Source organism: Oxyura jamaicensis, chromosome 15 (genome assembly GCF_011077185.1).
Source record: "Oxyura jamaicensis isolate SHBP4307 breed ruddy duck chromosome 15, BPBGC_Ojam_1.0, whole genome shotgun sequence".
NCBI classification, from domain to species: domain Eukaryota; kingdom Metazoa; phylum Chordata; class Aves; order Anseriformes; family Anatidae; genus Oxyura; species Oxyura jamaicensis.
This window is the reverse complement of record NC_048907.1, coordinates 8,970,041-9,212,875: the sequence shown is the minus strand read 5'-3', so window position 1 is coordinate 9,212,875 and position 242,835 is coordinate 8,970,041. Positions and strand designations below refer to the sequence as shown.

Below are 242,835 nucleotides of genomic sequence, written 5' to 3'. Positions count from 1 at the left end.
TTTATAAGCATTGCTTTCACTGTAAAACCAGCAGAGCTGCTGGCTGTTCCCCTGAGAAAACAGCTTGTTTGTGGATGATGTTACCTGTCTGCTCCTGCGTTCTGAACGACACCTGCGAGAGTCAGGACCAGCAGATGGAGGTTTTTCATATTTCACCGTGATGGCCCCTACAGGAAAGAGAGAATGCAGAAATTGCCCATCTACAGCCTGGGAGACAGCCAACACCCAGCCAGGGAACAGCTCCGACTGTCCTGTGAGCCTTGTGTTTGTAGGGGGAATTCATCCCGTGGAGCCAAGCCCCACAGATGGAAACAGGGCCCCTTTCCTCCTCTTGCAGTTGGTCCAGAGGATCCTGGGTGAAACCAGTAAAGTCCAGGAGCCTTTCTGTAAGGCAGATCAAAGAGCACGTGTTGATAGGCTTTCCTAATGGCAGGGCTCCTACTTGCTGCTGCAGCCAGGTAATTACAGGCACAGACTGCCGTCACATTCTCCAAATAGCTGCTCTCCCGTGCTCATGGCATCAGATTTCCCCTAATTAGGACAGGTTTGAGTTCAGTGAGAAAGTATTTGAGGGGAGAGGGCGGTAGGTCCCCGTGGTAGTGCTGGAGACCTGCTGGCTCCCTGCGAAGTCAGGAGTTTGAGTGACTGCAGGAGGTGCCTCCGCCGGCATCTGGAGAGGAACGCGTTTTGGAGAGAGTGGCTCTGCACAGCTCACGTGCAGAGGTGAAATAAGCAGAGGTTTGAAGGAAGCCCTTTGGGATGCCCAGCAGAAGCTGCAAACACCTACCTCTAGGATTTCCTTTGGACTGTGACCAATATGGTCTTTATCTTCTGTTAAATAGAGAAATGTGCACGTATCTGCCTTGGAAAAAAAAGACAAAGCGCCGTTCCAAGCAGGCAGCCCTTGGCCAGGCCACTGCAGAAAGACATTTTTATTTGAATGCAGCAAGAATGAGAAGGATGCATCAGCTTCATGGTGTAAAAGCCCAAGGGTATGGATGGAGACCACACTGCCTGGGTGAGCTGCATTCCTTTGCCTCCTATCCAACTAGAGGCATGCTTTGACGTGTTGGCTTCCAAGTAGGGAGCTAGAAATGGAGTGATCCCCACCTGCCTCAAAGGCTCCCGGACACCTCTCAGTGTCTACAACAACCAGCGACGTGCCACCTGCAAGCCACAGGCTGGAGCTCCTGTATGCCATCACCCAGGGGACAAAGACCCACACGAGGTGATTCCTGCTTATAAGATGCTAGGAAAAAGAAGAAAGCTCATGGCTAATACAGACTATGTGCTTTTCTTAATGGAGAAGATGTACCCAAACCTGGTCTCATTCTGAACGGACAACAGAAGGCAACAAGCTCCTTCCTTTCTAAATGCATCGACACGTGCTGCCTTCACCACGGGGCAGCGGCCGCTGACTTACAGTTACATACCCTGTTTCCTCAGCGAACGAGTATCATTTGGGAGCCCGTTAGAAGCTGCTGGGTCACCTCTGACACAAACCAGAGGCAGCCAGCCGCTGGCACTCGGAGCCTGAAGCAGGAAGCGCTGTGCTTCTCCTGCCGCTTAGTGGCTGACGCTGAGGCAGCACCCAGCGCAAACACGGCCCCGGAGGGAACCGGCCCTGCTGTGGGGCAGGTTTGGGCTTCTGCTCGGAGCAGTAAAACCCGGCTAGGGACAAAGAAGTGCATAAAATAAGTTATACTGCATGCTTTGAAATCTGTCAGGCCCCACATGAATTGTACTCTGCACGACAGAAGGATGTTAAAATACATGATTACACCTAACATGCAGAGATTATGATATATAGATAGAGATGTAACATCTAGATACAGATAGTACGTGAAGCAGCCCCTCTGCTATCAGTGCTGGCAACGCAGTGTGGCTCTGCCCCCCCGGGCCCCTTCAGTAAGCAGTGATGAGGACACACCGTTTCTCAGTGCCTGGGAGGTGTCTCACCTCGAAGCGAGGAAGCGAGCCTGTCCTGCGGCCCTCACACGGCACCGGGAGCCATTTCTGGAGCAACAACCAGCAGCACATCTGCCAGAGCCATTACGGGGCCTACCGGCTACCCCGGCCTGCTGAACTGATGGGTACTTAACAAGGGAAGAGCGTAAAACTCCCACCCTAGTGAAAGATGAGCCAAAAGACAAAGATTAAAGGTCACAGAAACTGCCACAATTGCCATGCAGTGGAACCCTTTCTACTCATTAGAATTTAGCTGGAGCCTCTCAGAGGTACAAGGAGTGCCTCCACTGCATACAGCTCTTTAATTTTTAACCAAGGTTTTCAAACAGAGCTGAGTTTCAATTCTGTACTCCCAGGGTGTGACATAAAGCCACTGTATGAAGACTCCTCCACCATGCCTCCAAGAACAGCTCTGTTCATGTGAAGCATGTTACACGTTACATGTGAAGCACATTACGTGGTCATGTGCACGTAAAGCCCTGTTGATTCCATGACTGGTGTCTCCCAGAGCACAGGAACACCCGTACTCTGTGGTACAAGCAGCCCTAGATCCCCTCCCAAGCAGCAGGGAGATGCTTAACCAACGGCAGAACAGCACTGCGTGAGAGGTTGTGACAGCTCCACACGAACTGGGAACATTTCGATCCGATGCTCGGTACTCATTCTTCCCCCAGCAGCCTCCTCTCCCGTACACACCTCAGCACTAGGTTTACTTGCCGCTCTCCATACTAAGTGCTGCTGCAATTCAGACACACACAAAAAAAAGTCCGGCGGCATGTGTACAAGCAAAGCCCTCCGCACCCTGCGAAGTGAAGGCCTGAGGTGATCATTCAGTGACAACTGAATGCGCGCCAGGCAGTCCCTTGTCAGCAGACAGCCGGGCTGCCTGTGAGTTACGGGATGCAGACAGGAACACAGCGAAGGGCCTTGGCCTCGCAGGGGATTTCAAAGGTCTGGGGCTGGTTCCTGCCACTGTCAGGACCAAGGGAAATGATCTGCTTTGCCCTGCAGATGCTAGATTGAGTTCCAGGACAAGTGCGGTCATAAAAATAGCTCAGGCTTACTTCTTCGACCCCATTTAATTGGACAAACACTACCGGGCAGCTATGTCAGACGCTTTGAGAGGGAGTTCATGCTGTACACCACACTGGCCTCCAAGAGGACTTTAGACAGCTCTGGATCTTGCAGAAACAGTTCCCCAAACTGCCCTGTATTTTCAACAAAATTAATTGAGCTGTCTTGCTAATGAACATGCAGGCCTGTTTAGAGAATGTAAATCAGCTGGCAAGACACCTGCCAAGTCAAGTGTGTTATCCTAATGTAATGGGTGACTCAATACACATTCCTATGCTGGAGATTTAAATAATCCCTTAGAGCACTGCTGAGAGCACCAGAGGCTTTGGCAGACAGAGGAAAACCTACCAAAGAGGATGAACAAGCTGCAGAGACTGGTAAAAACCATCTACTTTACTATTATAGTTGACAGATTTTATTTTTCCCCAGTTTTTATATGGCTGTGTAAGTACTGACAACTTACTGTAGAATTATTTGTCCGGCTCATCACAGTCCTTGGGATAAAGCTGACAGACTCATGGCTCTCCTGGCAGCTGCATGCCAGGACAATAGTGCAGAAGGCAGGTGTTGAGGAAGGTTTGGGAAGGTAACCCTGTAACACAGCTCAGCTCTGAGCTCAGAAGTGCTTGGTGGAGCAGCAAACCATCTTCCCTTAGCTCGTAGCCATGAAAGAGGGCTGTGATACGGGACCCGATAGGTGATACAATGAAAACAGGGAAATCAGCAGGAGCGTTTTATCCTTAAACACTGCAATTAAAAAAGAATAAATGTGCTTGTGGGGGGAGAGAAAATCTCTCTCACTTGGAGAACTGGAATAACTGGGAGAAGCAGAAGCAGAATCAGGTGCACAGTCCTTAGCTCTGGTTTCAGTAATGAGACGGAAGCGGTGTGGCTAAGGGAAGTGCAAGCAAGTGAAACGTACCTGCTTCTAACTGGGACAAGAGAGAGCTCAGCCTCTTCTTGCTGCAGGGCTGGAACAGTCTGGCTTCTCCTCTGTCAGGGAGAACATTCTGTCTCAGGCTGCTATGGAAGTTATTCACATGTAAGGGCTTTGAGGAAAGGAAAAATCTAAGATTATTTGAATTTGCAATTTAAAAAACTATTGGGACACTAGGCAAAATTTTCCTCTCTTTGGTAGATGGCTCTCTGAAAGGAAAACGAGCAGGCAGAGCAGAGGGGGCTTGCCAGAACTGGCTTATCTAAGTTCTTCCCAGGGCCAGTGGAGTCATATTCATGTAGCAAAACAAAATCTAGCCTGAGGTGACCTCTCTGGTGGCAAACAGCCAAGCCTGAGTATGGGCTCCTCATGTCACCCTGCAGAGCTGTCCCACTGGGAGGGGTTTGCAAGCAGGGGGCTGGCAGAGGCCGTCCTGGCAGGAGGTGTCAGGCTCAGGGCCAGGTGTCCCCATCAGGCTCAGAGCGGTCTTGAGACATGGGGCATCTTGTGTACAGGTGGGCACGGGCACAAAATAGGTGTGAACTGACAAGGACTGGTGGTGGGGCAGCAGCGAGGATGGAGGTGCTGCGTGTGCAGGCATGATGCTGCTGACGCTCGGCTGTGCTCCTGTCGGTCCATCCAGGGGCAGGCAGGCACACAGAAAAGTGTCCAGGCAACCGTGGCAAGAATGACCTGAGACTTACAAATGTGACAGAGGAGGAGAGATCAACAAAAAGGTTTAGAAAGTTTCCATGCAGTGTCCCTGTCAGTTAGCCCCAGTGTTGTTGTGATGTGGAACACCCAGTTGTGCTATAACTTCAGGGCATCCTGCTGCAAGGGGGGTCGGGAGGGAATGAAAGTATTTTGCTCACAAGCCTGCCAGTGAGCTCTCAGTTCCCATACTGTGCCAGCCGGGACAGCTTGTTTACACCCTGCAGAAGGCAAGAGACTTCCCCAACACCCTGATCCTGTGATGCTCCATGAAGCAGCTCCATTAAAAGGCAATAGAAGCAATGGGCAACACCAATGGTGACCTCAGGGAGACACAGAACATGACACAGGACCACATCTGCCACATATTTCACCCACATCATAACACTGAAAGTGTAGAAAATATTCTGGCTGAATGCTCAACTGCAGCCTGCTAAACACAAGAACCTGTAGGAGCAACTGTGTGGTGAGAACGTTCAGCAGAAAGACATTGCCTGCTCTGTACAAAATGGGAAGCAGCATGGAAAAGGCACTCTATTTTAAGCAAAAGGACAAAGGAGGTATAACTGCAACAAAAAGGCACAAGAAACAGCGTAGCAATGAATCAGAAATGCACCGGGTATAAATAGCATTAAGAAAATCTCTTATACTCCAGGGAAGCTCCATCCAGGCTTAGCTAGAAATGGTTCAGAAGTTAGTAAGCTTTGGCAATGCTTCTTGAATAATTCAAGTACAGGTTTTGGTAACAAACTGAATTAACTGAAGCAATAACACCGGTCTCTACCAGTATTTACTGTTCTTACACTGACTTTTTGTAAGCATATATGTTAAATATTAAATGAAAGACACTCGCAGGTCTTGGCCCCAAAGCAGTCCCAGATTCTTGGGATTAATCCAATGGATTAGTAATATCATTTTGCTGTACAGGGAGCCATAGATTTTAGAAATCTTTTTTTTTTTTTTTTTTTTTTTTTTTTTCCTTTCTGTCTTTGGTACCTCCCATCACACAACATCATTTGTAGCCTGCTCTAATCTACACGCTACTCAAAGTGTGACCGGGCCAAATGTCTGCTGAACCATTTGATTTTGTGCAAGAAAGCCATCCATTTTCTGTCCATCTTCTTCAGCTTCAGAGCAGGATCCTGATCCTGACGGTATGTGCCGCTGGGATTGGAGGCACTTTCCAATACGGTTACAACATCTCCATCATCAATGCTCCAACTTCAGTAAGTACTGCTAGTCCTGCTAGTCCCTGAGGCTCTTCCTGAGATTTTGCTGTCCTAAGCCACCCTCGTGCAGGATTTAGCGTCAGAAGAATTTATTCAAGAGCCTCACTGCAATTGTTTTAGCAAATCTAATTCTAATTTTTTCCATCCTGCATCCCGTGAAATTGACTTTTGCCCTTAAACTCAAAATCAGACCCATTAAAATGTTTTTAGATTATCCAAGCCAGCTACAGAGAGATATAAACCAAGCACACCTTTTGAACAGCTACAGTTTTACACCCTCAGCCCCTTGTTAAAAACACATCTGAAAACTGGGGGCTGTTTTCAGCCAGAGGTTTAGAGGCACGAGCACAGAATAAGCGGGTATATGAAGAAGGAAGCCCTTCCACTTCTCAGCGTCCTTTCTCTCCGTGCCGTGGTTACGCAGTGCTGTCCTTCCCTCGCAGTACATCCAGGTGTTCATGAACAAAACCTGGCAGGAGCGCACGGGCATTCCCCTGGAGGACAACATGATCCTGCTACTCTGGTCTTTCACCGTCTCTGCGTTCCCTCTGGGGGGACTCGCCGGGGCTGTTGTTGCTGGTCCCATGGCCATCGTGTTGGGAAGGTAAGAGGGTGCTGGATTTTACTTTACGCTTTGCAACTTTCAGTAGTCCCAGAGGAATGAGCCCCATGGCGAAATAGCCACCACAGTTACAAATCACGAAGCGCTGTCCCCCATCACGGAGCAGTCTGCAGTTATCCACGCCACAGCAACCACCCACATAGTCAGCACCATTTCTGTGCCCAGTTTTCTGTCGTCCTTTCAGTCAGGAAATCAGGACAGAAGAGGCCAAAGATTTTTTTCTCCAAAACAAACGGTGGGAATTGGTAGGAAGGACACGGGAAAAACAGAGAGTGCTTGCAAAGAGCAGTTGTGGCATTCCATCTCCGCGTGGCTCCCAGCTCACAGGCTGCCTCTACCTTTCTGACTGAAGTATTTCGGGGGTATTTGTTAAATCTGCACAGTTGCTTTTTTTATTTATTTATTTATTTTATTTTTTTCTTTTTTTCTTTTTCTTCCTCTGTGCTTGTGTCCCTGAAAAACATTTGCCTCTCCTCACCTGTCTTTCATACCCAGCTCTGTCCCCAGTTCTCTAGAGAAAATCCCCATTGGTGTAACCAACAGAACCCAGCAGGAAGCTGGATTGTACCTTCTGCCCTGCTGAGCCCAAGAGTTTCCCTCCCTGTGCTATCCCTTTGGAGTGCTCCTCTCACATGCTGACGCTGGCACTGCCATGCTTTGGGGTGGAATCAGAGGGCTGTCTCCCACCATCACTTTTTCCATGGTTGTGAGGACCTGGAAGGGACGTGGCTTTCTGATCCAGTGAAGTTCCACCTTGTGCTACTCAGCACTGCAATCATTCCCATTGTGAATAAGAGAAAGATTCCTAAGAGTAGGTAGTGCAGCCTGCTGGGACTGGAGAGAATGGTTTGCTATTGTGGCTCAAGAGAACTTCCTTTTTTTTCCTGGTTTTGGACAGAAATTCCACCTGTGACACGTGAAAACATTCTGACAAAGGTTTCCTGAGAATACTAGTACATGAAAAGTGCCTGTTTCAACAACTGGGCGTTTTCAGAGCGAAATGCACATACCCCACTATTGAAATATTCCTCCCCATTCAAATGGGGAGTGCAAGAGCAGTGAGCCTGGGTGAGGGCCCCAGGGAGCATTCCGTGTGTCTAAAGCCGGCCCTGCTGGGACACCCCATGGGCATGCTGGCATTGGTGACGGCCCTAACTGTGTGAGCCACATGGATTTTCTGCTAATGCAGATTCCTGCTTTGCTAACAACACCCCAAAGTGCTGACCTGTGCATGGGCACCCCAGGAGGGCCGCGGGGGAGCAGGATGTGCCGTGGTGGAGCTGAGCACTGCGCCCGAGCTTGTAGGCAGGGCAGGTTGGATCTGCCACGTGAAAGGTTTGATCCCAGAACCAAACCTGGCACCCACCTGAGCTCACAGCCATGTCTCTTCTCTCTGAAGGAAGATGTCCCTGCTGGTTAACAACGTCTTTGTGATCATAGCCGCCGTCTTGTCGGGATTCAGCCAAATGGCCAAATCCTTTGAAATGATAATGCTCAGCAGATTCTTCACTGGCGTGAATGCAGGTATGGCAATGTGAGAAACGTAACGGAACAAGCACGGCACGTATCAATTAGGGGTGGAAGATACTCAAATAGGAATGGCCCAAGGCATTAAAATCATTCAATTTCTAGTCCGATCACATGCACAAGAATGAAGAAGTTGTATATACAGCTTTAACATTTTGCTTCTAAGGGCTTTTTTAAAAAACAAAACAAAACATACACAGGCAGCTGTTTTTGTGTAACACACACATGAGTATCTTGTGCAGTCTGCATGCTGGGAGTGAAGCCCTGGCAGAAACTGAGCTGAAAATCAATCCCTATCTGCTTGTAAGAAGGTTACCAGTCATGTACCACCACGAGCACCACTGTTACATTTTTCTACAGAAGTTCTTCCCAGGGAATAATGATTGACACAAGTGACGTAAGATATGACCTTACCCCCAGAATGGGGTCTAGAATGGAAAATCATTCATAACCTCAGATTTGGTGCTGAGGAGACCGTAGGACTGAGGCCCAGCCATGTTCCAGTTTCATCCACTACTACTTACGAGTATGCAGATGTATGCTTAGCAGCTTATGCAGTGAGTAAGAGGGAACTTAAAGGTTTGGATAATAATAAGCACTGGTAGATCAGTCATCACATGGCCTGCAGCAAAACGGTTCAGCTGGCAACGTGGAGAGGTGGCTGACTGCACTTGTCCTCGTCTCCTCTGTCTCCAAGCTGAGGTCAGCATTTGTCTGCCCTGCCCAGGTGTAAGCATGAACATTCAGCCCATGTATCTGGCGGAAAGTGCCCCAAAGAAGCTCCGAGGAGCTGTGGCCTTGACCTCCGCATCCTTTACAGCCCTGGGGTTGGTGCTGGGGCAGGTTGTTGGACTCAGGTAATGTAGAGCTAGAAGCCCAGTTTATACTTATTAAATCTTTTTTTTTCCCTCTCTCTCTCTCTTTCTCTCTTTATTTTCCCTTCTTGCTTTACTCTCCCTCTCTTTTCTTTCTTTTCCAGTGCCCACACACTGCAGAGGATGCTGGGCTCTTGCCATGTTGTAAATTTCACTGAGCAATTATGTTTTATTTTATTTTTCTCCAGAGAGCTCCTAGGAGGGGAGGAGAGCTGGCCACTTCTTTTAGCTAGCAATGCGGTGCCTGCCCTGATCCAGTTCGTGGCTCTGCCTTGGTTTCCTGAAAGTCCCAGATACCTCTTGATTGACCGTGGAGATAGAGAATCCTGCATCTCTGGTGAGTTTAGAGTGACTGTCAGCCTCCTGCTGAGCACCCGGGGTCTGCTGACCGAGCAGATGCACAGTAAGAAGGCCGGTTGCATATCATGACATACTGCCCAGCGGGTTCAGTCCAGGGCAAACTGAAAGGTAGATTTCCTTCCAACACAAACATCCTGTTGGTGACTCCACCAGCCTCCTCAGATGCACATAAAAGCTTCAAGCCCAATACCATGGCTGTGTCACTAGTCTCACGATACACCTCAGTATTTGGGTAACAAACCAGAGGACCATATTGGTCTACACGAGATGCGTGGTGCCATCAATGTTTGTGACTGTGTTAGCTGCCGCACCCTTAAACACTGCCCAGGTGGTGGTTGGTTATGTACTTGTATGACCGTTAATGTAATTCTGAACACAGATGAATGTACCCTTCTTTGCATCCTGCTTTTGTACCCAGACTTAGGCTGTGACCTCTTGAGAACGGTGCCATGACTTCTACATGTGAGCAGTATCGAGTTCCATTTATGAAATGGAACTTCTGCCCAGCTGCAAACATGCCATAATCTCAGATATGTATGATATATTAAGATAATTGAAAGGCATCTTCCTACAAAAGATTTTTTTGATACAAAGGTAGGGTTAAAAGGTGGGACTTGAGTTCACAGCGGGGTATATGTTTTGTAACTGTGAAGTGAAATAAATGCTGCCTGGGGAGCTCATGACCAAATCTGCAGCAAATTCATATTAAGGGATTTGCTTAGATTTCTAGCATACAAATCCCCATACACAAAGCAGCTGGAATTAGCTTCCAGGAAACATGTACCAAGGAGATCTTAATTGCCTACATTTCCCAGGGAATTCACTTGAGATATGAGCCTGAGGCATGGCTGCCAAGATGGCACTGTTGGAAATACTGTCTTGTCAAAGAACGGGGATTTGAAGTGCCTTACCCCAGTCCTTCAAGGGGCTGCATGGCAACTTGCCGCCTCTTTGAAGGCAGCACCATGATCACAGCTGTGTTCTACAGCTTCCCACAGCCATCACCTACTGCTCAACCCTTCAGCCTGCAGAGGCAGGCGATCTGAAGGTAAAGTCCAGGGGATGAGAGGTTCCCTTGTCCTTGCAGCCCTGCAGAAGCTCAGAGGCAACAGCGACCTGGGAGCGGAGCTGGAAGAGATGCTGGCTGAACAGGCCGCTGCTAAAGGTCAGAGGGCGAAGAAGCCCTGGGAGCTGTTCCAAAACCCAGCTGTGAGGTGGCAGCTGATGAGCATCATCGTGCTGAGCAGTGCCATGCAGCTCTGTGGGAACGATTCGGTAAGCAGCCTGGCAGCCGCAGCGCTAACATGAGCCACGGGTGCGAGCTGTTGGGTTTAACGTTCCTCCTGCAGGACAAGAAGGAATGGTGCTCTGCTCTGCCTGTGGAGGTCTTCCTGCTGAAAGACATGAACAGAGTAGTGAAAAGGTGGAGTATAAAAAAAGATGGCATAAAAAGGTAGCTGGTACAGACGCTAGGTCTGTGTTACAATGCCCATTCCGTGTGCAGGAAAAACCCCTTTGGCATCCAGCCCTGGATGAAATGGGGAAAGTTAAATGGAAAAGCCGATAAACTACGGAAAACAAGATAAAATCTATGTACAACAGCAGCCTTCTGAGAGCTGGGGAAAGAGCCTTCCATTGCTGATGAGAGCCTTCTCTTCCTATAAGTGCTTCCTCTCGCATCTAGTACATGGGCCATTGTGGAAGAGACCTCTTGTTCTAGGGAGCAATCTGGATTTAGCAGTCTGACTTCCAATTGCTCCTCACCATGAAGGCCATGTGGGTGCTTGTTTTACAGACCACTTGCTTTGAAAGGCTTTTTCATCAACATCAGGGTTCAAATCTCAGATGCATGATTCCCAAAGTACACCTCGTACTCTGCGAGCTTCAGAGGGATGCTGTCAAAATAGCCTGCGAGACACAGCACCTTCGTGGTTCTCTGCATGGTCCTTCAGGAAAAAACAGTGGGATGCATCCTCAGACACCTTCCCTTACTGCTCTCTCCTCTGTTCTCTTCCCAGATGTATTTCTATGCAGCTTATGTGTTCCAGGAGGCTGGAATTCCTCAGGATAAAATCCCGTATGTTGTTATCGGCATGGGGAGCTGTGAACTGATCACATCCGTTACTTGTGTGAGACTCTGAATGCGCTGCTGACATGCAGGCCGTGCTGGTGGGGAGGAGCCCGTTAATTACAACCTTCACATTTACACTGCCTTGCATCCCGGGGAAGCACTTTGCAACACAGCACTCAGGCAGTTCTCAGCTTTCGTGTCCAGAGGGGCTAATGGGGCAGTGTTCTGTAAGACACCGCATCATCTGAAAACTGTCTGGGAGGGTTTAAATGGAAGCTGTGCTTTTGATCTGTGCTCATTGGCATTTTCCTGTATCCTCAGCCTCTGTGGTTGAACATCTACTATTACAGCCAGAGTGACTATTTATCCAGGCAACTGTGGATGCAACCTCAGAGGCTGACAAGAACAGCAGCAGAGGAGTCCATAGCAAAGTGCCTCTTCTCTGCCTTCTGGCTGCTCCATTCAGTTTTCTTTCTAGCAGCAGAGGCCAGTGTTTCTGCCACAAGCTGTGACTGGCTGTCTGTGCCCTGCAATCTGTCCTCAGTTTATATGAGGGACACTGAAGCCTCCAGACCCTGGCAGTATGTGATAAGTTACCATGCTGACCCATGCACCTCAGCCATTCCAGGGACACACTGGGCCCACACATCCTGGATTTTTAATCCTTCTCTCTAAAATGCACATCAAGAACGAGAAGCAAACTTAACATGATAGAGAAATAAATCTTCTAGCCACTTAGCTTGCCACTTCTCAGCACCAAATATCCTTAAAGCTTTAGATTATATATCTATAGGTTTTGCTGCATGTGACTACAAATAAGAGGCAGGGTTTAGGTGCAGCTGGGACATTCTCATCTTGCCTAAACACCCAACTTGCCTGGCTTCTGCCAGCAGACCCCTTTCTCTGAAAGACCTTTCTCTTTCTGCTAAGAAGTGGACAACATCCTTGAAGCAGCTGTAGAGAGAGACAGGCACAGAGAACTGAAATGGGACAGAAGAGGGCAGGCGGGAATCTGTAAACAGATGTTAAATGTGTTGCTTTATTTCACTGTGTTACGTTGTGCAGAACATGATTATAGACTATGCTGGTCGGAGGCCACTGCTGCTGGGGGGCTATATCTTCATGGCAGGATGGGCCATTGTCTTCATGGTCGCCCTAAGCCAACAGGTGACAAATTTCACTTTGTTATTTAAGGGAAATGGAGCTGGGCTTTGCCTTTTATGTGATTGGGGTGTTTAGAGTTGGCAAATAGCAGTAAGTGCCCTTACTGGTTTTCCGTTGTTCCCTGTGGCTGGAGACTCGGATCAGCTGGATGCCCTATCTCAGCATGGCCTGCATTTTTGCCTACATCCTGAGCTTTGGAATTGGACCAGGTCAGTTTCCCGAGTGTTTGCACTGAAACTTTTGGGTACTGCAGACTTTTAGCGCTGTGTGCAAGCAGCAGATGCCTGGAAGCACAGTTTCCATGTCTGTTAGCCTACTGACACGTATCTTCTTGGCAGAACCCATTACTTTCTGTGCCTGGGGGCAGGGTACACACATGCGTGCGTGTGTGTGTTGGCTCAGTATAAGTAGGTGTAAGGCTCTGTTTGCTGATGTGAATTTGAAGAAAGGGCAGGTAAGAAAAGAACCAAGCTGCTAGCGTCACATACCACATGGCTTGGAAGTAATTTCTTGTCCCAGTCCCTACAGTGTCATAGGGCTGAACTAATTATAAGCTGTTCTCACAGTCAGATCTTGGTGAGAATAATGTGGACTACAAAACCTTTCCCAGCAGTTCATTCTAACATGAGAGAGTCTGAATAATTAGCCAGCCCTTAATATTTAACCCAAAACTTCCCCACTGCAGTTTATCTCTATTACCACTTGTTCTGGCACTGTTGACTAGTGAGAATAATTTACTGAATAATAATCTACTACTGCTCTCATAAACATCATGTTGTTTTTGCTTGTTAGTATGTTTCTCTTGGTTTTGGTCAACAGCATTATGCACAGTGTTTTTAACTTTCCTGACATTTCTTCTTCCAGCTGGTGTAACAGGAGTTCTGCCCACGGAGGTTTTTGACCAAATGTCCCGGCCAGCTGCTTACATGATCTGCGGCTCCCTGCTCTGGTTCAACCTCTTTCTGGTCGGAACAGCCTTCCCATTCATCGTGGTGGGTTCCCACAGCGATGCAATCCCCTGTGGCTTTTTGGTGTTCTGTACGAGGCCGAGGCTCTCTGCTGACTGTGAGATGAGACAGGACCTGGAATACCACGAGCTGCAGACACGCAGCAAGCCCGCACTCCCATGAAAGTTACCTTGATCAGGGAAGTGATCAGAACTCTTTTAAACTAAACTTCCCTTGTGTTCCCTAAGGTGATTTGTAATGTGAGGCCAGAAACAGATTAATGTGGGGCACGGATGGTCTATATCCTCCCCTGTCCTCAGCTGGGAATGGCTGGGACTGGAGGTGCAATGTAACTCCCCCTGCCAGGCCCTGGCACCATTCCCTGCGGTGGTTCCTGAAGTGAAAGGGAGCAGAAATCCTCCATATGCAATCCCGTCTCATCTCCTACTGTGGGTCCCCATTCTGTACAATTATGTAGAGACAGAAAGGCAGAAAAAAACATTCTGAGATACTCTTTCTGCTATGTGGTGGGGAGCTGTTGCACCTGGGCATGGGAGGCCCTCACCCAGGAACACAGAAACGCTCCCTGGCTGAAGTTAGTCCATGTAGGAAAGGGGTTTAGTGACCTGTTCGCCATCACACAGAATGTCTCTAACACTGTCTTGTTCTTTTTCCTCCTCCTCAGAAAAGTCTAGCACATTTCTGCTACGTCCCCTTCCTTGCGGTCTGCGTCTGCACTGCTCTCTACATCGGGCTCTTCCTTCCCGAGACAAAGGGGAAGTCCTTCCTGGAAATCTCGGAGGAGTTCAGGAAACGGAACTTCAAAGCTCAGAGCCATGCAGCTTTGTATAAAGGCCCCGAGGAGATCAAATCCACCGTGTTGTAACAGAGGGAAGGAGAACGGCACCTGGGGGAAGTTCAGCAGTGGCTATGTTCTCTTGCAGGGACATGGAGAGAGGACGAGGGTTAGGGAGAATATATTACTCTTAGGTTCACCTTGGAAAGATTTTAGGGCAAGGCAGAAAACGCAGCCGTTAGGTCCAAATTACTTATTTACTTTGTTTGTCAAACTTCCCCTAAGCCACCATTTGTTCTCCCTTCCTGCCTGCAACACTAACACGGACTTGGCCTTTGTCAGCTCTGGGGACGATATCAGTGACTGTCTTCCTGAAAAACCAGCTGGAAGTTTCTTGTTAAAAACAGTCCATGGGTGACACGATGGTTCCACTTAAATACTTTCAAACAGGTAAATCAGAGAAACACCTGACGGCAGCATAATACAGATAGGCAAGGGATCTGAGCACTTTTCTCTAGGACATAGTAGATGTTATGAGCTGTAGTGAGCCGCCTCTCACCTGCTGAATGCTCTAACACCTGATAAACTATTTTCTTACTACACAGCTTAAAAAATAGTCCTGCTGCTCACTTCCATGAGTGGAAATGCAAAGTCCTCGCTTCCAGCCAACACTGAGACTCAGGCCATGCTGCCAGGTACCTAAATACTGAATTAGGTTACTGGGTTTAGGTATTGAAATCTGGAATTTGGCCCCAGAGGCTGAGTTTAAGATGGGCCTTGATTAAATAACAACAACAACAACAACAACAATAATAATAATAAGGAATGAAAAAATAGATTCCCTCCTTTCCCAGGTTCTTGGATAAATGCATACACCCACTGAAGGGTCCATAGTTAGCAGCCAAAGCATATCAGCCTGCCACACACCACCAGATCTTTGCTTATACAGAATTTGTGCTGTTGCTGCTTATGGAAAGCAGATTTATAATATACATCAACTAATAAATCTCCCCAAATGTTTAGAAATCTATTTTAGGTTTTTAGTAGTAAACAACACATCTATATTCACATCTGTATTTTAGAATCCATATTAAAGAGGGACAGACTGCTGCCTTATCATCAATTACCACCATGCAATGCTTCAGCAAATTTCTTCTAAATATCTACTGTATTTCTTCTCCACCCAGACAGTAACTTACACCTCAGAAGCCTTTTTTTTGCTACTAAATCTGGGTCCTCAAACACAAAAATTAATATGATTAAGTTCTGTTTTCAGACACCAGATGAAATTCTCGGTACCTTGCCCAGTGCTCCTGTTGTTTCTGTTATTAAGTGATTTCAAATCGCCCCCTGCTTGTTGAGCAATAGTGAGAGTTAATTATTTTCAGCTATAAAAACATGTGACAGGTGGATTAGGAAGAAAGCTTCCAGTACTTGCTAAGTGGCTTATTATACAACTGACTTTTGGGCCTTGTTTGCAGACAGTTTATTCTGGGCTGGTTTTCTTCATGGCTTGTTTCTTGCCATCCAGTCGTCTGCTGTGAAGCACAGGGAATTCTCTGGTCCCATGTGCACACTGTGAGCACAAACACTGCTGATGCACCCGGTGGGGCTCCTACTGCATTTTACACCTGCGTTCTGCTGAGGCAAGAGTGTAGTGAGGAGCTCCTGCAGCAGCTGCTGCTTCTGGATGTAGAGAAGATTTCCCACAGCACGTTCTCAGTTGTCTTCACAGAACATATTGGAAAAGACCCAGATGTGATACTGATCCTCTGTGGGTACAGAACAGGGCGAAGCTTCTCATTTAGTGTGGTTTTCCCAGGCATCAGGTTGACTGGTGATGGTTTTCTGCTGGTGGTTGCAGCAAGGAAGAACGCATACATTGGCAAAATAAGTAGTTGAAGTTTCTTTCTGTATATTTGTAACTAAGTTAATAAAAGTACAGCGTTTTTAAATGGCATGAATGTAAACATAACATTTCCAGAGCGGTCATGCTGGGCATGAGTGGAGAGGCAGATATATTTCTCAGACAAGGAGTCTGTGCAAGAGCTATCTTTCACTGTCTACAGTTTACAACATAGGAAAAATAAATCTAAACTTTTGTTCACTTGTGTTTGGTGCTAGAAGTCATTCACACACACACAGGCAACAGCACGTCTCTCTGCTTTTGGGCAACACTGAGATTTGGGAACAAACAGGATTTTGAGACAAGACAACCAAGAGTAAGACACCTGCAAGCTAGGAAATGCAGAGATATTTTTCATTTATGCAGTCTTGAGAGAGCAGTGAGGGGCAGATGGAAAGAGTAAAATGGTCGAAGCAAAAAGTGCTGGTAGCATCACAATGGTACCAAAATACTCAGACATTCCTTTGGTGAGGATCAGAGAGAGGACAGGAGACAGGAGGGAAGACAAGGCAGTAAGAGAAGACGCAGGGTGGAAGCTGGGCATAGACTGAAGAGACTGCCGGGGTGAGGGAGAGCCCGGCACAGACTGCCAGGGAGTGCAGGTCACAGGAGAACTGGGCAAAACGGAGAATTCCTCTGACATCCAGAGGTCCTCAGCTCAGCCACCTTTGTGGCTACTCCCCCAGTCAGCATTTTTCTGCTTTCCCCAGATCCCTGGAAAGATGGGCACCTTCTGCACCTGGCCGTATGCCACACGCCTGGTGAGGAATGACGCGCATTTAACACTTCAGAGTTAGGGACCCCATCCTACGAGTACACGTCAGAAAACACCAGTTCCAACTCCTGGCGTTTTTTTCTGCCTATGGCCTCAAATCAGGTGTCCTTACACTGATTAAGTAAAGACAAACAGTGGTTACATTTTAATTGAGCTGATTGGTTACATTTTAATTGAAGCACTTAACACGTTGGTTAATTGTTACTGAATTAACACACCTTCATAAACTGAAAAAATGTATGTCAGTTGCTTAGGTCAATTTTCTTATGCGAAGCATTAGGCAGAATTGCATCTTGAAAAGTGATTCTCAGAGACTCATGGTTCATATTGTTGCTTAAGAAACAAATCACCAAAGCCCTGTTGGACCAATTGATAACCATTGCAGCAGAGAAAAATAGTTACTGCTGCAGTCCTCAGCCCGCTGCTCTGCACAAGCCACCCCGCAGTCCCTATGCAGCTCAGTCCCAGTCTGGCTGGCTGGGATTCTTCCAGATGCCGAAGATGCGCAGATTCCCCGCCTGGGGCACTGCCAAGAGCAGCCACTCACCAGCAGAAGGACTTTCCCCCTGGGCTCTTTGAATTGCTCGTAAAACCCTTTTAACAGAAACATGTTGGAGACTGCTAGATAAAGAGGTCATTTGAGAATTATGGATAAAAGTAAATATGTCATTTTTTAAATTTACAGTCAGGATGCAAAGCTGACATTCAACTTCCCTAGCCTCTACCCTGTTACAGGGACACAGACTTGAACTTTCAGGCAGCGACCATTACCCTTGAAGAGTCAACTGACCCCACAACCCAAGTGTTGAGTGCACAGGCTTAGCCAGGCTTAGTCATGTTTCGGAGTCAGGCTTCAGAAGGCTTTACCGTGGTGAGGCTCAAAGTAACAGGACCTCCTCCTTCAGTGTGATGAGTGATTACCCAGCCTATGTCTTGGGGAGGCCAGGCCAGTCCACTCTAGTTCGTGCCGGTCCCTGGACTTTGGTTTCCATTAGTGCCTTTTCGTTGTCCTTTACTCGTCTCCTGCAGCTCTGTGTCAGCTGTCGCTTGAGCTTCTCTTCCCAACTGACCTGACATGAATGCATAGCTCACCAAAATGACCGGCAGTTTCATCAGTAACCAACACAATAATGACAAACCAATAGCAAGAACTTCATGACAAACCAAAGAGAGTGTAAACACTGAAGGAGAATGAAACGATGTGTTGAAATATTATCTCGGGCTCCTCTTTCTCTATATATAGACTGACTTTTTCCAAAGTATCTGAAGAAAGCGTCAGGAAAGACCTAGCCTGCAAGCTGAGATGACTACATTTGCGTGCAAGTTGGTATATGTTTCTCTTTTTTTCCCCCAAATAGAGTATGTTTCTTTTTTTTTCCCAAATAGATTTTTTTCAGTACAGATTTTTTTCCTTTCTGCTATTCTAAAAGATTTATTGCATAAATTAAGTACAGAAAGAAAATAAATCAAATCAAATATGGTTAAAATAATAGTACAAAGTCATAATTGAGAGATATCAAATATCTTGCAAGGAATTATTTTTAAAAATCAAAGCAAACTGGATTTGAGAGCACTTCTTTTATATTTAATGCCTGATACATGATAGAGAGAGATAAACCAAGGGAGTTCAGAACAGAGCAAGAAAACAAGGCTGCACGATTTGACAGATAGAGGAGGACCAGAGGACTGAAAAAGTCCTCCACAATAATGGAGTTATCAGTAACTAAGTATCTGAAAGATGTAAACACCGAAGGATGGAAATCAATCCTTTCTTGTCAAGGAAAAAAATACCCAGAAAAGACAAAAAAGATATTTTTTAAAAGCAATTTTAGGATGAGTATTAAATAACAATAATAATAATAAAGTCTTCCTGATTTGAAAATCTATGGGACTGGAAAAGTCACCCAAGAGATGCGACACAAAAATCAAGCAATGGTGTTCTGATACCGAATGAAGATAAGACAAAGAAATTTGCTGCAGGTGCAACACCTTGTACATAGAATGGAGTTTACTGATTTTGTTGCTGATGATCTGTCTCATGCTGATGTGTGGCATCTTTAGTAGCATGGAGGATAGTAGGAGATGTCTAGTAGCAGAGGCAACAAGTCTCACTTCTTCCTAGTGCCCTGACAAGCAGAAGATTGCCATCATTTGATTTATGAATGCACCAAATACCAGCTTTATTCAGAACCGAGTCCTCTGAAGCCAACGGTTTTACAACACGGATAAATTCGATGCCCATTGAAACAATAACATTCATCTGATTAGAAATCAGCTTGTAAATGTTTAGCAGTTATTACTCAGCAGTGCCTTTGGATACGATTTGTTCTAGAGATAAAAGTGCAGCATCATGCCATCATTGCTGGACACATCCCCGCTAGGACTCTCCGTAACGGAGCGCGGGGAGTGGGAGGGACTAGCAATCCCATGCTAGTGCCCATTAAGTTGCCCAGAGTTGGAGCCAGGAGCACTGAAGTGTGAATCTGGGTGCTGGGAGAAGTTCTCTCCTTTCCACAAATTTCTTGCTGCCCTGTGCTTTCGCTGCTGTGGTCTTCCACTGCTCTAGCTGTAAGAGTTCCCACAGGCAAAACGGGACAGCCGGGGCATGTCTGAATAGCTGCACTAACTTTCTTTGCTGTTTTTATTCCTGCCAGAAAATGAGCTACAACCTCTTCCTCCTGGCTTTTGTCCTGGGCATTGGTGGAACTTTCCAGTATGGGTTGCAGGTCTCCATTATCAATTCTCCTGCCGAGGTAAGCATGGACAGCTCAACAGCTGGGCTCTCAGCATGGGTATCAGTGTCTTCACGCATTCCTCTCTCTATTTCCAGTCACTAGTTTTTCCCTTCTGCTCTCAAAACCAGACTTGTGGCTTCCTGGTTCTCAGAGTAGCTGCCATCGCTCTTGTGTTTCATTGCTTTTTAACTTCTGTTTGGTATCACAAAACTGGGAAAGGGGAGGATGAGGAATATCTATGAGGTCAGCCATGTTTCTGTGACCAGGTTGTTCCCAGGACGTTCTGCTCTTTCCAGTGCTCAGGGACTGCTTTGCAGCAGGTCCGTGGCTATGCACACTAGGTCTATGTGAATGCCTCTAAGGAGAAACAGGACAGGGAATGGCTGTGGTACTGGAGCTGAGGTCAGTGCTGATACTGCAGCTGAAAAAGGAGAATTAGGTGAGGTGTTTGTCATCTTCAGTGGTGCCGAGGACACTGAGCTCGTAGTGTCACCACATTGCAAAGCCTCATCCTGAATGAGGACACCTTGAAGTTATCTAGAGCAGGTCAGAGAGATCCCAGAATGGTACACATCAAGGGACAAATCCTGACCTCACTGAGGTCAACTGAAGTCAAACCTGAATTTCATCCAAGGCATCAGGCAGGATGCAGAAGTTGGACAAGAGGAACAAGTGGGAATAGAGGGGAAAGCTGTGTAACAAACAGTCAGGGTCTAGCATATAAACAGAAGACCAACCTGCCCTTCTCTTAGTGGCACCCACTACTGGTATTTAATATTGACAGTTGCTGTGACTCATTGCACTGTGTTGCTACAACATGGACTCCAGTAATGTTAGTGGCAAAGTTCCCTTTCATTTCACTGGGGCTAAGATTTCAGCCAAGGTGTTGATAGAAATGTATCAAACAAGACATGTAGGTAGGTAAGAGAAGCAAAAAAGAGGTGCAATTAGTAGAAAACACACTGATTGAGTCCATTTCTGGTTTTCTTTTAAAGTACATCAAAAGTTTCATCCGTGAGGCCTGGATGAAGAGATATGGATCTTCTCCCAGTGAAGAGATCATTACTTTGATGTGGTCCTTCGTTGTGTCCATTTACAGCATCGGTGGGCTCCTGGGCTCCTTGTCTGCCGGGTATTTGTCTGTTAGGTTTGGAAGGTAGGAATAATGATTATACCGGCCTTTCTGTTTATGCCAGCACCCGCAAAAACAAGTGGTTGTCTCTTGGCAGAAATGCTGCTTGTAAAGTGGTGCTGTGAGCAGCCCAGGGCCACTTCAGATCAGTTCAGTGAAGAAAGAATGGTAAAAACAGCCAATGATCAAGGGAAATCATGCAATGGTCCTTGTAAATTCCAAAGCCAATCTAGTTCAGAAAAACCACCCAGGGAGTGCATACCTTTCAAACATGAATTTCCCAGACACCATCTCACAAAGGCTGTTCCTCACTGTAGGTACTGGCTCCAGCAGAATACATGCAAGTGGTGCTGTAGGCATGAAAAGCTCCAGCTAGTTTTTCAGTCTATGACAAAATTTTCCCATTTCCCATTTGCTTCACGGCAGCTGATCTCAGCCTTTAACCATGATACAATTTGTCACTTCTGTCCAGCCGTGAATGACACACGGGCAGTATTCATGCTCGTATTAATTTAAATGAATTCCAGGAAGAAGGTCATGCTGCTCACCAACATCCCCGTTCTGCTGAGCGCAGCTCTGATGGGACTCAGCCGGCTGTCTGGATCCTTTGAGATGATCATCATTGGCAGGTTATTAGCTGGAGTTTGTGGAGGTAAATTTGCATTCCTACATATGGGATTTAACCCTTGGGAGAGCAGTGGCTGAGGGTCACAAGGTTTTACCGGGCTGACTATATGGATTACAGATTTTCACTAAATTCTGAAGAGTGCCTGATTACTGAATGCACTTTTTACTAAGAAAACACAAACATAATTAAATTAATCATGTGTGACAGCTGCATTTCTTATTTCTTTTTATACCTTCACATCCAATTCATATAAAAAATACTACCAACTTGTGAAAAAGCCAAAGCATGTGATATTTCAGGGAGCGTGCTCACTCAACAGAAAGCTAAGCTCTGTTTTTTCTCTTGCTGCTGTTGTGGCTGACACTGCCTTCCGCATTACAGACAGGGGAATGGTTTTCAAGCCAGGCAGTTCTAATCTCCAGATCCTCAGAAGGTTACACTCTGTCAGTGTTTTGATCCCTGAGCAGTTGGATAAAGAAAATACTAACCAGCAAATGAATAAATAAATAAGTTTTAGTGAGAATAATTATTAATTAATTCACCGAGTAAATGGAATGATTGTGTTAACTTGTTGGTTTTAAGCACTAAATAAAGCCCATGAGATCCTGAGTACATGCTGACATGTCTAACCTGGGATTAAAGGGAGCAACAGCAATCCTGTTGCTGTGGCTGGAGGAGCCATGGTAAGAGAAGGCCAGCCTGATGAAGCACCGACTTCCCAGGAGAACACACTTGCTTAGTGAAATACTTAACAAAGATGCAACGCCAAGGTGTTGGGAACATATTTCATGTGAGCCAGACTCATACTCAGCCCTGTAAAAAACATCTGAGAGCCTAACCCTATATGCTTTGCCCCTCCAAAACACCAGACCGACAGGAGGTGGTACCGCCCAGTCTGACAGCCATTTGTCGCTGCAGGTTTGGGTCTGAATGTCCACATCATGTATGCTGGGGAATGTGCCCCGCAGAAGCTGCGCGGGGTGATTGCCATAACAGCTTCCACTGCCATCGCCGTCGGCAAGTTTATAGGATTTGCTCTGGGTCTCAGGTAAGGGGGTCTGAGAGCTCCTTAATTTCTTCTGTTATTAAAATACATGCACATGTCACTGCAAGCCTACAGACAGGCAAGTCAACAAGTTCTTTAGACATGTTTTCAGGGTACCCTAGGTAGCCAGACCAAATTGGCTCAGCACAAATTCCAGACTTAAGTAAATGGAAAACAGGAATCATACAAATATTTAATACTGAAGAATGATGTTGCTTCCTGGCAAACACAGATCAAAATACAGAGATGAAAACCTTTACCAGATGAGTTTTACTTTTTATTTTTTTTAGAAGGAACAGGGAGTGTCAGTCAGCCAAAACCTTCCTGAAAACACAAAAAGCAGCACACCCACTCATCAGGCACTCATGCAAAACCAGAAATCCACCATCCAGGTGGATTCCTGCCCCTCAGCCCAGGCCCTGTCTGCCTGTCCTGTGCCAAAGGCAGTCTGTCCTGCCCCCGGGCACAGGTCGTTCTGCCCGCAGTGTACTCAGAGCCGCGTTTTGGGAAGGCCAGTCCCAGGCGGGGAACCCACAGATCCCGTCTTCGTTGTAACTTGGGGGTAACTCTTTGCAGCAGAAGCAGAGGGATCAGCCACCGCAGGTTCTTTCTGGGTGCCCTGCCATGCCAGCGCTCCTCTCTGGGGGCTTGCAGGATGCAGTGAGGGTGCTGCACTCCCTGCTGAGCAACAGGTGGCAACGTCGTGTAATTCCTTGTGCTGCAGGCAGAGGCACTCTGCTCTCCCCTTCCTCCTCCCTTTGTGACTTAATTTTTCTGGACCAAGAAATGCAGGAGACGCCTCGGTGACAGCTGCCGGGACACATGCAGCAGGGCAGAGGGACCAGCCTGTGTCCCATGTGCTCACATGGCCAGTGCACAGTGATGCTCAGCTCCTCTCGCTCTGCTGGTCTGGTTTCAGAGAAGTCCTCGGGGTGGATGCTCTCTGGCCAATTCTCATGGCAGCAAACGCGCTTCCTGCCCTCCTTCAGCTTCTCACCCTGCCCTTCTTCCCAGACTCACCCCGCTACCTGCTCATCGACAAAAAGGACAAGGAGGGGTGCATCAAAGGTAAGGAAACGGGCCGCAAAGCATTCATTTTAGCAAAGTGGAAAACATGGGAAAACCCCACAGACGCCTGGAAGAGACGTTCAGTTTGGAAAGAGACTCTTGGCCTTTTGGCTCTGAAACCACCTTCAGTTTTGACAAAAGGCAGCCCCTTCTGCTTTGGTGTTAGAGCTGTCTTGGCACTAGTATTTGCTTTGTCCTCTGCCAGGATGCTCTGGGGAACACGAGCACAGAGAGTTTGTATTGCCCTCACTACAGACTGTGCCCTGAGCAGCCAGGGCATGGCTGCAGCACACCCTGGCTCAGGGTAAGAAATGGATGCTCCCTACCAGCATGCCATATCCACAAGCATTCCAGGAATTCAGCAAGCCTAACGGCAGCCACTGACATGAAGAGAGAAACAGCCACTACGGCTTTCTGGAGTATGAAGAGGGAGAACTCTGGATGTAGACTTATTTTTTATCATAGGAACTGTTTTTTCTTGTTTTGATGTGTGCCTGAGAGCTGTATGTGTAGTGGGAGGGGAGTCAGGGAAGGATTGGTGAGAATTTAGGCTTGGTTTACATTGAAACCCTGTAAACAGCTAGTGGCCAACGGTGAGGGCGTGATTAAGATTTATGAGTAAAACCAGTTCTCAATGAACTGGGCCAGCATCTAGGCTGAACCCAGATCTCTAGGAAGTTCACACAGGCAAAGAGCCTGAAGCTGAAATAAAACTGTGCAAGGCAGGGCGTACTCCCTGAATCCACGTCTCTGCTGGGGAGCGTGGACCACGAGTCACCTTCTCTTCCCGTCCGTCCAGCTGTGAAGCAGCTCTGGGGAGACGGCGACCATGTGGCCGAAATAGATGACATGGCTGCAGAGCAAGAAGCCATCCGTGGGGAGAAGGCGAAGCACGTCTGCGATCTTTTTCGTGACAAAGCTGTCCGCTGGCAGCTCATCACTCTCTTCCTCGTCTCCTCATGCATGCAGTTAATCGGAGTCAATGTGGTACGTGTGCTACTTCTCTCTGCTTTTTAGTCTGTTTACGGTTCCTTGGCAAAGAGTAAGTTCTGCAATGAGTAGTAAAATGCTGATTGCAATAGGGGCTGTGAGGAAGGGATCTGTTAGTGTTTATTATAATCTATTCCCATGGAAGCTTGGGAGCTGGGATAAGGTGAGAACTGTGTTTTAGCAAGTGTCATTTGAAGGCATCTCTCTTATGGTAACACTTTTGAAAAATCATTTTGAATTTTGCAAATTCATAAAGACTTTGAGATTTGTAAAACCCTTTGCTACCCCTCTCTTGCAGCAGTAAATATACCAAGAAGGGTCAGTATAAATTTAGCATAAGCATGGTGGAATTTCTTCTGCGTTAGGAGGACTTACATCTGGAAAAACAGTGACTATCGAAATCACTGCAGAGATTTAAAGATTCAATAGAAAGATAATTTAAACCATTTGCTTAGCAAGTACTGTCAGTATTTCTATGTGCTCCGTGTCCTGCACATGAGACACTAAAACAGGATGAGTGCTCCATGTCCTGCATGAGACACTAAAGGATGAGGAATTTTGTAACCTGTAGCATAAAACAAAGAACAGTGCTAAAAGCAAGGAAAAAAAAAAAAAGTCCGTGTGTTACTGAGTTAGAAACAGAGCTGCTAGCAAAAGCTCTTCTGCACAAATGAGTCTCGGAAATGCTGAGGATTAGTTACTGAAATCAAGATTTCCTTTTCCTAAGGCCTGATTAGTTATTATCTGTCAAAAAAGACAAAGCTAGTGTAAAAACAACCACCAAGGAACAACCTTCACATGTTTCTGTACTTTCCAGGTTTACTTTTATGCATACAATGTCTTCCTACAAGTTGGAATCTCCCCTGCTCAAACCCGCTACGTCTCCCTGGGAGTTGGGGTCACCGAGATCCTCACCACAGTTCTGTGTGTAAGTGGATCCTCAGCTGAACTTCTGCTGTAGTGCCTGTTTCCTTTCAATCTTCAGAAACTACTGCAAATCGAGCTCCAGGAATGAAACTCCTGCAACAAATCAGCAGGAGTACTTTGTACTGATCCTGCATAACAGCTCCCTTCTCAGCAGCAGAGATTCATGGCGATGAACAGTACAAACATTTCTGCTTTGCTGTCCTCCCAGCTATCCTCTGCCTGCAGAGCGCTGCCCTGGTCCTGCCCTGGCCACGCAATGCTCCCTGCAGCCCTGCACCTCCCCAGCTTGCCCCAGCACCTGCCTCTGGTGGTGCTCAGCCTCTCCTGGAGGAGCCCAGCTCCCCGGAGCCCCCCCAGCCTGGCTGCTGAGGGCTCCTCCTCATGCCCGCCCCTGGAGCTGACAGGTGTCCTCCTGGTTGCAGGGCTACCTCGTAGAGCGGGCAGGGAGGAAGACGCTGCTGTGGAAAAGCTACACGGTGATGGCCCTGGCTTTAGGGCTTCTCATGGTCACACTCACACTACAGGTAAGGCCTCCCTCGTGCATTGGAGCCGAGCATCACAGCTTCCATTTTATTCTGTGGCAGACTTCATTACTATTTCCCTTCCCCCAAAACACTTTGTCGCCGAATTACTCTGGGGACTACCCATCACACTGACAGTTCCCAGCCACGTACACAGATTCAAGGCAATAGCTTTATACAGCCCTAACCACTGCCAAGACCATCTCCTTGTGAAGCGTGTGGAAGCTGAGGACAGATGGTTGTGATACCAAATAGCAATGAAGATTGACCCTGTTTCTACGGGAGCTGGACAAATAAAATTTTAATTTCAGGTTTAATTTGCTTTTTGTTTCCCATCACAGGATACTTTCTCCTGGGTACCGTATTGCTCTGTTGTACTCATCTTTATCTACATCATGAGCTTTGGCATTGGGCCAGGTTGGTATTTCGTACTGGAGCGTTTTCATATACCCCTGCCTTCCCCACACAGCCCCAGGAGAGGCATAGCTGCTCCACAGTCAGCCTCAGTCCCTGCTCCCGATTCAGGGGGGGAGAAGTTCCAGGTCCTGGAGCACTCCACAGTGAGGTAGGAGTTACAATTTCATTTCTGACCGCATTCCTGCATGCCTTTCTCCTGAAGGAGCAAGCAGCACCTCAAACGCTTCCAGGTCAGATGAAGACATCAACTTCCATGGCGCTGTGAAGTATGAGTTACAGAGGCACCTTGCAAAATTTTTAATTTTTCCTTTTTTTCTCCAACATTGTTTTCAGCTGGAGTGTTATGCCTCCTGCCCACAGAAATATTTATTCAGTCATACAGACCAGCTGCTTATGTTTTTAATGGTGCTTCAAACTGGATCCAACTCTTCTGCCTTGGCCTTGTGTTCCCTTTCCTTGTGGTAAGCAAAGCAGGGTGTGTGAAAACTCTGGAGGAAGAGGTACGGCCCTTCTTGAACCCAGAGCCTGCTTCTCCTTTTCAACGCTCCATGCAATGGACAGAGCCCCCATTAACTGCAGTTCTGATGGTCTCTTGCTTTTTACCTAGGCAGGTAGCTGAAGTGTAGCAAACCCACACACTGCAGCTAACTGTGTGCCCTGACAGTAGCACTGGCAAACACGGAAGGGGTGACAGGCATCGACACAGCCAGAAGTCATGAGGGACTCCCTGTTTTTCCCTCCTTGTCCCGTGTGTCCTTTGGGGCTGGTGTGGAAAATGGCCGTGCCTGTAACTTGTCCCAGAGGTCTCACCCGGCACTAGTAAGTCACAGGGTAACAGAAGCCGGTAGTTTGGGGACTGTGCAAGGAGGGACAGAGATAACACACAAGGTACCTTCCCCAGTCTAGCACTGACTCAGAAGGAGTAGAGAGGAACAGTAACTGAAATGTAGCCCAGCACCTCCCCGAACAGTCAATCAACGCCATTCAATGCCTGCTGAGCCTACAGCTTCCCTCCCCAGGGCAGCAAAGGAGAATCAGCTTGCCTTAACACTCGGTGCTGTTCCCAAGGTGGCTGCAAGCAGGACTTACATCAAGTGTTTTGGTGAATAGGAAGCCAGAAATGCATATCATAAGAGAAAGCTATCTAGATGAATTTATATGAACATATTTCCTCCTTTCTTTTCCCACAGGAAGGCCTTGGCAGTTTCTGTTTCATCATTTTCCTGGCATACTGTCTGTCCATGGCTATCTTTGTTTTCCTGGTGGTGCCAGAGACCAAAGGAAAGACGATGCTGCAGATCATGGAGGAGTTCAACCGCCTGAACTGCCGTGGGAAGAAGGGACAGCCGGCCCTACCGCAGAATAACTGCTCACTGATGATTGTTACTAGACTTTAATAACGAACTCTCCAGTCCATATTTTGTTCTGAGACTGTTGTGTTCATATTTTGAAATTACAACTTTTTCTGAGCTGCTTGTGACCATGTTTCTGTGACATGCAGCATGGTATTTATCTTTTTTTTTTTCTTTTTTTTTTTTTTTTTCTTTTTTGGAGAGTATGTGTTGCCACATTTGAAGGAGAAAGGTATAAAGGACATGAAATTCCCGGGATAAAGGAGACACTATGTTAGAGAAGCATCCAAACATAGCCTGCCATCTCTAGCCAAGGTTACTGTTTTGTACGTTGTTTCTGAGATTCTTCTGCTCGGGCATACAGTGATGCACCAGTACTGAAAGAAAGCATGACGAAGAAAACAGAGCTGCAGACAAGCACGAGTAGGCTAATCCACAGCGGGTCTGTTCTCCTTCATCAGCAATGGCAACGGAGCATGTCTTCAGCCTGGAGTTACTGTGTGTCAGAGACGAGGAACGCTGAGTTTCAATGGGATTCAGTTCCCAAGAGTTTCTGGTACTGATGAGACAAAGAAGTGTGGGGCCTCTCCCAGAGAGCCCGACCTGTGTGTGTCTGAGTATTTGCTTGTCTCTCCAGGTCTCCAAGTAGTCCACATTCCCGTTACAAAATCTGGGAAAAGGGCCTCACTTTTTGTATTCATTGCTATACAACGTGACATGCCCTTGCATGTAGTGCTTTGCAGTTTGCTAATAAGGAAATAAAAAAAGCAGTGACTTGGAAAACACATCCCACTGATCGTGCCTGCATTTGGCTTTCACTGATCGAAGAGTCAGGGGCAGAGGAGAGCCCATCTCTGGGGTTGTGTTGTCAGGGTCAAGGAATCCTGTGTCTGTTCTGGAAATGAGACCTTCACTACTGGCTGTTGCAGAGTCTAAACAATGCAATAAAATCTGCAAAAGGACCCGAATGTTGAGTGGTGGTTTCTTTTGCACCCCTAACCTCCTGCTTTTTCATTGTCACACCACCCTCTAACAAGATTTGTGGCAGTGCCAAGAGCTGATACCAAAAGCAGTGGCCTTCCCTGGGTCCTGGGTTTATGTGACAAGGGTTTGGTAGTGGGGGGCTGCAAGGGTGGCGTCTGTGAGCAGAGCCCAGCAGCTGCCCCGTGTCAGACCAGGGCTATTTCCAGCAGGTTCCAAAAGGGTCAGTGCCAAGGCAGTGAAGGCAGATTTAAGGAAGGGTGAAAACACTCCTCAAAAGCAGCTGGGAGACAAGAGTGAGAAAATGTGAGAGAAACAACCCTGCAGACACCAAGGTCAGTGCAGAAGGAGGGCAGGAGGTGCTCCAGGAGCTGGAGCAGGCTGTCCCCCTGCACCCATGGGTCCTACATGGAGCAGATCTCCAAGCTGCAGCCCGTAGAGGAGCCCCCGGTGGAGCAGGTGGATGTGGCCTGGAGGAGGCTGCGGCCCATGGAGAGCCCCCGCAGGAGCAGGCCCCGGGCTGGAGCTGCAGCTCGTGGAGAGGAGCCCACGCAGGAGCAGGGGGCCTGGGGGGAGCTGCCGCCTGTGCCTTTGAAAAGAAAGGATTAGGTAAGACTTTTATCGTTAAAAAAAGTCTTAACTTGGCCTGGTCTTTCTCAACCTTACTGGTTTGCAGTGAGGAGTGGTTTTGTGTCTTTTAAGTGTCCTTTAAGACACTCATTTCCTTATACCCATCTTCTACAGTGTCATCTTGCTCAGCATGCCTGACTTCTTCCCCTCTCCCCCACTACTAGTAAGTACTGTCTGCTAAAGGGAAATCATGGTAAATCATTAATGCTGCCATAAACTAGCATGTATTGGGAATAAAGGTTAAATGAGCACTTCGGGAATTTGCAGTGCATCCATTTGATTTCCAGGATCACAAACGTGCAACATATGGCATCTTTGGAAATAAATCCCCTGGTGACAAGGGTATCAGGTGAACTACTTCCTTGGTATGGAATAAGCACGTTCCTTGTAATGCTCTAATCTTAGGTGAAAAGACATCCCTTCTTGGGGGACTCCACTCCAAGGTGTCTGACCCTATCCCCAAATGGTTTGCTGTTAGCCTGGCAGACCCCCTTGAGAGGGAAAGGAAAAATAAGAAAAGACCTGCAAGGGGCCCCTGCAAGGGTCCGGCATGAAAAGGTCTGGAGACAGACGCAACATCAGCTTTGACACAAGAAACAAAAGAAGTTAAAAGGAAAGGTGGAATTTGTAAGAAGCGAGACAAAACCTAAATAAAGACAGGGATTTTTCAGTAGTAATTGAAGAGAAAGGTGGATTCTGAGGTGCTTTGGAAGTGAGAACGGTTGAAGAGTCTGCGCCTGAGGGGAAGGAATGAAACACGCTGCTACAGCTGATGCGGAGGTGATGCTGATTTCAGGGAGGATGCGAACAGAGCGGGTGGACAGAGGAACTACTTCACCGCACTGATGTGCCACGAGGCACCCAGGCAGAGGCTTTGGAGAGAGCGTGACGGGGCTGCCCAGCTGGAGAAAGGTCAAGGTGTGACTCAGCAAGCTCGCTGGGGCTGCGGGCACGGGGACACGCGTGCTGAGCTGCTGGTCACTGCCATGCGACAAGCACTGCTCAGCAAAGCTTCTCTTGTCCTCAGAGCTGCCACCCCTTCAGCACTAACCACTGACGGCTACATCGTTGTAGGATGCTGTGTTGTACTTCACGTAGTATGAAATGGTCTGTGTAGAAGCCTGAAGGAATGAAGAAGGAATTTGCACTCTTTGAAAATAGTGAAGTCTTCTGTTGAGTCAAAATAGTTTTTTTTTCAAGGTGGAAAGTACTTCTTAAAGTCAACCCTCAAGCCAGAGCAGAATGAGCTCCCTGCTCTGGCACATGCGCAGCTATCTCTGCTGTTGTAAATAGGTAATAGTGGTTAGCAATTGGTCTGAGTAGTTGGAAACAGTGTGAGCCTCGAGATAGAACTGGGTGTTCGCAAGGACCAAGGCCCCTTCCCCATGCCAATACTCAAATACTTCATGTCCTGCAACTGGGAAATTGCTCAAATTTCAAACTTCAAACTTCAACTGATGGAAAATCTTGTAGTGTGCAGAAAAGCAGGCAGCACAGCTCAGTGCTGATACTCAGTGGTGTATCTCTGTGGTAGGCTGGGAGGAGCAAACACACTGCCTACGCTGCTGTCAGAGAGGGAAGGCAGTCTGCTGCCCTGAGGGAAAGCTGCTAACACCGCCCGATCCCCACAAAACAGGAACACTCGGTCGCTTTAGCAGTGCAAATAAGGGGGAGCACTCCCGATACCAGGACAAACATTTACCAATGTTGTAATCAGCTTGGCATATCCGAGTCTTGGAATAATTAAACCAGCAAAAAGAGCCCCTGGCCAGTGATGGAGGAGGACATAATTCACTAGAAGGCACATAGTTAGAATTTAACTTCTGTGCTATGATCCCATCTTCTTATAATCTAAGCATAGAACACATATCACTCAATCTGACAGACGTGACAAGGGCTCTCAGAGCAGGCAGGTTTTCAGGGGGAAATGGCTGGTTTCCTCTCAGACCTGGTGAGTATCCAACTTCTTGTCTTCTAGCCCTAGTCACCGATAGCAGCATAATCTTTAAAGATTACAGAAAAAGGGAATCAAGCAGTAATAAAAATGAACAGAGCACATGCTGGGGACAACATTGATTCAGCAGGAAGACTGGCTACACAGCATCTTCAGAAAATATATTCGAAATACCAAAGAGAGGGGTTTGAGAGAGGACCTGGGAAACCAGGAAAGAATAGGCATTTTGAGGAAAACGGACAAAAGAATAGTATGGAAGAGACAAAAAGGAAAAAATCTCCCACTGTACTGCCCTGCACTCTTGAGGACATTTGAGGATACTCATCTGTTTGCAGTGTGACCTGACTAAATGCCTGAAAACACATGTGCTTGTGTAGGGTGCTCTAAAAGTCAGTGTACAGCATGGGAACACAGCATTTCAAACAGGAGTTGTTCAAGTAGGGGCTCTGAAGATGCAGATTCCTATGGGAATAATAAAAGTGAAATTAAAAAAAAAAAAAAAAAGTTTTAAGAGGACAGACTTGATTATTCCCTGGAAGCTGGTGAACGAAGTCTCCAAGAAGTTAAAGCTGAGGGGAAAAAGGGATTCAAGAAAGGTGTGGTTTCTTACTAGTACAAAAGCAAACACAAACTGTCTCAAAAAGGCTTTTATGATTTTTTATTATTTTTTAAAATTTCTGTGGCTGGCAAAATGAAAAGAATTAAGACCGCATCTTTCCAGGCTGTTAGTAACAAGGAGAAGAACTTAACGGGATGTGTGGATTTGCATCTTTACTATTTCCCAGCGAGTTTGCTTCATTATTGAAAAATATAATTTGTTGTTGTTTTGTTTTGTTTATTTTTTTCTTTATAATGGCTTTTTAATCATGGAGATGTAAAGATGTCATATCTTAAAAATTAACTCACGGTTCTGAAAGCCCTGCTGGTATCACGAACTTAGCATGTCTTTCATCATCTTTGGCAGGTTCAATACCGGAAGCTATTGCTGATGATTTTGGTGCTAGGAATTGGTGGAACCCACCTATCTGGTTTTCAAATGTCTGTGATCAATTATACTTCTCCTGTAAGTAAAGCTCTCGCAAAAGCAAATCTGTAACTGCTTTTCATGGGGCTAGGCCTTACACCTTGAAGATACTCTAAAAATATTCTTCTATGGTACTATTTGAGTTTATCCCCAGCTCTTTCCCATCCCTTACCATCATAAGAAATGTTACACAGTTGAATGGAGGGACTATGGAAGTCTCGGTGGTTTCTTATTCGTGTTTTTTTTCTTTTATACAACATCTCAACATAACGACTAGTAACGTATCTTTTCAAAATTATAAACATAATGAAGAAGTAGTGTGATTAGTGCCTCAGAGGAATAAATATCTCTTTTTCCGTCCAAGTACATTCAGAAGTTTATCAACGAAACCTGGCTGGAGCGATATGGTTCAGCGCTGCATCAGGAGACGCTGACATTACTATGGTCCTTCATCGTGTCTATGTACTGTGTGGGGGGAATGATAGGATGTCTGTGTAGTGGGTACCTGACTGCAAAGTATGGAAAGTAAGTATATTTCCCAATGGTTAGCTAATTAGGGATGCCACAAGGGAAGCAATTAACTATTACTCACCTAATATAATAGATGTTGGAATTTTCACTTCCCTGTCTTGGTACAGAATTAACCCTACTCAGCATGTATAACTACACCTCAGTACATCACAGAGACAAGAACAGGCGCCTGTTTCTGGTTGCCTTTTCACAGATTTTGGTGCCACACAATTCCTATACATTTGCTGAAATTTTAGTAGAATCACTCTCTGAAATTTCTTTATTGAGCAATAATGTCCTAGGGAGCCCAACAATGCTGCAGGTGTGCAGAAGGTGATAGATATTCTGTAGGCAAAAGCTTTTTCTTTTCTTATCTTTTTTTTTTTTTTTTTTTAATTGATTGCAGTTCATAAAATAAGTGTGCAGGTTCATTCCTCTGTAAGAACAGTCAGAGTTTCAGCAAAGATAAGCAGAATCTCTCACACCATGTTCAGAATCCTCTTTTTGATCTCAAGGTGGATAGCGAACCTATCTCTCTGTAACGCTGGATTTGCCTTGTTCAGGGGACAACTGCAGTGTTGGGGATGGCCCAAAGGAAAGTAGTGAAAATGACCATTCCTTATCAGTGTCTACCTTACAGGAATTTCCTTCAGCCTCACAGTGTGCTCATATGGTATTAGCATAGAAAAGAGGAGTCTAATTTCTCCCTTTTCACTCTCCTGGGAAGACATCAGACCTTTTCCTAATCAGATATCGTTGCCCTATAAGCAATGGATTTTCAGATGTCCATGGTTTAGCCCATAAATCCGGAGGAGAAGATGCAGCCATTAGTTAACTATGACAAAGTACAACATGGATCATACCCGCATGTTGTTTGCTGTTGCAGGAAGAAATGTCTGCTGTTCAATGATGTGGTCCTAATAGTAGCCACACTGAACACTGGCTTCAGTAGGAGAGCCAAATCCTTTGAGATGATCCTGATTGGGCGCTTCCTCGAGGGCATCGGTGCTGGTAGGACTTCCCACTACTCCATGTTAATGTGACTTCTTTGGGGTGGATACAGAAATCTTCCTGCTGGGAGTACCCGGGCATGCACAGTGACCCCAGTGGAACAAGGAGCAGATTGGGAAAAGGTAAGAAGATCATGCCTCGTGGCGAGGCAGCAGGCTGCACAAACCCATCGCATAGTCCAGTTTGTTCCCTGGGCAGGGACAATATAATGCTGAGCTGTCCTTTTCTTTCAAGAGGTCTTGCTGAGAGGGATACCTGGTGGATTAGCTAAACATCTCACAGTTGATGTAGATTTTCAGACTACTTACTGTGGAGGATATATAGCAAACAGTTCAGGAGGGAGATGAGAGCTACCTTTGGCTGAAGGCGAAATGGAAAGGGACCCTCTCTCTCATTTTCTGTAGCTTTAGTTATGTTTTGTCTTCTCTTTAGGAATACATATGAATGCCCATGTTCAGTATGCAGGGGAGATCTCACCTAAGAAGTTCCGTGGATTTGTAAATGTGACCTCCTCTGTGTTTCTTGCACTTGGAAAAGCTGTAGCAAGAATTCTTGGATTACGGTACTTGTGCTGCTCCTTCTGGTCCTGTTTTCTATTTGTCTTCTGTATGGCAGGAAAGTGCTGTTCTCCCAGTCCTAGAAACAGACACACACTGAAGGTGGACTTTTACCTTGCTTAGCTACAGCTGTCAAAAAGGAAACATCTGCTCCATGCCAGTCACTGAGGTTCCCTTGTCAGTCTCTGGGGCAAGAAAGACCCTTCTCTTGAGAAAGGATGAGTCCATCTTTGAAGATGCAGTCTCTGCTGAAGTTAATAAGAAAAAATATGTAAATACACTCTTAATAAACCTCTGAGACCTGATAATTCTGCTAATTCCTTGATAATCTCATGCAGAATTACTGTATTGGTTCAGACAGCTGTTGTGGGAATATCCAAACTCCACTGATATTTAGAAAATACTCAAATTTGGAGAAAAATCTCAATCTTGCAGTAGAACTAAGGTATCAGTCTGTTTTCCTTTCCCTAGTCTAAACATCTTTTATTTCAATTTATTCTTTACAGGTATGTCTCTATATGTACACATATAGATATAGTTTCCATCTTGCTAGCTTAGGATCCAGAAAATACCAGACTAAGTGTAGAATGGAACTGTGGTGGCCTATACATACACTCTTGTGTGCCTTCATAGAGATCTTTTAGGAACTGAAGACATGTGGAATGTGCTGTTGTCCTTCTCTGGGTTGGTGGCATTGATTCAACTGCTCTTTTTGCCATTCTTTCCTGAGTCACCTCCCTATCTCTTGCTTCAAAAAGGAGACAAGGATGGTTGCTTGAAAGGTAAGAGAAAATTTTAGATCTCTAATTTATTAGACTGTAACTCTTGGGAAGGTGAACCTAATAGAGGGAATTGGCTTTTCTGTTGTACAGCCACAGATTTCCTGATAATTACACGATAAGAGATCTTGCAAAGATCATAGCATAAAATTGTATTACGCTAGAAAAAGAGGAGTCATCAGAAATATTTACGATCTACCTTTAAATACTACAACAAGCTCAAAGCCATTTTCCAGGACAATCTCAGTATGTTCCAGGAAGCTGTGTTTTAGTTCTTTGCCCAGTGACTGATGAATCAAGGCATGGACTCAACTGCAAATGACTAGTGGATTCAGATGATGGAAGAATATACTTTGTTCTGTCTCTTCTGTAGCCATGAAGCAACTCTGGGGAGATGAGAATTATCACACAGAACTTGATGACATGATGAAGGAAAAGGCTGTAACAAAAGGCACCAAAATAATGAATGTCCTAGAGGTGCTGAGAGAGCCATCCGTGCATCCGCAGCTGTGTACCATGCTCCTGCTTTTACTGAGTCTGCAGCTCTGTGGCCTGAGTGCAGTTGAGTATTCCTGTATCCATGCTTACATCTACTGTTAAGTGCTCAGTCCATCAGGGGCTTTGCAGAAGAGCAGCTTCTGCTTAACAATTGTAAAAGGCCTACAGAATGAACTGTTGGAATAATTATGTATGGTCTGCTATGACTGAAATTTGAATGGTCTGAACTTTTGGGTAGACCTGTGCGGTGTCAAGAGTTGGACTAGATGATCCTTAAGGGTTCCTTCCAACTCAGGATATTCTATGATTCTATGATTCTAAATTTGCTTTCCTTCACTCCCTGTCTTCCCTGTCTTGTCCCTTCACTTTTCCTCTTTGCCATAACATCTTTCTTCCATGCTTTACAAGCAGTATGATCCTTTCAACTCTTCTCTCTCTCTCTCTTTTTTTTTTTTTTTTCCCTGGACTTTCAAATCCCTTTTCTCCATCTCCATTAGCCTTGCAATTTTTCACATCTCAAGCAGGTATGTCACCTCTGCTAAGCCTCAATGCTATACTGTTGCTATTACAGTGATGACAAATACAGTTCTAGGTGATGCTGGATAAGCACATATTACATCTATTGACTACACTTCATTTTAAAATGTTTCTTATTGATCAGATCACCTTCTACACCACGGAAATTTTTCAGACAGCCAACCTCCAGGAAAGCATAATTCCATACGTAGCTCTAGGAGTTGCAACCTGTGAGCTCATCTCCATCATCTTCTGTGTAAGTCAGACTCTGCTGGGGCTTTAAGAGTTCGAGTACACGTGATCTGAGTCTATTCTCCTTTAAAGTAAATGAATCTTCACTTGGTGAGCCAAAGGATTTTTCTGTGGCACTACATAAGGCTGTAAAGCGGTTGATACTGTCCCTGACAAATTTCTTTCCATCTTCAATCTTCATACTTTCTTGTAAAAATACCTCTTATTCATATTATTCATACATATATAAATGAAATATCATTCAAAGATAAATGTTTGCTTATTTCCATATATCTGTGTATATATATATGTATTTTTTAATGGAATCATTGCATGCTTCCATTGACTACAGTGTTCATGAAAAAGTAGCTGCAATGCTCAGGCAGCGATGGTTTCATAGCGTCAGAGAGGCTAGAAGGAACTCCATAACAAGCTTGGTACTAACAAGATTTCTGTTCTCTAAATAAGAACTGAAGAAAAAAAAGCTTGATTTGCTGGAAGGCTCACAGCTGGACTTGGCCATGCTTCCAGTGATATGTTTGTTGTTTTTTTCCTACCCCTCAGAGCTCCATTATCGATCGTTTTGGACGCCGGATACTGCTGTGGGGTGGTTATTTGTTGATGGCACTGATACTGGTGTTGCTTGAAACAAGCCTTCTGCTGAGCGTAAGCAAATGTCTAGGGGTGGACCTGCATCTGAAATCTTTGTGCAGGACAGCAGATAGTCAGCCTTAGTTCTGACGTCCAAAAGAGCAGGTCAGAATATCTTCTGAACACAAATTCACAGCCCATCTTGCAAGGCCTTTATCTTTGTCCTGTCTTGTATTTCATCCTTTTAACCAATCTTTCAAACAGTCAGTGAAAACCATTTTGTAAAACCACCAGCCTGGCGTAGCTTTCCTCCAGCTCTGCCTGCCTGATCTCTCTGAACCTCTCTCATTTGCTGCCCTTTAAACACCTAGATGAGCATCTCTGTTGTCACCGTTCCCATTTGCTATCCCACGCCCCCTGCAACAGAAGCCGTGCGCACTGCCCCTTCCCACCACCATTTTCCACCCTCGATGCCTGTGATCCAGCTGGATACACAGCGTGCAGCACTCGAGCTACTTCCAGCCTGGATGGCGGAGAGGACTGAGGAACCCAGTGTCATGCCTTCCATATTTCCAGTGTTTCGTCCTGTATTGCAGTCTTTGTCTCAGCTCACAAACTATCTTCTCTCTGTTTCAATCTTCTGATTCACACGATTTAAACATTTCTCTGAAATTGTCTAAGAAAATTAGATAATTAGGTCGAAGCAGTTACACTTTTCCCCATGCTGTAATTATCTTGGAATTTGTTACGTGTTTTTCAGATCAGGGTGCAGTGTAACTCCCCTCTGTGGATAGGACACTGCAGGCTACTTTTGGCCTTCCGCTATTCTGTACAGAGATAAGTAGTTGTAGTGAGCATCCATTACAGAGCCCAGAACTGTGGGCTTTTTCATCAGCACCGCTTCTCCTGTATGTTTAGATCGGCTGTGCTATAGCTATAAAATTAATTGTCATTCTCATTCCTCCTTCTGCCCTTGTCTAGGATCGGTTCCTCTGGATGCGTTACTGCAGTGTTATTCTTATCTTTTTATTCATCATTGCCTACGGGATAGGACCAGGTGAGTATAACACAAGTAGCAACAGCAAACCTTGGACCACAAGGGAATGCACAGGCCATGGATGAATGGGAAAGAACTAGACTGAATGCATCATCGTAAAGCAGCAGCTTAGTTTGGACTGATGGGGGAGCTCCAACTTCTGGTGAATTAATAACTTGAGGAATTATTTTTTTAACAAATTACTTCAAACAATTCAAACCCTGATGTATCAGGACTCTATATCCTCACACCAAATTGCAGGTTCAAGGCAAATAAATACTTATTAAAAAATCACTAAGGCTTGATTTGGAAGGCATGAATGCTGTTCAGTGCATGCAGGCTCATCTGGTCCATCTCTGTCTCTGCCCCTTCAAAAATATCAGAGTTCTCCCAACTCACCTATAAAATTTAACTCCATTAAAGAATACCTGATAGTGCACACAGTCTGTCTCTTCGCATTTCTCTGTCTTTTCTCATCCACTCTTAATCACCTACATCAGTAATGCCAGAACCAAATTTACAGCTCTCTATTATGATTTCACTCACTTGAAAGCAATATTTACTCTGAAATTTCCCTGTGTAAACACTAGTTTTAGGTATGCAGTCTCCAAACGCAAATGTCAGCCTTTACTATTTTCAGGGCTAAATATGAGGACTATGAATGTCTTGAAAACCTAACAGAATTCCCATGGGCAGTGGAGAGAAATAGACCCTTAGGGCCATTCATCTCCGTATTTGATAGGTCTTAGGTGGATAGAAAGCGCGTTTCTGGGATGTCCATCTCTCTCCATGGACCGTTAGAGAGGTTGGTGGGTGAATTCAGGGCGGGGTGGCTGTGCTGCCCAAATACACGTGATCACACAGCAGCCTGACTTTACTGGGGCACTGTTTGACCAGTGACTTCAGTTTATTCCTTTTGGGTAAAGTGGTTAACCAAATCCCCACAGGAGAGCACAAAACACACAGCAGTGTTTTTGATTGCTTTTTATGTTTTTTCCTCAGCTGGAGCCGTTGCATCTGTCATGAATGAAATCTTCACCCTCTCAACAAGGTCTTCTGCTTTTGTAATTGGTGGAATCGTCATTTGGCTAGGCCTCACTTTCACTGGAATGCTTTTCCCCTTTGCTGTTGTATGTAATTTGATTCAAATCTCTTCTTTGACTCTCTCAATTTAAACTGGTTTTCTAGGCTGGTCTGGACAGGAAGCGAGATGAAATCCTTGTAGATGATCAAAGCTGTGAATTCCTTACTGTTACTGGCACGCGGAGGTCATTCATATAAAACACTTCCCTAGAGTTCAGACATCCTCTGCTGCCTTGAGAATAGACTGAAAAGATAAACTTATTCCTCATCTCAGAGGGCAAACAGAGAATTTGCAAGAATCAGTAGGAGAAAGTGTTGTCAGGGAAATCACTCATCTTACTCTGTTTTTATCTCCAGATGGTTCTTGGTCCTTTTTGCTTCCTCATCTTCATTGCTGTCTTGGTCACTGCAGCAGTTCTCATCTATCTGTTCCTCCCAGAAACAAAAGGGAGGTCAATCTCCGAAATCACGGAAGAATTCAAAACACGCCAATTTAAGAAGAAAAATCATCGGATGGCAGAGAAGAACGCTGCTGAAGAAAGGACATTCTGCACCAAGCTCTGATAGGCCACCATAAACAACTTCTGCTGACAAAAAGCTGTATCTCAGGAAGCGTACTGAAAGCTAACCTTTAACACGGACCTTTCTCAATAAAATATAATACAAAAAGTATCCACAGATAGCTTGTCATTAGTGCAAGTAGTCCTATTTTTGGTTTTGCTTTTCAGTGCCTCTTTCCTATAGCAGGAAGATATTCATAACCACGTACACTTCTCAGAACTGGCAGGGGGAAAATATTTTCAGGCATACCACACGGGTTTTATTTCAAGTCTTTCTCATTTGCTGTCATTTTAAAGAAGCAAGATTTATCTTGATGCTTGTTGCTTTGTAAGAAAGCTCTGCTCAGGATTAACAGCAAGATGAAACATAAACATAACTCCTGCAGACAATTTTCATGTCATCTATTTATTATACCTCACTGTAAAGAACCCAGTACTGAGGATGAACACTTCAAATGAACAAATGCCAGGTAGAATAACAAAAGAACTTGATTTTGTTCTATTTACCAGATATATTCAAGCTACATGTCCTGATTGTTTCCATAATGATTGTCAGGGCTCAGCCCTGATCTCTGAGCAACTGGCACAGAACCCTCACCTGCATCCTCTGGAGCAAACTGGCTGCACCCTCCATGTGTAGCAGGTGTAGCAAAACCCGGAGCAAGTTTTTGTAGTGTAAGCAATCCTGGTTGCCTCAAGGAGGGCACTGTTTAGCCACAAGGATACAAGGCAGTGCTGAGAGCTGAAGAGCACACACTTGGAGCGAGACAGGGAATGAGACACTTTGCAACAGTACCGCGAGAGCAGGCACTTCGAAAACTCAGCCCACTTTATGAACAATTAACTGCTCAAGACAAGAAGCAGAAGCTGCATGGCAAACGTCTGCTAGCTGGGTGCTGGATGAGGACACACCACGCTCCACCAGTGCCCATCAGCAGGCAGTGCTGCACTTCACTGCTGTGCTCCTCAACCCCCGGGCACTGCTGCTGGCTCAGCCCTGTTAATCCTGCTGACCACCGCAGCATTTAATCCCTTCTCTCCCCAGACTGCTCTACCTTTGTATAAGAGTAGTGTTTAGTTTTCCATTGTCTGTCACAAATACCAATAGCATACCAACAAATGCCTCCTGTTTAGTAGGACCGTAAGTCCTGTCTGTCTGCAGTTTAACTGTCCACATTGATTGTTACTGTGTGGGAGCTCTGAATCACTGTTGAATTTGGGGGAATTTTCTATTTAAAAATTTCACACAATGTTTTGCTACTTGTAAAGGAATAGCTGCAGAAGCAACTCTGGTAATAAAGCACCAGTGCATGTTCCAGCAACTAAAACCTGATTTAGATTTAATATTCTTCTGGCTGATGGAAATCTGCCAGATCTTCAGCACATACAGAATAGAGAACCCTCTGTTGTCACCTTGGTCAGTGCCACTTTGGCTTCGCTGGTCCTTTCACAGGACCCGGTGCCAGCAGCAGCACAGTCACTGCAGAGGGCCGCTCATCATGCCATGCAGCGCATGGAAGCGGGAGTCTTGAAGCCCTCTGTTCCTCTCGTAGGAGCTCCAGCCAAGCTCAGTCTGATTTAGCTCCACTGTCTCCTGCAAGAAGCCAGTCTTTTGTGGGCAGTCTTGCTGGGCACCTTCCCTGCCCGGCTGAAGGATCCTCCCCATTTTAAGCATTCATCCTCCCAGGATCCGCCAATCCAATGTGCCGAACTGAAGCCTGCTCTCCCCAGAGCTCGCTATTGCTGCATCTCTTGCAGTTACTGATAAACCAGATTGTACATGATTAACTCACCAGTATTAATGTTTGCAAGTTGTTTTAACCCCATGCCAAGGCCTCTTGCTTTCTCATACTTCTGCAAGCAACATCTTAAGTTGCTGTTAACTACTCACTCTGCCTACCTTTTACCCAAAAGGAGGGATAAAGTGAGAAAGCTAGGTTTTTTCTCTTATCTTTCTTGTTTTGTACCACTGCTTCAGTGTCACTGCCATGCCCAGCACCTCCAAGAAGAAGCTGGCAATTCAGGTGCCACCCAGCCTTCCTTATTTCAGCGCAGGCACATGCATCGGGGCCAACATCACTGTTACAAGCCTGCATCTGGCATCCAATGAAACTGAATATGAGAAGAGGCATGACAGTTAGTGTGTCAGGGTTATGCTTGTATTTTTCAGAGATTACAATCTGTAAATATTATGGCTTCAGTAGCTGCTGTTGTCAGCCTTCTTATCCTGTATTTTTGCTTCTTTTCTTGGTTTTGCCTTGACGCAGTGGGGCTAGAATAGGAGCAGCAATAGTGAAAGGAGAAAGAGAAATGCTTCATGCGATTTCCCTCATTTTTACTTTTTCCATTGAAGAAATTCACCCACCATTAACACTTCTATTTTCACTTCTGTAGGTCCATCAGCAAGTGACAATGTCAGGTGTATTCCTTGTTTTTTCTGGACCGCAACTGACTTTCATCAGATGGTGACCAGGACTGAAACGTTAAAAGTGAAAGCAGTTTCTTTCTGTAAAAAGCATGTGAAAACTTCTTAAAAGACACTTTCTACTTCTAACCCACTCTTGAAAAGAAGTATTTTCTCAGCAGGCAGCAGACAGGACAGGTCACTAGTGGAAATATGGCCCATTTGCCTGCTTGCAGTCCTCATATTGGAGGTGATATCACACATGCAGTTCGTTGTTCCCAGTGCAAGTTTTTCTGTTGTCTTTTCTAGTCCTACTTCTACATTCCTGAGGCAGCTGGGTTTCAAGAGAGTCGTATTCTGTCCACATCACTAGGGGTTGGCCTGTGCATTTCTCTCCACCGTGCTGTGTAAGCTGCACTACATCAGAGTGTCCCTAAAGGCCCAAAAGGCCCTCCCAGGCCTTTACCACAGAGCGGTGTGGCAGGAAGATGCTGCTGTGGAAGGGCTCTGTGGCCTCGGTGCTCTCTGTCTTGCTGACATTACATAAGTAAAGCGAGAGCAATCGTGGAATCCAAAGGAGAGTGGGAGGAGAATATATTGTAAATAGGACTTCTGCGTGGAGAAAAAAAAAAAATCAGGTCTGATTATTTAGGGGAAAGCAGAAACGAGGAGAGAACTGAGTGTCTCCTTTTCCCCAGTCATCTTTGCATTCCAGATTCAACAGAGCAGTTTTCTTGTGTCACAGGGTATGCAATTGTCGCAGCCTCAGTTACTCATTTGGTGTTCTGACTTTTAGCCCCTTTCCTACCTCTGCGACCTTCCCCAGGACCTGGAGAAACGTGCGGTGCGGCACGACCACAGCAGAATGCAGCAGAGGTGATATACGCTAGCTGGCTTTTGAAGCAGGGCACAGGGCACAAGCAGAAGCCAAGAGCCTGTCCTCACTGCTTGATTCCTTAGAGAGAAAGGAACAGCAAAAGTCTCCTGAGCACACTCTCTCCTAAAATGGCTGCTAAGGTGAACCAGTACCATGCTATAAAGTCTGAGCTGTGTGGCTCAGGATCACCAGAAAGATGCAAACGTGAGAGAAATTTGATTGTGAGCTAGTGGAATAGGTGCTATTTGAGATCCTCAGCAATTATTTTGCAAGGAGTGTAGGAATCATTATAACATAAAAACCTATGCTTCAATACAAATTGAGAAAAATCATTATGTAATACAAATGAAACATTTACATTTTAAAACAATAAAAGAATCAGTCAATAGCTATGTGATGTGCATTTTTGTACAACCAGAAAGTTACAGTTGTTGGCATTCAAGAGAAGATACAAAAATGCCAAATCATTCTGACCACTACCACAAGCCAGAAAAAACAGCATTTGCTGTGCCGTTATATAGGCAATAGTTGGAATTACAACAGTAACCAAGGTTTTATTATTAACGTGTATTTTTTCTCATTTCTTTAGACACACAGTATTTGCAGTAAAACCCTCTGTAAATAATTGCATCCTGTGTTTTATGAGCTAAAAGTACGAGTCCTGAGGGTGAGCTTAGGCATTTACTGAGGGCTCTGGCATAACCCCATTGTCACATCTGCCCCCACACCAAGCCTTGGGGCTGGGGGAAAGTTCCCCGGCCTGGCCAAGAGAAAGCAGGAGGCTTTGAAAGGAGGAACAGCACACAGCATCAAACAAACACGAGAGCCCCAGGCGCACCTCTCTTCCAAATGCTGTCTCTAGCCGGAGCCACGCAGAGTCACAGTTTGGGAGCCTCTGGGGACCAAAGGTGACTTCTCAGTGGCTGCAACACCAGGTTTGGAGTTCTGTGTCTGTAATGCTCAAAGCTGAAGCGAAGGGATTAGGAGCCCAGCTGCACCATCCTAACTCATTAAGAGGTACTTACTCACTTGGCTGACTCTCATGAGGAAGTGGATCACACAGTTACCGCCTGCTTCAGCACCGAGCTCTGCTCCAAAAGCCACTGCCAGGGCACAGTTATCAACTGGAGCCTTTTCACCCCTCCTGGCCAACAAAGCCCTCATAACCACCAGACAAGAAACACCCTTCCTTGGCACAGTCTAACCAATACATAAAATCAGAACAGCTGAATTAAGCTTTGAAATTTGCTACTTGTATCTCATGCCTATTGAATAGCTGTGTTTGAGATTTTGCCCATTTTTCATCTAATAAAAGGTATTTACTATACCAGCGTATCTGGAACAGAACACCACATCTTTACTTAACAATAAACACCAGTATCTAAACGTCTTACCAACTGCTTTTTGCTGTCTGCAGATTATGGCAAAGATACTGCTCAGTTTGTATCAGAGAAATAGAGTATTTTACTGTTCCTGAAAACTGTTCAGATTTTTTTTTCCTGAGCTGTTCTCTTTTTCCTCTCAATCCCCCCAGGTGCAAACTTCCTCTGCCTTGAAACTTTTCCCCTGCAGACTGGACCAGATGCAATTATTTCCTGAAATATTTAATCTGGCAATGTTAACTTTGGCCAGCTGAGGTAGACGTAAGTGAGTGAAGACACAATAGTAAAAATTTAACTCTGTTCCCTGAAGCCAGATACCCGCTGCAACACCAGCAGGCAGGAGACACAGAAGCCTGGGATGACAAAGACATCGCATGCTGGACAACCAGCCCCTTAGCCAGAGATGACCGGCTTCCTCTCAGACCTGGTAAGTACTTGGTGAGGTATCTACATCTGTGATATTTTTGTCTGCTGTCGGTTGGCAGGCAGAGTTTCGGAAAGGCAGGGAACAGGACTGGATGTTGCCAGCTGTAACCACAGACAGGGATGTTTATGGGAGCCTGCAGCATTCATATTCTGGCTACGGCTGAGTTGAACTCAGAGCTGCTGCCTTGCACATCAGTGTAACACCTTCAGTTAGCACAATCCTTGTTCAAGAAAAAGCTCCCAGCTTCGGCTGGGCACAATGAGCCTCTCTTCTAGGAGAGAGAATATGGCAGGGCACCTCTGAATGGCAATTCTTCATTCATTCTCAGCATATTCACTGCGTCCTGTTGCAAAGGTTGCTGCAGTGCAAATGTAACAGCAGCGCTGATTGTGCATTTTTGGATCTGTAAGCAACCAGAAAAGCATCAAAGTGCAATGCTTATTTTCCAAAGCTCCCGGTAGATTAAGATGACCGTGCTGCTTGAGACAGACAGGCAGGGCAGGAGTTCAGAACTGACCGTGGTAATAGCAGCTAGAGAAGAGACCTTCCTCCCGTAGCACAGCTTGAGCAGAATCAGCGCAGAATGGAACAGCTGTCACAAAACGTTTCCTTGCTGTTCCTCCTCTCCATGTAGGTAAAAAACATGGTTCTGTCACACTGACAGAAACCTGAGTGGAAAAACATGCTACAAGCAGCATTAGGCTGGGTTTCTGCCCATTTCAGACTTGTTTGTTTGTTTAATTTTTAGCTTCTATGGGCAATTTCTGGGGGCTTTGCCACAACCCTCGAATTGAGGGATCACTGCGCACTCTGCAGGGGCCTGAAGGGCAGCTAGCCCAGCAGCCACTCTCAGTTAACGTAGGAAAGATCCTCTGGGTACAGAGGGCTTTGGGAATACAGTGGGCAGGGGTCTGAGCTGCAAATAGCCCGGGCACTGCCCAGGTAGCAGAGAGGAAGGTAAGACCTCCCACCCCAAAACCACTCTTACGTGTATTAGCACTGGAGAGTGGAACAACCTTCTGCTTGTTACTCTGTTAACAGATGATCAGGAGGAGAGGGAAATGTAATGCTGAAGTCTGCATTCCCCTAGCTGGATGCAGGGAAATCCTAGCAGGATGTTCCCCTCACACCAGGGCACACGGAGGTAACACGCCTCTCTGCAAGTTCCTTGAGTAAATGTTTCTAGAGCATTAAAGACACGTTTAAGGAACAGACTGATGTGGCTACAAGCTTAAGAAGATCTTGTTCTACCTCTGCAGGTACAGTACCGGGGGCTCTTTCAAATGATCGCCGTCCTGGGGATCGGTGGAACGTTCCAAAATGGCTTTCAGGTTTCTACAATCACCTACATGTCTCAGGTAGGTAAAGATTCACACAGCACGCTAGCTAATGGTGTCACTGAGGCTGCATTCTTGTCTGAGGATGCTCCTCTGACAGTCAGCAGGGGCTTCATCACTCTATTCTCCTCTTATGTTTCATTCCCATTACTGTGCTACTGTGTAAAGCAGAACATGTCAAAGTGTTGAAAACAGCAGGAAAGAGAGAGACGTGTGAGTTGTTGTTTATAGAGCTGCTCCTCAATGAGACACCGACAGGCGTGGCCTCTGTCTCCCCGTAAACTTACAGCACGTGTCTGCTCCCGTGGTACCACTTGGCACGCTTACAGCCTATCCGCAGGGCAGACAACCAGAGCAAGGCAAGTGAAGCATGCTGTAAGAAAATGTCTGCTTCCCTCCACAGAGCACGGGTAAAACTGCCATTCAAGATGCTGAGGCTTACGGGAAGGCCTTCTTATTTAGTAGAAATCACCTTATGGCAAATTATTGTTTTTTAAAGTGTTATTTTCAGGCTTCAGAGCACTAAGTTGTGAGTGGGGAAGTATGGAGGAACTGCACTCACCAGGTGCTGTGCCATCTGGCAAGAAAAAACAACGCATCCACAGAAGTCTACAGGGCGGTTCACACTGCTCCTCACACTGCTCCTCACCACAGGTCCTTGGTTCCTCAGATTTCAAGAGCAACAAAACAAACTCCTCCTACTGGCAGAATCAACGTAGTGTACTCCACTACACTATGGCTATTAGCTAATGCAAACTTTTAGAGTCTGTATGGAATAGTGGCTTCGGCTGAAGCAACAAAATTATGCTCTGCATCTAATAAAATATGTGTAGTGGAGTCACAGGTATTGTTAATGAGAATCCTTTTTCCTGTCTCAGCACGTTAAGGCTTTCATTAACGAAACGTGGCTGGAGCGATACGGCTACCCCATCCACCAGGATAACCTCCTGTTTCTGTGGTCCATCACCGTGTCCATCTTTGGCATCGGAGGTCTTGTGGGATCCTCAGGAAGTAGATACCTCACTGTCAAGTATGGCAAGTATGTATGCTTAAAGAATTTGTCAAGCCAATCTTAACCTAAGGAAATGGCAGTTGGGTGTTTTTTTAAGTGAGACAGATTTTTAGGGTTAGTAATAGCTGTAATACAGCTAGCTTGGCAGTGGTGTGAACAAATTCTGCTGCCCTTGTCCTGTGGCACTGGCTAATCCCTTGAGCTGCCACCCGGTCACACCAGATGCAGTTACGGAGGCTGGGTTACTACTGGCAAGGAGGAAAGGCAGCCTCCTGGCTGAAGGCAGAGTGGGTTTCTTGGTGGTGCTACTTACAACACAGCAGCATTGAGATGTTCCGAAGTACTACATCAATGTGTTCCATGGTAGCTTTTCAAGTGCAGAAAAGCAAGAAGACTTTTCTCTGCTACAAAACCCAGAAGTGTTCCCAAACTCCCAGGTCTAGCCATGAGTCCTTGTACACACGCTGTTTCCCTTCCTCATCTCCCACTCCCTGGTTTACATGGGAAAGAAACTTCAACGTATGATCCAGAAGGGGGGCAGCATTGTCTGGCAGTCATCTCCTAGAAATCGTGGCATTCATACATTTGCCAGGGAATCTGGAAGAAGACTTTTTTTTGCAAGGGCCTTTCTCTGCTGACCATACAAAGAACAACCTGGGCTTTAGTGAATTCTCCCTGTTCATATCCTGAGCTAGCAGGATGACAATATAATTCTGTGTACTAGGGACACAGGGCATCCAATGTCAACAGTGTGGGAGGGCTTATTTTGTCCCGGTCCACATATGCATAACTTGGCAAAACTACCAAGGTAATTTCACCCAGGACATCCTATGTGCCGGGAGCTTAGATGCCATTTCCCTCCTGAGCTACAAAAATTCTTTTTACTTTCTTGCACTTCCAGAAAGAAATGTCTCCTGTGCAACAATCTCCTTATGATAACTGCAGCGTCTGTCATGGGCTGCAGTAAAATGGCCCGGTCCTTCGAGATGATCCTAATTGGACGCTTCCTGTGTGGAGTAAGTGCAGGTAGGTGATTGCTCTCATGGGTCAGCACCCTGTGAGCTGGGCATAATCAAGTAAAATCCTGGTAGGTAGTCCATATACAAAGAAATCATCCTGTGCTAGGATCAGTACGCCTTGTGTTTGTCTCCTACACAAAAGGGTGCTCTTCCACTCAGTTTTGGATATTCACAAGAATGCCTATTTTAACTTATTTCATTAGAAATTAATGACTATGTTTCAAATAATCAAATTTTGTAAATTGCTTCTCTGACATACATTGAGAACAACATTCTTTTGAGAATTACTCACCCACAGTGGCCCTGCTATGATCTAAAACCTGTATCTTGCCTCATGCAAAGACCTAATTTTTGTTAAAGAGACTGCAAATCTCCATCACTTTGCCATCACATAAAGCCAGGAGAAGAAATTGTTGTTTTCAAATCAGATAAAATGGCCTGTGACCATCATATCAGGAAAAACCTTGTTCCAAGACTAGATTTCAGGATTTCTGAGTTATTAAGTACTTCACTGATAGCTGGAAACATCAACTCTGCCTGAAGCCAACAAAATTATTGCTGTACAGTAAAAAAGAAATACTCATGTCTCCCCCCAGATCATCTACAAATCAACATTGAATATAGCACCACTTACTTTAATCTGCTATGGATTGACCATACCAGCTCTTCCATAACATCATGTCAAAAAGGGCTGAGATTATGCAGGTTGACTACATGCAAATTAGATATTACTACAGGGTGTTTAGTTATTCAACACTTGCATGCTCTATTTCCTCTAAAATCTGCTGAGATTAAAAAGGGACACCATGATGAGGCAACATCCCAGAGATGTGCATTTCCTAAGATCAGAAAACTGCACTGTGCAAATAGGGCAGGAACTGAACGGTTTTGCAGAAAGGGTTAGAAAAATCTGGTACTGAAAAATCTCATACCTGGGTTGAGACTTGGTGCATGAAGCAGCTATATTCTGTACTGCTTAACTTTTTACAGTTTTATTTCCCATGGTTATGAATGTCTTCTTGCTTCTCTCCCATAATTCCCTCCTCACCTCAAGGCCTTTGCGTTCCCTTACACCATCAATATGTTGGGGAAATTTCCCCTAGGAAGCTACGTGGATTTGCAAACTCCACTGCCTCTTTCTTTTGGTCACTGGGAAAAGCCGCAGGGCAAATTGCAGGACAAAGGTATAGTACAATTGATTTACCACCCAATTCATATCTGGACCTCCTCTACTTTTTGCTTCCTCCTCTGCTTCTCCATCCACTCCTTTCTCTTCTCAAAAACCAATTGAATGAACTTTTAGTCTACACACGTGTGTTTTATCCCCTCCAGGGAGCTGCTGGGCAGTCAGTCCCTGTGGCCTGTGCTGATGGCCTCCTGTGGAATTCCTGCACTGGTCCAGCTGCTCACTCTGCCCTTCTTCCCTGAGTCCCCACCTTATCTCCTCATGCACAAAGGAGACCAGGAAGGATGCAAGAAAGGTAACTGAGGGCTTCGGGTTCCCATTCCTCACTTGGCTTTCAATTGGTTTGTGACGTTTGCTCTCCCCATTCCAAAACAAGTTTCTCCCTGCTCATTTCTAAGATGACTCTGTGAATATCCACAAAGTATATTTTTGTTGTAGTTCCACTTAGAACATGAAACTACGTCTCTACCATTCTGTAATAATAAAACCTTTTATATTCAGCTGACACCCCCTGAGCAGTTTAATGATAAATGACAAATAATGATAAATGATAAATGGCTGTTTGCACTGCAGGGGCTCCACAAGGCACCACTCAGCTCTGGTTGTTGGCTTTGTACCATGCTTATACCCTGAGACAAGGCGAAAGGGAGAAAAGTGGACCCGTGGGCAGGGAGGGAGTCAGTGTTCACCCCACTAGGTCCCCTGTCAGACAGGCTCCTCTGTACAGGAGGGGACCAGGGCTCTGGAACGCACCATAGGACATCAGTGCCTCACACCACAGACACAGCCCACGCATGCTGTTCTGACAGAGATATACATCACCTACTTAACAAACTCCTCAGTCAACAAACAAGAGCCAAATTAACATGGCAGGTCTCACTCTCCTTCTCCTCCACAGCCATAAGGCAGCTTTGGGGTGAAGGCCATCACCAAGCAGAGATTGATGACATCATGAAAGAGAAGGCAACAATGAAAAACACCAAGATCTTGAGTGTCCTGGAGCTAATGAAAGAACCAGCTTTCCGTTGGCAGCTGTACATGATAATTATTCTTACTGCCACAGTTCAGCTAAGTGGCATCAGTGCAGTTGAGTGCATTTCCCCCTTAAAGTCTCAGAACATTTGCTGACAACCTTAGAGACATCTCATGGCTCTCAGGAGCTCTCCTCATTTTCCTCAGGTTTCTCAGCCACAGTTTGTTGTCTGCCAACCCTCCTACACAGCAGCAGCATCAGTTTGCAGAGCTTGGCCAGGCTCTGTGTGTGACATCCTTTTGCCCAGCTCTTGGTCCTTGCTGGAGTTAACATCCTCTGTTGTTAGGCTTATTTAACAGCCATTTTGGACAGCTGCTACAAGGCCCCAGAACCTGCTTCTACAAATGAGCCCACCTTACCTTGGCAAAATCCACAGTGTAATTTTGTGTTATTGCTGCCTGCAGCTGCTGCTATTTGGCCCCCGTCCCTTAGCACCCTAAGGAGTGCACGTGTTGGGATGGCAGTACACACTCCAACTTTAAAGCTAATCGAGTAGCAGACTCACAGTTCTGGCAGCTTCTGCAGTTCTTCTCCTCTTCCTCAGATCAGAACTTCTCTGGGACCATTTTGAAGCCACAGCTTTGCAATCGTCTGTGTCATTCTTCCACGTGTAGCTTCACCATGCGGCAACATCTGTGAAGGAAATACATAACTGAGTCTGCCACAGCTTAAACTGGAATCTTTATCTTCTCAGCAAATTTCCAAATAGAGCAGAGATACTTGAAAAGAAAAGATGTTTGTTCTGCTCCCTCATGATTCCATAGCCCATGCTCTTCCTTCTTGGGAAAGAAGGGTATACCCTACAATGATGTTCTTGGATAGGCTCCAGAAATTATGATATACCAAGCTGTTTCTGAAAGCCCCTAAATCAGGTCTATGCAAACCTAATTGCATTGCAGCAGCTGGAGGCCCTTTTATTAAGAATTTTATCTTTCATAAAATTAATTAATAATGTTTTACAATGTTTTTGTCTACCAAAAAAAAAAAAAAAAAAAAAAAGTGAATACTACCTAAAAGAGTGCAGAAATCTAGCTTACTCCAAAGCTGAGCTGCATCCAGGGCAGTGGCACACAGGCTTGGGTAAGAAATTATTGCATGCTTGTCTTACTGTTTTATGTTTGTTTGTTTTTTCCTAGATTTATTTTTATACTTTTGAAGTCCTGCAGGCAGCTGGCTTTGATGAAAGAATGATCTCCTATATGACCCTCTCTGTTGGACTCTCAGAACTTTTAGCTGCTGTAGTCTGTGTAAGTCACCTTACTGTCGGAATGGGTCATAATTTGCTTTTCTAGCAGTGACAGTAGTGTGATTTCTGTCCCTCAGAGCTCCATCATTGAGCGTCTGGGCAGGAAAACGCTCATAAGAGGAGGCTATTGCATCATGGGTTCACTGCTAGCTGGCATCACAGTGACTCTCTCCCTCCAGGTAAGGAAATCCTTCTGGCAGGTCTCTTTCCATTATCTATTCTATTTTAACATCTGCTCACAGGCAGAAACATGCTACTGAAAAAGAAAAGTGAGGCTTAGAAGTGCCAAGTAACGTCTGTGTTAACAGCTTAACCTCTGGGACAGATGAAGGAATAGTCTAAAGATCAGGTTTGTCTGTACATAGGATTAAACCCTCTCTTAGCCAGCACTCTCTATACTCCTGCCTCCCCGAGATAACATGTGCTCAGCGAGGAGCACAGAAAACACTGAGATACTAGCTGTGAGTCTTGATTTCATCAGGCTGCAAGCACCAACCACCAACCAGCACAGACCAACAGACAGCCATAGGTAAATGGCCTTTCTCTCTATGCAGCTCCTCACAAGTCAGTGCCAAAAACAAAACAAACAAACAAACAGACTCCTTGCATCAGTTAACTTGAAATTTAACTGCTGCAGGAGACACCGGGAATGCACATATTTGTCACATACTGCAGAGCAGTTCACCTCTGTAATGCTGCCTTTGCTGTAACTTTAGCAACAAGTCTCCAGGGTCACCAGTATTGATCCAGGAGCTCTCCCATAGAGACTACTGCCCTGGAAGCAAGGTGGCAGCAAACTTCCATTTCTGTTTCATTCATGAAGGATCTCAGACACCGGAGAGAGAAATCTTTTCCTAAAGCATTTTGTCTTACATCTTCTTGACTAGGATCTAGGAAATTTCCTTTTCAGTAGATAGCTATCAACTGTCAAAAGCAAAGAAAGACCTGATTTGGCCTTCCTGTATCTCTAAGGGTTAGGGGAAGCACTGTGGGGCAAGGAGAAAGGAGGACGATGGAAAAGAGCTATTCAGACAACTTTTCATGGAAGGCTTCTAAGCTCGACAGCTGCTCCCCACCAGCAAACATGCTTCTCTGCACACCTAACAGAAACTTCCCTGCTCCATCCGTAGGAAGAAGTACTCACGTTTCTCTGCCAGTTCCCTCACTCTGTTTATTGCTTCTTGAAGTAACAGTGTTGGAAAACAAGAAGCTTCTCTCACCTATTGTAATTAACAGATTTAACCAGAAGTTGTTTTTTTTTATTGTGATTTTTTTTTTTTCCCCCCAGGATTGGTATTTCTGGATGCCATACTGCAGCCTTTGTCTGATTATCTTGTTTGTAGTTGTCTTTGGAATTGGGCCAGGTAAGTACTTCATTCAAAAGAAATAAAGGAATCAAGTCATGTGAACTAATTAATACGGCTGGGAAAAATACTGCATAATGTTGCATAACATTTAGCATAAGCAAATTCATTTAACCTAACCTTGTAGTCATTTAAACGTTGATCAGTCACTGGCCAGAAACTTCAATGTCATCGGGTTTCGGTTTTTCTAATAAGAGACGGAGAGACCAATGAAGGAAGAGAACAAAAAGCACTCACCAGAAAAACTGAAAATATAGAACACAAGTTGATGGGTAAAATAAATTTTCTTAGAAATACTAAGAAAAAAAAGAAAAACGAGGTCTTTCAAATTCAGTGTCATATAATGTTACTTCTTTTCCCACATGAACAGCAGTGTAGAAGCCCTCCTCTGAAGGAACTCTCTTCCAAACATATCCTACCTACTCTTTAACTTAAAAAGCCTGTTTTCAAAATATTTGCCTTCCCACATGGCAGGTGGAGTTATTTTCCTAACTCAAAGCTGGCAAAGTTCTGTGATTTCAAAACAGAACAGAAATGGCCAGGATGTGAATCTGGGAAGATCATGTATCTTCTAGCAATATCTTACTGGGAATTCTTGTTTATAATAAGAATCGTTATTCCATACTTTTTTTCATGAGAAGATGTCAGATTTTTGCAAGTGTTGACTGCTAATTCTAGAACCTCCCCAATGAATTTATTAGAATAAATCAATATTTCAATAAAGTGATGTCTAGCTGTTTATAAGACGTCACAAACACTTTATTTTCTAAAAGACAGCAACGTACTCAAGCCTTTTGAATGCCAGTCCATGACAGCAGCACCTATTTGCTGACTGCGTAATGGTAACGTGCAATCCAAACATCCAAATCAAACACATTGACGAGTAACTCTTACTCTGCTCTCCTTTCAGCTGGTGCCACAATTTCCATCAGGGTTGAAATTTTCCAGATGTCGTGCAGACCACCCGCCTTTGTGATCGGTGCAGTTCTCAACTGGCTGGGCATCTTTGTGATCGGAACAGCCTTCCCCTTCATTGTGGTGAGTCACCTTCCCCGGGACACGGCCCCGCCGCTAGGCTCCAGAGGCGGCCACGGGAGGGGAAGGAGAGCAGCAGGAGATGCCAGGGGCAGCCCGGAGCGGTCTTGGCACCTGCTCTCCCAAGACCACTTTTGCAACTGACAGGCCCAGATTTGCTCAGGAGACCGATTGAAACTCGAATGCTTGTCAAAGGCCAAAATGCAAAGAATCCCTTATCAAATTCAAAGTGCCTCGGGACCCAAATACAAAATCTGTCCCAAGAAAGTGTCAAGTGAGGACATATGCTCATCTTGCTCTCTTTCTCACTCTGCTCTACCCGCAGGAAAGACTCAAGCAATTCTGTTTCCTCATCTTTATGGGGGTACTTTTCACTTCAGGGATAATTGTCCACCTGTTCCTTCCAGAAACAAAAGGGAAGTCGATCGTGGAAATCACAGAAGAATTTAATAAGCTAAACTTTAAGAAGAAGTGTGTTCCAGCAACTCCAAACCGTGTCATGGAGGATTACACCTTCTGTACCAGGCTTTGACTGCCCGGCAGGAAGAGTCAGGCTTTCTTAAAAGGAAGAAAGAAAGGACATTCGTCATTTCCTGACTAGCAAGCCGGTCCAAATGGACTGCCAGCTTTCAATCTGTCACCTACAAGGTTTTCTTCTTGCCAAAATATCAAATTTCAAAAGCACTCCGCTCCGGCAGCTTAGACAAGGGATGATGGCTAATATTAGCAGGATAGACTTGGGTGAATCATGAGCATCTTGGCCTAACCTGCTGATGTATAAATCTCTTTTATAACAGAGCAATTAATACACGCTGAAATTACATGAAGAATTTATAAATACTCTGCTGACCACACAAAAAGGGAAGACCTATGATCTCCCCTCTCTGTGATTTATGAGTGTGTTTTCACAACCCTGAAATGAGAATAGTAAAGTTCTTGGCTTGCTACCTCTGGCTAGATTTCAATCCATGACAGATTAAAGAAGAAAAATAATGGAATACGAGAGAAATTCTTTGTTTCTTTAGACTCAGCTGAATAACCAAACCTTCCCAGGTTCCCATGCTTAAATGCCATGTTTTTCTTCTGTTGTCAGACATTCATTCTAGTTTGTCAGGCTTCAACCCCTTTGGAATGAAGTTTTTCATATCAACAGCCCTCCTTGGTTTGGCTTAAATTTAATATAATTATTTTTGCTTACAGAAAAAAAAATAAAAATCAACCATTTGATTTTAAGCTCAGAATTGTTCATGAAAAAGTATGGGTAAAAATTTCTTAAGCAACTCTTCTCTGGGCTTGTTTCAGTGGCAATACAGCTTAAGTCATGGATGGAATCCAGTTGCCAGAAAAGACAGGCACCTAGAGACATTTCAGGCACTCTCTGCTACCTTGTCCATCAGCATCATCACCTCTGAGCTCCCACAGCTACCCTGTGGGCAGTGAATCCCACAGCAACTTAGCTGCTGCTTTCCGCAGTTGCTTTGTGTGACTTTTGGCACACAGTTTACCCCAGAAGAACCACCCTAGACTGCAGCTCTTGGCAGTGAAAAAGAATATCTGTGGCTTTACAGTTTCTCTTACAAACAGCTGTAAATACCTTGCTGTATGGACAGCAGGCTGTCAGCAAAAGCTAAGACATCGTCCAGCTCTGAGATATGTGCAGGACTCCTCTCTGGGGTGTATTTCACTACCATGCCCGGGAAGTGATCACATAGCCTGCTATTTCAGGGATGTACAGTCAGCACAGACTCTTCCTTTATTGTTCTATGCAAGCGTAGATACTGACAGCGGGAGGGATGACTGGAAATATTATATACCTTGAATATTTTGTCACATCATACAGCTAGGTAAGTTTTACAGTAACAGTGAGAACTGTAACTCAACACATGTAAGGCATTCATTTAGGCATTTCCAACAATAATTTATGATTAATTGGCAGTCTCAGAGGAATTTTGCCAATTTTTACAAGAAGGTGGTCTGCACAGAGAAAAGGAAACAAAGTGAGAGAATATGTTAAATGTATCATGTGCATGTTTTCTAACTTCCAAATGTAGTGTCCTATGCCATTCCCAATGATCCCTGTTGCAGGAAGGGATGCAACGTCATCTCCCACATTGATCTATAACCAACATCTGTGCTTGAGTTCACATACTGCAGGCCTTCAAACTGTGAAAGATGTTCAAGGCCATATGAACTGAGTTCCTAATTCTTCCTTTTGTATATAGTTAGAGATCAAGAGAGTTTGTGAGTCTAGTAGGACACAATCTTATAAAGTACCAGAGGGATTAATTTCACAGGAGACATTTTTTTGAAATACGCAAGCTTTTTCTCCAGAAATTGTCTAATTTTCTGCACATTTTCCTCTCTTAATGGGAAGCTCACACAATCCTAGTAGCAAAGCAATACTATTAGCAAGAACATGAAAAAGGCTAAGGTTTACAGTGGTGCAAAACATACAAATTAAAATCTAAACACACTAGTCTTAAATAGTAAAGAAAGTGTTTGTATCTCTGATATTGCTTTGACTGGCGTATTTACTTCAACTAAGATGACACTATTCAAAATATGAATTTAATTGTTCATTTTAACTGTTGCTTATTTTTCATTGGAAATGTTAAACATAATAAAAATGGCAGATGAACTTAAATAAGACTTTTGGCCTCCACAGGTGTTTCTTCCCCAGCATCAGGATGTCTCTCAGGAACAGCCGACTGGAAAAAAGTCACGGGTGTACACATCCTTCCATGACTGGGATTTTTCATTACTTCTGTCTTTCACATTGAGTGAAGTTTAAGACCTCGCGCTACAAGATAACCTTTGAAACATGGAGAATTCATAAACTCAGAAAAGCCCCCAAATTTTGCAGTGTTCTATATATGTAACAATATAATCAAAAACTACCAGTCATTTGGAGATGACTTACAATATAGAAAGGAAATCTTTCCTTGTAGAAAGGAAACCTCAACTTTTGCAAAACAGAATTCTCTTTTCCTAACCAATCATTCTGAAGAAAATCCTTCATTCCATTACCACAATACCTGAAATATTTGGAAATATAAGCAGGGTGGCACCATGTGGCATTGCTGGTGAGCCACTTCCCTGATCTCGGTTATTCATTAGAGGCTGTTAGGAAGGCCTTCTCCATCAGCTCCTGACCAGGAAGCGAGCAGATGCCCTATGGAACATTAATGTGACAACGAAGTGGAACAGCTGTTTGGAGCACAGGTCAACCTTCGTCTGTGCTCAGTGGAGCAAGAACAGTATTCCGGTAACAGCCTGGTGGAGGGATGAAAAAGCAAAAATGTATGGCTCAAACACACAGAGCTAGCGTATCTGCAGTACTTGATACCACACAACACACTGGCAGATATATTGGCACTTCTGCTCACCCATTTCAATCTTAACAATCTAGGCCTTCTTTCATGTTTTGGTGTCAGAAGGAATAGAAGTTGTCAAAAGCTTTCTAACAGTATCCCAGAGTCATGTGAAAAGGAATGACTACAGCATATCGGCGGTACTTCGGAGAACTGCGTAAGGCCTGTCCAGAAAGTCACAGCACTGTCTGTGCTCGGGGAGGTGGCAGACACAGAGGTCAGCCGCTGAGAAGCTTCGGGAGCATGACACGCACACTTTCTTTCAGAGACATCAGCTGGTGGGTAAGGCACGTCTCAAATACTGCCTGTAACTGAGGTGGATATAAGCACTTTAAAATTGGATCAGAGAACTGCTGTTAGACACAGACACAAAACCAAATCTGGTTAGTTGGACTATATTGAGGAAGGCTTAGGATAGCTTTGCATATGTGTGTCTTGAATGACCAGAAGGTTGCAAGGTAAGTAACTAAATGGCCTGATGCTCTGCTGTTCCAATCACACTTAGACTAACAGCTGTAAGAACCTAGTTAGCAGGAATTATGAAACTGCATGTGTAATAAAGGGGGTCTCAGCACAGTGTAAGCTGTACGAGCACAGAAGCAGCACAGTACCTAATCAACATAAATGCAGAAGTGCATTACAGGAGGAAGACTATTAATCTGCCCAAAGTGGGAATCCTAAAATTAAAGTACAAAAGCAAAGTCACAGTATGTATAATGCAAAATAAGTAGAAGCTGGGGAAAGAGAACATAAGAAAACAAGTGCAACAGGCAACATTTGAGAAGGCACGCCCAAAGCTGGTAGCTACCTGCTATTGCCTGCTTGTGTCTTCCTCCTGTGCCATCTAAGCAAGGTCAGTACTAGAATTAGCATGGCGTGTCTTTCCCTTGGCAGATGCACAGTACGTTGTTTCAACTTTGCATGGCTTTATGGAAAAAGAAATTAATTCTTAGTATCAAAGGGATGGTCTCACTCCTCTTGTAACAAGGGCTTCTCTGCTGGAGAACCCAATCTGGAATAAAAATCCACGTAAACTCTCAGCTCACACCAAAAACACAGTCAACTTCAATATGAGGACCACATGAAGGTGGGACAAATGGCCAGGTGGCACCACATCTTACATTTCAGGCATTAGCTGGAGAATTTGTGAATATTCTTTGCAGGTGATGTATTTTCTATTATGACTACTTTCATACAATAAGCCTTTTCTAATTTCTTTATCTTCATCTTTTTTAACTGAAGTGTAAAGGGTAAATGATATCTAAGCCATTTACCAATTTAATACATAAAAACCCTCTTAACCATGAAATAAATCATATTAAAGCCTGCAAATGTTCTGTCTGAAGTAAGAGACAGCACTCCAACTAGGCAGGTTACAAGACTGATGTTGAATCTTCCTCTTCCAGCAAAGGAAAATCAGCTACTCCTAAGTATTTAGCTGCTCAGGCCTGCCGTGCCACTGTAGAATTGTTAAGCTCTTTCCCACTATATGCCAAAGTCCTGTAGTTTGCTGTCGGAGCCACATCTAAAATTCCCAATAACATTGCCTCTCCATTTCTCAGCTTAAACTGAAAAATAAGCAAGTCAAAGCTATTGGAATTCTGATTAAAATCTGTATCTCTGCTCCTGATATAATAAATATTTCAACCAATGATTATGTCTAGCACAAGATGGAATTCACAAAATAAATGGGTTCCTTGCAAGGGAGACCATCTTGGTTACTTGGGCTAGGCATAACCATTGGTTGAAATATTTAATCCAGCAATTCTAAACTTTGTACAACAGCTGAAATATGTGTAATTAACTCAAAAACCTTTGAAGTAAACTTTAACTTCAGTAACATGGGACTAGTTCACTGACGTTGCTAATTGCATAATGTGAGCTTTTGCTTCTTTTGGCAGGTACTAGTCAGTAAGCAACAGGAATCAGCTCTTTCGTAGGAGATGGCTACTTTCTTCTCTGACCTGGTGAGTAGCTGGTCACTTTTTCTCATGTTCTGGACTTTTAAATGGACAAAATTATCATAATACTAAATATCTAGATTGCTTAAAGATTGTAAGCTGTTTGGGGACAGAGGGCATCCTTCTCTTCTGTGTTCAAACATCACCAAGAGGAATGGGGCTTGGGGCCATGAAAAGGTCTTTTCCTTGAAAAAAATAATAATAATAATAATAATAATAATAAAATAAAATAAAAACTAGCAAAAGTCCTTACAGTTCCACCACTGACAATGCTATTGTACTTTGTCTTCTGAATTAAAGAAAATAATACTAACTTGTAGGTAATCTTATTATTTTCCGTGGCTAATTCTAAAGTAATGAATGGATTAACCGTAGACAAAAGGCTACAAAATACATGACAGGCTTTAAAAGAAATGAGCCTCCTCTTTTCATCCACACAATTACTATCATCCATCAAGAGCTACCATAGTCTGAAACAGGGAAGAAATGATAATAAGCATTTCTCACTTTTATTTTCAACACCAATAAGCTATTTTGCTCGCCTCTGTTAAGTATTAAAATTGTTAATTTCTAAGTCTATTGCAAAAAATAAAAATAAATAGGAGGAGGGAGAAGGTGAGTTAACTTGTTTGAATGCTTTTGCCGATTAGTAAATCCATTGAATCTGAGACAGGATTTTGAAGGAAATTTAGAATCTTCTGGTCCATTAGCTTCTTGGTTCTTGTCATGTGATAACTCGGGAAATCCAGCTGGGGGCCGATTAAGTAACAAGGCCTTGAAAGATGGACCTAAGAACCAGAAAAAAGGGAGTTCTTCTACACGCCTTCCAATCCAGAGTTAGTCACACGTGCTTTACTGTGTTCCTGTCTGCATTTTCTACCAGCTTCTCTTCATCCACACACTGATCTCCAAAAAACTGTGAGCTCCTGAAGCTTGTGTCTGACATGAAAACAGCACAGAGCACAGTGTCCTCTACGCAGAGATGGTGTCACTGTCCTGGTCTGTGACGTGCTGAGTAAGAAAAGGAAGGGCAACTAAACCTCAGGGGACCCTGTACAGCTCCTGATGGCGCTAAAATAACAGATGTCCTAGGTTTGGTCTGCTAGGTACAGTCTAAACTGTTGGAGGATAACTCCATCAAGACTTGCAGGTGCTTGGAAGCTGGACAGAAGATCAGTAGTATCACTTACCTCAGGAAGGTCTAAGTAGTTACATGTTATGTTTTTCCTTATTTACAGGTAAATTATTTCATTCATCAAAGCAGCCAGCCTATCTCAGTCCCTATTTCTTGACCAAGGCAATTATAGACAGAAAGTATCTCTCTAGCCTCAAAGATACCCAACCTCCAATGTGCAAGCATCTACTTTCAGGTTAAATATGTAGAAAAAGGAAAATATTTAGAAAGAAGTGAAATCACAAATCAAAGTCAGAAAGAGTTTCGTGTTAGTGCACTTACAGGGGCTATTCCAAGTTATCTTCTCTTTTTAGCCCATGCCTTTCTGCAAGAGGTGAGTATTAAAAGTATCTTTTCTTTATTACGCTTAAAGATACAAAACAGGCAGAAACAAAAGCAGTGCATTAACGTCAAATTGATTGAGCTTTTTTTTTTTTTTTTTTCCACTTTGCAGGTTCAGTTTCAAGGACTATTTCAAATGATTCTAGTGCTGGGAATTGGTGGTAGTTTCCCATATGGATTCCATATTTCTGTCATCAACTATCCTTCTGTGGTAAGTAGCCATCTTCCTGAGGCTGAAATCCCCAAATGGAGAGCCTGAGCTCAAAACATTTAATATATTAAAGTTTCAGCTTCTGTTGAAAAGTTTCTTACTCTGATATTTGTGGAGAATTCTAAGTTCAAACTATTAAAATACAGGTCGTAACTGGAAGAACATTAGCAAAAACGGTACAGGTTGTTTCCCCAAATATCATGCTTTCTAAGCCAATTTTACGGTTATGGGGTCTTGCCTTCTGGTGTATCAGTCTGTCTGGCCTGCCCTACATGTGAGCCCTGCTCCTATATGCTACTTACAGGCAAAACATGGCCAAATACATGGACTTCAAAGTCACAGCTCTACACTTTCACGACCATACTGATTCCAAGTGTAAATATAAGATGCGTCTCATTGCTAGAGCCCATAAGTGAGAGAGGCATCTTGCATTAATCTCTCTGAATGTGATTTGTGATTTTAGTTCTCCTTCCTCAGCACTTTTTCTTCTGATTTAATTGTAAAAGATGAACCACTCTGCTAATACACTTCCAAAGCCTTCCTACAATTCCTGAATTTCATCAAATATGACTTTCTAAAAGCACAATTTTTGTCTTTCAAGCTTACTAACTGACACTAATTTGAAGATTTTGCAATGTGATCTCAGCTAACCTATTTTCCTAAGGAAGTTAGTCTCAGAAGAAGTCCAGTATTAGAACCAAAGGCTAGAACTGAAGTACAACAGCCAAAGAACATGAAGGAATCTGACACTACCCACTATGCAGTCAAATACCATTTTGTTTTTCAGCACATCAGAAAATTTATTAATGAAACCTGGACGGAGCGCCATGGCTCTCCCCTCCAACCTGAGACAATCATGCTGTTGTGGTCCTTCATTGTGTCTGTTTATGGGATAGGAGGGTTCCTGGGGAGCCTCTGCTGTGGCTACCTGACTACAAAATACAGAAAGTAAGTGTTTCTTGCTCAATAGTCAGAGCACATGAAGTAGAGAGAAGTATCAAAGTGAAAGTGTAAACCTTTTCTTCTTGGTTGAAGCAGCTTGATTGCAGACTAAACTAATTTTCTGTGCCAGCACATCCATCTCTTTCTAGCAGCAAGCAGTATTTTATCTTGTTTATCTGCCCTCCAGTAAACTGTATTTCTGTAAAGGGTGCACTCAACAACGCATCACCTGATAGGAGCCTCTGGGAGTACCAGGACAGTGTAACTGTCTCATGTTCCCTTTGAGATCCCCTATGACTCTCATAAAGATCTTCCAAGCTCTACAAATGCCCACAAAGGAGCAGTGGCATGTGTTGTAACATGTTATGTGTAGCTCCTCTAACCACCTGGATAACATCTTGTGGAAGGCACTCTCAAGTGCCAAAGAGCCAGATTTCCACTTAAATACACTCATTTTGGGGTGATGACATAATATCAAATATTCAAATCTGATCCAATGAACCTGTGAACAGAACTGGAAAAATTAAACTGCCTGTAACTGCACTGTAAAGGTATAGTCAGCAGCAACACAAACTCTCCAGGAGACATCTCTGCTCTTGGCAATCCATTTTACTGAAAGTCAGTCCTAAATTCTCTCTATGGATGGAGAAAGGATTCCTCCCCAGTCTGGTTTGTTCTCAGTGCCTGTGTGTAACACCACTAATTTCATTTGCAGAGAAACTGGCAAAGTTATCTGCTTGGTGTGACCCACTTAAAGATCTGCTCCACAACCCACTGGTCCAGAGGCCCCTCACACGGGTCTCAACAAACCATCTTAGCCTGCCTGCAATTGTGTTCTTTCCTATCAGGTAAGTGCCCCCAAGAAATTTCTTGTGGGACACTGCCTCATCCCACACTCCGAGGGTCTCTCCCAAGACTGAAAACAAAATCACATTCTTCTCCCATGGGTTATTCAGCACATGATAACCAATTGCTGAATCACCGTCTCCTAAAGAGAGGATCTCTGTAAGTTCTTAACGTGTGCAAGTGGACACTTGTCTAGCAAGCATCACAGCAAAACAACTGAGTGCAAAAGACTGATTTGAGCCTGAGACATCAAGGTCATGAACACAGCAGCGCACGATCTGCAGTGAATGTCATGCCTCTGAATAATGCTTTCTGTCAACTCCTATAACCTCTGGTCACATCCATTTGGCCTTTAATAAGAGCCATTCGAAAATGGGAGCCATAAACTCACATTATTTCTAGGGAACAATTTAATGTTTTATGAGGAGTTTCAGTCATTTAAAAACCCTGGTGACAACCTGGGCCAGCTCTTTCATCTCTTTCCCACTTGGATTGTGGAAATGCTGATGAAGTATTCTGACTGTTTAAAATCTAAGCTAAGAAATATTAACAAAATCAAACACAAAGGATCCTGAAATTTTAAAGAACCACTTCGACTATCTAAAGTCAAAATTCTTTCAGCCATTCCTCAAAACAAAAACAAGAACAAAACAAAAAAAAAAGCAAGCAGGAATGGTTCTATCATGCTTCCTGTCACAGCGAAACTAGTCCAACGGGTACAAGAGATTCTCATTTCACCCTAAATTCTTGTGTTTTGGGTTTGTTTGTTTGTTTCAGAAAGAAGTGCCAAATGTTCACCAACCTGATCATGCTGGTAGCTGCACTTCTCATGGCCTTCAGTAAAACAGCCAAGTCCTTTGAGATGATCCTGGCTGGACGCTTTCTCTATGGCGTTGGTACAGGTATGCACTCATGACCCTGTGGAGGCCGAGCATCCTTGCTGTCCCAGGATTGTCTCTACTGGTACTGCCATTCTTGGAGAATGATTTTAATGTACCCAGAAAATACAATAGGCCTTTTGGAAGAAATTTTAATCCAAATAACAGAGTTAATGGAAACAGTGGAAGAGAGGATGGAGTCAGAAAGTTTAGCTTTCCTCAGTATTTTAACAGCCATTTATCCTCTTCCATCTTAAAGGTTTTTCTCTCAATATACATCCTCAGTATGTAGGAGAGATTTCACCCAAGAAGCTGCGCGGATTTACGAACTCCACAGTTGCTGTTTTTCTGACACTGGGAAAACTCACGGGACAGGTTGTTGGACTAAGGTAAATTCTCCAATCTTCCCATCAGGTTACGCTAAAAGTAGTGGCAGCCTTTCTGCATCCCAATGCTCTCACCTAGTTACTGTCTGAGAAACCTTTCCATCTTCCCCAGAACAGGCCTTATCTTATGCCAGAAGAAAAATTTTGATCAAATTTGAGGCAGACATTGTTTTAAATATAGGAGAAGGAATTTCCTGATTTCTTCTCCCATCTAAAACCTTTCTACTAGGGGACTTCTTAGAAATTTACTGTATTTACATGAAAAGACTTAGCAAGATGTTTTGTGGTCAAACAATGATCAAATCAGTCTCATCAGCTCTTCAGACATCACGTTGGATCCTAATGATCTTTAGAAAGTATTTCAAGATGCCAAAAGAAATTATTAAAGATTGACAGAAATAAAAATAGCCACATTTGTGAAATTTGCAAATCATCAATTCAGGTGTTTGTTCCACTGCACCTCAGGTGGAATTTGAGCAATTCTCACCACTCAGGAAAAAAAAGAAAAAAAAAAAAAGAAAAAAAAAGTTCCTGAACATTCATTCCATTATTTCAGTATAATTTTGTTTCACATACACTTTCCAGGGAGATTTTAGGAAGCGAAGCTTTGTGGCCATGGTTGTTAGCATCTAGTGGACTTTCAGCATTGGTTCAACTGGTTACTCTCCCATTTTTCCCTGATTCACCATCTTACCTCCTGATCCAGAAGGGTAATGAGGAAGCCTTCAGGAAAGGTAGAGTGTCTAATTTGCCACCTCATTCACTTCACTTGATGTGTTCGAGTGACAAGAAGTGTAGAAGTCAAGAAAGCAGGGCAGAGCTGTACGGCACAGTGCTAACTTCTAAACAAAAGAGTTAAGGTACCTAAAGCAATACATCTGTATTAACCTGGGAGCTCGCTCACACAAAGTTAATCAGTTAAGAAAAGAAAGATAGATAGCACCATGAGTAGTAAGTCTCACTTTGGTGGTAATATTTCTTTAAATGAAATGGTTCAGGCAGTTCGTTTATTACTAAATAAAATGAACTTAAAAGTTTATTTTGTTTACAATTAAGCCAACTCAACGGTCAAAAGATATGTTATACTGACAACCAGAGAGACAAAACTCTTCCACTTGCCTGCTGGCCTAGAACCAAGCAGATGACAGAGGCAGCTAACAAAACCACCACCACCTACACCAATGGCGAGGCAGACTAAAGGATTTATGTACTCACTCACGATGAGCTGTTCTGGTAGCATAATGCCCTCCCTTCTCTCTCCCCAACAGCCATTAGGAAGCTCTGGGGGGAAGGAGACCATCAAGCAGAAATTGATGACATTATGAAGGAGAAGGTTGCAGTGACGGGCACTAAAACCCTGCGTGTCCTCGAAGTAATAAAAGAACGGTCTCTGCGCTGGCAGCTTTACATCCTGGTGACTGTCATGACCACCCTGCAGCTCTGTGGAATCAATGCAGTTGAGTGCTCTCTGTCCCTAGAACAAGAGACACTAGGCAGCATTGCAAAACCCCCTGCGTGACTGTTTGTTATACCAGCACAGAGTGAGAGAACGAGTATTATTTACACTGGGTGTGACCTTTGAGGGTGGTCTTTTTTCACAGGCACATTTCCTCTGCTTTTTTTCAGATATACTTCTATTCTTTTGAAGTATTCCATACAGCCAAGTTCGAAGAGTACCTTATCCCATACGTGTCCCTGGGCCTTGGGCTGTGCGAATGCTTATCTTCTATATTGTGTGTAAGTCTTCTCGGACTGGAGTTTGAAGGAAAAATTTAATGTGGTCAAACAAATGTACTTTTTCTTTCTTATAACTGGGTTTGGGGAAGATTTGCATGACCTAAGACATGTCTTCCTGCTTCTATAAACCATATGCAGGACAAAAGGCAGCTCTTCTCCCACAGTATTTGCATGACTGGATGCCTTTACACTCATTTTTAGTCTGTTAAAACATTTTTTCATTCTGTTACAAACAAATCCTAGAGTAACTGCTATGTGAGACAAGCAGATCAGAAGAGATGGGGGCACAGCTCCAAGGGAACAGGAACCTGGGTGAGCTGCATCAGCTGATGGTCGGGATTAGATGTGTGTATGTGTGCATGCACAACTTGATATATACCAGCATGCAAGAAAGGGAAGTGTCTAAAGACAGCCAAAGGAGGACTAATAAATGCAGCTTTGAAGCTAAGAAAATTTGTTAGGAGTTAAGAGTCTCTCGGATGGCACAGATTTCTGACCAAATTAGTCAGATAAGTCTCACGAGAACACAGGGCAAAGGCAGGATTTTTTTCTTTTGACATGCTTTCTGCTTTTCAGAGCACCCTTATAGAGCGGTTTGGGAGGAAGGTGCTGCTATGGGGAGGATATACACTGATGTGCTCTGTGCTAGCACTCCTCACCATGACCCTGTCGCTGCAGGTAACGAGGCAGCAGCCTTCTGGCTGATTGCCCAGCACCAGCCCCCTCCCGGTCCTGCCTCACGGAACATGTACAAAAACTCGAGTCAGTGGCAGAAAATAAAGAGCTCTGCTGTTCTGTCATGTATCTAACACCTTGGCACTGTTGTTTCACCTTTAGCATCAGTTCTTCTGGCTGCACTACTTCAGTGTTATCTTGATCTTCCTATTCGTTTTCTTCTACGGAATCGGACCATGTGAGTACGAGAGGGAATTTTTGTATCACGTTGGTTGGCAGCACAACTGGCAGAGGAGGAACAGAGCAGTCCCATGATAAAATTCTAGAAAATAAGGAGGAAAAGCAGATAGGTGTAAGTGGGAAAAAGGCCTTTCAGCCTCATAGCAGAAGCTGCCGGCCAGCAGGCCACTTCTTCTGCCTGCCTGTCATTTCCTACCAGTGCCACTGTAAGGATCTTTGGCAGGAGCAAGGTGTGCTGTAGAACTAAGGAAACAAGGCTACCTTGTTTGTATTTTGCTCTTCTTTTTCAGCTGGAGCCACTGTATCTATCATGGTTGAAATCTTCAGCCAGTCATTCAGACCATCAGCCTTTCTGATTGTTGGCTGCATCAACTGGATGGGGCTGTTTGTACTTGGGATGGTTTTTCCATTGATTGTTGTAAGTGACTCTGACTGGATCCCTCCCTCCAGGCTAATCTCCTTCCGAAAGCTGACAGGGAGCTAAATAATAGTAATAAATTGCAAAGACGTGCAAACCTTAGAGCTCTGTCCGAACACAGGCCTGCTCAGAGAAGCAGCAGTTGGACTCAGATCAAACACGGCCAGTGGAAACTCTTGGTTTAATACTTGCCCTGGTTTCTGTATTGAGCAAACCTTTGAATTTTCATTACTTACTAAGACACAGACCTGCACCTAAGGGCAAAGAAATAGAAATGAGATTCTTATTTTCCTTACAATGTCTCTCATTTGCTTGCAGGATAACCTTGGTCCCTTCTGCTTCCTTATCTTTTTGGGAATCCTTGTTTTATCAGCAATTTTCATCTACCTGTACCTCCCTGAGACCAAAGGAAAGTCAATCATGGAAATAAAAGCAGAGTTCAACAAGCTGAATTTTGGAAAAAAGGAAATCTCGGTTACAGAAAATAACTTTCCTAAGGAACAGTTGTTCTGCACCAAACTCTGAATGTCCGGAGGAGAAATTTGCATCTCTTAGAAAAGACAGGAAACAATGTTGGAATAGAACTGAAAAAGAAACATTAAAAACAGACTGCAAGCACTTCTGTGTCTTCTGGTTGTTTTTTAAATACAGATATGAAATTCATTATGCTGGAGTTTTATTTCTTGCTTACCTCTAAACATTTTAACAGGAAATTTTGTCACTCAGCTTTAAGATCTACTGGACGCCAATAGATTTTTTTCCTAAAGAAATACATCTTTTATCCTAGTGTACTTTGTGAAGTTGTAAAACATTTTGTTAATGATCCAGAGGGCCCAATCCTGCCCCAAGACCATACATAAAGGCTGCCTCTCAGCTCTGGATCTGAGCCCTGGGTCTCAGTTGGTCTCCCTTGTTCCCAGGAACCCTGTCTGATGCCACAGATACCTGAAGTTTGTTACTGAACTTGCCTGAGTGAGACCTCACTAGTTCTGAGCACCTCAGAATCAGGAAACTGCCAACTAATAGTTCAGAGAAGTGTTCAGAAATAAGTAAGCAGAATAATTCCAAGCAGAATAATTTAAAGAGGCAAATGGAGGGAAGGAAGGATTAACGTTCATCAGTCATGAGACAGGGATAAAAGAGAAGTCTAAAATATCTGACTGTCAGGCTGCTAGAGGAAAAGCTAGGTGCGTGGTTTAGTGTGACCCCAGGGAACACAGATTCAAAACTTAGCAGAGGAACTTAGGAAAAAGGTTCCAGCCGTGAAAACAGAAAAAAAGACGGAAAGTGAAATTGTACTGTCAGACAGTCCTTCTGGAGATGGGCTGGGAAGCTCAGTGGAGAACGTCCTGGTAACTCCAGGCAGGGAGAAGGACCGGCTGAACACTTCTCGGTGTATGTAAGAGAGGTGAAATGGTTCCTGTAAAATAAAGCACGCTCTCAAGAGCCCTTGTGGTGTCAAAGGATCTGGTTTCCAAGCTGGTACATCAGCTTCTGGGAATTACATCAGATGTTTTCAGAAAAGAAAGAGTTTGTTTTGGAAATGTTTTTCTTGTTACATAAGTAAGCTGCAAATAACTAGAGATTGTTGTACCAGTAGAGAAAACAGGTTGTGAAGTTCATTACAAACACAGTCTAAGATTTTCCAGGTGACCACTAACAACTGTAGCATGATTTAGGACTCAGTGCTTCGGATTACATCACCTGCTTTCAGCAAATCACTGAAGAAGAGATTCATCAATATTGCAAACAGCAGCTCCTCTCCTTACGGATGGAGCTGTCATTGGAGTTTGTTTTTAATGCTTTGACACAGGATACATGCCCTGAAAAGGTGTTTTGGGATATTTTTTTTTCAGGATTTTCATTATTTTCAGAGCACTTCTGATGCAGGAGAGCCAATCCACTACCACGGACAGTGGATGAATTAAAGGCATCTTCGTGACAACTTTGTCACAGTTCAGGGGAGGTCTCCATGACATTTTCTGTTATCATCTATGCCACAGAGAGAGTCCCCAAACTCACAGCTGAGGTGTCCATCTACATTTTAAATAATTGTGAGAATAGTGAGAAGAAGCACGTTATAGTCATTCCATCCTCAAAAATTCTCTGAATCCCTTGCTTTTTCACTGTTTTTCTGCAGTCATCCAAACAAGAAGAGTCTTTTTGGCCGCTTTGATTTCCAGAGTGCAAGCAGCCAGCTCCCCCTCCTGCAGAAGCTTTACCTGGACTGCAGTAGCAGCCCGCAGCACACGCAGCCCCTTCTGTCCCGAGGGACTCCTGCTCCCCAGGAGCACCAGGGCACGTCACTGCTGGGTATTTGAAGGCTCCTGGCACAGTTTCCTTCGCAGTGGGGTAAGCAGTCTAGCAGGTGTGTTGGGAGTAAAGCCGCGCTGTGAAGAAGGTGAGCTGAAAGAAAACCCTCCTGCGACCCAAAGATGCCCAAATTTATTGTTAACACAAATGTAAGCAAGGACAAAGTTCCTGAATCTTTCACAGGAGAGCTCACCCAGCAGTTATCAAAGGCAATGGGAAAACCAGCACAGGTAAGTCGGGATGCTCACCTGTTCCATTTAGCCAAGTGTGCCTGTGCAATGAGCCATTTCTCACGAAAGAGCTGCGCAGGCAGCCGGTCTCATCAAACACAGAGGAAACCAATCTCTGCTATATCTGGCTGAAGCCAGTTATTTCAGAAGCAGGTTTTAGGCTTGTATAAGCCTCACCTCCCCAGAAAACAGGTTAAAAGGAAAATGGGAGTAAGATTATTTTTTTTTTCAACCCATGCAGGAAGATAATTGACTATTTCTGTGAGACTGATGTGCTCTACTCCTCTACAGAAGAAAAATTTCATCAATGTAGCAAACAAATGCTTCCTGTTTGGGGGAGCAGAGGTTGTCCTCTGCCAGTTCTTGCATAACAGCTCTGAATATAAAGCTAGAGGGCAGGGCTGGGATGCAGCTGGGACAGGCTTGTGCAGCCCTGTGGAAGGGACATGGAACATTACTTAGAAATATACTGGGAACAACAAAGTCTTTTTTTAGGACAGGCAAACTCTTCGTGACAAAGGAGGCAATAGGAAAGGGAGAGAGAGTCTCCTGGATATAAGAGAGAAGGAAAGGATTAGGATGGGCTGGAATGCAGAGCTTTCCTCTCGCAGGAAATGGTACCATTTGAAAAAAAATCTGTCTTTTTAATCAGTGTTTGTTTGTTTGTTTTGTTTTGTTTTGTTTTTCTACTGGAAATAACATTTCAATAAACATTTTTAAACCATTTAAGGTGAAAAAATGGTGATTAATATTTCAGCCTGGTTTTTTTAATAGTAACCTGCTTCTGGGATAGATGTTTAAAGGCGTGTGCGTGCCTACATGCGGCATACAGCTAGCTCAGAGCACAGGGTGTCCAGCTGGGGAGAGCAGGGCTGGCAAAGCAGTACCTCAGCGGGATCTCCTTGGTTCATCCTGCGCTGCTGTGGCTGGATGCACCTTGCACCCAAACAAGCTGTAAATGGCAGCCAAGGCTAATTACCCAGACGCTTCCTGGTACTCAAGCTTACTTTTTTTTACGAGGGGGTTAATTGCTGCTGAATTCCAATGATGCGCTACTAATAAACGTGGGTAAGAACAGAGGCCAAATGGGTGCCAAAGGAACTGATCCCTGGATTCCCCAGTGTGTGGATGTGACACTGTGCATTAGCAGCAGGGAAAACTGCAGGCTGCTCATTAATGTTAACATGGATACTTTCTTCCAGTTTTCCTGCTATCGAGAACAAAAGCAGGATTAAGCTGTATTTTGTTTAACGAGGGGGATGTTGATCTAGGCCTCAGCTGTGTCAGTTCACATTTACCTCAGCAGGGAAGACCGCAGCAGGAGCCAGTGAGGTGCAAAATCTCTCTGGAACGCGGGGTTGGAGCAATGCGATTGCAAACCCCAGTGGCATTCACTCATCCTGCACAGGCAGGGAGAGCCTGGTGGCTCGGAGCAGATTCTGGCTGTTGTGCAGGTCATTGAGTTCTCAGCACCTGAACTTTCCACCCAAAAGTCATGGGCAGTAAAGACAGTGATACTACAAGGTCCTTCTCCCAACAGTGTACTCGGGCAGAGCATCCAGAGCCCATCTTCCAGTATGGAACTGGGTGCTCTGGGGTCAAAGCCTTCAATTACCTACAGTGTTCGCTGCACGATAGCAGCATTTGTCAGACACTGGGCACTGCTAGGATGCCTTCCTCCCAGGTGAATGGCTTTGTTTCCCTGTGTCCTGGCTTCACTTGTGGCCGCAAAAGGAGCAGACCAGCTGCCAGCGAGTCGGGGCTCAAGCCTGTGAAGGGGCTATGCTGCACATGAGGTGCAATGTGTCCATCTGCCCCCCTTCCCCAATTGTCTTTACCCAAACAGAGTAATCATTACGATCCGAGACTCCCAAGCCTAACTGTCATGATGCCTTGTTCTGGCCCTTAACACAGCAGGGAATGTCTCAGAAGAATGCAAACTTGTACAGTTAGGTACCAAGACATGAAAGCCTTGGAGGTGGCAAGCAGGGCTTGGAGGACAAAGTCTTTAAGGAGAAGACAGAAGGTTGGGAAAGTTCAGCTCTCCACTGTAACTTCATAAGCACACGAGGAAGAATATTTGCATGGTAGTAAGTGGTAAAAAAGTATCTGTAAATGCCTGGGACTGTTCTTTTCAGTTATTTCATGTGTTGCTAGCAGTTTTTGCTAGGAAAGCAGCCATTCTGCAATAGATAGGCACTGTCATCAGTTCTATCCCCAAACGGTGTACTATGGGAGCACTTCTTACCTTCTCATCTCTGTGATTTGTAGAAAAATATTTAGGAGATCTGAGAGTGCAATGAAGTACATGTCAGGAAAAATTCAAAAACCTAAGTAATGTCATCTGGAATTTTGCGATTTTCAAAGCTTTTCCTAACTTGGCAAAGTAAGATAATACTGCTCTTCTTCTTCTTTTTTTTTTTTTTCTTCCCAACAGTATCTAGCAATACAGATCTCTCCTGATCAGGTGATGTCCTTCGGCGGCTCCACAGACCCCTGTGCTATGTGCTTTCTTTACAGCATTGGGAAGATAGGAGAGCAGGAGAACAAGGTCTACTCCAAATTGCTCTGTGACCTGCTGAACAAACAGCTGAAAATACCATCTGACAGGTGAGCTCATACAGCAACTTGTCTGATGTGACTTTCCACAGATTGTCAAAGCTTTTAACCCCAAACTTGTCCTCCGATGTTTTTCTGTTAACGTTCTTCTTGAAGATGCTAAATGCCAAGTCAATAGAGTAACTCTTCAATTAGAAAGAGGAAAGGAGCAATTGCATGAGCTGCAGAGCCCAAAAGCTGTAAAATCTCTTTGTTAAAATGATGGAGGTTCAGGTACCACACGTGCACAAGCCCGGGTACAGATGCACTTGATAATTTGAGGAATATCTGCCAACACCTCCCCACTGTCAGTGTGGTACAGGTGGAAGTCTCTTGTAAGAGCTTTGATCTAGATAGAAGCATTTCTAGTGCTTCTCCTGAACGTATCCCAGTCTGCCCCAGAACTGACTTTGTGTCACTTTACTCTGGATATAACATCCTGAGACTGCCTTAAAACAACAAGTAGAAGACCACTACCAGCTCCAGGATGCAAGCAGACAAGGCATCTGGGGTTGCAACACGTGAATGTACCTGGCAGAAATTGCAGGAGGAAATGTGCAGCTTGCAGAGAGGTGGTGTGGTCCTATGATGTGCAGAGAGCTCTGGAGCCAGACTGCAGCAGGACCGTGTCTCGCTGCAGGACCACTCCGGCCAGCTGTAGTGCTCTCCTCTCGGCAGCTAACAGCCCCTGTCTTCTTTTTCAGAATTTATGTCAGCTTCTTTGAGATCAGTGCTGCCAACGTGGGCTGGAACAACACCACCTTTGCTTGAGGTGTTCTGGGGTGGTGACAGCTTATTCCTGAGCACTCACCATGATTTCTGAGCACTGCAGCTCTAGCTGTGTTGTCTGCGTATACCACAAGTGTAAAAGCCAGCGGTGCTACCCACTGCTGTCCTAACATCTTGTCTGCTGCCTCAATAAAAGTAGAACAGCAGGTACCTTTACAACTGAGATCCTCCTTGTTCTGGAAGGGGCTGTGGCTGAGATGGGAGGGTGCTTTCTCAAAATATTCCTAATAGAAGCTTGTCTTTAGAACAGCTCCTTCCTTTGAAGATGAACACTCACTCCATCTGGGCTCATGCTGGGCAGTCTGAACATATTTAATCAGGTCAAGATAGTTCTGTTTTCAAAATGCGTGTAAATGTACGTCAGGGTGTGGCTATTGATGTGGTGCATGGACCTCACTTCAAAAGGGGGAACGCAGGGTCGTGTTTTATTGAAAAGGGCTGGATCGCAGTCCAGGTCCTCCTTAGATCCAACACCAGGCGGAGATCTAGCTGCTTCGCAGAGACACTGGTGCTGCAGGAGTCTCCCAGGGTTCACAGCAGACAGAGGGAGTAAGTGGAAAAAACCCACTGTCTGCTGTCCTGCCCTCCCCTTTCCTCCTTTGAGCAATTTGCAATGACAATGAAGATTAGAGCACAGCTCAAAATGAGGGAGACATAGTGAGCTATTCCCAGATGTCCAAGTGGTGAATTATGAAAGGAAGACTTCCACATAAATACTTATCATTCAAGCCCTGGGTCAGATAATCTAATTTGCTTCCAAAGGAAAATAGAAAGATTGAATACAGAACTATTTCCTGAAGCTCTAAGATCAGGTGTAGTTTTCTGGTTTTGTTTTAAAGAAAAAAAAATATTTTTTCTTTTTTCTTTTTTTTTTTTTTTTTTTGAGGGGGAAATAGCCTCCAGCTCATCTCTGTTCCAAGCCCTATCGTGAGCAACCCATTTTTGCCACTATCATAGCTTTGCCTTTGCAGCCACCATCTTTAAATACAAGCCTGCATCTCAACTGCACAAATACTTTGAGGGGATAACGCAGAAACTGGTCTGGTGAATCAAAGCAGCAAGGTACTACTTCCGATCTGAATACCGTCTATCTTATGAGACATTGTTCATCCCTACGTAAAGCCTTGCAGAGTTGCCCACTGAGGAAGGAAGGCATGGCACTAGGTAAGCATTCTTTCAGCAGAACTGCTCATACACAATGGCTATGAAGCCCCTCAGCACAGCAGGACCTTAGCTGAGGAGGCCATTCTCTTCCCCAGAAATCAGCCTGCCTTCCTCACAGAGCCAGCAGCTCACAGAGCACCTCCTCTGTCTGCTCTTGGAGGTACAGCACCAGCATCTCCTGAGGTTCTTCTGCCTCCTTCTCCCTGCCCCAATGGCTCTGTGCTCCGGTTTTAATTGCAATGAAGTCAAGTATGTCCAACCACAACCAGCAAATGCCCCAGCCCTGCTATTTACAGTCAGGCTCCAGGAAAGACCCCAGGCTCCAGCCTACCCCCCATCCCTGCTGAAGCCTTTCTGTGCTAGCTGCTTTCTGAGTTATTCTCAGCATCCAAACACTGAACTGTACGTTCCTAAGGTAACTGAGACCAAGTACAGTCAAGACCACCTCTACTTGTTAACAAACATGCTTTATGCTCTCTAATAGGGAATATGAAAGCTTTTTTTTTTTTTTTTTTTTGGCTCTAGTTCATCATTAGAATGCTGTTAGATGTATTTCTGTAAAACATTTTACCTTTCAGCTTCTTTCTGTTTTAGACACACTTCATTGTTCTTATTTTAATCACAAGCAATTGTTTTAAACCAGATTCATCCAGAAAACATGATTGCAAGCACGTGGAGCAATCACCTGAGGGAAAGGTGCACAGATGCGTGCTAGCGCTTATCTAACTTTTAAAAATGCATCTTTAGAAGCTATGAAAATGTATGCTCTGCTTACTTCCTTAGTCAAGGGGACACAAGGAGGAAATTGCAGGTGTCTGCCCATGGTGTGAGCAGCATGGCCAGGGGCTGGTGCTTTGGGCTGGCAGGCTGCAGAGCATCACCCCCATGGTGCTGTTGCTCTCCCAAGATTTTTAGCCTGGATTTTTTATGCTGGATCTCCCACCCCACACCTGTGCAGCAACTCTGGGAGGGAGAAAGGAGGGAGGAATAAGTGGCACTGATCAGAGGGAAACATCTCCAGGTCTCAATAGCGCTGCTAATCACTAAAACAAAAGTAAGCACTTCAAATCCTGCCAGTTGTGTGTGACAGCCTGTGCCTCTCCAAATCACCTTCTGCTCTTTGTACACATTCACATGTGTAATGCAGATGTACTGACAAGCATTCTAGCAGCTGCAGTACTGGGACTTTGTTAAAAATTAACATCCTTGATTCCTGTCTGGAAAATGTCTGCGCAGAGAGGGCTCTGGGCCTGATTCTCTTTTGCCTTCCCGTGAGTCATTTCAAGCAGCGCCAAGCTGCAGCGTGAGGCAGGGCGGCGAGTTGTGCCCTCTGCAGCCTACGTGCACCACATCACATAGCCAGCAGAAGGCCCATCTCTCAAGATGCCTTTCCCCAAGGAGTGGGCTCACACCGTTCCATTTCTAAGCAAAGAGAAAGAATCACACCTCCAAATCACAGCCCCAATTATTTTTTTTTTTCTAAAAATCTGGCATGAAAATGAGGATGCTAAGATCATTTGCAATCTGAGTGAAGCACATCAGAGAATAATTAACGAGCCCACGAGCCAGACACATTTTCGCTCACGTTGTGTAACAGCTACGCACCCGGTTAAAACACAAAATACACAAATATGCCTTTACTTTGCAAAAGGACACAACCCCCTTCCGATCCAGGGCCAATGCCCCCCTTTGGCAGCTGCCAGGAGAGGCAGCCCATTTTGTTTTTATTTTTTTTTTAGGGAGGGCGTTGTGGCGGGTCCCTGCCGTGGGGTGTGTGTGGGGGGGGGGGTTCCAGCAGCCGCCCCCCCCGTCCCCTCCCCGCGGTGCGGCCCCTTTAAGGCCGGCTCGGCGCGGCCCCGCTCGCCCTAAAAGCGCCGCCGCCGCCGCCCCCTCGCCCCACTGCGCCGCCGCCGGTCCCGCTCCCGGTCCTCTCCTCTCCGCCGCCACCAGCCCCAGCCCCGCCGGCACCATGCCGATGTTCGCCATCCAGACCAACGTCTGCAAGGACGCCGTGCCCGACAGCCTGCTGGGCGAGCTCACCCAGCAGCTGGCCAAGGCCACCGGCAAGCCAGCGCAGGTCGGGGAGGGCGGCGGGGGGATGGGGAATGGGGAGCCGGGGTCGCCCCGGGATGGGTCTGGGCAGGGATCGTGGGGGATGCGGGGCTGGGGATAAACCGGCCCAAGAGGAGCACAGGGTGCCTGGGGGCCCTGGGCCGCTTCTTCCTTCTCCTCCTCCCCACGCCGCCCGCGGGTACGGCCTGGGGGTGCCAGCCCGGCGGGGCCGCGTCCCGGACGGGCAGAGCCGTGGGTTGCGGTGATTTGGGGGTGATTAGGGGTGTGATTCCTGGCACGGGAACGCGGTGTTCGGCCCTTATCGCCGACCGCGTGTTTCACACCCCCAGCAGCGGCTGGGAGAAGTGGCTGCCTCGCCTGTGGCTTTGCCCAAGCTCAGCCTTCGGATCTGGAGCACAGACAGGCTCCGGGGGATCCCACCATCCGGGCTGATCCTAGCAGCCTCTAGTGATCCAAGGCCCCGTAAGGAGGCTGGTGGCTGTTCTTGGCCTCCAGAATGGCACACAGCTGCACGATGCTTAACGCTGAGTTTGGTACCTTAAACAAATCTGTACGAGGAGGGGGAAATGCATTACCCCTTAACTGTTTGTTCTCTTATCACAGTACATTGCTGTGCACATCATACCTGACCAGATGATGTCCTTTGGGGGCTCCACGGATCCCTGTGCTCTCTGCAGCCTCTACAGCATTGGCAAAATAGGAGGGCAGCAGAACAAGACCTACACCAAGCTCTTGTGTGATCTGATCTCTAAGCACTTGCATGTATCCGCAGACAGGTACGGCTGGGATGTGATGCTGACCTTGTTCATCTGGTGCTCTGAAACTGCTTTGAAAACTTCATTTGAAAGCATGAAAAGCCAGTAATAAGTCCATGTGTTTGAAAGAATACAAAGTGATAACTTGCAACATTCTTGCATCCAGTAAGAGTTTGCCTACAAACTTTCCCTTGAGGCCTCTGCTGCTAAGTGGCTTCCTGCCCTCAGAGTAGGGAAGAATGCAAGGGTATTAACAAGTTGCAGAGTCTTTTTTGCCTCTGAGGTGTGACTTCTTGAAGTTGAAGGCTGGAAGCTCAAGGGAGCAGGAGTTACAGGCCAGAGCTGAAAGACCGGGTAGGAATGAACTATCAGGCCGTGAACAGCTCCCTCAGACTGGCAGGACTTGGGGGAATATCCGCAGGGAGCGGTGAAGGCCAGGAGGAACCTGCTGCCCCCTGCATCGCAGGGCTGGAGGGAAGGGCCAAAACATCTCGAGTCTGAACAGCCCCTGACTGAAGCGGAGTTTATATTTAGAAGAAAGTACAGTTCTAGGGGCTCCAAGGAATATTGGTTGTTAGGGGTTCTGTCAGACAAGTTAGCTAGATCTTGGCAGAAGCAAAACCTTTTTTTTCCTCCTGGGGAACAGGAAGCACACTCCCAATATCCCGTTGCCTTCTCTCTCATCACTTACATAAACATCACTATATTCCGGTGTCTCTTCTGCAGGGTGTACATCAATTACTTTGACATGAATGCTGCCAATGTGGGCTGGAATGGTTCCACCTTCGCATAGAGCTCCCCCCGTACGAAGAGGCTGCTCCTGGACCTACCCTCACGCTGCCCATAGAGACCACGGCACAAGGGGCCCCGGGCTGCTTTTCGCACCCTCACGGAGCGATGGCTCCTTGCTCGTGTGTTTGGATATTGCTGCTTCAACATTCCTCTGTTTTCTCTGTGTAGGAAACAAATAAAGATTTAGAAATAAAACAGTCTGGTGTGGGCTGTGGTGGGCTGGGAGTGCAGTGGGCTCTGAGAGCTGTGAGGAATAAATGCCTGAGGGCTGCTGCTGCTCGTAAGGCTGGGTATTTCACAAAGGGTAGGGCATGTGGTAGTGCTCTGGGATGACTTCTACCTCGCTGGGCTCCGGGGGCGCCTTCAGGTCGCCTCTTTGCCTCCTCTGTGCCGCCACCAGCGTGCTAATGGGGCTGGGGCCGCCGCCTCACCTCAGGGCTGCTCCGCCGCGCGCCCCTTCTGGAGCCTTCTGCGGCCGCGCGAGCCCCGTGACGCCATCTTGTGGCGGCAACCAGCCCCGTGACGCCATCTTGTCGCGGCCCGTGACGCCATCTTGTGGCGCTCGGTGACGCCGCGCCGCCATGGCGCTGTTCTCCATCACCAGGTGCCCGCGGCCGGCGGGCGGGTGAGAGCCGGGCCCTGTCGGTCGTGGGCCGGGCCTGACGCGTTCGTTCTCGGCTGTTTCAGGTACGCCGCGGAGGAGGAGGAAGAGGAGGAAGCCGGGGCCGAGGCGCAGGAGCGGGCCCGGGTGCTGCTGGAGAGGCTGCGCGAGCAGGCGAAGGCCCGGCAGCTGAGGCGGCAGCGCGAGGAGAGGCCCCGGGGAGCCGGCGGGGAGCCCGCAGCGGGCGGCGAGGCGCCGAGCCCGGGGAGCGAGGGGCGGGGAAGGCCGCGGGGAGAGCGGCGGGCGGCCGCGGAGCGGGCAGCAGGCGGCAGCGCTGCGCCGGGCGGCGGGGAGGAGGAGGACGAGGACGAGGAGGACGGAGGAGCAGCGCCCGCCGAGGGACGGGGACATGGAGCAGGCGGTGGTGAGCGGGGCTGGGGGGGCTGGTGCGATGGGGTCGGCTATTCTTGGCAGAGGGATAGGTGTGAGGGGTCCGTTGAGTTCCTCGCTGAATTTATCTGAAAGTTTGTTTTCTAAAGCCCCGTGTTGCGAGCTTTGGGGCTGAATTTAGTGTAAGAGACAGAGGGATGTGTGTCAACATAGTCTTCCCTTGTCTCCATACCACCAACGCAATGTTTAGCTCCTGCACTTGGATTTAAGAGGAAGGATGAGCTTGCAAATTGCTGACTGCATTCTGTGAGGTAAAATGTTTCCTCTATCACATTTATATAGCACGTTCTGACCTGCAGCTTTGTATTCCTGTTATCTAGATTCTGAAGAAGACATTAAACAACAGGAAGGTAGAAGAAATGTTAAAAATAAATCTAAAAGGAAGAAGAGGAATGAGGAAACTGAGGGAGCTGAAAGAAAGAAAGCGCGCAGTGAAGGAGCTGAAGGAAACCAAAGCACAAAGGAGGAGCTGCCTGTAGCAGCCTCAGGGGAAGAAGCAACTCCGCCACCTTCCAGCTTGGTGGTCCTCGGAGACTATGACAGAAAGCCTGTGCAGAAGGTAACTAGCTTGACTGAATTTTGATGATGGTTAGGTATGAACAGGCATCTTACGAGCTTGTTTTAATGTATGATATTGCTCATTTGATGGCAGAAACACTTAGTGACTCTTTTCCCCACTTCAGGTTCAGCCCTTTTTACCACAGTGGCTTGCTCAACCCAAATTACTGCAAAAACGTATCAAAGAGAACCTGATTCCAGTCGGGGATGTCCCAGGAATTCATCCCAAGCTATTGAAAAAGCTGCAAATGAATGGGATAGAGTCCTTTTTTCCAGGTACCTTGATAGTGCTCATCTTTCTTTCTGAATTCTGAACATGGTTCCTGAATCTGTTGCCGTGTGTTTTATGTGGTCAATGAAATAAAACCGAGAACAAAAGCAAACTTAATGTACTGAAATGATGACAGCAGTTTTAACCCTTTACTTTCAAAGACTTAGGTAGCCTGAGAAATCAAAATTGGTATGTTTAATCATAAATGCAGTGTCACAAAAGATGTTTTGAAGTAATAGCTCAGCACCCAAAGCAGAGAGATCTTGCCTGTATCCTCATATTTTTCCCCATTAGTCCCATGCATGTGCTTTATTTCTTTGCCTTCCACTGTCTCTGGTACTAACTGGACCAGCCTGGGAACCCGTTCAACTCGTTAAAGCAACAAAAAGCTGTTAAAGGGAGCAGCAAACTTGAATGACTTCAAAGCTTACAGGAGGTGTTCGTTTTGCTCCTGAGCAGATGATGCTCCATTGCCCTTTTGCATAGTATGTGTTTTTTGTAGGTGTAGTTTGTACTTAAAAAAAAAAAAAAAGGGTGCTCACAGACAAGCGTTCATGGGCTTTAAATCTGCATCTTCCTAAATCGGTGTCATCCTTACACGAAGACAAGGCATGTATGAGTTGGAAACAATATTTAACACAGTAATGTTTATGCTGAGCACTAGAAACAGCTGAATTCTTGGAGAGGGAAAGCTCTGTATTCAGTGCTAAGCTCCTGAATGAAGAAGAACCAGGGGAAAAATGACAGCATCTCTACTCGGATGATTTTGATTCTTCCTCTCTTATGTCTGTAGCAGCAGCAGCACAGATAGGGAAATAAATTAATTGTATAAAACACTGCTTTCCTAGATGAGTTGTAGTCCAGTTCATTAACTCTGTAGATAATGTCTGTTTCCATTTTTGTTCAGTTCAGGCGGAGGTGATTCCTGCTATTCTGCAGAGTGCGTCCAACGGGTATTTGGTGGGGCAGGGAGGATACCGCCCCAAAGACATCTGCGTCTCGGCCCCTACTGGCAGTGGTAAAACCCTGTCTTTTGTCATACCGATAGTACAGGTGAGTTTACGCCTAGCAAAATGCAGGGCAAATGTTTTGCTTGAACAAAATCAACCCCATCCTGAACTTAGAAGTAGGTTAGAAAGCCAAGGAATTTGTGGATGCAAATAGACTGATTTTTTGCTCAGAGCTGTCTGAAGGAACTGTATGAGCCCCCTTAACCTCAGCAGCTTACTCCTTTTTGCACACAACAGGCATAGCGTGAGGAGTTGGGAGGATGGAGGGGAGTAAAACAGAAGCATAGAACTCTGGAAGGTGTAACACCCATCTCTTCTCACTAGCTTAGATACAAGAAGCTTCTTTTCACCCCATTGCTTTCAGGGACTTATTGCCCTCTGTTTTGGCAGGTTCTGCTAGATCGAGTAGTTTGCCAAGTGCGAGCTCTGGTTGTTCTGCCCACCAAGGAACTGGCACAACAGGTATAGGATTTAGCTCTTCAGCTTTTCACTGAGCAGAACTGGGCTGAGGGAAGGGCTGGTGCAGGGAATATTTTGTCTGGCTGTTCAGGGATGAAGTTTTGAAGACACTGTCAGTGGGTTTGATGTTATTAATGGAAAGTGTTGCTTTCACTGATTTTGTTGTGGCTAACTAAGCACATCTCTTTGCAGGTGAGTAAAGTGTTCAACATATATACTGATGGAACAGGTCTGAAGGTCGTTTTGATTACTGGCCAGAAATCTTTTGCAAAGGAACAGGACATGCTTGTCCAGAAAAAGTAGGTTAAATGCTCTTTTGACAAGGTTTGTGGGGATTGTAAGCTATTTAATCTCCGTGAGCAGAGGTCAAAATGGAGTTTATTGCATCACTCCATCATGCAGTAATGACTTTTGATAGTAGGTTTAGACAGTGGTGTAGTAGGTGTAGACACAGTTCTGTTTTTGACAAAGTGCCTGTTACTCCCCGTCTTTGTGGTTCTGTTCTTAGATTTTTGGGGCTGTTCACCAGCTGAGTAGAATGCAAACGTTTACCTTGTGCCCATAGGTACAAATGACTGTAAGGGGTTTTTGCTGCATTTATTAAGCTTTTTCTTCAGGGCAATGAATAATGTCACTTTCTGTTTAAACAGGTAGTACGATGGAGAATAGGGCTTAGTGTCCAGCATTGTCTTTGTGCGCTGGTAAATTGTGTGTTTGAATTTTATTATTTCTCAGTTAAATTAAAAGAATAATGGGAAAATCTTAAGGTCTTTTGACCAAGGATCTCTTTTATATGCCTTACAGTGTAGGGAGAAACTTAGTGATGAGCTGCTTGTTCTTTCAGAGTGACAGGCTACTGCAGCCTTGCTGATATCATTGTGGCTACGCCGGGGCGGCTCGCAGATCACATTAGCAAGACCCCAGGGTTCAACCTGACGCAGCTTCGCTTCCTGGTGAGTCAGCTCCACAGGTGTCCAACCTTAGTGCGAGGTCCGTTGGATCTTTCTGCTTTGTTCTTTCATGGTGCGTAAATATGTCTCTGGAACTGTTTTGTGGGCTTGGTCCTTGCTTCAGCTTGCTCAGGCAGCTGTGTCAAGATGAGTTTTATTCTAGCTCGTGACACCCAGGCATCCACACACTTCCCCTTGTGTCTTGTCTTCTTGCGGACACAAATTTGGAGTGAAGCAGTATCAGTCAAAAAACAGTTTCAGGGGAAATTATCAGACTGTAGTAGCTTCCACTGTACTGGAGTCTGTGCAGAGACATAGCTGCCATCCTATTTTGGATAAAGGTGATATTTATCTTTTATGCAAAGACATCGATTGTATTTAAATGCAAATGAATTTGTGTAGTTTGAGTGTCGGGTTGGCTACTGAGCAACTGAAAAAAAGGAAAAGTTTGGAGGTAGAAATTTCTGCCTTCATTTGAGGAACAACAGGCAAGGAAAGGAGTTGTGTGGACTAGAAGCTTCTATACATCTTGCATTCTGGCTCACTGTTACAGTTACAAAAGAGAAATACAAGCCGCCTAAGCACAAGACAGTATTTAACACGCTGTGTTTTTTGTCTTTGTGAATTCAGATCATAGATGAAGCTGACCGTATGATTGATGACATGCACCAGAATTGGCTGAACCAAGTTGTCAGAGCTGCATTCCAAGTAGAAAATGACTCTGGCTCTAATACGCTTTTCCAGAGGACCAAACCAGGGCCTGTAACAGCAGCAAGGTAAGTTGCAAAATGCTTTTCTTTGAACCGTTTGCGTGGATGCCAGCACTTAGATGCCTGCTTCATAGCACACTCACAGGCACTCCCAAAAGCTTACTTATTCAGAGAAATGTCTGCCAAATTAAGGCATACTTCGTCAGAGCTCTAAAAAGCAGACAGTAAACATTAAGGGATGCAGTAAACATTAAGGTATTGAAGGATGTCTTCTAGACTGAAATCTCCATACTGTATTCTTCAAGCTTTCCTTAACTAGACTAAAGCAGCATCAAAAGAATCCACAAATATTGCAAGTGTTTGAATCATTTGCATGTTATCTATAGCAATGCCCTCTGGCAAGCTGAGTAATGAATTTGAAGGAAAATGCTAGAACTGTGTGTCTGCAGCTGCTGTTTTCAAATAGCAGGATGGAGATGTGTCAGAAACAGATCAGCAACCAAGGAAGGAAGCAACTAGGATGGGGGCAAGGGTGACCGGTGTGTGTTGTGCAGCTGAGTTGAGAATGCTGATCCAGTTCCACCTGTGAACTCCTCTATAAAACAAGGGTAGAAAAGAACCCACTGGAAAGGCCCAGAGCAGGAGAAGACCATCAAAAAGAGTTAATGGCTTCCCTTGTAACATCACCTGAAAGTACTTCTGGAGGAAGTCCTTTGCCCTAACCTCAAAGCTCAGTTTCCCTATACTATTTATTTCAGCTGCTGCTATCCTCAGATACCTTTACAGAAACTGCTGTTTTCAGCCACGCTGACCCAGGACCCAGAGAAACTGCAGCAGTTAGGCTTGTTCCAGCCTCGCCTCTTCACGTCTGTATATTCTGAGAAAAAAACACTCGGAACAGAGACTGAACAAGATGCTGAAGAGAAATACACACTCCCTGAGGGGCTATCGGTATAACTTTAATTCTCTTGTAACTTTATTTAGTAGCTGTTGAAAAAAACAAGGTGCTTGAATAAGTTATACTCAAAGATTAGTTTAACTCCGGAATAATGCTTGTAGCCTATGTACTAATACAGCTTTTGTATGATGCCTTGTGTTACAGAGGTACTGAGAGAAAGTGGTTTTGGCAGTATTTATGACCCAGAGAGCTCTGCCTTTGCTGAGTAATGAGCAAACAGATAAGCATTCATTTGGTTAGGATTAGAATTCTTTAGAATTCAACTGTCTTCATGCAGAATTAAATTCCCTATCAACAGGGAGCAGAGATAGGAAGTAATGTATCAGTACTTTTCAACTGTGCTTTACATACATCTGTATAACAGGCATTTCAAGGCATGTGGTTACAGGTCACCCCGTAGACAAGAAGGCAGTGCATGTTGCTACTTGCCCTGGAGAAGTGAGATCACTCGAACAACATAGTTCTCCCACCTCTACCTTGTGTTGTGTTCTCCCAGCCCGTTGCTGTGACTTGTTCTAAGGGCAGTGACATTGTGGGGTCTGGTTTTGTTGCTATCAGTTGCAAAACATCCAAGCCTATGTAGGTCACAGACAGGTGGTGGGTTTCAGCGAACATAGCCTGGCAGGAAGTAATTTTTGTCTCTGAATTTCTTCCCTGCTGACTGCAGCAATGTTACGTGCCTTGTGACCTGAATTCCAAGCCTTTGCTCCTCTTGCACTTCATGCTGACAATGAAGTTTACCCGGGTGTTGTGTTTTACCAACTCCAGGGAGGCGTCCCACAGGTGAATGAACACGTTAATGTGATCACTTGGCGCATACCTACTGCAGCGATGTTACAGAGTTAGGTAATGAAGTGACCATTTCTATCCCGTTTGCCTACAGATTGTTCCTGCTGGTTAAAGCCTTTGGTGGAATCAGCGTGGCTGAATTTTCTTCCCGGTTACCCCCCAATGAGAGACAGAGAACCATGAAAGAATTTGAACAAGGAAAGGTACAGCTGTGAGTATCTTAAATAAGCTTCCTGCGTGTCTTCCAATATAGGTTATTTCTAGTGTGAAAAGCTAGTTAGACTCAAGAAGACACTTAAACAGGGTCCCCTGTAAAACAGCACGTGGGAAACAATTTAAAAAATGGGTGTGGGACTTTGGTCTTTTGACTTATGAACTGTGTTTACACCTGCACGTAAACTGCCCTGTTGTGTTATTTTATAACAAGCAGTAAATGTATCTGCTTATTCATGTTGTTGCCCAAAATGTATATGCAGTTCTGAAAAATCTTAGCTTTACTGTCTGTGGTTAGGGGAATCTGGTGATTACTGGAAGAAAATAGATGTTGCTGCTAGAACTACGTGTAGTACTTACTAGTGCTTCCTACCAAAGAAACCCCCAATCAGACTGTCAGACAGTTTTACTTCTATTAATTTTTTGATTTACTTTGTGATTTTGGTAACCATATGGGATTGCAGCTGTAAAATGTCGCTGGGAAGAAGGTAAATATTATTTTCTGGATTTTCTTTTTGTCCAAACCCTGTGTGTTTACAATTTTCCTTTTCTACTGGAATTTCACACCTTGCTGTCTGCATTCAGTACATTTAAGAAGTTTTCAGATGGTTTACATGTCTGTAACCTCCGGTGTGCTGGGAGCTGTCTGGATCAGTGCCGTGTGCTTGGAGAACCTGGAAACACCAAGCAGCTTTTCATGCACAGCTGCAATGGAACTTAGAACAGGCTAATAACGCCGTTTACATAAGGGAGTGATTTATAGTGCTGTTTTCCCGCTCAGAGGTCAGAAGCTGGCTACCCAGTTTGAGCAGAGATTAGCAAGAGTTGTGCTGTGTTCAGTTGTTTTTTGTGCGTGTAATGCAAGAGGAGTTACCTGAAATAACTTTATGTATTTAAAACCAGGTTAATCAGCACAGACGCCACTGCTCGAGGGATTGACATTAAAGGAGTGAATTGTGTGATAAACTATGATGCACCTCAGTTCATCAGGACGTACATTCACCGGTAGGTAAGACAGCCAGGAAGAAAAGGAAGACATTTGAGCTTGGTTTTCTTTGAAATATTTAGCATAAGTAACATGCATGTAAAAGGTGTTTTATTAGCTTTTGATTTATTTTTTTTAACTTCAATATGCAAATAACTTTCTTAATCAGAATTTAATCCATGGCATCACCAGAGCGATGTAGTATTAAAATAGAGAACTAGCTTTTGTAGAGAACTAGAATAGAGAAATAGAATAGAACTAGAACTAGCATAGAAAACTAGAACTTTGGTATAACCCTGTTAAACAAAATGCATTTTGCAGGAGTTAGAAATATTGTCCTGGACAGCATCAAGTTGAGTTTCCAGATGCTTGCAAGACTGCAGAGACTCTGCAGCTGTAAATGAGCCCTGGAAATGTTCATCCTTTGTAACGTATGGCTAGTCCTGCTGTGCTAGACTCAAAAACTTAGAATCGTACTTGTGGTGGTTTTACCATGCTAGGCAGCTGGACACCACAACCGCTCTCTCACTCCCCCTCCTTAGATGAAGAGGGGAGGAAGTAAAGGAAAGAACAACTCTCAGGTTGAGATAAGGATAATTTAATTAAAGGAAAAACATAATAATTATTAAGGAAATATTAATTAAACAATTTAACTAAAGGGACAAAAATGGAGAGGGGGAAAGAAAAAAAAAAAAAGAAATAAAGGCTATGTGGAAGTGCAGAGGAAAGAAATTACTCTCTACTTCCCACAAATGAGCGATGCTTGACCACATCCTTGAAGCAGGGCCTCAACGCACGTAGCCGGTGTTTGGGAGGACAGACGTTTTCGCAACGAGAGCCCATCCCTCCGCTCTTCTTCCTTTTTCCACCTTTTATTGCTGAGTGTGACCCCACATGGTATGGAATGTCCCTTTGGTTGGGTTAGGTCAGCTGCCCTGCTGATGTTTCTTTCTCACTTTTTTGCCCACCCCCTAGGAGGGTTGGAGAGAGTCCTGATGCTGTGCCAGCACTGCTCAGCAGCAGGCACAACACCGGCGTGATCCCACTGCTGTTCTAGCTCCAAGTGCAGAGTGCAGCACTGGATGGGCTGCAGGGAAAGTTAACATCCCAGCCAGACCCAGTACAATACTTTCCTTACCTCTGGAGAATTTCATAATCGGACTTGTGAAGCTGATAATGGCAGTGACTACGTGGCTAAATTGACTTGATGCTCCTTTTTCTGATTTCAGGGTTGGAAGAACGGCTCGTGCAGGAAAAGTTGGCTTAGCTTTCAGCATGGTCCTTAGAATTCAGGTATGTCGTTGGTGTAAAATTCATTTGAAAAGGAAGCATAGAGAGGAGAGTAAGCAAGATATAGGTCATACTACTTTCCACCTTCTCCAGTCAGCTGAGTTTTGTACATGGAAATTTCTATTCAGTTATTCCCTGACTAGGCAGCATGTTCCAAAATGTGCTCATTTTCTAGCTGATAGGCAGTGGGGTGTCTCAACTCCAGTGAAGGAGGAGGTACTTTCATTTCTTCTTCAATTGTATCTGTTTTGTTGCACAGGAACGCAGGTTTCTGCGGATGTTGAAAGATGCTGGCATCCCAGACATAAAGAAGCACTTGGTGAAGGGCAAGTTACTAAAGCCGTTGGTGCAGCAATATGAGGAAGCTCTGTCTAAGCTTGAGAAGACAGTCAAGGTAACTGCAACAGGAAAGAAAATTTTAACAATCAAACTACAGCTTACACGGTTCATTGCAACTCATGACGAGCACAAGTATCAGAGTCCGGAAACCTTCTCTTTAACTGAGCTGTTTCTGTATCGGTATGAAGGAAGTTTTTTTGGGTGTATCAGAATTGAAATACTTGGAAAGGGTTGGGAGGAGAGGAAGATTCTCTGTTAGAAGGGTAGGCAGCATTTGTGGTGTTCCCTTTCCAATATGGCTTTTTCTTTATCTCTTGAGCTTGGATTTTGGCAGCTACCCAGAGGCAAGCAAACAAAATGCAGAGATTGGGTTGCCTTTTGTCACTCCAGAGTGTTAAGATGGTAATTCACAACCATGCTGATTCACAGCCATGCTCAGGTGGGGTGTATCAAGCCTGGAAAGCTTTATCCGCAGACCCTCCCTTACACGACATGAGGAAGGTTGAGAGCTTTCAGACAGAAGCAGGGAAGCATTTAACTTGTCAGATTGGTGGACTAGGGATCCAGAATGGACATTCTTGTGCTGTGCAGTGTGGGGAAGTATTCTGCTCTCTACTTGGAGGATTCTTGATAAACATCTGTCCTTGAAAAACTGATTCTGAGTTGCAGATGAGGAATGTCAGAGAACTGGGCAGGAAAGATCATTAAATTGTCCCTTTGCTCCCTGAAGTCCCTTCTGTGTGGCCCTGAGACGGGAGCATCTTCAGTCACCTTCTCAACTTTAATTTTGAATAGGGTGAGCGAGCACAGAAACGAGCCTGAATGAATGCAAGCAGAGGAGGTTGTTTCGTCGCACTCAAGCTGCTGAGCCGGACTATACTACATAGCACCATAACACAGAGATACAGTTCCTGAGCTCAAGGGTTGGCACCTCAAGCTTATCATATCTTAAGTCAGCTATTACAGACCTTGTTTCCATTTCAGGGACACAGGTAACGCAGTTCATTTACTGGTTTTCAAAAAAGAAAAACATGTAGTTGCTTTGAAAAGGGCTTTGCATCATACCCGACTGGCATATGTAAAACCAGCGAAGAGCTCTACACCGTTCCGAGGCTTGAGCCTGAGAGAACTGCTGCTCACCAAAGGTCTGGACTGTGCCCTTCTTGTCTCTGAACTGGGCCAGGTCATGGTTGTGCTGTACTGTGCAAGGAGTGGTATCTGCAAGTGCATAAAAGCATAAAAACCTGTGCAGTGTCTGTAACCGAGTACTGTTTGAAGAGCTGTTCTAGGCTGAAGCCTGGAACTTTTAAATAAATACTATATATAAATATTTTTTAAAACATTGTGTCTGTTAAAGATTCCTGGGTACAGGGATGGAAATAGCACTGGGGGGATTTTTGGTTGTGCAGTCTTGTGCCTTTGGTGTTTCCTTGCCCCTGAATGAAACAATGCAGGCAGTGGTAGCAGCAGATACTCTTTCATATGAGGCTACTGTTAATGCGGGGTAAAATGTCTAATGTCTGCGGTCAACTACTAACAGTATGAGCCATAAGTCTGTATTTGACACATACCATTGGTATTTTTAGCTGCCCCAGGCAGAAGGCTTAGAACTACCATGTAACTGTAGCCTCCAACCACCCTTGCAGACCTTCAGCAGCAAGTGTCCCAGCACTGCCTTATTGTTTTGTAAAACGAAATAATTGTACACCAGTGTTAGCTGGAAAGCTTCCGGGGATGGATGGCAAGAGAGGTGGCTGCATACTGTAAAGGGGAGATTGTAGCAGTGAAGCCAGTATCTGCCTTCCTGCTGCCTGAGTGCCTTCCTCTCACTATCAGGCTGGTTTAGCTTAGCACCGATTGTGGAGCAGGAGCATAAAACCAGAGCTGTGAGCTCCCCTGGGCACGCACACGGGGCTTTGCCTCTGGTGCACCGATCCCACTTGCTCCTGGCTTTGTTTCCTCATCCTTACAGGATGATGGATGGTCGTAGAATCACAGAATCGCTAAGGCAGGAAAAGATCTCCGAGATCTGCTGCAACCGCTCCCCTACCACCAATGTCACCCCCCAGACCACGTCCCCACGCATCACTTAGGACGGACGCCTGCTGACACTACACCCAGAGCGGCAGGGGGCGAGAGCCTACCCCGCAGCCCGCCCCTTGGCTCGGCTCGGCTCGGCCCTGCGGGGCGGGGCCGGGCGCTAACGGGGCGGGGGCTCCGGGGCCAAGCAGGGCTGTGCCGAGCCGAGCTGAGCCGTGTCGGCGGAGGAGGGAGCGGCAGCAGCAGCAGCAGCAGCATGGGGCTGGAGCTGTACTTGGACCTGCTCTCGCAGCCCTGCCGGGCGCTCTACATCTTCGCCCGCACCAACAACATCCCCTTCGAGTTCAAGCACGTGGAGCTGATGAAGGGTGAGTGGTGGCGGCGGGGGAGCCCCCCAGGAACCCCCCCGGAGCCCCTCGGGGGATGCTGGGCCCGGAGTTGTGCCTCGTGTAAATGGGAACAGGAGCTGTGCAGGTGGGGGCTCGCCCTGCCCACCCGGGGCAGCTGGCACCCCTGGGTGCTGCATCGGGTCCCTCTGCCCGTGGCACTCATCCTGACGGGGCTGAGCAGAGGCTCACAAAGGTGGTGAAAGCAGGAGAGGGGGACAACCTGGTGGCCGGGGATCCCAAAGCTGTGAGCTCCGGAGGGGAAGTGTTTCAGATTGTTTGGAAGCCAACCGGGAGTTGGTAGGCACCTGCCCGAGAGGTAGGCTATTGTTCTGCCAAAGGATGCCCAAAGATCTGCATCTCCCTTCTTTGCAAGAAAAGCTGGTGAAAACTGTCCCAGTCTTTTCAGAGCTCTGCAGGATTTGAAATTGAGCTAACATATTGACCTGAAAAACCAAGCGAGGTGAGAAGGCTTCTGGGGCTGAAACTGATAAAGAAACAAAAGAGGCTCCAGCTCGTAACTAAAAAAAAACAAACCTCAGGCGTGTTGTGGTTGAGGCTCTGGGTGTTCCCCTTCATGCCTTGGCTGTTCATTGAACACACCTCGCTGCTTCTTCCTTCACTCACTCGTCTCGGTAGGAACAGATTTTGCTGTTGCTTGCAGCTGGGGTAAGCCCATCCATTCCCTTCTTTCCCAACGAGCACTTGTGGCAAAACACTGAGCTGACGGAGAGGAGACTGGTGGGCAAGCTGTGAGAGCATCACGGGAACGGAGAAACTGAAAGAGATGTCAGGGAACTGAGAGGAAGAGAAGTGAAATCAGTCACAGCTTTCCAGTGCTCTGTGCCCTGTGGTGTCAGTGTTTGCTTTCGGTCAGTGGATTTTAGAGGGGCAGTTTGCTTACAGGAATGCTAAAGGTGCATCCCGCTCCTCTGGGGGCTCCTGGGAGCTGGGGCTGAATTACCCCAGGATCTGGGTGCTGGACAGAGGGGTCTGGGCACACTGGCCCCAGAAGGAGCCCTCCCTGGGGGATGCACTGTGCCGTGACACTGTGACATGTGCCAGTGTCTCAGTACGTAAGGACCGAGTGAGGGGACGGACGCTGTGCTTTGTGCTGGCGGCTGGTTCAATCATGGCCCACCTGAAAAGCTGTTGGGTCCAGTAGGGTAGGTCTCAAGGGAACAGGGAAAGAGTGAGAAGGGGATAAAAATCACACAACACTCCAGAGACACCCAAGGATCTGAATCTGTGACCTGCGTGTAGGAAAATGACAGTGTCTTTTTGAAAAGGGGTGGAGGAGACAGGCTGCAAGCCAAATAACAAGGGGAATAGTCACAAATCAGGTTTGCCAAGTGCTAGGAAAACGGAGACCTCTTCCAGAGCATCTCCTGGGGCACAAAGATTCTCCGTTGACTCACGCAGCAGGGACATGGCAGAGGGTTAGATGTTAGAGAAACCTCAGTACAGATACACAAGTATGACTGAAGCCAGGGGGCTGGAAAAGGCTGGCATGAACAAAGGTGTGTGGGACTAGGTCCAGATGTAGCGAAGCACACTGAGACTTCAAATGAGAAAAACATCTCCAGTCAGGTTCGCTCTCTGCCTACTTTCTGATGGAAAATATCTATTTAGTCTGAGGGCTAAAAAGCTAGTTGAATAGAAATTACCTTATATTTCAGCAAAAAAAAAAAAAAAAGTGCAAAAAAAACACTTGCTTTCTCACTGTCCTTGTGGTTAACCCATCGTGTTTGTGGTACTGAGATCCCTTTCCCTTTCCTCCAAGCCGCTTAGCGTTCGCTCTAGGTTTGTACCCTGACAGGTAACCTCCAAGCACAGACTTTGTGCTGATACAGTCCTGATTTGACAAGCACTGCTGGTATGAAAGGACTCTTAACAACCTCTTGACAAAGGTCAGAACGGTTCTGGTATGCAGGCAATAAGCTGACATCAGAGGGCAGAGCCAGTATTCACCCTGCAGCACTTTTTGATTGCTTATAAATTTAAACAGGACTGTACTTGTACAGTCAAAGCTGGAAACGTGAGGCTGGATGGTCCCCATGGACTCCTCAGGTGTTCCCAGATGGGTGCTGAACATCACTGGTGAGTAAAACATCTCGTTCCCCTCCTCAGGGCAGCATAGGACCGAGGAGTTCAGGAAGGTGAACATGCTGATGAAAGTGCCCGCACTAAAGGATGGTTCTTTCACCTTAGCAGAGAGGTAAGGCTCGAATAAGCTCAACCTTCTACTAAAACATTGGTTGTCCTAACACTTGGATTCTGCCAGCGTGCTGCTGCGTCTCTACTGGGACTCCAGCCCAGGCAGTTCCTTGCCTGTTTCTGCTTGTACATAAAATAAACTTGTGTTTTAAGGGAAGCATCTCTTGTAAGCAACTCAATCAGCATTGACTGGGAAAAATCTGTGAGCTGCTGCTTGGAGCCAGCTTGCACATAGGCAGTGTTTCTGAGCTAAAATACCTGTCCGCATGTCCTCCAGCTCTCTGCCATCAGCGGAGGGCTGTAGTTCAATGCACTACATCTGACAGAAGGCACCTGCTGCAGGATGGCCAGGCAATGCAAAGCTCTGATTTGGTGTGAACTCGTTCTGCGGTTCATAATTTGCTCAAAAACGTCCATGGGCTAACTGTACAGCAGGCCACGTCTGCCTCAGTGTGCTGCTGTATCAGATAATTGCTGTCCACGAGCAGCTGGGCAAGCCAGCGCGGACTCTGCCATGTGCTGTGACTACCTGACAGTTAGTGCAAACGCAAAGTCTGGGGGAGGGAGAAAAGACAAGGTGCATCCATCTCAGACTACCTGCTCACTCTGGCAGCATTGCGATCCTCCTGTACCTGGCCCGGAAATTCAAGACTCCTGATCACTGGTACCCCGCTGACCTGCAGAAACGGGCTAAGGTGGATGAGTACCTGTCATGGCAGCACGTCAACATTCGTGGGAAGGGGAGCAAGCTGTTCTTAACTAAGGTAAGACCATTGTCCACTAAAAACTGAGTGCTACAGCCCAGGAAGTAGCCCCATGTGCCAGGCCTTCCTAAGCAAATGTACAAGCCAGGTGACAGATGGGAACAAAACCAGATCTGGGATTGATGGGGCTGATCAGCGGGGCCAGGTCTCTGCCTAACTGTACTGGTCCGGATCCTTCACGCCGTAGCCACAGCTCCACGCACGCCCTGAGGTCTGTGGGACTCATCCCTTGTCGATGCGGTCTGGAGCAGCACGTCCCATGTGCCTGTCCTGGGTGAGCAGCAAACGGCAGATACAGCTCGCTGGCTTCTGCCCAGCTTCGTGGAAAGAATGAACCTCCCACTGGAAAACAAAGTGCAGCTGCTTGGAGATGATGCAGCCTTCCCCTGAGAGAAGACACTTGTGGTTGAAATTTCAAACTTTCTAGGGAGGAGACACGGACTGACAGGAAGCAATGGACGCTAATGTTCATCTGTCACGGGAGAGGAGCAGTACCAGCTGTTCTTGTGCACGGCTGGTGGACGATCCTCAGAGGGAAGCAGGTGGAGGCCTAGACTAAAGCTGTAGGGAAAAATGAAAAGAGCAACTTTTTTCTTCTTGTCAGGTGCTGCTGCCTCTCCTTACGGGCCAGCCACTGTCTCCAGAGAAACTGGAAGGTGTTACTGAAGAGCTGAACGTTGTCCTGAAGCAGTTTGAGGAGAAGTTCTTGCAGGACAAGCCCTTCATCGTGGGCAACGAGATCTCCCTGGCAGACCTCGTAGCGCTGGTGGAGCTCATGCAGGTGAGCATCAGCTGCAATGCTGTTGGTTATGCAAGCGGGGTTGTGGGCAGGCCAGGCTGCAGCACCACCTCCTTTGTGCCAGACCCTTTTTCTCCACAGTTTACTCATTAGTGGAGTTAAAACTTGTTCCATTTTGACTTTGACCAGAACTGCGTTTGCCAGGGAACATCTACTTTGAGAGACTTCTCTTTATAGAAGTTTGGACAAAATTCCCATTTTCTCCTATTTCTTCTGGGGGAGGGGGGGAATTAAAAAAAAATAAGTTACAAAGTAGGCAGAGAAGGATGAGTGAGGGATTGGTAGAACAGCTCCCTTCCTTAGACCAGGAATTTGGGAGGAGAGAATCTAAACTGCATTTGTCTTGAGGGAGCTGGATGTCCGGTCCTCGTTAACACTGCTTTGTCTTCTGAGTGGCAGAATAGGTGACTCCTCACCCTAGTTCCTAGACAGGAGTACTGAAGCACTGCCTGTGCTGTCTAGGAAGAGAATCACCTTGTATTCTAGGTGAGAACAGATCTATCAGATTTTCTCAAAGTACCAGGATCAGTGTCGTAAAATGAGCCACAGAAAGTAGAGGTATTTAGATGAGACATTGGTGTGCGTGGACCTCTGCTCCACGTTAGGCAGTTCCTGGGTTAGCCGTGGCTGCGCTTTTGCTGCAGGTCTCAGAGGACAGCAACTGCTGAGGATGACAGCACTTGCTTCCTGCAAGCTAAGAGCCCGAGACGATCTCCACCTAGCAAACTCCATGACTTTCTGCTGCCTTGAGCTAGAGGCACATCTGTGCTTCCTTCTGGTCCCAGCCCTGGCAGACAGCTCGGCTGACTGCTGGCAGGAAGCCTCACGCCCAGGTTCTGTTGCTCTCTCTCTGCAGCCTGTTGGTGCTGGCTACAACCTCTTTGAGGAGAGGCCAAAGTTAGCGGAGTGGCGCAGTCGGGTGGAAGAAGCGGTGGGGAAGCAGCTCTGCCAGGAGGCGCACGAAGGGATCTTGAACGCCAAGAATTTGACCGCTGATAAAATTGCACCTGAACTGCTGGAGCACTTCAAGCACCAGCTCCTAAAGCAGTCTAGCTAGAATTAGCTAATTCCACTCAAATTAAAATGAATTATTTTGTGCAGGCTTTTCCTAATATTTCTGCATTTCCTTTAAAAATCATACAAAAACACCATTCCACCAAATGCACTTCAATTACAGCCTTTCTGCAACTTAAAAGGGAAGAAAACTAAGTCTTAAGCAGACTGCAGTGAGCTGCTTTCCTCTCTCGTCCACTACAGATATATGAGCTGCAGCCCTATAGGCTTTTCTTTCTTGCTCTGACACCACTGGATCTGCTTCAGGACAGAGGCAATTCAGTCCACGTGGGAACAGGGCTAGTCAGAACTGCCCTTTTCGGCAGAGGTTTCCTGAAAGGGTGGCAGGACAGAGCTGCCTGAAACAAGGCATTTTAGTTGTAGAAAATGACACTCACTTTGCAGCAAGCTCAGTTGAAAGATTTTTGCTCACTTGGTAAAGACAATTGCCAAGAACCAGCCCTTGGCAGGGGGACCCTGCCCAGGAAGGTGTGGGAGCACCTGGCCACTAGAGGCTGCTGCGTTACATGTCGGGATGACGGGACGCAGCACCCGAGGAGCAGGGAGGCTGTGCAGGTTTCCGAGTGAGGTCTGGGAAGGATGGGGTGAGTTCCATGAATAAAGGTCCTCAACCATAGACTTCTGCCATAATCTACAAATAACAGACTGCACAGTTGAGAAAAGCTGCTTTTCTTGGTGAAACCGCTGCCAACCACCCCGTTCCCCATCCTCAAGCCATATTGGTGCTCTGTCCTTTCCCCCGGAGATGCCCTGTCAGCTCAATGGAAGACATTTAAGCCAGGTTCTCCACTGCTGAACGCTGCTGTGGCTGGGCCAGTACCTGTGGCAGAGGGAGCTGTGGTGGCCAGCCCCAGGGTGAGTGGAGTGCCTAGCTGGTGAACCAACCAGTGCCTCAATACTGTCAATGTTCCACTACTCTTCTGTCGTGTCAGATTCTCCAGTAAAGTTAATGGTTACAATTGCCATGTGTAGTTCTGTTTGGATTTGTAAACAGGATTTGGAAGGGAGCGGCCATGGATTCATTACACACACTTGTGCAGCTGCCTTCATAACCTCTTGGCTGTGTCCTTCTGTACCCCTCTTGCTTTCCTGTCTTCTTCCTGCCTCTGTAACCTTCCATTTCCAGGTAAGAGCCATGACGAGGGTTCTAGTTTCCAGGGCTGTTTTTTCCTCCTTGTTAAGCACCAGTTGTAGCTGGAAGTCTCTGTCTCTGCGCTGTGATCTGCTAGATGGTTACACCACCCGCAGTGGTGGCAGCGTGGTATGCTGGGGGTGAGACGTCGGCTACCTCAGCCACCCCCAGCATACCACAGCAGCTTAAGTGACTCAGTGCTGAGAAAAGGTGAAAATAGCTGCTCAAACCAGTCTCACACTCTCACCAGGACCTGCTGTTTCAGAGGGGTAAACCAGCTGCCCCTCCTGTGTTTGAGTTTCCTGAGTAAACCTGCCCTCTAGTTCAAAAGGGCACCATGAACCAGAGCTTGCAATGCGCGTCCCTCAGGGCTGAGATACACCAGCCAAGCAGGCCAGTCCCCCTTTCATTCTTCCAACCTGCAGGAAATCCTAAACGTCAGTGGTGAAAAAAACAGATTTACCCCCAAACTCTTTCGGTTTCTGTGCTGACACAGGCAGAGGATACTTGTATTCTCACCTGATTTTTATTGGTATATGTTTGTTGAGGACAGCTTGCTGCACTCCAGCCAGAAAACTCAGTGACAGCAGTTTTCTTCTGGCCCTGAGAGTGCTTGCATTGCTGCTACCTGACCAGTAACCTCTGCAAGTGCTGCACTGGTCCTCTGCTGTAGCAGTTTGCTTGCAGTGCTAAACCCAAAGAAAACGGCCTGTTTATGCCGTACTGCCAACCACTTCCTTTCTTCTGTAACTTGCAGCTTACCACATCCACCTGGCTGGGCTTCAGTGCACCATTGGAATAAAATAATTCCTTCCTTGCTACCTCACCAAAGCCATCCCACCTTGCTGCACTCTCTCCTGTTGGCACCTTTTGTACTTTGTGTAACTTCACGCTCCTGACCTCCAACTTCTCCCTTTTTTGTAGAGAGTAAACTTCCTATTACCAGCACAGTAAATTCCTCAGCTTCTGTTCAACTATAAACAGAGCAGAGACAATCAAAATCAAGAGCGAAATGTACAGAGTGCTAACCTTGCAGAGACCTCAAACGTTAGCAGTGCCTTTCTTGATATATCCCTGCAGAATCTCTAGGTACGGCTGCTGTGCATACAAAACCATTGCATGAGCCAGAGTAAATAGTGTCTTTTTTTATTATTATTTCTTATTTATGATACCTACAGCACAAGAGCTCTGTGTAAGAGATTCTTGAGCCAATTTTCTGCTTGTTTGAATAAAGCACAATTTCCTGAAAGGTCACCCATTGTGTGCTCTTGCAAGGACGCTGCCTTCAAAAACAACTTAGAACTATGTTCACAGCCCTTTTGTCTCCTGCTCCTCTGTTGTCAGTGTCACAGAGGATGAAGACACAGATCAGCTACTGCCTCTCTGCAGCATGGTCATGATGACAAGAGGAGATTTCAATTTTTCCCCATAGTATTATCCAAATGGTCAAAGCCCACCTGAGTCCCAGGTTCTTGCTCAATGAAGCTGTGTGCGCAGTGACCACCGGCATTTCAGGCCCACCTGTGCATGCAGGACAAAACACCCCCCCCACAGTTACTCCTCACATGGCAATACAGTTGTACAACAGATAAATCTGCCTTGCTGGTGTTTTTTTTTTCCCCTCTAAATCATGGAGATAGAGTATCTCGTCCTTGTACTTTGCCTTCTGCTGTCCCTCCACCTCCCCCATTTGGTTCATTTGTGTCATTTGATCTTGGCTGGTTTCAGGCCCTAGGCTAAGAGCCCCAGGAGCAGCCCTCTCTACCTGCCAAAACCCAACAGGTTGCGCAAGAGTTTTGCATGCCTCGGTACACTGTTTGGTGTCCACTCCCCTGCATGTGGAGAGACGTTACACCTCCCATGACAGTTTAACTTGCTGTTCGGATTCATTTTCCTCAATTTTTGCCAGGGATTATTTGTAAAAAGGCAAGAGCCTGTGCTTTCTAGAATAAAACCAGGCTATGATACACAAAATCAAAAGAATGTTAAAAAACCAGACACATACCCCAGGACATTTTCTGAATGATTAAGAAATACAATGCAAAGCCTACTGCATTTTTTCTTGTCAGTGCCTACAAGTACAGGGAAGAAAAAAATCCTTTGAGGTGATAGAACTAAATGAAAATACTGTGCTAGAAGTCTGGTCAAAAATAATGCAATAAAATGTCATACAATGTGACCAGATTAAAAATATCTCTTTGGCTGTGCGGGTTGTGCAGTGCGGTCAGCACCTGGAGAAAGGCTTACAGAAGGAACTTTTCCAGGACCCATGAGAAAAGACCTTGAAAGTCCAGCTAGGACTAATGGCTCCACAGAACCATGAATCAAGGATCAAAGTGAACCCAGACTACTGATCTTGCTACCCACCACTGGGATCAACGAACTCTCCTCCGTGATATTTTAGAAGAACTTCTGACCATTTTGAAGCACAATGACTTTTCTGCCTGTTATTATCTGTGCAGAACTGCATTCATGCTCCTTTTCCCCATTCCATTAGCAATTAAGATTTCTTTGCACTGAAGGAGTTTGACGTGAGCTTAAGCACCTACCACAATACTCTACAAGCTTTTGTCTCTGGCATGTTGGTGCTGCGGGCAGGTGCTCTAGAGCCTAACAGGAACTAAAGCGTGTACACAGCCCCTCTCAAGCTATTCAGGCCAAGAAACTGGAAAAAAAAAATATTGCACAGTTCTAAAAATGAAAAATTCTTCCAGAAAAGAGGTGTGTGGTGCAGTGGACTCAATACTTGATGTTGAGACACAGCTTGTTCAAAAGACTCATAGACTGACCAGTCTAACAGCAATCCCCATTCTTAGGAAACTGTCAGAGCAGAAGCCTCGGCAAAGCAATACAAAACGAAGCACCTGTGAGCATTCCAGTTTTTAACGTATGCAGTCAATGAGCTCACTGCTCAGCATCTGAACCGCTTCACCACCCTTTGTAATGATTCTCTGTACAGGCAGAACAGCAATTGGTCCTCCAGCTCGCTCTCTTTGAGGTTCTCATGGCTGTTTCAAAGGGCTTGTGTGTGATGTGTGAGCTCTCTGGCACAGCACTGATAACAAGGTGTCGCTGAGCTGAGGTGGGTTTGACTGGGGGTGACTTTGCTTTGAGTGGTTCAGCTGCTGTGAGAGTCAATGACGTCCCTGTACTTACCAGCACGTCGCTGTCCACGAATCGCACAGCTGGGAAACACTGCGGGTGCATGCGAGGACTCAAATGCAGCCTCAACTTTAGTTCTCCTCTGCTCACGTGGAGATCTTAAATGACAAGTAACAGGGAGAAAGGAGGGTCAATGGCCTGTGAGGTGCCGGCAGAGAAGCCTTCCACGCTCCACTGCCACCCTCTGAGTCTGGGCGTCACCTCGCCACGCCGTGCAGCGTGCGTGACGGGGGAGTTCCCTTCTGAACCCCAAACCCGAGGGGTGCCGCACGGTGCTTGGCACCCAGCCCTGCTCTGAGTGCGTGCACCGCTGCCCACCCCTAGCAGCCTTTCCCCCCAGCAGCCCTCCACGCACGGTGCCAGCAGCCTTCTCCTTCCCCACCCCGACATTATGTGGGGCAGGGAGCACCGCCAGCACCTCCACCTGCCACCTGGGACGGTTCCCCGCGGACACCCCGCCGCAGTTCCCCCTTCTCCACCTCATGGGGGCCCGCGAGAACCCCCGGCCTCCCCGCCCGGCCCTCAGCCGGGGCCCGGCGCCTCAGGGCTCCCCTCAGCGCCGCCGCCGCCCGCGGGGGGCGCGTCCCCGCCCGGCCGGGCCCACGGGGAGGGCACCGCCCGCCCCGGCACGGTTCAACCCCCGCCTGCCCGAGCGGGGCGGCTCCGGGCAGCCGTCGCCAGAGCCGGCGGCGGTGGCAGCAGCGGCAAACAGCGGCGGTGGCAGCATGGGGCTGGAGCTGTACCTGGACCTGCTGTCGCAGCCCTGCCGCTCCATCTACATCTTCGCCCGCAGCAACAACATCCCCTTCGAGTTCAAGCACGTGGAGCTCTTCAAAGGTGGGACGGGCACAGGGGAGCTGCCCGGGGGGTGGCGGGCGGGCGGCGGGGCCGGGCTGCCAGGGGTTCCCCCCTCCCGAAACTCAGCGCCCCTCTCTCGGTTCTTTGGCAGACTCGGTGCTGGGGAAGAAGCCGGCGGCGGCGAGCAGCGCGGAGCAGCCCCGCACAGGTGAGGCTCCCCCCCTGCCCCCCCCCAGGGGCCGTTATTCCTGTCACAACTCCCCTGCCCGGCCGGGGGGCTCGGGGCTGGAGGGGTCCCAGCGGTGCTGCCTGCCCTGCCTGCCTGGTAGGAACAGGCTGTGCCCTGGCCCGGCTGGCAGCAGCCCAGGCCGTAACACAATCTCCTGACAGCAGGCCCCAGGCGGTGGGGGCACCCTGGGGAGTCGAGGGACGAGTGCTGGCAGCCCCCATAGCTCCAGGCCCTGCATGCAGCCACCGCAGTAACAAGGGCCAACAAGGGCCGCTGCCCTGTCACACCTCGCTGCGAGCAGCAGGTGCCTTCGTCTCGCTGCTGTCTGAGGAGTTCTTTCACCTCTCTGAGGGAGGAGGCCTGAGGGTTTCACCCTGTCCTGCTCAGCTCTGGCCTCCTGTCACGGCTGCATCTCGAGCTGCTGCTTCGCTGGGATTGCCCAGGGATTGAATTGTTTTGAGCTGTTCCCATAAGGGCGTTCAGTCTGCTCCAGATGGATGGAAATGCAGCAGTCCTCTCCCTGCTAAGGGCGTACGGCACTGTCAGTGTGTGCTTGGGGACATTCAACAGCAGCAGGAGGAAACATTTGCAATCTGGAAGCGAGCAAAATGCTGGAGCTAGCGGGAGCAGGAGATCACCAACTTATGAGAGGAGCGTGGGGATGCAGAGCTCAGAGACTTTCATGGGGTCGTACCCTGGTGGCCTTTCAGGACAGGGTCCCATCCTGCTTCAGGAGCCAGTAAAGCAGGGTCAAGCCTGGCAAGACCACAGTAGAGCTGAACCTGCTCCCAGCCCCTGGAAGCTCAGCTTGGCCCACTGCAGGGGAAGGACTAGCTTGTCAGGTAACTGGGAGATTTCCAACACACGCCCTGCAGACCCACCTGAACACAATGGTTTGACCATGGAGCTCTTATTCCCTGAGCTGTCTCATAGCCATGCTGCGTCTATTTTTGTGGATCCCTGAGGAATGTTCCTCCAGCCATTTCTAGCAAATTAGTCACAGTGACAGCTCTGGGTACAGTGTACTTAGCAGAAACATTCAGCTGTTCAGACTCGTCCAGCTGTATAAGATGACTATTGAACATTTGCATATTGTATTTTCAGAGTAAATTGTTTGTTACTTCTTTGCCTAAGGCAAAGCACAACACTTGGAAATCCTTGGCTGAGGAGATGATTTGGCAGGGACACAATTAGCAAATCAACCAATGCTTTATTATTATTATTATTATTATTTCTTTTGAAGAGTCTTGTCCATTTTTCTTTTTACCACCAGTGAATCTTTCCTAAACTAAGAATCCTTCCTGAGCCTGCCCTGCTTTTTGACAGTGTACCATCTGCTTATGGAAGTTATTCCTCGAAGCCCAGAAGTACACACAGTGAGTGTCCCACACCTTTGTGGGACATCAAGAACTAATTACACTAGATGCAACTGATGCTAAACAGCACCATAAGTCAAGTGAACATCACAGGACTGATAAAGATGGGCCACATAACTGAACAAAAAGCCTAACTGCTTGCTGGGAGAGAGGCACGATCTTAAACTCTGCTAAATGGCAAATACAAATACTGGTCTGTATTCTAATGCAATAAACAACCAGTCCCACTGAAGCAACCTGGAATTAGTGTTCATACCAAGGCTTTTATCAGTTTGCAGCTCAGTGGCAGAGTCTTGGCACAGGTCGTTTGTGTCTGTATGAGCCAAAGCAAATACGATGCTGTTTCTGGGCCGTGGTGTGGTCTGTGTAACAGACACTGACCTACTGTCCAACCTGCTGTAGTGACATGTCAGTCCCATGAGGAATGCGTATTCAGTATTCCTGCTGAGACTGATACACTATGAAAACGGGCTGAAATCTGATTCAGGCTGCCTTTACCCACTGCCTACTTCTCATATCCTTGTTTTTCAGTTGTTTGATACCTTAGATGATAAACACAGACAGTAGGTTGTAACAACCAAGCAGCTAGGTCTAAGAATAGACTGCTCATTAGCTGCAGGTGTTACTGACTTGCAACTTTCTTCTGTATTTTTCCAAAGATCACCTGAACTCTACAGATCTAGCCCAAGCTGAGTGTGGTGACCACTGGCCTCTGGAGCCTCTCTAAATGCACAGGTCCAAACATTTTCCCAGAGCAACTCCTTGGCTGGCAAGAGGTTTACACAAATCTGCCTTGCAGTTTTTGTGATATAAATCATAGAAATAAGGCACCTTGTACCTGTACTTTGTCTGCTGGCTTGATTTTCTGTTAGGGGTGGGTTTTTTTGTTTGTTTTGTTTTGTTTTGTTTTTTGGTTTTGGATGTTCAGGTTTCTCAGATAATAGGCTTGTTACCTCACACTTTCCATTTGTCTCTAATTCTTAAGAAACCCTTTTTCCCTGCCTTTCCTGATGCTGCTGCCTGGTTCTGCTCTGCATCCTGCCTAGATAAGCGGGCAGGCATGGTCACTGTAGGCAGATAGAGACATTTCCCAGTGAGACAGGAGATGGGCATCTGAATCCCCTTAGACAGTGGATGAGTGTGAACCTCAGTCTCCAATGAAGCTACTTAAGCTGCTTTCTCCAACCTCTTCCCACAGCCAACTGTAAATAAATTTATAAATAAAAGTAAAAATTGTAAATAAATTTGATAGTCCAAAGACTGTTTTTACTGCTTGGAGACTAGTTCGTGCTGCACTTTTGTCCATTAAAGCAGACACTGCCACCACCTCCTGTATGGCAGCAAACAGTTCTCAGAGATGTAGATCGTTTTTTTTTTTTTTTTTTGAGCAAAGGGATTTTTGCATGAGACTTTCTGCTGGTCATGCTGATTTGATTTGATCAGGTTTTGTACCCTGGGATGTCATGTCTCCTTATAGAAAGCATTTAAACCAAGCAAAGTAAACAAACTTCTCAAACCTTTTATTTTGTTCCTGGACTTTTGTACAATTCCCTGGCATATAACTGCTGACTTGCAAGTTCAGGGCCTTCAGTGAGAAATTGAAAACTTGATTAGATATTAGCCAGCAATTAATGCTTCCAAACTCCAAGTAACTGTGGAGTTTAAACTCTTATGGGATAGCTTCTTCCTCTTATGTTTTCCTGACAGAGGTAGGTTCAAATGCTGACCCAGAGCTACAGTGATACAGGACAGAGGTGTTTGAGTTTCCCTGCCCTTAGTGAATGCATGCTGTGGCAGAATGAGTTACTTTTGAATCCACTGTTGTATTGCTGACATTCATGTTCTTCCCATTTCAGCAAGAACCCTGGAAACATCCTCTGCTGTGTGTGTGCTGAGGGATCAACATTTGCTTTCTTTGGAAATGCTCAGTTCCCCCTGCTCTTGAGCCACAAACAAACAAGGGAAAGATTTTGTTCTGTGTGTCTTATAAGCCACCCGGGTTCTCTTTGAATGATTAACCACTGCAGTAATCTCTGTGGCCCCAAGGCTCTTAAGTTGCTTTCCATCATGACTGCATCCTAGCTTGAGTCAGCCACGTTTACAAACTGGAAGAAAATAAATTTGTTTTGGTGTTGTCTGCTGGAAGAGGAGCAGGAGCAGCAACCATCTAGCCTCATCAGGATGCTTTGTGTGCAAACTCAACTTTTCCAGTCCCTGCTTTGTTTGCAAATATTAAGTATTTTTCAGCTGCTCACTTGTCTAATTTACATCCTAACTTACATCTTTTTCCCCCATCTCTAACCATAGGACACTGTTCTCAAGTCAAGGTAGTGTTTTCAATACCAGTATCGTCATCATGGTATTTAAATGCCTCTTAGGGAATGATTTTTCAGTAATTTTTGCAGGGAATGTTGGTAACAGAGTCAAGCAACTGAATTCCTGCATAAAAATGCATAAAAATGTGAACTGCTTCATGCCACATGACAGGACTGATGGCTTTTACAGTCACTCTTCATTTTCTCAACCTTTTAATTGTGAGATATGACCAAATAGGAAAAGCCTAGCAGAGTTCACTGATTTTCCAGTTGGATGCACATATGTCATTAATTATTCACTGGCTGTTACTCTTCTAACCTCTGACTTGTCTGTTCATGTTCTTAGGGGCATCAAATAGTGAAGGGGCTAGCAAAATCAGCCTCTTGAAGAAAGTACCAGCACTAAAGGATGGAGATTTCACCCTAGCAGAATGGTAAGAGCTCAGTCTTCAGACCTCCCTGGGCACCAGTAAGACATATGGTGTTCACGAGGTGTCATTCCTTCTGAATGACTAAGGATCCCAGAACTGGCCAGTTATGAATGGAACAGATTAGTGATCTGCTTTGGCATTTCAGTTCCTTTGTTCCTGAAGAGAAAATAAATTATATTTCTAAGTACATATATATATATATAGCAATATGCAGTTTTGGGCTAAACAGTTAGAGCTATGCATTATTTCAGATAAACATGATCCGTACGTGGAGATAAACAACTTGGAGTCATTAGAAAGGTGCTCCTTCAGGAGGAACTTCTGTAATTTCAGATTATCAACTAGCCATTACATCTTTAAGTCTTTTTATGGAGAAGTAAGCGTTTCCTGCCTAAGATGACGTTATAAGTGCTTGTTTCCTCCATCACATCTTGCTTCTCAATCTGAAGAGGTTAATGTTACGAAGTCACATCTAGTTCCTGATGTGATGAAAAGATAATTATGATGATATTTTTATATTTCAAATGTATTTGCCTTCAAAAGAGAACTGCAAAGATTGAAAAAGTCTCTGCAAAGTTTCATACCGTACAACATCTTAGTCATTTGTAGTAACCTCATTTACTGTTTCCATTTTCTGTTTGAACTATCTTTCACAGTGTAAACAAATCAGTCGACTTAACTTGTTGATCTTCTGAATGCACTTACCTCAAAATAGGATCATAAACACTCCTGAGAATTGTTTAAAATTGTATAAAAATCCCTTTTACACTAGAAAAAAATAAGGAGCTACTTTTGTTTACCTCATTTAGTCATAACAACAGATTAACACCTACAGAGATGAAATTTAGGTTTTATAATGTAAAATTAATAAGGAGACTTGTTAATAGAGTCCTAACGCTAAAATAATTGAACTATTGTAGCATCAGCATAGTCGGGGGGTCTGCATTTTCTTTCTTTTTGTCAGCACAGGGTTATTTATCACATCTCTTTGTAGTAACAGCCTACACATTGTTGCAGATGACTAAGGTTTTTTTCCATCTGACTTTTCCTGCTAATTAGTGGAAGTATAAATATGTGGACAAACACAGGAAGATTCTGTAGGCTCCCCCCTACTACCCCTACTAGGACTTCCACTGGCTTCAATGAAAAGTGCAGGCTAGAAAGACATAGATCTGATCAAAAGACAACATAATTCATTAGGTTTCATTTAGTACACAGGTACATAAACATTGAGCAAAAGTCAGAGAAATGGGTCAGAACAGTTGAGGAACAAATGGGGTTAACATTGCTGATAGATGATTATGGAGATTTTTTGTCTGTTTACCACACTACTGTCCAACAGTACAATGCACTTTTGTCCTGTGCTATCAGTCAGTCACAGTGCTGTGATTTTCCAGCAAGTTTTCAGGGGGATTAAGGTGATAAAGTGCTATCTCTAATGTCAACATGAATTAGGTGCCTATATATGGCCCCTAGGTTCTGTCAGAAACCTGGATCTGAATGCTTTTTAGTGTTCAGGAAGTTCAGAAGGGGTAAGAGGGGGAACTGAAGTGAAAGCATTGTGCATCTTAACTCCCTGACCCCTTTCTTGTCTCTTGTTAATGTCTGAGCAGCACTGCCATTCTGCTGTATCTAAGTCGAAAGTACAACACTCCCGACCACTGGTACCCATCAGACATACAAAAGCGGGCCCAGGTAGATGAATACCTCTCATGGCATCATGCTAACATCCGGGCTAATGCTCCTAAGACCATGTGGATCAAGGTAAGGAGACTGAGTATTAAAATCAGAGTAAAGCAATGTTTTCCTGCCCAAATACTGAACAGGCCCAGCATGGAGAGAGTTTGTCAGAATCAAATAGCAAACCTAGGCCATTCCTAGCTGAAAGGAGCTGGCAGAGAGGGAGCTGTTCCTAGTTGCTTGACATCAGGATCTGGCAAAAGCAGCTCTGGTCAATTGTTGTTGTTGTTTTTGTTTGTTTGTTTGTTTGTTTGTTTTCTCCTTAAAGTATCACAGAATCACAGAATCATCTAGGTTGGAAGAGCCCTCCAAGGTCACCGAGTCCAACCTCTGACCTAACACTAACAAGTCCTCCACTAAACCATATCCCTAAGCTCTACATCTAAACGTCTTGTAAAGACCTCCAGGGATGGTGACTCAACCACTTCCCTGGGCAGCCCATTCCAATGCCTAAAAGTAGTACTGATGCAGAAGGTCTTGAAGGCCAACAGACTTTTATTGCCTGGATTTAGGAAGAAATATATAACAGATTGGGTATTGCCTCTAAGGGCCTTCCCCTCCCTATGCAGCTGTGCAGAGTACGCACACACAAGTTTTGCTTCTTTGGCAAGTACATGCGTTGTTGCTGGAAGCTGGAAGGCTTGCGTTCTTCACACATCAAGTCCCTGCAGCCCCATGAGGGTGGAAATCCAGGAGGCTTCTCCTTCCAGCACACTTACATACTACCCTGAAATAAGTTCAGCAACAGGTAGAATAGAGATACAGAGAGTATTTCTTTATTCAGTGTGGTCAAATCAGTTTACATTTAGGCAAAATTAACAGAATCACCCTGAGGCAAAAATAAATAAATAAATAAATAAATAAATAAATAAATTACACCGAGGCTGTTCACCTGTTTCCAATCAACTCACCAAAAAGCTAATGCAACTCTTTGGAGAAGCCCAGATACTAATGTAGCCCTGTAAGTACAGTTATAATAGGGAATTTCAGATTAAGTAAAGGTTGCCAGTAAACAGGTAACAACTTCACTCTTCCTGTGTAAAGTTTTGCCCTTGTTTATGCCTAACAAAGCATATCAGGACTCAGTTAGCTTTTTGATTTATTGATATTTGAATTTTTGGCTAGAAAGCCCAGAGAAGCAACACAAATATGAGTCAGATTTGTGCAAAGGGCAGTTTAATCCAGTCTCTACAGGCTGTTATTGCACTGCTCCAAGAGAAAGAAATCCAGCTTGTTGCTGATGATTAGGTAACCCAGAAAAGTCCTCAGAATAAATGAAAATAGGGAAACATATTAAGCCACTGTCTAACAGAAGATACATTAGCTAGTTGTGTGAGAAGATAAACTGCCCTAAGATACAGAAAAGGGGAAGCCATTTGAAATGACTGTACCCAGAGATCCCATCATTCATAATTGGAAACACTTAGGAAGAGAACTGGCTCTGAATTTTCTGATGAAATAGATTCTAAATGTATTTGGCAAAAATCCTGGCTTGGATTAAGCAATCACAACATGAGTTGTTGAATATACTAGCAGTAAGCAGAAAGTCAATCCACTCCCACTGGTGGAAATTTACATCTTTATTTTTTTCTCTAAGTAAACTGTATTTCTTTAGCCATGGTAGGTGGAGGCAGCATCGTTGTGAAATACTGCTGGTTCTGACGGTGCGTACACCTCTGTGAATGGTGACAAACCTCATTGAAAGACTACTGCACCCTGCGCCAGCAAGCCCATGAAGACAAGGACCACACTTACGATTTCTATGGAAACATTTCTAGTGGTCTAAGGAATGGTGCTTAGAAGACCACAGAAAGGGTGGTGTAATAACGACATTTACTCTCTGCCTTGCTCATTGCTGTCACGCAGAGGAAGACATTTCCTGCCTCTCCAGCCAGTGCTGATGCGTTCCACTGCCTCCTACGCTCCCTGCCACAGCCACCACTCCCTGCCACAGCCACCACCGTGCCTTCCTGTGGTATCCTGACAGGACTGGCAGCTGCCTGCTGCCAGCAGGCAGTTACACGGCAGGGTGGACAGCAGGGGTGGCTGATGGGCCTGCAGCCTGCTCACCGGTCTTAGACTGTTGAAACCAGGGACTTAGCAGTGGCGACTGCAGCAGAGATCTGTCTTCCTGGAAGCTGTTGCCCATTTTTCTTTTGTAGCCCACCGAGGGGGAGTGGGAAGGCACAATGCCAGGCACAAAACACCAAATTCTTGGTTTCTTTCTGCATCTTGGTGCTCAATAGCTGGAGGTCACTGTCACTGCAGATCAGTCACTTTAGACTGTGTGCTCCCTGCCTGTGAGCTACTTGAAACTACAGCAGTAGATGAAGCTCTAAGATCAGCCTCTCCTGCGGCTTTGCTGCAGGATCACTGACAGTCATGAGTACCTCACGGGGTGTAACTTAAATGACTACCACTAAATCCATGAGAAGACAGCTGACTGTTCTCTACATGCATTCTCTCCTCAGGTGCTGATTCCTCTCTTCACAGGGCAGCCACTGCCCTCAGAGAAGCTCCAGGAGGTTATGGAGGGGCTCTCCACTTCCCTGAAGCAATTTGAGGAGAGGTTTCTGCAGGACAAGGCTTTTATCATCGGGAATGAGATCTCTCTGGCAGATCTTGTGGCCATTGTGGAGTTGATGCAAGTGAGTTCTGGACTGTGGTAATGAAGTCTCAGCACAAGGGAGAGCATGCTGCTGGGCAGGGAGGGATGCAGCATGTGGTAACACTTCATCAGAACGAGGAGTAAGGGCATATCTCAGCAGAACCAAGACAATGAAGAGAAGACAGGAGTGGGTTCAGAAAATCAGTTGGTTTTTATTTTTGTTTTAAAAAGCTGGCTGCAACCAATCTCTTTTGTTTCTGTTCTCTAGCAATACTTCTCCTTCATCCTTTATCTGGATTTTATTTTTCACCCCCAGAGAAAAAGCTAATAAATAAAGCAAGTAAGAAGCAATAGCAGGCAGGTCTGATGAGCTAGAAAATTATTTTAAAATACTTTTATCATACAAAAATATCCTTTTGATGGTACTTGCCCATGCCATGTCTGGAAGATGCAAGACTGAACCTCAGACAGAGGCAATAAGTCTGTTACAAACTCCTTGTTCTCTCCTAGGCCATCAGGGCTTGTGTCCTACAGTCCAGAGGCAATTCCTTCTCCTAGTTCTGTATCCCAGAGACTGAACAATATCAAGTTCTGCTTCTCTATAACACTGTGTTTCTGCATGTGGCACAGGCAGAAAATGGAAGGCAGTAGATTATGTCAGCTAAGACATCTGTTCAGTTAGCAATAGAGCAGACCTTACAGTAGACTGCAGTTGTCCCTGGAACTGTCAGGCCACCACATCCTTGATTCTGTAGCTGAAACTCACTGGCAGTAAGCGGTAGTTTTCTCTGTTACTCTAACAGCTGTTCCTGCACTCAAGAACTGACTTATGAGCGGCCTTTAAAATACAGACTTGTGTCTGTGTCCCCTAGATAGATTCACCGGACTAGTGGAGATTTCCCTCCTTGTTCATGCTCCTCCATGAGCTCCTCCCTTGTCTTTCCCCTGCCTCTACCTGCAGGTACATTTTTGGTGCCTGTTGTCTTGGCAAAGAGGGGGTTGCCCGGTGCCTGACCGTTGTTCTCTCTCGCTTTCTGCAGCCTGTTGGAGTTGGTTGTGACATCTTTGAAGACAGACCTAGACTGATGGAGTGGCGCAGGCGGGTGGAGGAAGCTGTGGGGAAAGAGCTTTTCTTCCAAGCCCATGAGATGATCCTGAATATTAAGGAACTGAGCAACATTCAAATTGATCCACAGCTGAAAGAGCATCTGGCGCCGATGTTGATGAAGATGTTGAAATGAGTTAACCTATATTACCATTTTTTCTGCCCCTCTTCTGCCACATCACCAAGATTTCCCTGCATCTTTGGGGGTGGTAGCTGAGGAAGTTTTAAGACCTAAAACATTAAATTTGTACAAAAGGCTGAGGCCCTATGGGTCACTTAGTATGTGCATCTAGGTTCTATTTTAGTGTCAGTTTTCTCAGAGGTGGTGGAGATATGAATGGTGTTTTCTGACAAAATTTAAGCCAGCCTGCAAACTGGAACATCAGAGAACTGTATAGGATGAGGATCATTGCTTTCATGTATTTGTAACATTTGCAGCTAAGTGGCAAGCACTGCAAAGCGTACCTGGTCCTCACCTTCCCAGCATGTCTCTGCTTGGACAAGTGTGGAGCAAAACTACAGGTAGTCACAAAAGTGAAAAAAGACATCATATTTTTCTTGGGAAGTTTGTTATTGCTGGAGCATGTTGCTTGGCCACCCATGTACATTCCATACTTCTGTTTGCCTTTACGATCCTGTGACAAGTTTATTAATATTCTAGTATAACTGTGAATCTTTTAAATTCTTTAGTTTAACCACAACTCTCCAGTTCTGAAAGTTGGATTTTGTAGATGCTTGGTCTGTCAGTACATGTGTGGCGGGGCAATTTTGGGGAGACCTGTGTAGTAAAGACCAAGCAACCTCAAAAAGCTGAGGGTGGCCACAGCCTTCAAATAACTGCCTACCTAAATACTCTGTTGATATTATATAGGGAATACACTGAAAGAATGCATTCACATGCTTTCATTTTTTGAAAGAGAACATGACTGCAATCAATTTTTGTTTGGTTTGTTGTTTGTTGTTGTTTGTCTTTTCCTGTGGTAATAGTGCAATGGCAATCCGCATTCCTCCTAGAAAATGGAGAGGAGGAATAAATCCAGACATGCTCTCCTGAGATTGTTTTGGATGGAAGTTCACCAAGTAAGTCACCCTGTGCAAGCTGAAGTAATAAGATTTTGTGGCATTGAGCAACATATGCATCACAATAATATAGGGCAGAGAGTTGTTTTGGAGCTTCAGGCTCTTTTTTTTTGGCTGCGTTTACTTCTGATTAGTTGTAGCTGAAATATAAAAACCTTTTGTACTGCAGCACAATTTAAGTAAAATAACACTTTCTAGTATCTTCAGTTGAAAGTAACAAGTAGTGAAGGATGCAAAAACAGGTGGAATATCTCTGCATACTTCCATTCACAAATAGTTGCTGCTCTTGAACCTTACCCTGAAATCTTTGCCCAAGAGCTCTTCCGGGAAGGAATGAAGACAAAATGAGTAAATAATTTGGGAACTGCTTCTCTCAGTAACAGAATAGCTTCTTTTCTTTCCAATACTAACATGTCTTGGCTAGTCACGTATCTGCTGAGTTCTCTACAACCTGATATGTTTTGATGTTTTTCTATAAGGTTTCAGTTCTAGATACTATGAATTTAGTCCAGAGCCGACAGACATCTTCAAATTTCCAACTGGAAAGAGAATTCCATTATATATTTGAGCTTTCACTAGCAGAAAATTTCATTTTGTGATTATGTTATCTGTCAGAACAAGAGAACTGACTGAAGTCTCTCTTTTCATGAAGCAAAAACATTAGAAACAGGCACACATTTATTCTCACTTTCCCAAACAATGGCTGAAAAGTATGTTTTTACTTATGTTTTATTCACAAATATTGTCTATAACTGAGTTAAATTTTAAATGGGAAGTGGTTGACTTTTGAACTTTGAGAGTGGAATTTCTAAGTGGCTGATGACACATTCAGATGTCTACAAGTGGAAAGAAAAAAAAAAAAAAAAAAAAAAAAAGATTTTCCAAAGGCTGAGCAGGATGGAGACTACTTGCTGCTGTGCTGTCATCCCTCTTGGTTTATCGCCCTGCAAGCATTTCAGTCATCTGCTCCAAGACAGAAACAATAAAACAAATGTCTTTAGTTTAATAAAAACCCTGGGATTCTGGGTTGTGCCCTGAGGCCATGGACAATTTGCCACTCACGTTGCTCATCAAGAGCAAGGGACAAAGCATATCATTAAAAATATTTGTAGCAGACCCTCATCCTGTTGTAGTTGCTGACTTCTGATACTTAAATCTCTTTTGCTTCTTTTTTCTCGGGAGGCCTTCTGACATGCTGGTCTCTTGCTTTTGTTTTGGTGGTGTGGTGGGATTTTTTTTTTTTTTTTTGGCCTTGGAATTTATTTGGAAGGTATTTTTTAATATTTAAAAGAATGAGAAATAGAAAAAATGGATCCTAAAAGGCATCTTATGATGGGTCAATGATTCCCTGCAGCCAGGCAGTGGGCTTGGGGTTTGCAAGGTGCCTGAATACCCCCAGTGTCTTGGTTTTGGTGGCAAATTTGTCTGTCTTTCATTGATGGGGAAAGTGAGTGCCCTGGAGAGAGTTCAGTACAGTCTCCTAGGGCTTCTGAGTGGGCAAGTCCTAAAATCTTCCTCACTGCATCTCTGCTATACAGCAATGACAGCAGTGGTTTCCCTACCCCTGGCAGAATTATTACAATTATTACAGAAAAGTAATTACTGTGTGGAAAAATACCATGTAGGCAGCAGCTCTGTATGAATTCATGGTTATTGTGGCTCAAGATCATGTCTTAATTGCGAGATTATATCTTTCGGAAATCTAACAGCTTTCCTGGGTTTGAGAGGAGCTTCTGTGCCCCCACTCAGCGCAGCCGGCAGCCACCCCCTGCCAGCCGCCATGCCCCCTCTCCGTTCTGCCTCTCTTTTTGCAGTCACTCTCTCCTGGAAATCCGATTCCAGCCTTCCTGCTGGCTGCTTTACACACTGCTCCCCGTGCCAGTATTGTCCTCGCTGGCAGCACTGAAGGCCAAGCAACTCCCCCGGCAAGGCGAGCAGCTCTACCACTTTTCATTAGGGTTGTCGGTAACTGTGGAAAATGGAAAAAAAATCACATCATACAGGGCCAACCTCCACCACAGTGCTGTACCTTACACACAACGACTTTGTGGCCAAGGTGCTTCGTAACTTTTTGCTGTTAACCAGCACAAGGAACCTCCCCTCACAGCACCTCAGCTTGTGAGAAGCCTGAGCTGCAGCTGGGATGCCGCTGCCAGGCGCACTGCCGCCAACTTCGGAGCTCAAATCCCGACTGCAGCATGTGGGGGCGAGGATTATTTATACGGGACAAGACAAGAAACCGCCCTGCGTGCCTCACTTCTTGCAGTGCCGGGGGCGGGACCGGGGCGGGACGGCAGCGAGGAGGAGGTGTTGCCCGCTTCCCCGTGCCCGGCTGCCGGCGCTGTGGGGCGGTCGGTCGGTCGGTTCCTCGGTCGCCATGCCGTTCGTGGAGCTGGACACCAACCTGGCGGCCGAGCGGCTGCCGCCGGAGCTGCCCCAGAAGCTGTGCGCCGCCACCGCCGCCATCTTAGGCAAGCCCGCTGAGGTGAGTGCGGGGCCGGGGGGCGGCCGGGACCGGGTCTGGCACCGGGACCGGGTCTGGTACCGGGTCTGGCACCGGGACCAGGACCGTGACCGTGCGTGTGCCGGCAGCGGGTGAACGTGACGGTGCGCAGCGGGCTGCCCATGGTGGTGGCGGGCTCGGCCGAGCCCTGCGCCCAGCTGCTCGTCTCCTCCATCGGCGTGGTGGGCTCGGCGCAGCAGAACCAGGGGCACAGCGCCCGCTTCTTCGACTTCCTGACGGCGGAGCTGGGCCTCGGCACCGAGCGGTGAGTGCGGGCTGTCCCCGGGCTGTCCCGGCTCAGGGGGACCTCTCTGGGCCCCGGAGGCCGCGGGCGGTGGGGCTGGAGGCTCGGCCCCTCCGCCCCGTCCCCACAAGAAAAGTACTAATATTGCCTGCCCCTGGGGTGCTGTCAGGATAAACACCCGACAGGATCAGGAGATGCTGGGTGCTTCAGAAAGGGACGAGTCTCGTACAGGCGGCGTTGAAGTTCAGTCTGCGTTTGGGTTTGTGCAGATGAACTCTGTCACCTGTTTGTACTCTGCCTGCGCGGAGCCTGTCTGTGCTTCTGTTAAATTAACGCCCTGGAGTGTGAGCCCGCTGGAGCTTAGTGGAGATTTTCTAGATTGCTGCAGTCTGCACAGAGACAACAACTCATTGTAAAATAATAATTTTTCTGTCTGATGCATTTTTGCTCTTACACCCGATAAGGATTGTCATTCGCTTTTACCCACTGGAGCCCTGGCAGATCGGCAAGAACAAGACAGTGATGACTTTCCTGTGATCCCTCAAGCAGCCCATGGGAACAAAGCAATGATGAAGACAACCCAGAGGTGACCAGCTCCATTTAACTTGTTTCCTCTAATTGCCCTAAAGTCCTGCACTTTCACCTGCGTGTTTCATTCCTGACTTTGCAGCATGTGCCTACAAAGCTGAAGACTGGTGCAATCAGCTGTAGTGATTTTATTAGAGTAGTTTGAGGTCTTTATCTCAAGCCTGTCTTGTAGCCCAAAGGCTCTCCAGCTGCCTGTTGCTAACCCTGTGATTTTGCCGTTAGTAGTCCGGTGATGAACATGCTTACCAGGCCTAGACGAAGCTCTCCTCATATTTTGCAATGCAGAAAGAATCTTTCTGTTTCCCTGTGGCAGCAGAAGGCTCTCAGGCTGGCTGAGGAGACCTGGGATATCCCTTCAAGTTCTTCTATTTCAGACTCCCCAGGAGCCCTTTCTAGAAAGAGATGTGATTACTGGGAGGGAGGTTTATGCATTTATTTAATTGTTTATTTAAGGCTCACGTCAGATTTTGTGCTCTGTGGTCTACCATTGCCAGCTGCTGGTGACTGCTCCCACAAAGTTTTATTCATCCACAGAATTTTCGTGGCTGAATGTTTGTGTGGCAATGGCAGTGTGCAGAGGAGGCAGCTGCTTGTGAAGAATTGCCCTGTGCCACGGGAAGATATCTTGAAGGTTCTGCTACTGCTAGCTTTAATCCCTGTTATTTACCCAGCTGTTCAAAATACTTTTTCTTACCCCACTCTTACAGGGAGTTTGGGAAAGATACAGCACCTTGCTGTGCCCTGTGGCTGAGGTTTTCAGCCCGCTGTCCTCTGTGGAGGGGCTGCTGTATCTGTACACAAGTGACTTAACACAGTGACAGCGTTCTGCCTATTGGACCTGGGCCCTTACAACTTCAGCTGTTGTTATACTTCACTCTGCATGGAAACATTTTGGTTTTTAGGCCCTGCATGCTCCATCGCTTTTTAACTGGAATATGCGTGGTATTTTATTACAACAAAAGCACAGTATTTTCATGTATAATGTTATCTCAGCCTTCCACTGATAATGAAAACTTAAATCGGTTTCCCTTGCGTTTTGTGACTTTGTCAGGTACCAGACCTGGAGGCACAGAGGAGCTAAGAGTGTGGACGTCTGTGGAAACACAAGGCTGAAGAGTACTTCTGCATTCCTTCATAATTCTGATATTTGTTTATGTCTTGAGGTCTCAAGATAGTTGAAAATATCCTCTCTAATTACCATTAGAAGTTAGCTGCTCCCTATGCAGCTTAAGTATCTTCTATGATTGCAAAATCTCATTCAGGGCCACTGGGGGGCCCACACATCTGATTAATAAAATTTATCAGAACCTCTTTTGATAAGTGTCAGTTACTGGCTTACAATGTGGCTTTTGTTTTCTTAGCTCTCAGTGCTTAGAGATAGACACCTTGGCTGCCCAGGTCCCTATATTTTCTTAGGTTTCTTCAACAAAATCTTTTTGAAACTAGTAATAAACAGGTGAACTGAAGAAACACACATGTAACTCAAATGTACTTTGTTGCAGGGAAGCAGGTGGGCAGCCCTGGTTTTGCCACTATGGTGTAAAAGAGCTTGACCAACTTTAGGTGAATGCTCTGAAATGCAGAAAATAATGCAGCTTTAATCCTCATCTGCAAACTGCTCATTTCCTGGAGGTACTTCTGTGCCTTGAAGGAACAAGCAGAAATTATTGCCAAAGTCTTTGTTTCCACTACAGAAACCTGTTCTTATCTGTGCCCCAGCTCTGCTTGTTTGGGCAGTGTTGACCACTGCTGGGCATTACCGCAGGCTTTGTTCCTTCCTTTCACCCTCCGCTGTGCCCCGCGTTAGCTTTTGCCCTGGGACCTGTCTTTCCCAGCACTGTGGAACTGAGCAGCCAGAGATAAAGAAGGAGAGGGAAAGCTTGGAAGAGTACATCACACAAATATGTCTCAATAAAAGGATCCTTGGAGATTAAATTTTTTCCTCCCCATTTCCATGTCATATCTGCATTCTGGCATTAGTCTGATAAAACATCCTGGAATAATGTAAGATCGCAGTGAAAGTGCAGGGTTTAGAACCATCCTGAGAACTTTATGGTTCATGAGCTTAGAGCTCTTTTTATGGGAGCAGTTAAAATATTAATCAAGGGAACAACTTTGGTTGTGATTTTTTTTTTTGTCTTGGCCTGAGCCAATTTAATACTTTTTTGGTGCTGGGGCCTGTCAGTGCAGAATGAGATGCTGATAGTCTAAGCTTGCTGCTGGCTGTTTTCTTCCATGAACTGTTGGTACTGAGTACACTTCTTATGTTCATGTTGATCTAAATAGATGGGCTACTTTTCTTGAGCTAATTTTAGATTAGCCTAGTGTATTATTTTAGGCCTTTAAAGATACGCTGAGGGGGGTTATGTGGGCCTAGAGCAAGCACGCAAGCCTCCAGAAGCAGGAAACATTTTATCACATCTCTGTTGCTTATGTTTGCTGGTTAGAGTAAATTAGATACACCACCCTTATCTAGCACTCAAAAATAATGTTAAAATCCCCTTCCCTTGAATGCTATGTGCAGATTGTTCTGCTTCCATGGTATGGAGTCTGCCTGTCATCAGGATTTAATATCTCCCAGCTACAGTAAGTGTTGTTTTTTTTTTTTTTTTTTTTTAATTTATTTATTTTTTACTGTTTTCCTGACATCTGTAATTTCCCAGGCTTAACCTTCTAAAATTGATAAATATCTCTGCTCCCAGAAATGGCCTCTGTTGGTTTGTTTGAGATCACTGTATAGGCATGTTTGCGTATTCGGAGGTAATGACCTGATTTTGAAGACTGTAACTATTTCTTAGCCTCAAAGCCTTTGAAGCAAGGACAACCTTTGTGTGTATTTACACAAGACACGGGACCAGTGACACCCTGAATGGCACTACTGTAAAAAAAAAAAAGTATTACAAAATCGTGATAGCTGTGGATATCACTCTGCAAGCACAATGGTGTGATAACTGCAATGTATGTGGATGGCAACCCCGTGCTTAGTTTGTGAGTGCTTAGTTTGTGATGATGGAAAGATGGGCGGTATTTTCTCCCACAATATATATTTCAAGTATATTTACATACTCCCGTATATAAAATTTCACCCCAGCCCTGAGGTGTTTTTTCACAAAAGGGAGATTACAGTATAAAAACTTGTGAAATGCTTCAGTCTGAACTGTGTCAAGCCAACACACAGCTTCTCCACCTTCAGCTTTCTCCTCTGTGTAAATAGATTTTTTTTCAAAACAAATATAATACTTTTTCCCCCTTGTGACCTTGTCCCAGTAGGGAGCACTGTGAGTTTCCAGTGTAGCTCCCTCCATTTCCTTCAGCACAGACCACTTGTGTGAACAGGTCAATTTGTCTCCAGAACTGTGATCTCTAAGGTGAGCTGCATGGATCACAGTTTAAATAATTTTACATTGCTTTGAGTATCAGAACTGAAAAATCAACTTAGAGTCCAGCAAGCAGCTCTCTGATTATACTAGGCTTATTCCTACAAGCAACAATTTGTTTCATTTATATTCCTGATGGTCTGCTGCTCATTGACTCTCCAAGTTCTCCCTCCAAGTGCATGTTGGTGTTCCCTAGTCGTCATTTGTGACAAGCTTCTAACATAAAAGTTGCTATAATTAAGTTTATTGAATATAATGTGATAACCAGATTTAAAAATGAAAATAAAAAACTGCTTAAGCATTTCCCATGTTCCAAACTGCCACTCTCAGGTGACCACGTCAGTAACTTTTGTAAATTATTCCATGTAACAGTGATTCACTAAGCCAGACTGAAAATAAGACACACAGTTTATTTATCTGGTAATGATTAACATAAACACATAACTGCTAAGGTATGCTGCCACAGTACTTGAGTGTTATGTGCATATTATGGATTTCCCCAAACTGATTTTCCTGCTTATGCAGGAAAATTATTTTTAGCTTTTGTAGCTAAAATTAATGATGCTAACTGCCCTGTCAGATGTGTAATGAAAACCAAGGGAGGTGCTAATTCAGAGAAACGCGAGCTCATGCTCAACTTCAGCAGTGTGGCGTGGACTCATTTTGACAATCAGTGACTTTAGACGATTACATGCCACAAACTGGGTAAGGCTTGAGTGTGTTCTTCACAGCCTGTGCATGCTCGGGTGCTTTCCTCACAAGGAGCCTTCATGAGTGCTGTAGGTAATACACCAGCTCTGAGACTGATGCCAGTATCATAATGCTACCTTTAAATATTTTTTTCCAGAAGTAGTTGCCTTAGCTGTTTGCCCGAAGTCACTGCCTCACATCGTTATGGTGCCATCGTACAGGAAAACCTCCCCTATCTCAGCCACGTTTCCATCCCTAGCTATCCCCACAGGGAATCTGAGCCAAAACCAGGCACTTTGGGCGCTTTCCAAGCCCCGGGAGAGGAGAGGCCACCAGGAGATGCCACCACCGCTACCCGCCCCGGCGCCCCTCACGGCGGGGCAGCGCCGCCCCACCCACCGTCCCCTCAGCCCGTTCCCGCCCACCTCCTCCCCCCCTTCCCATTGGTTGGCTGAGGAGAGGCTCCCTGGCCCAATGAGCAGCCGCTTTGTTGCCGACGGGTTCCGGGGCGGTTGCTGTGGAGATCGCCGGGGAGGCGGTGGCTGCCGCTCTCCTGAGGGAGCCGCTCCGGGAGCCCCGCGGCGCCTGCGGCCCGACGGCTGCTCGGGGCAGCGGGGCGGCCCTGTCAGGTGAGTGTCCCCTCCGCCACAGCCCCCGGAGGGCCGTGAGGGGCTGCCCTGTCGTGCCCTGCCCTGCCCAGCCCGGCGCTGAGGGCGGCTGAGCCGAGCCTGGCCTGGCCTGCCGCGGCGGAGCCTCTTCTGTCCCGCTCCCTGAGGGCACCCTGAAGGTAAACGGGGGCTCCTTCCCTCCCCCGGCCGCCTCCCAGCCCTTTTTGGGGCACGCTGCGGGCAGGGAGCCTGGCGAGCAGGGGGAGAGGTGTCCGCCCTCCGCTTTGCGGAGAGTTACCGCGTTTCAGTGAAAGCGGCTGTCCCTAAAATGCGGTGAAGGTGAGCTTTGAGGTGTTAAAACAAACAGAAATCAACCCCAAAAAAATCACCAAAACCCAAGCATTCTTTAAACAAATAAACACGTATTTACAGTGTATAATTCTATGTACAGCAACAATAAAAGATGCCAGGAAACACCAGGTCACTCCCTTTGTTTCTGGTCTCGAAGTAGATAATGGCCCAAAGGATGTTACGGATAACTGGGAACAAGAGTCGCTTGAAACTTTTACCTAAGTTTTAACCTACTAAGGGAAAAAGGAGATAAGATTTTAAAGTCAAGAGGCTTTAATGGCTCTTGTTGCCTTTTAATAATGTGTTCACCTGTAATAACCACAGGTTAATAGCAAAGACACTCTTGTAACTGAAAGATTTCAAACTGATTGTAATATTTTGTGGTTTAAACTGATTGTTTCTCACCACCTAACTGATGTCGCTATGGTGCTCTGAAAGTTCTTACTGTGACTTAGTTTATTCCGAGATATTCTGAGAGTGTTGTAACTCAGTCCACAGTCAGGATAACATGCACATCCAGTGCCTGGCTTAAAAAAAAAAAAAAACGACCCCTGTTGCCTGGTATAGCAGTGTAAAAGCTGTGTGAAGGTTGCGTCTTTGTCCTGTTTCCAGCAGCATTGCGCTCTGTTTGGTTTTGCGGCCTCAATTTGTGACGACCAGAGAGGAGAGTTGCTGAATATTTGTCACAGACTTCTCATTTACATTTAAGTAGAATTAAAATCGTTTCCCCACCTTTTCTGTAGTTGCGGTCTCATTGGCAGCCCAGCCTTGGAAGTAAACTACTGATTGTAGTCTCTCCTGTTGACTTTGGTACGGCCTTAAACGAGACTGTGTGATTCAGCAAAAGCATCAAATGCGTTTCTGCACATGGGCGTACTTGTAAGTGAACTTAAAAATCCTCAGTTTAAATATCTAATTGATTTGGGATCGTACAGCCTTATTTGCTTAGATGTCATAAGTGTCTGCACTTTCTGTCAAAACCTGGGGCGTTCAATACTTCTGGAAAGAGGTACCATTAGTCTCTCTGCATATATTTTCTACTTTTGCAATATAGACAAGGGATTCTTGTCTTTGATGTTTTATTAATGTTCAGTGAGTGACTTAAAAGGAAAAATGCTTTATTGCTGTGTAGTTGTCAGTCTGATTTAGCTGCAGGTAAAGTAAATAGTGCGTAGGCAAACAAAGTATCTGCTGAACTGATGAAATTCATGTAAAAGCACAATTTTTTCTCCAAGCAGAACTAATCATGATAATGTATGAATTCAATTTATACTTCAAAACTCCCACTACTTCCTGCTGCAGTTAATTTTGGAATTATTCTCTTAATGTGGTCTCCAATATTAAAGACAGTTTTTAGCCTGTTCTGCATGTGTCATCTCTGTTTCAGTTGATGGGAAGGCTTTATACATAAGTAAACCTTGTGGGACTTGGGTGGCTTTTCCATTTTTTCGTTTCCTGTTCTAGAAACCATGGCAGTTGCTGATTCTTAGAGACTTGAGAGAGCACCCTGCTTTGTGCTGCAGGTGAAAGGTACAGGAAAAGTTCCACTTTTTTTTTATTATTTTAAGTAATGGGAAAGAAATTTCATAAGCCGTAATGATTCATGCTCATACAATGCCATTGTACACAAGAAGTTTTTTGTTTGCCAGCTTTTGTCATTCCAGGGATTCATGTTTTGATGTTACTATAACGTAGGTTCGTTAAATATACAGTAGCCAAATAACCTTACAGCTGTAACTACGTTGCCAGTACTTCCACTACCCCATCACCACCAGGAAAGCCATCCTGAAGTAATGAGTGTGCTTAACTTTGTGTTTTATACTCTGTCCTTAGTTAATTTTAACTTTACTGTTGTTTTTTACATGGTAGGGCACTTTGTCTCTTGGCATGGGGGGTGATGGTGACATAGGACAGTTAATTGGTTATCACTTAAAGTGAATCCAGCCTGTCTTTTACTGCTGAATGCTTTCTTTATGGGTGGAATCAATATTCTAATCCAAATTGCTTTCCAGATTTGCTGGTGTTTAGCACTCCATGCTAATCCTGGAGAACAACAGTGTGAATATCTACAAACATGGTAAGGGCTTATTTGACATGGTGTTCAAGATGTTCTGGAAATTGGAAACTTTCTCCAGAAATAAGAAAGAATAAATTGATATAATGAGAACGTTGGTTTTGGAGTGATTGTGGTTACTGGTAAATTCAAGAAATTGAAAACCATCACTGTTAACGTATTTTGTGCTTTCTAGGGAAGCTAGTACTTGAAAGACATCTAAAATTTTAACTTTGTTTTCAGCTGACTTTGGGGAAGAGATTTTGACATATTATTATTTGCATATATTATATTAGTGATGCCTGAATTCATTGCAGCTGTTGTAGCACTGTGCAGAGACCTCACCTATAGTGTCTTTCCAAGTAAAGTTTTTTCTTTTTTAAAAAAAAAGCTTGCTAGAGAAACTGAGACTTGTGTAGATGTAACAGTTTTTGTGGCATCTCAACTATCTTTCTAGATTCGAATTGCAGCACTGAACGCAAGCTCTACAACTGAGGATGACTATGACGGTATCTTCAAAAGTCATAAAACACAGACAAAGGAAGCACAAGTAAGTAAACCCACAATCTTCTGAAGGGACGTAATGGCTGGGAATTTTGTCCTCTTCTGTTGCAGAGATTGGTTATCCATAATTTTTTCTACATAGAAAGTTTTGTTAATATCTTACCTTTTGAACCTTCCTTTTGCAACCTAAATTCAGTTGAGTTGTACTGGGCTAGTAAGGCTAGTGTTCTTCTGGGTGAAGACTTGATATGCAGCAGTAAGTACTACTAAAGGCAGCCTCTCTTTTCAGAAGCCAGTCTGAAAACTGTTGAAATAAAAGCACGAAATAATCCAATTTTGCTTAAAAATAATTATGTTGTTATATTTGATAAAATATACAGAATATGTTCTAACTTTTTAAACTACAGGAAGCAGAAGCTTTTGCTTTGTACCACAAAGCTTTGGACCTTCAGAAACACGACCGCTTTGAAGAGTCTGCTAAAGCTTATCATGAACTGCTTGAGATTCGTCTTTTGCGAGAGGTCGGTGACCTTTAGAGAATGAAACTATAAAGTGTTTTCATTATATTTTAGATGACTTAACTTCTTATTGGCTAATTACAAATGTCGCCGTTCTCACTTGGCAAGTTGTTTGTTGCTCTTTTTAATTTGTCTAATTCCTAATGCTCATGTTGCATTTGTTTTACTGTTTCTAGGCAGTCCTTTCTGGTGATGAGAAAGAAGGACTGAAACATCCAGGCTTGATGTTAAAATATTCCACCTATAAAAACCTAGCACAACTGGCAGCACAGAGGGATGACTTAGAGACAGCCATGGAGTTTTATTTGGAGGTACAGTACAGCTGAAATAAAATACCGGTGCCTCAATGTTTGCAACAACTTGCCAAAATGTAGACGTACACGTTTCAGCATACCTTGTTTGTATGTATGTCTGAGTTCTGTGTGCTTTTGGACTTTGTATGTCCACCATTCAGTCCCCAAGCCAGTAGTGTCCCAGTGCAAAACTGAAGCATGGACAGTCTCTGTAAACAAACAGATACGCGTGTCTGAAACATGACCAATGTTGTCTGTTACGCTTTCTAGGCTGTAATGCTAGACTCTACTGATGTCAACCTATGGTATAAAATTGGTCGTGTGGCAATAAAACTCATCCGCCTACCTCTGGCTCGTCATGCTTTTGAGGAAGGTCTCAGGTGTAATCCTGATCACTGGCCTTGTTTAGACAACCTTATCACAGTCTTGTACACACTCAGTGACTACACAAGTAAGTACAATAATAATCCTTTAAAAAAAAATCTGAAGAAATGTGTAATTTCATGTTAAAATATTGTAAGACAATGCCATTATAATGGAGAAAGTATATCTCTCATAAGCATGCGGTATGTTAAGATGTGATGGAGATTTTTACTTCATGATAAGTGATGATCTGTATGAATTCTGGTTATCCTCAAAATAAATGCCCGGTATGGTGTTTATCAAGAACTATGAGTGGATCTGCATTTTGGTGTTGGATCTCTGCTTTTGGTGTTAAAATATCTTTCTTTAAAACAAAAACAAACACCACCACCAAAAAACAACAACAAAACCAAACAAATGAAAACCAACAGCAACAAATACCTAACTAGCATGTTTGTTAGTTCAGTAGAGCAAGTCACGAGTGGTGTATAAGAGGAAAGAGAAGGGGAATGAAAACTGTCAGTTCTCTGTGTTCTGTCAGGTGTCAAGTGGGTTATTTTTCACTGAAGGGTGTGCTGTTGACATGTTAAGTGTTTGAAATGGACTGCAGAATGTATTGTCAATGATAAATGAGGTCTGAATTAAGGATATTTGAATTTTCTACTCGATTCCGTCAGCTGTTAGGTCTTCTGTGGCTAACAGGACTCAATCCTTAGCAAGTCATGTTTTGACTTTAAGCTTTGGACTATGTCTTCTGTAGCCCAGACCAGTCAACAAATAGTGTTTCAGTTCTTAGAAAGAATCCCTTCACTGTTTTCAGAGTAACTGTAATATAAATTCACTTTTGCTCCAGAAGAGGTGTCTGTCAGGCTGGAAGCTGCAAAGCCAAATTCTCTTCATGTAGTTGCCCATGCGAGCAAAAGCCTGGGTGGCATTCACTGCTTGTTGCAGCAGTGGAAGGCATTTGATAACCATGAAAGTGGTCAACAATTGTGATTGCGCTTTACAAAATTCTAATACCCTTGGTGCAGGATTGGGAGTCTTAAAAGTAAATAAAAGATGTACAGCAAAAGTGTTTAAACAAAATTAAGGTGTTTTTTTTTCCTAGATGTAATACTCGAGAAGAGGTTAATAGGTTGTTTTAACTGTATTTTCATGTGTGTAGTTATCTGACACGTTACATAGCTATTGGTTTCTGTGCATGTCGTGTTCAGCTAGAGTTTAGTGGTGTATATGAAGCCCAGAAATGGGATTGTTTGAGTGAGCCAAAGTAGCAATTGACCATTCAATTTTCATTTCTCTGTCAGCATGTTTGTACTTTATCTGTAAAGCCTTGGAAAAAGATTGTCTATACAGCAAAGGATTGGTTCTGAAGGAGAAGATCTTTGAGGAGCAACCTTGCCTCCGGAAAGATTCTTTAAGGATGTTCCTCAAATGGTGGGTGTTATCTTATAATGTGTGCTGTGTTTGGAGTGTGAATTTTAGGCTTGGGTAGTTCAGAAAAGCTGGTGTGATATAATGCTTTAAGCTATAACAACATCTTGCTGACATATCTTCTAAATTAAACCAAAAGCAACAACAACAACAAAAAAGCTAAGTGTTGCAGCTACCGACAGAGTGTCGGGGAGAAAGTAGAGGCCCATAAAACTTATGGGATCTGCCCAAGGTAACTGAACTTGTATATTCTAATATCTGAAATGTGAAAACAGAGAGTATTTAGAGTGAAGATTTAGAGGAGAAAGGATAACTCCACAGAAAGTTCTGTTTACTTAAAGAGATCCTGATTTACTAAGCTATCTTAGGTCTGGCTATTAAAATGAATTGCATGCTGAATTAAGCCAAGGCTTTCATCCGCTTGGCTTTTGTTTCTGGACTGTGATATCTCTGGGAGAGTGGATCATTTTTAACTTTCAAAAATTCATTCCTGGACTTGGAGTATACAAGATGATTTTCAACTCCATTTTTTTTTGTGATTATGTGAATTGTTCAGAGTAGCACTTTGGAATGAAAGGAATTTCTCAGCCATACATATTTTTTTTTTCTGAACCATGAATTTCTAAGTTATCGCTGTTCAAGAAAGAAAACAATACCTACTGCTTTCCTTTCATTTCTCAGTATTTGGAAAACAGAGTAGGACAACCTAATCTTATTTCTTAATTTTTAACAGAGCAAAGATTTCTGATGGTGAACACTTCTATGTGCATGCTATAAAGTTTGCAAAATAATGTTTCTTTAGTGTATGTTTTAACCCTTTACTTTTGTTATAGGAAAATATAAAATGAATCTGCCTTTTAAAAAACCAAACCCTTTTCTTCATTTCTTAATGTTTCCTAGTGACATGTCTATCCATAACGTAAATGTGAGTACCGCTGAAACAGGAAGAATCATAGATGAAGCACTGGAGCTACGTAAGAAAAGACAGGCTTTGCTAGTGCGAGACAGAGAACCCGACCTCAGACTGGTGCAGCCAATTCCCTTCTTCACGTAGGTCTTCATGTTTTCTGTTTGTAACAGGTTTATCAGAAGCTACTTATGCTGACAATTGTGTTGCACTCTAAGATTATTCAGAAGGCTTTTCTTGCTTAAAAAAAAAAAATATTTTATGAGTTGTTTTGGTCTGCATACAATTTTATTGTAAGCCACATATCTATCAACTTTCAACCTTTGAATTAGAACTTCAGACTGGTGTTAAAAAATCTTAACTGAGAGTGATCTCGCACCCATTCTAGCTGTATTATTGGATTTTTTGTTTGACTAGTTTGTACAGGAACTTCGAAGTAAGTTTAGGTTATAAAAAACATTTTTTACTATTGGTATGCTGGAAACTTGTGAACAAATTGCTGTTATTTGCAGCAAGATATAAGGATATTATTAAGTTGTTAAATACATCTTTATTAAGGTATAAAGGGTTAGATTTTATTGTACATTTTCCTGAAACATTGATGGACCCTGTGTGTAGGTTATCTTGCAGAGTTCTATCTACTTGTAGATAAGGGTGACTTTTTATTGTTGTTGATTAAATGCAGAATCTGAAAGTGTTTCCTTTGACACTACTTTTTTTTTCACAGTTCAGTACAGAGTAATTTAATTTCCTCAGCAACTACTGCACAGATCTTTTATTCATGAAAGACATTTTCTGAGACTAGGCACATTGACTGACATTTCCTTCCTACTTCAGCTTATGCACCAGTTTCCTCTGAAAACTTTTCTCCATTGCCATATTTTGTTCTTGTTTTTTTTTTAGTGGTGTATTCAGGAAGGAAAGATATTAAGCACCTCTGTTCCAGGCCTGGAATAGTCAATGGTCCATATGACAAGAATACTGGAAGATATTCTCCAGCCTCTCTAGCTGTGTAACTCTCAGATTACATGTATTCTTCTGCTGAAAAAGCTGTTCTTGCTACCTCTAAGTATTAGAGAAAAACAATGTTGAATGCTATTAGGTTTGTAAATGTAATTTAAGAAATAATGTGACAGGAACTAATGAAGTTATGATACCGTTGTTTTCATGTGCAGATGGAAGTGTTTAGGAGAAGCTTTACTTGCCATGTATCACCACCTCACAACGTGTGATCCTCCTCGACCCAGTCTGGGAAAGAGAATTGATCTCTCAGAGTACCGAGACCCAGTTCAACATTTGATTGTTTCTCCTACCTCTGCTCCTGTCAGTGTTATTCAGCCAACTCCAGTCAGCACTAATGCAGTGGTGACAGTTGCAGATCCCGTGTTATCTTATACTCCAGCAACAACCAATTTTCCAAGCCACAGCCAGAATGTATTGGAACCAGGAGCTACTGTAGGTGAGCAAGGTACTTCAGTTTAAGATTCATGATTTTTCTTGCTTATCTGGGTACTGAAAGCACTACAGAATACACTGGGAAATGCTGGCTCCAAACTGCTTGTTAGTGGATTCAGAACCTTTTTAGCATATGTATGACATAGAACACAACTTCACTTTTTTCTACCATATAAAGTCATCTGTTAAACGTTTGCACTGGAAAAGGTAAGCCACCTAAACTGTCTGAAAATCAATGACCAGCAACTCAGGCATGGGATGGGTGTTCAGGTCAGTGGACTTACTTTCCTATCTAATGGATCTGGGAGTCAGGGTGGTTTGTTTTTAATTGTTACACCAGTGCAGGAGTTTCTAACCCCTCCTGCTTTTGTGCTATTGACTTATGCTTCTAATCTCAGTCTGAAAAAAGGAAGAATCAGATCTCCTTTCCAGCAGTGTTGCATATCAAACTGCTAATGGTGTGGAGTCTTGAATTCCTTAGAAATGAATGAGCAGTTACAGAAAAAGATAAGACTTGGTTATTCTTCTGCTTTTATGTGTAACTTTAAGGACCTGAGAGAACCAAGCTGTCAGCTATATTTATTTGAAACTTGTAACAAGAGGTTTGACTATTTTATTGTGTAGTTGTATGTGTATTTATATATCTAAAACTATCAAGGAACCAGTATTGATATTCATGGGAATTTACAAGTGGTGTTGCAGGTAAAGGCAGACTCCTCTGATTCTCATTGCAGAAGCTTCTTGAGACTAAAATAATGATTTCTAAAGAATAATGAAATGCAGAGTTTGCAGTAAGAAGTCTGCTTTTTGCTTCAGAACAGCATTTTAAAGCAAAATACCATAGCCAGTTTATATTTGGTTGTTGTTTTTTTTTTTTTAAAAAAAAAAAATGCTGTCTTCAGAAGGAAAATAGAGTATTCTATTCTAGAGTACCTTCTTAATATTTTTTTTTTCTAAAAAGGTTATCCACTTTTTTGTCAGTTTAATCCGTCACTATTTATTTATTTATTTGTTCTGTTTTTAGGTGATATATCTGCAGGAGATAAATCCAAGAAAGGGGTGAAGCGAAGGAGAATTACAGAAGATAGTGGTGAAACAGCAAAACGGAGATCTGCTAGAGTCCGAAACACTAAGTGTAAAAAAGAGGAGAAGGTTGACTTTCAGGAACTATTGGTGAAATTCCTTCCTTCCAGGTATGGTATAGAAATAAGTTACATCTTGGGAGTATTGAGAGCTAATTAGAGGAAGCTGTATGGGCTTCAGGTTGGTTGATATGGCTCAATCTTAAAACCACTATATCCATGCTATTTTTTGAAGAACATGCACTGCAGTGTCTTTTTGTAAATTTAATAAAATTGTTTTTAGTGAAAACTACTACAACCTAATTTACAAACTAGAAAACTTTTATTAATGTGAAACAATTAGAAGACAATGCAGATGTCAAATTGGGCAAGATCAACAAACAAGGTATTCTTGGTTTGGACAAAATTTGGGAACTGGATGTAAATCTGAGTGTGCTTCAGTTACTGTGCTTTCGCAATAAAAATATGCACAATGTGCCACACTCACATTTATTAGTGAAATAAAGAATGATGAATTTGTTGGTACAGTGTTTTTTGCCCCCCCCTTCTATACAGATTAAGAAAATTAGATCCAGAGGAGGAGGAAGACCCTTTCAATAATTATGAGGTGCAGTCAGAGATCAAAGAAGAGAATTACCAGCACGTTGGACCACATAGAATGTCATTTGATTCTACAACATTTATGGAATCTGGTAAGGATTTCATTATAACAACCCTTTCTCTGTTGTTTCTTCCATCTTGTATGCTTTATTTTCTGTATTTTCCTGTCTTACATCTAGAAGATGCAAATAAATATGCTATTTAAAAAGTATAACTTCATGGTGTGGAACTATCTTGATTGGTAATGTAATTTTATTGAAGTCTTGGAGACTGTTTATTTACTGTGTGCAAGAACTGTATTGCATGGTTTCCCACTTAAGCATATAAGGATACTAAGTTTTGCATTTATGCAGTGCAGGAGGACTTCTGTGGCCTTTTTGTAAGCTTAATGCAAAATATGCTGGTGAAACTACTTTGTTTCAAATCATGGTTTGTCTTGACCTTAATCATGTTTCGCTTTGTGTTTATCTGCTTTCTAGAGAAACAGGATGTTCATGAATTCTTGCTGGATAACCTAAACAATGGTGGGATCTTGGAACTCATGATGAGATATTTGAAAGTCATCAGCCAGAAGTTCCTGGTGAAGTGGCCTCCTGGCTTGTCTGAGGTGGTCCTTAGTATCTATAATAGCTGGAGAAAGCACAGCAGTAGTCTTCCCAATCCATTACTGAGGGACTCAAGTAATCAGCATATCAAGGTAATGAAACCTTGAATGAATGTATATTGTATATGAATGTATATAATGAAACAGCATGAGTGTATATATGCATATAGATGTAATTTATGTATTAGATACTTAAATAGTTTTTATTCCTTTATTCTGTTGTTGCTCTTTCTTTCCCTTCCCTCCTTTTGTTTCTGATATGACAGAATTCTGTTTTGTTACCAGGTGAGTAGAGATGCTGCTTTGTTCACATTGGTTGTTCAAGGGTCAGCATTTCTGCTCTAAGTAAAGAGCTTGTTTCTAATACAGCCTGCAATTTACAGTGAAAAACAGAAGAAAAATAAATATATAATATCAAGTGTTTCTACTGATTTTTCTGAAAACTATGCTCCACTGATTTAGTTTAAAAAACAAAAACATAGCATTATGTAGCAGATGTTAAAATTTTTATACATCTGGTATGTAACTATTGTATTTCTGTGTATTTTCATGTATATATAGCCTTTTTCTGAACAAATGTAAATATGTTTATAAATGTGTTTATTGTGTTGTCACTATGATTGCATAACTTCTTGCTAGTATGTAGCGCTTTGTGTTACGCCATTAAAAAGAAGGGACAAGCATGAGGACAGAGACTTTAATCCTTGAATTTATTTTAAACTCAATCTCCCAACTGTCCTGAGTGTAATGAATTTGGGGTTTTTAAGACTACGAAGGGCTATTCTGGTAACATGCACTATGGACCTTTGAAACTTTTCATAAGCACCTAGATTTTACAAATAGATCTGTAGCCCTGTGAATGTAATGAGCAAATAGTGTATTCTGCACTGCACAAAACTACCTAGCAGATATCCATGGTGACATGGTTTTTAATGTACTTCTGAACTTTATCCATCAAGCATTAATAAGCTGGTAGGACTAGAATACATATTCAGTCTCATGGAGATGATGACTTTTTACTTCTCAAATGTCAGTGCTGCTACCATATTCTGAATTATTTGCTTAATATCTTCACCCTTCTTTTGCAGGATATGATGTTGATGAGCCTTTCCTGCATGGAACTGCAATTAGATCAGTGGCTACTGACAAAAGGAAAGAGCTCTGCAGGTGAGAGTCAGGTGTTTCTTTCCTCAGAATAAAAATACTATAGGTAAATGAAGAAACTTTTCTAGGGATTCACTGGATTTGGGAGTTGTCTTTTCTTAAAATACAGAACTGAAAGATGCTTATTATTGGTCTATCGGTTGTTTGCCTTCAAGTAGAAGTATATTGCCTTCAAGTTGAAATATATATATGTGAGACTCTTTTCACGGGATGCTAGTAACTTTATCATAAAACAATCAATTTGCAGTTGCTCCACGAAATTGCCCTGCTGCCTCTGTCAATGGAAAATTTGGTCCTGACTTCCCAGGAATTCATTTCTTGGGAGACCTGCTGCAGTTGTCATTCGCATCCTCACAGCGAGATTTATTTGAGGAAGGCTGGATGGAGTTTGTCACTCGGGTGTATTGGCTGAAAGCTCGCTTTCTAGCACTTCAGGTCTGTTTTACTTGAGATTTAACAAATAAAACTTCTCCCAGCAATTAAAAGTAATGTTGTCCAAAGATGCTGCAGGTGATTTGGAAAATGAGAGTTATTTTATGGCTATTGCCATCTTTTCTTCAGATATACTGAGTTATCCTTTGCTTGTGCAGCTTGCATTTCATTTGTGACCGCTCAGCTTCAGTATGTACTTCAATTGGACAGAGCAAATAGAATGCATTCGCTTTGCAGAATACAAGAATGTTTCTTGACTCAGTGTTTTGATTTGTACAAATGGAAGGATTATTTCCACTGCTTTATGCTGCCGTGTTCTTAAAAGAATGGTATTTTAGTCAATCCAAATTAATCTTTCACATTCATGCAACTTGAATTCTGGTTTTCTGATTTGTTTTAACTCTTATAAAAGTCACTGCTAAGATGCATTCTTTTTGGTTTGGTTTGGTTTGAATTGGTGACTGGTGATTGGATTTGTTTTCATGTGGGAGGATGTGCAATAATCAAACTGAATTTAAACACCTGCACTGAATTTAAACATTTTGTACGTGTTTGGAAAACCTTGCTGCAGACAAAACTCTTGAGGTTCATTGTGTGTTTTCTCATTTTTTTTCTCCCCACTGTACTGCTTCTGTAGGGGGACATGGAACAGGCACTTGAAAACTATGATATCTGCACTGAAATGCTACAGAGCTCCACTGCAATGCAAGCTAAAGCTGACAATGAATGCATCACGATACGGTTACCTAATCTACATGTTGATTCTGTTGTTTCTTTAGAAGAGGTAAGAATTGACTTGCAGTGTTCCACCCCTTCCAGTTTCAAAGGTCATATAGAAATTAGCTCTTTTGTCATGGAAATACTAACATATCTGTTCTGGATTTTTTCTAAGAGTGAAGGAACAGGTTCATACTTTAACAATGATATTGTGGCCAACATCTTTTCAAGCAGACGCCTTTTGGAGCTATTTATCCTGTACAATTTAAGATTGATTTTATGCAAAATATTTCTATTAGATCAACTGCTAGGTGCAGCAAAAAAAATATTAAACCAGTGTATTATTTTCTGTTCTATGAACATGACTTTCACTAGCTAAATGAGCTTCTTACTACAGCAGTCAATTTTTTCCACAATTATTTGCATATTTATTTAAGTAAAGGGTTGTCCATCTTCCATTATTCCTGTTGCTGTTTTGGGAGATAAACTCCAACCCAGGTTATGCCAACTTCACTTTGAAGTCCATCTGATGGATATGTACATGCAGTGTAGAAATGTGTGACTTGGGAATTTGAGACAGAAAACTATGAAGTCATTATAACACTATAGTCATGTACTAAATAATAATTAAAAGTATGTGGAACAGCTTAAGTGTTACACAGTAGGTGTTTTCTTCCTGTTCTATGTTCCTGGATGTAACTGTAGAGTTAACATAGTTTTACAGCTGAACTGCTAGGTGAAATGCCACTAATCAAATGTATGTGAAGGCAAAGGTTGGATTGTGCTATCCGTGATGTTTACAGATTGATAAGAACCTAAAATCTCTGGAGAGATGCCAGTCTTTGGAAGAGATCCAGCGACTATATGAGGCAGGCGATTATAATGCAGTGGTGCATCTGCTTCATCCAACTTTATGTTTTAATGGTTATGGAAGAGCAAAACATCTGGAATTTGTAACATCCATACCAGAGAGACCAGCACAGCTGCTTCTCCTACAGGTTTGTTTTGTCCTGGGAATGGGATGAAAGGATTTCTGGAGTGGGTGTTAGTGGTTAATGAGTCTTATATACAAAGCAAAACATGGAACCAAAGCTGTAAATGGTTAGAACAGCATAGTTTTATCAATGTCATTAGAAGTATGTCAGTTTTTGCTAACTGAGGATGTGACTAAAGATACAAGTTGTCTGATGTCCATATAAAATGGCCAGAAAAATTCTAAATTCAAATAACCTTGAATCATTTGCAGAAACATATTGTCTGGATTTACATCTGCTGTGAATACTTGCAGTTTGTTGTTGTTGTTGACTGCTGGTGATTGGTGATTTACAACCATTCTGAACCTGAAACTTAAAAAACTATGTAGCATATAAATGATTTTTATGATCTAGTGTACCTGTCCTGCATGAATGACAAAATGTTGATGCATATATCCAGTATAATGGCTATAGATTTAGTCCATATGACACTGAAAATAAGTGTATGAGTGATGCCAGCTATCGGAGTAGTTTGAGCCTCTCAGGTTTTCAGGGTGGAAAAAAAGGCTGCACAAAAAAAGGACTGATTTTTAGATGGACTGAGCCAAATCTGACAGTTTCCGTGCCATCTTATTTACCCAAACTTGGCAGAGTATAAAGAAGCAGGAGGATGTTGATACAATGCTGGCCTTGTAGTTGCCATTTTGATATTTATAAAGTTGTAGTAAAATGGTTGCACAAGATCATAAACTGCATATGGTTAGAATTCAGTAAGCCTGTAGACATCACTTTCTTGAAAATTTGTATTTCATGCCTCTCTTATTCTAGCAGAAAGATTCAGTGATGATATTCAGAAATTTAGATCCTGTTTGTTTATTTATCATCCAGGGCCCGTGCACCTCGTGTTGTCCTTTAATGTCATATGTGAAGGTGTTTTCTTAAACTTAGTAGAGTAACCACTTTACCTGTATATAGTGTATTGCCTTCCTCTGCTGTGTGCTCATGTTTTAAAATAAACCCTTCATCTTTACAATAGACTTTTTCATATTTACATTCCCTAGGACTCCCTACTCAAGCTGAAAGATTACAAGCAATGTTTTGAATGCTCAGAAGTTGCCTTGAATGAAGCATTTCAGCAGATGATGAATATGACAGCAGCCTCTGCTAAAGAAGAATGGGTTGCTACGGTAACACAACTGCTCACAGGAATAGATGGTTCATTATCATCAGACAGCAGCATCCTGAACAATCCTTCTATAACGGCAAGCCTCGTTCGATTAACAACCAACCTCATTCAGGTAACCTGTTCACCTGTACTCAGAAAGAGGCGCTGTGTGATACAGCCCTTTAGATGTGATTGTAGCTTCTGTCTGAATTGCCACCTGTTTGCAGTGACATTTTGGGTTACGTTTTTGTTGGGGTAGAAAGGAAGATGAACATTATCTTCAGTCTTCATTTTCATTTCAGTATGTTAGGCACTGAGCACACCTGTTCTAGAATCTATAGCAGTAGGTACTTTCAAATGCAAAGCGGACTAAAGTAATCAGCAAGTGGTAGTAAAATAACCCAAGGAACACCAAATTTCATATGCTCTGTTTATAATGGTGGTTTAGCTGTCTGGATGCAGTTTGTAAGTTATGGTGTTATCTTGGCTGTGCATATTTTGGTCTAGAAGACGAGATCTCATGAGCCTTAGGAACATGGTAGAGTTGCTTGCAAGTGCTGGCCAAGCTAAGGGTTTTTCAAGTAAAAAAAAAAAAAAAAAAAAGATGCAAGAGAATGTCAGGGTAGGGGGAATCATATTCTACCCTTCCCCATGTCAGCTGGTCTTATTTATAGGACTTCTTACTCCTACTCACTGCAAAAAGCTGAGACTTAATTTTAGATTATTTCCTTAGGATGGAGTGCGTTAGCAGCTTTGGGTTGTTTGAGAAGGATTCACACCTGACTCTTAATATGTACCACTTTGTGTGTGAAATGCATGCTTCTTTATTAGATCATCGACTGCAGCATGGCAGTCCAGGAAGAACCAAAGGAGCCATATGTCTCTTCAGTGCTCCCGTGGATTATTCTACACAGGATCATCCAGCATGAGGAAGATGCTTTTCGGTCCCTTTGCCAACAGCAGCAGCAGAACCAGGGAGAAGAAGGTAATTATTCACTTTTACCTGTTGGAGCTGAGCTCCTCACCATCTAGCTCTGGAGTGTAAGTAGAAAATCCTTAAGTTGGTCATTGGTCATCTTACCTTGCTGACTGAAGAGAGTAGAGGGATATACAAATATCACTGTCTTATCTCAGATTAATTTTTTTTTTTTTTTTTTTTTTGCCAGATGAAGCCCTGGCTAGTTGGATTTAACTCAGTTCTGTTCTACTAAAATATTTACCAACTCCTCTCTTCCAGCGAGTCCTGATACACCTATGCTGCCTTCTTCACTCATGCTGCTGAACACTGCTCATGAGTATTTGGGAAGAAGATCCTGGTGCTGCAACTCAGATGGTGCTCTTCTCAAGTTCTATGTAAGTGTTAGCGTTGTAGAATGCTTTAGCTTGGAAAGAACCTCTGAAAAATCTACTGGCCAACACCCATCTCAAAAGAGGGAACAACTTCAAAGTGTATTAGATTGTTGGTTTTTTTTTCCCTTGTTAGTGTCTTCATGTTAAAAATACACTTTAGATTCCACTTTACTTCTTCTAGATGCCATACATGTGAACATTTTGGTAGGTTTAATCTGAATAGCTAAGACTTGCTTTCCCAACCCCTGTCCATTGATATTCTTTCTATACAGGACTTCTTGTCAGACAAGAGATGGCTTTAGATAACCACCTTTGTACTATAAAAAACATCTTAAATGAGAATTAGTAAATGGTCTAAGGTCTGACATACCTTATCCGTGTTATCAAAGATGTTAAAGTGGATGTGGATAGCTGGCAGCAAAGCTGAGCAGCTCAGTTCATGTAAACTCAGTAAAGTAACGCCTGCAGTGTTACTTTAAAGATGCTGCTAAAAAAAAAAAAGTGGGATTCCGTATTCATCATAGTGATCTTAAAAAGTTTTTACTAAATTTACAGTTGCTCACATCACAGAACTGAGTTTGCCAAAATTTGCACGCTTTTCAATATAGGTAAATGCTCTTTAGTATTTAAAAGCATGTCTTGGATGAAAGTTCAGTTTTGAATTTTGCAGTTAAACTTGGTTATTTGTTTCTTCTAAATCACAAGAGTAAAGATTTGTAGGGTGTGGTCCATCCCCAGTTATGCTTCTGAAGTGCTACTGGTCCCTGGAAGGCAGAGGTGTTACCTGAATTTGGTCCTGGAGCTATGATGTTTTGGCTGTTCTGCTGTTGATAAAATTGAGTATTTTGATTATACCTGCTTTGATTTTTTACTGCAGACAGAGAAAAGTAGTAATTCTATTGTCTTTGTGTTATGAGGTAAATATAAATTCAGCTTATACAAATAGATCTAATCTATTGATTCAGTCCTTCTCCTTGTGTCTGAAGGCTATTTTTTGCTCTGTTGTTCAGATGAGTACATTATAAAATCTAATGTGCTTGAGAAACGTGTGTCTGGGCAGTAATGCTGTAGCATTATTAGACGAAAGGAGTTACCCACTCATTGACTTTTTCAAGATAATTTCTTGAGAAGTTTCCCGTGGTTGAAGCAGAATATTTCTACGTGTATTGCTATTTCCTTACTTTTTACCTTAGCTTAGAAACTGAATCTCAGTCAGCTTTTCACCATCCAGAGTAGCAGTGTAGGATACCCTGGCTGTTGGCAAAACCCAGATAATACAATACTGTGGCATTCATTGGGTTGTGCTCCACAGGGAGATTTCAGTTGCACTTCACAGATTCATCCTGACTTCACTGAGCCTTATTACCTTCAGCCAAGAGAAGATGATTATTAGTTCTGCATAGAGCTACTCTGGAATCTCTTTGTTTCCCTTCTCAGCACTCCCTGGAGCTTATTAGCTGCAGCCTAGTGCCAGACTCCATCTACCTCTGCATCTGAGCAGTGCTGTGGCCAGGCCAGTAATTTAGACAGCTAGGAAGGATGGTTTTGGAGAGCCTGAGGGGTTCTGCAGGAGTCAGCTCACCCCAGCAGGGCTGGAGCTAATGAACAGTGTTTGAGCTGAGGCTGATTCAGTGTAGAACTATTCGATTATCTCTGCATCCTACTTTCCTCAGTCTTCCTGGTATTAGGAACATAATGCTGATACACCTGAGTTGCCTGTGCATGGATTTGCCTCTGGGTCCAGGGGGCTTGTTAGCTCAGGCACTGTGCTTCATGAAAATAGATAACCTATTTTCAGACTCAGCCTTGCCCTGAGTGTAGTACAGACGCAGTGCTCCTAGGTGCTGAATCTAAATCATGTCTGAATGGTGTGCCTGTATCCATAGCTTGATGAATCTGATAGTACACCCTGTCAGCCTAGGTAAACTACAGATAATTAATAGAGAGTTGTGAAAGTATTTACAGGTAGATTTTTGGAAATGTCATCAGGTTCACTGAATGAAATCTTGAGATTCCAGTCTTAGAATCACCCACTTCTGTAGCTAAAATAGGATATGGTATTATTTAGCACAGGTATTTAGTTTTCAGAGACAGGAGGGTGTCAGAAAGGTAAAGAATGACAAAGATAAAATGGGATAAATTAGTTGAAGGCACCTTCAAGAATGTTTAACAAAAGTGTTTTTTATAGGCTGGTATTAAATGATTGCCTCGTATAGGTGAACTGTCTGTTGAAACTCCTTTTACTGCTTGTAGCTCAAGGGGTGCAAGAAAAAACATTGATACATAATTAACTCCTTTGGTGGTAGTCTAAGTCTGAACTATTAAAATCAGTTCCAGGTTACTGCTAACAACTTGAAAGCCAATAAGGTTGTTTTGAACACTGATCAAGTGATAATTCTGTTACAGGTGTTAGATCTGATTTTGCTTGCAGCAGTAGGAGTATCATGCTTCTGTTGGTGTTCTGTGAAGTTTGCGTCTTCCTTTTAACTTATTTACCTCCACTTTATTAAACTTCAGAAGCTGTACACAACTTCCACAGGAAAAATAGTGGAAATAAGGATGGCTGTGATTCAAAGATGATTGCTGTCACTTGAAATTTCATTGAAGTGCCTTCTAAGAATCGCCCTTGCTCTACTCTTATTTTTCAGGGTTCTGGCTCTTAAAACAGAAAGTGGTACCTTGTCTCTGGCACAGATCTCATTTTTCTGACCAAAAAAAAACCCAACTCAGATTGCTGTTGAATGTATAAGATGTTATAAATGTAATTTCCACTTACACGTTTCATTTTTGAATTTAAGTTTCATAGTATAGCAAATTGGAATTGATTTGTAAACCTCTGATTGTGTTTTTTGTTTTGTTTTGTATTTGAAGCGAAGATTCAGAATCCCGGTGTACAGCTGACTCTTGATGAACATATTTCTATTAACATTGAAATATTAAGATTCTTTTGGAATGTCTTCCTTTTTGTTTTGCTTTTTAAGGAAGCATTGTGAAAAAAATTCAGTGATTACCTTTTGTCTTTTGAAGTTCAATGGTAATTTTTTTAATGAATGTCTTAGAGTAACAGCATCTTCCAAAGTGTGCCACTGATGGGTACTTTTTCTTGTGATGTTGAAGTTAAAGTAGCAACTTGTTATTGTGTTTAGTCATTTGAGATTAATTCAGCCACTCTTGTTTAGGTTTAGCCATCTGTATGTTGTTCATACTCTGTGATGGTGTCCCTTGTAGGCTGATCTTCATTAGCAGACACTTCTTTTTTTGCAAAGGCCTCACAATTCCACCTTTTTCCACTCAGAGAAAACTGTTTTATGTGAATTAGAGCAGATGTTCTTCCATGCATTCTCCTTGTGGTAGCTGGCTTTTTCAAAGGACTGACAAACTGTAATGATTATATTTACAGAATTAACGTGGCGTGTACTGGGAAACTTTGATCAGTCACAAGTCTGAAACATGAAGTTGATTAACAAGAGTTCATGAATTAATGACAAATCAAGTAAAAACACCTTACTGCAGTTAGTGCTACTTAAATGACCTGTGTGAGACTAGTGTACAGAAATATGGGGAAAATTTGGTTATAATTTGGGAAAAATGTGTACCTCTGTATGCTGTTCTCATCGTATGAACTCCAGCCAACTCGGTAAGTTCATACAAGCTTCAACTCTCAGATGACTTCTTTTTTTTTGTGGTGGTGTAGGTTCAGGTACTAGAAAAAGAACTTGCAGCATCCACTTCTGAAGATACTCATCCATACAAAGAAGAGCTGGAAACAGCCTTGGAACAATGTTTTTATTGTTTATATGGTTTTCCCAGCAAAAAAAGCAAAGCGAGGTACCTAGAAGAACATTCAGTACAACAGGTAAGATCTGTATTGTTTATTGGTAGTAAAGTATTCCAAGGTGATGAAAGACGTACCCTTGTTTGATTTTAACGGACCTTAAGATATTTATGAGGAAGATTGCTTTGTTTTGATTTCCCTGTAAATGCCATGTATTAAACATATTGTAAAAAAATAAACTGTAACAGGTTTCTGCTTTTTTATGAATGTAGAGAGTCAAATGTTTGAAATGAAGTGTTAGTATAGTCTTATGCGTAGTAGTTTGTCATTTTGAAAGTATCTACAAACTGATTTTTATTGAGCCATGACTTTCCTGTTTTTAACAGAGGAGGAGAATTTCAAGGGTGAGAACAGTAGAGAGGAAAATGTCAGCTTATAAGAAGAAAAGATTTAGCAGCCAGTGTTGCGGTTTTTGCAAATGAAAAGTGGCACTGTTAAAAATGATGCAAGTAAATTACACTATAGCTTATTTTATGAAATTGATGATGAATAGTAGCTGTTTATTAGAAATGTGTGAGATTGAGTTCAGTTGAGTTTAAGAGGAGAAAAAATATTGACTGCCATGGGAAAGAGGGCTGTACTATTAAGGGACAGAAAAATCTGGTCAGCAATCCTCCACCTGAAAGACGAGTTTTGCTTACAAACCTCAGATGAATTTGCATTAACCAAATACAAGTGAAATTAAATGATAAATGAAAAAAGTTTTATACAAGCAATAAGTTATCTTGCTACTTTGAAAAGACCTTTTAAGATACACAAATACTGTTACTTTGTTAGTTATTGAGTATTTGTGAATGTTCTCTCTCAAACTTACCTGTCAGAAAATTGAGATAATGAGAAGATGGGAATAATTAAGGAAAAGAAAGATAAGGAGAGTACCCTCTCCCAAAAACACCTGTTACATTTGTGCAATTCAAGAAAAGTAAAACACAAACAAAACAAACAAAAGCAAAGAACAGTTTTGTCTAAGGAAGTAGAATGACTTCTCAGTGTCATACACTAAGTTACAGCCCTATACGGCAGTCTTTTAATCACTGAGCAGCATGCTGCATTTGGGAGCACCGTATACTAGTGGTGCCTTTAATTGCTCTTTTTCTTGAGAGATTTAATCTGTTTCCTGCTAGAATAGTATAGAAAAGTCATAGAAAGTCACTTCTAGTAGGTACTTTAGTTTTGTAATTTGAGCTAATTTTTCCCCTTTCGTCTGCCTCCCTCTTCAGGTGGATCTAACGTGGGACGATGCTTTGTTTATGTTTGAATATTTTAAGCCTAAAACTCTTCCAGAATTTGATAGTTACAAAACCAGTACCGTTTCTGCTGACTTAGCCAACCTTTTAAAGAAGACTGCTACAATTGTTCCTCGAACAGACAAGCCTATGCTGAGCCTAGATACTGTTTCTGCCTATATTGAAGGAACATGCAGCAAGGTATAAGTAGTTGCTTTAAAAAAAAAAAAAAAAAAAAAAAAAAAGCTGTTGTTTTTTTTGACTTTCAGATAGTTAAGGGAACATTTTATTCAGTAATACTGGATTTCCTCACATAATTGCATTTAAATGAAATACAAATGATACCACCAAAGCTTGTGGTATTGAAATGGCAAGATGTAATTTAATTAATATAGAGTCATAGATGTTCATTGGTGTTTCTCAGCGCTCTGTAAAACTGTGAAATATTTTCATTCTCACTATCTTCATTTTCAATGCTTCATATTCTGTGATAAAAAGACTACTTTCACCACAAGGAAGAAGCAAGCGTTCATCTCATTTAATATGTACATCTTATTTGTTTCCAGGCACCATCTCTCCCAGATGGGGCAGACTATTCTCCACCGGTGGTGACTGAGTTGTATTACCTTCTGGCAGACTATCATTTCAAGAATAAAGAACAGTCTAAGGCCATCAAATTTTACATGCACGACATTTGTATTTGCCCAAACAGGTCGGTGATTGTTTGAAACTAAAATAAAAAAATGAAAGAGCAAGGTGAGGAGAAGGGGAAGTGAAGTTAAAATCAAGACTGACTAGGAGGGGCAGGGACTGAATCAGTAGTGCTCTTTTGCACCTTTTGTTCTTTGTTTTTGGTGTGTTCATACATGTCAAAGAATAAAAGACTTCACTGTTCGAAAGTGTAAGGGATACAAATAGCAGTCTCTACTGGATTAGCTGTTTAGGCTGACCTCTTCCTGAAATTATTTATTGTGCTTAAATAGTTGATGTTTAAACTAGTTCCTTGATAATTTATAGCATGCTGAAATACCACCAAGATTAAGCTCTTTCATCTTAAAAATGAAGTCTGTTTTGAATGACTTTTCTAAAATGAACTAAAACAATCTTTAAGCTTATTGATTAAATTTAGGGTTTGTATATTGGATGTTAGCAATCATTTCAATTCTCACTGTAGTTGATAGACCAATGTCAATGACAAAAGCCCTAGTTTAAATGTCTTGAGAAAGAAAGCTATTTCTAAATAAAGTCACATAACAGACAAAATGGAAGGTGAAGGCACAAAGCAATTTTACATGTGAAATCTACAGAGGAAATAGACATAGTATCATGTTATTGAATCTTCTAGCCTGGGAACTGATTAGCAGATTGCTAGAACTTTAATTTGAAGCCTGATAAATTACAAAAAAAGATAAAATGTCTTGAGTTTTACAGATATAAATGATAGCGCATTTTGACTTTATTATGTGAAGTTCTGTTGTTCTGAAGAGCATACTTTGTGTGGTAGCGTAGTATTTTTACCCTAGTCATCTTAGATATTATTTCTTCAAATGTCTGTATTATAGTTCCCTTAGGGAATCTTTCTATTTCACTTGACCCAGAAATGAGGTTTCAGTTGAAATTAGCAAGAAATTAGCAAGCGAAACTGTGAGGACATTATTATTCCTTCGGGGTTGCAATCGTGGTTAAAATAAAATCCAGAACCATTGACTTCAGATGTTAGTGTGAAATTAGGAAATAGGAAAGCCGCTCTTCAGATTGTATTGTCAATAATCTAACTGGATGTTGAACATTTCCTTCAGAAAGCAATCTTTTTTTGTTTATCGGAATTTTCTTACATGAATGCACTTTGGGTTTTTTGTGATTTTTATGTTGGAAAATAATAGTGACGATAAAGACCATTCACAGTTCAGCCCAATGATACAAAATGTCACAATAGCTGCTGGTCTACAGAAGTCAAGGGTGACGATGTTTGGACAGGATGTGGTGGCTATTGAGAAAAAAAATCAATGGGAATGCTGCCATTAGATACTGTACTTATGCATAGCAAATGAATGCAGGTATTTCCCATTTTTTCATGTGAGAGAATTATTAGGGGTGGTGTTTTATGAGGAAACCATTTTTAATTGAATCAATATGTGGTTGAGGCTTATACAGTGTCTTTTTGGCAATGAGAGAGGAGGAGATGCAGAAATCTGTTTTGAGAGAGCACATGATGAAAGGAAGAAACAGTAGTGAATATAACAAAGTGGATCTTATCTTTGCCGTTCAGTGTAATGTGTGTGGGGGAGATCGCTGATGTGTTATTTTCTTGCTTGCATAGGTTTGATTCATGGGCTGGCATGGCTCTGGCTCGAGCAAGTCGGATTCAAGACAAATTGAACTCTAATGAACTGAAAAGTGATGGCCCCATCTGGAAGCACTCCACTCCTGTCTTGAATTGCTTTAAGCGAGCCCTAGAGATTGACAGCTCTAATCTCTCCTTGTGGATAGAATATGGCACCATTTCCTATGCCCTGCATTCTTTTGCATCCCGACAACTTAAGCAGTGGAAAACAGAACTCCCCTCTGAAGTTGTGCAGCAGGTGGGAAATAACTTAGAGCAGTGTGAGCTTTTAAAATGTTTTAAATGGCCTTTCCTAACATAACTTCTTAAAATTAAATATTTAAATGCTGTACACCACCTATTAGACCGTGTAGCTACTTAGTAATATTGGAAATTCTAATTTTCATTCATCTAAGTGTCTGGCATCAAACACTGGTTAAAGGAGTTTGTTTTTCTGAGTAAAATTAATTTGAGCCTGATCTTTGAATAATCTTTGAAAGATTATACAAAATGATGATAACCTTTTGGAAAGAGGAATTTTTTTTACCTTACCTTTCTGTAAATGTCATACAGTGTTTCCAGGAAAAGGTGAAATGTATACATGTTTAAGTAGTGAAAAGATTAAGAATTACTCTAGTATGTGTGTTCATCAGTCATCTCTTGTTTCTAAAGCTATCTGTTTTCTATGTTTTTTGGCTACTTAAACAAAATATCAAAATAAGAAGCTTAATATGCTTTAGACGAAAGTTGTTATAAATTTGGTCTTTTATACATAATAGCTATAACTTTTTAAAAAAATATTATGAAATTTATTGCTGAGCCAAAATGAGCAATTCCTGATACTCTGTCTGACCTTAGAGTTGCTGGGAGAAATGTTTCATTTGTCTTTTTTGACCAGTGAACTCAAGTTCTGACAATATTTCCGAGTCAGAATAGTTATGTAGTGCAGAACTGGGAGCAGAATGAAAAAAAAGTGCTGCTAACGAGTGACTTGTAATTTATAAACCTTACAAGTGTTCAAACTGTAGACAATGGTAATGGGAGCATCCTTTGTTATAGGAGAATGTAGTTACAGCAGGGTGATGGGTCTTGCATCTGAGCTGCCTATGTAACTGTATTAACATTGCACTCCGGGTAGATGCTTACATGGCATTTGATTCCCTAAAAAAAAAAAAGGTGATGTAAGCGTATGTATTAAAGGGGAAAAAACTTTTTTTTTTTTTTTTTGTTAATAGTATGTGCAAAATGATAACTAAGACACTATTTTCTTTAAGGGTTATTTGCTAATAACATCCCAAGAGCTCAAAAACTAACTACTGAGAAAATGAAGTTACTACATTTTATGTCTTTGTTCTATCCAAAGTTTGGTCTTACTGTCTTGTTGCCTCTTGGCTATGAGGGACTTACTGAAGAATTCCAGGGATAATGCTGAAGTTATTTCACATTATCAGATAAAAAGTACAATACAGGCTTCATCTTAAGTTGTGGATTAAATCAGAATTGTTACTTAGGGCTTCTTGAATCTGCTTTTTTCAAGTGAATATATTAAAAAGGCATAATTTGTTAAAAGCTCTGCTATATTAAAGATAAATTTGAACAATGTAATCTTCCTCCTGGGAATATATCTTTTTGGGAATGTGTTCCTCATACACAGAAGACTGAAAACATTTTAAAGGATGTACCTCATTTCGGTGTTTTTATGTGCAGGAGTGTATTTTTAGCATTTTTTCTCTCAGCCACAGTGAACTCATGTATTCTCAACACTTCATTCCATCACAGATGGAAGAACGTCGAGACAGTATGCTGGAGACAGCCAAACTGTGCTTTACGTCAGCATCTCGCTGCGAGGGAGATGGCGATGAAGAAGAATGGCTTATTCACTATATGCTGGGAAAGATTGCGGAGAAACAGAAACAGCCTCCTGTTGTCTATCTGCTTCATTACAAACAGGCAGGTCATTACCTTCATGAGGAGGCTGCCCGATATCCAAAGAAGATTCACTACCATAATCCACCAGAACTTGCCATGGAAGCATTAGAGGTAAAAGAAGAAAGTGAAATACCTAGACTCGAAAGCATTGTTCTCTACAGATAGTGGAATACCAGTTACTATTAATTTATATCATGAAGCATGCAGAGCATACGTGGTGCTGTGCATTTGGCAACATTTACAAGACCAACTTGGAGAATTAAGTGAAGTCTGTTACTCAGGTTATTTCTGTTTTCAAAACAGCTTATGTATATATTGGACAGAATTTCCACTCCTGGATTTTCCTGCACACAGCTCCTTAGTCAGTTTTTACTGAAATCAAGTGTGGATAGGTTTCACAAGTTTAAGCTTATGTATGAGAATTGGATCAGTAGTTGTAACACCTTAGCTTTTACTGTGTTGTCTGGTTAAAAAAAAAAAAAAGATCTGGATCACACCCAGTGTTGACTAGTCCATGTCTGCTTTCACTGTTGTATTCCATAGGTTGCAGTTATAATTTTTTTACAGTTTTCAGATTCTGTCATTTGCAAACAACTTACAAAGGCAAGAAAAGTCCTGTTCAGGTACGTTTAGGTACCAGATGCATGTCTATACTAACTCACACAGTTTCTACAGAGAATGGTCTATTTGTAATTATTTGCAGAGCTATGTGTTCTCTGACTAAATGGACTTTGGTGTTTTTTAGGTGTACTTTCGACTTCATGCTTCTATTTTGAAACTTGTGGGGAAACCAGACTCTGGAGTAGATGCAGAGATACTAGTTAGTTTCATGAAAGAAGCTTCTGAGGGACCATTTGCCAGGGGTGAGGAGAAGAACACCCCAAAAGCTGCAGAAAAGTGAGTGCTGATTTCCAGGAATACCATCTGAAAGTGAACTTCCAAACTACTGAATAGTAACCTGTTAAAATGGGTTTGAATGAAATATAAACCAAACAAAGTGACTAAAATTAATTCTAGTGTTTGCAGTTTTCAGCTACTATTTACAGTTAAAGCTCAATAATTGGCACAATGGGAAGGGAAAAATGGAACAATTTTGTTCTTATGATCTATTTTGAAACCACTATTTTACTTATTAATAAAATTGTTTTTATCAACTATCAAAAACGCAAGAGCAAATGCTTTTATTTGCAAGGTTAATTGACTTTAGTCCTCATCATTTGTCTTCTTAATAACTGTAAGATGAAGAATGTTTTACTCCAGAACAGTGGTGGTGGGCATGTGCTCAAGGTCCATCATTTAGAATTTGTTAGTAAGATTTGATTACTGTACTGGAAATCATAAGAACATGTGATTTCTTTTCATTTTTTGTATATGTTAATAGCATATTAACATGACTTTCTTCTCCTCTCCCAGAGAAAAAGCTTGCATGATTGATGAAGACTCTCACTCTTCAGCTGGAACAGTGCCAGGCCCTGGGACTTCCCTCCCCTCCTCCTCTGGTCCAGGTCTGACATCCCCACCTTACACAGCCACTCCAGTTGACCACGATTACGTCAAATGTAAAAAACCCCGTCAGCAGGCAACGCCGGACGGTACAGTCCCTGTTCTCAATACTGGCAGCACAGGGAGGTGCTCTAATCATGGGGGGTTTGACCAGGAATGATCAAACTGCTCATTTCAAGGAGGGTGATGGGTCTGTGGTAACACGGGCAATATTGATGCTTTTTAAATTTCAGTGCTTTAAATAGAATCGATGTACAGTTGGTGCTTTAAATATAAAATTCAAAGTTGTCACCTGCCACCGTTGGCACCTGTCACTTAATCAAAATGGGGATAGTGAGGGGAAAAATATGCAGCTAACTATTTTCAGGGTGTTTTATTAATTTCTTCAAAGCTAAATGTCTGAGCTTATTGGGAAAGATGTGGATTCAGACTTCAGAACACTGGACACTGTTTCAGTGCCTGTGAGAACTGACCAGCTAAAAATTTGAACTGTGGCTGAAACAAAACAAATTGTTAAACAGGCAAAACAAAAGTGTTATTCTTTTTAGGAGGAGGCAGGTGGCAACTATTTTGAATATATTGTGTATCAGCACGAAGTGATTTGCATGACAGTCCAGTAGACTTCATCTTTTGATTTTTCTTTATCATTTACAGTGACTAGGAGCTCATCTTTATAGGCTCTAGAGTGATATAATAAATAATTGGCTTATAACAGCAGAAGGTAGGGTGGTATCACAGCATAACTGAAGAATTTGCAATGTGTAGAATGTAATAGAAATGAAATTACTGTTGAAGTAACTTGGCATTATTATTGGACTAGGAATTATTCTTATTCTACTCTTCTGGCCATTTGTTTATCCCTAGCTCTCAAAAAGGTGTAAAATAACGGCAATGTATAGCTTAGTGTCGGTAGAACGTGGCAGGGCCCCATAGAAGTGCCCTGCTTGATATGAATTTGTTTGTGGAGAGTGGGCTGCTTCCCGTTGTCAATTTCTGAAGAACAAGAATTTGTAAATATCTTTGACACGATTTGAAACAAATGTTCACCTGCCTGGAAACTCTGCAAGGTGAATTTCTTTCTTTTCCCACAGAATAATTCTTGGTGAAACTGACAGAAGTTCCTTAATTTATTCCACTAAATTGAATATACAAATGAGAATTTTATCCAAGCTTACATTTAAATGTGAAGTAATTTGTTTGACTGTGTTGATATCATACGTAACGTGTTAGTATACTGGTCAACTAGCATTTGATGTCTTTTTAAAACAGGAAAAACAGAAGGGTGCAAATATTTCCTAACAGTATTCCCTGTGAGCAGCAGTTCTGCCTAAGACTACATCTGCCTAGTTCCTGCAGACTGTTGAAACATTCCCAGAAGAAAGACAAGTTAATCTTCCAGTACACGTCATTAGTACGTTCGCTCAGAGTAAGATATTATGAGCTTTGGCAGGGCTGATTGCCCAAAGGGGGCAAGGCTGGCTGCTTAGCAAAGCCTGGAGGTGCAAGCTAAGGAATGGCTGCACATGTCAGGGCTGAAGCAGCACTTCCAGGGTCTGCCAGCTTAGCCTAGCTAGAACTTAGCTTTGCTGCTGTCACAGAAATTCAAAATGTTATCTTCTGAAAGAAGCAGAGTTAGGGTGATCTTTAGGAAGGCAGTATGGCTTTATGACAAGTAGAATTGGGAAGTACAGCATCAGTCATAATGCTTTGTAAGTTGCTGGCAAAACTAAACTCTGGATACGGCATGTTGAAGATCCCCAGGAAACTGAAATATTTGCCTTGGGGCTGTTGCAGATGGAAGGAGAGCTAACAGGCTGAGCAGTACTTGGAAGTCTTCTACTCTTATATTATTACATATGCTGTGCTCCTCTGCATGCATTTGCATTTTACTTGTATTAAAATACATACTTCTGAAGTAAAATGATCTTGACAGCTTACACATAATCACATCACTGAAGAAAACTGGTGCCAGCATTTCCATTGTACTGTTCCTAAAAATAGCAAGAAAATATCCATCATTTGACTACTTATAGAATTTTTTTTACCTGTTCTGACAGCAATTGAAACTGTCTTTATTATTGTTCACACATTGGATAATTTGGCCTAAACTCAGCCCAGATATTTGTTCTTTCTGAGGCTTCACAATAATCTTATTTACTTTTATTCCTTTACTGATATTGTTGAGCGTATCTGACAAACAGTGGGAGCATTATAAGGATTCTTACGTACAAAGTTCTCTTCACATGTAACAAGCATACATACTTCTTGGTTCAGCGATGACAGAGATCCTATGAAACCTCCCTTTACCATTTTTGGTTCTACACATGAGCCGTGAGGAAAGAGAAGGAATTGGGATGGTTAGTCTTGGGACGAGAAGACTAAATAGTAGTGTTAACTAAATAGTGTTCAAGGCTGTGCAAAAATGGGAAGGAAAAAAACAAAACACTACCAACAAAATGATGCCACACTGCTTTTTCTCCCTGTCCATGGGAAACAGAACAGGAAGTATTACATAAATAATTATATTTAGCAAATAAAATTGAAACATTATATGTTCCTGGGGATCATGTAACATTGCAACACTTCAACACTGGACGTCTTGAAAAAGTGGTGATAGAGCCAGCTGCCAGGAATGATGGTTCAATTTATCCTGAGGGAAAAAGGAATGGACTAGCTGAATTCTTGAGGTTCCTTCCAAGCCCTATTTTTCTATGAACTTTGTTGTTTGTGGGTTTGTTTTTTTCTTAAATGATAGATCCAACAACATACCTTCTAGTGCAGTGAGTTCTCATTACAAGCACAACAGAATTACTGTACAGCCAGACATCCTTTCTTGAAAATGTTGGGGCTCAGATTTCCAAGCATTTACCTGTAGATAGGTGAAGTTGTGAGGGCAGGCTTGTTTTAGATGCGTGCTATTTAATAAATGTGTCATTATATTTCTGAAGCTCTCCAGCACATTTTGATGGTGGAAAAAGATGATCAGGATGTGCAGAAATCGCTGTCAGAGTTGAGTGCATTGAAGTGCTTTACATCCGGTGAATGTTGGTGATAATGGCTTAAAGGTAGATTTAATGGAAATTGGAGAAAGGAACCAGTACAGCTTGTGAAGTACCTGAACTTTTTTCCTCATGGCAGCTGCTAGCACAGATCTTCAAGGAAACAATTATTGTTCAGTTGCAGCTTTTATTTGCTGGCTGACTAGCTGCTGTCATGTGTGTAAAGTAGGCAGCTGCCTTTCTCCTTTCTTGTCCTTTTCTTTCTTGCTCCATTCAGGAGCATCTTTTCCTTCCATCTGTTAATCCTGTCTTTTCTGTCGTTACCCCTGCCTGTTGCTATTTTATAACTCTCCAGAATGAGAACTTACATCTGATAGTAGAAGCCTGAGATTTAGACTTCTTCTGATTATCCAAGAGCAAACTAGGAAGCAAGAAGAATCAGCAAGAGCCTAGGCTCAGTGTGTTTACAGAGCTAAAAGGCCAGTGTTATATACCAAAACAGACATGCTCATTGTCCTCATTTATGTGGGCTGGCTGGATGTGTGCAGTCATTAAAGACCTGTCACAGTACAGACTTGAAACAGTTCAGCTAGATTTTGTGCTAAACATAAGTTAGTTAAGAAAGCAGTAAATAAATAAAAATGAAAGAGAACTCAGGTTCCAAAATGTGCACTAGAGATTGTGTGGTCTGTCCTGCTGTAATATGCCGTTGTGGTGTTGATATTCAGTTACAAATAACTGTGGTGGTATGCGGATGATGTATTCAGTACCCATTGCTACTGCAGTGTTAAAATGTCTTATTGTTTAAGTCTTCATCCATGCCATGTAGTATGTTATGTGTAGTTAGATGTAATCATCCTTTTTTGTGTTTGTCTTTGCCTGATTGCTTTTGCAACCAATATTGCCCGTGCTGCCTCTAACCTTTATACAAATCTCTGTTCCCCAGGCATTCTCTTCCTGCTTTTACCTGTCACGGCTTGCTTTTAATAATTGGCAAATCCTGCATGATAAACTCACTGGGAAAGGCTACTTGCTTCATGCTGTGGGAGAAGTCTCCCTTCATAGTTCGTTGGTCCTTTAATTCTGCGAATGTTATGAAGATGCACAGTTTTTTGTAAACGGGGCTTCTCAACATCCTGATGAGACACAGGTGATCTGAGAAACATTTTGCACCAGGTTGTCACTCATGTCAAAGTAAAATGAGCTTCAAAGATGGAGTGGTTATTTCTGTGCAAAAAAGAACGTACATAACATTACACTTTGGAAAATTAAAATCTAACCCTTAATTCAGTCTCTCCTAAATGAGATCTTCAGGTCTGCAGTACATACCCTATTCCAGCACATGGTACTGGATGTTCGTGGGGACTGCACACTGGATGGACTACATGAATAATGAATCAGATCCAGTTTATTGCAGTATGCTCCATTTTTACTTCTCTCCAATGTGACCTCTCTCTGATGAGTGCAAGTAGGGCACTGACATGCAGCGTGAGATTGTGTAAAGAGAATTTGACCGAAGGAACGGGACATAGGTGCTTTGCTCTGCACTTGAAGAGAAAACAGCAATATAGAACACAAGTTACTGCAACACATTCAGTGATCAGTGTAGATGGATGAAAAGAACATACTCTCATCTTTGACTCATTTTATAAGAGAACTCCCTTTATAACTTCAGAGGATTTGCTGTCCTCAAGAAATTAACCTGCCCTCATGCAAATCTTTGCAAGTCTTTTGTTTTTAGTAATGTGCAAATGCCTTTGCTACAGAGCTCAATGTTGTCTTCCATATGCGTGGAAACTGTGTCAAGAATGAAAATGGTATGATACATCACGTTTCTGACCACAGACTGATGAGAAAAATGTTCATGCATACAAGTGAAGAGAGCATGGGAGATATGGTGTCAGGATATCCATAGGCAGGCAGGATAAGGAAAGCGTGTAGAACCACAGCCTTTGAAGAACCCACCTTATTTTTTTCATGGGAAAATAGGTATATATGTAATACATATTCAGTTATCTATACGCTATGAATTCTGCTGCAGTATTTTTCTTTACTGTAAACTGACTTAGGTTTTATATATATATGTAGCTTTTAAAAAAAATCTCTGCCACTTGTTTCTGATTTTTGACTTGCAGCTGACATTTTGTATACCTTCTTTAATAAGTGAGCATACTTATTCCATCAGATATTTCAGACAATGTTAGTCAGAAAAAGTGTGTTAATACCTCCTTGGCTTTCTAAGCCTTAAACTTCCCCCATATACAGGTGCTTCAGAGGTCCTCTCCCTGCTGCTTTTAATTTCAGAGAAGTTTCAAGGGATGGAGGACAAGCAACACAAGTACAGGGCTGCATAGTAATTAATTGGCAAAGGTGGAACACCTTATTTATAGTTGCACAATAAAGCAGTACTTCAGCTCCTGAGCATAAATTATGTAAGTTTGTACCATGAGCAGATTTTATCTGCTTAGCATACTTTGAAGAGCCATGTCATTAGGACTGTATGTCTACCAGTTCAGGTCACGCACTTTAACACATACTGCCTCTTCTTCTCATTCTCTCAGCTGTGTGAGTGGACACAGTTTAGGTAACAAGGTGTGTGGTGTGTAATCCATTGGGCTAATGATACATGTGGGAGAATGCTGGCACAAGGCAATGGCTAGCAAAGTAATGAGCCTTTTTCCTACCGTATTTTTAATTTAAAACCAAACAAATGACAAAAACAACAACAACAAAAAACACCACTGCCAATAGGCCCCGACCCCTTGGGATTCCCTGAAGTTTAAGACAACTTTTTATTGTCGATTGGTAGGCATGCAGATGTTGTGGCTGAATGTTAATGCTGCAAAGTGATGTTTTTTCTGGTATGGAGAAATAGCACAGAATAGGGACTTTGAAGTCAACCTGGTAACCCTGTTTTATGCAGGATAAGATTAGCTTTAAAATGCTCTTAAGAGTAGAACTAAATCAAATGACAAAAATATTTCTTCAAATATCTTAGCTGTGTTTCAGTGGTTATAGCTAGTTGGTTAGCCAAGTGACTAAAAGGATTTCACTGATACCATGAAGTTCTTGACAGTGCAGGTGAGAAAATATTTTTTTTTCCAGTAACATCTTCCTAGTTAAAACATACAGTAATCTCTTGGAAAGTTACCAGAAGGTCCCTTCTCTTCCTTTTGACCTTTTCACATCTTCTGTCCAGTACTGCTCTCTTTTACCTGTTGACACATTGAGTGCTATAGTCTGACATAGCGATCACTGAAATGCCACAAGTTGAGCTCCTGAGAACAATGTATTCTTAGTCTTTAGAAATAAGCACACGATACTTAAGGTTACGTGCAATAGGTAACTCAGTTGGTCAGATTGTTTGAAATCTTTCTAAACTTAGGTGTGATCCAACAAAGTCATAAAACGAAATATATTAATACCAAAGAGAGAATCTGGTATCAGGGCATGTTTTAATGCAACTCAGTGTTTCATTAAGTTGTCCTAAATTATAGCAATAATTATTAAAAAGTAATAATGCTCTTCTTGAATGTGCATCTTTCAAATGGACAGATAGCAGCAGTTGGGAATTAGCAATTACTGGTTATGTCTCAAAGACAGATGGTTGGACTTGATAATCTCAAGGGTCTTTTTCAACATAAATGAGTCTGTGACTGCAGTGGCTTTTGGCTTGTAGGTTGAACAACACTAGTGAATATCTGTCAACTACAGTCAACTTGTACGAGATGAAGGAAAAGCTTTATAACACAATGGTTTTAAAACTATGTAGGCTAGTCAGACACACAGCATATATGAGATTTTTGAATTAGGTTAGAAGAGCACTTGTGTATGAAAAATACTTTTCTTTAAAAAAAAAAAGTAGATGCTACTTGGTACAATTGCTGTGAGTTCTGCATTATAAACTGTTATTGTCGGAGCTTTTTTTTCCTATTATAAGAAGGTGCATCTTGGGTAACCTGGCTCTTTGTCCACCTGTCCTTGAAAGCCTCTAGCAATTCTGTAGGTTCCCTATGCTATTTTTTAACTGTATGTAGCAGTTAAGTTTGAGATTAGGGAAAAATATAACTGTCTCGTTACCAATTGCCTTTTTCTCTGTACTCAGTGAATAGGAAGAGCAATTATTTTGATTTTGGCTAATTTTATGTATTTGAAAATTCTTCCCCAATTCTCTTTGCACAGAGAAAAATTTCCCTGTCATGCGTACGTTTGAAATATACCGTACTAAATCAAAATCAGTCCATCTTTGCATGCTGAAATGTTAGTGTTATCTCCTAGTGATCTGCTACTGCTCTTGAGCGTTGGTCTAGCAGTTCTTGGTTTACATTCTGAGGCTTCATTTGTCACAATCCACGTGTTAGAACTGACCTCCGTGCTTATGGCAACATTTGGAAATCTGCAATTATTTTTTCCTTCCTTAATGAGTAATTAAGTCATTAAGTCTCTTTGCCATAGATGCAGAAATTTCCTTTAAAAAAAAAAAAATCAAGAAATCAACATTATCTACTGTAAATGTTTGTCTGATACCAGCTGGGAGTTCAATAGTGCCACAGAATGTTATTAAAGCTTTATAAATGAGTCATTGAAGGCTTGACTGACCTCTCCTCAGAATCAGTCTTTTCCTATTCTTCCTAATTATATCTTTCTCTATAAAACTTGTCATCATCAACCAACCATAAAGCTTCCAATTAAGAAGCAAATACACTTCCCCCTTTCTTTTTCGAGGTAGCTTTATTAATATCCCTTAATTGAAAGGGAAGGATTTCTTTGCGTTTTAGTAAAAAGCCTGAGGACTGCATCAAATAGGGTTTAAATCTGTTGGAATCCTAATAAGCAGAACCTGATCTACAAGCTAAAGGTCTGCAGAGGGATTTACATTGATAAAGTAAATTCGTAGGAGGCCCTTAGCTCTCTCCTGAACATGTGCAAGTTGGATGGAACAGAAGAAATTGAATTAAATAATCAGCTCATCTCAAGGGCCTTTTTTTTCTTTCTTGATCATATCAAGAAACTTAATGAATAAGAATGCAGTGGAACTACCTAGATAATGTATGTAACCTGCCTCTTGGTTAGGCTAGCCCTTTATCCTAGGCAAGAAATTTAATCTCGTGGGCTACAGATTTTAAGAGAATTGCCTGTATCAGAATTTTGTGTTGGACACAATAGTACGGAAAGATGCCAGTTTCCCATCTCAGAAGAAACATGTATGCATCTTTCTGTCCTTCTGCCAGAGATACTAAGCTGCTTTTTTTCATTCATGGAGGATTGTCTGATAACCCCTGATGTACAAGAACTTGGATTATATCAGGCTGGTTTCAGACATGGGTGGAAGGTTTTCTCTTGCCTGCTCGTTCTGAGGTGTGAATTTTATCCCCCACAGTTGCGATATTGTATAACTCGTCTTGTGCTGTAACAGCTATAAGCAGGTGAACAACTTAATTCTGACCCTAATGTAGTCAGTAGTCCCCATACACTACTCCACTCAGGTGTAATCTGTCAAGGCAAAGTCGCTTCTGTTCTTGAAGTCTAAGAAGTTTGTCTGCTGCCTTGAAGTCTAAGCGTTTTCCTGTGTGAGACCTAGCTCTTTGATGGGTTGTTTATGTGCCATATCAAATCACCTTTCAGAGCGTTTGGTGAACAGCATCTAACACCTGCAGGATAGATGGCACCACTGATCATTCCTGTAAGTCTTTGCCCGCTCTAATGGCGTACTGAATTTTTTGTCCTTCACAAGTAATTTTTATCGTTATTGTTGTTCATAGTTTTCTTTTATCAACTGGGTTTTGGTTGTGTCAGACTAAATCCTAGTGGGTGCTTCTCAAGGCACATAGCGAAGTAAAACTGCAAAATCTTGTGCGACCATACAACAATTGAAATCTTTTGTTCAAACTAACTGCTTGTCACAATTAAGCATAATTTCTTTTGAACCAAATTCCAGGGTTATATTCTAGGAAGAAATTTGATGGGGCAGGGAGCTCTCTATTACATTAGTGTTAAATAATACCTAGTGAAAGAACGCTGGGGTTTTCATTTCTTTGCACAAAGAGGTGAGATGAAAATGATAAGTTGAAGTAGACAAGTTAAAAAGAAAATAAATACCTTTTAGACAACAGAATTGATGGTTGTTAAGGATTCTGTATTGCATTTGAAAGAGGTTTGCAGAGTGGCTGCAGTTTTATGTTACTGTTACTAATGTGCAAGTAGCAGCTTGATGGGTATGAAATACTGTATTCCTTTATCTGTTTTGCAGAGAGGAGTCAGGATAGCACTGCAGCAGTGCTGTCTGATTCCAGCTCCACACAGGATATGTTTAACGAGCCTGCCAGTTCTCAAGACAGCCTGAGGAAGACTTACACAGAGAAGAGGATTTCTACGGCCTGTGCTGATGCACTGATGCCCAGCAAAGAGACCCTGGGATCTACAGAGGAAAAGAGTATGCTCATTTTAATAGATAATGTCAGCTGGTACATTCTCATTAAAATGTTTCTTCTGGCATGCAGAGGCACAGAAATATGCTGCACTGTGGCTGAGAATGCGGCATTATTGCTGCATGTATGTGTGTAGTTTAAAATTAGAACCGTGCTTTGCTCACGTGGCCATCATCCCAATTCATAATGCCTGTTAAACTTCATAAATCAGAGAATCATGATAAACTGTGATCTGTGGTGGCCATGTGTCTGGCTTGTCTTCTTTTAGGTTGTTACTTAGAGATATGAAACATTGAAGAAAGGCCGGGTAGTTATGAGCTGTTATTTTAAGATAACCTCGATCACAGTATTTTCTCTTTTCCCCAGATGTAGATGCCCTTTTTGTTCTGGCCCAGTAACAGCTTGATATTCAGTACTTAAAAGAGCACAAGTAGTGGAATTAGATGTTTTATTCCATTGGATGCTTTATTTTGGTGGAGAGTGGAATTGCTTTCTACCACTCTTTTCCATATATAATAGAACTAAGTCTTTTGTATTCCACTGGAAAAACTGTTTCAGATTTTTTTTTTAGACTTTATCCAGAAGCTGGAATTTCCTTCTCTGTTGTTTTGCACAGTTGGATATGGTAGTAGAGAGGCTGGACTTCACTAGGGAAAGAGAAATGAAACGGATGTATTAATTTTGCCCACCTTTCTGGGTTGTAGGTCCTTTGTGTGTGAAGTCTTTGCCAGTTCAGACCATGCTGTACTCTGGTCCAGTTTCATAGAAACACAAAGCGTGGGATGTGGATATCCCTAATTCGATTCACTGATCTCACTAGGAGCAAGTGCCCTCAAGCCATCTTTATGTTCACAAACTTTGATATCTTGCTTTCTTTTTTTTAATAATATTTTACTTCAGTCTTGCTTGAGCTAGGGAAGTCTGCGGTGACGCTTGCATCAATGTGAAGTAGATGTCAGTTCCTGATTTTGTAAAATAGTACTTATGCAATCACTAAATCCAGTAACCTTTTGGGTGTTGGACTAAAACCATGACTCTTCTTCGGGCTTGCCGTTAGTTGTGTTATTGTCATCAGCTGTCTGTCAGGAAAACTGTATTGAATCAATTCTTGCATTACTGACATTTATTAGAACAAATGTTGTAACTGTAAAGCAGCTTCCCGACTTACTCCCAAGTCCTATTCAGTGTCAAGGTTTATTAATGCTTACTAAACTTAACGATTCCTCTGTGGTTTTTATTCATAATGTGTGTTTTACTTGTACTAGATGGAAAACAGTTGCACATGCTTTCATTCCCTCTGCTGTATGAGCTAAGATTTTTCCAGTCATTTGAATCGTCATCAGTTTAATTAAATAAAATGCAAAACCAAAGCAAGCTCTTTTTAAGTGAAAGGTCCATAGACTTGCCACATAAAAGGTACTTGAAAAAAACACTTTTAAGAAATGCTTGAAAAATTGTACCATAAAACCATCTTTATAGGAAAATCATGATGGATACGTATGTTATCCAAATAAATTTTGAAAAAATTCTGTTCTGGAAAACAGAGGTGACTTGAAGTTCAGCTCTACTGGAGAAAAAGTTGAGGAGCAGCTTCATACTTGAGTACGAAGTATACTTTAGTATATCTCTAGGCTGGAGATGAGATCTAATGCAAGAGGTTCTTTATCTTAGGAAAGACAAAGACAGTAAAATTCCATGACTGAAAATCAAAGCTGAAAAAATTGGAACTGCATGTAGCATACGTGTTTTCAGCAATACTGGCTAGCTAACAGGAAATGTGCAAGCTCCTGCTGTCACAGATCTTTTCTGAAGTAAGATTTGATATCCTTCATGAAAAGGTGGACCAACTGAACTATGAGTTACCAAGTTAACTGCCAAAATATTTGGATAGAACTGGAGGTCCTGCGTTATCCAAAAGGCCAGGTTAGCTGCTGCTAATCATTCTTTTTGAGCCTACATTGTATTTTGGAATTCTGTTCTTCTAGATTGTTAAGAATAATACGTTTCACTTGGCAGGGTGGCTTTAATTTTCTGTTCCTTTCTTTGCAATAGAATTTCATTGAATTTAGTCTTATTGCCTTCCTTTGCCACCACCCCTCCTTCCCCAGTTACCTTCCAACACGGTGTACATTGCACTGTGTAAGGCGTGCTGAATTCTTACTACAGCGCAGGTAAAAGGCCCAAATAAAAGACCATTGAGAGATCAGTGTGTAGCTGTTAACGAGCTGAAGATGACTTAACAAACATCAAGAACAGACATCATCTTTTTTCACTTGCTAATTCTGTCTATGCTGTAATGAAGAGAAGGATTGTCATTTGTTGTAGTTCGTTTTTGTCATTTTGCATATGTCGTTTGCCATTTTATCATTTTCATCATCATTTTTTCTTCTTTTAATATTCCAGTGGCAGGAAAGTCAGAAGAGCTGCTGGAAAGCTCTGAATCTTACCATCCTGCTGAGCCTACTGGCCAGAAAATTCTGTTGGATCCTCAGCCTGCTTCTGGCAATCCCACCAAAGCTGCCGTCCTCCTACCCTCACAGTGGGATTGCAAGAAGAAAGCTGAACCTTGTGGAGATGCATCTGAATTTCCTCAGGGTCTTCCAGCAGACCTTGAGGAGCAGCGGAAGTTCCTGACAGAGCAGTGCATCACCTCCTTCTGTTTGTGCCTCAGCCGCTTTCCTCAGCACTACAAGAGCCTCTACAGATTGGCTTACCTGTACACATACAGCAAAACGCACAAGGTGAGCAATAGAATAGCTGACTGATAGAACAGCTGACTGGCTGTGCTTATTGTAAAATTTGTAAATACTGTAAATAATCGGTGTTGCTGTTTGTATTGATTCAGAAGTCAATATTAAAATGTAGCAGGTAAGTTTAGTCCAGTTTGGACTGAAACTATACTTTGGGATGTCCTTGATTCTTAGATTGTCTCATTTGTGTGTGTGAGGCCATATGAGTACAAAATGCCTTTTCCATTGATGAACTAAGTTACTTTTTGTCGTTCACTGGAAAATTACCTCTTAGATATGTCACGTAAATGGAGATGTTCTTTTAAAGTTGAAGATACTTGCTTCTTTTACTGAGTAACTGGACTGGAAAGTGACTTGGAAGCAGAAATTCATCAGTATCAGTGTAAACATGTCACAAGACAAAGATAAACTTTCTGGGTATCTTAGGGCTTTGTAGAATGAAAGTTTTCCCAGTGTCAGAGCATGGAGATCACTAGCAGTTTGGGTCCATGTTTTGAACAGCACATGAACAGTTTTTTTCTCCAGCTCCTTTACTTCGTATTTACATCCCGTTTAGTTCAACAAAAGTACTTGCTGTTTAGAAATCACTGAATGAAATTCAGCTGGAGATCCTAATGATCATTAGATGGTGATTTTGGATTAAACAGGCATAACAATGTCGTGATCACTGCAGTATTACCAGTTTCAGTTTGAAGTGAGGGTAAAATAACTTCCTTTCAATATTATCCTTGCATGTGCTTCATAATAAAATTAATTTCGAAAGCCTTGAGCTACAAGTCACCATTATTTGGATTTACAATTTTATTATCTTCTGCATGTTTCTGTTATTACATACGTCTGTTATTATAATCCTTTGTCTTTCTGAAGCATGCTAGTAAAACATGCATGACAAGTAAGCAGAAATTATGCGAGCTGTTTCACTAATTGTCATAATGAAGGTTTGAACTCACAAATCTTGTATCTGGAAAAGTTGTGCGTATGCTGCAGTGCATTGCTTCCCAAATTCTTTCCCCCCACTGAAGCTTTTGTGATTTGCATTTCCAATGTGTTCTCTAATAGGGGCAGGAAGGTAATGGAAAGAACTAATACCTCTTTCTTCCTAGCAGAACGCCCATTTACAGTACTGCTGCAAATTGAGCAGTAGCATGTATTAGCAGTCTATTGAAAGGTGATGAATATTTCATTTGGCTGTAGAGTGATTATCTAGAAAAATATGACCGTTTTTTAAAGATAATATGTTTTGAAAACATTCTTATGCTGTTTGTATGTGACAGTTGTTAATTTTTTTATGGAGCTAATCATTAAGGGGAGCTGCAGATTCATGCAATCTGTCATTACTGTTGCTGACAAATGATTTTATATCAACATTCAACAGAAAAAGGCTGCCTGTTTTCAATTCAATGGTTCTAGTAGCATGTCCTTGCCTGAGGAACTACTTGCCAAAATATCTTTTTTTTTTTTTTTCCCAGTGATGATGCCTCCTCTTTTGTTCTTTGTATCTCTCTCTCTATAAAATAACAGCTCAGTGATTTTTGATGTTTTTCTGTATGAAATGCACATTGTTGTCTAAATTTATCTTGTCTTGGAACTCAGAAAAATTGCATCTTTCCTGTTTGAGCCTAGTAGGTATCAGATTGGTTTCAGCTAGTATTGTTGGGTTTTACTATCCATATTTATTATTTTTCCAACAAACAACTACTCAATACTAGAAAAAAATCTTCATGCTAGTATATTTAATCTACATACTTTCATGAGATTGTATTTTTTTCTTAGACAACTCATGTGAGTTCTTCTGTAGAACAACGTCAACTATCTATGTTTTAATGGTACACTACTGCGTTTCTGGTGGAAGTTTTATTGCTGAACAAATGTAAAACACAAAATGCATCTTCGCATTTCCAGCAGCAATTGGAGTAAGAAGTATGCTTAGAGATCCTGGTGACGAGCCTGATTTTAAAAAATAGGTAAATTAGATCAGGTTGAGTTGTTGTGGGTGCAGACTAGGTTACTGGTAAATTTTAGAAACCTGAAGTTAATTTTAAATACATAACCATCTTGGAAAATTCAGCATTTGTGTGCCAGTGCCAGAAATACGTATGAAAATTTAGACTGATGGCCAAAATTCATGTTTGGCCAGGAAAGGAGCGGATTGGCAGGTCTCCACAGTGCACAGAAAAACAAATTTTCCATATGCAATCTGTTTTCTCCCATTTTACAGTATTACCAGCTTTGCTGTTGCGAGATTAGTAAAAATAGTTTAGTGCTTTTTTTTAACACCCTTTTCAAAATCTTTCAACATTTTTTTGGCTACATAGTCTATTTTTTTTTCCCCTGCAAAATCCTGTTTACCCTTTGGAGGCTATTTATTTTATTGTGTTATCACAGCAAATTTTTACTTAGCTGTTTTTTATTGGAACAAATAGACAGGAAAGTAAGGGTGAATTTTCAGGAGTTACTTCATTGCCAGTTTGGGCAATAGTTTTAGTTTCCCATTCGCATTGTGTCTCTCTTGAAGTAAAGTTTTCATCCTTTGTGATGTTAGGATTTTACCTCCAACGTGGCTGTTGGCACAGTTTGGAAGGGCAGGAAGACAGAACTTGGCAAGATATTGTTCATCGCTATAACTAAAACACTTTGCGGATAGTGAGTAGTTGCCTTATGGTGTCAGGGTTCAGTATGTAGAAGTGGTATTCTGCAACCAGTAGATTGTCAGGAAATAAAAATACTTGCATGCTTTTTTATCCTGCAATAAAAAATCCTCAGTCTGCTCATAGATATTGTTTGTATAACTCTAGATCTGTTATATGTTCTATTATGTCTGTTATTAACAGATCTTGTAATGTTTTTTTAACAAACATTTGCTACCATCGTGGTAAACACTGTATATAAAATACTGTTAGTGATTTAAGGCTGGGATACTTGATAAACTGTTGCAGTTCAACAGTCTGATCCTCTGTGTATTCACTGAGTGAAAGTCAACTTTTTTTTGTGAAAGATACTTTTTAAAAACCATTAGCAAAACTCCAGTGTCATAGTATGCATTTACAACTGCCTTAGATTATTTCTAGTGAAATGTCCTCCGCTACATTTTCAGGATGAGGTTATGAATTCTTGTTCAGGAAGACTATGAATTCACTGTCATATTGTTCTATCCTATAGATTTTATAATATTACTCATCCATCAGCTGGGTAGAGACACAGTAATTTATGTACTCTAAGGCTAGTAATACTGAGTCCACACTGAGATCCAATAACCATGATCCATTTCACAACAGAGACAGCGTGGTCTACCTGAATGTACTGATGAGCTGTATTTTACATCTTTTCTGGGAAGGTAACAGTGGATGTGCTAAGAATTGGAATTGTTTGAGTGTCTTTCTAATTTAGATGTCAATTAAAGAAATTAATGTCAAATATTGTCATATGTTACCAACAGGGTAGTCAGAACAGGCATAATACATGCATGTAAAAATTACAAGATTATATGTAGGTTGAACATACAGACAGGCATAATCTCCAGGTTTAATATATCTAAGCCTTTCAAGTAGCAACAGTTTGGTAATGGCTTGTTTAAAATGCTATCCTGCAAGGTCAGGTCTTTCTATTTTTCTTCTATTTTGTGCAGTAACACTATGCTGTGTGTTTGTGTGTGGTGGTGGTGGTTTTTTTAATAGAGGGAAGGATTAAAGTGTGGTAGTATGTTCTGTACGCCTCTCAGCAGTACTTCATGGAGTTTCCAAGTTAGGTATTAGTGGCTTTTGACACCCTTGAGCTAAAGGGTATCTATCCCTGAAGCAACTCAGATTTCCAGTTGGTTGACCATAAAAATTTTTTCTTTCCCACTTGAACGATGCGGTAAACTTTTCTGCAAGTTATTGTACCCTGTCAGTCATCTTGGCTTTGAATCTTGGGGTGATGTAGATGTGGGAGGCAACAGCTGAACTGGAAAGAGTGCTTTGTAATTGCCCTGAGTCAGAAAGCTAAATCCAGTATTTCAGACTGGCAAGCAGTGTGCCAGGAGGAATAAATCTCTTTTGCTATGTCCTGAATCCCTTCACCCACTCCTAATAACTTCATCAGCTAAAACAAAGCAGAGCAGACTCTGTGAAATCTAATGAGTTCAGACCTGTTCAGGCATATTTGCTGGGAATCACTGATCATGCTGATTTAAGGAGAAGGGTAGTGGGAAGTCTGCAACTACATCTTTTATTCCCATTAGTTTTGATTGTGTGAAGTTACCGTATAATTGCACCATTTGTCTGAATGATCTTTTTTGCTCCTTGCTAGGTTAATGTCATCATATTCAATAAAAGCCTGTGAATTATATGTCCCATATACATGCCTGTGAATGGTCAGTATAATGTGCGTAGCAGATCGCCAGGGCATGACACTGCACTTAATGATCTCTTTCCAGTTTCAGTATAAAACTAAGGTTCTGGAATACAACTGTAGCTAAAATTTGTTTAGACTGGGATTTGGGTTTTGTTTTCCTTTATATTTTTTATGCAATGGTTTTAACGATAAGATTCACATGGCTATATATTAGGCAATTTTTTCCTCTGTTTTCACACTTTGAATATCCTTATGCTTACGATGACTATGATTGACATAAAATAAAGCATTTCTGTGCCTGGCTCGTGAGAGTTATGGTAGGCTTATTATTTTTGCTGGATTCTGATTTTATTCAAAACAGTATGGCTTTCATGGAAGACCAGACTTTTGTAGGTTCTTTTTTGTGTTGTATTTCCTTCTGCATGTATCTCGGAGTATTTTACAGGCATAGGTTAATAGATTACAGAAAGACACAGTGCAAAAGCAGTATAGATAAAAAAAAAAGGGGGGGGGAGGGTTAAGTTTATATACTTTGCTTTCTTCAATCTTAAGTTTGACGTTCTGTGATAATTATTAAATTCAGTGGTCACCCTGACTAGCCAGGAAGTACCTTGTGATATTTGTGAGTGAATGTGTATTTGGCCCTTACCAGAGGGAAAGCTGCACAAACCCTTGACTATTGTACACTGTAATTATGAAGGTCCTGTATAAGTACTTTATATCCATTCTCTGAATGAAGTATTTTTGACATCCGTAAATATCTGGTTAATATTTCCAATGTGCAGCTCTCTCGCACATGAATCCATAACAATCCCTTTAGCATTTTGCTAAAAGGGATGCTCCAGTTCTGTGAGACGTTGGAGGTTTCTGCATGACTACTGTCATTAGGACCAAGTGCTTATGATTAGGCACGGCTTTTACTGTTTCACCAGAATCTTATAAAGAAAATCATCTGGAAAACAAGCTAAGATTTTTGTTAACAAGAACAGGAAAGTATTGAGGTGGTATTCCAAGTGGAATATACTTGTTGGATGGACATGATTAAATCAAATTTACGATTCACAGAAGCATATCTGCAGCCCACTGAAAACAAATCAGAATTCAACATTGTAACTTGCCTCTATAGAACCAAATGGCTTCCTCTTTCATCTTTCATTTGTTTGCTCCATTAAGCTGTAAGTCTCCTGGAAAAAAAAAAAATCACCAAAAAAGAAAAGGAAACAACAACAACAACAACAAAAAACCAGCCTAATGCTACTTTCTAATACTGAAATAAATAAAATGAAGTAAAACAAACGTCTGTCAGTAAAACCTTACGATTAATAATTATCTCATCTGTTAGTAATCCTAAATACCATGTTTTGCCTGGAGCCAACAGCTGTCCCTAGTTCTCCACTACACAAGAGATGTGCATGCATTGAGTTTGTAGAGGGGTAGTGCTCTTATGAATTTTTGATTGTTGTCTATCATTTATTCTCCTACCAATGCTTTCTTCATGAACTCCTTGAGCACTAAATTTGATGAGAGGCATGGAATTTTTCAAAGAGATTAAGTAAAATTACATGGAGGGCAATGGCTGAGTAGAAAGATAAAAGGCCTGAATTAACCACCCCAGTAAAAGAAGGCTGCAGTTTGGGCTTACTGGTTACCTCTTCTGCTTGGCTGTAGAGCTGGCGTGTACTCTTAGCTGGTGGCTAGCCCTGGGGAAGGGCTGCGGGAGGTGACTTTGATTGAGAGTGTGGTGGGGCAATGAGGTGGGGCAAACTGGAGGGTCTGAGGGCCAGGGAAGAATGGCAGGGATGGTGGGGTGGGCACCAAGGGGCCTGGAGGAGGGCTGTGGGATACCCAGGACACTGAGCTCCACAGTTTGGTGAGAAACTGTATTTTATGTATCAATTATTTAATATTGTGCTTTAATTCATCTTTTAACAAAATTTTTGGTGTTTTAAATATGCTTATAGTGCAGGTTTCTGTAGGTGACAGGAGATAGCAAGTGGATCTCAATAAATGAAGACAGTTTAAAAAAAATAAAGACAAAACAAGAAAACGAAACTTGGGGTATGAAGCTGGATTCGGCAGCTGGAGGGAGTTGACTAATCCTCTGCTGGGGCTGATCAGTCCTCAGTGCTTGCTCTGAGAAGCAAGCTGGCTTCTGTCTCCCAAGGGATGTCATCCCCAAATCCCATGTCTCTACAAATACTGCTGGAACAGCAGTTGTCTGGGAAATGAGAAATCACAATACAGGGTATTCAATAAAAGCAAGTGAGCACTTTTTGTGCTTCTGCCCATAAGGACGTTATCTGCCCCTGCCTGCAACTCACCTGCCCCATTTCTTCCACAGAACCTGCAGTGGGCCCGCGACGTGCTGCTGGGCAGCAGTGTCCCCTGGCAGCAGCTGAAGCACATGCCTGCACAGGGCCTCTTCTGTGAGAGGAACAAGACGAATTTCTTCAATGTAAGTTTATACCTTGATAAACACATCCTTACTTTCTCAGCCATTGTTTTAACACCTGTTTCTCATTTGAAAGGCTGTAAAATTTAGCAAAGGCACATTAAACGAGCCACACAATTAGCAAAAGGAAAACTAGAATTGTATTATGGAGATACTTGCTTGGGTTTTCTCCTCTTGGAGGGAAACACATCAGAGGGTTTATTTCTGATGAGCCTGAAAACATGTGGAGGCATCAATGCTTTCCAGTTACACATCATTTACCATATAATTGGTGGTTGAGACCTTTATAAAAATTATAATTCTGTTCATCTGAATTATGCTGCTGTTTAGTCTTTCTCAGCTGGACTAGCAGTTCTCTTAACAAACTAGTTGCAATAAGAAATCTCAGGGTTTGGAAGGAGCTTCCTTGTATTCAGCTTTTGTAGTACGGCTCAGCAGAAAGAGTATGTCCAAGTCACACAGTAGTAGCAACACTGTCTTGTAGACTGTCCCTGTGTCTGTGATACCTTTTAGTCCACAGGGTTGTCTGTGCCCCTCTCAGTAACGTGGGACACAATACTTTTGATTCTTAGATGAGCAGTTATTAAATTCCTTGCTGTGATTGAGACTTAATGCATTGCTGTTGTCTTCAGTATCTCTGGCTTCTCTGTGATATGTTCTAGATTTTTGTGCCTTCTCTTTCATGAAAGGATCCTGTAGCTGTTTTGTGGCTTATGATGTGTGAGAAGGACCTAGAGATGTTTTGTTTCTTTCTGGATGATGTATGCATGATATGGTTGCCTGTGACTACACTGACAGAATTTTACGTCTTTGCTTCCCCCTCCAGTGTTATGTCCTAGCTCCGTTTTAATATCGTAATTCTGTGGGTTTGTTTGTTTTTTTTTTTTTTTGTTTTTTTTTTTGTATCTGTTAACATCTGTCTTCATCTTTGTTGGATGTTGTGTTAATTAGCACCTCTGTGCATGCTTCTCGGTAAGTATACGGTAAGTGCTTTCCTCTGATTATAATCCTTCAGCTGGGCTGAGCGGCTAAGGAATGCTGACTGGTTCAGAATTGTGTCATGGCTCTGTTAGCAAAAAGAGCGATGTCCTTCCATCTTTCTGGAAAGAAGTTTTGATTAACCAGTACCATCAGCCTGACAGGGTGTCGACCAAAAGCTTGTGACCTGGCTGATGATTACGTGGCTTTGTTCTGGTTATTCCCTTTCAATATTTGTCTGCTTTCTCCCTTAAGAATCCTGCAGTGTGATTAACTCTTCAAGCTGGTGAATGCGTTGGCTGTGGTCCAGCTAACCAAGTATCCTCATAGATGTTAATGAAATTATTCAGCATGCTTAAAGTCAAGTGTGCGCTTTGCATGATCAAAGCCGACTTGTTCATCATCGCAGGGTTAAGCTTCAAGAGTATCCTGTGTTTTCATGGATGGAGATGAGCAGTGGGCAACTGAGCAGCATGGATAAGGGAATGTTTCTACTTGAAAATAGGAATTACCACATTAAGAGAGATCACTGGTTGACCTAAATCATGTCTAGTCTCTGAATGCCAGATAATTTAGTTGAAAGATAGGTTCCATTGAATCCCTAGGTGGATGTTCTCCAGTGTTATTTTATAAAACAATCATTCCTTACTCCGCATATTCATCCTTTTGTATGCTGAAGGATGGAAAGTGCTTGTATAGATACTGGATAGCTGTGTAATAATTCTGTTTTGTAAATCAACAAAAACTCAATTTGCATAATTTACTGTTATTAATGTTATTTCATAAGAAACACTTTGAAATAAAAGGTAATCTTCAATGCAAGGTATATGCTTGTAATATCCCGGCAATAGTATTAGAACAGAGAGCAGATGTGTGAAAATGGTGACCTCAGCTTGGATTTAGGTTTGCCAACAGAGGAGAACAATGTCAGTCTACAGTATTCCACGTAGAACACTGCCTTCAGGGTAGAAACATTTCAGCTTGGGTCTCAAATGTTCCAGTGCATCTCAGCTGTGATGACAGTGTAGCCATGGAGTGCCTCAGACGGCCAAAACTACTTGTGGAGGCCTTTGTGATTGAGTGCTAACGTCCTGACTTATTCCTGCAGGCATGTAGGTTGGTCTCGCTGCTAACAGGTACAATATACATTATAAGCTAAGCATGATTAAATATTTGGTGATGCCATTTTCTATCAGCTATATTTTCAAAATTCTCTACCAGTAGCACCCTGTGTAGAACGTGTGGCAGCCATCCAGTACAGATGACACAAACATAGCATGGTGAGAAAATCCAGATCCAAGAGAGAAATGGCTACAAGTACCCATGAAAAAAAACTGTTAGTGCCTCTAACATTCCAGAATTGGACAAATCAAAATCTGTGAACAGCTTGGAAAAAAACTCTCTGCCACTGCACTGATTTTGTCTGGGTTAAACCTCAGCTAACTAGCTTGTTCTCACGCAGAGCTCCTAGCCAGGCAGCGGGTGAGCGCATGGGCTGCACCATCTGGGTCAGCGCTCGGAATACAGACTCGTGTGTCATCCATTGCGTACAGATGGTGTTGCAGCCCACTGTCCCAGCTAGTGTCTTCACAGAGAGTCAGGTGATAAAGCAGAACTCTATGGAGCTCTGTGCAAGTAAGCAACTACATGTAATCTTAGAAATGAAACGGCTAACCTTAAGATTTCCTAAGCTTATTAATGCCCTCTGGGGTATTTTCAACAAAAACACTTTGCTTAGGGTGTTTGTTTGCTTCCATGTAACGTATTTGGTTTTATTTTTGAGAACTCTTTAGCCTATGGTAGAAAAGAATTAATGTCTGAGTGGCTTTCTGAATATATTTTACCATTGAAATACTTTTTTCCTTTGGAGTAAGTAGCAATAGAGTTTTTAATCTTTTGTACAGCAGATTCAGGGTTGTTGAAATTATAGCTGACTCAGTTTTACAAGTACAAACAACAGCATGCAAGGGAGAAAGCTGAGCAGCTCAAAGACAAGTAGGGACTGTGCCAGCCAGCTCCTCCTAGACATTTTATAAATCATGCATACTCCTAGTAGAATTATTTATGAAATGTTTATGAGAGCACTGTATGAAAAGAAAGAAACCTGGGTAAAGCTGCCGCCTGTTAAATTTTACTGGGGGATTGCAGGTCTTAATCTGTGTGTCGCAGCCTGTTGGCTAATTTGTTAACTGTCACTCAGCTGTGTCTGAAATCTCTTTGAATTTATTTTTTGCTGTCTTCAGAATGAGCAAAAAAGGCATGTCTGCTTAGCCTTGGTTTCTTCATTTGGCATAGTAGGAGAATGGGAGGATGCAGAGAACTTGTCTTTCTGTGTTTTCAGTAAAGCATGCTCACTGCGTTGTTGTACCTTGTTGCTTCCCAAACAGAAACAGCCCTGATGTTCTAGGGTTGGTGCAGTGACTATTGCAGTTAGACTTGCAGGAGTTTTAGCGGTGTTTCTATAAATTAATATCCTAGTCTTTTTTTCCTTGGCCAGTTGTACTTTTCTCTGGAACCTGTGTGTAAAGGTTTGCTCCAGTTTTCTTATTCTGTGTGTGTGTGTGTGTGTAAATATATAGAGGGACTCTTTTTTTTTTTTTTTTTTCTTTAATTTAGAGGGCTCCAGAATGGTTTCTATAGTAACTAAATTAGAAATTAATTCACCGGGGGAAAAAAACAACCATAACATTGCTTTATATAGTAGGGTACTTCTTTATTTATTCAGATTTCATCCCAATATTAATAAAACAAAGTTAAATTTTGTGCACAGATGATGGGTATTCATCAGTCTGTGAGTGGGTGGTGATTGTGGAAGAAGCATTTTGATGGTTGAGCTCGGTGTATCAGTAACTCCTCCATATGGTTTAATGTACAGTATTTGTATTTTCCTGGCACGTTTTCCCGTAATAAAGGTCTTGATGTCCATCTTTGGTAACTGGTCCCCACATAAGGTACGTATGTAAACCGTGCGTGTGCACGATTTTACTATAATGCAACACTCCCGTGCATTAAGTCTTGCAAGGCTGCAGACTGTTAGGGATAACTTCTCTATTTTAAATTCCAAAAGAAATGCAGTATTTTTATTCACTGCTGTATCCCCAAAGCTCTTTGTTATGTGGTCTGAGTGAGCAGGGTCTAAGTAAGGTAGCATCCACTGGGAGCCAGAAGCTGAGAGAGAGCAGTGGTTTCACTTTAATTGCCATTGTCGTACTAGGTGTGAGCAGGCGCTGCAGTAGAGGTGTGCTGTACAGAGCTGCAAGATCTGGATGCTAAGCAGCTGAAGAATAAAGCCTTAAGGTTTGGTACTGCAAGTTTCTAGGTGCAGGGCAATAACCAGTGGGCACTTTGTTAATTTCTTATAGCAGGTTCTTTCCCAGGCTGTGTTTCAGATTATGAGAGTTACACCTCTGTCTTTCCAGAGGAAAAATGATTCTGCAAAGTTGAGCAAGCTGCAAGGACTGGCTCTGCGTTGGGATTCTGTACAACTAGAGCCATGTGGGTGAATTTGAGACGCAGAATATGAAGGCTATTATGAAGTCTCTAATATAAAATCATGGAGGAAAACTTGATCAGGATTACTGGAGGGGAAAAAAGGCAACGTGGCTCAGCTTTCTTAGAAGCTGGGAAGTTACATCAAGGAAGTTTCATTGTATGCCTCAGTTGTTTTTGTATCTTCCCTTAGTCATATATTACTGGTCACTGTCAGAACTATGGCACTCAGTATGCAGGCTTTTTGTTTGATCTGATACAGACCTTCTTTTGTTTTTCCACCTAGCTCCTCAAGTAAGACCTCAGCATTAATTTATATTCCCATAACTTGAATTAAAATGAAGTATTTGCTACAGAATTTAATGCCTGTTGGCCATGTGATGTGATAGAGATAACTGGGTGTATATCAACCAAGGGAAGAATGAAATCTGTTAGGGTGGTCTCCATTACGAAATGAAATCTGTTAGGTCTCCCAGGCATTGTTCTATCCAGCCTGAGTTTGCTACTGATGTTGACCTGAAGGACACCAAAGGGCGAAGGGCATCCCTCCAAGGCTGATTGTGGCAGCTTGACTGGAGCCTCAGGTTGCTAGTTTCATACTGTGCACTGGAAAAGCCTGAAACTAGAGACAACATCTGACTAAAATCACTGCCCTAGAACTTCAACTGCTCTGCTTTCCTTCCTGTCTTTGGCTGGTGAAGGATCTGGGTTACTCTTCTGCTCATCAGTTGTGTCTTCTCAGTTGGCAAGCGTGTTTCCAGCTCCTAGACATCTGCTATGTGGAAAAATATTCTCCTTAAGAGAAACAGAACCATTTGAATTAGCCTGGGAGGAAAGGGAAAGAACTTGAAGAAATGTACCGTGTATCCATGTGAGCTGAGATTGTGCCTCAGCATGGAGGGATTTTGCGTCTAGTATGGGGGTGCTCCAGGAGAATTTATTGTTATATTTGAGCTTATTCATGATTGCTTGCAATTTTTTGAAAGAAAAAGTTGGTCTTTTTAGCACTTCTAACACTTTATGTGAATATGAGAGGATACCAATTCATTTTTATAGCAGTCACTAGTGACACCCCAGAAATCACAAGGTCTTAGTTACTTGATTTTGCTTGTCTTGCTTCTGAGCGTTTTGGATGCCATTTTTAGTGTTTTGGATGTCATTGTTATGCAACCACAAGGAAACAAATAAAGGAATCAAGATATTCTTAGGTTTAATTTAAAAACTTTTGATTCCAGCAGCTAGCTAACACTCTAATTAGAGTTAGTACCATTTAATAGGTGCTATACAGAAAAAGTGTCTAGAAAAGATGACCTCCACCATTAACACTGACCTTCTACGTGGCTGGATAAAACAAAATAATGATAGCGTAACAACAGATATTAATAGTTCAATATATTTATTCTTCTTAATGGGGTGGGCAGATAGAGATACCTGGTTAGAGGATGGATAAGCCCCTACATGTTTTAAAAGACAGAACTGTTCTCAATCTTTTCAGGAGATGGCCACATTCTATCTGTGAAATAATCTGTTTTCACTCTGCAGGCCCTAATACACTGTAAGGGGGAGTTTTTCTGCTCTGTGCAAGTGCCATTCAGTAAATGCAGTTTCTTAAAGCCAGCTTTCTGCTGATTATGAAGTATTCAGATCTAAGTTCAGTAAAATACACACATTTTGTTCCTCTACTAGGAGAGCCAGCTACTTGATGAAATGGTTGGCAAGTTAGAAACGAGGACTGTCAGCAGTGCCCTGGGGTGCTGTTAGCAGACACAGTGGTGCAGGGAAGCTTTGCTGCAAAGGTGCTTGTGTGAGCCAGGGCTGCTGGGCTCAGCCAGCACCCCTCCCTAAGACAAGTGTTGGCCTTGCTGTTCTGCCCTGGGATTCGGATGAGCCACCATGCTGCCTGCCCAGCTTGCTTCCTCTGAAATTTTAACAAGTACTTCATTGCTGTGCCTGCATTCCTGCCTAATGTCATTACAAAGCTATTGTTCTTCAGCTGCATGAGAAAACCATTTCTGGTGTGGGTGAAGAGATATTTGTGTAGAAAGCTTCCAAGGAGTAAATAAATAAACCCTCCAGGAGTCCCTTCTGAAGCAGACGATTCCATAATCCTGTGACTTAATTTGTAAATGAAATCAGCTATATAAATGGCAGTTGTTTTGTCATTATGGTAGAAGCTAAAGTGTGAAAGATTGAAGAGTGAAACCAAATCAGTGATTTCCTATCCTTTCTTCCTTTTTGGTCGTTGCTAGTTTCCTCAGTTTTCCTTCAATGCACCCTCTGAGGAGCAGTACCCTGGCACAGATGTGGACGCTCAGTTCAGAGCACCGGTTGTTAGAATGTCCACTGAATCACAAGGTAGAGGAACTCTTAACAAATCAGTGTGCAGGTGCAGGCAGGCATGTTTGCATCAGTTAAATATAATTCATATTTGTGGGGTTATTTTGGCATCAAGTCTATAAGCTTTTTTTAATGAAAGCTTAGATTTCATATAATTTAGTTAATTAAAATGCATAATGAGGTGACAGCCTACCCTTCTCTGAAACTAGGACTGAAAGTCAACTTCATAAAGTGGCTGTGTGGAAGAAAATCAGTTTTCTCTGACTCTTTGTTAAACCTGCTGTTATTATTGTCTATATCTGAAGCAGGCAGACCTTTTCTACATAGAAAAGGTACCTTTTCGAAAATCCATGTTTCAGTCAAATAAGCATATTACTTGCCATTTTTTTTTTATTTGTTTGTTTTTTGTCTAGTATGACAGATGGGTTCTACTGGGGAAGGGGAGAGTGGGAAATTGTGACACTAGTTGCCCCCATAACAAGAGTTAAGATTTCACAATTTCTTTTCTGACAGTTGCTGGGCCAGTAGCTAGCCATTTTCCTGCTTTCCCCCATGTTCTTTTTCAGTTGTAAAGTTAATGTAGTTCCACTCATACACCTCCTGCCCAGATTTTCTAACGTTTTAATTGGAAGAATGCTTTTAGTGGGTGCGAAGGAGTATTTTCTCTTGTTCTCTCTTGCTTGCTCTTCTGCATGCTCTTTCTCTCTCATGCAATCTTAATGCAAGCTCTGCAAACAAAGGTGAGCAAGGAGTTAACTGTGCAAGCAAAACTTTCGTAGTGATTGGATTAAGACCAGAAAGCCAGCAAGCAATGAAGTCTTAAAGTTGCCTATAAAAAGCTAGATAACTTTTTCAACCTCTGCCCAACACGTTATTTACAGTTCTTCACTCCATCCTCTTGGAAAAACAGAACTCATCAGTGAAAAATGTCCGTCGTTCACAAGGTTTTCTGTCTCAATATATACACGCTGTTCTTTCTGGCTAGCTTTGCAGGCTTCCAAGACCTCGCTAGTAAAGATGCCAATAAATCTAAATCCCTGGAGATACAGGCACGGGGTTTTAAACTGTCGTTTGTGCCAGTGGATATTAAACAGGGTGGGTTCCTTGTTTTTTGGTTTTGTTTTTTGTTTTTCCTATTTTGTTTCCCTAGGAAAAGTTTCTTCTTTTATTGAATAGATGAATTTTTAAATGAAGGTGAGCTGGGGAACAAACAACCCTGTGAAGATCGGGCTTTACAGCAGGGCAGTTGTCGTGGAGGTTGTAGTGTGTTACAGGACATAAAGCAGTTAGTTTTAAAGCTGGGTCTTAAAAGTTTAACAGCAACCATTTTACCCTGTCTAAACAGCATTTGAAGGGTGGGTGCTGGTTTGCGTGAATAATGTGTGATGAGTGTCCTTTTACATATGTGCAACGAATAAATCCATAATTTGATTTTGCCATCTGTCAGCTTTGTATCAGATATGGATGGGAGAGTGACCTTTAGACGCTTAGCAGGGTTAGTTTGAAAGTAGTGTTAGGTTTTTTCCCTTAAAATAAAAATATAAGTATTAAAAAATCTATTTATGATTTTTAAATACAGTAAGACGTAAAAAAAAATAGTTTTAAGGCGATGAACCATGAAAGGTCTTTAAAATACATGGTTTTATATGTCTACTACCTGCTTATTAGACTAGTGCTTGTGGCTTCTTACTATCAGCTATTTATCCTACTTTTATCATAGAACTAAATGGCAAGAACTGTTATTCCAGTGCAGACCGCTGCATAAACAAAGCAAACAAAAGTGGAAAACAGTAAATGAGGAATTTTAGAAGCAAACCTAAGACACAGGATTTTAATTTTAGTTAGCTGGCATTGGTGTTTCACTTTTCCCAAATTTTTGTAGCCTGTTACTGAAAGCTTTCTTGTAAGTCCTGTTAGTATCAGTGTAAAGTTTGCACAACAGTGTTGAAAGTAGCGTGTATGTGTCTGAAGTCACACCTCCGTTTTTAAAAAACCCTTTCCTTTTGTTCTAAAACAGATACATTAAATGTATTGCCAGAATCAAAACCTTCTCAAACAGAGCAATTTTCTAACACGCTGCTTTCTTAGGTGAAGCTCTATATGACATACCCAAGATGAAGCGTGTTTTTCCATTGTATGTTTTTGATGAGCTCTTTCTGCCAGTTGTACGTTAAGAGAATTCTGTGGCATTAATCAATGCAATTTTCTCTACTACTTCTGTATCTTTCATTTTGAAGACATTCCTGAGGCTGCTATTGCGGTAGATGCCAGTTCTGTATCTGATCTTGCTCAGTACAGCACTTGCCTGTTCCATGTTCCCAATATTGCAGTGAGGTTTTTTCATTCCCGTATCTTGCCTGTATAAAAAGACCAACCTTACTCTGAAGGTTAAAGGAGCCAAGTGGCAGTAAGTGAATGCAAAACCAGCCACAACGAGACGTACAGCTCACTGCCGTTCTAAAACTTACGGTGATTTATTACAACTTTCATTGCACATTCATAGTGAAAGTAATTTTTTTTATTAAAGCAGCATATGTCATGAGAAATATTCCTGGAATTAAAGCTCTCGGCAGAAGGATCTGAGTGTTTTTCATGGCTACACACTGCCTCGGTGTCAAAATGAAAACAGGAGAGTGTGGGATGAGAGCAGTGATACCAAGTCTGTGTGTACGTCTCTGCAAGTGGAAAGTATTTATAGATAAATATTTTAAGTTTAATGGATACAGCAGGATCAAACTGGCCAAATTAAAAAGGTTAAGATGGAGGCGAAGAAGTAAGATGGCAGATTACGATAGGTAAGGATACGTTTTGTCATTCTGTGGTAGCTGGTGCATGATGAACTGTTCGCGAGCTGACTGCAGTATCACTGTGCAGAGCTGAGATAAAGAGTTTGAAGCAGGAGCTATCTGAGTAACAGTACTCCGTCTTTGGCAAAATTCCTGAAGTTAGAGGAGTAAAAATGTTGAATATTGTGTAGTGTATTATTATTCCAGACTCTTTGGCTCCTGTGGAGGAGGTAGGATTTCCTGGCATAACATGAACACTTTTTGGTGTTTGCGTGATAGCCGATACGTAAAACTGCAAGGGTTGAGCACTTAAATGAGATGTGTCTCACTTTCCTAAAGGTGTTAAAAGAAAATGTGCTTGGACGGGTGACTGAAAGTAACGATGTCCGTGGTGGTCAGTGTTCTAGCTTGCTCCTCTGAGCACCCAAATGTATGGCTGTGGTCCAACAAGGGAAGCTCCTGTAAGAGCTTGAGTGAAAAATAACTTATTTCCAGGAGCTTTATGACCTTTGTTCGTTTCAGTTGACTTCACCTCCACACATTTGATTACTCGCCTCCTGTCATGAAACAGTTTCACAAATTTGGCTTTTATGAAGTTGTTTGGTTTTGGTGGTTTGTTTTTTTTTTTTTTAGCTTAAAGCAAACAAACAAAAAAGCGCACAGCTTTCAGTTGAAGCGCTTCCTAAGAGCTATTCAGAATGAATTACAGAATTTGCTATCTATTTGGTTTGACAGAGAATAAAAATCAGAAATTGAAAACTCGTACCAGGTCATTTTCAATTTAAATCTTTATCGCTTCGTAACCACTCCCTGTGTGTATATTCAAAGTATACCAGCACTTACCCCATGATGTACTGCTTAGTAGACTGGAACTAGTGTGAGTCATTAAATTAATGGCACTTTCTTAAGTATTCAGATGTTTTGAGATAATTTAATGAGCTTGTTATAACAGCTAAAATGATTTCTGTTTATGCATACATAGTTAGTTCCTCCTGACACACTGCTCAAAGGGTTTAAGAGGATGTGGTGGTTTTTCTTGTTTGCTTTTGCGTTCGCTGTGTAACTATCTAATGCACTATTTCAGAGTCACTGAGCTCCACTTATTCTAGTGATGCTGATTCTCAAGTAACTATTTCCAATGGGAAATATTTGGTCAAATTTGAAGATAGGCCAGTGTGCTGTCACCTGTAATGTCTGTTTAGCTCATCTATGGAGAAGTACGTAGCTCTCCCGGACTCTGTGACACTGTAAGGCTATTCTTCTGGTATAACAAAGATGGGGCTTTCCGTGTGAATGCACTGCGGTGATTCCAAAAGCACTTTCTTTGTCATGTAAGAGAAAGTACTCATAATAGGACTGTAAAGAAAACATTAAGGTATCAAAGTTTTAGAAACTGATGAAAATTGAAATTAATAATAGCGACTTTTTTTTTTAATCAGAGTTGATAGGAGTGAAAGACTAAACAACTCTGGCTCAGGAAAAAAAAAAAAAAAGATTTAGAACCAGTTGCAGTTCTAATATATTACTTGTAACTCAGGTAAGGACATGTTCCTTTTAATCCAGGTGGATCAATTTCCAAGCATAGCGCTAAGGTAGCCTGCTCCTGAGTCATGGCTGCAGTAACATGGCCATCTTATTTCGAAAGTTAAACCAAGGAACAGTGTTTAAAACCAGGGTTTTCAAAAGAGGGTTGATTTTTTTTTTTTATTCGTTTGTGTGTGCACACACCTAACTTGACATGTACATTAGTGTTCAACACTTCCTATGATCGATTACCTTCTAATTTCAGTTTGGGGTTCTCCCAGGAAGCCCTTGCATCTAAACAAATACTCTGAAGCTTTCAATTAGCTTCACTATCCAAAATGGGTGTCAAGTTAATTTTAGAAGCATTAAGAGTAATGTTTGATTGGCACATTCATTCCATATTCATTCTTTCTTTGCACAAATCTTGAAGTAAACATACTGCATCTCTGTCATGTCTTCTGTAATGAGATGTTCTTGCTGCTCTGCTTTTTTTCTTCATTTGAAGTAAATGAATATTCATCAGTTAGTGCCACGTACAGGAGCTACTCTCTAGACTTTGCCCCCATGGTTCTTGTGGTCATTGTTGTATCAAGATTGCTTTCCATCTTAACCTTTTAACAGTATTAACCTAAAATAATTGTATAGAAAGAATCAAGAAATGTTTCACCTTCTCATAACCGGTCTGCAGTCCTTGAGCACAGTGGATCCCTATGTGTATCCCAGAAATGAAATACATCTTTCTACACTGGGGGAAAAAAACTCAAACCAGAAAAATGCTTTGTCTTCAACATCAAACAGCGTTTCTGCAGGCAGTGAATTCTTGTCTTGCAGGGATTAAACAGGAGCAACTGTAAAAAGACTTTACGAATTTTACTCTGCATGTGTATGCATGTTTGCCTGTATTTGAGGGGAAAGAACAGCTGTAATGTGGAAGAACAAATACACTTTCTAAAGGGAGGAAGAAAAACTATTTTGAAAGACACTAGGTAGTAAAGCTAATCTTAATAGGAAAGAAGTGTTATCTTGAGCAATAGCTATCTGTCTAAAGGACTTAATCCTACTCCTGTGACTGACTGAATTTCAAAACTAAGATTATAGTGGGAAGATAGTAACACAAGGAGATTATAATGTACTTTAAGTGTACTGTTAGTTTATTCAAATGTCTTATAGAAGTATCAAAGCTAAGGAGAATGAAATAGCACTTCTGAAGTCCAGTTACAGCAATTTCCGATCAAAGAGAAAGGAGAGGAAATAGCTTCAAGACTCCTTTGCAATACTTCTCCACTGACGAGGGGCTGCACAGTGAATGTATTCAACGTGGAGGAGTCTAATGGCTCTTGATGAGAAAATGTATTTGGATTTTCAGCATTGGTAGGCTGGAATATAGAAATTCATGTCAAGAAATTTCCAAAAAGAGTCTTGACTGCTTTTGAGATCATCAGTATCTGGCTGAGTAATTTTGGAAAGTCCGTTCCCCTGCTGAAATTCAGAATTATCAACATTGTCATAAAAGCCACGATTTCAGCTTGCGCCACCTGGCACCCAGGCACTTGGGAAGCAAACAGGTTTGAGTTAGGGAAGAAAGGAGAAGACCAGACAGAAACAGGTTTGAGTTAGGGAAGAAAGGAGAAGACCAGACAGAAAGGACTTAGCTGCCTTATATGCTTCGTGTCCAGAGTTCTCAGCCTAGGATTTAGGCAGTCACAGTTGATGTGACACTGCTGAGAAACTGTGGGAGGAAAGGGGAGAATCATTTTAAAAAGGAGGGAGGGATCCTTCTTTGTAAATTAGGAATCAGTGAGTATTGCTTGCCTAAAATCTTTGCTAGAAATCAGTGTATTCTGGGCACAGCATTACTGTGATGATGTGGGTAGGTAAACCATTCGCATGTAGGCCTATTTTCTGGGTTATTTTGTCACTGTCTTTTCAATATGTCACTCTTCTTCCTTCAAAATCTGACAAGTCTCTGCTTGCTTTTTTGTGAATAATTGAGCCAGAATAAAATTTCCTGCCTCTGTATGTTCTCAGATCAATAAGGTAAAGCAAAGCAAAATGTCTTTCTTCCTGAACACTTCCATCTGAGAGCTGTCTCCAATGGCAGCCTGAAGCTAACGAAATGAAAGGCCCACCAGGAGATGAGTCTGAATCTGAAGTCTTTGAAGCGTGTGGACAGCAAGGTGAAGACAGCAAGATGACATACCACAGATTTCTGTTATAAAACTCTTTTCAGTTTCTCTTATTCCTGTTGCTACCTTTTGACATATTCCTCTCTTATTTTTCCATTTGCATTTTTTTCTTTCTTACATTTGCCCTCTTAACAGCAGTTTAAATGTAGTGTGTAGACAAACAATCAGGTAGCTCAGTGGTTTTTTACAGTTTTTTTTTTGTCTCTAGGCAAAACAACGTGGTCCATATGAAATCCCCCAAATTAAAGCTTCATCCATAGAAGTTCCTGTTGTTAGAGGGGATTCAATGGGTTTTTTAAGTTTGTCAGATGAGGTATAAAATTACATTGAATTGGTTAAAATGTTCTTTACAAAGCTCTTGTTTTCAAGTAGCAGTAGTAATTGTCAAAAAAGGATCAAATCACCCTTACTCATTGAATATCAAAATGGCACAGCTTTTGGAAAGGTACAAGTCCTCTGAAGGCCCGGGTTTGGCACTTGCTGGTCTAAGTTTCTCTTTGAGATTCAAAGGGAAGTAAAATGAGTTCTTAACCAAGAAATATAAAGCTGTGTACAAACAGGAGATAATCTTTGGATAGCAAAGCTGGTGTATTTTCAAGGAAAAGTGAAATACATTTTTATTCCCTGCCTTCACCTCTGTCTTTCTGCTACCTGCTGATCACTGTGTAGGTTTAATTTCAGTGCAGGTGTATTGTTGTTTTCAGTGACAGCAGCCAGTTCTGTTGCTCTGCAGTAGTGGTCTCTCTATAGTGGTTCCAGCACTGTTGTTAACGAGAAATTGGCCTTGAAAATAATTACATAATACCATAACAGTCACTGCTTTGGATTAGACTGGTTTTTAGGCAAATATTCCGATCTGGTAGCTATTATTACCCATCTGTTTGCAAGAAGATTAAAAAAATCTGGTTTAAAGGAAGCAAATACTGCTGCTGAAGGAAGAATGTTTTATAGTTCCTGCAGGACTTTTGTTGCCCTGAAAGCTGGAGATTACCTTTCTCTCTGCAAGAAAAAACAATGCCATCTATGAGTCAAAATAATATCCTACTTCCTTGAAAACAAAAGATGAAATGTAGTGTTCCAAAGTGGAAATATAGTTCATGCAAGGATATACAATGTGTATCCTCTGAAGAAAACTACTTAAAAGTGGAACAGAACTACAAATATACACACACCTTAACAAACCTGTATGCTGTGTTTGCATGGAAAGCTAGCATCTTTGTCTGTACAGTGCAGAGAGGCCTGTAATATTTCTGGACATTTATTATCCACCCCAGAATGTTTCATCAAGAAATACCAGTGTACAAGAGTTAAAAATGCTTAAAAGTTGAAAATCACTTTACTCTGGCGTGTAGTATTGTGGCACTGGAAAGCACATGCTGGAGCTCATATCCCAGTAGGTGATTCAGGCTGAGATGTTCCTCAAACTTGCTTTGTTTGTTACTGATTTAAAGAAGATCTTAAAAGCAACAAAAAACATTTGATGAAATAAGACTCTTAAGGAAGGAAATATATTTAAATATAACTTGGTCACTTGTAATGGTCTGGAATAGTTCTCTGCTCTTTTCCTTTCTCCTCGTAAATAACTAAAATGAGGTTAAGACATGGTTGCTGAGGATTAACTATTGCACCTAGAATGATTGTTCTTTCTTGTAGACTGTTTGCTGAACTGAAAGTATTCATTATGAACATATATTTTTAAAAGGACAAATGTTAAGTCATCTTGTTGACTCTGGGCATGTTTCAAGTTCCCTGTAATTGCTCTGTCATTCTTTTTCCCCATCCATCTTTCTTGCCAAAACTCATAAAGCCACACTGGTTTGTTCCTCCATCACCCAAATTAAGCAGAAAAAGCAGGAGCTGTAAGCTGTTCATGCAGCCCTCATTTGCAAGTGTCTCCCAAGTCATTAAGAAAAGTCATAAATTAAGAAAATACCATATCATCTTTCACCCCTAATCAGCCAGAAGTCTTGAATAGCATGTCCCAAATACTGTGCTGTGTAAAAATAATTAATGAAAAGGCCTTTGATATTACATAGTGCTAAGTCTGAACCAGGAATGTGGGCGTCATGGTGCCAGCCATCTTCTGCAGCAGCCACTTCACCAGCGAGCCCAGAGCAGGCTGCGGTGGGAGCAGAGCTGCGTAAGCAGGAGATGGAGCTAAGAGGCTCATGGGTGGACCTGAATGACTCCAGGTTATTGCTGGCCTGAGCGTCCAACGTTAGCTCCCTTTGGGTGAACACCAAGTAAATTGTTTCATCCACTTTTTGCCACGTGGCTACTGGATTTATAGCATCTCTGTAACATAGCTCCGAGATCTAGAGGGTGGAAGTCTCATCATATGTTGCTGGTTCCCATTTGTACAAGGGACCCATACTGCCACTTATGCTTCACTGAGCCTCTATTTTTTTATGTTAGGGAACTGAATTTGAATGCTTTCTTAATAGCACCGTAAGTTACAGACAACTACATGTGCAAATGGTGCAAAATTCATTCTGCTTGTGATGGTTCGGACGGGTGGATGTGTGCTGTGGGAGTGCACGAGGCAAACCTAGATTTCATGGTGATTGATAAAAATGTTGAATGAGGGGGAAACAGATAGGAAGCTTCGGGAATTTGACAGGACTGAAGATAATCTGTGGTGAAAACTCTTTCTAAACTTGTGAGAGACACTTGTTTCTTCAGTTGAAGAATTGAAGAGTTGGCGGCAGACCTTTACCAAATAATTGTTCTATACAAAAGCAACAATAAGTCAGACATATAATGAATATTCCACTTAATGATTTTTTTGAAGTTTTGCTTGTTTGTAAAGCAGTTTGAAATCTAGGAGCTAAGTATTCACGTTTACCTTTTATAATCACTTAAAGATATTTGTATTCTTGCTGCTTTTTACGGTACCATGACTGTTCATTGCGACAGCCAGAGTATTAATTAGAAAACAAAATTCTTACACTGCTGTGCTTGTGGCTTAAAGGCATTTAGCTGTTCACGATTGTTACATGACATAATTTCCAATCTAGTGAACACCCAGTCCTTGGGCTATTAACTTTAACATTTTAAGATGCATTTAATTCCAGGTACAACTACTACTTAATCTACATAAATACATAGGAAAAAAAACTCCAGTGCAATAGAGGAGATAGGAGCTCTGCTGCTAACACTGAATAACCGAGCAGATTAAAAATTGCAGGTCAAAAAAAAAGCCTCTTTGCATTAATACATAGAAAGTAAGTATTCATTTCAATTCTGTAAGTTCTGTATTTAAAACATTATGCAGTCAAAAGATGAAAGGTTAATGGATTTTTGAAGTGGTAGTGCCAAAACTGCATTGTTAGTAAGTACGGAATGGGTTATTGCCTGTGGTGGCAAGATGTACGAGGTAGTGAAGACATGGGTTATTTGTAAAGTGTGGCACTGTCCACCGTGGAATTTTAGCATCAAAACAAAAACGCTGGCTCTTACTGTTTAAGTGGAGAGAAAGGGTGTAGTTCATTAATGTAATTTATGAAAGATAAATTGGATAAGTAAACGACTCTTTAGCTTTTTTAAGGATTCTGTTAAGCATAAATGTGTATTATATAAATGAGAAGGGGCAAGGTATATGGGATTTTCAGTGTGAGAAGCTTAGAGTTGATGCCATGACAAAAGAAAAACGCAGGAAATTGACTAAAAAGTGGCTGAAATGGTAAGAAAGGGATGATCTTAGTAACTGCCTGCTGCGTAGCACACCTTTCGCAGTCGTGGAGCAGGTTATTAGAGCTGGGCCGTTAGTAAACAGGACCGAGTTTAGCAAGGTGAGGAGGAAGTCAAAGCAGGTGTCCCAGAAGCGAAGGGAGGATAAAGGCGCCTCGTTTCGGCTTTTGCGGTGAAGGCAGAGGGGAGCAGAGCCGGGCCGGGCCGCGCAGTCCAGGCTGGAGCTGAGGAGCCGCCGCTGAGGGAAGCGGCCGGGGCTGAGGAGGGGGCGCGGGGCCAAGCTGGCGGCGGGAGCCTGAGGGAAAAGCGGGGCCGGGGGGGCAGCAGCTGTGGGGAAGGCGACACGGACAGCCCTCGGCGTGCCCCGGGGGCGGCCTGCGAGGGGCAGAGGGAGCTGAAGCGGGGAGGGGGTAAAGGGCTAGAGAGGGAAGGGGCCGCCGGGGCGGTGCGAGGGGCCGCGGCCTGCGCTGGGCCTGGCTCCTGCGGGCGGAGCGAGGGGAAAAGGGCTGGGGGAGGTGGGGGGGCAAAAAGGGGCCACCGGTGGCTGAGGGGGGGCCGAGGCAGCCGCAGCAGGGCCGCGCAGGTGAGCGAGGGGCGGTGGCTTCGCATTGGCGCCCTGCAAGCGCCGGCAGCAGCTGTTCGTGCCCCCCCCGCCCCGGCCGCAAGGCGGGCTGTAGAGAAAGGGGAGGAAAAAAAAAAAGAAAAATAAAAAAAAAAAAGCGGCGGCAGCAGGAAATCTGAGGTCGGCGGTTTCCAGAGCCTGGCCTCGCTCCGGTGCGAGAGGAAGCGCGGGGCGGGGGCCGCGCAGTCAGGTGGGGGCGCGGGGGCGGCGCGGCCGGGGGGGGCCGGGCCGGGGAAGTTCGGCGGAGCCAGCCCGCAGCCTCGGGAATGGTGAGTGCGGGGGCGGCCGCCTCCTCCTCCTCCTTCTTCTCCTCCTTCTTCTTCTCCTCCTCCTCCTCCTCCTCCTCCCCGGGCAGCCGGGGACCGCGGCGGGGCCGGCCCCGGTGATGCCCCGGGGGCAGGCGGGCAGGCGGTGGGACCGCGGCCCTCTCCCCCGCCTCGGCCCGGCAGCCGCAGTAAGTTGGCTTTCTCCCTGCCGCCCGAGGGCTCGCCGCTCGCTCCAAGCCGCGGGGCGTCGCTCGCCTTCGCTCCCCCGAGGGCGGCGAGCCGTGGCCGGCGGCGAGAGCAGGGGAATCCCTCGCCGCCTCGGGGCTGCCGCGCTGCTGGAGGGGCCGGGGGGAAAGCCCCGCAGAAAAGGGATCGGGGGAGCCGGGAGAAGTTTGGCTGGGGGGGACGAAGGGCTGAGGGATTCCTGGTGTGGTTTGCCTGCCTTCCTCGGGGCTTCGCGGTCTCTTTCTTCTACCCCCCTGCCCTCCTTGCTGGGGTGAATTATTTAGCATCCTCACTTTGGGTGCAGCCCTAAGCTCGGAAAGGGACTCTTTCGCGTCTGGAAGAGTAAAGAGGTGGTAGGTCTGTAGGAATCGTGTCTGGCACGGAGCGAGCCAGCTGTGATCCGTGCTGTGCGCTCTGCTGGGCTGCCTCCGCCAGCCAGGCTCACGCTGGAGATTCCCCTTCTTACGGTGACCTAAGGAGAGCCTGTTGTTCAGTATCTATTTTGCATGAGCTACTATGCTGTAGCACTCGCTGCTTCATTCAGCTAAACGGAGGGGATAAGAGGATTCCAATTTAATTAGCAGTTTGTTAAAACCAGTCAGCTTTGTCTAGTCACATGTTTATCATTTGAGAACGTATGTCTTAATTGCAGTAAATTCTGATGTGCATAAGCCAGTGCCACGCGCTGTTTGCGGCATTGGCTGTGGCAGCTTCGTGTTTCTGTTTTTTGTTTTTTTTTAATTTACTGCAGCATGTGTTTATTTGTGCAACGGCAGATTTTTGTGTGTGCCATGGGTAATTTGCATGAAGAAGATCTAGGAATTAAAGCATATGCTGTGGGGGGTTTTAATTCCCTGGAAGCTGCAGGATGTGTCTTTTGTATTGGAGCATATTCAGGTTGACATCTTGAATCCCCAGAAACATAGTTGGTTTCAGGAATGTGACTTGTGTGTGTTTTTAGCATCTGTATCAGAGCCTGAAATGCTCTAAATAAATGCTGAGTCCTCTCTCCTCCTCCTGAGTAATTAATCAGGTTGTTCTCAAACAAATAATTCCTATCTCACGATATCCCTGAAATCAAACCCCAGTGGACTCTACCCTCTTTTCTGCCTAGCTAACTGAGTCACTGCTACGCCTTGTGCTGGACTAAGCTGCTGTAACAATGCTGATGGTTGAATATTGAAAATCCCTCGTGTATACTGTGATTTGCATTAATGTAAATGGGGCAATTGAATTACTGCTGCTCTGCAATGTCATGTTCCTCTGGTGTTAGGGATCAGCAGCTTTAGTTGGGGTGCTAGGCAGATGGCCGCCTAAATGTTTACTTGGATTAGACGTTTCCACCAACTCTTACAATTGGATAAGGAACTTGTTTACTTTTCTTTAAAGAAAAAAAAAAAAAAGGCCAAGGGAGCCCTGGGAGTCTTTGAAGTATGACAGCATTAGGATGTTAACCTAAACAAAAAAAGGTAAAAACCTGATAACAGAGTTAATGAAATTCTCTGAAATTCTCTTTTGTTGTATGAATTCCTGTATTAGAGGAGAAAAGATGTTCCGAGGTTAGCTATGGGGTGCATAACAGTAAGAGAATTTTTTGCCTTTTATAGCAGTCAGGACTTGTTCAGAGCCTCCACTTGCTGGACAGAGAAGGGAAGTGTTCTAGGGACGCTGCTGTAGTGGGGGGAGAAGAGATGGTGAAATGTGAGTTATCTGTCAGCTCCTAATAACTTCATTTGAAGCTCTTAATTGGTGAGGATAAAATGTGCAAACTCCTGTAGAGCTTTTGTTGTTTGAGAGCAGTATGCATTCCCCACGAGCTGACACCCTTTTACCACTGCCTATGTGTCTTTCCAGTTCCCAATCAGTCACACAGGGTGTTTGTTTTCTGTTACCTGTTTTAAATAAGCTGCTTCCTGTCCTCAGCTTCAGCTCACAGTCTGAAATCCAGGATGTGTACTTCTGTCATTCCAATGCCAGTATGAAACCTTAGACAGAACTGTGACATTCAAATATGAACCAAGCCAAGTATTTGCAAACACATATCTTTATAAAACTGGCATTTAAAGAAAAGGAGTAGGGAACTCTAGTCAGTTCTTAGGGGATTTTGATTTGAGATTTAAAGACTTTTTCACTAGTTTCTAGTGTCATTTTTCCTCTGTCAGAACATTTGAAGTGTTTAAATTTTTGTTCGGTTCAGCTTTATTTTTTTTTGACATGGATGGAAGGCGTGAGTATTTCTCTGTGCTTCCAGATTGTGTGGATATACCAAGATGCCACCTGGTGATGGAACATGCCATTCTTGTTTTCCAGCAATCCTTTTAGAGTTTAAAAGCTAATAGTAAACAGTTGAGTATAATTTTATTAGTACAATTACTGATACGTTTGGCATTTGGTATTTTCTACTGGTTGAGAGAATTTCTTTATATTCACAGTATTAAAAAAAATATTGATGGTCCAATATGCAGTTCCCTTTCTCTTGTAAATCATTTCACAGCCTGTTCAGTGAAACTTATTAACATTTTCTGTAATCTCAACTTGTTCCTAAATAAGCTACAAACTCCCACCTATGTATATTTTGAAGGCTGTAGCTCGTAAGCTACTACACAAGTCTGGTCATAACTACTCTATAACAAAAATTGGATATACCATCACCAGTACCGAACCACGGGCAGTCATTACTCTATTTCATTATGCTGCCTCTTAATGATGGCATGGCTCTTGCTTGGCCAGGTTGCAGCATGTACATACACCAGGTCTGCTTGGGTTTGTGTTGCATCACCTCAAAGCGTTCTCGAGAGGTGGAGTACCCACCTTGTTCATACTCACCAGGACAGCTATGAAGAGCTATGCCCAACAGATTACAGAGAAGTGTCCCCCAGAGTTGGATGACTTGGCTGACACGGTCTGAGATAAGAGATACTCGTGTCTGAAACAATGCATCTTAGTCAAGAGGTACCAATAAGGAGAACGTTTCTAAGTAACTTAATGGTAGTGAAAGTGAAATTAAGCTGAAGGCTATTCTGTAGTAGGTAAGTAGTTATCGCTTGATCTGTATTTTGTGGGCTGCCACACAGTACTGCTTCAGAGGGTTTTCTCTTTTCAAAAACTGTGATGGAAACCAATAGCAAGTCTCCTCTGGACCTTTCGATTTATGTTCCTTCAGACTCAAAGATCTCTTTCAGCATCCCCTAACGCCATATATTCCCATGGTTTGGTGCTGACAAGGAGGAGCAGGTCAGGTGCCTGACCAGTACTTTTTTCTGAAGTGCTTGTGTTTTCCTCTGTAGTGCTGAGCTAACCTGATACGCTCTAGTTTTTGGTATTATTTGAGATTTTTGAGTTTAACTTGTCAATATATTTGTAAAACGTACAGATGGATGTTGCTACTTTTTTGAAGCACCGCATGAATATGCTGAAGTATTTTTCAAACATTTGAATTTTGTAGCTTCTTATCTTGGTATTTCAGTGTGTCATTACACAGAAGAGAGTCTAAAGCTGAGAGACACTGCTGTCAGTGCAGAGTTTCTGGATGTCACCTGTGGGGCAGGAGTTAGGCATTCTGTATGCTCTCAAGGAAGGGATGTGGGAATGAAGAGCAATTTTTCTTGGCATGAAAATGTGAATGTCTTGGTAGATGAACACTTCAGCACTCTGACAACGTAGCTTAAAACTCAGTATCCATTGAGTCTTGTATTAAAGACTCACTAGACTATTAAAAGAATTGTCACTTCCGTTTTGTGTACGGGGTAACCAGTAACAGTCATGTCTAGAACTTGGATGTTTCACTAAGTGAGTAGGTGAATATGTGTTTCTTCAAATCGTGTGAAATCCTTCAAGCCTGAAATACTAAAGGCATCATCCTGTACAAGGAGACCCTCACTGCAGTGCTTCAGCATTAAGAATCTCTGAGGACCTCATAGTTCTACATTAACAATGTGCTGAGCCTCAGTGATCAGCGTACCAGTCAATGTTAGGAAGTTTGTGTCCTCTTTTGCTTGTAGTATCATGTATAACTCACTAGACGATGAAAGTGAATCAGTGCAGGTTGCTGGGAGAAAGGCACCGTTAGATACCTACCTGTAAGGCTAGTGGGTGAGATTTAGTGTTTTTCCTTTGCTGCACACATCCGTTCACCTTGAAAATCAGCTGATGTTCTCATGAAAAATCTGTTGCCTTTTTCTGTAGCAGCTGCCTTGCTCTTGGTTCCACAGATTGCATCATTCTCCACATCCTTTCAAACATCTCTCTGACGTTTAACTTTCTTTTGCATTTAAGCATTACCCTGTTGTTATTCTCAGGGGAGTGGAGTGGCTAACTTTTGGACAGAGGCATTTGAGACTTAGCTCCAGACTTCTACTCTTCTGTCCCCAGATTATATTGCTGGGTATTTTTAATCTTTCTTCTTTCCTAGACTTTGTTCTGCTGTGCTACTCTTGCATTCATTTAAGGCCGAATGTTGTCAGAACAATGCGATATAATGCACTAGGTTCACAGGCTCGGGGTGTTACCGGAGGTAGCAAAGTTGGTAGTTCTGTGGTCTGAAGCCATTTCTGAGGTACAGATAAGGGCTCTTAAAATTAGTTTGAGGTAACTCTCCCCAGTTAGAATCTAACACCAGTTAAAGTGCATGTCGGCTAATAGCTATTTACTTTGTAACCTCTGGGGAGATGGGGATGGTCACTCTAGTGACAGAAGTGTACAGGTCTAGGTGATAATCTCACAGCCCTGAAACTTCTCATCTCCCTGTTTGGAACCGGGGAACCACCAGCTTTTCCCAGCCTTGTGTTAGCCCCAGTTTTCTTCTGGTTTTGCAGCAGCTCCTTTAGGAAAAAGAATGAATGGGGGCTTGACCTGAGCATGCTACTGATAGGGACCAGAACCTCCTGTAGACTTGCCAGTTGGGGTTTGTCTCCCCTAATATTTGTCTTTTATGACTTATTCCTCCAGACATCCTTTACAAACAGTGAAGACAGTTGTTCCTAGAGTGTAGCTCATCCCATCCTAAGGTAGAGCCTGTAATAGCTCAGGTGAGCCACACATCCCCAAATGCCTTTTTCTCTCTGGAAAAGGTTTCAAGGCGATATAGCCATATACATCTGACAATATCATAGACATCTGAAGTTAGATTACGTTAATCCCATGTGCTGTTGAAAAATGAGAGTTTGATAATGTCTGCAGGGGGCCTGCCCCCTTCCAGGGAGATGGACAGACTGTACCAAGCTTTGTTTCATTAGAGTACCATTTGCATCTGATGCCAGGCAGTCTCGTTGTAGCAGATACGCAGGAAAGATCTAAGCAGAAAAAAACTCTTAAAACGACAGATTGTCTGTTAGGCAGAACCAGAACCCCTGTCACTCTTGAGATGCGTTCTGCAGTTTATTTTGGTGGTAAAGAAATCTTCCTGCGTCTGGCCCCTGAGAATGCCTAAAGAAATGCAAAATCCTGGTAAGGAGCTTTCTTACCAAGGGTTTCATATCCTCTCATTAGGTTTCTGCATCAAGCTATTTGCTTATTAGAAGGTACAGAAACATTTTTTTTTTGTTTCAATGCTCGATGCCCTCCCAAAGAAAAAAATTCCAGACTCCTTCAAACAGGGATGGGACGTAAACCAAAATGTACCCCCAAAAAGATACTGAGTTAACGGAGGCAGAATCAGAAATTCCAAAACAGGTGACCAGACTCCTTCATTGGCATTTTCTTTTGGATGGAAATGCCTGACTACATCTTTGGATGACTTCTGCTCATCTGCATCCCTTTAACAAACCTTTCTCTCCTTTGAAAACCCCTGTATTGGCTGCAGGACCCAGGGGATGATCCTTACTGCTGCTGATTTCAGTCCTATCCTAACCAGCCCCTCTTTCTCTCATTCCTAAAATGCACCTGGTAAAAGGAGGCAACTTCTGGAGCAAAGCTGAAGAAAAATGATAAATGTGCATAGTTCACTCGTCCAGAAGTCTTTTATCAATAACTGGTGCTTCAGCTTGAGGAGTTGTCCTGCTATACAAAAGGGAACCTTTTTAATGTAGGTACCAGGGAAAAAAAAATGTTCTGCAGCTGTATCTTCAAATCCACGTCTCCTTTAGCACCCCAGATTTGCAGAGTAGAGAAGTGCTAAACCAAAGAATCGAAGGATTGTCTCCTGGAGTACCCTGGGGAAATACGCTCCACTGGTGCTGGTGACATTAACGTGGAGAAGTAGCAGGGGGAGCAGGCTTCATTATCTAGATGGTGACGTACGACGCGCTCTCCTCCTGTGTTCCCTGGTTTTCAGGTGGGTGATGTCTGCCTGAGGCATGCTGTGCAGACCTCCTGAGGCATCGCAGCCGTGTCACTTCTTGAACAGAATTGCACCTTCAAAGCAGGGGTTGTGAAGACAGTGGCCTGTTGCTCCTTCTCACTTTCTTCTCTGTATTTCCTTCTGTTGTAGCCACGGAGTGGAATGGATGCTTTCTTTCTTTTTGTATCTCTGTGTCTGTCTGTCTTTGTGTTGCCATCATTGTGCAATCAGGTGGTACATGGGAAATGTGAGTAAAAAACTCCTCGAGCCTATTGAACAAGCAAACACAAACCTCTAGCTGCTGCCTGGCAAACGGCCAAACCCGATGTTTTGCAGAGGCTATCTGTAGACCTCAGTTTCTGTTTCACTGATTCTAACCGAACTTGTAACTTACCATCTTAACAAGGCACTTCTGGTTTTAGATGATTGCTTATTCAGCGAGGAAATGACTCCCTTTCCCTACCTCATCTGTGCGCGTCCCTGACTCATGCTCACCCATAATAGTCTCTCGAAGTAGGCACAACTCAGGTGTTCTTTTCATAGGGTTAAAACCAATTCAATGTCGTGTCAATTGTAGAGTGATTGTTCTAGAAATTGAAAAGTCTTAAATTTGAGGCTCTGATGTTACAGTTTGTAGAGAGAAATGAGGGGTGAAAATTGTCTGTTGCGTTTCTTTATCAGCATATGATAATCAGAGCATGCGGAACATTTTCATTTGTCACCATTTTTCGTGCTGCTGTCTTGCTAAAATCATGCTGCAGAGTTCCACAGTTCTGCCAGAAAGCATACGCCTTGTTTATTCACTTCTTTATGTGTGTGGTTTTTAAATATGTATTTACATATACACCATGTAGCCTCGGAATTGTAATCTTGTTCTGCTTCTTAAAGAGAAGTTGCTTCAGTTTTGTTCTATTTCTCTTGCCTTTTCAGGCTGCTAAGATGTCATTTATCTATCATTATACTATTTTTGTTAGTTTGTTACTGGGCGATGTGGACAGGACTAACAGCAGACAAGAAGAATGATCCTTAAATGCTGTGAAAGTTTGTAAGATTTTCTGGCATTGGCTCTGTAAGTTACTCACAGAAGGTTCCTCTTTTTTCTTGATAATACAAGTCCCTGCAGCTAATAATAATTTTAATATTGTGAATACAACTGCTTTCATTTCTTAGTTTTTTGTATCCACCTGCATTCCTGCTCACAGAAGTGGGATTGTTCCCCTACATACTGAATAGCAATGAAGAGAAGAGTTGAAGACGACAAATAATAGAATTGTCTGTGGAAGAGAAGAAAAGCCCAGATCAGGTGACAAAGTAAAATAATAAGAGAGATGGAGCATGCTAAGGTTGGATGAGAAGAGGTGGTTTAGTAAATTGCTAAAAAGGGGGGCGGGGAGGAGCTTTCAGTGGCAGCGCTCAGCACTAGCAGGAAGTCATGGGCTGTCAGGCAAACACACTTGTACCAAGTTGAGCACTAAATAAAGCAGTGCCTACAGAGGGGACTGGGGATTTTCTTAATTGAGCATCTGTGCTCTGCTTTCTTGGCTGAGAAGAGTCGGGTTTAGACTCCTGCATGTGGAAACCATTGGTCTTGAGCCATGTGCCTTCCCTTTTCAGGTCCCCAGAGCAAGATCTTACGTTGACCTAGATGGAAAGCCTGTAGTGCTCCAGTATGTTGTGTTTGACCCTGTTAAATATTTTTATAAATGCTTATGTTTAGGAAGGTGAGCTTTCCAGGGATTATACAACTTAGCCTAATTCAACTTCTGATTTTAAAATATTGTGGAGGTTGTTGTGTTACTAACTGGTACGTTAGGACGTTACTCAGACTGACAAATACTGGGTCAAAGAAGTATTCGATTTTGCTTCGGTCACTTACAGAAGGCAGCAGTGGACTTGTTTGGTGTAACTGGTGCAACTTGCACTTCTGGGAGCCTTTTAATAAATTGGGAGTCGAGTCCTAAGTAATGGGAGGCCTTTATTTGCAGCAACAGTTGTTTTATGTGCTTGCCTGTTACATGGGAATTGGATCATCTGAAGTACGACTAGCATTGCTCCATTTCATTGAGAGAAATCATGCAATGTTGAGAAAGTTTCTCTCTGCTTAGAAAATGGCTTACTCTAAAACTCTGCAGTGTCAGTGGCAGCTCTCTCCAGAGAGGTTTGGGTTTTGCTAAGAGCTGTCAGCTTTTCCTCTTCGGGGAGGCATTCCTAAACCCTAGGGAATCCCCTCCCTTCAAGTTCTGAAGTTAGCAGTGTAGAGGAATAATAAGCACTTCCTTCCTTTCTATTTTCAGTGACTGAGCTAGAAAGTATCCTCTATTGCTGTAGTGCAGGCTGACAAGACTGTGCAGCATGGTCCTTTTGTTACCCTTCTTCCCAGGTCTGGAATTCTGCAAGTGGAAGTTGTACAGCAAGTTTCAAGCTGAAAAAATTGAAACAAGTGTCATGAGGAATATCCTGTACGAGGTCATTCATTATTCAGCTTCGGATTTAATGTAAAGTTCAACGTGAAGTCATCTGCAGAATTTTCTCTTACTCCCAGATGTATTTCTTCTAGCAGCGCGCATCAGGCTTGCTTCCCCGCCCCCCAGCTCTTACAGAATGTTTGCTTAGCCAGGAAGGCATGGAAAGCAGCTTGACGTTTTGGATCTTGAGAGGCATTTGGAGTAGTTGGAAGCGCCTCTCTCTCTCCTTCCTCTAGTTTCATGTAAACAGCCTTGCTGGCTGTTGCAGAAGGGAGGAGAACCTTTCAGCTGCAGGAATGGCGGCCAGCAAACAGGAGCTGCGCTGCGGAGAGCTGTGTTGGACGTAAAATCCATTTGGTGGCTAGGCTTGGAGACGTTTTGTCAAGACGCCTGAGTGGTAACAATCAGTAATAAAAGTTCTGTAAGGAACCGCAGAGGCTTGTCACAAGGATCTGCACTCCTGTGCATTTGTACTTTCAAGCAAGATACTTTGCTAGCAAATCGGAATTTTCAAATGATGATACGAAAACTTCAGTCAAACTGAATAACTTTTTCCAGTCTCCTCCCCAGTTATTTCATTTTGAGCTTTGCAGTTGTATTTATTTCTGAAGTTCTGGTTTAAAAGCTGAATGTTTTTAAATGGCCTAAGCCATTACAAAATAAAAAGTTGCAGAATTTCATCTTAATTCAAAAATACTCTTCTTGAAGGCTTTTGATACTTGGTAAGGAAGAATATATGTCTGGTGGGATTAGCTAAACCTCTCTTTGGCAAAGGTTTGGATGAGAATGTTTCTTTAGCCTCTGGCTCAAATTGCATTCTTGAAAAGAATTCAATATCGCTTATGAAGTAGATTCTGAAAAACTCACTTCACCGTAATTGTTTTGCATATTGCTTAATAAAATCACAGTGGGTGGAATGAATGTTGTTCCAGCTCCTAATGGCAGGTTTCTTTCTGCTTTTGGCTTGAGGCCGCACATGAAACGGGCAGGTATGTAACAGGACAGTACTCTTGCTGTTTTGCATTTGTAAAACTGCGAGTCAATACATGACAAGTTGGTGACTCCTTTTGAAATCAGACTTTCTGTTGTACGACAATGTTAAAGGAAATTTAAAATGTTTTATTTAAAACTCTTGCAGTGCGCCTGGCGTTGTAGAAGGATGAAAGAGCAGTTGTCCCCAAAATAGGCAACTTGCTTTCTCTGTAGCAGATGAACGTTGTCACTCGCTGGCTTTTCTGGCTGCAATTTGTGTATTCCATCATTGCAAATGGTGTTACTGCATTGTTACAGTTTCTGTGGTAGCAGAGGCAGGGTACATCCCACTGAGAATTTCTCATGTAACAGTATGTATCCAGGCCTATCAAAATCGCCTCCTGAACACACACAAAATACATCTCAGAGTTAAAGGGAAGGGTTTTGTGTGCTATAATCATGGCTAATACTGCTGGCACAAATTAAATAGCATGAATTGTGATAAGTTTACATGAAGAACCTGAAGGCTTGAGGTATGAGGAGGTTCACCTTCTTCATGTGGGGTTAGTCCTTTCTGAAAGTTTTTTGTTGGACTAAACCTGTTACTTCAGAGCCGTTTCTCTGTTTTCTCCCTCATGTTTTCAATTTAAAGAAAAGTGGTGCATGGAGACTTCTAAATCAATAATCTTTGGTATGTGGCGAGTTACTAAAACATATACATGGAACATGTAAGTGGAATCTGCAGAATTATTTTCAACTGATTCCAGAAGCGATATCCTGAAACTCACTCCAAATGATCTGCCTAATTCAAATAAAGGATGAGATGCTGAAAAAGACCAGGAACCTACGCGCTGGCTGTTTTCCATTCCTTCAGTATGCATCTAAGTCAACCGTAAATTGTTTTGTGTAGTTAAATTGGCTAAGTAAGTTGTTGCACATGGTGCCATTATGCAGCATTCAGTTGTTTTAGGATTTGGCGGAAGCCCAGTTTACATATGTGCAGACAAGCAAAAAAATATCTGCTCTAGAATGTGCATGTTCATCTGTAGCCTAAAAGTAAAATCATCGTGTACTTTTGGGGGAGAAAAAGCCTCAAGTTTGTGCTGTTCTACACAGCTGTTTGCTCCAAGGACTGTACCTAGGTGAGGGCCAATAAGCTGCTTGAGCAGATAAAATCTTTGCCACCAAGCCATGGAAGGTACTTGTGGGTGTTAGCAGCTGGGGATGGGAAGTGACAGTTGTGCCTCAGGGGTCAACCACTTCAAGGTTTTAGGAACTTCATGGAAAAAGAAAGCTGCACCTTGTAAAGAGAGCTCCAGGGAACAAAGAGGACAAAAATGGGTGTCTCTGATCACTAGGGAGTAAGTCAAGAGCAGGAGGAAAAGCCAAAGTAAAAAAAAAAAAAAAAGTTGGCAGAACAGTCTGTGTTATATTGAGTTGAAGTAATTGTTTCCTATTGTTTCCTGTTTTTCCTGATATTTGTGCTTTTCTTTGTGGTGTCCCACCTCCCCACATTCCTATACGTGCTATGGAGCAGCACTACAGATTCTATGAAGACGGAGGGGGGTTTGCAGGCAGGCCGTTTATGTACCTGCTTCTTTTGTGGTCAAATGTCACTTGTGATTGCAGTGTTCGTTTTCTTTGTTTCCACATTGTATTAAGTTCTGAAGAGTTCTGCTCACGCTGAAAATAAAGCTAAAAATACCAAAGCAAGACCTTTAAACAAGGATAAAAGAGTAAATATTTGTATATCCTGCTCTCTGACCAGGCTTGGAAGGCAGAACTCATTTTCAGTCCAATACTCTTTATCAAGGCAGCTATTCTTTCCTGCAGTGTCACAAAGTGGTGTATATGACCAGAGGATTTTCATCTTAAAGAGCTGCTACAGGAAAAAATTCAGAAGTGAGCAAAGTGAGCGGAGTGTTTGCACTGATGTGACAGCAGGTTTTTGGTGCATGGCCATAATACAAAATACAAAGTACATGCCAAAATGCGAGTATAATATTACTTAAATTGCATTCTTCAAATATGGTTGACTAGCTGTTTGGCAGCATTCATATTAAACACCTGGGAAAAAAAAACTCCTTAAACCTATTAGGCATTGCAAAATCTGAGCTGACTAACCATAATTAAATTGTGTTTTCTGTCCATCTCCAGCCTTGCTCCCCAAAGATTCCCTTGTCCCAGAAATGTAATTAGGAGGCTCGGGATGTATGCACAAGCATTTGAATCTCCCACTGGAAAATGGATACAGCTAAGGAGTCTGATTCTTCCTATCAGGGTGGTTAGTGCCAAGGTGAACACTGATGGTATCAAGGCAGTAACCAAGCTCCTGACACATTTAGTTACAGATTTTTGGCTGGACAAGAGTTGCAGGTTTCAGGCATGGAAAATTTGCTTTAAGTTACTTATTTTTTTATGGTAGCTGAGTTTTAGCTTAGGGTGTGTGCTCACAGACATTTAACAAAAAGTCCCAATATAATATAGGCTTTGCTTGCTTTTTTTCTGAGAATAGTTCAGTCGTATTTAAAAGGTGTGCTGAGGTTTCCACAAGACTCTTTTGCTACTGGCAGGAATTAATCAGTTGACCTTAAATCCACATCTCCCTATTTGAAAGACTGCAGAGTTTGTCCCTGACCCTCTGAAAATCCCTACGCGGAGGAACCAGGTACATATTTTAAGCTTTCTGTCCTTTTCATCTGCATCCTTCTTTAGAGTTTTCCTCTTTTCCTCTCTTTGCAGGGCATCTGGCGCATCCCCGTGGATGAAATCGACCGCCCGGGCAGTTTTGCATCTCATATGAACCGCTCTATAGTCTTACTGCTAAACGTGCTGTCACAGCTGAAGGATTACAACACCTTGCTGAAAGTCTCATCTATGCTACAGAGGACCCCCGATCAGGGAAAGTATGAGATATTTCTTTTAATCTGTTACTTTGTAAAATTCTGCCTATGTTTTGTTCTTTGTATAAGTATTTTGGAGTTGATGATCTTTGGTGGGTCCCTTCCAACTCAGGATTTTATTTAAAGACATTTTTCCTTTAGGAAACCATCTCAGACAGATTTCCATGGGAATATAGTGGAACAATGGTTAAATTTTCTCAGGGTTATGATTCCAGAATACAGCCTGGAGTTTCTCTGCATGGCTGCTCTGCATTTCAAGAGAAATGCATCTGCCTTAACCAGACTTCCAGAGGCTTTCTGCCCTGTGAAGGGATTCCCTGGTGGAACAGAGCATCGCGACTTCTGCACCCCTCTGATGGCCTCTTGCGTAAGAGCCTTGTCCAGTGAGAGGTCACGGCCCAGGCATCCTGCCTTCCTGTAATCCCTGACTGACTGAACAATGGTTATGTGGCTACGCGCAGCAGATGCTATTTAAAAAGCTTATCCTATTCAGGGGTGATCTAATTTTAATTGTATTAACCCTAATTAAGAAAAAAAAAGCCATTTAACATGAACTATATACAGATTCATACAATGGGAACACAAAAATAAACATCTACAGAAAATACTGAAGCAATCGAGGTAAAATTCTAGTTGTTTGAGTGGGAAATGTTGGAATTAGTCTCTGGCAAATGCTTGAGAAATTGACCTGAATGACTGATGGCAATAAGTTGGAGGCATTGAAGGTTTCTTGATGTATTTTTCTCATGCGAGTGCATGTGAATTTGCATAGATCATAGTATATCTGGGAATATGTCACCACATGTTCAGCAAACTTGAAGCCAAAAATATTTGACTTTTAACATATCAGAAGAACTGGACCATAGAAGGCTTAAATTCTGCTCTAAACAAGCCCACAGTTGTACTAAAAATATTAAGTTATTTATAAGTCTAGACTGAATTTAACAAACAAGTAATTTGATGTTGGATCAGCCAATGCCAGCCATGGTGAACTGCAATCATTGTAGGGACTTAGAAATGTTCTGGGTGTGCCTGGTATGTGCCTTTAGCAACCCTACCTAAACAACAACAACAATCAGAAGTAATGATGAGTCAAATTTTTCTGTCTTTTGTCTGAAAGAGAAAGAAAAATTTTTAACTTAATGTAATATTATAGAGAGAAAATGCGTATTAAAAATGTCATCTTGTTGACCAAAGAGTATCCTTCAAAATTATTTACTTGATTTTAGCCCTCTCATTAAAACTATCCCATTCTGAAATAGAAAACCATTTTTCTATCAAATTCAATTGGGTAGCGTTGATTGGAAATATTTTGCTTGAAAGTGGTCTAAAGCATCATAATGCTGTGAAGTTGCCATGTTCTTGTAAATTAAATGTAGCTGTAGAGTAAGTCCTACAGCTAGAATGACAGGTTTTTACAGTACTAAATAGAAAAAATGTATTAGCACGTCAGTGTTTTAGCTCCAAAAATCTAGATTCAAAAATAACTAATAAGACCAATGAGAAGAGGATTTGCTGATATCCTTAATATCACATGCCCAGTTTATCCAGAACATGAAAATCGCCTGACGGTTCAAGATAGTGTTGTGTGACTAGTTAATTCTCTATGAAAGTTTTGAATAGAAAGTTAGTATTTGAAGAGCACCAAAGGCTTGATAAAAGAAAACCGTAATTGTGGTTGTCTCCTTCACTCTGCAGTGTTTGCATTTCTCCCCTTCCCTTCCCTACATTTGTGCTACCCATCTTTTATTTCATGCATGTCTTACTTTGATTACTATGGGGAGAGGTGGAGGAAAACATGGTTAAAATGCTACATTTAATGAGTTTGTATGTACACATTTCTGTATACAATATTCATGTATAATATCTTTTTGTTTTCTTCTAGCATATTTTAAAATAGTTTTTGTTTTAAATCCTGGTACTTGCTTATAAAGTCATATAACTTTTGGCAGTTAGCTTCATTTATCCTCTTTTACTGTGGCACAGGAAGTACTTGCGTGATGCAGATCGCCAGGTTCTGGCCCAGCAAGCCTTCGTGCTTACAGTGAAGGTGTTGGAGGACACGCTCAACGATCTGACGCAAGTAAGGCAGCAGAGTGTGTGATGCTCATTGATTTAATAATTAGGTTTTCCTAGATTCAGTTTACTTGTTCCTTATATCTACAGAGGTTGAAGGGCTACATTAGCATCACTTTGAATACCTTTTGTTTATATGCAGTTACACAGAAAACTTCTTTCCAGCATTGTTCTTTTTTGATTTTGAAATTCAGTAATAAATATAATGGTTGAAAACGGATTGCAGTAAGTTTGATTTGACTCTACCTTAAATTTTGAATAATAGTAATTACATGGGATATAAGAATTACTGCATTTTCAGGTGGAGTCTACTGCAATGTTCATTTAAAATGATCTACAATTCCTCTTACAAAACAAAATCAGACAACTGGATTTTGCATGCCTGCCAATTCTAAATGTCATTTAGAGACTAATCAGTTTACAGATTAACCTAACTGAACTTGGAAGTTTGTGTTTTTTTTGGTAAATACATTCAAGGAAAAACTTGTTCCTATGCGTTTTCCAAGTTAGCAGTGTCTTAAGGAACTTAATGAAAATGTCTGTAAGAAAAGGGGAAGTCTGTATGAAATACAGTTAGTTCATAAATCAGGGTGGAATAATTGTATCATTAGCAATATTTGAACAAAGGGATGGGTACTGAGACTTTCTGTCTCTGGTCCAATGCAAAAGTAAAGGTACAAAACTGAAATATTATAGCAGAGTTTAGCATACTGTGTCTAGTAACAATAAGAAAGTTATGCAAGAGCAACCAAAGGAAAGATTCTGCTATTTGGGGTTGATCTGCAGCTGCCAAAGGAACAGATGCAGTTTTGATTTTAATACATTAAAAATAAAATTTGTGCTACTAAAACCTTGGATTTCATTTAATGGGATTCCATAGTGTAGACTTCAGTAAAAAAAAAAAAAAAAAAAAAAATCACTGCAGATTTGGTTCAGCCTGTGCTGTTGATTTCTCTGTGGTGTTTAACTGATTAAAATACTTTAATTATAAGACTTGTGGCTTGGATTAATTAATTCTCAGGAACAAACAAGAATGGAAATGGAGTAATATATTTTCTTCAGCAGAGTCAGTAATGTGAAGGTTCTTCTTGTCAGTATTCATGGTAGTATAGCTGTGCTGAAATGCTTTTTGATTTCAATAATAACAGAGAAGAATGACTTCTTTTATTAAGGTTTCAGAAGATCAGAGTTCCAAGTCTTCTAACCTTGCTTCAGGAAGGATGACAACAGACGTTTCTAATAAAACTAGTGCTGAAGAGGGCAAAGATGTCCTTCCCAAAAAGCAAGCTTTATCGGATGGAGTAGTACATAGTACTGAAAATGGAGTAAAAGAAGTGACCCAGGGACAAATTCCTAATGCTATGGACATACTGGAACATGATGACAAGAATGACAAGGAAATTAAAGAGCTCCCTAGGCCTGGTTCAGTTGAGCCTATGGATTTCGATGGATATTCCAATGACCCTGAAAAAATTGATTCTTCATGTAAACGTGGTGAGCCAGACCGTCTTCAGTCTGGCAGGAACTCAAAAGAGAGAGCTCAAGAGAGCCGGACTGCAGAACTTTCTCTGGAAGAGCTAAGCATCAGCTCAAAGCAGCAGCAGGCAACTAAAGGAGCGGTTCAAGCAGTACCTACGGAAGAACCTGTCCAGAGATCCAGCAGGAAGAGGAAATTACTTGAGGATGTAGATTCTGGGAAAACACTTCTACTTGATGCTTACCGGGTATGGCAGCAAGGTCAGAAAGTTATGGCCTATGACCTGGGTAAAATTGAGAAGATCATGTCTGAAACGTACATGCTGATTAAACAGGTAAAGCATTCTGTTGTTCATCGTAATTTCTGTTGGTGACTTTAGAGATTATTAGAGAGTAACAGTAATCACCAAACCAAGCAGTATAAGGTTGGCCCTGTATCTGTTCAAAAGCTGAAGAGAGAAGTGTCTCCCAGAGAACCACTCTCTTGACAAGAGCGCTGCTGGGAAGGGGGGAGTAAGCCCCTCTGTGTTTTGGAACTCAAGAACCCAGTTCTAAATTGCTGAAATCACTTAAGAGCCCTAGTACCAGTTCTGTAGAGTTTGTTCATACTGAATGTTAGTTTGAGTTTAAAAAGAGTTGTGTATCTTTAGTTACTCAGGACTATATATTTAAAGATCGCTTTTCTGCTGTAGGAGTGCTGCTTCTCCCACTTACCACGCTCCACATCCCCATTTCATCTGAATGTAATTGGATTTGTAAATGATCTAAGTAATTATGACTTCATTAATTGTGATTCTCTATTCAGGTGGATGAAGAAGCAGCACTTGAACAGGCAGTCAAGTTTTGCCAGGTGCATATGGGAACATCAGCACAGAAACAGGTAAGCTCTGTGAAGTCCTTGTTACTTGTAACATGCTTTTATTATATTGGCTGTAAAGTCAAGTCTGTGGGTGAGTGCTTGCAGAAGTTAGAAATACCTACTTTTCTTGTACTGTTATCTAAGGGTAGGTGGGGCCATGTTACTGGAGGAAGCTCATCCCTTTTGTTAGGGTCATTACTACTGTTGGTCTTGCTTGAAGGTGAATTTATATGTCCAGAAGCTTTTTTGAAAGCATGAAATAATCTTCAAATTGAAATACTTATGGCACGCTGCAATCTTCTGAGTGTCCACATCATTCCTCAGCATTTCATGGATGGTAATTACTTCTCTCTGATCCCGTAAGGGCTAACAACCTCATCAGCTCTTCCCTTGCTGACATTGCACCCTGCTGTGGAGGTACCAAATATCTTTTCTTTCAGCTTGCATCAATAGCTCTGATTTTAACTCATTTACGTTACTCAGTTTGAATTAGCTTGTGGTATCTGGGTTTCTCCAGCAAACAACTAGAGAGCTTTAAAGGGATGATTATTGTCAGTCTTTAATGGGGAATTAAGCCAAGAAGAAAACTGAAATGGATCAGTAGTGTGTTTAGTGGCTCGTTTTGCCTAATATTTCATTTTGCCATCATCTCCCATAACTTCGTCTTCCCATTGTGTGCTTTATGCCGTAGAAGTGTATGAGAAATACATGGCTCTAGCTGCCCTAGAGATAGCAACGTGATGCATTGCAGATTGCCAGCTACAAAAAAAAGTATTATGGTTGCAGAAGGGGGAAAACTACCTGCTTCCCCATCACTTGCCTATGTGCTAATTTTCATAACAATAGAAGCACAACAAGTGTATTTAAGCATTTCTCTCAATTTTTGAAATTTGACTGAGGCCTTTCTTCTGTAAAATACAGCTGTCTCTGCTGTACAAAAACATAACCTTTTGAGGAGGCACATCTCACGCTAGCAATTTAAATATTGTCTTAATGTGAAAAGGATTTCAATACCTAATTCACCTGTCTTTCAAAACAAATACTTTTCTTAAACTTTCAGATAATTCTTCTACTTTATGAAGCAAATCTGATACCCATCACCAGACACCGCCTCTGTTCTTTAACCTAGCCTTTGTCATATAACCATCTAAAGCACAATGGCATTAGAGATACTGGTTAATAACAGGAAGAACTTGCAAGGTGAACCTCCTATGCTATACAGAGTTAAAGGCCTTCCTTTTAGGTTTTTCTGCCCATTAGAGCTCCAGGAAACTGAGGCCATAGGTCAGCTCCTGCCTCAAGGTTTAGACTTGTCTATTCTGCAGCTCTGGGAAAATCATATATTTCTCTGTCTTCTGTGAAATATCTGAAACCCTTCAGAATCTGTTGTTGTTGTTTGTTTCCATTTAATATTTGCCTTCTATTGGTGCATGAACTTTGTATTTTCATGCACCATTCCCTTGAATCTCTAGGTACTTGTTCTCCCCATCTCATTCTGATGAATATTGTTTTACTGGTTATTATTGCCTTATCGAGGAGGGTAGAGGAGGCTGAGGCTCTCAGAGCAGACCATTATACAGCATTTGTTCTGTACAAGATTACCCGCATACTAAATTTCTTCCTGAAATGGTGTCAATTTTATTTGTTAGGAGATGTGCCAACCAGTCATTTTCTCTGTGCTTGGTAGAAAGTCTGGGTCTTGAGTATCCATAAAGGTTTGCAGTTTTTAATACTGAAGTAAAAATTACCTTCGAGTGCATCTAATTAAAATGTGCATTTAGACAGTGCATCTCCTAGCAGAATAACAGCAGAGGATGTCAGAGTAAAGGGAGTTTTTCTTCATTAAGGTTTTCATGGAGGTAACATTTTTCTCCAGTTTTTCCCCCTCAGGAAACCAGCAACATTTTTCCTTTGAACTGTAGGAGTGAACAGAAATATCAGGAGAGGTATTGTAGTGAAAATCTTTCTTTGCTTGCCTTCTGATATTTAACAGTGGTTTGTTAACAAAGTAATATTGGCTCAGAATGTTAAGATGTTTTTTAGCCTTAATAATTTATCTTGGGGAAAAATAGGAGACATTGCACTGTGATTTATGATTTTAAAAAGGAATTTGCCAATAAGCTTGTTTAAAAAGTAATGTTACTATTTGCTTTTTGGATATATTCACCTTTTCAAAAACTGTGCAAAGCTCTGTGTATCAGCCAAGTTCCTTGCTGGGCCTTTGTGAAGGTTCTGGGTATGTGATTACTGTGCCGGCTCTTCCAGCAAAGACCGCGGTTCCTCAGGCATGTAGCAAAATGTTAGAATGGTGAAAAACCTGCACACAAATTAATCTGGAAATAGATGCAGTAGGTGAGCTAGTATTTAGCTGCACTGGAGGCAATGAAATTTCCTGTTAAATCACTAGAAATAAAACGTACTTCTTAATGTGATGCACTTTGAAGCCTGTAAGCAGTCCCTTTTAGGAAGCAGTCCCAACTAATGAGATTATCACATTCTGCAGTCTCATTTTCGTCTATTTCTAGCAGATCTTGTTAGCGGTGTGAGGCTGTCCTACTGTTGCTAGTATAACACACTGAATTAGCGTGGAGACACAGGAATAGCCGCTCTTGTAGACATCTGTCTGTTTTCAACAGACTGGATCCTGTTTTATTTAAAATTGGCAAGTAGTCGCCTTCTGTAAATAAATGATGTCATGCATAAAGCTGCCGCAGGCCAGAGAAGTGCTTTGTTATTGGATGGTTTGAATAGGTTTACGGGGCCTGTAGTTCTTCAGGCTCTTATCCCATGGAATTGCCGGCCAATAAAACATAAAGCGAGCACAAAACCCATCTTGATATATGTCTTCCTCTGCTAGTTGTTGTATTTTACAGTTCCAGACAGTATATGGTTTCTTTATGAAAGTTTTTACTTCCTACTAAATTAGGAGATATTTGAATTACGGCATTTCAGCTGTCTTCCAGACCAGTCAAAGTTTTTAACCTAAATATTTAACAACTCTGTTGAAATCTTTTTATACGCCTCTTCAGGCACAAGCAGGAAACAATACGGCAATCAGTAAACGGAATTTGATGAAGTGGGTTATTATGCTTCTGTGATGAGATCTAATCCTTTTAATAGCTTGACAATAGTGTGACACTTTCATTTAAGAAATTCTCTGTGGTCTTTGTGACTGAGGTAATGTTAACAAGTTTTAGGCCAATGGGACTCAAGCATCCTCTTCTACAGAGTCAACCTAATACATAGGGAAGTGGCTTATAAAGGTTGGCTCCCGGCTTTGAAGAAGGGAGAAAAGGAAGGTGGTACAAAGCTTTGCCATGCTAAGTTCATGTGCTCCTTGAGACTTGTTAGAATGGAAGTATTCTCTATTGAAAATTGACATTTCAACAGAGATCTCAGTTATTCTGTCATGAGATCATGCATGGTGTGGCAGCGTACCCTTCTCACGTCAGGGACAGAAAACTCCATTTCCACCCTTCAGAGAATTCAGTTTTGCTGCTTGTTGTGTATTCAACTGTTCTTGTTGAAGTCACTGAGACTTTGTGTGACTAAATGAATGTATGCTGTGGATTTAACCAAATGCCTTCTCAAACAATCCCATTTTGTAGTATTGACCCAAGTACTCTTTAGCCTATTGCACTCTTTTTAAAAATAAAGTAAAATAAAAGTAAAGTTCCAGACACTGCTTAGATTTAGTTCAGACTGTGGCTACTTCCATAAAGGGTGTACAACCCCAAACAGCGACTTGTCAGGAGTGAGGTTGTGATCCCAGAGACGTTTAATTTTTTATGCTGTTAAAGTCATGGAGGGAATAGTCACGCAACTGGGAAAGTTTGGACCGTGGCAGCATAGGCTGTGTTTGTACAGTGCCTCGTTATTCTTCTGAAGCCGTCCGTGCACAGTGCAGATCTTGATCGGGAAGAGGAGAAGCAGCAGGGATGACATAGTGATGTGCAACCGCATCCTTGAGCAGGAGTTGAACGAGAGGAAGAATAAAGAAAACATGAAATGCTCCATTCCACGTTTTTGTTTTACTTTGCATATTATATAGACTGAACAGGTACTGAGCCAAGTTCATTTTGCAGTTTCAAAAGTTTCTTTGGTTGACAGGGGGTGGCCAGAATTTCATTTTGTTAGGGGGAAATGGGTTTTGTCCACTTGCTGAAATTTACTTTTTTCTAGTCTCACCTGCTGGGCTGTTTTTATCTGAGGGAAGCAAAGAAGTGTAGTTCTGGCTGAACTTACGGGTTGTGGTGATGTTGGGGTTTTCTGGATTTATTCTTGTTTAAAATAATACCTCCAGGAGACATGGCAGTGAGTCACGGTGTAAGAACATAGCATAGTTAAGTCAGCACCTCTAAACGAGAACTGCTGCTAGAAGTAAGCCTGATTCCTCGGTGGCTGCTGCTTCCTGTGCCGTGGGGTGAGTGTAAGTGTTCCTCTGTGCTGGCACGCATCTGTGAGGCTGTGCAACACGCTGGGCTGGAGAGCAGGTGTGACTGAAAGTCTTTCTTCTCTTTGTGCATTTCCTTTTAAGCTCTTAGTGAGAGCAAGATCTCTGACAGGTAAGTATCAAATGTATTGGAACTGCTGCCCAGTAACGGTCAGTGTGTCATTGTAGTATTTAACTTCGTGAAGTTACCTGAGAAATTATCTGACCAGTTCATGGTCAAACAGCGTTTTGAAGGATGCTTGTTCTTTTTTTTTTTTTCTGTTTTTCTCAGTCTGAGAAAGTTATTAAAAAGATTTGCAGAGATCCTGAAAGCAGTCAGCTTTTGCTCTGAGTTATGAGATGTATTTTTAGTCTCGCCAGCTATGATTTTCATATGAAATTAATGGTCCCTGGAAACTGAATACCTAGGAGGCCTTGGTGAGGGAGAATGAAAGATTGAGGCAGAGTAGGTTGACCTTGACGTAGCATTATGCTTAAATGTGTTGTCCTGAGGACTGAGGAGGGCCAGCAGAAAACAGTTTTGAAGCTTCCAGATAATTAGGGAATTTCTAATAAGCCTCTTCACTGACTGCCTAAAGTCGGTCATATTAAATTCTTCGTTTTATGTATAATGATGATGTCTGATGCCATTAAAGACAAGTCTGTGTGGGAAAGTTATTGCAGCACAAGCTAGGATGAAGATTCATAATACACAACATATTCCATTAGTGCAAGTGGAGATGCTTCAATCTAAGAACACTTTATTTCTTGACTTGCAATTTGAAAAATATTTCTATTATTGCAAGCTTAATATTGAGCGCTTTAATACTAAAATCACAGCTTCCATTGGTGTTGAAACTGTCGTGACAGGTAGTCTGAAGAGAAGAGGACAAGTGAAACTTCTCTGGTCATGCGTTAGGGCATACTGTGCTTCACCAGTCCTGAGAACTGAATTTACATGGAACAGCTTTAAAACATTGCAGACATCAACACAGTGCACAGATTTAACTTCTAAAAATACAGTAGTGTTCAAAGGCAAAGTTCCAAAATGCCACTAAGTCTCTAGTCCTGTGCTGTGACCCTTGAGAATATGGAACTGAATGTAGAAAGTCCTAGGAAAAGAGAGCTTTGTAGCAGCTGAGCGTTTCTATTGGCTCCTCACCATATAGTATATCATCTAAATGTCATGAGAAGGGACTGTTTTAACATTGCTGAGTTATTTAAGACTCACTGCTGCCTTAGCCAAAAAATCCTTGCTCTGGGACCAACTCAATCCCTGAAGAGCAAGAGAGAAAAGAAATTTTCAGCCCCCCCCTTTCCTGCTCCAGCTGCAAAACCTCAAGCTCTTCCCGCACTGATCTTATGGATAAAATCCTGCCTTTTGCCCGTAGCTCTGCTCTCCTCTTCCAAAGTACTAGATCCGTGACCACCACCTCCCTCTCCTTGGTACCAACCTCTGAGCACTCTCCTAGCTTCCCCTTTCTAAACCTGCAGTCAAAACTCCAGCAATTTTTAATACCGGATCTAATTAAACATGACGCTTCATGAAGAAGCTGCCGCTAGAATCAAAACAAGTAAATTTATTATAAACACAAAGGCACAATCAGGTTATGCAAATCAGCCGTGTCTTCGGGCTCCTGGCAGGCTGCCAGCGTGATCTTTGCTTTTACAAAATTTTGCCACCTCTGTGATAGAAAAGCCGTACTTGTGGAGGAAAGGCAGGCAGCGTTGTGGTGCTGCTGCTTTCCACCCTTCTCTAGTTCCAAAACAGCTCTCGGAGGTCTTGGCTTCTTCTTTCACCAGTGTGACTCTCCCCAGTGCTGGCAGTGGCTAACTTTCAACTGCTGCCTTGAAGGGAAGGATTTTAGGGAAATGCAGGGAATGGGCTTGGTGTATGCAGCCTGTAGCTGGAACCACACACAACCTCAGCAGAAAAATGCTTGCATTGACTCCTGAGCATCAGCCTAGTGAAGTTCCAGTCTCTGCATTCGACCTTAAAGTGAATGTGATGTTTTGTTTGGAACAGAATAAAGATCGTCTTCTGTGCATGCAGCTAGAGGGCACTTCAGTGGATTTTTCCCCTTCTGCTGTGGAATGCAGCCAGCGTTGCAGCTACAGTCTTTTAGGCGTTTTTCTTCAGGGAGAAAACTTGCGAGTGACTTGTTTGAACTGCCTTGAACGTCTAGAGCATTTTCTTCTCGAATTCTCACTTCAGAAAAAAAAAAGCCGTAGCAAGCTGTTCTGTTCAAGAAACAGAGCTAAAAGCCTTCTGTAAAGGCACTTTGCTGGGGCTGGGAGGAGATAAGTCAAATATTAAATAATTAGGAAATAATAATCTCTAGTTCTACCTCATGTGTTTCCCCCCTTTTGTTCCACCCACATGCTGGTAATTTTCATCTTTTCTTCCTGCACATCAAGACGTCAGAGACTGCTTACAGAGAAAGTTGTTTTTCCTGAGTTGTCTGCATGCTTTGTTAATGCAGCAGAGATGACAAAGGGGGAGGAAGGCGGAGGTGAGGATCGAGGGGACGAGAGGACGAGCTTTTTCATGGTCTCACTCCTACCAAAGGGTGACCATTTTGTTCACTGTTGCATTTGCCAGTTGCCATGGCATCCCCCTCTCACTCTATCCTGGAGGTGTATTCTTGATATAATTAACAGCTCTCCTCCTTCTGTCTGCTGCAGAAAGCAATCATTAAGTGAACATGAAGGAAAGAAAAGTCACTTCTTATCTCTTAGTTTGTCTATTCATGTTTCTCATCCTACTACCTTATCTTTCTCGGTCCATAATAATGTTGCTTTTTGTGTATGAAAGTATTACCAGAATATTGCTGCCTGCGTAAAACAGGACATTAAGTCCCAGATGCATTTGTGTAAATTGGAGATTTTGTTAGGCTGGAATGCAGTTCAGTTCAACATACATAAAGTTCATTACGCTCCGTGTATAAAACAGTAATCTTAGGAAATAGAAGGTTCCTCGGAATCTGGGTTGTGGATAATGGATGTTGCTGTTCTGATGCACTTTGGAGAAAGCTTCCAAAGGAGGTTTGATGCAAAATAGTGCCAAAGCGAGATTAGGAGGAAAAAAATCTGAAAAGCCGTGGTATAATTAAAGCAGTGTTGAACAGAAGCTGGAGTGGTAATGCTGTAGAACACGGCTGGCGTATCAGTCGGCCAGGTCATGCGACGGCTTCCAGGCCGTTGTCCTTCTGAAAAGTGTACCTGCCTTTTGGGGGATTCTGACTTCAGTCCTGCCAGGATGCTGCACTCAGACATGAGACTAGTTTAAAAACCACCACCACCAAACATTATGTAACAGCTGCAGTGCCAGCATCTTTCATGAGGAAACTCCTGTTGGGAAGCCTGTTACTTTCCCATCTTATGGAACATTTGAACGTTATTTTTTCCCACAGCCACAAAGCAGCGAGCTGTTCCAGAGGCAATATAGTAAGGTTCCTGTAGGATTTGTTTTTCAGAACATGTGTTGAAAACAACAAGGCAGAAATATAACCTCAGCTTATATTTCAGGTTGTCAGCTCATGACTCTGCAGATAGTCTATAAAGTACCATTTTTTCATAACTTAATGTCCAATTTTATCTTTTTTTTTGTGCTGTTGTTTCACTACTGAACTGCTTCACTGGGAAATAATAGGGAGCTATTTTATCCAGTAACATCTCTGAACAAATTATTTTATTTTTCACTACTGCTTTTCCTAGTGGAAGGCTGTTCCTGTGCCTGTTTCTCTGCATTTTATTTACTTTGTTTACATCATCTTTCAACATGAGATGGGTTTGCCCATAGCCTCCCTGAAGCTGAATCATCTCTGAGAAGTATGTTGAAATAATCAAGGTTTGAGCAAATAAGGAGATGATTTGGACCCCTTCATGTGTTTAAGTTAGCAATAGTCATAATCCATACAAACACGCGTGCTAATTACTCATTTGAATTCTGGCTTTATACAGACTTCATAACAAAGAACATTTTTACTAAATGGTCTAAAGAATAGGAGATAAGATAGTAGATATTTATGGAAGTAATGAGCTATTTTTCTCAGTCTGTGACACATTGTTTGGATATTAATGTCTTAAATGTTTCTTCCATCCACTTTGATAGTATCGTAGTCAAGACAAAAGTAGAACTACACGCTCCTCAATAAAAATCCAGAAGAAAATCCAATCTTGACCGGATGAACCTGTAATTTCAACAGAAGATATAAGGAAGGCAGATAAATGAGCTTTCATTTTATTTCAGTTATATGCACTTGTTCTGAGAGCATTGTGCCTGGAAAACAGAAGATTCCCCTCAGTAACTAAAGCCACTTTATGATAAAGCTACTGGAGATCAAAAGCAGCAGTGATAATAGAGAAGCTCAGCAGGGTGAGATGGGTTGGAGGGGTGAGGGAAGGAGAATTTTTGTAATTTTGAAAGTGCCACAGCAAAGCAGACATCAAGAATCTCCACTCTATGAGAGCAGTCTCAATGAGGAAACATAAAACACTGTTAAAGGATTATCACTGCTGCTCTGTTTCCTACTGCACATTTGTGGAGGATAATCTTTATCGTGCCTCACTGTTGATAGAGCAGCAGGAATAGGTGAACATAAAGTGGTTTTGGCAAATGCAAGACTTCCTGTAATGAGTTTTTCTGGGTTCATTTTTCAAATGTGGTGTTACAAGGTATTTTTCAGGAGGCAGTCACCTGCTAGATGATGGTAACGTGGTCACATAACTCTTGATGAGCAGCATAGTGACATTGCATTAACCTGGGGTTTGGGAGTAGCAACACTTACTGATCAGAGGTACTGGAATTCTTGCCCTTAAATTAAAAAACAAATGTCTTATAGAATAAGTCCTCCTAGTTTTCTGCTCGCAGCTATTGGATTTTCTCCATTTTCTGGGTCCAGTAAAACCTGTAAGCCAGGCTTAAATCCCTTTGGTTAGGGCCATGTGCATGACAGAATACACAGTAGCTTTGTTTTATTTATTTATTTATTTATTTTTTTATGCTTCATCTTTTATTTAAAGATAACTTTTTCCTCCTTTTCTCCCACCCCCACATACTGTTTTGAGAAAACAAAGTCACTGAGAGTTGTTGTTTGTTTGTTTTTATCCTGTCAAGGTCTGTCTGTTTCACTGGGTAAGCACAGAATCCTTCCACAGCTCTTTACCAGGTCACAGCTGGAACGTTCCCTTTAAAGCCACAGATATGAAAATCTTTGATGGCCGGGCTTTAGTATGAGGCTGTAGTTTTTGACTGTGCATTAGGAGTCTTAGTCATGGCTTTACTGAGACAGAAACATATTGGTTTTGACCTAACTCTTTTGTGCAATTAAAATTTGGATAAGGCAGGTTCATTTATATGGGGGAAAAAAAAAAAAGCTTTCTCAAACTGCAGCTTCACCTGAAAGAGCCAATTAAAAAAAGACTTCTCTCTGATAGCACATCCTTCTTTTGAGAGAAATTAAATATGAATTTGTTCTGTCCACGTACACCAATAATGGTTATTTCAGTCTCAAGCTTCCCTCCTTGTGTGCCTGGTCATCCACAACTTGCAAGAAGGCCTTGTTCTCCTCGCCGTTTGTTGTGTCCCTGTGTGGTGGCCAACCACTGGTCTTCTACCTGGCAGCCAGTTCCCGGTGGTGGTCCTCAGGGGCTTGTTCTGGGGCAGCATCCTCTGTAAGGCCCCGGATGATGGGATGGATTGAAACCTTAGGGAGTTCACGAATGCCACTAACTTGGAGGGCATCATCAAGATGGAGAATGGAAATTACTGTTCAGAGGACCTTCGCTAGGCTGGAGGATAGCATCAACAAGAACTACCTGAAGGCTCAGCAAAGGGAAATGCAAAGTCCTGCATCTGGAGCAGAATGACCCCAGTGCAACATATGTGGCTGGAGAGTGGCCTCGCCAAAACAGTCTCGGGGTCCTGGTGGACAAAAAGTTGGTCTCTGGTCACTGGTGTGACCTTAAGGCAGTGAAGTCAGGGAGAGGTGGGTTGCTTCATCCTGGAGAGGAGAAGATTACTGGAGGGCTGGGGGGGTACTGAATTGCTGTCTTCAGTAAAGAAGAAAGAGCCGGATGAAAGGCACCAGTTACAAGTTGGAGCAAGAGAAATTGGGCTGAAGTGATAGGAAAAAAAGCGTTCAGTGTGAAGGTGGCAGAGCACTGGAACAGGGCCCAGAGAGGTTATGGAACCTCCATCCTTGGAGGTACGTGGAACTGGGTTGGACCCTGGCCCTGAGTAACCTGATCTGACTTTTGAAGTCAGCTTTGCTTTGAGCAGGGAGTTGGGCCAGAGGTCCCTTCCAGCAGGATTTACTCCATGATGCTGTGTTCCTTCTCTCAGTAATCGTTTTTCTTCTGAGTGCCATCCCAATCTTGCTGAGTTACTTTCCAGATGTCCTCTTTCTGTCTCTGGTAATAGCTGTGCGTTTTTATAGAGATGCCGTTTGAGATGCAGATGTATTTTTAACAAAAGAGTAACTAACTAGTAGTATCCTCATATATTTCTGCAGAAAAAAATAGATACAATATAAGCATAGAAATTTCAGGTTCTCCATAATGTGTTATGTGAGTTAATGAAGTGCATGGGTGTGAAGGGTTTTCCCTCCAAATCACAGCTGAGAACATTTCCTCTAGTGATCTCACTTCTGGCATGAGGCTTTCTTCTGCAGCTTAATTTCCCTCAGGTTTATATGATCCTATTTGTGCATCTTGAGACCTTTAGTTTTGGAACTGATGCTTTGCACATCAGAAACTTTCTGCTTTCAGAGGTAGAGGAGACCTCATTTGATCCAAGAGGGTAATTGTTTTGAATATAGACGCTATATTTCTTGTGTGCACATAAAATCTTGCTGATTTTAATCATATGTGTTTTAGCAATTGATTAATCAAGTTCAGGAACTTTAAGACACATTCCACCATTTATTTTCAGAAATGTGTTTGTATGCTTTCCACCTTGGAATTTTAAAGATGTAATTTCTCCAGCTGAACCTTGCTTTATTCTCTCAGTCTGAGAGAAGAACTCTGCTGAGTCTTAAGGCATTGTAATAAATCTTCGGTCATCTAGGACATTAGGGACCAATTTGATTTTACATCTGACAGCAGAATTCTTTATTTCCATTCCATACACTCATACTCTATCTCCGTGGTTAAAATGACTTTTTCTTCATTCCTGGTAGAGGTATGAGAGGTAAAGGAATGAGACAGGCAATTAAATAAGATTCTACTCAAGCATATCTTTTATGGTACAGTAAGTCTCCATTAAATGAAGACTATAAAGAGCATGAAATAAAAACATCCTGTGGCCTCACAGACAAGAATATTTTATTTAATTACTGATTAAAAAAAAAAAGTAGAGCGAAGATGCTCATTTTATGGGTGCTTTTTTTGTCACCCTTCTGTCTACATAAGTAACAGCACTGCACTAAATTGTTAGCTCTGGCTTTGGAGAAAAGTGTTGCTCTTGGTGCCATTTTTAACCTCTACAAAGGCAATGAATGAATTCCCAGAGTGTTGTTCCCAATTGGACACTGACATTACTCAGTTCTGCAGTTGGGGATTTATGATTTGGGGTTAGGCTGATGGTTTATTTTGCAAGCAAATACATATTTCTGTTTTCTCCACTTCTTCTCATATCATCCACTAAAAATAATTTATTAATTTGCCAATTCTCTTAAAGCACTGTGGATCTGTTCATTCAGGCCAAGTTTGTCAACATGCTTTTAAATGAAATAAAGTCATTTCTGTTCACAAGAGTTTGTAAGTCATGCTTAATGATGGAGTTCAGGAAAGTATGTTATGTTGTGAGGGACTTGTTAAATAAAGCATTGTAAATGTGAATATGAACAAGTGTTCAAGTGCTACTTTAATAAGTAGATTGTAAGGAAAAGAAAAACAAATCATAAAGGAGAAAGATTTCTTAATAATAATGTTTGGTTTTGTATTCGTGTTAGTGTTTTCTGTCTACAAGAAGTTGTACTGCCTGCAGTTGTAACTGAAGCAGGTAGCAGATGCAGAATTACTGGCATGTATTTCTCACTGTCTCTGCCTTCCCTTTTGTGTTTTATGCAGTCCACAGCAGAAACGCCCACAACCCCAAAGCATACGAAGGACAACAGAGAGAGTTTTTTCCCAGTAACACCAGCCACACTGCATCCCGCCCCAGTGAATCCAGACACTGTGACTCCCGAAAATCTCCTGAGACTGAATGATCTTCATTCCAAATCGAAACCAGCCTCTTCCTCTTCATCCTCTTCCTCCTCAGCGTCTTCTTCAGTGCCTCCCTCCCAGGAGTCACACAGGGACACTGAGCATCTCCGGAGTCAGAATGCAGAGACTGCTCCCAGCATGAGTGATCTCGCACGTGGTAAGTCTCAGGGAGACAGAACATCATGGTCCTCTCTAATCAGTTTGCCAAGGCCACATGGTGAGTCAGTGCCTGAGTTCTGATTCTGTCCCATTTTCTGATCACTAGACCATACTCAAAAGGTTACACAAACAGAGGGTTTGTTTTGGGACATGTATAAAATTATACATATTTGAATTGCTAGGATAGAGTAAAGAGCTTCTAGTACGCACTGCATGTAACTTGCATGTGAAATCATGGAATAGCAGCCTAAAAATAACGTAATGTTTTAAATAGATCATGTAAGTCTGAAGTAGCATTTGTTTTTCTTCAAGAAAGTAAAGATACGGTTCTTTAAAATACCTCAAATGCTTTTAAAAAGTTGGAAATGATTGAAATGGCAATAAATTGATGGATAGCCTACATCTGACTTGTAAGTGCCTGATTAACATAATTAGATGCATAGATATCACAGCCATGTATATGTGTGTGGAGATACGTAATACTGTGAAAATTCCAAGCTTCTGCATGGCTCATAAAGTTAGTGTATCACCACCATTATGTTTCACATTTGAGAAAAGAAGCATCTGGCAGGACTGGAATGTTGGAAATATATTTATAGTCCTAGTACGGTTATGTGCAAAGTTGGAGTACAGAAAAGGGTTGAAGAGGCAAAACAAATGTTACTTATTCTGTAGCAAGATCGTGTGATTTGTTTAGGACTGTGTTACATACTTGATCCTATGCAGATTGCCTAGATGAGGAAAGAGTTAAATGAGAGCACCGTCTTTTTCTTTCCTGCTGTCCTGGCAGGCTGGCGTTGTTAGCAGTAGTAAAAATCACTGATCCACTTTGGGAACGAAGTAGGATTAGACCCAGTTTCAGACTTACCTCGGGTGCCCAAGGACATGGCTGCCCTTATTTGTGGGGTGCTGTGCATGTTACAGTGGTAGAGCACCTGTCATGGCGTGTACTTTCTTGCAACCTTAGCAGGAACACTGTCTGAAAAGCCTTCTGCTGCTGCTTGTGCTCGCTCCATCTGCTCACAAACTTGAAGTTTAGAGCTACTCGTAAAATGCCATAGCCGAATTAATAGCAACCCAGATAAAGTTATGAATGAACCACAAACATACAGCTTTGGGGGAAAGTGACAGATGAGGATACCATGGAAATAATGCCTAGATTTGTGAGACGTAATGGTAGTCTACTCATTAATGAATATTATGCATCATCTAGATGTTTTGTTGAAGTTAACTCGTACCGTGACTTCTACCATATACTGCCTTACGTAATCAGCCTTGGCATCTAAACACACACAGTCTTCTGAATGCATTGGCAGCAAAGAGCAAACTAGGGAGAAATCAGTTTTCCCAATTTGCTAATCTCTGAGTACAGGACAAAACTGAAATTTAACGTCCAATGTTAGGAGCTGCATTATAATCATCTCATTTTCCTTTTCCACAAAGCTAGGGAGAGATTGTCTTGGGAGGGAAAGGAGGGAAAGGGGAATGATAAGGAAGGGAATGGCTGAGTCGGTGCATAAACCACATTTGTTACTGTCCTTATGAAGCTAAAGAATGAAGTTGCACAGTGTCATAAGATATCTTGGCAGGCTTATTCAACAGGGAGTAACTCAGGTTTGTGCCTAGACAACAGGGGAAAAAATCCTCTAGTTTATGCAGTTGCTGTGCATTCACTAAGGAGCCTGGTAGGAATGACAATGCAGATAAGAGGTCCCGGATTCTTTCAGTTTTAAAACAAACTCACGAGCATTTCTGACGTGCTTTCCTCTCAGCAATTTCCCGGGCTGCCTTGCAGTGATTAGAACGTTTATTTTAATCTTTTGACTTCCTAGGCTTTGTTAGGGTGGTGAAGTTTCATATTGTTCATTGGTCTTTTATGCTTTCTGTACCTAATCTTGGTCGAGGGAGATGGAAGGGCTAGCTGCCAAAATTATAACCCTGGATCCGTGTGTCTGAAGATCAAGAGGCTCTCTCTGCAAAGCTCTCGTTCCAGTGCTGAGTGTGTGTGTGTTGTATCTGGCTTTCTGGCTCTCAGACATACCTGACAGGTCATTTTTCTAGCAGAGAGAGATACCAATTACTGCTGTGTCCTTTCCTTTTTTTTCTTTTTGATTCTCGTATCTTTGCACCCACCTCCTTTAAAAAGTATTATTTATAGTCTGGTTTACCACTTTTTTTCATCTGCCTCTTATTAGCTCTGTTTCTGTTTAAAAAAATAATAAAATCAGTCCTTCCATTTTCAGAGAAATCTGTTTTCATCTTTCTCATCTCTTGTTGTGTTTTGTAACCTCCTCCTGTATCTATTTGTTCATATGAGAGTATTCAGTGTCACAGAGGATTAGCTGCTATTGTTTTCTGTGGCTTCACTCAGAAAAAAGAATGGCTTTAAAAGCAAGTTGCCACTCATTTCTTATGTGGATGTTTTCAAGAGATTTTGTCTAATATGACTAACTAGTATAGAATACAACATGATGAAATCCAGCAGCAAAGTAATGGTGGTTTCAACATGAGAGCTTCCTACACATAGGCATGAACGTACGTGGAACTATTAGCCTTTTTGGCTCAGCCTGTAATTTTCTGCAAGGAAAGTAAAATAGGACAATTAAGATAAACCCTCTGCAATGTCTCTCACTGCTCTGTTTTTGTACTGTTCTAAATTGCTGAAAAATCTTGACACTTCCTTTTAACTTCAGTGTCCTTGCCCAGATAATGATTCTTATAAGGAATGGACAGGAAAACATTCACATCTGACTTTTCGTACCAAGGCTTGTATACTTGGAATTATTTAATATTATGTGTTTTGCTTAAAACCAGCTATTTGGTTAATTGGAATGTAGCTTAAGGTTAGAAGAGTACAAAACAAATTTCCCCCCTCTCCATGAAATTCATGTCCATTCAACCCCTAAGCATTTCAGTGCAAAAACAAGGTCATGATACAGCTGTCCAAACTTAGAAATTCAGAGATGAGGAAGTCAGTCAGGTCTTTCTCCAGTGTGCAGGGAAATTGCAGCCCATCAGCCATAAATAAATAATCCTGCTATGATTTCAGACATTTGTTATCTAGACACAACGGGGCAGGTAGAGGTGTAAGCATACTTCAACCTGTAGAACTTTCAGACTTTGAGAAGCAGAAGGAATAAATGCCAGTGAAGAAGGTTGCGTGGAAAGGTAAACGGTAGCACGGTTAGAGTGAGTAATGAGACTAAATTGTTTTAACTTTATTTAACCTTATTTTAACTGTGGAATTCAGTCAAACGTTCAGTTTCTTTTTAAAGGACCCGAAGTAGCAGTTGAGCCCTCCTAACAATGATCAGTCTCGTCTCTTGGTTTCTCTGCTGAATTCAAAACGGTGCTGTAGAGTTCAGAGTTGATCTCAACAGATGCCTCAAAAAAATCTGAAACGCAGAAGTTTAGCCTGGCCTGGACCTGTGGCCTCATGTGAGTCTTTGTATTGGGTTGTTCCTCCAGCAGTTACCCGGTGTGAGGGGTCTTTCCTATATGCACGATGTGACTTATCCTGGCTTTTGGCAGCTTTCGTCCTCAATTCCCAAGGCTGAATTCCTCCAAGGCTTTAAAAGTTCTGTCTAAATCCCTGTAACCCCCGCCTTCTGTAGCACCCTGGGGTGGAAGCTCCTTTCCACCTGGTAGTGACTGTGAAGCTGCTGATAGAAATCAACCAGGCAGCCTTCGACTAACTCCCCGTTTGCGCTCTCTAATCTTTCTGTCTGCCTCCTGTGTTGGCATTGGTATTCTCACTTCCACCTGTCTGATCCTTCCTTTTCATGAAGCTTTTTATTTTTCACAATGGGTGCACTCTGAAAACAACTTCACTGCTGACTGCCAGCAGGGGGTTTCCTGTTTGTGAATGACTTCTTAATTCCCTTTTGCCTAATGCTCAGGCAGTACCAGTCAGCTGTGTCTTTTCCTCTTCCCTTTGGAAGTACACTGATTTCGTTTCTATTGCAACAAACTCATTCCAGAAAAGTTTTTCAGTACACTTAATATCTACTTCTAATCCTTACCTTTTTTTTTTTTTTTAAGTTTTATTTATTCAATCCAACGCTGTGCGGAAAATCCTTTGAAATTAAAGCTGTTGTTTATATGTGCCCGTGCTAAATCAGTAAGAATAAATCAGACAGGAACAGCAGCTTCCAAACCGTGCCCTGTGAGGTAGCGGTAAGAGCCAGGGGCGTAGCGTGGGCTGGGCAGGCTGTGGGGCCAAAGATCCCCCTGAAAATCCCGGGGAAGCGCTGCCCTGTGGATGTCTTGCATTAATAACACATCTTCTGGAGACTGCAAAGATTTGTAGAAGAGCATGGTCATGGTGCTGTGTTGTTTCAGTATGTTTGTTTCACTGGCCTTCGTCTGCTGCCAGCAGAATACTTGTTTTATATGCTGCTGCACAAACGGAGACTGAAGAGAGAGCTTGTTGTAAGGCTAACTGCGCAGGTATTGCATTGTTTCCGAAGTTCTTGGAAAAATGTCTTTAAAGAACACAACAAAACCCTTAGCTGCTTCTGCTAATTTGTTTTGGGCTTAATTGGCTGTCAGGTCAAGGAAGGATGAAATACTGATGGGGAAGGAAGGGGCTTACGGCTTTCGTTAGGTAACTAATACATAAAATGCACAGGGAGTAGACTGCCAACGAGAGATTTGCTATACAGGGATTACCAGGTGATGTTCTTCAAATGATATGCTCTTGTTCAGTTGAATACTAAAAAACAACTACTAATTAGATGAGGTTTTATAAAGCCATTTGAAAGTTTGTATCATTGCATACAAAACTGTTGGGCTTTTTTGATCTAGGCTTGTAAGTTTCTTATTGAAGGGCATGGGTTGCTTCTTTGGTTTACATGGCTCTATTTTTTACTTGTGTTTGGCTGGGGTTTTTGTTTCTTTAGAAAGAGAGAAAGTTGTATTGTGCTTCAGGGTTTTTCTTTACCAAGGTACCTGTGAGCTTGCAGCATCTCTAGAAAACCTGACAGGGCCAGGAGGTGGTGTGGGACCCAGGAGCTCCGCTGGCTGTGCCCCAGTGTGTCTCCCTCAGGGATCTGGGAGTTTGGGAATTGGGATGGGCCGGGGACTACTTCCAGGAAGCACTTTCCGAGCAGCCACCTGATCTAAGCTTTCCTAGCATGAATGTTGTACTGTGACAGCTGACCTCAGCGTTAGGAAAGAGTTTGGGGTATGTCTCACGTAATTGTACAGCAGACTGTGTTCGGGACCCTAGCGATAAATATAGCAGTATGCCACGTTACTACAGTGCCAACTTCTGTTCAGCAGACTGCTTGAATTTCTTTCATTTCAGGGGGCCGCAGAACTTGTGTTCTGCAGCTTTTTGCCTCCAAAATTACTGACGCTTAATTTTTAACACATGGCTTTGTGTGTCAGCTTTGAATGTAATTTCCTGGATTTGGCATTTCAAGGCAGATCCGTATTTCTACAGCTATGACTTTGGTAGTGGTGTTTTGTTGTCTTATTTTTAGAAATAAATTCCATGCTAGGATACTAGGAATGAACGTAGAGAAAGAAAATGTGTAAGGAAAGGGTACCAAGGACACCTCCTGCATCCTTGATGAACTAAATACACCTGGTCTCTCTGCCTGCTGTGGTACCTCCTGGCACACAGAGCATACAGTTTGGGGCTGGATGCTGCTGTTATTTCTGTGGGTCAGCATCCTTAACCAGCCTGTGTTCAGCTGAACCAGCCTGTGTTCCAGCCCAGTGTTTCCGTTGACTTGTAGCACAGTGTATGAGGAAACTCTGAGCTCCTTCAAATTCAGGCTTTCCATGGCCTTTGCAGCTGCTGTATGGGAAAAAGAAAAGCTGTATTAATTCCCAGCACGCCAGAGGGTGAGGCAGATGGAATACAGAAAATTAATTGTTTACACATTAGCCACTATTCTTTGGAAATGCAGCAAGATATTTACTCCGTTGTGTCAGGGAGCAAAGGATCAGACCCATTTCCATCAACATGGGGGAAAAAGAAGAATAGTATCTACCTTGTATGGTAAATAAGTAACAATGCTGGGAAAACTTGTATGTACTCCGTGCGGCCATTAAAATACGGAGTAAACCAGTTGGTGGTGGAACAAATAACACAGGTATTTCCTACTGTCTGTGGGCACACAGGATGTTGCCCTTACTCTTTGGAAGTGTTTGGAAAGCTCGGTGGTACAGAGTGGCTAAATCACAGTAATGTATTTTCAGGCTTTTTGTCTGACAAAGAACTGCCAGGCAAGGTGCTTTGCAGAGGGATGAAGGCAAGCGGTGCAACTGCTTCAGTTAAGCACTTGAAGCTGTTATCTGTTCATTTCTCCAAGCATACACTTTTGAAATCACGTTAGTGTCTGTCCTGGAGTTCAAAGCTCAGTTTCTTCCTTTTTCCTCTAATGAATGATGTTTTGCGCTTGCACTCTAAGTTGCTTGTAGCCTTTAGCGTATCTGTGCTTTAATGCTTCAAACCACCTCCCTCAGCAAGTGGAAAACATTTTTTCCAGGTGCCAGTCACATTTTCTGGGCTTGTCTTTCACTCACCACATAACGTAATAGGTTTAGTGCATGGCTAAAGGATTTTTTGAAATTCCAGCTAAAATGTCTTAGATGACTAATGCTGATGTCTCCTTCTACCTGACAGCACAAAGAAACTCGGTGATAAGCACACGGTGCAGTGCACGGGGACCGGAGCAGCTGCTCACTGTTACCCTGCTACTGCTTTGAAACTTTCTCCACATCTGCAAATTGCCGAGGGAATATTTTTGACGTAGCTGCGTCAGAATAGCAAATAACTGCCTTACCGGTGTAAAAACGGGTGCAGGAGTTGTATAATCTGTTTTGGGTGTGCGGATATGTGTATACAGTGTTTTCTCTGTATAAAGGGAGATGGTGAGGGAGAATATTAGCTGTGATGAAGTCATGAACCCCGGCGCCCGCTATAGGCATCTGCAAACACTGGTTTCCCTGGCAACAAGTGGAAAGAGGTTGGAGAGGAAAGCTGGAGTAGGTTGTTGCATTGAATTGTTTTCAGCTTGTTTCTTCCTCACTAAAGCAGGGAGATGTTGAAAGGTATGATGTCCCTCTTTCTCTGTCTGCTATTTTATATATCTTTAGCCAGCTGGGAGAGGGAAGGCTGAAAAGGATACTTAGAATTCAGCTCAATCGGAGAGGAACTTTTCGGTACCAATATTAATAATATGCATTGCGAATCTGTGCTTTTTCTATATGCTTATTTTTTGTGCTGTGTTATGAGGAGAGAGTGCTAAACAGATCTCCAGAGTATCTGTCCCACCTTCAGCCTGGAGACAAGCGACTGTTGCATATTACGTCTTCACAAACTGATTTTATTTTAAACTGGGTTTGTACAGCTAATGTTTGAAAGCCTGCACGAACCGTACAAGTACTGCATATTACCAAACGATTTGTTAACTGAGATTGAATCTGCGCTTCCGAACACCTTCAGCATGTGCTGTTAGTTGTATTCTTGTGCTCTTGCACTTGTGCAGAATATTGTGGCTCATGAGTTAGTGGAGTCTTTGCCTCCCTGGGGAAAGTTTTTATTAGAAAAACTAGGACATTATGTTCAGGGCTATAACGGCATCGTCCACGAGACTAATATCAAGATACTCTCTTCAGAAATGTGTTTTAGACGAGTAATAGCAATTCAGCTGTGTATTTCTTCATGATTATCCTTCTGTCTTTTGCCCTTTCTGTCTGTAATGAAAACAGATAAATCTGTGCAGTATATTAAAGTATTGATAATACAAGTTATGATATATGCTCCTGAAATAACAAGTTCTTTACCAAGAAATAAAAATATTTTGTTAATTAACTTAATTTTTAACTAAGAAATAATATCACTCAGGTGACTATCACAAAAAAAATACTGCTCAGTCATAAAAGAAGAAAGTCTATGACCCAATCAGGGAATAAAATTCAGTCACTGTATGTTTAACACCTGACAGCAAATGACTGATTAATGGACGGGGGCTCTTGATGTCACGTAGTGAAAGAAGCAGCTTGATTGAATATTAACAAGTGTTGTTTCCAGAAGCGTAGTAATAGAAATACACACTGTGCCAAGCTCCTGCCCTTATGTTTACAGTCACTTCTTTGAAAAAGGGCTGACACACAGTTTTATTAAAATTAAATCTTAATTTTACTACACTACAAATCTGCATCTTCAAAAGTAAAAGAAACAAACATGATGTGGAAGATGGAAATGCATGCGAGTAAGCTGATTCCTCGTGAAAGAATGCAGACTTACATCTGTCTTGTAGCATCTGGCTAGAAATACGCTGCTCAAAAGAGCTTTGTCAGTGGGGCATAATTTAGTTAAAGCAAAGCACAGCAAATCAGCTTAAGCAATGATATATCTTATAATTAAACAAAGATTATAACCAACAAAAGAGGTAGGGTTTAGTCATTAAGCAATAATGCGAATCTGAGCTTTTGTTCTGAATGGTGAACTATTAAGTCCCCAATGTAATTTAGCAGTTAAGTACATACAAAACTGTTCTCAGCTAGCAGCGTAGTTAAAGCTATAGGATTTCCAGTTTATGTGGTATTGTATCTGCTAAATTAATGAGTGTTTTGTATCCTTGGTTAATAAGTGGATAAATAAGGCTCTGTTAGTACTTACCCTGGGTGTTTAAGACTCGGGGTCTGGCGCGTTGGAGTAAGCTAAAGGGAGTTGTTGCCTTGCAGGGTAACTGGAAATCGTAATTTTCATCTTGCTCTTCTTCAAATGTTGATGTAATGCTTCTTTCCATCTTTGATCAAGTGTCTTGTAGATGTTTCAGCATGGGAGTCTTCTGGGTTTAGACTACAGCTTATTGTCAGAAGCTCGCAGTGTAATGGGATGTGTGTATATTGGCTTCAGGCCACGTTAGGGCTGATCCTTCTTCGTATGGTCCCTTGCACTTGTCAGCATGCGGTTAAATCATACATGGATCTGATATAACGAGCAGGCAAATACACAGAACGATCTTTCAGCTATCTTCTGTTTCTCAAACAGGGAAACAATGAATTGTGATGTTCCTGTTGTATAACCACTTCCTTCTGTGTTGTTTTTAAGCTGATTTGGTCGGATGCAACTATTTTTTTTTTCCTACTTCCAATACTAGTTGTTGAAGTATCCGTACAAAAACGTTCAAGAAATTGCTGAGAAGGAGAGCTATTCTTCTGCGTTAGACCCCCCCATTTTGTGCTCGATAGGGAGTGGAACATCACAGAACAGAAGCTGCCTGTGATTTGTGCTGTAGTGTGCGACCTTTCCTTTTTGGTAACTCGGAGAATTCTCTGCAAGCAGACTCATTTATCCTGAGGCTTGTGTTGGCTATCAGCTACCAGTTTAGATAACAGGTTATTTTATTTTACCAATGGAAATTAGTGGATGAAGGAACTTACAGCCTGCTTTGGTAAGCTTTTTCTATATAAAATTATTCAAGGACCCTAGGAATCTAATTCATTTAAAAAGTTGCATCTTTCAAACTGCATCAATGTGGATTTTACCAAGCTGTTAAGCTGAGGCATTATCTCAAGCATTTTCTGCAAGGGGAGCTGTTGGACAGGAAAATATTACCATGGTAAATTTCAAGTTCTTATTAACAACGACGAAGATGGAGAAGTGTTTTCAACATACAGTGGGGGGGGGGGGGGAAGAGTACTTTTCCAATTAGGAAAAGTTGAAAAATGTATTTCTTCTTAAGATGCTATGCTGTCAAAGTCCTAAACTGATTTAGAGCATGGACATAGAAAGAATTTCAGAGCAAGTTCAGCTGTAAATATACATTGCACCTGCTGGTCTGCAATAGCTGCCTGTGCACACCTTACCTAATTCAAACTTGCCTCAACAGCCCTTTGTTTTTGAAGGATATCTTCCACTTTATCAGAACATAAGACTTTGTTTGTGTGCCTGTAGCATTGAAATGCTAGCTGCTGTTTCAGTCTGCCCTTCCCAGAAAGGGTTGTCATGAATAGTTCTCAGTAGTTCAGTGAAAATTACTCCTGTTAAGTACAATATGCAGTCCAGGGTGCAAGAAAACTGGTTTAACACTGCATTAATTTAAAATCAGATACCACTGATTTGTAATTAAGAGATTGTGCTCACACACTATAGGCTTCTGAGTTTTAAACATCCCAAATTCTGGAATAACAGAAGGTGGGAATACTAGACTAATGCATTGATAAAGGTTCAGTAGGCCTATCACTGAAAACTGGGCATTTAGCATAGCTTCGTAATGATTACATTAAAAAAAACTGTTGCTGGATGTTCACAGTAATTAATCTTACTTAGCAGTAAGTTGCAGTTCAATGTAGCTTGTACCTGTGGTTGTGGATCAGAGAGGGGCTCATCCATCACAGCTGGCTCATCATTAAGGGTGATGGATTTTGCGTTGCATGTATGACAGGTGATTCACCCCTCACACCTCCAAAGGTTAATGGGCAGTTGCACGTTTTTGTTTCTTGTAGATATGCAGAGATAACAAAATGCCACACACCAGATGTTTTTTTTCTTTTTTTTTAAAGAGCTTTTTTTTTTGTTTGAGTTGATGGCACCAAGTATGAAAAATGTGTGGTTGCCATCTTGGCTTGCCAGTGTTTCATTTTACACAATCATGTTATGATTTAGAAATAGAAGAAATATTAAAACATATTTTTTAAAGCTTCTACCAGTTGGGTAGACAGCAGAAGGACTGAGGCTTAGGAAAGAGAGCAGGATGTCTGTTAATCTGTGAATTATGTTTCATTAATAAAGAGGAAGAAGAGCTTGAAGTGCCTTTGGAGGGGCTTGGATTTCAGCAACAGGAGTCACGGCTTTGTCAGCAGATGAAAATGGCTACTGTTGCGCCATCACCAGAGCCTGTTTGCTGGCAAGTGGAATCAGTGACAAGCACAAATTCAGGACATGTTTGTACCCAAGGTAGGAGCTTTCTGTGCTTCAGTGGAAATAAGTGGTTATCTGAGTATCAATCTGTAGAGATTGATGTACTAGATAGTTGCAATACGTATTCCCTGGCTTCTCTGCTGCTTGCCTTCCAGTAGAGTATTCCAGAGTTTAGAGGCATTCTTGGCAATCTCACAGCTTCCTGGAGAAGTGCCTTGTAGTCCCTTAATGGTTATTCTTTTTGGTGCATGACTCACATACAAAATACTATGGCAGCAAAGCCAAATAAAAAACATCCTAGTGCTAGGCTATCGTGCTGTATAGTCTGTGTTTCTTTGGAAGTAGAATTTTTCTTTTAGTTGTAATCTTACACAGGGCAATATGACTATGCTTTGGATTACACTGCTGGAATATTTAGTAGAAGGAAACGACTTTTTACAATATTCAGACTGAGTGGAGTTAACATAAAACCCAGCGTTACAACAGTTAATGCTGTCCATCCCTCCTCTGCCCTCTTCCAAAGAGAAGGTGTTTTAACAGCAAAAATACAAAACTTGTTTTTTCAGGCAGGCATAATGTAGGTATTCATGTTGAAGGTATCTTTTTTCCCTTATTTATGAGTCACGTTATCCCATGTCTGATTACTGCAACATTTCTGGTACTCGACTCTGAACTGATTGCGTGCAAACGGAGATGGGTCACTGACCGTGATGGAAAGCCTCATCTGTTGTGGCAGTTCTCACATTCTGGTATACTGCTGAGAACATACAATTCAATTTTACATCCCTTAGTAGTCAGTCTGCTGTTGTTTGTTTTTCAGGATAGCATCAGGGAGCTGGCATTTTGTTTTGCTGTGTTAAAGTAGCCCTGTCGGTTCCAGAAACCTGCAAGAGATGGATTTGACTAAGACTAAATATGAACAAAAGCATATATAAAGACAGCTGTCGTTATTACGCATCTGAGACACTCTGGTGGTTTTGCTTGTATAACTTTTTTGAAAAAAAATTGATTCCACGTGAAGCATCATCATTAGTAAGATATCAAGAAATCTCTGTTCTCAGTTTTGAATGTGAAAGCACTGTATTCTGCTGATTATTGTCACGTATATATTGTTTTGTGTTGTGATAGAGCATAAGGAAGGGCCAGATCCCTCTCTTTACTTCACGAGATGAGCCATGTCTGAGCAAGCTTCCATTGTACAGGCTAAAAGTATACTTGGGGGTATATGGAACTGTTGTGATGGTGCTAGCCCATGTGGCAGGTAATAGCATGAGCATACCAAGGATCTCGTTGCTTTTTTTGGACATTACACCCAAAGAGATTTTTTTATGGCAGGATTTGAAGGGAATAGTGAGGAAGTGTTTACAGGTATTACTATGTATTTTTCTTAACTTGTGAGGACAGTTTAGTGGAAATTACAAAATTCCTGTTTGAAAATGTAGCAAGTGGATGGTAGATAGGTTACTGAAGGGACAACACTACAGTGGAGGAAGCTTAAAAAAGACTCACAAGTAAAATTAAGTAAAATTAAGTATCTTCTTGCTGCATTATGGAAGGGAGATCCAGTTAGAGAACACAAACATTAGATGATTTCTTCTGAAAAAAGTAGGAAGATGTTTGTGGTCGCCTTCTAACTAGATGTCAATGGGCCAGTGCAATGCTGCCACTGTCATGATTGGTGCAGACAGGCTGAGTTTCTACTGTCTAGATTTTTTTTTTTAATTATTCCTAGTTGCCATTTTAGAATCTTGAGGCACTTTCTTCTTCTGTTTCCGAACCCTAATTAAAGCTAGAAGAAAGGCCTTTTGAGCCAGCCATATGTCTAACAATCATCTGTTCCCTCTTCTTTGACATGTGAAAACCTAGATAACTTCCTAACGTGTTTTTTCTTATTATTTTCTGTTTAGCCTCCAGTTCCAAGCCTGAACTCAGCTCCAGTTCACAGACTTTGGGAAGTCAGCAGAACAAGACAGATGGCACCCGAGTAAAAACTCGTGTTCTGCCCAACATGCCAAAGCTTTTCATACCTTCATCTGTCACCAAATTTCCACCTGAGATCACTGTCACTCCACCCACTCCCACCCTCCTTTCTCCAAAGGGCAGCATTTCAGAAGAGACCAAGCAAAAATTAAAGGTAATAAAAGGGAAAAAGTAATTATTTAGATTGTTTTCATCTTAATTGTCCCCTCAATCAAATCCTTGTGCATAAGGAACAACAGTTCCTGTCTCCAGTTCATAACCAGAGGTAGCATAAATAGCAGAAGACCCATGCCTGTCAATGTTCAAGAGGCATTTGAATAATGCCCTTGATATGCTTTAACTTTTCGTCAGCCCTGAAGTGGTCAGGCAATTGGACTTGATGAGCCGTGTAGGTCCCTTCCAACTGAACTGTTCTATTCTGTTCTAAGATACGAGCTGCTGTCGGCAGGAGTCCAGTTTTTAAGAACTGGTGAAATATTGGCCATGGGTGACATCAGAGCTATTCTAGCCCCCGTCCTTTTTTTGAGGGAATTAGAAGGAATTACAGAAATGGGTGAGAGAGTTAGTGCAGTAATTGCAATTCTTACATTAGTGGAAGCTACTAGAATATTAACTGTGGGGAAGCCTACTGGTTAATGTTATGTTGTTTCACATTAGGATGCCATATCTTTTATGAAAGTAAGAGGGCTTTTGAATGTGAAGAAATAGCAACCAGTTGGCTTTTATCCCTTTGATCATGGGTTTATCCTGACTATTTAGCAATATATTCTCTCTCTCTCTTTTTGGGATCAGTCTGCTATTTTGTCTGCTCAGTCTGCAGCGAATGTAAAGAAGGAGAGCCTTTGTCAGCCAGCTTTGGAAATCTTAGAGACCTCAAGCCAGGAGTCCTCACTGGAAAGTGATACTGATGAAGATGATGACTACATGGACATATGAATGAATTCTGGCCATCATCAACACCAACCATATAACCATTCTTCTTGTTGCCAGCATCTCTGGCAGTCCAAACATCTTCGTTGGCATTACTCACCATTTAATCTGCATCATTGTGTTCTTCACTTTCATTACCTTTGTTATCACCACTACCACTTGTATTGCCTTCAAAATCTTTGCCATTCTCTCCATCATGGTGCTTGATGGAAAAAATGATTGTTTACCAGGCAGTTAATTCATTTGGACCACGACGTCACCTTTAACTTCAGTAAACAAAAGGATGTTTTGAGCTGCAACTTGCATCTCTCTACTGTTTCTGCTTCTTCAAACCAGAGCCTTGGGATTCACTCTGATAGCTCTTTTCTATAGTGTTTTCTTCTTTTTAATTGTCCTTGTATTTCTGCCATTGGTTAAGTTTTTCTCCCAATAATTCAGCAACCTAATATCTGTCTAGTCATGCCATGTTAGTCCAGCTCCTATTAAGGTGAACGGATTAGGAAAAGTTTGCCGAGCTGGTAGAGGTTTTAATTGCATCAAGAAAGACTATGGCTTTGTTGCGTGCTGAGAAGGGTGAGCGGAGAGCGTCAGCTACTTGGCACAGCTGCGTGCTTTGTTGGAATTTGACTCAGTGGCAGTAGGCAAAAGGCAGTAGGCTTTTCTAGGCAGACAGAGAGGTTGGCCTCCTGTTTGTGCTCATTTCACACCGATGTATGAGGTCCAGCAAAAATTACCTACCTGAATGTTGGCTTAACGAACTGATCTTTCCAGAATTGTCTTACAGTCCTTTCTCTTCTAATGCCTTGGACAAGCATTTTGAATTGGGGGCTAGATGATATTTTTATGGTGGTACTGAAAAAAACTTGAGATTTCAATGCCATTTCAGTAATGTCTGTTTTTTACAGAATGACACGAAAAGGTGTTTTTTATCTATCTGCAGAGGGACTGCTCACAGTTATTTATATGAGAAAATAATGGTAACAAAGACCTTTTTTTCTACTGAATGTTAACTTTGTAAAATAATGAATGCAAACCATGCAAAAAAAGTCACACTATATATACACGCGTGCATTCACACATATATATATGTGTATGTACATATATATGTATGTATATGAAAAAATGCATACAGCTTGCCATGTTGGATTTCTTTGTGTTTGGGGGAGGTGATTTTCTGTAAAATGCAGAGCTTTGTATAAACTTTTGTTGTTGTTTTTTTTCTAATAAAGCTGAAATGTACCTATTGTTGCCTCTGTTCGTCTGAGAGGACAAGGTGCCATGGTCCTGGAAGAAGTAGTACTCCTCCCTTCCTTTTATTTCTTGGATAAGGAGGTGGTGAAGGAAGGGGGTGGGAGGAAGCCTCTTCCTTTTCTGAAGACTGTCAGATCTCTTAGGATGGATTTGGTCTTGTGTGGCCCAGAGCTGGGTCAGTCAGCGTTACCAAGATTGCGTACAGAGGTTTCACTTCCCCCACTGAGACATGATCTAAAGTTTTGCACCTGAGTGGCTTTGAATACTGATGAGCAATATAAGGGAGAAGACAGCATGTAGTAAATATGACCACATGGAAAGAATATTTGGCTGAACAAAGTAGCAGTTAATCTGCTAGTGCAGTTGTCATTCGTTCACTCTAAGAATAATGAACGGGCCCTGGATAAAAAGCAGCAGCATCGAACTTAGTATTGCAAGTTTATTCTCATACTCTGGGTTCTTTGTTTTGAACAAAATGTCATTTATAAGGAAGTGAGGATGTCTGTCTTGGGCATTTTAGCAATTGTTTGTGTAACTTCTTCACTTTCTACAAGTGATAGGTGAGTTGGATGCAAATGATGTGAAAAAGATCAGAGAAACTGAGTAGAAAAAGTATGTGGATATTTTCAATAGTAATAATACATTTTCAGTGTTTGTTTGCTCTCTAACTTGGTGTAAGTTCTTGTAAATACAATGTAGAGTATACTTTCTAGTCATTGATGGGCTAAGGTAGCTTTAGAAAGCTTTGTTTTTGCAAAAAATAGCACCGTAAAAAAAATAAATCAGTTTATGAGAAATGGAAGACAGCTCAGAGTAGCTAGTTCTAAATAGTGGTCTTTCACTCAAATTGAATAGATTTCATAAACTTCTTGGCTGATGTATATTTTCAATGTATGGCTAACTTTATGATCACATTTAAGTTCATAGGTTGAATGACTTCTAGCTTGAGTTTAAGGTATGATGACCGAGCATTTCATTGTCTTAATTTAATTTGGCCTTTGAAAATGTTTTTCTTTATTCTTAAGAATTCTTTGTAATTGGGCTTTCTTTCCAACTTCCAGAGCTTGTTAAAATACCTGATCTTGAACTTCATTTGATTTCTAGTCCTCCTTTTTTGCTGGTGAAGACAAGTAAGAACAGTAAGCACAACTGTTTCTGTCAACAAAGAGAGCTGAACATTGCTGATCTACACTAAGCTTGTTTTAATCTTCAAAGAACAGAACTATGTAACTTTTTTTAATCCTGTATTCAAAACTCTTATCTCTTTTCCCCTTGTTTCTTTTTTTTTAAAATCTCTAATCTTACATTCCCATTATGTTGTTGGGTAGCTCAAGGGCTTTTTGTCTATCTCAAGAAGTTCCTGAGATTAATGTAGGCCACCTCCTTCAAATCCTGTTCTGCTAATGGCTAAATAGTGTGCTGTTTGACTGTGGGCCATCTTCCAGAATGGGCACTGCTGCTGACTTAAGCTAATGGAGCCATTCTGTATGTGTGAAATCCTCTCTCTGTAAGTACAGTTTATATAGTCCTTCAGTCCAAGGAACTGTATTCTGGAGAGAAGATGCCAAGAATATGTTTGTCTGAAGCATCCTGCCTAAAGGTATTTTGGAGCAAGAACTTCAAATCCTGTACAAACAGAAGCATTCACTTAATACGGCATCTTCTGAAGCCTAACTGTGTAGTTTGTGGGATTTTTCAAATAGGAAAAAAAAATAAGCCTTATGGTAAAACCGCACTTAGCGATGAGTTTACTTTGAATAATTTATTTGATTTTAGTCTAATTCCAGCTGTGCTAGCTTGACATCCAAGTATAGGCAAGGTCACACTTACCAACTCCCTCCTTTCAGAGTTGAATATCAAATGTGAACACGGCATCTGTCTTCAGGATATTCTGGATAACCATTGGTTCTGCAATCTCTGTTCCCAGATGTCTCTGTAATGTTGTGCCAGATGAATAAATGACTGCTGCTGAAGTATACCGCTCCTGTATATACGTTGTTGTTGTTGTTTTTCCCCATGAGGCTATAGGGAGAGGAATCATCTGGTGCCTGAAGTAAACTCAAAGGTAAGGTCTGTGTTTAGTCAGCTTGTGGATTAAGAAGCTATCGTGCAGACAGAAATGTGTTGAAAGATGGTATTTTGTGCCATCCTTGCTGCTCTAATGTAGGAAGAGCTTTAGAAATAGAAAACAATTTGCCAAATAAAGTATGTTGTCCAACTCTAAAGTCATTTTTATCCAGAATACTTGGAGCTAGAAAAATGAATTTTATTAAAAAGTAAATATTTTTGGCTACTGGAAACCCAAACTGTTGAGACATCCAGGCAAATGGAAAAAGAAATCACTTTGACTCAGATGTTGGGAGTAACTTGTGTATAGCTCTTCTGTTATTGGCACTGGTTTTACACATCGTAAGGTATCTTCCACTGATCGCCATCGTTCAGGTACGTGGTACTGGGATTTGGCTGTGTTTAATGAAATTCCATTGTCTGCCATAAAGACTGTATAATCTGTATATGATTGAGCCTATCAAGACTTCCTGTGTCTGAGGTAGGGGCTAATGTGTTGCGAAGAGTTAATTTTGTTGTAACAACAGCTGTTGTTAGTGACTTCTCCCCACTGCCTCAGGACTGCTGTTCTTCAAAAGCTAATATTTTGGTTATAAAATGAAACATTGCCTAATCAAGGAAGATAGCAAATACCTCCTTAATTTTATCAAATACTAGGGTTCGTTACTTGTTCTTTCTTCTCTCTCTCCCCTCACATTCTCTTCTCACTCTCTCTCTCTCCTCACTGTCTATTAGAATGAGACTTCCTCATAAATAATGAAATTAATGTCTTTTGCAGCCCAAATAAACACCATATGGTCAGGGAGAAAGGGACCAGGAAAAGATGAGGAAGGCATGGCAGCTGAAACTGATTAGGAGACAAAATGGACTGGCAGCAGAGGGGCCAGGTGAGAATAGACTAAGTCTTACCATCCAGGGTAGGATCACACTGTCATTAAATTCAGTGTTCTAGTTTGGGTGGTGTCGGGGAAGGTGGGAAAACCTGTGGTGTATGTAGCTTGCATGCAGTTTTACACACAGCACATAGCTCATTCAGGTACTTGTTGCATACTTTAAGGAAAAAGGTGGCAGAGTAAATAAGTTGGGGTTCTCAGAAGAAAAAGCAACAGTCAAAGTACTATGATTTGTTAGTTATATAAAGCTGGAATGAAGGAGCTTTGCTCTTGCCTCGGAAGGTAAGAATGTTAGTGTAGATGTTGAGTGCTAATTGACACCTTTCCCTCCTTTCCCTCTCTTCTAGCTGATGACTAGGAAGCCACTAATGCTAAGCTTCAAAGTCTGTCTAAAAATCATAGAATCATTTAGGTTGTGAAAGACCCTTGTGATCATCAAGTCCAACCATCCATATGTGTTAGTATTTTGGGAGTAACCTTGGGGTACAGTACCACAGGCTGTACGAGCCCAAGTTAAGCCTTTGTGCAATCTGCCCTGTGTGACTCCCAGCTGCTGTTTCAGGGTGCAATACAACAGGTAGCATGGCAAAGGGTAACAGGCCAGCACCTGGGGCTTGTTGGTTTCTGGTGGATGACTGTTCATCTTCACTTGAATGGCTCCTTAGTGTTAATACTTGGAGACTCCAGGCAAATCTCACCAGAGATTTAAAGACACCTCTCTCCTTGGATAGACACTTTTATACCTGCTGATTACTTAATGCATATATGGGGTCACCGTATCAGCAACTGTTTGTTAGCCAGCTCCAGAATCCTATTCCAGTCTTAGAGCAGCATGTTGTCACCAACATCTGTGCAGCTTTGTTACTGCAATGTGGGGATCTTGCTGCTCTGGATTACATTTGGCCACAGCTGATCCATAAAAAGAGTCAGAGTCTTAGAAAAAAATATATGTGTATGTATGTATACATATATACATAACTCTCATGCTTGCTTGATTTTTTTTTTTCTGTACTGCCCGCAAGCCTTCTATATATCAAGCACATGAACTGTTTGCCATGTATTAAAGGAGTTCAGTGTCTGCAGAGGTTCAGATGCTACCCCAGCACAGTAGGTGCTGTGTAGCACAGTACTGTGCTACCCCAGCACAGTAGGTAGGACCTCATCAAGGGGCTGTACTACTGTATGCCAGCTCCAAAATATTTTCTATCCTATGGATGGATTTATCCGTAATAAAACGTTATGTAGGAGTAGGAACAAGGCAAATGGCAGGCCTGGCTGGAGGGCTGTCTCAAGGTTGTGAGAGCACCTCTATATAGCAATGCCCAGAGTTCACTCATCCCATGCTGTTTGGAAGTTACACTAGCCGCTGTATTAGCGCTAGAGGGTGCCCTAGGACAGGAAAAAAATAAATAAAATGGATGACCAGGCTCAATCTTTAAATTTCTGAACGACTGAAATACACTGCTGCTTTTAATCTCACTTCTAAGGGACTTCTGCAGTCTTACTGTACCGTATGACCTTTTCATACTTCCGTAGTCATTTATAGTCTGAATCAAAACAAAGGGAATGAGGAGAAAATTCTCATAGTCAGTTTACTAACTCCCATGTAGCAAAACAAACAAAACAACCCACAAAACAACAATACAGCAGCAACAAACGCACAAAGATATGTGCTCACTCCATTATTAATCTGACAGCTCTAGCATAAAACCAGACATACTCTATGCTTCCTTTCCTTACAGCTATTTTTTTTCCTTCCCTTTCCCCCCCCATAAGAAGCCTACTGGGTGTTTTTCATTATCTTAATATCCAGCATATTATAATGGGGGAGGGAAATAATATCTCTTGACAGTCTTGTGTCAAAGGGCTCAAATAGTGTTTTCAGCTTCATCAGTGTAAATCCTGATTAATTCCATCTGGTTCATTGCAGTGGCATGGGGTTTGTGTCGTTGTAACCTGAGTCCAGGGGTAAGTGATAAATGTGTAGCTCATGGATCTGTAATCTGTTTTGAGTTAGTTTTATTAAGACAAATTTTAATTAGGGATGAAAATGTGTGTGAGAATGAGGAAAGAAATACGTAGCTTTCAAGCCTGAAAAAAAAAAATCTGGTATAATCTGTGTTATCTAAAGTAGCCAGGAGCTAAGATCAAGTACTGTAGTTATCTTGCAGAAATGCACATGAAGTAGGGTAGTGAGATGTAGCTGAGGCTGTGAACTGATTGCAAAAGCAGAAAACCAAAGTCTCTTCTACCAAGGGAAAAGGTAAAATTGCACTTCTGCCTGCATTTAGGATTTATCTATGCAATTAAATGGTTGTGTATATAGCTTAGTACAAAAGCGTTCAATTATATAATCCCAGTGGGAGGAACACTTCACAATGTCTAAGTGCGTTGTCATATTAAAGGAAACTGCCTGTCTAAACGAAGTCAACATATCTGTTAAAAAGTAGTTTTTGCTATGAGATCAGACAGTGATATATCCCCCTTTCAGTTTTTCTCTGCCTATTATTTCTCTCCTTCCCTTTTCAAAGACCTTTCAAACAACAGTGAATTCCAGTATAAGTGGAATTTAAACAAAGTTCATATATGGTAAAAGCATAGGAGAATCTGATTGGGATTAATTTTATTTTAGTTAGTGATAGTATCCTGGCTACAATTGAAAGGTCAAGTATCAGTATTTTAGACATAGTGCTTTGTGTGTGAATGCTTGATTGTTACTCTTCTCATGTATAGCTCCAGTTAGCTTAGGAACCTGTCTTATGTATTCACCCTTTTTTCTTTTTTACTTCTCAAAGGTGTTTGCCACATATGGAGGGCTGTTCACAAGAAACAATTGGCAACTGATCTTTATTTGCAAATTATCTAATGTGGCACTGAACACATGCTGTTCAAGTAATAATTAGAAAGGATGGTACATGCATGAGCAGAAAAGCTTCATACTTTACAAGAGAATCAGAGAACTCCTCTAATGTAAGTCACACTGGAGATATAATTTCCTTAAGTTGCACGCCCAAATGTACCAACAGTCACATTTTCTCTTTTAAATGTGTGCATATATAAAAAATGTAACTCCTTCGATAAGACTGCAGTGATCATTTTCTTTTTCCCTTTGGATATGGCACTAGATGAATTCTCAACGAACAGTTAACTTGTTAATTGAACCGCCATGTAGAAACACTGCTATATAAATGTCAAAAAGCAGTAGTTTGAATATGGAAATACGTCTCTTAGGATCGTCTAGACTGTACATTAGATTTCCGTTAAGTTAGGGCGGGTTAGAAAAAAATATTAAGGTTTAGAAATTCACAGTGGAAGTTACTGAGCTCGGAACATCAATTTGCAATGCTATGCCCTCAAGTAGTCAACGCAAGTTCAAACAAATAACAGTGCTGCTATGACTTTCCCAACAGACAGCACTGCTGGAAACACTTCCTATACTTAATAAGTAAATGGGCTTTCCTGGGACCATAACAAAGCGTCTGACACATTTGTCTCACAGCAAGTAGCTGTGCTACAAGATGATTTTTCAGTTTGACTTTTGTGAGCATAATAACAGCTCGGGAGTGCACATGTTAAAGTATTGCTGCAAAAAAGAAGTCCAAGAGTTTCTTTTTGATAGTGTGGGTGTGATTGCCTTTGCTTTGCTAGCATAAGGAAGCCATTTAATTGCATTGGTAAAAATTTAATTCCTACCCATAGGAATTTAGGTAGTGCTGTTGGACTGTTCTCATTTTAACTGAGAGAAGAAAGACTCGCTTTCTACAGAAGCCAAGCAAGCCAAGTGCATTTACGAGCATTCTGCTGGATGCACCAGGATGCTTTTCATTGTCTCTGAAATCAATCTTCTAAATAAACTGAGCAACGTCAAGTTTTACCATGCCTGTACTTTTCTTTGGAAGTTAATATAATGGTTTTCCTCAATGCGAGCAAAAACCAAAGCAGTGCAGTATTGCTTGAAAGACTGCAACCTCAGAGTCGTTTTAATCCCTCGATGTCTTTCACTGCCTCCCCCGTGGCTACAAATATGTCCCTATTCAGCCGGGATAACAGGTGCTTAGTTTCGTCTGAGCACTGGGGCTCTCCCTCTGCAGGACACGGGGCTGTTCCTGAGGCTGAGCTCCGTGGACATGTGTATTGGCAGCTGCTTAGGAGGCAGACACAAGCTCCTTTAACAACTGCACATAATTCAGATGACTGCTCTGGAAATGTTACTGTCTAAATTAATGAGTTCACTTTTGGACAGTGATAACTGAACTGCAATGGGAGAGTAAATATTATGTGCTAATATGCACTCCTATAACACCTGCATTTACACTTGTAATAAAAAGGACCTGCAGTTTCAATGGAACTCAATAATACTTATAATATTATTAAAATGCCCAGTTTGAGTGTACGCATGCTTCAGTAATAATGTGGAGACAAAGCGCAGAGGAGTAACTGCCATGTTATCTGGAACCATGAAGACAAATAGAAAAGTAGGTGTAAAGACTATGAAAATATGAAAATGTTTCCAATTCCAAAGAGTCTGCTGGGGAAGAGGAAGAGAGGAGTACAATATTTCTCCAGCAATATGTGTCTGATTCAACAAAATACTTAAGTATATGGCTAATGTTGCTTTGAATGACAATAACGTCATCAGCTTCTATCTGAAAAAAGATGCTTTAGAATAAATACTTAGCGTCCTTAGTATTTGCAAGCTCAAAAGTTTACAGTTAACCACTGAAAAATGCAGAAGGCCAAACAAAAATGGAAATTTATTTGCTAATAAGAAATTCAAGTATAAAATTGTGGGCAAGTGAGTGACTACAAAGAATAGGTCTGGGTGTAGTAAGGTGTGTAAATAAAAATGGTGATGTAATCTGAGGCTTTGATAACAAACAGTAAACAGAAACAAACTGTAATTTCAAAATTGTTCTGCATTAATTGAGAGAAATAGTAAGAAACTTAAAATGCCTCAATTAATTCTCCCTGAAATTTTCATGGCTACAGCATGTAGAGTAACACTGGAGATAAAGTGGCATGATCTACGCAAGTTCCAGAAAGCAAAGTGATAAAATAAAGCTCCGTTTAGTAATACCTGCCTTTGTGTGATCCCTGAGGCAGTGTTTATTGGGAATATAATTTTCTGTGACAGCTGTCTCCCCCGTTCTCAGTGGTTGATACTGTTCCTGCAAGGAAATCCTGGTGACTTTCCGAGCAGCAGCCAGCAGAGCTGATGATATTTACTGAATATGACAGACCAGTAGCTGGCTCATTCTTGGTATGTTCTGTAGCTGGGCTCTGTCCATACTCACTTTCCACACCTATTTCATTAACAGCACCGTTGATTCATTGGCTAAATCTTGAGGGTCAAAAAAACTGAATCGTGTATCTGAGTTTTTCCAGCAGCTGGCAGATTTTCAATAAACCCTTTTATCATCCATTTTCTAATTCCATAAAAACTGAAACTATTTGTCAAAAAAAAAAAAGCCGCTGAATGTGAGGCTAGGACATTTTTATGTCTTAAATAGTTTCTAATTTTATTTTATAATAAAATATAGTTAAAACTGGTGGTGGTGGTGTGGTTTTTTAAATTTTGAGTGAATATAAATTTGCCTAGAAGCTGTTCCCACAGTTGACTTAAACAAGAGGAATACAAAAAACCCTCCTGTGCTTTGTCATAGTAGAGAATGCAGAATTCCATGAGTAGAATTCTGGAGAAGAATAACAAGTGTCCGCTCCTCTAAGCAGAATGTGTTGTTTTTTTTGGAGAGCCCTCAGCTCTGATTGCTGAGCTTTTGGGATACTTCAGTGCAGCAATCACAAGTCTTCTAAATCAAGACTTACTTGGATTTTTCTATGTTTTCTGCTCCCCAGTTGAAATTTCCTGTGTCTTGTGTAACTATTTAACAGTGTTACTAACCATCCGTTATATCCTGCCTTACTCTCTTTTAGATGAAAGACATCTTAAAAAATAAAATCGAATTCTCTAGTCCCTGTGCCTGACTTTGAGAGATGATGTCAGTGGAATTAGTGCGTTGCCATTGCTGAATGGCCTCCTGTGGCTGTACAGACATCAAGGTAACACATTTCTAAGTCAGAAGGCATTACTGTTGTGGTCCAGTTTTGAGAATATTTTGTAACACCTAAATGTCAATGTAGATTTAATATCTCGTGTGGTGGAGGATGACGTTTAAAAAAAAGGCAAAAAGAGTTGATTTTGCTTATTTTACTTAGTTTTTGCTAACTTTAGTTTATTTGCTGAAGAATTTACATTGGTTAGACATGGCATGGGTTTATCTATGAAAACACAATATTTTGAGGTTTATTTAAGCTGACCTCTTATTGGCAAATGTATTTAACCGACAGCTCTCTTAAGGGACTAATTCCATTTCTGAAATAGACCTGAAAAAAGCTGGAGCAGAACTGCCTTCAGGAAACCTACGGTTCTTCAGCCTGAGGAGAGTTTGCTAGAGGGTAACTGCTCCCTGCACTAGCTTCAATCCGTTAGTACAACTTTCATCGCTGTGAACCGAATCGGACTGAGGCTTACGTACCTTTGGTACGTTGCTGGGTAAAATGTTGGTAAGATGCAAGTTTCAGATGTAGCTTTGAGGATGGCAAACAAATTGTGAGCTCAAGCTAGTCAGATGAACCTTTAACTGTAATCATCCTGCTGTAGGCTCGCTGTAACTGTCTCACCTAATGCAAGAAAGAAATAACTAAATGTGGATGTTGCACAGAAAGTGTTTTTTATAAACAGCTCCTTACAAATAATAAAAACCTGTATTTCTGCAAGTCTATTCTCATTTGTCTCCAGGTAAGAAAAAAAATCAGGCAGAAAGTGCTAAACCAGAACCTTTAACAAGTTCCCTTCTGAAATACCATTTATTATGTGAGTGTAACTTCTCTGCAGTCACCTTCAATCAGTGAGTCACCAGGGTTGCTGCGTGTCTGCTAGTCAGAGCCCATAACCCAGGTATTGGAACATGGAAGTCCATCTCAAATCGCCCCCGTTTACCAGGCAAAGAGAAACACGTCCTTTTCCAGCACTGATGTAACACAATCCCTCCCTCTACCAGAGTGAAATCAATTATGGAAAAAAGGACTGCAGCTGGCAAAACAGAATCTGGCGCTTCCATGAACATTAGGACTGAAACAGAAGAGAGGGAGGTATTACAATAAGAACAGCCCTGGGTTGTGCTTCTCAAAGGACAAGACTTCTTGGCACACTTGTTCTACTTCTGGACTGCTCTTGGGTAACAAGGGATAGAAGGAAGGTTGTGATGGAAGCAGGGAAGAGCTGCCCATAGTGGGAGTTTGTCAAGATGTGGAAAATGACTTAGTGAGTCGTGAATACTGTGCATGAGTTAAATATATTAAGTGGACGTGACTTGTGTAAACTGAAGACTCTTCTCCCTTGAGGGCTGTTTGAAGCTCTCTAAAAGCAGAGAGGAAAGCAGCTAGTAAACTTCATGCTTTGTAATTGCAGTGAAACTGCTTTCATCCATGGATCAATCTTTTGTCAGCCCTGACACAATGCCTGATGGCTTTAGTGTATCTCCACTGTCACCAAAAGGCACTTCTTGGGAAATGAAACCCAGAGGCTCAATATTGTCACCTTTCCCATTGCTCTAGCATAGGGCTACGAGTGGGGAAACGGACTGCTCTACCTGGCTCAGCAGCATTCAGGCTGCAGTCACACCTCTCTTGGGAGAAAATGGCTGATGGTTTATGAAACGTGATGTGTGGAAATACAGGCTTTTATTTTTGTAAATTCTCAGTAGGTACAAAAGCTGATGGCAGGACCCCTGAGCCCAGCAAGGGGATACCAATGGCAGAAGCGTGCACAGCCTTTTACATTTCTGTTCTCCACTGCATCTTGCCTTTTGTTTCTGCCCCTTCTTTCTTTCTACTTTTACTTTTCCATACATTTCTTCCCCACCTACCCCAGTCTTTTTTTTTCCCTTTTTTTTTTTTTTTTTTGGCAAACACAGGATCTCCTGAACAAGTAAAAAGACAGCTCTTCTGGAGAACAGGAATTACAGAGCCCTTCTGCCCTTCCTCTCTAGAGGTCTTCAGGAAACCTGTCTGCAGATGGCTCACGGCGCCGGTGCCAAAGCAGGCACCAGCCTTGCGATAGCTGCAGCTTTGGCCAACAGCGCAGAACACCAGTGCCAATGCCAGGTAGGAGAAAGCGATCAGTCATCTGAGTCACCCAATACACTCATGATTTTTGTCACCTTAGGTAGCAGTAACATCGTTTTACATATACTGTGAGATGTGAACACGTAGCAGATAAGGGAAAATTCAGCATTGTTGCTATAGTTTATTTCCTGTTAATTGACACAAGGTCTCTGTTGTCGAGTTTCTGAACAAAAGATGGGCCTGAGACAAAGACAGCCCTATTCGGGGTTGTTGTTGAGGTTCAAACTTGAGCATGGAAGATCCTTACTTTTTGCATTTTGCTCAGTTTGCACTGACTCCCTTCTGGATGATCAATGTTTCATCTCACAGGCCCTCTTAAATAACTTGGGCAGATTTGAAATATTTCAATGAACGGTGTGAACAAATGGCAAAGGAGAGGCAGAGCTACGGTCCCAAGATGAAGGGAGTAGGAGAGGAGGACGGCTTTGTGTGTTTGGTCAGCTGTCTGGCATGTCCCCTTGGCAGCTGCACTTCTCTTGCTTCTGCTGGAGCACTAGGTAATCTAGCATCAACCCTTCAGTGACAGCACTCATTTCTGCTCTCTCCCTCCATACAGACATCATTTCCCTCCCGGCAGCCGCTAGCTTCAGGCCTGGACCCTTGTTGTGTCTCCTTGATGCTGATGAATGTCGTACCACAGAGCTATCAGTCAATGAAGCTGTTCAAAGCTTCTGCCATGTTCAGTCCACCCAGTGTCCCTCCAGTTCAGCTGTAGCTTTGATGGTAAGGAGATAAGAATTAAATGGGACTTTACCAGGTCACTTTACAGCAGACTATCAGAAAGAAGCCCTGCCACTTCCCTGCTCAACTCTGTGCTATTTTCACATGTGGTTATGCATCCAACAAGGAAACAAAAGCATTGCATTTACTGCAGAAAACTATAAGAAAAACCATATAAACTATCTCTATATTGTAACCTCCTCAGTACTAACACGTTTTATAGATGGAGGTGGCTGAACACCGTGGTGGTCAAAAGAAAAGTTTAAGTGATACTAAACAACTCTTAGGGGAAGGTCAGGAGAGGGAGAGCAATTCAAGTCAGCAGTTCCTCCCTTGAACAACTCCTTGACAACATGATGTGAAGGGAGAAGGTGCGTTTCCATCCTGGAGAGGAAATACAGGACAAAGAGGTCAGAAAGGCACAGTGGAAGTAAGATGGGACCATAGGTGGGTTTAGATATCAAATTTTTGCCTCCAGGTTTCTAAACAAGTCCTTCCAAGCTGCTAACCATAACCCTCCACCCTGTCCCATAGAGCACAACTGCTCTATAAATTTTATAGGCTCTCTCTGGTCCACGAGCTGTTATTTAAAAATGAAGCAGGATACTAGCAACTTCTACAAAACCACAGTGGACTGCAGCAATGCAAGCAGGTTTGATGACATTGTCCATTATCCTGATTGCTTATGTTGTCTTTGGCTTCAGATCATTTGGCATTTGGTACAGAAGTACCAGCTCGGGTCCCTGTGATGCTGGCCAGCATGCATGCCTGCACCCTACCCTGAAGTGCAATAACTGCCTTTGTATTCCCTGAGATGATCTCTGTGGCCATGACAGCCGAGCACAGTTCCAAGGTGACCGTTTTTGTCTCCTTTTCAATCCGTCTTTAACGTTGCCTGAAACAAAGGAACATCTCTCAGTGCAGAGTGTGTGTAAGTAGGAGGAGAGAGATGGACAGAGGTTTGGACTCTGAGTTTGCTTTTGTTTGTTAATAAAATTGATCATTTTTTCTACTTCAGATACAATTTTTAAAAATCACTAAAATCCCGCAGTAGAATTTTGCCATGGCTTTGCCCAGTGGAAGCCTTTGAAACCTCAGAACTCAGTAGCTGGCTTTAACAGCAACGGCTGCAAGGGGAGAAGCACCAGAGCATCCAGTCTGGCCTTCTGCTTATCACACGCCACTAAATTGCCTTCCAGGGAGCCCAGCAGCTTGAGTTAGAATAACGTGTTGAAATCGTCAGGAGGTTAAAACTCTGCGTTACTGACAAAGCTCAGGAGAATATGAGGTGCTGTTAATGTGTACCTCCTTTCACAGCGGTATAGACGGGAATTAGGTGAGGTGGGTAAAGAATAGAGCAGGCAGACTTGGCAGTAATTTCTATCCTCGCTCTCTGCACAGCATATAGGAACCAGACGTTGTGTCACCCCACGTATCTGCTGGCATACTGATGAAATAGTGTAGGGAAAAATTTTTAACACATGGTGACTTTACAGCTGTTTCTAGCATGTGCTGTCATCCATCCCTTTTTATGAAATGTGGAGATTCCTTCTGAAAGTAAGACTAAAATATACGCTGCACGCTGTAATTGTCTGTTAAAGATGCTCTGTTTTATTCCATGGTAAAGCATGGTTACAAAAATAAGAAAACCAGTGAGGTTCATAAAGGTAAATTTACTTTTTTATTATCTCATAAGCCAGTGTATTTGTTTAAAATGATGGATTTGGTAAAGAGGTTACCTTTCTCTAGCAGTGTTTGGGCAGTAATGTTCCCTGATTTCAGCAATTGATCTTTTTACATTGTCAACAGCAGTTTTCTATGCACTGCTTGATACCACCCATTTCTGAAAGATCAGAGAACATTAGCATGATTAAACATGGTTCTATCCCTTACACTCTCTCTTCCCCTATAATATGCTTCTTTTATTCACGTTTTCACTTTTCCTTTTCATCCTTCATTTCTCTGACTCTGCTGATCCAACTGTTTTTTTTAATTTGTCCTTTTTTGTTTTTTGTTTTTTCTGTCACAGGTTACCCAACTGAAGATCAACAACAATGCAGATGTAAAAAGGCTTCTAGGAAAACAGATGCAGCTGCAAGGAGGTATCAGTAAGTAGTTTTTTAACTACAAGTTCCAGTTATATCAAACATCTGGGCTCCTTCTGCTTCTCACTTCAGTGGAAACCACCCACCATTTTATTTTTCCACCAACAGTTCATCAGTGGTGGTAGGAGCACTGTTAGGGATGGGAGACAGAGGCAGGTGAGAGTGTTTTAAGACGACAGTCAGCAATAAATCCGTAGTGCAGATTTGAGTTACAGCATAAGAATGATGCTTCCCTTCTTGTGTTTGGGTTCCTTTTATTGCTAAAACGGGCTGATTAGTAAATCACTGGAGTACTGGTAGGTCACCAGGGGTGCTGAGACAACAGGATATTCCCCAGAAGTGCAAGAGTATCCTCAACACTTCCTGAGATTTTTTAGGATTAGCTCTTTACCACCTAGAATTCATGTGATGGAAGCATCACGGAATGGCAGAAAGATTAGATACTGAACAGTCCTTTCATAATTAGCCTTTGACAGGCATATGTGAAACGTATCTAAGGAGTTGTATATTAATGAGTCCGGCCTAATTTTATTAGGCAGGCTTGTTGGAACTGCCACCGTAACTGCTGGAGACTGAGGTTAGAACCATCTTTATGAATATGCCAATTATTCGTAGTAGCTAGGCAAAAGAGTGTGGACTTAATGTCATGAAGTGACCAGAGTCATCTTTTGAAGAGTATTTCTTTGCCCCCTCAATGGCCTGACTTCCTGCAGCAGTTAGACTTGGGTGGTCTTACTGCCTTTTTTCCCCCATAATAACTTTTTTAACCAGGTTGTGGCCCAACTCAACAGAAGCGTAGCAGTCACGCAGAGGAATTAGGTCCTACAGGTTTCTTGAAGATGCTGTGTCTGGGGGAATGGCTGCAATGTGAGTTAACATCATAGACAACAGAGAATCCAGACAAGAAAGCTCCTTTTTAAATGTCTCGGTCATGAGAAAATTATCAGTAAAAGCTCAGGATGGGCACATTCTAGTGCATGCACAAGTGTGAATATTCCTTGTACCTTGTGATAAACTTTAAAAAATAAACAAACAAACAAAACTTTGTTTTAGGAGGAAGAAACTGAGCAACACCAACCAGTAAAGCGAGCTAGCAGTGAGGAGGAAAGCTCTGAGCTCCTTAGCGGTGAGTCCAAACCTGCATTGCAGGCATATTTAACTCTCAACAAATCTAACTCCAGCAGTAGCTCCCTGGAGAAGCTTAAACTAGTAACTGCAGCATTAGGGCCATTATTGATAACCATCTAATCTGTGCTCAGAAGGAATGCTTGCTCTCAAATATGACTTCATTTCCTCTTGCATATTCCCCAGCACTCTTCTTAGCAGAACTTTGATAT

At 42.5% G+C, this 242,835-nt stretch overlaps 12 protein-coding genes and 2 long non-coding RNA genes across 27 annotated transcripts; 12 read left to right on the top strand and 2 right to left on the bottom strand.

The window, feature by feature from the left end:
* Positions 1 to 2,868: 2,868 nt before the first annotated feature.
* Positions 2,869 to 15,311, top strand: LOC118174793 (solute carrier family 2, facilitated glucose transporter member 11-like). 4 transcript variants are annotated; one of them, XM_035340422.1, is made up of 13 exons: positions 2,869 to 3,419; positions 5,818 to 5,916; positions 6,363 to 6,523; positions 7,941 to 8,065; positions 8,796 to 8,925; positions 9,132 to 9,280; positions 10,391 to 10,578; positions 11,322 to 11,432; positions 11,696 to 11,801; positions 11,834 to 11,860; positions 12,440 to 12,541; positions 12,645 to 12,747; positions 13,403 to 13,530. In XM_035340422.1, the coding sequence occupies exons 1-13, from the start codon at positions 3,399 to 3,401 to the stop codon at positions 13,437 to 13,439; spliced, it is 1,359 nt and encodes a 452-aa protein (XP_035196313.1). In that variant the 5' UTR covers positions 2,869 to 3,398; the 3' UTR covers positions 13,440 to 13,530. The 4 variants fall into 4 exon arrangements, with proteins under 4 accessions (XP_035196313.1, XP_035196314.1, XP_035196311.1 ...); XM_035340423.1 differs by having other exon boundaries at positions 2,871 to 3,419; positions 12,672 to 12,747; XM_035340420.1 differs by lacking the exons at positions 11,696 to 11,801; positions 11,834 to 11,860 and adding an exon at positions 14,171 to 15,311 and having other exon boundaries at positions 2,873 to 3,419.
* Positions 15,312 to 16,624: 1,313 nt separating this feature from the next.
* On the top strand, positions 16,625 to 28,733 carry LOC118175042 (solute carrier family 2, facilitated glucose transporter member 11-like). Its single transcript, XM_035340905.1, has 13 exons — positions 16,625 to 16,654; positions 16,898 to 16,948; positions 19,617 to 19,715; positions 20,693 to 20,853; positions 21,357 to 21,481; positions 22,376 to 22,505; positions 23,422 to 23,570; positions 24,370 to 24,557; positions 25,378 to 25,488; positions 25,910 to 26,011; positions 26,350 to 26,425; positions 26,759 to 26,886; positions 27,616 to 28,733. Exons 1-13 carry the CDS (start codon positions 16,625 to 16,627, stop codon positions 27,820 to 27,822), a joined length of 1,557 nt encoding a protein of 518 aa, XP_035196796.1. The 3' UTR covers positions 27,823 to 28,733.
* A 2,446-nt stretch (positions 28,734 to 31,179) lies between these two features.
* On the top strand, positions 31,180 to 39,856 carry LOC118174794 (solute carrier family 2, facilitated glucose transporter member 11-like). Its single transcript, XM_035340424.1, has 12 exons — positions 31,180 to 31,339; positions 32,307 to 32,405; positions 32,731 to 32,891; positions 33,763 to 33,887; positions 34,320 to 34,449; positions 35,078 to 35,226; positions 35,597 to 35,784; positions 36,383 to 36,493; positions 37,033 to 37,134; positions 38,041 to 38,116; positions 39,098 to 39,225; positions 39,536 to 39,856. The coding sequence occupies exons 1-12, from the start codon at positions 31,316 to 31,318 to the stop codon at positions 39,740 to 39,742; spliced, it is 1,500 nt and encodes a 499-aa protein (XP_035196315.1). The 5' UTR covers positions 31,180 to 31,315; the 3' UTR covers positions 39,743 to 39,856.
* A 4,821-nt stretch (positions 39,857 to 44,677) lies between these two features.
* On the top strand, positions 44,678 to 56,702 carry LOC118174795 (solute carrier family 2, facilitated glucose transporter member 9-like). Of its 2 annotated transcripts, XM_035340426.1 has the most exons (12): positions 44,678 to 44,828; positions 46,088 to 46,186; positions 47,044 to 47,204; positions 48,079 to 48,203; positions 49,251 to 49,380; positions 49,529 to 49,677; positions 50,281 to 50,468; positions 51,552 to 51,662; positions 51,739 to 51,840; positions 52,950 to 53,025; positions 53,936 to 54,063; positions 54,386 to 56,702. In XM_035340426.1, the coding sequence occupies exons 1-12, from the start codon at positions 44,805 to 44,807 to the stop codon at positions 54,590 to 54,592; spliced, it is 1,500 nt and encodes a 499-aa protein (XP_035196317.1). In that variant the 5' UTR covers positions 44,678 to 44,804; the 3' UTR covers positions 54,593 to 56,702. The 2 variants fall into 2 exon arrangements, with proteins under 2 accessions (XP_035196317.1, XP_035196318.1); XM_035340427.1 differs by lacking the exon at positions 46,088 to 46,186 and having other exon boundaries at positions 44,706 to 44,828.
* A 123-nt stretch (positions 56,703 to 56,825) lies between these two features.
* LOC118174796 (solute carrier family 2, facilitated glucose transporter member 11-like) lies at positions 56,826 to 67,859 on the top strand. 2 transcript variants are annotated; one of them, XM_035340428.1, is made up of 13 exons: positions 56,826 to 57,713; positions 58,536 to 59,398; positions 61,021 to 61,119; positions 61,907 to 62,067; positions 63,685 to 63,809; positions 64,045 to 64,174; positions 64,757 to 64,905; positions 65,440 to 65,627; positions 65,798 to 65,908; positions 66,485 to 66,586; positions 66,746 to 66,821; positions 67,114 to 67,241; positions 67,560 to 67,859. In XM_035340428.1, the coding sequence occupies exons 2-13, from the start codon at positions 59,375 to 59,377 to the stop codon at positions 67,764 to 67,766; spliced, it is 1,500 nt and encodes a 499-aa protein (XP_035196319.1). In that variant the 5' UTR covers positions 56,826 to 57,713; positions 58,536 to 59,374; the 3' UTR covers positions 67,767 to 67,859. The 2 variants fall into 2 exon arrangements, with proteins under 2 accessions (XP_035196319.1, XP_035196320.1); XM_035340429.1 differs by lacking the exons at positions 56,826 to 57,713; positions 58,536 to 59,398; positions 61,021 to 61,119 and adding an exon at positions 62,777 to 62,909 and having other exon boundaries at positions 62,016 to 62,067.
* Positions 67,860 to 69,467: 1,608 nt separating this feature from the next.
* On the top strand, positions 69,468 to 73,312 carry LOC118174798 (macrophage migration inhibitory factor-like). The gene is made up of 3 exons (XM_035340431.1): positions 69,468 to 69,784; positions 72,222 to 72,394; positions 73,087 to 73,312. Exons 1-3 carry the CDS (start codon positions 69,677 to 69,679, stop codon positions 73,151 to 73,153), a joined length of 348 nt encoding a protein of 115 aa, XP_035196322.1. The 5' UTR covers positions 69,468 to 69,676; the 3' UTR covers positions 73,154 to 73,312.
* A 2,901-nt stretch (positions 73,313 to 76,213) lies between these two features.
* LOC118174797 (macrophage migration inhibitory factor) lies at positions 76,214 to 78,150 on the top strand. The gene is made up of 3 exons (XM_035340430.1): positions 76,214 to 76,412; positions 77,012 to 77,184; positions 77,890 to 78,150. The coding sequence occupies exons 1-3, from the start codon at positions 76,305 to 76,307 to the stop codon at positions 77,954 to 77,956; spliced, it is 348 nt and encodes a 115-aa protein (XP_035196321.1). The 5' UTR covers positions 76,214 to 76,304; the 3' UTR covers positions 77,957 to 78,150.
* A 340-nt stretch (positions 78,151 to 78,490) lies between these two features.
* Positions 78,491 to 88,880, top strand: DDX51 (DEAD-box helicase 51). The gene is made up of 16 exons (XM_035340419.1): positions 78,491 to 78,559; positions 78,643 to 78,980; positions 79,327 to 79,565; positions 79,690 to 79,840; positions 80,743 to 80,888; positions 81,236 to 81,307; positions 81,497 to 81,603; positions 82,149 to 82,257; positions 82,885 to 83,030; positions 83,723 to 83,915; positions 84,590 to 84,705; positions 84,806 to 84,922; positions 85,828 to 85,929; positions 87,139 to 87,202; positions 87,459 to 87,593; positions 88,334 to 88,880. Exons 1-16 carry the CDS (start codon positions 78,537 to 78,539, stop codon positions 88,358 to 88,360), a joined length of 2,085 nt encoding a protein of 694 aa, XP_035196310.1. The 5' UTR covers positions 78,491 to 78,536; the 3' UTR covers positions 88,361 to 88,880.
* Positions 88,881 to 89,356: 476 nt separating this feature from the next.
* LOC118175161 lies at positions 89,357 to 100,012 on the bottom strand. 4 transcript variants are annotated; one of them, XR_004754902.1, is made up of 4 exons: positions 99,856 to 100,012; positions 99,107 to 99,210; positions 90,502 to 91,217; positions 89,357 to 89,503 (listed from the first exon to the last, which is right to left on the bottom strand). It is a non-coding gene; the product is annotated as an uncharacterized LOC118175161 (long non-coding RNA). The 4 variants fall into 4 exon arrangements; XR_004754904.1 differs by lacking the exon at positions 89,357 to 89,503 and having other exon boundaries at positions 89,954 to 90,762; positions 91,106 to 91,217; XR_004754903.1 differs by lacking the exon at positions 89,357 to 89,503 and having other exon boundaries at positions 89,954 to 90,742; positions 91,106 to 91,217.
* Positions 89,766 to 127,583, top strand: LOC118175158 (glutathione S-transferase theta-1). 2 transcript variants are annotated; one of them, XM_035341135.1, is made up of 8 exons: positions 89,766 to 89,820; positions 99,833 to 99,949; positions 100,062 to 100,118; positions 104,177 to 104,264; positions 105,875 to 106,025; positions 108,473 to 108,649; positions 109,650 to 109,884; positions 127,548 to 127,583. In XM_035341135.1, the coding sequence occupies exons 2-7, from the start codon at positions 99,838 to 99,840 to the stop codon at positions 109,848 to 109,850; spliced, it is 786 nt and encodes a 261-aa protein (XP_035197026.1). In that variant the 5' UTR covers positions 89,766 to 89,820; positions 99,833 to 99,837; the 3' UTR covers positions 109,851 to 109,884; positions 127,548 to 127,583. The 2 variants fall into 2 exon arrangements, with proteins under 2 accessions (XP_035197026.1, XP_035197025.1); XM_035341134.1 differs by lacking the exon at positions 89,766 to 89,820 and having other exon boundaries at positions 99,795 to 99,949; positions 127,548 to 127,582.
* On the top strand, positions 89,800 to 97,204 carry LOC118175159 (glutathione S-transferase theta-1-like). Its single transcript, XM_035341136.1, has 5 exons — positions 89,800 to 89,946; positions 92,095 to 92,182; positions 92,795 to 92,945; positions 93,550 to 93,726; positions 94,601 to 97,204. Exons 1-5 carry the CDS (start codon positions 89,835 to 89,837, stop codon positions 94,799 to 94,801), a joined length of 729 nt encoding a protein of 242 aa, XP_035197027.1. The 5' UTR covers positions 89,800 to 89,834; the 3' UTR covers positions 94,802 to 97,204.
* On the bottom strand, positions 111,522 to 113,036 carry LOC118175162. Its single transcript, XR_004754905.1, has 2 exons — positions 112,905 to 113,036; positions 111,522 to 112,763 (listed from the first exon to the last, which is right to left on the bottom strand). It is a non-coding gene; the product is annotated as an uncharacterized LOC118175162 (long non-coding RNA).
* On the top strand, positions 113,100 to 115,450 carry DDT (D-dopachrome tautomerase). Its single transcript, XM_035341137.1, has 4 exons — positions 113,100 to 113,279; positions 113,387 to 113,562; positions 114,006 to 114,127; positions 115,181 to 115,450. The coding sequence occupies exons 1-3, from the start codon at positions 113,172 to 113,174 to the stop codon at positions 114,076 to 114,078; spliced, it is 357 nt and encodes a 118-aa protein (XP_035197028.1). The 5' UTR covers positions 113,100 to 113,171; the 3' UTR covers positions 114,079 to 114,127; positions 115,181 to 115,450.
* CABIN1 (calcineurin binding protein 1) lies at positions 118,678 to 227,519 on the top strand. Of its 5 annotated transcripts, none has more exons than XM_035341132.1 (39): positions 118,678 to 118,825; positions 119,899 to 120,034; positions 120,620 to 120,685; positions 121,168 to 121,232; positions 121,666 to 121,758; positions 122,120 to 122,233; positions 122,407 to 122,541; positions 122,794 to 122,974; positions 124,194 to 124,323; positions 125,221 to 125,370; positions 126,403 to 126,686; positions 127,707 to 127,875; positions 128,320 to 128,456; positions 128,844 to 129,061; positions 130,057 to 130,135; positions 130,380 to 130,567; positions 131,202 to 131,348; positions 132,085 to 132,279; positions 133,317 to 133,553; positions 134,252 to 134,405; positions 134,658 to 134,773; positions 138,465 to 138,626; positions 139,826 to 140,032; positions 140,398 to 140,543; positions 142,152 to 142,413; positions 143,934 to 144,194; positions 144,829 to 144,980; positions 145,497 to 145,588; positions 154,836 to 155,018; positions 157,417 to 157,754; positions 164,437 to 164,550; positions 195,107 to 195,270; positions 197,254 to 197,350; positions 198,516 to 199,154; positions 199,625 to 199,699; positions 212,184 to 212,478; positions 223,237 to 223,401; positions 225,273 to 225,499; positions 226,138 to 227,519. In XM_035341132.1, the coding sequence occupies exons 4-39, from the start codon at positions 121,230 to 121,232 to the stop codon at positions 226,279 to 226,281; spliced, it is 6,453 nt and encodes a 2,150-aa protein (XP_035197023.1). In that variant the 5' UTR covers positions 118,678 to 118,825; positions 119,899 to 120,034; positions 120,620 to 120,685; positions 121,168 to 121,229; the 3' UTR covers positions 226,282 to 227,519. The 5 variants fall into 5 exon arrangements, with proteins under 5 accessions (XP_035197023.1, XP_035197021.1, XP_035197022.1 ...); XM_035341130.1 differs by having other exon boundaries at positions 145,497 to 145,675; XM_035341131.1 differs by having other exon boundaries at positions 126,403 to 126,695.
* The last annotated feature ends 15,316 nt before the right edge of the window (positions 227,520 to 242,835 follow it).

What these genes read in the sequence shown, in the direction of transcription:
- LOC118174793 (XM_035340420.1), top strand. Translation starts at nt 3,399, where the DNA reads ATGAACAAGCTGCAGAGACTG. An exon ending in TCATCAATGCTCCAACTTCA is followed by an intron (nt 5,917 to 6,362) that starts GTAAGTACTGCT and finishes CTTCCCTCGCAG; the next exon opens with TACATCCAGGTGTTCATGAA. An exon ending in ATGGCCATCGTGTTGGGAAG is followed by an intron (nt 6,524 to 7,940) that starts GTAAGAGGGTGC and finishes TTCTCTCTGAAG; the next exon opens with GAAGATGTCCCTGCTGGTTA.
- LOC118175042 (XM_035340905.1), top strand. Translation starts at nt 16,625, where the DNA reads ATGGTACCAAAATACTCAGACATTCCTTTG. An exon ending in TTATCAATTCTCCTGCCGAG is followed by an intron (nt 19,716 to 20,692) that starts GTAAGCATGGAC and finishes TTTCTTTTAAAG; the next exon opens with TACATCAAAAGTTTCATCCG. An exon ending in TCCTCACCACAGTTCTGTGT is followed by an intron (nt 25,489 to 25,909) that starts GTAAGTGGATCC and finishes TCCTGGTTGCAG; the next exon opens with GGCTACCTCGTAGAGCGGGC.
- LOC118174794 (XM_035340424.1), top strand. Translation starts at nt 31,316, where the DNA reads ATGGCTGGTTTCCTCTCAGACCTG. An exon ending in CTGACTGCAAAGTATGGAAA is followed by an intron (nt 32,892 to 33,762) that starts GTAAGTATATTT and finishes TTGCTGTTGCAG; the next exon opens with GAAGAAATGTCTGCTGTTCA. An exon ending in CCTCGAGGGCATCGGTGCTG is followed by an intron (nt 33,888 to 34,319) that starts GTAGGACTTCCC and finishes TCTTCTCTTTAG; the next exon opens with GAATACATATGAATGCCCAT.
- LOC118174795 (XM_035340426.1), top strand. Translation starts at nt 44,805, where the DNA reads ATGACCGGCTTCCTCTCAGACCTG. An exon ending in CTCACTGTCAAGTATGGCAA is followed by an intron (nt 47,205 to 48,078) that starts GTATGTATGCTT and finishes TTGCACTTCCAG; the next exon opens with AAAGAAATGTCTCCTGTGCA. An exon ending in AGCTAAGTGGCATCAGTGCA is followed by an intron (nt 50,469 to 51,551) that starts GTTGAGTGCATT and finishes GTTTTTTCCTAG; the next exon opens with ATTTATTTTTATACTTTTGA.
- LOC118174796 (XM_035340428.1), top strand. Translation starts at nt 59,375, where the DNA reads ATGGCTACTTTCTTCTCTGACCTG. An exon ending in TCATCAACTATCCTTCTGTG is followed by an intron (nt 61,120 to 61,906) that starts GTAAGTAGCCAT and finishes TTTGTTTTTCAG; the next exon opens with CACATCAGAAAATTTATTAA. An exon ending in TCTCTATGGCGTTGGTACAG is followed by an intron (nt 63,810 to 64,044) that starts GTATGCACTCAT and finishes TCCATCTTAAAG; the next exon opens with GTTTTTCTCTCAATATACAT.
- LOC118174798 (XM_035340431.1), top strand. Translation starts at nt 69,677, where the DNA reads ATGCCCAAATTTATTGTTAACACAAATGTAAGCAAGGACAAAGTTCCT. An exon ending in CAATGGGAAAACCAGCACAG is followed by an intron (nt 69,785 to 72,221) that starts GTAAGTCGGGAT and finishes TCTTCCCAACAG; the next exon opens with TATCTAGCAATACAGATCTC. An exon ending in CTGAAAATACCATCTGACAG is followed by an intron (nt 72,395 to 73,086) that starts GTGAGCTCATAC and finishes CTTCTTTTTCAG; the next exon opens with AATTTATGTCAGCTTCTTTG.
- LOC118174797 (XM_035340430.1), top strand. Translation starts at nt 76,305, where the DNA reads ATGCCGATGTTCGCCATCCAGACCAACGTCTGCAAGGACGCCGTGCCC. An exon ending in CCACCGGCAAGCCAGCGCAG is followed by an intron (nt 76,413 to 77,011) that starts GTCGGGGAGGGC and finishes CTCTTATCACAG; the next exon opens with TACATTGCTGTGCACATCAT. An exon ending in TTGCATGTATCCGCAGACAG is followed by an intron (nt 77,185 to 77,889) that starts GTACGGCTGGGA and finishes TCTCTTCTGCAG; the next exon opens with GGTGTACATCAATTACTTTG.
- DDX51 (XM_035340419.1), top strand. Translation starts at nt 78,537, where the DNA reads ATGGCGCTGTTCTCCATCACCAG. An exon ending in GCATGGTCCTTAGAATTCAG is followed by an intron (nt 87,203 to 87,458) that starts GTATGTCGTTGG and finishes TTTGTTGCACAG; the next exon opens with GAACGCAGGTTTCTGCGGAT. An exon ending in AGCTTGAGAAGACAGTCAAG is followed by an intron (nt 87,594 to 88,333) that starts GTAACTGCAACA and finishes AATTTTGAATAG; the next exon opens with GGTGAGCGAGCACAGAAACG.
- LOC118175159 (XM_035341136.1), top strand. Translation starts at nt 89,835, where the DNA reads ATGGGGCTGGAGCTGTACTTGGACCTGCTCTCGCAGCCCTGCCGGGCG. An exon ending in GCAAGCTGTTCTTAACTAAG is followed by an intron (nt 92,946 to 93,549) that starts GTAAGACCATTG and finishes TCTTCTTGTCAG; the next exon opens with GTGCTGCTGCCTCTCCTTAC. An exon ending in CGCTGGTGGAGCTCATGCAG is followed by an intron (nt 93,727 to 94,600) that starts GTGAGCATCAGC and finishes CTCTCTCTGCAG; the next exon opens with CCTGTTGGTGCTGGCTACAA.
- LOC118175158 (XM_035341135.1), top strand. Translation starts at nt 99,838, where the DNA reads ATGGGGCTGGAGCTGTACCTGGACCTGCTGTCGCAGCCCTGCCGCTCC. An exon ending in GATTTCACCCTAGCAGAATG is followed by an intron (nt 104,265 to 105,874) that starts GTAAGAGCTCAG and finishes ATGTCTGAGCAG; the next exon opens with CACTGCCATTCTGCTGTATC. An exon ending in CCATTGTGGAGTTGATGCAA is followed by an intron (nt 108,650 to 109,649) that starts GTGAGTTCTGGA and finishes CGCTTTCTGCAG; the next exon opens with CCTGTTGGAGTTGGTTGTGA.
- DDT (XM_035341137.1), top strand. Translation starts at nt 113,172, where the DNA reads ATGCCGTTCGTGGAGCTGGACACCAACCTGGCGGCCGAGCGGCTGCCG. An exon ending in TCTTAGGCAAGCCCGCTGAG is followed by an intron (nt 113,280 to 113,386) that starts GTGAGTGCGGGG and finishes GTGTGCCGGCAG; the next exon opens with CGGGTGAACGTGACGGTGCG. An exon ending in CTGGGCCTCGGCACCGAGCG is followed by an intron (nt 113,563 to 114,005) that starts GTGAGTGCGGGC and finishes ACACCCGATAAG; the next exon opens with GATTGTCATTCGCTTTTACC.
- CABIN1 (XM_035341129.1), top strand. An exon ending in CAAGTAATCAGCATATCAAG is followed by an intron (nt 129,062 to 130,056) that starts GTAATGAAACCT and finishes CTTCTTTTGCAG; the next exon opens with GATATGATGTTGATGAGCCT. An exon ending in CTGTTGTTTCTTTAGAAGAG is followed by an intron (nt 131,349 to 132,084) that starts GTAAGAATTGAC and finishes TGATGTTTACAG; the next exon opens with ATTGATAAGAACCTAAAATC.